Genomic DNA, 288,358 nt, shown 5'->3' on the forward strand with positions numbered 1-288,358 from the left:
TGTAAGAGGTGGGCCCAGGCACCGAGATGACTTCTCGAATTTTCTGCGGACTCAGCCGCCTACCTTCACACATGCTGAGGACCCGCTCGACGCCGACCATTGGCTTCGCACCATCAAGCAGAAACTCGCTCTCCTTTGGTATGAGGACCACTTGAATGCGCTCTTCGCCGCTCATCAGCTCCAAGGCGCGGCGGGCGCATGGTGGTCTAACTACTTGGTCGTGCACCCCACCAATCATCGGGTGTCTTGGGCGGAGTTCCGCTAGGCATTTCGGGATTTCCATATTCCTAAGGGTCTTATGGAGATCAAAAGAAGGGAATTCATGGACCTCAAGCAAGGAGGTAAATCAGTGATGGAGTATGTGTAGGTGTCCAACCACCTTGTACAGTATGCTCAGGATGAGATCAACACTAACGAGAGGAAACAATACCGCTTTGTCAATGGCCTCAACTCGTAGATGCAAGACCGGCTATCCACACATGAGTTCACTGACTTCAACAAGTTGGTGAGCACATCTCTAACGGTGGAGTTCAAGCTCAAGAACCACCGGGAGGAGAAGAAGCGCAAGAGGGGTCTGTCGCCTTCCATAGGCGGGAGCTCTCAACATGCCCTCACTGAGAGTCAGCCTCCACCATCTCACATGTCGGTACCAACTGCTCCACGGTCGATGTGGACGGTGCGGCGCCCGTCTTTCTCTACTCCACAAGGGTAGCCTGCAAGACCCGTTGGCTCTCAAGTGAGCGTGATAGGTGGCCCTGGTGAACCATGCTACAACTGCGGCCGTGTCGGCCACTATTCTTGGGATTGTCCATATCTGAATCCGGGAGCTGTGGTGATCGCTCCAAGGCCACCACCTGCTCAGTCTGCACCGCAGTCTTCTCAGACCGAGTGCACCACACCACCGCTGAAGAGGTTCACAAGGGTGACAACATGCTGATGGGTACGTTGCTTATGCATTCAAATTCTGCCGTTGCTCCTGCAGTCACTCATTTCGATTCTGGAGCTTCTCACTATTTCGTAGCGACGAGTTATACACGGCGGCACGGGTTGAGAATCGGCACCACCCCTACGCCTTATCTTATAGATGCACCCGGAGCTAAGGTTATTGTTAAGCAATGCGTGTCTAACGCATCGGTGATTATCAATGAGATACCTTTCTGTGCCAATTTGTTAGTGATGGACTCAAAGGTGATAGATGTCATATTGGGGATGAATTGGCTTACCAAGAATGAAGTTGTCATGGATTGTGCTCAGCGGACCATCACCTTTAATGGTCCGTCCGGCACAAGAATTCATTTGAAGCTCAAGGTCGTTGATCCTTGCCTTTACGCTCTAAAGGCTATCCCCACCATGGATCTGTTGAGTATTCCTATGGTGTGTGAATTCCTAGATGTCTTTCCAAATGAGTTGCTAGGGATGCCACCCGACCACGCCGTGGAATTCTCTATTGACCTTGTGCCCGGAGCGGCCCCAGTTTCGAGGAAGTTGTATAAGATGTCGTCAGTTGAGCTATCTGAGTTGAAGAAACAGATTCAGGAGTTGCTGTCGAAGGGTTTCATACGTCCGAGCTCCTCACCTTGGAGATGCTCGGCACTCTTTGTGAAGAAGAAGGATGAAACTCTGCGAATGTGTGTTAATTACCGTCTGTTGAATGAGGTCACGGTCAAGAACAAGTACCCGCTTCCTATGATCGATGTCTTGTTTGACCAGCTAACCGGTGCCTGAGTTTTCTCGAAGATTGACTTAAGGTTGGTCTACCAACAAATTAAGGTCGCATCGTGCCGTACCATGCTTGGACCATGACTACAGTACCGTGCCTCGGACTGGCTCAGTAGGCATAGCCCACTTGACAGTTTTACTATCGGGTTATAAAAAATTGGACGAGTCTAGATTTTTCTGAGTTGAGAAAGTGCTACCATGCTGGGCTCAACGAGGTCTTAAGGCCTTTTTTTCTCAGGCTTTTTTTTTCTAGGTTTTGCGTTGTTTTGCATAGGATTGCATAGGATTTTTCTTTAACTGTCTGTAAGGAATAATAAAAGACTTACGTATGTTCACAAGTTGTGGTAGATCCAGACAATTTTCATCGTCTACCTGAGTTGATTAAACGATTATCATTCAAAGTTGAACCCCATTTCCTTCCAAAAATACTGTCAATCACCAATTATTTGCCTTTCTTACTAAACGTCTCCTTCCATATGGTAATTCATCTGCTTCCACTTCAATAGATGCATGGTTCTCCTACAATAAAGGCTTTGAGATGTTGTATGGTACCTCCGATCTCAACGAGCAATCCCACGGGATTGCGAAGGATGTGGACATGGAGGACAATAGCCAGTCTGAGAGCGACCACCTTGACATCATGTCTGGCGCGGTGAGGGTGAGGATGACACTGAGCCTGGCAACCCCTACAAGCAGAAGAAGCGCTACCACCGCCACACGCCGTAGTAGATCCAAGAGCTCGAAGTGTAAGGCCGCCCCTGCCTAAACCAAGATGGGGATCCTCTAACGTACTATACGGTCGCTGACACGTGAGGCTTAGGTCCACATATAAGCGAACGTGCAATAACCGTGCAATATGTCAGAGGATCCATGTCCGCCCAAACCAAAGCCCGTATTCGCATCATCCTCCTGTCCACCTTTTTATTGTTGTCTTCTCATGCATGCATTTGTACCCTTGTTGCGTTGTGTAGGCTGTTCAAGGAGTGCTCTCACCCGGACGAGAAGCAGCGCAGTGATTGCTAAGAGGCTTGGTGATGAGGACATCACTCTTTCGAATACACATACACCGAGTATTCCTCCAACAATAGGTCCATTTACACGAGCTCGTGCACGTCAACTAAATCATGAGGTGAGCTCATTCCTTAGTGTTCCTTTATATTTTGATAAGGATAGGATGCTACTGAATAATTGTGATGTATTGTTACTTAGGAACACGGAAGAAGACCAGCAAGGGCGCCCAAGCCAAGGTGGAGGTCCAATCAAGTTCGAGTCCGTTTCGGAGTCCAGGACCAGACTGCACTAAAATCGTCGCCCAGGACGCATACGGACTCTATTTTCGACGTTCTACACATGGTTGGAAAGCTAAGGAGATAGGCTTTCCAACGGGACTGGTCCCATATCCAAATTCTTTCTGAGTCAATAGGAATCATTGAAATAAGTGAACGTCCAGAATCTGTCAGGGTGCTACACCACCATCTTTTGGCCCGTTGGGCCGTGTAACGTGTTGGAGTCCATTAGGGACGCGTCCAGGGGTCCTTGGTCGACACTAGTCTCTTATATACAGTAGCCATCGCCCCAATTAGGGTTGGGTTTTGCTTAGATAATGATCTACACACAGATTGTGAGATTTTCGTTCTTGTTCCGGACTGACTAGGCCACCGCAAGTGTTTGTGGAACCCCAACTTCGAGTGCTTGAATTCTATTCGCAATATTTCAGATTGCATCTTCTACGTTCTTGCTTGTGTTCTCGGTGCGCTTGCAGGGATTGAGCCTTCTTGGTGAGGTCAACCGCGCGACACGGTTGATAACCAACGGAGCTGTGGTGTAGTGATTACAAGGGAGACGATTTGTTTGGGTCGAAGCCTTTGGATCATCAATGTCGAGTTCTCCACCTACCGACTTATCGCTACCAATCAGAAGATCAGGCCAACAATCTCATCAACTGGTATCAGATTTTCAGGTTGCCCGTTAGGTAATTTCGTTTTCCCCTTTAGATTAGTCTGTTTTTCATTACCTAGAGTCCAGAAAAAGCCAAAAAAAACAATTCCGTCAATTTCCGCTGCCCTAGAACCCTTTGTGCCTTTGCAATTTTTGTTTTCAGTTGCGCGTTGTTGAGTTTGTGTCTGTGGTCGAGTCTTGTTGCTGGTTTAGAGTCGTGTTCTTGGTCTTTAGTCAACGCTCCATGCTATTTTGATCACACCGCTATCCCATCGCCACCATCCCCACCAACAAGTCGAGCCACCACATTACTCGATTTGCCACCGCGGACCGCCTTGTGTTACTTTCCGCCACGCCAACCCTAGATAGGTCGTAAGCCGCCTTGTATCAATTGCCCTGCCACCGCTGCCCTCCTTGTTCATCTCGCGATCCTATTGCTTGCCATACCTTAACGAGAACAATTTCTGCAAGAGGTGCTTTGAAAAAAAACACTAACTCGACAGGGGTTCAGTAAAACGGCCATAACTTTCTCATATGGACTCGGAATCAGGCAACATTTTTTTTCACGGACATCTACAGAAAAAGTTACATCCATTGCTCCCTCACTTTGTTGGGTTCCATCAAAAAAAAATTCCCAAATTCGGCTTGGAAGATTGAGTATTCGAGCCGCGAAGTTTTTGCACGCTTTTTAGAGAACATGCTTGATTTTCTATAGGCCACATCTTGCATCCGTTTGCGCTGAAAATTTCTGTGGATGTTTCTTGTGTGCTCCTTGTTCAGAAAAAAATATCAGAAAAATACAAAAAAATCATGATTTCTACTAGTGCTAAAAGACAAAAAAGAGGAGCACATAGAGAACACCCAGATAATTGTACTGTTTGCTGTGTCTTTCCATCTTGTGCTTTATCTGATCATCCTGTTTAGTTTTGTTTCAGCTGTTGTGCTAGGACTAGGGACATGTGATAGACCAGCAACTGTGATTCATACTTTGGACACTTATTTAGCTTTGCTCATCTGATTACAGTTATTGCTAATCCTTGCTACCATATTGTGACCTTTCCAAGCTCCACCTCCTTTGATCCGAACAGGTTCACTCTTGCAATCATCCCACACTTTCAGACTTGTCACCGGTTGTTCCTCCTTGCTGCGTTGGTAAGCCGCTTGAGTGTGTGTGATTCCACCTTCCACCACCTAGTAGTTGATAGGGATAATATTGTGTTGTCCTTTGTTTTCTACTAACCATGTCAGGTGATGGCTCTCCGTCGGATTTTAAGGATTGTGTGTCCAAGGAAGAACTCAACAAAGCCTTGCAGGATCATACTAGACTATTGACAGATATTAGAACAAGCATTGCTAACCTTGTCACGCGAGTGAACGACCTTGAGTTGCGACAGCCACCACAGGATGATGAACATTCACATGATGATAATAATAATGGTGACAGAGATGGTGACCAGGAAGATGGTGATGTTTTTGTTGGGCAAGATGCGCGTGCTGAGCAACGTCCTCATGCTGAACAATTACGTCGTGACCAACAACAACGTCGTCAAGGTAACGGAGGTAATAATGTTAATCACAATGGTCGCGATGATCCTTATTCTAAGATTAAGTTTTCAATGCCTCCTTTTGATAGTGCATATGATGCTGATGCTTATTTGGATTGGGAAATGACAGTTGATCAAAAGTATAGTTCTCATATGGTTCCTGAAATGCATAGAGTTAGACTAGCCACTTGTGAGTTCACGAATTATGCTATTATTTAGTGTAATAGTTTAGTTTCTAGTGGCTTAGAACCTAAATCATGGCCTAGACTAAAGCGTGCCATGCGCAATAGATTTATTCCTCCTGATTATATACATGAATTGAAAAAGAAATTACAGCGCTTAAATCAAGGTTCTAAATCTGTGCATGATTACTATCAAGAGTTTCAAATTGCTATGCTTTGTTGTAATATACAGGAGGATGATGAGGATACCATGATTCATTTTTACTCCGGGTTGAGACGTGAAATTCAGGACCTTGTTGATTATAAAGATTACAATACTACCAATAGGTTGTTCCATTTTGCTATCTTGGCAGAAAAATAACATCAGGGTCGATAACAGGTGCAGAAATTGAGGAATAATTTTGGGAGTACATCTAGTTCACGAGTACCACCGGGACAAGCAAAAATATTCCCTTCTACATCTACACGATCTGCTGCCCCCTCCTCCAACACTCAGGCGCATTCAGCAGGAGCATCACCACCATCATGTGAGGTGAGCAAATCTACTGTTTCGCAGGATCCAATGCCAAGCTCTTTTTCAAGTGCAGCTACCACGGGTCGTACAACGGGCATTGTGTGCTGTCGTTGCCAAGGTATTGGCCACGTCATGAAGAATTGCCCAAGCCAGCGAGCATACTCCGCAACAACAGATGGTGGTTATGTTAGTCATTGTGATGTCGAGGAAGAATATGCATTTGAAGCTACTCTTGCAGCCGATCATGACATGGATAGCGAGGGAGAGGAGATTAGTGGTACCGCTGCCACGGAGAGTTATGCAGCACGCACCTTCATTATGAAACGAGTTTTGAGTTCTCAAATGGAGCAAGCAGAGCAGCTACAACGCCATAATCTATTCCAGACATTCCTCATTATCAAAGATGCACGTGTTCGTATCATAATTGATGATGGGAGTTGCAACAACCTCTTGAGCTCCGATCTTGTGAAGAATCTTTTCTTGCCAACACGTGCACATCCTCATCCATACTACATTCAATGGTTCAATAACAGCGACAAGGTTAAGGTAACACAATCTACGAGAGTACATTTTTCTATTGGTTCCTACCATGATTATGCTGATTTTGATGTAGTGGCTATGCAAGCTTGTTCACTTTTGTTAGGCCGTCCTTGGGAATTTGATACCGATGCTACACACCATGGTAGAACTAATAAATACTCTCTCATGCACAAGGGAAAGAAAATCACTTTGCTTCCTTTAACACCTGCTGAAATTGTGCAATGTGATAAAGCGCTAGCTGAAAAAGAAAAGAAAGAACGTGTTTTGGAATTTGAAAATCAGCAAGTAGCTCAATCTGTTTTCCCACCTAAGAAAGAGAAGAACACACCTAGGTCCGAAGGCATTAAGTTAAAGGGTGGTGTTATGCTTGCTACTAAATCTGACTTTGCTGAAATTCAAGATAATGATGCTTTGTGCTATGCTTTGGTATGCAAAGAGGTTTTATTTTCAATTGATGATATACCTAGCACTTTGCCTGCTGCTGTCACTAACCTTTTGCAGGAGTATAAGGATGTCTTTCCAGCTGAGATACCCCCGGGGCTGCCACCATTGAGAGGGATAGAGCACCAAATAGATTTGATCTCGGGAGTAACTTTGCCAAACCGCGCTGCATATAGGACCAATCCGGAGGAGACTAAGGAAATTCAGCGACAAGTCCAAGACCTGTTGGACCGTGGATACATACGAGAGAGCCTTAGTCCTTGTGCTGTTCCTGTTCTTTTGGTTCCTAAGAAAGATGGTACATGGCGCATGTGTGTTGATTGTAGAGCCATTAATAATATCACAGTAAGGTATCGTCACCCTATTCCTAGGCTAGACGATATGCTTGATGAGTTGAGTGGTTCTATTATTTTCACGAAGATTAACTTGCGCAGTAGTTACCACCAAATAAGAATGAAATTGGGAGATGAATGGAAAACTGCTTTCAAAACTAAGTTCGGTCTATATGAGTGGTTAGTGATGCCTTTTGGTTTAATTAATGCACCTAGCACTTTCATGAGATTGATGAATGAGGTTTTACGTGCTTTTATAGGAAGATTTGTGGTGGTGTACTTTGATGATATTTTGATCTATAGCAAGTCACATGAAGAACACATTGATCATCTACATGCTGTTTTTACTGCTTTGAGAGAGGCACGTTTGTTTGCTAACCTTGACAAGTGCACCTTTTGCACGAATAGAGTTGCTTTTCTTGGCTATGTTGTTACTCCACAGGGAATTGAAGTGGATGAAGCTAAAATTGAAGCCATCAAGAGCTGGCCGACCCCAGGGACTATCACACAGGTGAGAATCTTTCATGGCTTTGTAAGGTTCTATCGGCGTTTTGTGAGAGATTTCAGCACCATTGCTGCCCCACTCAATGAGTTGACAAAGAAGGGCATTCCGTTCCAATGGGGGCCAGCACAAGAACAAGCTTTTAATACGCTGAAAGAGAAGCTTACGCATGCACCTCTACTCTAACTTCCGGACTTTGGTAGGAATTTTGAGTTAGAATGTGATGCTAGCGGCATTGGAATTGGAGGAGTGCTACTACAAGGAGGTAAACCCGTTGCTTATTTTAGTGAGAAATTGAATGGACTATCTCTGAATTATTCGACTTATGATAAGGAGTTGTATGCTTTAGTGCGAGTTTTAGAAACATGGCAACATTATCTTTGGCCCAAGGAGTTTATTATTCATTCTGATCATGAAGCTTTGAAACATATTAGAAGCCAAGCCAAACTGAACAAACGTCATACTAAATGGGTTGAATTTATAGAGTCGTTTCCTTATATCATTAAACACAAGAAAGGTAAAGACAATATCATTGCAGATGCGTTATCTAGACGTTATACCATGCTGTCCCAACTCGATCATAAGATTTTTGGTTTAGAAACAATTAAAGGATTATATGCTACTGATTTGGACTTTAAAGATGCTTTTGAACATTGTAAAGAAGGAAGAACTTGGAATAAATATGTGCTGAATGATGGATTGCTATACCGTGCTAACATGCTATGCATCCCAGCTAGCTCTATTCGCCTATTGTTCTTGCAGGAAGCGCATGGAGGTGGTTTGATGGGACATTTTGGAGTGAAGAAGACCGAGGATCTACTGGCTGCTCACTTATTTTGGCCAAAGATGAGGCGCGACATCGAGCGCTACGTGGCACGCTGCACTACTTGCAATAAAGCTAAGTCTCGCTTGAACCCACATGGACTTTATATGCCTCTTCCTGTTCCTAGTGTGCCTTGGGAGGATATATCTATGGATTTTGTTTTAGGATTGCCTAGGATCAAGAGGAGGAGAGATAGTATATTTGTCGTTGTGGATCGTTTTTCAAAAATGACACATTTTATACCTTATCACAAGAGCGATGATGCTACACACATAGCTGATTTGTTTTTTAGGGAAATCATTCGCTTGTATGGAGTGCCTAACACCATTGTTTCGGATCGTGATGTTAAATTTTTGAGCTACTTTTGGAGGTCACTTTGGAATAAACTTAGGACAAAGCTGCTGTTTTCGACGACATGTCACCCTCAAACTGACGGACAAACGGAGGTTGTGAACCGTACATTATTCACCATGTTGCGGGCTGTTTTGAAGAAAAATTTGAGGATGTGAGAAGAGTGTCTACCCCATATTGAGGTCGCTTACAACAGATCAATTCACTCCACCACCAAGGTAAGTCCGTTTCAGGTAGTATATGGTTTTAATCCCCGTGCCCCTATTGATTTATTGCCTTTACCAACATCTGAGAAATTGAATTTTGATGCTAAGACACGTGCTGATTTGATTCTGAAAATGCATGAGTTGACTAAGGAAAATATTGAAAAGATGAATGAGAAGTATAGAACTTATGGTAGCCAAGGTCGGAAATATATATTACTTTTAAAATTGGTGATCTTGTGTGGTTACATTTGCACAAAGATAGGTTTCCTGATTTGAGAAAGTCTAAATTGCTGCCTGGAGCTAATGGTCCTTTTAAAATTGTGGAAAAAAATCAATGATAATGCATATAAGCTCGAGTTGCTTGCAGATTATGGGGTTAGTCCCACATTTAATATTTCAGATTTGAAGCCTTACTTGGGAGAAGAAGATGACATTGCATCGAGGACGACTCCAATTCAAGAGGGGGAGGATGATGAGGACATCACTCTTTCAGATACACACACACACCGAGTATTCCTCCAACAATAGGTCCATTGACACGAGCTCGTGCACGTCAACTAAATCATGAGGTGAGCTCGTTCCTTAGTGTTCATTTATATTTTGATAAGGATAGGATGCTACTGAATAATTGTGATGTATTGTTATTTAGGAACATGGGAGAAGACCAGCAAGGGCGCCCAAGCCAAGGTGGAGGTCCAATCAAGTTCAGTCCGTTTCGGAGTCCAGGATCAGACTGCACTAAAATCGTCGCCCAAGACGCATACGGACTCCGTTTTCGACGTTCTACACATGGTTGGAAAGCTAAGGAGATAGGCTTTCCAACGGGACTAGTCCCATATCCAAATTCTTTCTGAGTCAACAGAAATCATTGAAACAAGTGGACATCAAGAATCTGTTAGGGTGCTGCGCCACCATCTTTTAGCCCGTTGGGCCGTGTAACATGTTGGAGTCCATTAGGGACGCGTCCAGGGGTCCTTGGCTGACCCTAGTCTCTTATATACAGTAGCCACCGCCCTAATTAGGGTTGGGTTTTGCTTAGATATTGATCTACACACAGATTGTGAGATTTTCGCTCTTGTTCCGGACCGACTAGGCCACCGCAATTGTTTGTGGAACCCCAACTTCGAGTGCTTGAATTCTATTCGTAATATTTTATATTGCATCTTCTACGTCTTGCTTGTATTCTCGGTGCGCTTGCAGGGATTGAGCCTTCTTGGCGAGGTCAACCGCGCGACACAGTTGATAACCAACAGAGCTGTGGTGTAGTAATTGCAAGGGAGACGATCTGTTTAGGTCAAAGCCTTTGGATCATCAACGTTGAGTTCTCCACCTACCGACTTATCGCTACCTATCGGAAGATCAGGCCAACAATCCCATCACTTGGCCTCGAACCGCACCAGGTAAACTTTTTTGCGACAAATCATGCCATTTTTTTGCCCTGAATTCAGCCCGTTCGTGCTGCCCCTGACATGGTTTTCGTTCCACGTGGTGATTTCACTTGCCAAGACACAACTTGAGCGGCATGAGAACACCCTACTGAAGCAGGAGAATGACAAGCTGCACGCCGAGAGCATGACGATCTGAGAGGCCATGCACAGCCTAATGTGCGGCAGTTGCGGGAGCCTTGCCACACTCGGGGAGGTGTCCCTGGAGGAGCAGCACCTGCGCATCAAGAATGCGTGGCTCAAAGATGAGCTCAACCACGTCTAAGCCCTTGCCATCAAGTTCCTCGGCAAGCCAGGGCAGGGGGTGGTTGTCTCTCTGTTTGCTAGAACTCAGAACCAGGAGCATCTCTTCCAAGTCTCAATCTGGTCGCATCCCTTGCATGGGAGCGTGGCCACATCATCAATTTTTTTTTATCATCCATTGGATGCAAAACAAATGGTCAGGATTGTCTCTTGTGCGAATGCGGTCGTTTCCCTCCTCCTCGAACTCTATTGATCCGTCTCCCACACTGGTGCACATGCTTGCCTCCCACGTGTACCCTCCGCCTCTGTCACTGGCGCGCATCGTCGCCTCCCGCATGCACCCGCGCCTCCTGCGCACCAGCTACTCTCTTTGCCTCAATCCCCGCCACTTCGCCCGCGCCTCAATCCTTAATCCCAGCCGTCGCCTCCCCGACCCCTCCTTCACTTGCGCTGACGCCAGCCAACCGCCCCACCTCGGAGCCCACATGGGCCAACCCCTCCAGCCAAGCCCACTGTTCTCTTACTCCGGCACCACCGCCGTTGCTCCCCCTCCGTGCACCCCTTCTCCGCCCTTCTCCAGCCGCTCCTCCGAACCATCCACGCCCTCCCAGAGGATGCCGACCTCATCACCACCCTCTATTCTTGCTTCCCTGCACCCTCGTTCCCGCCCTCCCCCTCCGACGTTCTCCTCCTCCTCAACTACCTTCACCCCCCACTAGCGCAAATCTCTCTCCCTCCTCCACTGGCTCCATGCGCTCCCCCATGGCATCTTCCCGCTCGACACCATATTCTTAAACGTTGCTCTTAAGTCTTTCCGCATAGCGCGCTAGTGGCCGAACGCCGATCAACTCGCGCTCGACATGCTTGACATGGAATGCTGCTCGACAACATCACTTACTCCACCCTCATCACTGTCGTGTGCTGGTGCCAGCAGTTCATCGCCAAGGCCATCGAGTGGTTTGAGCGCTTGTACGCCGCCAACGACGTCCTCCCTGACGAGGTCACCTACTTCGCCGTGCTCGACGTCTATGTGCAACTCGACATGGAGGAGGTGCTCGCGCTCTTCGACTGCGCCAGGGGCAGCAAATGGAAGCTTGAACATGTCACCTTCGCCGTCCTCGCCAAGATGTTCAGCGAGGCCGATGACTGCGAGGGAATCCAGTTCGTTTTCAAGAAGATGCTAGCATCTTCGTCTACAACATGCTGCTCGAACGCGCTAGGCAAGACCGGTAAGCCCGGCCTTGCACGCAACTTGGTTGATGAAATGACCGGCCCAGGGCTTCAAGCCCAATGATCTAAGGGAGGACACGATGGGAGCAAATGAGAGAGAAGAAGCTGCCAGCCAGTAGCATCCTCTACAACACGCTATTGAGCATGTGCGTTGATGTTGGGCTCATGGCCGAGGTCGAGCAGTTGTTCAACGAGATGAAGGACCCAGAGTGCCATGACATCTCCAAGTCAGACAAGTGAAGCTACACAGGCATGATCAATATCTACGGGAGCAATGGAGACACTAACCATGCACTCCAGCTGTTCACGGAAATGCTAGAGGGCAGGATAGAGCCGCACGGCGTTCCAGGAATTCTGCCGCTCGCAACGTAAGGAGTGCTTCAGCCTCCTATGCTGGCTCCAAAAAAGAATTCCATATTAGTGACAGAACCAATCTCTGAGAAAGAAACTAATTCAAGGTCTGACAGCAAAGAAATATCAAGATTTGATGCCTAAAGAGTTAAAAAGAACTCCCAAAACAAATATTACTCTTAGGAAGTCAATCCAAACAAGCTAGGGTTCATTACCAACAGAAGAAAATTAATCCAAAGCACAAATGAATCTCCAAAGGACATCAATCCATGCACTGATAGGCTGCACTGATAGGCTGCACGAGACTAAGTTTCTTGGATAGCTTTTCCAATATAGCTCTATATGCATTGCAGTCCTTCTTGTTGTGGAGTATGACCATAAAATCCATAAAGAATTCCATGTCTTGAGTATCTGATCTCTTCTTCCATCTCTTCAATTGTCCATTGATGAGCTCAACTTAAAAATCACCAAATCATTTGCACTTTGAATCAGAGGCAAAACACAATGACTCATTACATTTTACGAAGGAGGAGTTCAGTAGACAAGGGGCTTACTTGCGCCTTAACTTTATAAGAGATGGTCATCTCTGAATAAGGCATCCCATCCAATGCAAGGTTCATTTTCTCATATATGGCCCGAAACCGCCCTAGCACAATCTGAAATTTTGAGACAAGGTTAGTAATCAAAATGCAATCTTTTGATCAACCTAAGGTACAGACATAGATAAGTAACAATAAAGATGTATTTTTTTAGTTGGAAGGACAGACTTGAAATTTGAACTAACCGAAGCTGAACAGACCAATCAGCATTACAAGTCCATCCTTTGTATTCCTCCACAAAAATCCAAATTTTATATTGCTCTATAAAAATCCTACCTTTCTACGGTCCATGCACAGGAGCAATGAAAGAGTAGCAATTCAGATTTAAGACACCAAGAACCACGAAATGCCAAGGTGCTGTAATTACCAGGACGATCTTACTGCCATCATGGCAGCAGCGGAGGAGGTACCGACACCGTGGATCTCCTGCATGAGCGGGAGCATGAGCTGGAGCCAGCATACTGTCACTAATATGGAATTCTTTTTGCGGGTTGATATTAGTTATGCGTATAAGAATGATTATTTTACCTTTGGTGCTCATTGTTGGCCACCAAAGGTAACTACCATCTGCTTCAAATTATCTAGCTCTTGGTAATGTAACAGTGTTACCATTTTTCAATGACCAAATAATCGGCATGGATTATACCTTGCGATCAAAAGGTCCTACTATTATTCTCATTGTGAACCATTGTGGCCTCATCATGCGAATTAAAACGTCAAACGAGATGGTTTAGAGATTTCCTGTTTATCTAAGAAAGGGATAAGATTTACCACTTCCTATTGCATTTAGTCCGATGGTTTGTAATATTATCCATGTTTCACAAAATGATTGTACTTCTTGCAGTCTTATTATTTGTAACAGACATAATTTGTTTGTCTTTGTATGCAGCAGCTCTATCAAAGATTGGCAGTTGTTTCTAAGAATGTTCTTCCTTCTTATATACTCACTGGTAGTCCTCATGGTACAAACAAATAGCATTCTGGAGCCAGGTAATCCGGATCTTACTTTATGAGAACAAATGATGGTGCCTGTTAACATTTTTTCTTTTGCCAAATTTTATCAAATAATGATTATGAGATATGCATGCATTAATAGCTTTTGACATGCACTATCACTATGTGTGGACATTTAGTTAGAAAAATCGGCTCTCAGTATTTCACTTGCTATTTAAATAGATTTGTTCTTTCTGTACATCATTCTTGCTTGTATTATCTCACACCAGATATTTAGCTGAAAAAACATTATTGTGCAAGCATCACTGATTGTGGAAGCGTCCTATAGTATTGGTACAGAGCATCAGGAACATCTGTATAATATTGGTGTTATTGTATTCTAAGTTGGTAATATTTTCGTACCATCTATCGTAACATGTTTATCCAATTTCGTTTTATGCTTATTAAAAAGATTATATTTTGTTGCTCACGGATTATATAAGATTATATTTTATTGCTCATGGATCATATGGCATGCCAACGGCACGCTATATTTCTAGTAGAAATCTTAATCTGGGTTCTTGCCCCTGTTGTCGGCAAAGATGGTGATGGTGATTTGTGAGGTCAGCTGGGTGCTGTGGTGAATCATACGTATTCCAGAGCTTATCGCGCGGGCAGGCCTCAGTGACCGCTTGATCATCCACGTTTCGCACCTCGGGCTGTTTGTCATCGATCCTGAGACAATGCTGATTCAGAGAACCAGCAGGCGCCACCCTGACATCTGGCCCTACGACATTGACTAGATCAGATTTCTGTCCGCCATGAAACCATTCTGATGATCAATCTTCCCATGTTGTAGGCAATGAATTGATATGGTGTTCAGATTTCAGACGCAAATATGTGCATGTTGGTTCGCTGTTCTTGTTGAAGAAAAGGCGTCAATCAAATATCTGATTTGTGGTTTTCAGTCCTTTTTAACTCTTCGGGTAATATCCTGCTTACAAGTTGATGTAAAGAGCAGTGCTCGAATAGTAATCACACGTGAGTTAAACTGCAATCTTCAGTTATAGTAATTTCATGTTACTGAATTTATATTGGAAAAGAAGGTGTAAGCTCCAGCTGTTTTTTTCCTTAAAAATCTGTCAAGGTATATAGTCTAAGATTTGGCATTCAAACAGCCAATTGAGTTATGCTTTATGAAGTGCGTCTACATTTTGCTCTGGTATTGTGGTTTGTTAAATTCCAGTTTCATCACCATTTTCAGCTTCTTATTTAGGCGAAGTCTTATTTCTTCTGAAATTTGTAGATTGTTTTCTTTTAGACCAAAATGTGTAGGTTAAGTAGTCTTTTTCTCTTTTGTTAACCAGCTCGGTTGGTGTTTCTTCCAACATATATAGATTACTGATCTCAAGTTCAGAGCATATGTAGGTTGTGTTTAGCAGAGCTCTCAGAGCTCTCAGAACAGCAGCTTTCAGTTTTTAGCTTTGAGTGGAATTCGTGGGAGTAATTTTCTGAAATGAACTAGAAGCTAGGAGTTGAAAAAAAAAACAGCTTCTTCTGATTCATTTCCCGCATAGATATCATTTTCTTCATATAGTTTATTCTAGAGAATCATTTTCAGCCATAGAATCACTTCCCCTCGAGAATTACTCTCCCAGACAATTTGAATCAGGAAAAACTCTACCAAACAGACCGTAATGTTAGTTCGCTGGTCTCAAGAGCATATGTGATGTTAGTAATCTATATTGACTTCCATATATGAAAGATGAATTCTGAGAACATCATGGTACATAGCATCAGTAAGAGACGAGGAATAATCCATATATGAAAGAAGAATACTTGAAAGGCCATGGCAGCTAGCATCAGTAAACCACAAGGAACTTAACAATAAGGAATGGCAAGGATAACTGAAATACTTATTTGTTTAATTTGTGTTAAGCATTGATGTATGTGTATATATATAATGTATGGGACTATAAATCTTTTATGGGTCACCTATTACATTATTTAAGCAAACTACGGTATACAAGTTTACAATCACCTATTACAATTATACATAACTGAAATCAAATAATTGATATAATTATATATTTTTTGTAAGCTAACATATGCTTAGATAGTTTTAAAATATGTAAAAAAGAAAAATAAATGGTACAATAGTCATGAGCAAAAATAATAGTACAACTAATCTCTCGTTTCAAACCATGCATTATATATCAGTTGCATCAACTGTTATGCTAATTGGGTTAGGGGATGCCTCATTTAGCGGTCACATACCTGTTAATTGCATAAACTATTATACTAATTAGATCCACCCGAGTTAATCGAACAGTTACCGTGTAAAGTTATATTTTGTTCCTCCATGCGGCCGTCCGGGATGACACTGGATTCACGACGTACGTCAGCCCTGGCATCCTCTTGCCGCCGCTCACTGCGAATAGTCTAGGTATGTGACGTTCTAATTGAGCGTTCAATTGCTGCTTAGGATAAAATATTTTCCACATGGTCATCGCCAGCGCGAATCCATTGGTGGACAGGTCAGTTCGGTGTCTCGCAGTCGTCTATGCTGATGGCGATCGTGGTCATCGCCGGCATCACCTCTTCTCTCTCCTAAATGAGGAACACCATCCAAGCACACTCACCGGATGTGAGGTGACCAGCACGGCGAGGTGCCATGTGGAAAATGAGAGGCACAACACATATTCAATGCAAGCTCAATTTCCTGAGATCGCCTTGAAGCTAGGAATTAATGGAGGCGCTACCAAAAATCAATCTTCGTAATACTGGCTTGAAGCATTCCACGTGCTTTCTGTTTGCTTTCTGTTTGCTTTCTGTGTTGTATCTTTAGGTGCTACAATATACTCCTATTTTAATTCAGGCAGAAGTAACTGATTAGCTGAACAAAGTTGAGCACTGGTCATAAAGAACCAAGTTCTTACATAAGGTGAGTTTGTGTTTTCCTCTTCTTTCACTTTTCAGAGGTTTTTGTAGTAGTATGTAAACAAAGCATCCATGTCATAATTTTTTTACATCCCCACATGGTTCTATGTAGGCTCTCCCATCCAATTGATTTTGTTCATTTGTAGAAAAAGGTAAAAAGGTTAGAGGATTTTGATATGAAGAATGACAACCAAGATCTTAAGAGCGGTCACGACTAGTACATGGAGTCATGTATTTACTTCTATCAGTAGCTTATGAAACTGCTCGTTTAGCATTTGAGGCTATTTGACACACGGGACCTAATGTGCATCATGTTAGAGAACGAGCTGAGCGATCATGACACCTATATAGTGGATCAGAGGGAGTACGAGTAGAGAGGGTAAGTAGATACTAGGTGGTATGAGCTCACATATGTAATAATACATTTCAACGGGTGATAGTACGATGTTCACATTTTAACTTTATAAGTGTGTCACATATGTGCATGGTTACCGGTTTGATCTATAGAAGGTGTAGCTATTTTCAGTATTCACATTATCACATAGATACTCGCACTGACTAAAAATACAAACATACCGTATTCCAGGACCCATATATAATTAAAAGTGCGTCAGGGACTAGAATGGCAAACCTCACCACTGCTAAACATAGCCATGGAATGTTTGCACTGGAGAAGCGAAATCTAGACAGCACAGACTTGAAGATGGTGAGGAGGAGGTCCGTGCTGCTGCTCCTCCTTGCCCTCACGGTGGTCTCCCCACTCGCGCTCTACACCAACCGCCTTTCTGCGGCGCTTAACCCCATCCGTAAGCGCTCCCTCCCCCGGCATGATTTGGTCGAGATTTGAAGACTTTGTTGGGTGGATTTCTTGGCATTGCGTCTCTCACAGTGTTTTCTGCCTTGCTTCTTGCAGGAATGTGGGATTTTCCCGGCGAAATCGCGAACCAGGTTAGTGTTTCTAGGGGCTCCGTCGGTAGATTTGGAATTCTTGGGGGATTTTCTTTGGATTTTGATGGTTTCATTTTGGGTGGAATGTTATGGTAGGGCCGTGGCGTCAAGGCAGACAAGCTGAATGCGCTTCCTCTGGTAAATTTTACTCTTCTTTTCTCGGATTTTTCTTGGTCAGGGTGACGTGCAATTTTCGATTTCCGTTTCTTTTTGGAAGCAGGAAACCTTGAGTTCTTTGAAAGAACCTGTTGGCGTCGTCTTCTCGGAGGAACTAGGCGAGTTGGCAAAAGAATCAACTGAATCCGATAGCCATGGTGCGGGGATTTGTTTCGTTTATTTCGCTGCATCTTGTGTTTGTAAGTTTGCGGAATCTCAGTGTGAAAGATAATGGAAGTCTTTCGCAAACATTTTGTTATTATAATCTGAGATTGTTTGCACACAAACTGTTTGTAGAATTTCCATTGAGGAAGGCAGGGGAGCACAAGAACCGCGTGCTTTCTGAGGTTACTGCGGCTGCTGACGGCATCGGGTTGAAAGATGAGGAGGTAGTGATCGAGCAAGTGACCACGCGTGCGAGGGGCACGTCGGATGAGCAGGAGAAAACCGCCGGATCACAGCAGCAATCTTCATCTGAGGTTGGTGCTTTTTAATACTTTTTTGCATCCTACCAAGTTTAGTTGAGCTGTCACCTGTGGATTAGCTATGTGAGATTTTGGGACCATGATTTGTCATTTAGCATCAGGTTGCAAGGTACGATTTGGGGATAGCATTATTAGAATTAAGGCCAAGCTTTGAAATTGGTAGGTAGTGAAGTCTTTCTGCGCTTATACAACCTAACCCTTTGATTGCCAGTAATGTTTCTGGTTTGAATAAGAACATTCTGGCTGCTGGAGGGTTGTGGTAGCTTTCATTTTCTTGACATAACATGTCAAAATAATTCAAATGACAATTGCTAGTACTTGGTATGTGGAATATATTTCATTTTTGTGTTTGTTTTGGTTAAATATTCGGAATAGAGTTTCATATACCAGTAAAAGTATTGCTTGATCATGGATAAATATATCTATAGAAATCTGTTGCAAAATATTAAGTGGCTTGTCGAATATCTAACTAAGGGGTATATGCGCATAAGGAGTACATCAAACATAGACAAGGTATATACGACGTATATTCGGTAACTCCAGATATCACAGAACCGAATCAGTGGTACCTGATACACCCGGAGTCAAGGAAGTATATACCAGGAAGGTTTAGATTGGTTATCCAACTCGATACGGCTAGTATTCAAAACAGATCTATCTACTTGGACGTCAAGGGAGACAACTCCCTATCGACTATGGCTGGATAGGAGCCGGTAACTTCACCCCTATATAAGGCAGAAAGGCTGGGAGGGGAGGAGACGAACAAGACAACAACACGAAAGACACGACGAAACACGCGAGAGAACAAGAGAGAGAAGCATCAACAACTTTAGCCCTAAGATAGATTAGATCCAATCAATTCCTTGTAATAGTCTTAGCCACTTTGCTTGTACTCGAGATCATCAATACACGGCAGCAACACCCCCACAGGACGTAGGGTATTACTCCAATCGGAGGCCTGAACCTGTATATATCGTTTGTCTCGCCTCGTGATTAATCCCTACACTCGAAGGTACCCAATTAATTAATGGACATATTGTCGGGAACTAATCTTCGACACTTGGCGCGCCAGGTAGTGGCCTTCTTCTGTTTTGTAGGATTAATCATGTCTCAGGCTCACTCTTGCGTCGGATTTTCTGACACCGGCTTTTACGACTACTTCAAGTCGATGGCGGACATCTGAGTCCCCTTCCATTGACTCGGAAATCATCTTCGGAACTATAGTTTTCTGTTAGGACGATCAAGGTGGACTGATCCACACTGGTACCATCGAGTCTAGACCATTGGATGTGTACCGCGAGGTGGGACATCTCGAGTGGGATCTTGTAGAGCCTAATGTTCTCCATTGCATGGACACCGACAGCGATGAGGGTGATGACGGTGACTCTAATGCTAGTCAGAGCAGCCAAACAGATCGATTCGTGTTTATGACTAGAGGCGACGACCCCCCACCGGCTGATCCAGTGGCGATAGATCCAAACGCTGTGGTCGACAACGGTGCGAAAATTCTTGGAGATCCAGTGACGGTCGTCACTGCCGACGGTACTGGCACTGAGTTACCACTTGAAACATTCGCATCTAGAGCCGTACGTGCACCCGACACAGCCCTCCACTAGCGGACCACAGGAAGGCAGATGCCTCGTGGTCTTTCCCGACGACTTCCGGTGGGTGTACCTACACCCGCGACAACCCACGGCTTAAGGGACAAGCTCCCTCCGAACAGTCATCGTGAGGCTTCATCGGCTCGACCACAATCGAGCCTCGGTAGCGACATATTCAGTATTCTGGATGCTAACATGCAAGGAGCTCATCTCATTCTCAGATCCCTTCCAGAATTGGATCCGGTGAATTCACTGACTCCTATGGTCAATCTAGTCAAGATTCTACTCGATGCGGTTCAGAACCAAGTCGCTTGAGCAAACAATCCCCGCAACTCCAGCCCCCCCCCCCCCCCCCAGTCGGAACTGTCCCGGCTCGAGGAGCCACGAGCGAGAACGCTCTTGAGTAGAGGAATCCCAGATGAGAAGCTCAGGTGGTCGAGCCCGAATACGATACTATGGGCCAAACTGTAGCTGTCCTATCCATAGGTGCGGACATTAGGAAGATCTGAGGAACCATATTCCTCACAGCCGGCGTGATCTACGTATGACGATCGAAAACCGCGAGGAACTCCATGAAGACGATCGCCGCTACTACGACCGTAGATCTATAGGACGAGATGATCAATATGACTCCCTTGCTCGAAGAGACATGCGTGACAGCCCTTCACCACCTCCTCCTGAAGAGTTTGACGGGGGCTGCAAGGCTTTTGTACGAGAACTCCAGTCGATTTGGTGGCCCGAGAAGTTCAAAGCGGGCCCGATCCAGAAATACGACGAGAAGATCATTTCCAACGAGTGGTTGCAGATCTACACCACTGTAATTCGAGCACCCGGTGGTGATAATCGAGTAATGGCCAATTACCTGTTAACCGCCCTTGATGGACCCGCAAGGTCCTAGTTGCTAAATTTGCTGCCTAACTCGATTCGTTCGTAGGCAGAACTCAAGGCTCAGTTCGTAGCCAATTTTCAAGGCACATTCGAGCACCTATGAACGGAGAATGACCTCTACCAGCTGCACCAAGACGACAACGAATCCCTTTGACATTTGATCCGTCGGTTCAGCGACAAGCGTAACATGGTCCTGGACATCTCCGTTGAATCGGTAATTATCGCCTTCAAACGAGGTGTTCAGGACACAGATTTGCGTGGAAAGATGGCTACTCGGAAGATCCGCACGGTCAAAGAGCTTTTTGAGTTGGTCGACAAGTGCGCAAAACGAGCTGAAGCGTAAGTGCGCGCTAAAAACCTCCAATCTGGTAAGGACAAACCCGAGTCCTCGAAGAGCGGAGAAAAGAAGAACAAACTCGGTGACAAGCGCAAGAGTCCTGATACGACTATAGTTGCGGTGAACAGGAGCAAATCGCGCAACAAAAGGCCTCAGTTGAGATGGTGGAAAGTGGTGTCCCATTCATCGGAGTAGCCAGCATGACTTTGACGAGTGCTTTGTGTTTAAAAAGAAACTTGATGAAAAGATCAAGGCAAATGCTAAGTGTGGTAGTAAGCAGGTTAAGTCTAATGTTGAGGGTGACGAGCCCCAGTTCCACGAGGCTGACCACAGCTTGGCACACATCTTTGGAGGATCTGCCATGTCCGAATCTAAAAAGCAGTACAAGGCGGTCGAGCGAGAAGTCAACTTGGCCCTAACTGGGCCCACTCGGTATCTCAAGTGGTCGGTACAGTCGATCACCTTTGATCAAACCGACCATCCGGCCGCGGTACCACATCCTGGTCGATACCCAGTCGTGGTTCAGCCGACCATACTCAACATCAAAGTTTCTAGAACTCTGGTCGATGATGGTAGTTCACTCAACCTCATTTTGTCTTAAACCTTGGATAAGATGGGAATTCAGAGATCAGAGCTTAAGACAGGAGTTGTGCCTTTCCACGGCATAACTCCCAACTCATCGACCATGTCTCTTGACCAGATCGAGCTGCTGGTCACGTTTGGCACGTTCGACAACTTCCGCACAGAAAAGCTGACCTTTGATGTCGCGGACTTCGAGATGGCGTACAATGTGATCTTAGGCCGCCCAATACTGGGCAAGTTCATGGCGGTGGTTTACTATGCCTACCAAGCACTCAAGATCCCGGGTCCCAATGGGGCCATTATAGTTAAAGGAGATCAGCGCGCAACGGTCAAATGCGACAAGTAAAGCTTAGATATAGTTGAATACTTCAGTCGAGTGGCCATCATTCCTAAGGACGCCAATTCTAAGCGTCAAATGCACCAAGGTGTTGTTGAGACCAAAGATTCTAGGCTCGTAAGTCTTGCTGGTGTTACTAAATCTGACGACGCCAAAGGCAAGGCCAACGACAACGTCAGCAACAAAAAGACCGATGGTTGCGTCAAGCCAGTGCCCCTCGACCTGTGTGAACCATCCAAGACAGTTAAGGTTGGAGCCAACCTTGACCCCAAACAGGAACTCGAGCTCGTCACCTTCCTTCAGGCAAACCAAGACGTGTTCGTATGGCAACTGTCTGATATGCCTGGGGTCCCCAGGGAGGCGATCAAGCATTGACTAGTTGTTAAACCCGATACTAAATCTGTAGTGCAGAAGCAGCGAAGATTTGCGGAAGATAGGAAGTGGGCCATCCAGGAGGAAGTCGATAAGCTCCTAAAGGCGGGCTTCATTCGAGAAGTGCGTCATCCTATATGGCTCGTAAATCCTGTCCTCGTCAAGAAGGCCAATGGCAGATGGAGAATGTGCGTCGACTTCACCGACCTCAACAAGGCTTGCCCCAAGGATCCTTTTCCTCTCCTGTGCATCGACCAATCGTTGACTTTACGACAGGCTGCGAGTTGTTATGTTTAAAAAACGCTAGTGCTACGTATCAAGCTTGTATTCAAAACTGTCTACAACCCCAAATCGGGTGTAATGTAGAAGCATACGTCGATGACGTTGCAGTCAAATCAAAAACCGAAAACGCATTGGTTGCTGCTCTTAGTTGTTTCTTCAAGCTGTTGAAGAAACAACATCGGTTCGAGTGGACAGAAGAAGCGGAGCGCGCCTTCCAAGACTTGAAAAGGTACTTATCGTCTCCATTAATCCTTACACCGCCTAAAAAAAGAGGAGCTTTTTTTTATATTGCAGCTCATGTTGTAAGCACGGTACTGGTAGTTGAACGGGAATGTCCTGAGAAAAAGGCTAAGGTCCAGAAACTTGTTTACTACGTGAGCAAGGTTCTATACGATGCTAAGCTACGGTACCCACAAGTACAGGAGTTGATATATTCAGTCTTGATGTTTTTCATGAAAATTATGGCACTACTTTCAAGCGCACAGGATCACCGTCATGACGACGTACCCATTGAAGGATGTAATATACAATCGAGAAGCTACTGGACGAATCGCGCCATGGACAGTAGAACTAAATGAGTTCGACGTAAGCTACGCACCACGCACAAGCGTGAAATCCGAGTGTTAGCGGACTTCATCGCCGAATGGACAAGCGTTGAATAAACAAGGCCGAACATGGTCGAAATTCACTGGACGCTCTTCTTTGATGGATCGCTCACGCTCCAGCATGCGGGGGCTGGCATTGTACTTAAATCTCCAATGGGCGACGAACTCAGGTACGTTGTTCAATTAGATTTTAAAGTTTCTAACAATGTTGCAGAATATGAAGGACTGGTAAACGGGCTCCGTATAGCTACATCGCTTGGAATTAAACGACTTTTTGTGAAAGGGGACTCACAGCTAGTCTTGAACCAAGTTTAAAAGGAGTACCAGTACTCAGACGATAACATGGGTTGGCTTACTCGAGGTACGAAAGCTTGAGCAAAAGTTCGAAGAGCTAGAAGTGACGTACATCAAAAAGAGTAATAACGCTGGTGCGGATGAACTTACTAGACTCGTTTCTTCTTGAGCACCGGTACCCAAAGGGGTCTTTTTTGAGAAACTCCTTAAACCATCTGTCACGACAGTTCGGCGAACGGATGCTACCCAATCTAATCAGCAGTCTGGCCAGGTTAGCGAGGCAGAACCCACAGACACGGATGCCGCACTACTCGAACGCAACCCAACTTGGATGACTCCGTAGCAAGCCTATCTCGAGGGTCGAGACATCCTGATGATGATGCGTCTACAGAGAAAATTGCTCATAAATCTAAGCTCTATGTTTTGGTAAATGGCAAGCTCTACAGAAAGGGGAGTAACGGAATCTTGATGAAGTGCATCACTCAGGAAGAGGGCAGTAAAATACTGCTCGATATCAATGGAGGTATGTGTGGTAGTCATGAGTCTTATCGCACCTTGGTCGAAAAAGTTTTCCGCTAGGGATTCTATTGGCCGTCCTTCAGGATGCTTTCGAGCTGGTCAAAAAGTGTGAGAGCTGCCAATTTTTCGGAAGACAGATCACTCAACCAGCCCAAGCTTTGCAAACAATTCCTCTTTCTCGACTTTTCTCCGTCTGGGGCTTGGATATCCTGGGACCGTTCCTAAGGGCCCAAGGCGGTTACAAATTCCTATTTGCGGCTATCGACATGTTCACCAAGTGGATAGAGGTCGAACCCGTAGGAAAAATAATCACAGAAGCGGTCAAGAAGTTCATGAGGAGCATAATTACTTGATTCGGCATTTCGCATCAGATAATTACGAATAACTGTAGTCAGTTTAGAAGCGGGACCTTTATTGCGTTCTGCGAAGAATTCGGTATCAAAACTTGTTTCACCTCAGTAGCTCACCCGCAGAGTAACGATCAAGTTGAGCGTGCTAATGGAATAGTCTTTCATGGCATCAAAACTCGGGTCTTCGACAAGCTAAAAGCTTACTCGAAACGCTGTGTAGAAGAACTTCCCTCAGTACTATGGGACATTCGTACTTCGATCAATAGAGCAATCGGTGAAACTCCATTTTTCTTAGTTTATGGAGCGAAGGCGATGCTCCTGACTGAGTTGCAGTTCGGATCACCACGAGTGGAAGGTTACTCGGAAGAAAGGCATGAGCAATTACAACGGATGACATAAATTTACTCGAGGACTACCGAGATCGAGCATCTATTCGAGCGGCTAAGTATCAGCAGGCGTTGTGTAGATATAAAGGCCAAAGAATTCAGCCCAGAAAACTCGTTGCTGGGGACCTCGTCCTATGAAAGGTGCAGAAACAGGCTCAACGCCATAAATTATCGTCTAAGTGGGAAGGATCTTACATAGTTGTCGAAGTCACTCGACCTGGATCAGTACGGTTATCTACTCCTAACGGCGAGATACTTGAGCACTCGTGGAACATCAATCAACTCCGAAAGTTTTATTCACAAAAAGGTAGGTTACAGGTAAGTCGATTACATTCGATTCGGTTAGCTACTTGATTACATAATCTTTCCTTTTTCCTCTAACCCGTGTGGCTAATGCAAAATTAGCAGAAAGGATCCGCCTAGCTCTGGCAAATAGTGAAGATCCACTACCTCCGAAAGCTTGGAAGCGTATGGACCCTCATTTGCCTTTGAACGAGTCGAGGAATCTTTTATACTTCTCCCTCGAGTGGCAGCTGATCACTCCAGGAATTGGCCGCCGGCCAACATAAGGGTCAGGAAAAGTGGCCAAGGCGAAGGCCTTGCTGGAGCTGCTGACCGGCGCTGGTGATACCAAGTGGTCTTCTGGCTGGCGCGAAGGTGATCTGGCGGTTGTCGACGGAGAAGGCGACCGTGCCTCCTTCGCCGGCGATGACTCTGGGGCTCCACCGCCGAAGACTTCAATGGCGGCTTGGTCAATGATCCGGTCGAGATCATCACCATCCTCATTCCTCCCCGATGCAGAGCGTTGAGCCGAAGCATAGGTCTTGATGTAACGGCGAACGCGCTGAGTGAGGGGACGGTGACGATCTACGGTGGATGCTTCTTCCCTCTCCTTCGGAGGCCAGCTATTTGAGTCCTCGTCATCGGAGGACGTGATGATGATGACCTCAGAAAGTATCATGGTGAGAGGCCTAGGGTAGAGGCCTTCTTGGATTGGCTCAAGAGGCGGAGATGGAATGGAGGCTATGGCTTCAAGCTCTATGAGGCTTAGGAGGCAATGAGCAAAGGAAACAAAGGAAACGACAGACAAACGGCTTCGAGCCCCCTCTATTTATAGCGGGGAAAAAAGGTCGTACTGTGTAAACGTAGCCATCAAGATCTGAAACGATGGCGTCACCTTGGGCGCGTAGTGCGTTTGGTGGAAGTCATGATGGTGTTATGGCTTGTCTCGTCTCTACAAAGAGGGATGGACGGCCATTATGACGCGTCAGATCAATATTGCGGTGAAAACGAGTACAAATGGGAGTGAGATTTTTTAATGCCCACCTACCCGGCGGTTCGAGTTCACTCGATAACCCTATTGCAGTTAAAACCATAACGTTCGGGGGTTTGCATTCTCGAGTATTCAGTCGAGAACGAGCTTTACTCTTTGACCGACTCTGTTATCGAGTATATAGTCGAGAACGAGGTTTACTCTTCGACCGACTTAGTCATTGAGTATATGGTCGAGAACAAGTTTTACTCTTCGTCCGACTCCGTTATCAAGTACATAGTTGAGAGCTATAACATTGCTCTTCGATCAATGGTACATGTATGTCTTTTTCTACTCTCTGATCGAGTAATTTCTTCCTCGACCATAGAGTCGAGTGCTACATCGTAATACCATATTTCTTTTATATGTTTTTTTGCAAAATTTTATCTGGCTCTGCGTTGATCATATTAAATAGAACCAACAGAGGTATGTGTTGGGTCGATGACGAACAACTATACCTCAGGAGGCATAACAGCACAGAGATTGTCAGACATCTCACACCTAACGGCCAAAAGGGTTCTGAAGTCCTAGTCTGCTTTGCGTGTGCTCTCTATCGAGTTCATGTTTGTATGCTGATCAAATGCGCAAATTGATAAAAGTTCGCAAAAAATTCGATATGCTTTTTCTTTTTTTAGCTCTGTATTAGTTTTTTCCTCACTATTACGGTCTTCTCGAGTACTCGAGGGCCGCACATCTATGGCTTATCTAGTTAAGATTTTAGGTGTTGATATATGTGTAATCGTATGATCTTGAGAGCGATGACAACATACTAGGTATTGTATCTACATAGCTAATCCTATTTCATCGATAAGGAAATAGCTGACAAAAGCATAATAGATTGGCAAAGTGTAGTCTTGCTACGTGCATTCTCAAATCATAAAATATGTTTTACAAGTGCCAAAATAGGATGGACCATCAGTCCGAGAGACTCCCCTCACTATCGTCACTAGGCAAACTAAGCCTCAATGACTCGACAAAGTTGGAACTACCGGCTGGACGCTTTCTACAAGTTTTGCGGCCTCCTCGCTAGTGCAATTAAACCCGACTGTCACCAATGAGGTATCGAGCACGGGGTTATAGCTCTTGAGAATACCTAGCAATGTGGCGGCGCTTGCAGAGGTTGCTTGGAACATAAGATCAAGGGTCTGCTCCTTCAGCTCTTGAAGAGCTAGGATAGCAGCATCCCTCTGAGCGATGGTAGTATCCTTTCAGACATCATCGCCTTCTTTTCACCTTGAACAGTGTTCACTTGATTCCTGAGTCTCCCGATACTTGACGTTGTCGTCAACCTTCTTCATTGCGTCAGCAAGAAGTTTTTCCTTATTGCTATAGGAGGACCTAAGGCCTGAAAATGGTAAACCGAATAGTAATTTTTTGTTAGTCACCCAATAATCGAATCACATACTTGTGATCAGAGACAAACTTACGTTTAATTTTCTCCCTCTTGGCTTCGAGCTTCTTGTGGTGGTTGGCCTCGGTGGCAGCTACCTGAGTGCTTGTAACCTGGAGAAGAGTCTTTATCGTCGTCCATGGATCATCGGTCGGGATTGATATTGAAGTTTCGTTTCCCTTGAGCTGCGGATCTTCTTTGGGCGCGCTCGAGGTAGGATCTCTAATTGGAGCTGAGGCCAAGTCAATCGGGAAAGTTAGCCCCAGATGACTGGTTGAGACGCTGGCAGCTTTGGTTTGCGCCTCAGTCGATAGTCTGCAATTAACAGAATAAGGGAAAAGGAAAAGAAAAAACTGTCAATCGACCAGTCGAGACCAGGATCCAGGACAAATCTCTTTGAAATCGGAAAGTACGACATGATGCTTGACTTAGGCTTTTTGTGGTCACCTTCTTCGTTCTTGGTCCGACAGGCGGAGCCGGTGGAGGACTTACACATGGACCAGACAAAGCTAAGGTATCAGTAGCCTGCAAAGAACCAGATAATAAGAATTCATTATTGAGTGAAAGTATGACCAACTAAAGAGCGATAATTCAACTGAAATTACCTCCTAGTCGAGTCATCAGGCATGACGGTTCCTCGAGTTAGCGATTGCGAGGGCGTGCCAGACGTTCCAAAAAAGCCACCCACGCAAACTCGTCATTAGTAGAACGATCGAAAGAAAATCGAAAACTCGAGAAGAGTTACCTTTTCGGCTGGGTCATCGAGAGTGGCGGTTGCTCGAGGAGGCGATTGGGCTGGTACGCTCGCTGTTCCCTAACAAAAGGCCACTCGTCCAAACCGATGTATTTACTTATCCACTTGATTATTTGAAAGAAATAAGAAGATAATAAGAACTTCGGTTAGCATACCCGAGGACCTTTCGTTTGCGCTTGAGAGGGCTCCGATCAAGCAGCAGGTGAGAAGACAGGACGATCTCTTCAATCGAAGAGACTCCTCGGCCTCCTCATTGGTTGATCCTCTCCCTTTGTCGACGGCGTTGACGGAAGAAGCGCTGTCGAGATCAAAGACCTCGCTCGAAAGGATATGTTCTTGACGGAAGACTGGAGCTTGCAGTCATACAGACAAGTCAGATCAAATAGACAATAACCGGTCCTACTGTTCCATTAAGAAAATCCTTACGTCTGGTCGAGGATTCGTTAAAGAGTAAGGCGGAATGCCACACTCCGGTGCACCAGAAGAAAAAAGCTTATTCAACCGGGCGGTGATATCCTGTGCAGGCAGGGCTGGAAAAGAGAAGAAAAGTTTACTCGACGAAGCTCGAAGATCATAGCAAAATGAAAAGGGCAAAGCACTAACTAAGCTTTACATCCGACTGCATCCCTAGAAGCATCCTCATCCCCACTGTACTTCCAAGCCAGACGCGTTCACGCCTTCAAGGGACTCAATCTTTTACAAATAAAGTCTCTGACCACATGCCATCCAGTAAGGCTAAATTGCCTTAGCATACCAATCCTGTTGGCGAAGTAGGTGGTGTGGCCGAACTCTCGACGCTCTTGTGTCCAAGAAAGATTTTGGACGGGAAAAAGACCTCTTTACACTAAAGGAAAATCAATCGGGTCGGGATTGGTGACGTAAAACTAAAGTTTCTTTCAATCCTTCGACCAAGAGTAAGTTAGGGGAACCATCTTTGTTGAGTTTTTCATTCCACTCTTCAACTGTAAACCACATCCCTTGATACATTTATTTTCGGTAATCCTCTTCAGTTTATAAAAATACTGAAAAAGATTCAAACTTGGCTCGATGCTAAGGAAAGCCTCATAAAGATGAACAAAAACACTCAGCGTAGTGACAGAATTGGGGTTCAGGTGGTGGAGTTTAATCTGATATCGATCGAGTATATTGGGAAGAAATTTAGAGGGAGGGATATTAAAACCACAACGGAAGAAAGACTCAAAAACTACAAACTCGTGCTTGATCTTGCAGGAGGGAAATCTCTCACCGGCGTCCTCTATTCGACCAGGCTGCGTGGCGGCATCACTCCTTCTGCTTTGAGTTCCACCAGCTGGGATTCTTGCATAGCTGAGAGTGTCCAGGCCTCAATCATGAACCTCGCCTCATACTGATCGGGCGAGGTGCCAGCGGCTGTTGCGTTCGACCGCTTCTCCGGCGAGGAGGAAGTCGAAATCATCGAGGAAGAGCTGGGATCTATGGATCTAAACTTCTTTCTGGCGGTGGTGCGTGCTGGGGCGGAGAAAGCTGAGAGGCTTGTGCAGGAAGACTGGTGGCAATGACGAGGAATGTTCGCTTCAAATCTGGGTCTTACGAGTAAATAACCAAAAAGTTATCGCCTCCTCAACCACTTCCACCTTTACAACGCTTCAACTGGCGCAAAAAGAGGAACGATGACGACGTGCAAATCTCTACACGCCCTACTGCTCGCATTAAATGCGCATATACCCGCCGTTTTAAATTTCGAAAGATTTTTTAACTCTACTCGGAGTCGGGTGTTGATCAATTGAGTTCTTTAAATCTTTTTCTTCAAGTCTCGAGTGCAGTTAGCTACAGAGCGCTCGACCTGATTGAGCTTCCACTCGATACTCGAGGAAGAATCCGTCCATACTCAATTCTTTCGACTATGAGTCTGATCCACTTTACTCGATCAAGCTTAAATTTGGCAGTACTCGAGTGGGTGCTTATAGAAACCTCTCCTTCAGGGTAGAGTTAGGGGGCTACTGTCGAATATCTAACTAAGGGGCATGTGCATAAGGAGTACATCATACACAAACAAGGTATATACGATGCATATTCGGTAACTCCAGATATCATGGAACTGAATCAGCGGTACTTGATATACCCGGAGCCAAGGAAGCACGTACCAGGAAGGTTTAGATTGGTTACCCAACTCGATACGACTAGTATTCAAAATAGATCTATCTATTTAGACATCAAAGAAGACAACTCACTATCGACTACAGCTGGATAGGAGTCGGTACATCACCCTTATATAAAGTGGAAAGGCTAGGGGAGGAGGCGAACAAGACAATAACACGAAAGACACGACGAAACACACGAGAGAATAAGAGAGAGAGGCAAGCATTAGCAGAGGAGTTACTCGACAACTTTAGCCCAAGGATAGATTAGATCCAATCAACTCTTTGTAATAGTCTTAGCCACCTTGTACTCGAGATCATCAATACACGACAGCAACACCTCACAGGACGTAGGGTATTACTCCAATCGAAGGTCCGAACCTGTATACATTGTTTGTCTCGCCCCGTGATTAATCCCTACACTCAAAGATATCCAGTTAATTTACAGACATATTGTCGGGAACTAATCTTCGCCATGGCTAATTTGCATTGCTGTGATGGAGAACCGTAGAGAGAATACATAGCTCTTAGTTTATCTGTGAAGTCTCAATTAGCAAGTTTACTTCAATCATTTTTATATTGTCAAACTACAGCTAGTTGCAGGAGTTCTCATACAATAGTCAATTATAGGAATTCGTTGTTTTGTAGTTTATCAAAATTTGCACTGGCACGTGTTTAACTCAATCTTGTTCTTTTTCCTTCTGGGTAATAAAATGTAATTGTTCTGGAGTCTTGCTAATACAGGGTCTGTTTTGGTTAACATGCTTACATTACAAGTCATTTAACTCCCAATATTCTTTTTCCTTCCAAACTTGTTAAATAATCTCGTAACTTGAGATTCCTGTATTAGCTTTTGCATGTCATGCCCGAAGCTTGTACACCTCAGATTTGGTCCACTCTGAGGAATATTTAAGATAAAATATCATCCAAATATTCCCTCAATTTTAACCCAACGTAGTAAAGATATAATTTCTGACCAAATGAACCAAACAGGCATTGTTTCATGATGCACACACACTGTGTCAGCTTTATGCTTAAGGTGCCTAAAGTTTTGAACATTCCCTACATTTTGTTAATATTACTCTTTTTTATACATATATATGATTAAAATGCTCATCCATATGATGAAATCGTGTACAACTTAACATTTTTGCCAAATCTGTGTGCTTCTATATTCTTTCAAAGAAAATTAGTTTGGTAATTTTTCATGGATATTGGATCTTTATGCAATATGTGGGCTACATGGTTTCATCTTTATTATGACCTATTTACAGGAAAGTTTAGTGGAGACTATATCTAAACACACATCTGCTAAGGTTATTGTGGAAAACTCCCAAGCAGTTAAAACAGATGGTAAAAGTAAAAACAGTGCTTTGCCTGATACGAGAATTCGGAATATCAAGGATCGGTTAATCAAAGCAAAGGTCTACCTTGGTCTTGGATCCATTAGAGCAAATTCTCAATACCTTAGAGACTTGCGACAAAGGATACGAGACCTTCAAAAGGTGCTTGGTGATGCATCTAAGGGCTCTGATCTACCAAAGAAGTAAGGATCTCTCACCAGTTCTGTTGACTTGATTCAAATTATAGCATTTTATTAGGAATCGGGTCGCATGTAATAGTTCTTTAACATTTTCATCTACTTGTTCAGTGCAAATGAGAAGGTGAAAGCACTGGAGCAACTACTGATTAAAGGCAAACAGATGCAGGATGATTGTTCTGTTGTTGTCAAAAAGCTTCGTGCTATGCTTCACTCAGCAGAGGAGCAGCTGCATGCACACAAGCAGCAGACTGTTTTTCTGACACAACTTGCAGCTAAAACCCTTCCTAAAGGTCTTCACTGCCTTCCCTTGAGGCTGGCTAACGAATATTTTTCATTGGATCCTGATCGGCAGCAGTTCCCAAACCAACAAAAACTTGGTAACCCAAAACTGTATCATTATGCCTTGTTCTCGGATAATATACTAGCTACAGCAGTTGTTGTTAATTCAACAGTGTTAAATGTCAAGGTATGTAAATTGGATACTTTTAATTTGAGATCCACAGATAGCGTCCATCATACTGTCTGGAATTATTTTTTTGCAGCATCCTTCTGATCATGTCTTCCACATAGTAACTGACAGATTAAATTACGCTCCAATGAGAATGTGGTTCCTCTCTAACCCTCCCGGAAAATAAACAATCGAAGTACAGAATATTGAGGAGTTTACATGGCTAAATGACAGCTATAGTCCAGTGCTCAAACAACTTGGGTCCCAATCCATGATTGATTATTACTTCAGAACGGATCGTGCAAACTCAGATCAAAACTTGAAGTACAGAAATCCAAAATATCTTTCAATCCTTAATCATTTGCGATTTTACCTGCCTGAAATTTATCCAAAGCTTGACAAGATGGTCTTTCTTGATGACGACATAGTAGTAAAGAAGGATCTCACTGGTCTCTGGTCAATCAATATGAAGGGGAAGGTAAATGGTGCTGTTGAGACTTGTGGAGAGAGCTTCCATCGCTTTGATCGTTACCTAAATTTCTCATATCCATTTATTGCCAAGAATTTTGACCCCCATGCTTGTGGTTGGGCTTTTGGAATGAATGTATTTGATCTTGCTGAATGGAGGCGGCAGAACATAACCCAAATCTATCACTACTGGCAGAAGCTTGTAAGATTCACATACTCTTACTTTCATACACTGGGTTATCTGTTAACTTTTGTCTTTCCTCATAATTATGAATATTAAATCAACTTCTGTTGCATGTGAGGAATAGTGTTTTGTCCGTACCAGAGCTGTCAGTAGGGAACTAGAGCTTGCTTTGGGGCTATACCTAGAAAGGATGTACTGGAAATGCCAATAATGCTTTGAACCAAAGATTCTGCAAAGTGTTGATCTATATTTTATCCGCAGGAAAGATAATTATTTTTTGTTTCAGATTTTCTACTTAATTTCTATATTCAGTTTTCAGCTTACATTATCAGGGACATATAAACTTAATGAAAACATTTCGGCACATATATTCGATAGAGAATAAATGAAGATATTTAGCCTACCCCAACTTGCTTGGGACAAAGGCTTTGTTGTTGTTGTTGGAGAAGATAATGGAAACTTTATCCAATAACTGATAGTAACGCAAAAGCCTTTAATTCTATTCTCAGTTTGTCTTCTTTCATGTTCACTATAATTCAGTACTAAGTTTAACTTGATATACATCATATTTTGACTGCAGAACCAAGACAGATCGCTTTGGAAACTTGGTACTCTACCTCCAGGTCTGATCACATTCTGGAATAAGACATTCCCCCTCAACCGGTCATGGCATGTTCTTGGTCTAGGTTACAATCCTCATGTAAGCAGCAGAGACATTGAACGTGCTGTGGTCATACATTACAATGGCAACATGAAGCCCTGGCTAGAAATTGGCCTGCCCAAGTATCGAAGCTACTGGTCAAAGTATCTGGATTATGACCAACCTTTCCTGCGGGAATGCAACATCAATCCATGAAGGAAGACGGGCACCACCTTCTATTCCTTCTGACATAACCAATAGCTTGTTTTTGGTCGATGTGCTCTGTAGTCTAGTCAACCCAGTATTCAATTCAATTCTTGTTTTAGATTTCGGTTGAGTGCATCTTGGTAACCCCTCTGCATAATTGCAGATATAGCTATAATGATTTGAGACTACATGCTTTAGAGCATGAAAATTTTTAGATAGTGCAATGCTCTTATGCGATATCATATTGCACCCATAAGAAAGTTGGAAGCACACGCTCCCAACAGTTCAAAGTGTATTCAACTGGATATCATATTGCACCCATTAGGCTGCCCATTCTTTTTTTGTTGACGAAATGGTAGCCAAACATCGGTGGCATTGTGCAGGAATTGCATTTGTGTGTATCCTGTTGATTTAATTCGTCATATTGTTCTCCGGGAGATCTCGGACTTGTTATCATGTCATGGGTACATTAGATTGGCAACCAAGATGCTGCATTGTGACTGATTGCTTAATACGTTCATTGTACTTTTGCTCAGTGTCCAGCCGTGTGGTTCATTCAGAATCCAGACATGTCATTTATCTATGCTACGACATTTCGTCTGCACAGATCACTAACTCCCAATTTGAAGCCTCCGAAATTTTTTAGGACTTGGCTCAAATTTAACTAAATCTTAGGAATCTGAATCCCCTCTATCCAAATAAAGTTACAACTTCATCGATTGACAAACTTGGAATCAATACACCATAAGACTTGCAAAAATTATGTGATAATAACTCTACTGAATATTATAACTTTACCGATAACCTAACTTGTAAGCAACACATCAGATTGGCTAGGATTATATGGTAATTAATTCGTAAAGGCGCTTGCTCCAAGTATTCACGAGTTCACTGATAAGCAACTAGATCCCAGAAATTGGCAGCTCTGTTATACCACAAAAATCAGCTACTTAAGAAACAGGAAAAGCCAAACAATAACAAATTGATGCGTCTAGAAAACACGATCAAAGAATCAAAGCTCACTTCACCACACGTTGGAGCTAGCTAGCTAGGTACACCAGGTCAGAGTTGGTGACGGCCGCCCACACCTCAAAAAATCCTACTCCACGCAATAGACGGCGGCCGGCGGGACGTCATCCGACGCCTAGGCGCAGGGCTTGGGGAACTGGTAGCCGACGTACTTGGCCTTGGCGTTCTCACACTTGGCCGACGTGCCGCCCTGCCCCTTGTACCGCAAGTTCACGTCCTGCAGCACGAGGCCCTGGCACGGCACGCCGCACTTGAGCAGCACCGCCACCTGCGTCGTCGCTGAGCCCTTGACGTTCTTAAACTGGATGTCACTGATCGTCACCCCAGACACGGACTGCAACGACATTTATAAGCAAAAGCAAATGTCATGTTACGATGGCGGCGGCATGAGCAAGATAGTAGCTAGGCGCGCCACGATAGGTACCTTGTGATCGCAGTTGTAATAGGGGCAGTATTTCTGGTCGATGATGATGGGGTTCTGGACGTCCTTCATGACGAGGTTCTCGAAGACCATGTGCGCGGCCTTGCTCTTGGTGGGGGAGTTCTCCCACGTCTTGATGCGGACGCCGTTCATAGTGCTCGTGAAGGTCATGTCCCGGACGTGCACCCGCGTGACGTCGCCCTCGCCGACGTACCGGCCCAGGCTGCCGACGCTCATGCCGTGGCCCGGGCCGCACTGCACGCGGGCGACGTCGACGTTGTCGTTCCCCTGGCCGATGGATATGCAGTCGTCGCCCGTGGCGATGTGCGTGTCCATGATGTACACGCCCGCGCTGCGCTCGATATGGATGCCGTCCGTGTTGGGGCTGTTCGACGGCGCGCTGATCTTGAGCCCGCTCATCCGGATGTTCTTGGTCGACAGCAGCGCGATGTGGAAGAACTTTGGGTTCACCGACGTCACGTCCTTCACCACCGTGTTCTGGTTGTTCACGAACAGCACGCTCTGCATGCGGCGTTCCAGATGTCGTGTCGGATGTGATATGGTTAATTAAATTAATGACTGCCATGGATGGACTGGGATCGAACAAGAGGTTTACGGTGGGGAGGACTTTGCAGTCCTTGCGGACAGGGCACTTGTTGAAGGGCCAGGAGGCGGCTCCTTGGCCGTCGATGACGCCGCCTGCGACGGTGAGTCCGTTCACCCACCCGAACTCGATCCAGTCGTTGCCAAACCGCTTGAGGTCCGACGCCGCCTTGAGCGTCCCCTGCATACGATCACACGGCCTCTCATATAAGACAGTAACCGCATGCGCTTTGGTGCACGTCGAGATCGTGCATGGCAATTGCTAGCAACTACCGCCTGCTGTGTGCGCGAGCGACGTGCCTGGAGCTGGAAGGTCAAGGTGGACGCCTTGCACGGGCCGTGGAACTGCACCGGGCCGATGTAGTACGTCCCCGGCGGCACCACCAGCGTCACGGCGCCGGCTGACCCGCAAGCCGCTTTCCACGCACTCATCAGAGGCTGCACGCGCACCATGACCATTGGCCGGCCACCGCGCGAGACAAGTCACAGTCAGCTGTGCGGGAGGGGAGCACGAAGAGAAAGGAAACCTCCAATGCGCACGCTCGCACGTACCTTGGTGTCGTCTTGGACGCCGTTGCCCTTGGCGCCGTAGTTCTTGACGTTGAAGCTTGCAGCCCCGGCAGCGGACACAGCGGCGGCGAGGAGCGCGATGAAAACGAGCAGCCGCGCCCGCGCCTCCATCTCCTTTGCTCTCCTCACGCGCGCACAATCACAGGACCTCAGGCAAGAGGAAGCATAAACAAACCGCTCGATCTCCTTCCCGCTGCCGCTGATCCCACAACCTCCTTCGTCCTCCACCAATTTATTCCTGTGGCATTAATTCGGTAATCTTGCAATCTACCGGGAACAGCTGGCGATCTCCACTCTCGGACTGAACTGGAGATCGAACACTGAAGAAGCGCCAGAGTTTTAACCGGGAATTTGGGGTCGGGGGAGGAAGCTAAGTTTAGAGCAGTGGAGCTCTTCCCGCGGCGGTTCCGCGGAGGAGCGTGATTAACTGGAGCAGAGGCAATGCGAGCGCATGCGGTGGACTGAGCAACCGCCGGATGCATGGGTAGATCAATCTGCATGTCTGCCCCTCCGACACCAGGCCGTCGATCCCACTACTCGCGCGCGCTCGGTTCAGTCCGCCGACTGAGGTCAAACTCATAAATCCCTGTCCGGGCGTCGTCTTCAACAAGCGGCACGATCGGGCTAATTTAGCCACACATGCTAATTGAACGTGTTTATCCGTTCAGAGAAAGCTAATTGGACATTTTTGTTTTTGTTTCCTGTGAGGTTATTTTCCAAAATATCTTGTAACTTCTCGTGGAGCTGTCAATGTTTGCGGACAACATTCTCTTTGTATATCGTTTTACAAAACCAGAAGTACTCTTCAATTAACTGAAAACCTTCTACTCGACATCACCTGACTTCTTCTCCAGCGCAGGCATCCAACGCACCGCCGGGTTAGGGTTCGGGATGTCCATTGGGCTTAGAGGATGCCTGGGATGGCGGACCAATGGTGGGCGCCGATGTGGTGGTGCATTGAGGCGACAGGGTGCCACCAGAGTCACAGGTGACGAGAGGGCGATGGGTAGGGATTTCAATTTTAATTTATATTTTTTCGTTCATCGATGAAAAGACTGAAATTCGTAAAATTTCGGTCATTTTTCGTCATCTGCTTTTTGGGTTTCATACGTAAGTGAAAGAAAATTCTAAAATTAGATATTTTGTTCCTCTCCAAAATTCGCTAAATTTCGCTGAAATTTTGGCAACATTTTAATCCCTAGCGATGGGCAATGCTCACAGCAAGGGAGGCAATGGGATGGCTCAGTAGTGCTGGATTAACAAGGCAGCAGTTGCAGTTCTGGTTACAGGAGTACCGTCGAAGGTAGGGGAGGGAGGCACTTGCGAGAGGAGAAAAGAGAGAAGAGAAAGTCTCTCGAGAGGTAGAAGAATGTTGCAAGCCGTTGGATGCCATCTAGGCTCACAGAGCGTATTTGATTAAAATTTCTGTCACCTGTTCAACAGATCCTTCCATAGCATTTTAAAGAGATTTAATACCTTGCAGAAATATGACAAATTCTATGAAAAATCAGAGCATGGCGTATGCATATGGAACAAAATTGAAAGAGATGGTAGTAGCAACGTCCACCATGTAGCTAGGTAACATCACGCCATCTTTACAATCCATGCACAATGTATAAAAGGTGTAGCAAATTTGACATTGTAGTGATTATTGCATCCATGTACAGCAAGCACCGTTCCTATAATTGCTACTGCTACAAGCCTACACCAATTCATTCTTTTGGGAATGATAGTGACTGCTGCATTCAGATCAAAACTTCATCATTACAGAGATGGGGCTTAGCAAATCAGTCATACAAAGAACAATTCAAGGAAAAAAATGTCATGCATTGTACCATGCGCTTCTCTGTTGGAGACCATCTTATCTATTTGGATCCTTATTAGATTAATTTCTATACTGGGGTGCTTGATTAATGCTACCATGTGCTTCGATATGATATCAAGCTGTCCGATAACCCCTCCGGTCCATTTCTGATATTGTATCTTCACTCGAATTTTCATCATTGATACTGTTCTCATTGTGGCTGAGTAATTCTTTGATGAACTCTGTCATCCACCGAAAATTATGTTCAAGAAAAGGTACGAACGGTGTTTGGTGCTTTCTTTATTACTGTTTTTTGAAACCATCTTTCACGCAGTACTCAAATGATGAACACTTTAGAGAAGTGGCGAGGTTCTTGTAATTTGGTATCTTATGCAAAGTATCAGAACGGCGTAAACTTCTGCAAACGTACTTAAAAAAATCAAATTCTGTGGTGCTAGCTCGCTAAACACAAACTTACAGTCAAGGCTGGGAATTTGTTTCATTAGTAGCCTTTGAGTTTTATAGTCCAATACTTTGGCTGAGAATAGAGAACATAGGGACAAGTTCATCTGGAACATTTTTACATCGTTGAAACTAGGCCTTGCAATTTGACCTTGCAAAAATTGATGAAACTGTTCACTTTACAACAAAAGAAACGAGTAACAACCTGAAGGGAAACTGTAAAGCTTTTGTAATGCTAAAAAAAAAGATGTCAAATGTGTGGGTAAAAATAGGAGCTGGGTTCACCTTTCAGGGAGATACAAACAATACCAGTCCCTTCCCGAAAAGTGCAAGCTTACATGAACAACAAAATCCTTCATCCCTGTCAAGAGAAGAGAGGCCTCCAACTCTCCAAGTTTATCGCGATCCGCTAGAAGATCTAACTGTCAGGGGTGGATCCAGGGGGGTGCTGGGGGCTGCGGCACCCCCTGCCAGCATGCAGCTCCTTGGGAGAGAAGGTGATATAGGAGGAGAGAAAAAAGAGTAAAGGAGGTGGATGAAGAAGATTAGCACCCTCTTGAGCCTCTGTTGGCTCCGCCCCTGCTAACTGTCAGTCGTCTCCTATTGGATAGCTGGGAAACTCTGTATTGCCGATCAGAGTACGGCATCATGTTCTCGAAGTTCTCAAATTCAGATGTGTTAGAGAGATCGATCGTACTCGTCGATATTCACTTCAAAATATTTGCCGGAGTTAGCAGAGAGTGTGGCAAGGTAAAAATAGTGGGTGCAATGCCATTGACTTTTTTTTACTTGCAACCTACTCCTTCTTATCCCAAATATAAGTCAGGATATTGACATGGTCTTCAATATATCACTTGAATAATGATATCAATAAATATGTATTCTCTCAAATAGAAAGAGTTATATATTATGAATGTAATTTTTCATGATAAATCTAGCAATGTCAACCTTATTATGTTAATCTATTATTTATAGCAATTTGACTAAGGACAAACCTAAATATACTTATATTTATGATCAGAGGAAGTAACCAATTGTATTTGGCATATTTTTCGCGCCTCTTAAGGTAAAATTAGTGGGTGTAATTTTTAGTTGACTGTTGTTTGACTCTAATTATACTTTTCGATGACAATGTATTAAACTTGTATGTGAAATAATGTTTTGCAAATTAGTAGTTACAGTTGTGATATATGTGCTATAAGCATCCTAGGATCACAACAATTGGAGCACTCTAGAATGCTAACCCGGGTGGAGCATATAAGATTAAGGGAGATGCTAAAAATCAAGTGATTGAAAACTGTCGACAAAATCTAACCATTTGGATGAAGATCTGATAGAACTCATTCTTTCTTCTTCCTCCCAAGTGACGTGCTAAGCCTTGACTCCCTCTCCCGTCCTGCCCGTCTATTCCGTTTCCGGTGGCATCCCAACGGCAGATCCGCGCTCGCGGGCACCGCCCTCGTCGCACTAAACTAGCTTCATTATGGTTGTCGCCTTACATCCCCGCCCTGGCATTGCCCAACCGGTGTTCCTCCTTGTCCGCTACCACCGTCGGGCCAGCCTACTTCCCCGAGCATCCCTCTAAATCTAGGGAACAGCACTGGCGAACCCCTGACCTATTGGAGGCATTCATGACAGGTGATTGAAATATAGGAATTGTCTAATATTAATCTAGTTTCAGTACTAGAGGTATTAGATCATATGGAGACCAGGTTGGATGCTCCTTTGTTTTATAGAGGTCGCAATCTCATCCTTGCTGGATCACTTAAAATGTCAGAAGCAGCAGCGAGTCTGAAGTCAAGTGTGGGTGCGCATCTAGCTGTTTCATTGATGTGTCCGAAGATCCCTTTCCTTTATTTGACCAACTGACTTAAAGCAAATAGATGCATGCAATGATGTGTAGAACCCGTATTATATATTTGTTTTTGGGAGCATTCCTATTTGTCATATATTAAAGCTAAACCTTTCAAAACCTAGTGGTATGTTAGCATCATGATTTATGCCACTTTAGAAGAATGGCATTCCAGATCTATCAAATTAGACATCTTTCACTAATAATATCTCAGGCATATGTTATGTTCTTTGAGTTCCCCTCCCCCCCATCCCCCCCCCCCCAATTTCTGAACCATTTATCATCTTTTGATGCCATGAGGGATTTTTCTGTTTCTACCGCTAGATTCGTGCCTTACTTTCAAGTTCTTTATCCTCTCCATAGGAAGTACCCATAATAACCCTAGTCCGAATAAAGCAGATTTCACCTCTGCCTCTCATTCGGACTGAAGGAACTACTGCGCCGTGGGTGGGGGGCGGCTGCACCCAATCCCTGGCAGCCAGCTTCCTATCACAACCGAATGAGAAACCAAGCGCGAGAGCCAAATTCAGAGAGAAATCGGGAAGAAAATTAGGGAAGGAAGAACTTATGTTGTTCCTCTTGTGTTCATCTGTGATTTGGAATATCCTTTTACAATAATGTTATACCCTTTCCAACCCACATCGCCGGTATTTTATCTGGTTTGATTACAGTTATGAATTAACTGGATTGACCACAATTGAATTAACAATAAGCAATGAGTTAAACAATGAGCTTAAGATAGTTAAACTGAAATAATAGTTCCTAATCTAGCAATTAAGAGGCGCACGTGAGAATGAGCTATGTATGCGCTGGCAACCGTCAATCTTCGCTCCAAAGGGTATTCCATGATCCTAGCTGGCTAGAGAGCTTGATTAAGTTGGGGTTGTGACAATTCCCTCCCCTTGAGATGGTGCTTGTCCTCGAGCACGTGGTTCAGCTTCAAACTCTTACTAATTCTCCTAGAAACATCTTCCGGCCACCATTCCTGCATAACATGCCTATAAAAGCCAGGGAAAGTTGATTTAACAAAATGCATATCCTCCCAGGTAGCTTCTTCTGGTGGAGCACTTTCCCATTGGACAAGCCAGTGGGTAATCAGATTATCTTGGTGTGGCAGTGATCTTGTGTCAAGCACAATTGCTGGAGACGATTTAATTCTGCCCTGAGAGTCCACCAATGGTAACTGACCACATGGGACTCCATGAGTACCAAGGTACTTCTTTAACTCTCTGATGTGAAAAATCGGATGGATGAGTGTGTCAGAAGGCAGCTGAAGTTTATATGCAACTTTACCAATCCATTGGAGCACAAGAAACAGTCCATAATATTTTGTTCTGAGATTCAGAGAGTTCCTTAACCCAAAAGTAGATAAGCGATAAGCTTGCAACTTGAGGTATACCAAATCACCAATCTAAAATTCTCTATCAGAATGCCTAAGGTCTGCAAATTTCTTCATTTTAGCTTGGGTAGTGACCAGGTTCTCCTTCAATTGGCTAGTCATGACTTGTTTTTCAGTGAGGAAGTCCCTAGCTGGTGACTCAGGCCCTAGTATGGTAACCTCACTGATTTGTGGAAGGGGATAGCCATAAAGTGCCTGGAATGAAGTACACTTGAGAGATGTATGAAAATTGGTGTTATAGCACCATTCGGCCAATGGCAACTAGTAGTACCACCTCTTTGGTTCATTAAAAGCCATACACCTAAGGTAATTCTTGAGGCATTGGTTAACCCTCTCGGTTTGTCCATCGCTTTGGAGATGGTATGATGAGCTGAACCTTAGTGAGACTTTGAGTGACTTGAATAGAGCCTGCCATAAATCACTTGTAAATTTCTTATCCCTATCACTAACAATAGCTGCTGGCATCCCATGAAGCCTAAATATTTGGTCCATGAAGGTGTTTGCCACTAAATTAGTAGTGATGGGGTGTGACAAAGAGATGAAATGGGAGTACTTAGTAAGCCTGTCAACAACAACTAAAATGATGCCCTTGCCATTGGATTTTGGAAGTCCCTCAACAAAGTCTATTGAGATGTGGGACCATGCCATGTTAGGAATGGGAAGGGGATCAAGAAGTCCAGGATATTAGCAAGTTTCTCCTTTAGCTCTCTAAGATACTAGGCAGGTAGTGACATACTCCTCAACTAACTTTTTGAGCCCAATTCAGTGAAACAATCTCTTCACCCTTTGGTATGTGGAGGCAATCCCTGAATGTCCTCCCAGAGCTAAAGCATGAAGTGCTGCTATAATGGTTGTCTGAATGCCAGGCTCGTTGCCAATGTGTATCCTTCCTTTATACCTCAAGATGTTAGCTTGCAGGGAATAGGCAGCAGTGGGATCAAGAGTTAGAGCCAGCTTGCAATCAACTGCTGATAGTGCTCATCCTGCTCATAGCTCCTTGAATTTTAGTTACCCAAATAGGCTGTACCACTAAGATAGCATTGCACTCTTGTTCAATTCTAGATAGTGCATCAACAACCCTATTCTCCCTCTCCTTTTCTTATATTCAATTACATAGTCCAAATGCAATAGCTTGAGCATAAGCTTATGGTGTATTTCTTCAGTCAACCTTTGGTAAGTGAGGAACTTAAGGCTCTGATGATCTATTCTAATCACAACGTTTGACCCAAGAAGTAGTGTCTCCATTATTTTACAGCTTCCAGGATTGCCAAGGCTTCATTATCATAGGTAGACATAGCTAAGACCTTAGCTTGTTTCTTAGGGACTTGCTAAAGTATGCTATGGGCTGCCCTTTTTGCATCAACATTGCTCCAATGCCTGAGCCACATGCATCTATTTCTAGGGTGAAGGGTGGCTAAAGTCAGGAAGAGTGAGCACTGGAGTTGAAACCAACATTTTCTTAATTTCCTCAAAGGCTCTTGTTTGTCCTGGTCCCATAGGAAGGAATTCTTCTTCATCATGTCATGGAGTGGTCTACATATTATCCTAAAGTGCTCAACAAATCTTCTATAGTGCCAATTTTGTACTACTTCAACCTTGAATTTGTCACTTGATAACCTAGTTTCATCAATGACATGCCCCAAGTACTCTATTTGCCTAACCCCAAACACACATTTACTCATTTTGGCTAAAAGTTTGTTGTTTGACAACACTTGTAGCACTACCTTCAGATGCTTTAGATGCTCTTCCCATGACTGACTATATATGAGTATATCATCAAAGAATATGAGCACAAATTTTCTAAGGAAATATGAAAAAAACTAAATTCTTCATGGATTGAAAGGTAGTAGGTGCATTGGTTAAACCAAATGGCGTTACTAGGAGTTCATATTGACCAAAGTGAGTACTAAATATAGCTTTTTCAATATCTTTTTCATCGATAAGGATTTGGTGGAAGTGTGACCTCAGATCCATTTTGGAGAAGAACTTGGTACCATGCAGCTCATCAAAGAGATCATCCATCACTGGTATTGGATATTTGTTCTTGATTGTTTGTTCATTCAATCGCATGTAATCAATACAGAACCTCCATGAACTATCCTTCTTCCTTGCTAGGATAGATGGTGAGGAGTATGGGCTTTCATTCGGCCTGATGAGTCCTTGTTGCAGTAGCCGCCTTACCAATCTTTCCACATCATCTTTCTGAAAATGGGGCATTCTATAAGGCCTAATGTTTTGAAGAGTACTGCCAGACTTCAAATGAATGCTGTGAGCATAGTTTCTCTTAGGGGGTAGGCTGCTAGGCTCAAGGAAAACTTCAGCATATTCTTCCAACAATCCTTTAATCTCAGTCATTGCTTCCTGATCAGGTTGGTCTTTAGGTGTTGTCATCTTCATTTGCAGGATATAACCAGTGACCCCTTTAGAGAACAACTTCTCTAGCTTTTGTATTGTCAATAAGCTCAACCCATTCCCAATGTGATAGTTAGAGAATCTAGCCTGTGTTTTCCTTCATGGGTTATAGTCAATCTCTTTCTCTTCTTTATGGGGCTATGTGATATATTCACTCACACCCCAAGATGATGTCATCATTGTTTAGATCCAACATCTGAAAAGTGTCACCGAAATGTTCCTTGTCAACTAGATATGAGCAAGGTCCTATATGGCCCCTAGTTTGTAATTGGTCATCCCTAGCAAGTCAGCTGGATTGAGCACTGAGCTTTACTAGCAAAAGAGACACCCACGAAATTATGTGTGCTACCACTGTCAAGTAAAGCTATGCCTCTTTTCCACCAATCAGAACCACCCATCAGAAAGTAGCTATAATCCTTGAACCATCCACATCTTGTTTTGAAATCTGCATTAATTGGGTAGCTTGCTATGTTGAACCATCGATATTAGAAGACCAATGTTCATTTGGTTCTCTTTCACAATAAGAGTCATCCTCATGTTCTATAGCCATGGCATGACTGGAAGCTTGGTCGAACTTACATATATGCTTGTGCTTAGGGCTCTATGGAGCTGAAAGTTTCCAACATGTTCCAGGCTCTCTTGGTTTGACATTGATGCTTGGAAGCTTCTCAAGCTTCTGGATCCCTTCAATCTTTCCAACTGAACTGTTGATGCCAGAGGATTTCTAAGGGGCAAGTGTGTGAGTGATAGCCTTGTTAGTAGCATAATTGAAGGTTTGTGATTACTTCCTACTCATGGATGCTCTCTCAAGGTCCTTAGCAATAACATATGCTTCATCTAAGGTGTGTGGTCTATGTGGTTTGAGATAATGCTTGATTCCTTCAAGCCCTTGACAAAACATCGGATATAATAATCCTCCATTAAGCCAAGATACAGTCTCTGCATACTTCCCATAAACTCCACAAATCGTTCAATATAGTTGGACACACTGGTTTCTTGCATCAACGAGTGAAAATTCTCCACAATGTCATACATCCCATGTTCAACAGATCGATTGCAGACCATTGTGCATAACTAACTCCATTTCACATATTTGGAGGACAACCTCAAATCATTCCACCAATGTTCAACACGGCGAGAACAATGGAGTGCATCCATGAATACCCACATTTCTGAAGGAACCATTGCCAGCTCAAAATATTTCTCACATTGTCGAGTCCAGCCCATAGGGTTCTCTCCACTGAAGGGAGGAAAAATCTAGCTTAGGCCTAGAAATAGACAGACTAAATGTGTTTTCAGTTGGCCTTTGTGCCCATCTGTCTTGAGAATGAATCTAACCAAACTTATTTGATTCAAAACCTCTAGCATGTGGTGGCATGTAATGTGTGAATTGTTGAATTTGGCCTGAGAGTAAGCATGCATATGAAATGACTTGTCATGAGTAATTTTGTTTTCAGGTGCATAGGGGGTTCTGCCTACTAGGTAACTCAGTGAACACTGCTCCAAAAGTGGTAGCATGGCTAGGAGTTAGCAATTCAGTAACATGATGATTACCTTCATCAGTTGCCTTACCAACTCCTTCTGCAGACATCTTACCCTTCTCTCTTTCAGTTTCCTTCTCCTCACCAAGAACTATAACATCTCCGAATTTGGCACCCTGAGCAATCTCCAAGAGAGAGGCCATTTGATCTTGCATGTGTGTGAGGATTATCTCGATGTTCCACATCCTGGACTTCAGGTCCAATACCTCATCCTGAATAGTCTTTGCAAATCTAGTTCTAGAACCTTCCAAGTCATTAGGACTCACCACACCGGTCAACGAAGTTGCTGCCACCACTATCTTTGTATTGCGTGTCATTCATCCTGATAGAACAGGTCAGTTGGGTGAATCACCTCCCTGAAATAGCCTATTGTCTGGTCTACCGCCGCCCAGATTGGGGGAACCGACCGAGGGATTTTACACTAGGCGAGCTGAGCAACCCAAGCCAGAGCCCAATCTGCCGCCACCACCACCGCGAGCTCCAAATTGACCCAAGCTTCAAGAATTTTACACCCAGACAATTGCCGAGCAACCCTCACCGAAGTCGATTTCGCTGCTAATTTTGCCGAAGATCATCGAGCTCAGATACCAATTTGTCCCGACCAGATGAGAATCCAAGCACGATAGCCGAATTTAGAGAGAAATAAGGAAGAAAATTGGGGAAGGAAGAACCAGTGCTGTTCCTCTCGTGTTCATCCGTAATCTAGAATATTCTTTTACAATAACGTGATACCCTTTCCAACCCACAGCACTGGTATTTATCTGGTCTGATTACAGTTCCGAATTAACTGGATTAACTGCAATCGAATTAACAGTAAGCAACGAGCTAAATAGCAAGCTTAAGATAGTTAAACTAAATAACTATTCCTAATCCAGCAATTAAGAGGGAGCACGTGGGAATGAGCTGTGGACGCGCTAGCGATCGTCGATCTCCGCTCCAAAGCGTATCCAATGATCCTAGTAGTCCAGAGAACCTAACGAGTCGGGGTTGTGACACTTCCCCACCCGCACACTACTGCTTCTCTGCTCCGTTTCAGGCTGCCGCCTTGCAAATCAGCTCTCAGATCGCGTTCAACTCACTCAGGCACGCCGGTGTCGCCATTCTGAAGAAATTCAAAACCTTGCCGGGTGCGCTACAGCAACTGAAGATAGGTTTAGCGAGAGAGTTTTCAGAGACTGTTTTGCGCTGCTTGAAGCTGCAGCATTTTCTAATCTTTCTTCCCCTTTTATTAGCAAAACGAGTAAACGTGCCTTCCCACATTGGAGTGAATCTCGCGCCATCCCACGAGCTCTACCGTGCAGCACCCGACGCGCATGGCCAAGCAAATCGCAGCCACGGCTCTGACTGAAACTAACAAAACTGAAAGTTCAGAAATCCTACCTAACCTGACGTTTATCTACTGACCCTACAACCATGAAGGACTCAACAACAACTAAATTAACTAACTTCGCCCGGACCCCCTGCTCGCCCAGGTCGCGGCAAACATCCCGGAGCTGCTAGATCCGGTCCAGCCAAGAGGGTGCCAGTGGTATTTTGGATACCACAAAAAGGTCCAAGAAGAGGAGGGCGGCTTCACCTTCCCTTTTCCCTTTAGTCCTTTCCGCGCTGCAACCGCCAAATTCTCCTCCAGGTTCGCCCGCCCGCGTCGCAGCACGTGGGGGTCATTCTCCCTATCTTTCCTTCTGCCGCCAGAAGCTGGATTGTCTCTGAGTTTGTGCTCATTGATTTTGGTCGCGCGTACCGCCTAACCGGGGTTCTTGATTCTCTTGAGTGCAGTGCTCAATTTCGATTGAGCATCTCAGGACTGGATCGTTTGATTCTTCTGGTTGCAGCAGCCGGTTATTCTTCTTCTCGGGCTATCCGTTCCTGGATTGGTTTGGATTAGGAGGAGATGATGCGGTGCTGCGTCTCGGAGCTAGCCCGCCGGCGGCGGCTGGATCGTGCGGTGAGTCTAGTTTCCTACCGTGGGATGGGCTTCTTGAATCGATCCTGCTGCCGGGTTTTAGGTTACGGTTCTCGCAGAAACGCAGATTTCCCTTCGTTTCTCTGTTGTTGTTGGCTTGGTAATATTGGATTGAGTGGCTGAATTGTTCTATGGATAGGAGTGCAAACCAGTTTCCCCTAGTTTCTGATAGTGTGAATTGATATGCCTGTGTGAGTACATCCTGGACCTGTTAATTTGACCCCTGCTTTCTTCCCCTGCCTCAGCAAAAGCAGCCAGATCCTAATTGCATGATGCACAGTGATAGCAAAGCTGTTGCTTTGGAACTCAGATTGTGTCTTTTGGGAAATTGTTTTTAGACATGAAAGTTTTACCAGAAAGCTTTATTACTAGTATTAAATTTGTGGAAACTGTTCTTGCTTCGTGCATTGAATATTGCCAGTTGTTGGTTCAGATGCTTGCAGCAAATACGTCTGTAAGAATCGGGTGATTGGTCTGTACTTTTATATCTCTGTTAGCCTGCTTGAGACTGCTGCCTCAAATTTTGTAAGTACATTTCAATGCTATTCAATTGTATTTTTTAGTTATGAAGTGTTGCTCCCAGCAACTTTATCTGAAAGCATGGGCGGAGTGGCCTAAACGTTACTAAAAAGGAGCTAAGTGTGTTTCTTAAGCAGTTCGGAACACTTTCGGGATCTTCTGCACCTTTGCTTTAAACATGCATTGCGTTTACTTTTTATTGCAGCATATCAATTGTCCAGTATGTTTTTGGATTGGCTAGATAGATCCATGGTTCGTTATTTTCTCTGATGAAGTGATGATGAAGTTGCCCATAAGCTAATTCATTTCTGTCCGATTCTTGTTCTTGGCCACTTTTAAACGACTCACCAAATTTGCAGGTTGATACTGTGAGGGTACAATTCCAATGTTTGGCCAACATTTCCTCTTCAATAATAGCTACTGACAGCCAGAGGTTCTCAAATACGTACGCAACTTCCTGTGCTACCGCTCCAGATGTTCTATCAAGAGAAACATCATTATCAGAAATGCTTGTTGATTCATTCGGGAGGTTCCACAATTACTTGAGGATCTCCTTGACCGAGCGCTGTAATCTGAGGTGCCAATACTGTATGCCTGCTGAAGGAGTCGAAGTAACACCAAAGTCGGAGCTTCTATCACATGAATGGGATAATTCGAATTGTTGACCTTTTTATTACTTCTGGTGTGGATAAGATCCAATTAACTGGTGGAGAGCATACCATAACGCTTGATCTTGGCGCTTTCTACCAACCACCCCGTGATCTGTCCGGCATGGAGGCCCCGTTCTCGGAGGAGGAGGTGCGGACCACGGTCATGACACTCCCACTCGACAAGGCACCTAGCCCGGATGGTTTCACCGGCCGATTCTATAGAACCTGCTGGAACATCATCATGGGCGATATCTTGGCTGCCTTGCGCACTCTCCAGCGGGGCAACGCACAGAATCTCTCGTTGCTCAACTCGGCCTTTGTCACACTGCTCCCAAAGAAGGTCGACGCTCTGGAGATCAAGGACTATCGACCGATTAGCCTTATTCACAGTTTCGCCAAGTTGGTGGCGAAGTTGAACGCTAACCGGCTGGCGCCCGAGCTACCCGCCTTGGTCTCCTGCAACCAAACCACATTTATGAAAGGCCGCTGCATTCACAACAACTTCGTGCTGGTGCAACAGATGGCTCAACTGCTCCACCAATAGAAGCGCGCACGGGTCATGCTCAAGTTGGATATTTCCAAAGCATTTAACTCTGTGTCTTGGTCCTTCCTGCTAGATGTGCTGCTGCATCTAGGCTTTGGGCACAATTGATGTAACCTGCTCTGCAATCTCCTGCGCACATCCACGACGCGGGTGATGGTCAACGGCTTCCCTGGTGAGGAGATCATGCATCAGCGTGGGCTCCGCCAGGGAGATCCCCTCTCGCCCATGCTGTTCATCATCGTCATGGATGTCCTCAATGCTTTGATCACCTTTGCGAGCGCTCAGGGCCTGCTTCAGCCCCTCCTGGCACGTGGCCCGAATCCCCGTGTGTCGCTCTACGCCGACGACGTCGTGCTCTTCCTAAAGCCGTGTGAAGATGACTTAGCCATTGTAAAGGAGATCCTGCTGCGCTTCGGCGATGCGTCCGGGTTCAAGACAAACATCACTAAGATCTTTGTCATCCCAATCCAGTGCCAAGATCAAGACATTGAGGTGCTACAGGAAATGTTGCCATGCGCTATGGCCTCTTTCCCCTGCAAGTATTTGGGTCTCCCGCTCTCCAACAGCAAAATCACGAAGGCGGACGTGTACCCCCTGATTGACAAGATTGCGAACATGGTGCCGGGCTGGAAGGCGGCCCTCATACACCCGGCAGGTCGGGAGATGCTGATTCGGGCAGTGCTTACCGCGATTCCAATCTATCATCTCATCGCGCTGGACCTTTCCATGTGGGCACTGAAGGTGATTGAAAAGCTCCGACGTGTGTTCCTATGGAAGGGACGAACTCAGGTCCATGGTGCTCACTACATCATCTCTTGGTGACACGTGTGCCGGCCGATTGAGCTGGGGGGCCTCGGTCTTCACGATTTGGAGGCCCTGGGTTGGTCGCTGCGCATGCGATAGCAATGGCTGCAGAAGACGCAGCCCGCTCGCCCGTGGGCCGGCCTTAAGCTTCTGGTGTAGGGAACGACGGTGGCCATGTTCTCCGTGTCTGTGGTCTCCACGGTGGGCTCCGGTGATCGCACTTTGTTCTGGTCCGATCGCTGGATAGAAGGAAAATCTATGCTCGATTTTGCACCGTCTCTCGTCAAGGCCGTCTCCAAGCGGACGATCAACCGCCGGACCATCCAGCAGGCAATGCAGGATTACCAGTGGGTCCACGATATTAGGGGGGTCTGTCCGTTCCAGCCTGGCAGAGTATCTGAATCTGTGGGATCTCATGGCTGGGGTAACCCTCCAGGCCAACGTCCAGGACCCACACAGCTGGGAACCATCGCCTACCGGTGAGTACTCCTCGAAGTCAGCTTATCGGCGTTTCTTCATTGGCGTGGTGGGTTTCGAGCCGTGGAAGCTCATTTGGAAATCATGGGCGCTACCGCGATGCAACTTCTTTATGTGGCTCGCGATCCTCGACCATTGCTGGACGGCGGATCTGAATGTACTTGATGTCGCCTAGATGGGGGGGGGGGTGTGAATAGGCATTTTTGAAATTTAAAACTCAGCAGGGGATTAAGATAGAGTCCAGATACTCCGGTGTTCGGAGTATCCGGTCATATCCAGATTATCCGGCCTATACAGGTGTGCGAAATCGAAATGAATCTAAGCAAGTCTACTTGAGTCTAAGTGTTACCACATGCTCTAATAGATGTATGATGACCTTATCAGCAACACCGTACAGTAGAACACTCACAAACAATAGGATTTGGGAAAATCTCCAAAAACAACAAGAACAAGTAAAACTTGCAAGAAAGTAAAGGATACAAAGGATTTATCCTGAAGTTCGGCCACCTCACTAAGAAGTGCCTACGTCTCCGTTGAAGAGCTCACAAAGAGCCGGGTCTCTTTCAACCATATCCTCTCCTAGAGACCGCAAAGATCAAGCTAGATGTTCTTACTCAAGTCAACGGGTGATTACAAACTTCCCGTGGCACTTCACAATCCTTGGGTGCTCTACGGGCGACGTCTTGCCGTTTTGGAGCACGAGGCTCCAAGAGAAAAAGATTACAAATGAAAGCTTGACGATGAACTCAATGCTCAAAGATTTGATTTTGGCTCACTAACTCAAATCTCTCTTCCAAACCCTAACTCTCAAATCTTGCAATAATCTAAGCACTAGAGAGGTCTGGAGGGGCTCTTGAATACTTTGGGAGGCTTTGTCAAGAAGTAGCTCAGCAGCAACAGCAAAAGCATTCAATGCAAAGAGGTGAGGGAGTATTTATAGCTTTCCCTAAAAAATTAGCAGTTACTATTCTGGTTGACTTAACCTGGAGTATCTGATGTACACTAGAGACTTCGGGTGTCACTTCAAAACCAAGCCCAGAACAGTGTCAGAACTAGCCATTACAGTTCTGTTGAACTGACCCGGAGTATCCGGTGTACACCGGAGACTTCGAGTGGCACTTAAACGCCACATAGAAAATAGTCCCGGAGACTTGCCGGAGTCTCCGGCCTCTCCAGATACCAGAGCATCCGATGTACCCCAGAGACTCCGACACTTTAAAAATAAATCAAAACCGAGACTCTCTGGCGGAGTCTCACTCGAAGACTCTAGAAAAAAACACGAGGTACCGGAGTATCCGGTGTATACCGGAGACTCCGAACTCATAACAACTTAGTCTATTTCCCGGTATCTGTGGGTGAATGTGTCTCTCAACTTTTGGTTCTATGAGGTCACTTTGAGCATTGAGACACCATCAAAACTATCAATTGCATCCCTCTTGATAGTACGGCTTTCCTAAACTCAATTTCAAAAATTGAATTAAATTAAATCCTATTGAGTACTACAAATCGTTTCTCTTTTCTTTTTTAGGTTCGCCAACGTCGTATAACTTCACCAATGGAATTAAAACCTGTTTATAGCTTCAATAAACTCATTAGTCACTTAATCGTTTTGTCATGAATTAGCCAAAACCCACTTAGGGGGGCCTAGATGCACTTTCAATCTCCCCCTTTTTGGTGATTGATGACAACACGATTAAAGCTTACAAAAGATAATTGAATTTAAAGATTTTGAATTCTAGAATATACGGTGAGCTCCCTCTAAATGTGTGCATTGATTAAAAATTTAATTTGAAATCAAATGCACATATTTACAAGGAAATTTTGTAAGAGCTCCCCCTATATCCTAGGATCCGTAGGGTGCAAGTGTGTGTGAACATGAATATCCATGATGCATATGGCAAGATATATCACTCAATCTAAGAAAGAGAGATACAAACATGACATAACAAACTTGAAATTGCATCACACTAACATAAATTGTCTTACAAATTTAAAGTTACCACTAGCACACCACACATAGTTCATCACAATTATTACATAGGTCTTAATATCCAACGGAGACAAAACAAAATGATTACAAGGCTGAAACTGGTGGAGATAGAATAGACACCGGTAGGGAGCAGAAACAGCAGACACAGAAACACTGAAATCTCTCCCCCTTTGGCATCAAGCACCAAAAAGAGAAGAGAAGCACGATGAAAAACTACTCATTGCTTGCCTCATAGATCTCATCTCCATTGTTGTCGTCCCCGTTTCCATCATCGTCATCATCATTGGAGGAACTCACTCCATAGTCCTCTGCCTCTTCAGATGAATCATCAACTTGTTGGGCTTGTGAACTCTCCGCAGTAGCTTGGGCTTCATCATACCATGCCCAAAGGTTCTCAAACTCAACTTGCTCACTCTCTTCTTCTTTGGAAGCAATTGGAGAACAAGGTGGCTCAAGATTCATAGATGCATACATAGCCTTTTGCTTCTTCTCCATCTTCTTTAACCTTGCATTTTGCTCTTTGATTTTTGTTGCATTGTGAGTGCAAACGTTGAAGATAGCCTTGAGAGCACTTTTGATGAAAGAAGATCCATGTGAGGGAGCACGCCTTGAAACCGTCTTTCTAACACTTGGGGCAACATGAGGTGGAGAAGCTGAAGGAGAAGGAGCCTTAATGCTCAACGACCTCATCCGATAAGGCTCATGCTTGATCTCTTTAACAAAATTTTTCTTGGTTACCCTCTCAATCAAGAACATGATGTAGGGAGCATATGCACAACTCTTGATGGGAGATTTAGATGTGAAAACGATTTCTCCCCAAATAAAATTAGCAACACTAAACGGTGCATGATCATTTGACGTTGCGGCAAGAAGGTTTCTTTATATGCTTTGCACTGAACTAGCATCTCCACTCTTGGGGGCTAAAGTGAGGCGAAACAAAGAGTTCAAACACTTGTAAAAGGGCCTCATCCCCATAAGCTTGCCGTGTTCCACATTTCCATGATCCATATACATAAAGTCCAATTCTTCCAAGGAGAGTTGATTCTCATTATGAATTTGATCCTTCTGAGTGTCACGAGCATCAAACTTGAAGTGATGAGCAAAAGCTCGATAGCTCACTTTGTACTTCTCTCCCTCTGTCATCCAATACATAGATGGATTCTCCGTACGATCATACCAAACGGTGGCATAAAATTGAGCCACCACCTCTTCACTACAATCATACTTGAGAGCCATAATATTTTTCACCTTCTTATGCTCACAAGCTGCGATCACCTCATTGAAGATTGGATCATCCTTTTGAGCCATGTAGTCCCAGTAATCCATTGCATATGAGTGATTGGCTTCTTTTTTGTAAGAATTACCGTCTCATAAAAGTCTGATTGGAAGTCATTCTAGAAACGATAATCTGTCACATTCTTCTCATAGTCATATGGGTTAACATGTCTCTCAAAATTCACCTTCAAAGCCTTCTTCATATAGTTGACTGTTTGCTTTGGCATCTCAAAAGCTGTGGTTTTCTTAATAGGCTTATGAAGCTTCAAAGGGCCTATCACCACATTTCCTTCTTGCTCTTGCTCTTGCTCTTCCTCAATATCATCCCCGGGAGTGCCTGAACTAGTGCCCATAGCTTTACCCTTGCCTCTCTCTTCTCTTGTAGGCAGGGTTCCTCTACCTCTTCCTGCTGTAACTGGGGCTGTTCCCTTTCCTCTTCCTGTTCCCCTCCCTCTCATGACTTGATTCTTGGTTCTTCCATAAGCCACATTTGCACTTGGTAGCCCTTCATCAACTATCCCCTTATCAAGTCAAATGTCACCTCTAGGGGGTCCCTTGAATTTCCTCACAACTGAGCGAGAGCGCTCAGGCTCTCCACTACTGCCACTAGACTCAGATTGCTGAGGAGGATTTTGAGCCTGCGAATCACTCCTTTGCTTTTTCTTCCTTTCAAAAGCATGACCTTGTACATATCTATCTCCTCCCATATTAAAGCTCCTGAGATACACATGAGAAACAAACTTTGAGATTGAGAAAAGATTGCACAAGGATTAGCATAGATGATTATAAGGTTGCTGGAAAAACTGGACAGGGTCGGAGTATCCGGCCTACCCCGAATACTCCGGGTAGTCCGACTCCGAGACAAAATTTTAGGGTTTGAGGAATTTAGTCGAGACATTGCAAAACCCTTAGAGACATGAGTTCTAGGAAGGATAAGGAGCATATTGACCAAAGGGAATCGACTCCAGATGAAAGCATTGAGAGATCGAGTGATTCTTCAACAATATACCTTTTTAGGGCAAAAGAACCACGGAGAGTCAATCCACAGTAAGGTCCGAAGATTCCGGCCTTGGGTTGGTGGTGAATCGATGAAGAACACCAAAAATCCTTGGCCAAACTTAGAAATCGCCGGAGGAAGTTCTTTGTGGAGAGAGGGGTTGAAAAAATGAATTTGTGGTAGAAAGAAAGCAACTGCTCAGGTAGGGGAAGGTTAAAAACTTGGGATGCCTGGAGACTTCGGTCTGGTCTGGAGACTCCGGTGATGACATATCCTGGATACTCCGGCCTAGCCTGGAGAGTCCGGGTTCTGTCAACTCGACAGAACTCAGCGTACTCAGAGACAACACCAGGTGCCGGATACTCCGGCCTGGTCCGGACATTCCGGTACTTGGAACTTTGACAGAATTGGAAGTTTGAGCTGAGATTCGATGGGAAGTTTCGGGAGATAGATTGTTGGACATATAAGATATTTTTGCCACTTGTGATCAGTCAACAAACATCATTACATAACTATGATCACAAGTAGCAAATTATGATCGTAAGATCAAAGAATCAAATATTTTTGAAAATAGCACACAAAATGCATTTTCGCATACTTCTAGCTATCAAAGCTATAAAACTACAACAATCAAATGTATGCAACAGTTCAAGCCACACTGCGAGAATCTAGGATATTTAACTCACTTCTCAACTCGTAAAACCTCTGCTCATCTAGTGGCTTTGTGAGGATATCGGCTAGTTATTTTTTAGTTCTCACATGGTGAATATCGATATCCCATTTGGTTGAGTGGTCTCAAGAAATGGTGCCTAATGTCTATGTGTTTGGTTCTTGATGCACAAAGGTAAAGTAAAGAACTAATCATGAAGCGATATACCTTTTGATCCACGCCCTTGCCATCTTCATTGAGATCGAGATGATCATTTGCTTGCATGGGTGTCTTGATGGGTTTGACATTCTCCGTATTAAATTTCTTGAGCATATCCTTGATATATTTGGTTTGACAAATGAAAGTCCCTTCTTTGAGTTGTTTGATTTGAAATCCAAGAAAGAACTTCAACTCTCCCATCATAGACATCTCAAACCTCTTTGTCATGATCCTACTAAATTCTTCACAAAAGAGTTGATTAGTGGAACCAAATATAATATCATCAACATATATTTGGCAAACAAATAAATCATTATCAATATTTTTAGTAAAGATAGTAGAATTAGCTTTGCCTATTTCAAAGCCTTTTTTAACAAGAAAATTCCTAAGATATTCATACCATGCTCTAGGTGCTTGCTTAAGCCCATAAAGCGCCTTATGGAGTTTATAGACACGAGAAGGATACTTAGGATCTTCAAATCCGGGTGGTTGCTCCACATATACCAATTCGGATATTGGTTCATTTAAGAAAGCACTCTTCACATCCATTTGATATAGTTTGAAATCATGGTGAGTAGCATAGGCTAATAATATACGCATTGATTCAAACCTAGCTACGGGAGCATAAGTCTCACCAAAATCCAAACCTTCTATTTGTGTGAAGTCTTGAGAAACCAACCTTGCTTTGTTTCTTGTCACGATCCCGTTCTCATCTTGTTTGTTGCGGAAGACCCATTTGGTGCCAATTACATTTTGATTTAGTCTTTCTACCAAGGACTAGACTTCATTGCTCTTGAAGTTATTCAACTCTTCTTGCATGGACATCATCCAATCCGGATCTCTAGGAGCATCTTCTACCTTCAAAGGTTCCAAAGAGGAAACAAATGAGTAATATTCACAAAAATTTGTAATTCTAGAACAAGTAGTTACTCCCTTTTGTATATCACCAAGTATGTTGTCTACTGGGTGATTTCTTTGGATACTTTGATGAACACGTGGGTGTGGCACCTGAGATTGGGGTTGAATGTTTTCCACTTCATCATCATCTAAGAATTTGTTGGATTCATCATGAGCTTGATCTTGGTCTTGAAGTTGATTCACCTTGATCTTGAATTGATGTTGATGGCTCCGCTAGAGTTGATGAAGATGGTTGAGTTTGATCATTTTGAGCCACTTGTTGCTCTTGGGGTTCTTGAGGCTTGATTTCATCAATTGCCATCTTCTTGATTACTTTGCTTGGAATTTCTTCATCACCTAAAATATTAGGATCAACTTGCTCCACTTGGGAGCCGTTAGATTCATCAAATGTCACATCCCGTGCAATTTCAACACAACCGGAGGTTTTGTTGAAAACACGATAGGCGTAGACATTTGATCCATAACTAAGCATAAAACCTTCATCTACTTTAGGAGCAAATTTAGAACTTTTTGCCTTCTTGTTAAGAATAAAACATTTGCTACCAAAGACTCTAAAGTAGGATACATTTGGTTTGTTACTGGTTAGGAGTTCGTAGGCGGTCTTCTTCAAGATCTTATGAAGATATAAACGGTTCATTGCATGACAAGAGGTGTTGATGGCCTTCACCCAAAATTGATCCGATATCTTGTATTCATCAAACATGGTTCTTGCCGACTCTACGAGAGTTCTATTCTTCCTGTCGACAACCCTATTTTGTTGAGGGGAGTAGGGTGCAGAGAACTCATACTTGATCCCTTCTTCATCAAGAAAATCTTCAACTTGAGTGTTCTTGAATTCACTTCCATTGTCGCTTCTCACTCTCTTGATCTTTACTTCAAATTCATTTTGAGCTCTTCTCAGAAATTTCTTGAATATGGCTTGAGTTTCACTCTTATCATGCAAAAAGAATACCCAAGTGAAACAAGAATAATCATCAACAATTACAAAGTCATATTTGTTACCGCCAATGCTTATGTAGTCGATTGGACCGAATAAATCCATGTGAAGAAGCTCCAATGGCCTTGTGGTTGTCATCACATTTTTGGCGGGGTGAGGTGCTCCAATTTGCTTCCCGGCTTGACATGCACTACAAATTCTATCTTTCTCAAAAGAGACATTTGTTAGTCCTAGGATGTGCTCTCCCTTTAGAAGTTTGGACAAATTTCTCATGCTAACATGAGCTAGTCGGCGATGCCATAGCCAACCCATGGTAGACTTCACAATCAAGCAAGTTTTAGGTCTCACTTCATCCATTGAAAAATCAACAAGATAAAGCTTACCCTTCAACCTATCGGTGAAAGCTATTGAGGAGTCCTCCCTTCTAGAGACGGTCACACCCTTATTAGTAAAAAGGCAATTGTAACCCATCTCGCATAATTGTGACACGAACAACAAATTGTAACTAAGAGATTTAACTAACAAAACATTTGTGATAGAATTATCATTGGAAATAGCAATTTTACCTAGACCAATTACCTCTCCTTTGCCATCATCTCCAGATGTGATATTCTCATGTGAACCACCATTTTCTTCAAATGAGGTAAACATGCTCTTCTCTCCGGTCATGTGATTTATGCAACCGCTATCGATCATGCAACTTGATCTACCGGAGGAATAAGGCTACAAAACAAGTTTATGCCTTTGTTTTAGGTACCCAAATTTGTTTGGGTCATTTAGCGTTAGTCACAAGCATCTTTGGTACCTACACATTCCTTTTCACAATTCTATCTTGTGTGTGGGGACCAACATATAGAGCAACTACTTTACTACGGTGGTTTCTCTTAAGCATATAAGAAGCATAAAAGCTAGATTGAGAAGCATAGCCCTTTGATTGCTTGACTTGTGTGATGGAATTATTTTGCTTGCCTCCCTTGACAAACTTGAGGCACTCCACTCCATTTATCATCACACGCCCATTTGGCTTGCTTGTGTATTGATCAAATCCAAGTCCTCTCTTTTGCTTGTTGTCTTTGGCTTGAATGGTCTTATATAGGACATCTTTGGATTTGTAGGTCTTGATGCACCCATACTTAACTAAAGCATTAAGTCTTTCATTCTCTTTTTGCAATGCTTGCAAAGATTCACCATTAGTAGCACAAGTATTTATATCAACATTAAAACAACGAGAGCAACCATTGCTAGTGGAAGCATTAGAGAGTAAGTTTTCATCATTAGAGTTGGGTGAGCTATTTTTGAGGGTATCAATATGCACTTCAAGAGTTTTATGATTTTCACTCAAGCATGACAATTTATCTTGAAGTGCAAAATTTCTACTCTCAAGACTAGCAATTAAGGAGTTGGCCAAATCAAGATCTTTGGACAATTTCTCTTCTTTCTCCTTCTCTTTAGTAAGGAGCCCCTCGAGTTCAAGGTTTCTCTCCTTTTCAAGGATGAGCAAGTCCTCTTATCTCTCAAGGGTTCCCTCAAGACTCTCTATTGTTTCCATTAACTCTTTTAGCTTAGACATGGCATTCTTATTTAAACCTTTAAGCAAAGACTTACAATCACCATCACTATCACTATCACTATCTAGGAGCATGGATTGTGATTTTACCTTGCGGCCTTTAGCCATAAAGCACTTGGGGGAGTCGTCGTCGCTTATTTTGCCAAATAATGATTTTGTTGGTGTAGACTTGCGAATGGCGATTGTGGCAACCCCTTCATCATTGGAGTCGGAGTCAGAATTGGAATCCCACTCCTCTCCAATGTGTGCTTGACCCGAGTACTTCTTCTCGTGGGTCTTTTACTTGTCTTTCTTGAATGGCTTGCTTTTCTTTTCTTCTTTGTCTTTGCCCTTCTTCTTGTTGGGGCAATCGGCAATGAAGTGGCCAACTTCGCCACACTCATAGCATGCCCTTTTGGATGTTCTTCTCTTGGGCATATCCCTCTTGTATTTGCCATAGCCACTCTTCTTCATGAATTTCTTGAACCTCTTTACAAAGAATGCCATTTCTTCATCTTCCGAGCTCTCATCTTCACTTGAGCTAGATTCTTGAACTTGTTTGCTCTTGCTTGCCTTGAATGCAATTTCCTTGTTCTTGGAGGTGGAGCTTTGCTTGGCATGACTCTTTACTTCATTTGCTTCCTCCTCCATGAGCTCATGTGCAATAATCCTCCCGAGCACATCACTCGGTGTGAGCCTCTTGTAATCTCTTCTTTCTCGGAGGAGTGTCACCAAGGTGGGATTTCTAGGTGCAAAAGCTCTAATCAATCTCTTCACCACCTTGTGATCATCAATATCTTCACTCCCAAGCCCTCTTAGCTTGTTCACAACAACCATCATCCTATCATACATAGCTTGAGGAGTCTCATCGTCTCCATGACAAACCTTCCCAACTTGCCTTCAAGCAATTCAATCTTGGACTCTCTCACACTTGTAGTGCCTTCATGAGCAACTTGGAGAGTGTCCCATATTTGCTTGTCCTCCTCAAGCCCATCAACCTTGTTAAATTCCTCAGGGCTCAAGGTACCAAGCAATACACTTGCGACTTGTGCATTGCGATGAAGATTTTGCTCTTGTTCAGGAGTGGCTCTTTGTATTCATCCGACAACTCAAAACCTGTGCAAACAATCTTCCAAACACCTGGATGAAGAGATATTAGATGCAATTTCATTTTGTGCCTCCAAACAGCGTAATGTGTACATCAAAATATAGTGCACGCCCGGAAGGCACGGAGATGTAAGAGTTAGAAGAATTTAAACGATCATAATTGAAAGGTATTTCATTTCCCTTACCATTACCACTACCTTCACCGTTCTTCGACGAATCATCTTTGGGAGACTTCGGGCTCCCGTCGTCTTTTGGACCTTTCGCCCCGGATGTCGACATCGAGACCTCCAAGCGGTGAAGCTTTGTAGGAGGATTGACTCTGCTACCAATTGAATGTACTTGATATTGCCTAGAGGGGGGGTGAATAGGTGTTTCTGAAATTTAAAACTCAGCACCGGATTAAGACAGAGTCTGGATACTCCGGTCAAGTCCGGATACTCCGGTGTCCGGAGTATCCGGTCATATCGAGATTATCTGGCCTATATAGGTGTGCAAAATTGAAATGAATCTAAGCAAGTCTACTTGAGTCTAAGTGTTACAACAGGCTCTAATAGATGTACGATGACCTTATCAACAACACCCTGCAGTAGAACACTCACAAACAATAGGAGTTGGGAAAATCCCCAAAAACAACAAGAATAAGTAAAACTTGCAAGAAAGTAAAGGAGACAAGGGATTTATCCCAAAGTTTGGCCACCTCACTAAGAAGTGCCTACGTCTCCGTTGAGGAGCTCACAAAGAGCCGGGTCTCTTTCAACCCTATCCTCTCCTAGCGACCACAAAGATCAAGGGTGTTCTTACTCAAGTCAACGGGTAATTACAAACTTTCCGTGGCACTCCACAATCCTTGGGTGCTCTATAGGCGATGCCTTGTCGTCTAGGAGCACGAGGCTCCAAGAGAAAAAGATCACAAATGAAAGCTTGACGACGAACTTAATGCTCAAATATTGGATTTTGGCTCACTAACTCAAATCTCTATTCCAAACCCTAACTCTCAAATCTTGCAATAATCTAAGCACTAGAGAGGTTTGGAGGGGCTTTTGAATGCTTCGGGAGGCTTTGTCAAGAAGTAGCTCAGCAGCAACAACAAAAACATTCAATGCAAAGAGGTGAGGGAGTATTTATAGCTTTCCCTCAAAAACTAGCTGTTACTGTTCTGGTTGACTTAACCCGGAGTATCCGGTGTACACCGGAGACTCCGGGTGGCACTTTAATACCGAGCCCAGAACAGTGTCAGAACCAGCTGTTACAGTTCTGTTGAACTGACTCGGAGTATTCGGTGTACACCGGAGACTCCGGGTGGCACTTAAATGCCACACAGAAAATAGTCCCGGAGACTTGCCGGAGTCTCCGGCCTCTCCAGATACCGGAATATCCGGTGTACCCCGGAAACTCCGACACTTTAAAAATAAATCGAAACCGAGACTCTCTGGCAGAGTCTCACTCGAAGACTCTGGCCAAAACACCAGATACCGGAGTGTCGAGTGTATACTGGAGACTCCAGACTCAGAACAACTTAGCCTATTTCCCGGTGTCCATGGGTGAATGTGTCTCTGAACTTTTGTTTCTAAGAGGTCACTTTGAGCACTGAGACACCATCAAAACTATCAATTGCATCCCTCTTAATAGTACGGCTTTCCTAAACTTAATTTCAAAAATAAAATAAAATAAAATAAAATCCTATTGAGTACTACAAATCGCTTCTCTTTTCTTTTTGAGGGACGCCAACGTCGTATAACTTCACCAATAGAACTAAAACCTGTTCATAGCTTCAATAAACTCATTAGTCCCTTAATCATTTTGTCATCAATTAGCCAAAACCCACTTAGGGGGCCTAGATGCACTTTCAGGATCGTCTAGCGAAACGTGGGCTGCCGCATCCGGCGCGATGTCCCTTGTGCGACCAGGAGGATGAAACAGTGCAACACCTCCTTGTACCTTGCGTGTTTGCCCGAGAGGTGTGGTTCACAACTTTGTCGATCGTTGGCCTCCAGGGCTTTACCCCGCAGCCGGAAGACGAGCTGCTCAAAGACTGGTGGTGCCGAATGCAACGTTGATTGCCTAAGCCTATGTGGAAAGGTTTCAACTCGCTCGTCATCTTGGTGGTTTGGCAACTGTGGAAACACCGAAATTCTTGTGTGTTCGATGGCGCACCCCCAGATGTCCAGTTGGTGCTGTGGAGCATCAAGGTTGATGCCATGCTCTAGTGCATGACAAGAGCTAAAGGTCTGCACGTGGTCTAGCCATTGTCGGTTTGACGTGTTTCTTTCGCCTGGTCGTCTTTTGGTTTTGTCCATGGCGCGTCTGTACGTCTAAAGTCTTTGTCGGTGTGCATTTGCGTGTGTGGCTATGGGTGGTTTTGCGTGTAAATGTTCCTTTCTTTCATTCTATAATACAATGACGCGCAGTTCTCCTGCATGTTAGAGAAAAAAAAAGAAAAGATATTGAAGATATTTGTTTACATCTTGGCTTGAACGGACTGAAAGCTCTTGCAATGACTACAAATGGAATCGTTCTTTCTAAGAAGCTCCCAAAGTTGAAAGAATGTGGACTCAATGCTTTAAATATAAGTTTAGATACACTGGTACCTGCAAAGTTTGAGTTCATGACAAGGCGTAAAGGGCACTCTAAGGTCATGGAATCAATAGATGCCACCGTAGAACTTGGATGTAACCCAGTGATGGTATTCAGATTTTTGCATACTACAATATGTGCAGGCTTTTCCAGTCGATTTTTTCTTCTATAATGGAAACATATTCTTCATAATAAACATATAGTATTTAGTTTTGCTGATCTATTTTTCTTTACCTTTTTCTGTACCCAGGTCAATTGTGTCATCATGCGTGGTATGAAATCTGCAATTTTGTTAAATTGACGAGACACAAGCCCATCAATGTTAGATTTATTGAGTTTATGCCATTTGATGGTAATGTTTGGAATGTGAAGAAGCTAGTTCCTTATGCAGAGATGTTGGACAAAGTGGTAAGGTCTTAAAAGTGCACTATTATATTCTTCCTCCAGCATCTAGCTATGGCATTATGTACTGATTTTTTTCTTTATATATTTTATTATGTAAGCTCCTAGTAACTTCTTATTTCATTGGCACCCATTTGAATCAGCAGCAAAGTTTTAAAGGTGTAGAGAGACTTCAAGACCACCATACAGGCACTGCAAAGAATTTATTACATCAATGACGGAGCATTTTTGTTCTGGTTGCAATAGATTGCGATTATTAGCTGATGGAAACTCCAAGGTGTGCTTATTTGGCCCCTCAGAGGTATGCTGAACTCCTTGGTTAGCTAAGGCTTTGATTTGTGATTCTGTTTTCTTTGTCAGCATGGATTTTTCTTAAATATTCTACTCAAGAAATTTGCTAATGCATTACTCTTTCTGGATTTGACAATATACAAGTACCAGAAAACAGATCCAACGAACCTTAGGAGTTTGCTATGTCAAATAGTTCATGATCATGTTACTTTTCATGGAACAGTAGTTGTTACAGTGTCGCGCCCCAAATTTAGTAATATGGCCACCTGATTTCAGTCAGTTGTTGCGATGGTAATTTGCCTTCCCTGATGTTTCTGGGCCTTATGTAATTTGGAAAATGAACTATTGAATCAAAAGTGAAAGTTACCTTTTCAACTTCACATTCCATCAAAATTAATTTTGTACTCGCTGATATTGTGAATGTTGGTTCAGAAATTAGAATTGATACAACTTATTGGGTGTTAAAGTTTCATGCTGGCTATGCATTTTTAAGCAATGATAACTTTCCCTTTCCTGCAACTGTTTGATCTACCTAGCTACAATTGAGATATTTTCTTGGAGAATTAGTTTCAAAACTTTTCTTATATTGAAGTAATTCCAAATATGATGACTTCATTTCTAGACAAATATAATTCGATTTGAATTTATTAAAGTGAGACAATGGATCTACCTGATTTGTTACTTATTCCTTCTTTCTCTCAAAATTGGCTTTTCTGGAGAGAAAACAGAAGTTTCTTAGGTAGCACGTTTAAGGATTGTGTTCCCTTAGATTAGTGAAGTCAATTTGTCAATTTTAAATTTTAAGTTAAATCTCCCGCTCCAGTTTGTTTCCTTTTTATTGACTATATTGGACAAGATTGGATAAAGGAGAAATGGATGTTGTTTCTTACCGTATAAAAACAGTTGAGTACATGTGTCCTGATTTATACAGGTGAGTTTGAGAGAACCCATCCGTGCTGGTATTTATGACGTTGGACTAAAGGAGATAACTGGTGCTGCGGTATGTAGACAAACTTATTAGGTTACTATCTTTATATGAAAGAATGACATGCTTTGCTTTTCTTTTTCAAAATTTGAAATTATCTTGCCTATTTCTGGTTGCTTGTTTTCGAGTGTAACTTTGTATTGTTTCCTTTTCACTTACTTATCAACCTTTTTGAAAGCTACAAGATTATCTTATGTTGAAAGTGTTCTTTTTCAGGAACTTTTTGTAGCTTTCCAAGGATATTCCTTGCAAGTTTGGAGCTCAATGTTACTATGTTTGCGTACTAACGAAATATATGTGGGATTTAATGTTCTGAGTCCTGACCTCCCTGTGTTCAAGTTGGAAGAAAGCTAAACATGCTGGGACAAGGTGGGCTTGGGTTCCCTAGGTGTGGTTGGCGTTGCGAGGGCGACGGCGGAGGCGCTGGTGGGGCCTGCACACCCCAGAGACCTGCATCTCCTTGGAACCCTATTTCGCCTGAGGGGTCCAAGGAGGACGCTGGGTGGATAGACTTTCCGAAGATGTTGGCTCGCTCGGGGTATCACAGGTATTGCCGAAGGGGATACTTTGGGACCAAGCTCAGGCGGGAAGACTCCTGGGTTGGACCGCCCAGAACCACTGGAAGGCGGCCTACTTGGCTGTGGCTTCGGCTGCGTCTTCTCCTGAGGCGGCGAGGTCTTCGTCGTGCAGAGGCTGGAAGGCCTCCGCGCCGTATGGAGTTCCTGTACCGACCCAAGGTTCAGGGTTGGCCAAGATCGGAGGAACGTCGTCCCACACGACAGCAGGATTGGAGCATGCATACGGTGCGCATGGCTGAGACAGCCATGCATATGGTTGCATGCTTGCAACGGTGGGTATGGTGGTTTCCTAGTGGATTCCTACCTCTCTTAGCATTTCTTTGTTCGAGTCCCAACGGACGGCGCACTGTTGGAGCAAGAGTTCGTCTGCCCCAGCAAGTACGGTGAGAGTTTCTTCTAAGAAGGAGACTCAAGCTTGGAGACGAAGTTTAAGAGGAAGGAACAACAGCGTGACTTGGTGTTTTTCACTTCTGTGTCCTTCTTCCATCTAGCCTCGTCCCCTTAGCCCAGGCGACCATGGCCCCCTATTTATTGAACCGTGCGTAGCTTGGCGTACAAGTTAATGTACAAATATCAGGTATCTGATCAAATTACTGGGCTTTATCCCGGATAACTACTTTTTACCCTACCTAGGAGATAAATATCTACCGTGGTAACTATCGTGGTGCTTGTCCCTGAGTACGATGAGCCGATCGCCAATTGCGGCCCAATGCCGCACTACCAGGGGTGTCAGGATAGTTTCCATTACGCCAGGGTGTCAGAGCGGTGTCCACCAGCCTAGGTATTTAATGCCGGTCACTTCCTTGCAGGCAAAGCATGACCGATGCTCCCCTTCTGGCAGATCTTTCCTAAGGCATGCTGACTCACCCTGTAGCCTCCGGGAAGCCAGCCCGAGCAACTGGAGACGGGGGCCTCGGGAGGCATGGCTCCAGGAGGTGAAGGCTTCAGGAGGCAGGACTCCGGAAGGCCGGGGCTTCGGGAGGCCGAGGCTTCGGCGGACCAAGGCTTTGGGAGGCCGAGGTCTCGGGGGGCCAGGCTTCGGGAGGCAGGGCTTTAGGAGGCTGAGCCTTCGGGAGGCCAGGCTGGTTAAGCCAAGGGAAGGCTTCAAAGGTACGAAGAGGTGGCACGAAGGAGCCCGATGACTTCGGAGGTCGAGCCTTTAGCTGAGGGTCCAGAGATTAAGGCTCTGGAGGGACCTATATAGTAATCTTCAACCATTATTCTTAGGCTGGTTTATTTTCTTCCAACAATACCTATAACATGTATGACATCTATCAAGGTTCTAACAATGCCATCATTCATCTTTTTCATGATTGATCAAATTCGAACAATTGGACGTGGGTTGTCATCACCCATCCTAACAGAAGCAACATATTGAACAAAATTATAAGTGGTGAACCAACCTCTATGGATACATATGTAAAAAGATGCAACATAATCAATAATCCATTCATCAACTTTTACCTCCTTGGCTATGAGGAACCGTCCAAACTGTATTCTAATTAATTATTAGGAGGATCATTATTCATACATAACCTCAGTGATTAATCAGAATACTATCCCGGTAGTCCCAGCACGTGTTTTGTGCCCAAGATCGAACACATGCCTTTCCAATATATATATCACAACAAAGCTTAAGAAAGAGCAAATAATTAAACATTATATTACAAGTTCTTAAGCATGATCATTTACAACAGTTTGCAACAAAAGAGAAACTACGCAGCGGAATATTAAAACCTTAACAACAACAAAAGGAGAGTGGAGCCATATTCCCTTAGGCTCCACCCCAAAAGCCACACCTCACCAGAGTAGGACGCACTACTCTTGCCCACCACCTGCATCGGCGGGCACAAAGTAGCCAAACACTGCCTCTTCCTCACTAGCAAAATCTGAAAGAGCAGCGTGAGTATGAATGTACTGGCAATACTTAATCCATATAGAGCGTATATATATAGCTCGACTCTAAGGATTATGCATTGAGCTGATAGAAAGAGTAGGTCACAAGGTTAAGTAAAACATATGTGGTAAACAACCTAGACACATATGTGTGAGAAACTATACTTAACCAACATACTAGTGTACCCTGCAATACCCAACAACAACAATGTATATCCAAAACAATTACCAACATAACTGTAAATAGAACCAAATCCAACTCACCCCAACATACCATGCCACAATCCACAGCTCATAACTTTACGACCGATGCAGATGAACAGAAGCATGCTCATAGTCGAGAGCATGACAATTTGAATTGTACTTACACCGTGCAAGGGGGTATAACTTTACCCACATGACATGGGGACCATTTGGCTTGTGCTACTCGCTAAAGTACACACAAGGGGTACTCATGACAACCTTTCTCATACTCGGAACTACCACTTGCATGTGCCCCTATGGCACCGGGGTTATCGTGAGCAAGTCTCGGCCATGCTCCGGCTCCCTGACACTTCGCTTCTCCTCATTCTTTTTCTCTTACGCGTCATAGGGCCGCAAGTCAAGTGTTAGCACGGTGTATGATAATTGGCTTACCTTACCATTAGATCAGCATGTGGTTAGTACAAAAAGTGCTAGAACCAACAACATCGACGATCGATGATTAAACAATGCAAAGCTGCCTACGGTGTCTGGGTTCCTCCCTTGAATTGCCCCGAAGACTCCTCCTGAGCAGAAAACACCCCTAACACCGCCCATATCTCGCCTCATCCTCACACCTCATACACCTCATCGACATCATTATCATAGTACTTGTGAATGATAAAGTAAGCCCTAGGCTCGCGAACAACGGCGGTACCGTTGCTCGACTTCTACCGATGACCTATGCATTGCTAAGCATTTCGAACGACTCTTAGACATCGACCATGTTACCCAGGCTACAAGGATATGGAGATACAACATCTCAAGCTAGAGGATATGCAATTCAACATAGGTTCTACCCATATACATGCAAACATACATAAGCATAATTCATCAATTGAGACACCATTCAATTCGAACAAAGGGTGCAATGTACTTAGATGCTTGCCTTGCTGCTCCAAGGTTTGTCTAACGCTACCTACACAGAATTCGCAGAAGTGGTGCGCCTCGGTGTCACCCTCGATCACTCCCACGTCACATTCCGGTTCTTCGTTCACTAAAAGAACGCATGCAATGATGAGAATGAACGCTGTGCTGAGAATGATGCTTCATAGTGTATGACAATTGTGGAGATTCAATGCATCATGGCATGAGACTATAACACCAAACGTTTCCTTAATTTAGTTTACTGTTAAACATGTAATAAGTTATGGATTAACTTAAGCTTAAATAGAGCTCAAATCAAAATTAGAAAGTTAACTATGTTTAACATGAGTGTGAGCATTTTTAATGAACAAGGCATAATAAAATAAGATTAACAAAATTAATTTAATCAATTTTGGAGTTACCAATAATTAATTATGAATTAATGAAGCTCTAACACATCTTCAGCGCACATTTTAGGACTCCTAGCATTTTTAACATATAGAGCATGATCATACGAACCTAACAAAATTTGTTTCACTATTTTTGGAGCTATATCTAATTTTCTATGCATTTACTAGTTTTTGCCGATTCAACAATGCACAATTTAATATATTACTCCTTTTTCTACAACAGTCAGTTTATTAAATGGCCCTAACTCTTTTTACACCAGCAGCCTTCTACCCCAAGCCATGGCTGGTGGGGCTAGCTCATTTGACCTAGGGTCAAAACAGCCAAAGGCCCAGCACATAGTGCTTCGGCTTGGCTGGCCGGCTCAGCCAGCTTTGCCGGCGATGAATGACGTGACGGCGCGGACCGGGAAGAGCAGCAAGGCCCTCAGCGCAAGCATGTAGTTCCGTCAAAGGCACACACGAGTGACGGCAATGACCGAAAGGCAGCCAACAACGGCACACCGAGGCTGTCGGAGGGTTAACTTCTGTCGCAGGGATCCTGAGGGACCCCTTTTTAGAGATTCGGCCGGGGGGATGATCCTGAATATGTTCGCCGGAGAAATAAATGGGTATGAAAATGATGGCCGGTGGGGGAGGAATGATCTAATGCGGAACGGGGTAAATGCGCTGGTGTTTAGACAGGTTCGGACCGCACGGAGGCGTAACACCCTACTCCTGTATGGATACTATAAATGCCTTGAGAATGTCCCTCAAGGATGTTGCTGGTTAAAAAAAATGTCTGTCTATCTTAGAGCCTGAGGCTCCTTGTTCTTCGGTCTGCGCTTCTCTTCGTTACCTTGAAAACTTCTTCAGCCAAAGACTCCTTTTTCCCGAGAACCCTCTTCTTTTTCGTTCTCTCCTTCTCCTTTTTGTCTGTGCTGCCGGCGGCTTTAAATACCCGCCGGCAGTAGCCTGCCCCGAACGGGAGGGGGGGCACAAGTTCCAAGAAACCATAAATGCAAAGGGCGTCATCATCACCTCTGGGCGAAGTGACCAGGGGTGGAAAATACGTCCCACGCCCGGTCATCCGTCACCATAAATGCACTGGCAACAGGCGTCGTGGAGAGGGCCCACCAGGCAGCCGCGGAGCGGCCCGGCGTGCCCTCCTTGTCTTGTTCCCCTGCCACAGCAGCGCAGTAGATGGAATGCCTCAGTCCTTACGACGTTATCCCGAGACGGGCCGGATGGCACGGGATGGGACCCGTGCATTCAATGACCTCACGCCCTTCCGCCAGAATGTGGCAGGAACTGACACTGAGCGTGGCGGGAGCAGTTGGAGGTGACAGGCCACGCACGCTCTTTAAATGCGGCCTTGGGCCTTTGACTGGCTGACACCTCATCAGTGGGCCCCTCGGGGGCCACTGTCAGGGGGCTCTCTGGGTCGTCGGGGAATCGAGTGCTCGGGGGTCACTGTTCACCTCCCCGAGCACTCTCTCTCGAGAATGCCCTTTCTTATCCTTGGGGAACCGAGTGCTCGGGGGTACTCTTCACCTCCCCGAGCACTCTCTCCCAGGCACGCGTACATTATCCTCGGGGAACCGAGTGCTCGGGGGTATTCTTCACCTCCCCGAGCACTCTCTCCCGGGCACGCTTGTACGGATCCTCGGGGGATTGAATGCTCGGGGGCTGCCGCGCGCAGCCCCGAGCACTCTCTCCCAGAACTTCTTTCAATGGGTCCTCGGGATACTTGGGCGCCCAGGGGGGCGCCGCTCACGGCCTCGGGCACGTTTCTTCCGGTACTTAGCTTTCCTTACCGTCGAGGGACTCGGGTGCTCGGGGGCCACCGTATACCTTCCCGAGCACTTTCTTCCCGGACTTAGACTCCGTAGATCATCGGGGAACTCGGGTACTCGGGGACCACTGACTGTGGCCCCGAGCGCCCTCTCTCGGGACTTAATCTTTTTTACCTTGCGGAGGAGACTCCGCGGGATAGCGTCGTGTGGCAGATTGCTAGCCTGGCCTCGGGATTCGGGGACCCCCGGTTCCTGATTCATCGACAGGAGCCCCGGGCCCATCGGCAGGCGATGGCCCAGAGACTGCGGATGGGTCCTTCGTCATCAACGAGGCCGAAGCCAGTACTGACGCCATGCGGTGAGCTTTTAGATGGTGGTCCTTCCGGTCCGGGCCTCTGGTACGGCCCAACAGGGAGCCGAACGGACGAACGTCTAACCGACTCCTGAGGCGTGTGATAACGGGACGGGCGGCGCGTGATAACGAGGCAAGCGGCACGCGTGGCAACCGCGCAAATCGAGGAAAATACGCCTGGCAACTGCTGACACCGCACGGCCTGAGCGAGATTCGTCTGGCGGTTGCACTGGCCGAGGAAACCGTCCCGCCGAGCGCGCCGCGGCAGGCGACGTTTGAATTTCCCTAGGGTATAAAAGGAGGAGGGGAGCGAACCGCCCCCCTCTTTACGCCATCTTGTGATCAAGCTCTTGCCTTCCTTGCTTTCCTGAGCCCTAGACTTTCCTTAGGCGATCAGAGCACCCCTCTTCCCCCACCGTCCAAATCGTCCCCCACCCTGATGGGATGTCGAGAGTAGGAGGAAGCCGCCGCGACAGGACTCCCGACGGCGTACTGCCGGAGTCCCAGCTGGTGAACGAGGAGGTGGCGGAGAGGGTGCGGAAGCTGATTGTGCCCGAGGGCCAGCGGGGGGCTTCGGTGGTGACACCGGCTGGGGCGCATTGTTCTTTTTACTTCCTTCATGGCGGCCGGGCTGGTGCCGCCATTCTTGACGTTCTTTCTCCAGATCCTGGATACGTTCGGGATCCAGTTGGTGCATCTCAGCCCCAACTCCGTCGTCATCCTGGCAGTCTTCGCCCACCTCTACGACATGTTCATGGGGGTGCCGCCGTCGGTGATGCTCTTCCGGCACTTCTTTGTGCTGCGGTCGGCCGGGAAGAAGAGGGGCCTCTCGACCGCGGACGTCGCCGGCTGCTGCAACTTCCGGCTGCGTGACGGCCTGGGGGAGCAATACATTCCCCAGGTGCTGCGGAGCAAGTGGGAGGACTGGCGGCGCGACTGGTTCTACGTCGACGTCAGCCCCCATGACTGTCTGACCCTACCGGAGATGGCGGCGGAACCCCAGATGGCCACCTGGGAGGTGCCGCCGTAGGCGGACGCGCGGATGGCGCCAGTCCTGGAGCGCATCGACTTCCTGCGCTAGGCCAGGCTTACATCTGTGATGGTGGTGGCGGACTACCTACGCCACCGCCTGGCGCCTCTGCGGGAACGGGCCCGGCCCTGCTGGTTTTACACCGGCCCCCAGGACATCACCCGGACCCAGATCGACGTAGAGTGAGACCTGGGCAGGCCGTCGCTGAGGGGCTTGCTCCGGGTGGTGATCGGGGTGGACGACCTGAGCCGGGCGGAGCTCCCGTGGAAGGAGCTAGCGCTCTGCGCCAACCCTGACCGGGCGGCGCTGCAGGCGAAGCTGCCGGAGTTCGACGCCCAGGGGCTGGTCGACAGGCCAGGGCGCCGAAACCCCGGGACTATCCAGATTCCCGGGGTGGACGAGGCGGCCGGCGAGGAGGTCGCAAGCGATCCGGCGCAGACCGGTGGCCCGGGCACCGCAGGCGGCGAGCTGCAGGCCAGGGGTGGGGCTGCTGCAGGCAGTAGCCGCCAGGCCGGAGAAGGAGGCGCCGCCGACAGCGGGGCGGCAATAGCGCTGGGGGACAGAGGGAAGCGCCCCCGGACTTTCGTTCCTACACCGGCGTCCCTGCCGTCGCCATCGCCTGGCAAGGAGGGAGGCCGGGGCAATCAGTCGTCCAGCGGGGGGCCGTCGGCGGGGGCGACATTTGCAGTTTTGGAACCAGACTTTGATCTGCTTGGGCCTGGTCTAGAGCCCGGAGATCGCACGGCGGCCCCGCAGAGCCCCCCGCGGAAGAGGAGGAGGGAGGACTCCGGGCCAACACCATCGGGCCCGGGGTACAGGATACCGGCATCGAGGTGGCAATACCGAAGACCCACATGTGCGTAAGTTTCCCCCCTTTTTTCCGGAGCATACCTTGCCCGGAGCGACTTTGGAGACTAACCTTCGTTCTTCTTTTGCAGGCCGCCTACGGGCGCCGCTGGAGACCAAGGACGGTCGGAGGCGCCAAGGTCGGCTCCAGCCCCCGAGCCGAGCGTGCCTGAGCCAAGCGCGCCGGTGGAGCCAGAGCCGCTGAGCGCGCCGGCCGAGACGGAACCACAGGCGCCGCCCAGCCCCTAGCGGGTGGCAGCGGCCATGTCCGAGCAACCGGCGCCGGCTGAATCCGCCCCGAGCGCGTCGAGCGTGGGGCGATCGACCTCGTCATGTGCGGTGCCTGCATGGCATTTTTCGGGGGTCCCGACCCCTCGGAGGAGGCTCGCAGGGGACCCAGTGCCCAGCCGTCGCCCAGCCGGCCCGCCGACCCCTTCCCAGTCGTGCTGGGAAGCGCCCGGGAAGTGATCGGGCGGCTGGAGGCGGCCGTGGCGGGAGAGATGACGCAGATTGAGGCGGACCGCGCCGCCCTTGCCGCAGAGAGGGAGCCTTGTCGTCGGCTGGCGCCTTTTTGAGGCCCGCGTCGCCGCGGCGCGCCCCGCCAACCAGAGCGAGTGGCGCGCTCTGGAGGAGGAGCGGAAGGCCCTAGAGGGCACTCGCACGGAGGCCACGCGGGAACGCGAAGAAGCCGCCCGCCTGGCCGAGGCATCGCAGCAGCAGGCTGCCGAGGCACTCGCCAGGGACAGGCAGGCGCAGGCGCGGGAGGAGGCGGTCCTGGACCGCGAGAGGACGGCGGAGGCCTCCCAGGCTGAATTGGCCCGCCAGAAAGGCGAGGCTGACCAGATCCGCGCCGAACTCAAGCATCGGGAGGAGGATGTCGCGATCAGGGAGACCGACGTCAGCATCACAACGGTAGATCTGGAAGCCCGGGAGGAACTGTTGATCCTCCGGGAGACGGAGGCTGCTGAGGCGGTGCTGGCCTCAGCTGCTCGGGAGGAGCGGGCCGCCAAGTGGGAGTCCGAGCTGACCACCCGCGAGCAGGCCCTCTCCGCCCTCGCGGAGCGGGTGAAGCAAGCTGAAGCCCAGGCGTCCGGCGCGGCCGGGGGACAGGGCCTCGAGGAGCAGCTGCAGAGCGTGACGGAGGAGCTCGAGGCCGCCAAGACTGAACGGGCCAGCGTGAAGTGGATGATGGAAGACATCCTTCGGCAAACGCAGAGGTCCGTGAGGGTGGCTGGGCTCAGACGAGTCCATGTGGAGGCGAAGGGGATGGGCCTAGGCCAGGTTGCCCTTGGCTTTCAGAGAATTAGCCAGCGCCTCGAGGCACTTCCCTAGGCCGTCCAGGAGCTAGCTGCCCGGGAAGGGCAAGGCTTGGCCCAGGCAGTGGCCGAGCATGTCCTGGCCTGGTACCGAAGCCGGGACCCGAACTTCTCGCTGGAACTAGCTCGGGAAGTGGTGGTCGAAGCCGAGGAGGAGGCCGCCCGGGAGGCAGTTCGGGGCGCCACCGCCGAGGTGGCGGCCTGCTTTACGCAAGAGGCGCCGCCGACTCCAGACCCGAGGAGTAGCGCCGAGGGCTCCGACTTAGAGTAGGCTTTTGTAGTTTTTCTTTTTCTTTGTCTTGATGTAAATATGGGAGTGATCCCTCAGAATAGCTATCCTTTTTTGTGAATAAAATGGAAGCCTTTCTTTGGGGTCGCAACTCCAGTATTCTTCTGAGTACTTGATGAAGTTTCTGTTCTTTTCACTTGATGCCCCGAGGAGTACTCAGTCAGAGCGGGCCTAACCTTTCCCTCCCTGAGAACGAAGTCGCCCCGACCACTCGTTGCCCGAGCAGTGAGGCCTTCTTGGCGCGTTCAGCCCCCGAGCCCTCGTGAGTCCGCAACGGCTAAGTCAAAAGACAAAGGCACGACCTTCCTTGCTCGGGAGATAGATCGATCCAGCACGGAGCACGCCATGACCAGTGAACACTTTCCCACTCTGCGACCACTCAGCAAGTAGACTGGAGACACGTGCGGGCGGGAATGCGACCAAGAGTCCCCACGGTTTGGTGGTGCCCGGGCTTAGGACGGACCGGACCGAGCACCGACAGCCCGCCCTTGGGGTCTAGGCTTCAGACTACTCGAGTGGCTCGAGCGATAGGATTACCCGAGAACCCCAGGGACTCGGTAGTGCTCAGGGCCCTTTAAGCGGACCGAACACAACGACCACCATGAAAGACTTCGGTCAGAGATTGCCGTACGTACGGTACATCTTTCTACTGACCGCTCTATCGTTCCAGGAAAAAGTGGACACGTGGCAGGGTTTTATGCGTGAGGAGACCATCTCGCCGAACAAATTAGAGTACGAGAGCCCCCGAGGACTACTCGGGAACAATATATTACTGAATGTAAATTCGTATGAATTTCACCACTCACCGGACAGCTGTCAGCTTTTCAGCCAACCGATCCAGGAGAGGCATGTGCTCCGAGCTCAGGGTGCCCGGAAACTTGGTTCCCACGGCTGGGGCGCCCAAGCAGTGTGGGGCGCAAGGATCAGGCAATCCCGACCACTCATGCCTGAGTAGTAGGACCACCCGAGGACCCTTAGGGCCGAGCGGCGACCTGGGCACTGAGGCCCTCGCGGTCGAGCTGTTTTTGCTTTTGATTGTCGATCTGTGACTTGAGAAAAATAGAGAAATTTTTTGCTTGGTGCGCTCTGTTAATGTGGTACTCATTATAGACTGCTCTTGTTTTTCGACCCGAGACCTCTCGAATGCCCAGACCGGCGGACAAAAGCAGGCAGAGGCGTAACCCAGAGGTCCTATGGTTCGGTGTTGCCCGGGTATGACAGACTAGACCGAGCACCGACAGCCCGTCCCTGGGGCCTAGGCTTCGGACTACTCAAGCGGCTCAAGCGATAGGATTACCCGAGAACCCCAGGGGCTCGGCAGTGCCCGGGAGACTATCACGACACCGAACACCATAGCCTACCACAACAGACGTAAGTCAGCGCAACTGCCCGCGCGCATACCGATCGGGATTCTTTTATCAACGGGGAAAATGAGAGAGCGAACTTTTCTCGCACAATTGAGCATCTCACCAGACAGATTAAACATATGGAATCCAGAAAAATGAAATTTTGACATAAGAAAGGCACATTGATATATGTATTGTATTGACAATTTTTTTTACAAGGTTGGGTCACTTACCCAGTTAGTGGTAGCCCCCGGTCAACTTGGGAGGGGGGAAGCCCCCAGCCTGGTTGACCTGAGCCTGCAAACATGGCCATCTACGGAAAGAACTTGCGCAGGTGCTCGATGTTCCACGGGTTGGGGAGCGGCTGCCCATCTTTTGTAGCCAACCGAAAGGAGCCTTCTCACGAGACACCGATCACAGTAAAGGGGCCTTCCCACATAGGGGATAGTTTATTCCTTCCTTCGCGCGATTGGACGCGTCGGAGAACTAGATCCCCCAGCTCGAGAGACCGGGCTCGGATGTGATGCTGGTGGTTGCGCCGCAAGCTTTGCTGGTAGCAGGCTGCCCGGACGGCAACACGCCGTCGGCGCTCTTCCAAATAGTCAACGTCGTCGCGCCTTTGCTGCTCCTGTTCGCCTTCAGAGTAGGCATGCACCCGAGGGGAGCCTAGAGTGAGCTCGGAGGCGAGGACCGCCTCAGCGCCGTACACAAGGAAGAAAGGAGTCTTCCCGGTAGCGTGACTTGGCGTGGTCCGATCGGCCCATAGCACGGCAAGCAGCTCGTCGATACACCCTTTCCCGTGCTTTGCGAGCACGTTGTAGGTCCCGGTTTTGAGCCCCTTCACTATCTCCACGTTGGCGCGCTCGACCTGCCCATTGCTCCGAGGATGAGCGACAGAGGCCAAGCAGAGCTTGATGTTGAGGTCTTTGCAGTAGTCCCCGAACAGGCCACTTGTGAACTGAGTACCATTGTCGGTGATACCACGGATAAACTGGAGCCCCGTGTTCTTGGTCACCTTGATGACTGGAACCGCCTCCGTCCACTTGGTGAATTTGTCGATGGCGATGTAGAGGTACTCATAGCCCCTGATTGCTCGGGGGAATGGACCCAAAATGTCCAGCCCCCAGACCGCGAAGGGACATGACAGGGGGATGGTTTGAAGAGCCTGAGCTGGCTTGTGAATCTGCTTTGCGTGGAACTGGCACGCCCTGCAGCGCTGAACCAGCTCGGAAGCATCCTGGAGGGCTGTAGGCCAGTAGAAACCTTGCCGGAAGGCCTTCCTGACCAACGTGCGGAACGATGCATGGCCACCGCACTCGCCCTCGTGGACCTCAGCGAGAAGCTCGCCGCCTTCTGCCCGGGTGATGCATTTTAGGAGGATGCCGCCTGCGCTACGCCGGTAGAGATTCCCATCTACTATGGCATAGCGTTTGGACTGCCGAGCAACTCTTTCAGCAAAAGCCTCATCCCCGGGGAGGAACTTTTCCTTCAAGTACCCTCGGATTTCGTCCATCCACGAGGCATCTTGAGAACTGACAGCAAGCGCAGCGCACTCGCCGGACGGCGGCACCCTGTCGGGGCTTCCCACTGAGAGCGCCGCCGGGGTCCCCTGAATTGAGCTCGAGGGTTCCCCTTCGTCCTGTTCGGTAGGCAGGACGGAAGGCCATGTGAGTCTTTCTTCAAAGACTCCGGCAGGGACGCGCACACGGGAGGAGGCCAGGCGAGAGAGGTCATTGGCCAGAGCGTTGTCGCGGCGAGAGATGTACCGTAGCTCCAGGCTGTCGAAGCGCTTCTCCAGCTTCCTGACTGCCGCCACGTACGCCGCCATTTGAGGATCCGTGCACTGGTACTCTTTCGATACCTGGTTGACCCCCAGCTGGGAGTCTCCCTTGACCAGGAGGCGACGAATCCCGAGGTCCACCATGGCTCGGAGGCCGGCGATGAGGCCCTCATATTCTGCCATGTTGTTGGATGCGCGGAACTGCAGTTGCACGACGTACCGGAGTTCTTCACCCGTTGGGGAGGTGAGAACCACTCCGGCCCCCACGCCTTTCAGCGTGAGGGAACCGTCGAAGTGCATAATCCAGTACCCGGGCGCATCGTGCCCGGGATATGTGGGGATTTCTTCTTGGACGACCTCAGGAACGGGTGTCCACTCTGCCACGAAGCCAGAGAGCACCTGGCTTTTGATCGCCTGGCGGCTGACAAAGTACAGGTCGAACTCCGCCAGCTCCACCACCCACTTGACAACACGCCCGGTGCCGTCGGTTCCGGTGGATGGGCCCCAGTGGGTACGTGGTAACCACCGAGACCTTGTGCGCTTGGAAGTAGTGGCGCAGCTCCCGGGAAGCAATAAGCACGGCGTAGAGCAGTTTCTGAGCCTGGGGGTATCTTGTCTTGGTCTCCCGGAGGATTTCACTGACGAAGTACACCGGTCGCTGTACCCGGTGGGCCCGGACTGTGGCTTCACCCAAGGGCCTGCTACAGCCCCCGAGCACGGCGACGTGGTTGGGGCTAACCGGGTGCTTGGGCTCTACTCCCTGGTCGGGAGGAGCCAAGTGCTCGGGCTCGACCCCCTGCTCGGGGGGAGCTAAGTGCTCGGGTTCGACCCCCTGGTCTGGGGGAGCCGCGAGGATGGGGGAGTGCTCGGGGGCGGCCAGGAGCTGGGACCCAGCACCTGACCCCGTGCACTTATCGCGCTCCACCACCAGTACCATGCTCATGACCTGAGGAGTGGCCGAGATGTAGAGCAGTAGTGGCTCGCCTTCGGAGGGGGCCACAGTATGGGTGGCGAGGTGAGATACTTCTTCAGATCGCGGAAGGTCTGCTCAACCTCCGGCGTCTAGTCAAAACAACCGGTCTTCTTCAGAAGCTTGAAAAGGGGGAGTCCTCGCTCCATGAGTTTGGAGATGAAGCGCCCGAGGGCCGCCATGCAGCCGGCGAGACGCTGAACCTCCTTGAATCGAGCCGGGGGTCGCATCTGCTCGATGGCCTGGATCTTCTCTGGATTGGCCTCGATCCCTCGGCTGAAAACTAAGAAACTGAGGAGCTTGCCTGCAGGCACCCCAAAGACGCACTTTTTGGGGTTGAGCTTCAGGCGGGTAGTGCGGAGACTGTTGAAAGTCTCGGTAAGATCTTCGAGCAGGGTGGCGCGGTCTCGGGATTTGACCATGAGATCATCGATGTAGGCCTCGACGTTGTGGCCAACCTGCGAATCAAGGGTGATGCGGATAGCGCACTGGAAAGAAGACCCAGCATTGCGCAAACCAAAAGGCATCGACACATAGCAATAAGTCCCCACCGGAGTGGTAAAAGAAGTTTTTTCTTCATCCTCTATGGCCATGCGAATCTGGTGATAACCAGTGTTTGCATCTAAAAAACACAAAAGATCACATCCCGCGGTTGCATCTACAATCTGATCTATGCGGGGCAAAGGAAAAGGATCTTTGGGGCAAGCCTTGTTTAGATCGGTGTAGTCCACGCATATGCGGAGGTTGCCGTTGGCCTTCGGGACGACAACTGGGTTTGCCAGCCGCTCGGGGTGGAGGACCTCTCGGATGAATCCGGCGTCAAGGAGCTTGCTGACTTAGTCCCGGATGAACTCCTGGCGCTCAAGCGCCTGCCGCCGGACATTCTGCTTCACCAGGCGTGCGTCCGAGCGCACAACCAGGTGGTGCTCGATAACCTCCCTAGGGATCCCGGGCATATCGGACGGCTGCCATGCAAACACGTCGACGTTAGCCCGGAGGAAGGTGACGGGCACGCTTTCCTATTTGCTGCCCAAGTCACCGCCAATTCGGACGACCTGGGAGGCGTCTTCGCCCACCACGACCTCCTTCGTAGGAACAGAGGCGTCGGCAGCGAGTCGGGGTTTGGATGAAGAGGGTCCCGGGCCCCCTAGACGACCTTCGACCTCGGCTCGGGCTGAGACCAAGGCCGAGTATAACTGCTCGGCGCAGGAGGAGGCGCTGCTGGTCTCGGCGGACAGGGAGATGGGGCTTTTTGGGCCCAGCTTCTTAACCGTGAGGTATGCATAGTGCGTGACCACCATGAATCGAGCCAGTGCCGGGCGCCCGAGGATAGTGTTGTAGGGGAGGGGGAGCTCCACGACGTCGAAGATGACGTTCTCCGTTCGAAAGTTGTCCCGGCTCCCGAATATTACGGGCAACTCGACCTGCCCAAGGGGCAGGGAATGCCCGGGTGTCACCCCGTAAAATGGGAGTGACGGCTTTAGGCGCCTGAAGGGCACCTGCACCTTCTCGAAAGCTTCCTTGGAGAGGAGGTTAAGGCCTGCGCCCCCGTCGATCAGCACTCTGTTGACCTTCACATTGCAGATGGTGGGGGATACTACCAGGGGTAGTCGCCCCACGCCTGCAGTACTGGCGGGTTGGTCGGCCAAGCTGAATGTGATTGAGACGTCCGACCACTTCAGGGGCCTTACGGCCTCTTCACTCGGGGTCGCCGAGCACACCTCGTGTCACATGGTTTTGACACTGCGGCAGGAGGAGGGCGTGTACGCGCCTCCGTCGATGAAGGCGACGATGTGCTCAGGCTCCTGGAAGCTGAGCTCTGGGTTGTTGGGGGCGGCTTCGTCGTCGCCACCCTGGCAGGGCTCCTCGCGGTCCCTTTGGCGCTGCTCGATGAGGCCCTTGACTGTGCGGCACTCTGTGAGGTCATGCCACCTGGTCTGGTGAATCGGGCACCACTTCCCCGGCTCGGGCCCCGCAGGAGCGGGGGCCCTTGCCGGAGCGGGAGCCCTTGGCGGAGCGGGAGCCCTTGCGGGAGCCGGAGCCCTAAGAGGGGCTCGGGCCAGAGCCCTTGCGGGTGCGGGCCGTCTGTCGGTGGCCGCCTAGCGTGCTTGCTGGCGGTCGGGCTCCTGGGCCGGCCCACGGGCGGGGCCCTGGGCTGGCTCGACGGGGACAGCCTCGCGCCTCCTTCTCTTTTTCTTTTCCGCCTATCGGAGCGGGAAGGACCTGGTGGATCGGCGGCGGGGTGCTAAGGGCGCGGAACGTGCCACGCCCGAGCTTCCGCCGCCTTGGCGCACTTGTCGGCTAGCACGAAAAGTTCCGCGGTGGTCTCGACCTCGTGCATGCCTAGCTTCTCGAGCATCCGCTCGTCGCGGACGCCCTGCCGGAATGCGACAATGACGGCGTGGGGGGTTATCCACGGGATGGTGTTGCGGACCTGACTGAAGCGCTGAATAAAGCGCCGCAGCGTCTCCCCCTCCTGCTGCTTAACGGCATGGAGGTCGCAGTCCAGGCCGGGGCGCCTGAATGTGCCCTAAAAATTAGCCACGAACTGGGGGCAAAGATTCGGCCGGTGGGATGATCCTGAATATGTTCGCCGGAGAAATAAATGGGTATGAAAACGATGGTCGGTGGGGGAGGAATGATCTAATGCGGAACGAGGTAAATGCGCTGGTGTTTAGACAGGTTCGGGCCGCACGGAGGCGTAACACCCTACTCCTATATGGATACTATAAATGCCTTGAGAATGTCCCTCAAGGATGTTGCTGGTTAAAAAAATGTCTGTCTATCTTAGAGCCTGGGGCTCCTTGTTCTTCGGTCTGCGCTTCTCTTCGTTACCTTGAAAACTTCTTCAGCCAAAGACTCCTTTTTCCCGAGAACCCTCTTCTTTTTCGTTCTCTCCTTCTCCTTTTTGTCTGTGCTGCCGGCGGCTTTAAATACTCGCCGGCAGTAGCATGCCCCGAACGGGAGGGGGGGGCATGAGTTTCAAGACACCATAAATGGAAAGGGCGTCATCATCACCTCTGGGTGAAGTGACCGAGGGTGGAAAATGCGTCCCACGCCCGGTCATCCGTCACCATAAATGCACTGGCAACGGGCGCCGTGGAGAGGGCCCACCGGGCAGCCGCGGAGCGGCCCAGCGTGCCCGCCCTGTCTTGTTCCCCTGCCACAGCAGCGCGGCAGACGGAACGCCTCGGCCCTTACGACGTTATCCCGAGACGGGCCGGATGGCACGGGATGGGACCCGTGCATTCAATGAACCCACGCCCTTCCGCCAGAATGTGGCAGGAACTGACACTGAGTGTGGCGGGAGCAGTTGGAGGTGACAGGCCATGCGTGCTCTTTAAATGCGGCCTTAGGCCTTTGACTGACTGACACCTCATTAGTGGGCCACTCGGTGGCCACTGTCAGGGGGCTCTCTAGGTCGTCGGGGAACCGAGTGCTCGGGGGTCACTGTTCACCTCCCCAAGCACTCTCTCCCGAGAATACCCTTTCTTATCCTCGGGGAACCGAGTGCTCAGGGGTACTGTTCACCTCCCCGAGCACTCTCTCCCGGGCACGCTTGTACGGATCGTCGGGGGACCGAATGCTCGGGGGCTGCCGCACGCAGCCCCGAGCACTCTCTCCTGGAACTTCCTTCAGTGGGTCCTCAGGATACTTGGGTGCCCAGGGGGCCGCCGCGGCCTCGGGCACGTTTCACCTGGTACTTAGCTTTCCTGACCGTCGGGGGACTCGGGTGCTCGGGGGCCACCGAATACCTTCCCGAGCACTTTCTTCCCGACACTTAGACTTTGTAGATCATCAGGGAACTCGGGTACTCGGGGACCACTGACTGTGGCCCCGAGCGTCCTCTCTCGGGACTTAATCTTTTTTACCTTGCGGAGGAGACTCCGTGGGATGGCGCCGTGTGGCGGATTGCTAGCCTGGCCTCGGGATTCGAGGACCCCTGGTTCCTGATTCACCGACAGAGGCGGCACGACGGCGGCTCAGCCAAGCATGTTGGCGACGAAATAGCGGTGAAACATCCTGACCGAATGCTCCTACACCACCTATGCGGGCCAGTAAACACAATGGCATGCCCATTGGCCAACAGGCCCAACTGGAGCATGGTTGGTGGCAGGCGGCCATAGGCGGCGACGAGCTGCTCCCATGGAGACGCGCGCCGATGACGGGCCAAAAAGGAAATAACATGCACACTAGACTCTATGGGGGACGAGAAGCTCACCAAGGGGGTCAGTTGATGTGAAGGAGCGATGGGGAGGTGACTCGATATTGAGGGGTGGAGCAAGCCGGCCGGCACCGAAGAAGAAGGGGCAGCACACCCATGACTCGACCGTGAAGGTATGGGGCTCATGCGGGAAAAGAAGGGGATGGATCGGAGGACCTCCCCACACTCTTCTTGTGGCTCAACTTGGGCGGATTTGGCATGGGCTAGTCAGATTTGAGTTGACGGTGGCTGCTCCATGCTACGCTGCTCTCTATGCTTAAGGCCAAGTGAGAGAGGGAGCAGTGAGCAGAGAGGGAAAGAAGATCAAGGGATAAGGGAGAGATAAGGGCAACGACCCATGCCTCTAGCCGCCTCGGTGCCATGGCCCGGTTTTCTGGTGACATGGTTGGCCGCGGAAGTCAACAAAGCTGATGCTGTCCTCTGAGCAATGCTCGGTGAGAGAGAGACCGAGAGAAAGAGAGAGGATGATGGGTGGGGCCAATGAATAGTGACCACCAGAGAAAAATATCCCCCATCACTTTATTGATCCAATTGGAGATTTTCCAAGGCCCCAAAAATTGTGGGACAATTTTTGTATGAATTTACAATTCATGTGTAACCAATTTGAATTGGTTTGGCCCAAAAAGCCTAACCCAAATTCAAATTAAAATTCCTTAAAAATGCATCCTTTTCCAAATTGACCTAATTTTTATGACTTCAAAATAATTCTGAAGATTTTTTGGAGAATTCATTTATATTTTTCATATGGTATGGAAAAATTTCTAAAATTGTTTCCAACCCTATGTTGTATAGCAATATTGTGAGTTGCTTCACCAAGCATCACTTACTTTAAATTTTAACATTTTATGTTTGATTTAAATTGCATGCCCAAAATTGCTCAAAACCATTAAACATGATGCTAATGATGCTTAATTACTTAATTAAGGAATTTGGGCTGTCACATTGGCCATGGTAAGATTTCTTTTCCTTTATCCTGCCACGCACAATAAGACCTTTTCCATTGAAAGTCGAGCCATAAGCGGACACCATCTGTTTCATTTTTTCCTTGGCATGCAAGCCCTCATAAATTTCTTTCAAAGTTAGTGTATCATGACTGTATAATATGGTATCTCTTAAGTTTGCAAAAGAATTGGACCATGAGCATAAAAGAATAAGACTCAAATCCTCATCATCATATTTTACCCCATGCACTGTGTGTTAGCAACAATCTCCTTAAAGTCCAAAAGATGATTCAACACAGAACCATCTTCTTGTAATTTGTGTATGAACAACTTTATCTTTAGATGTATTTTGCTGATCAGATCCTTAGACATGCAAATCGATTCTAGCTTTAGCCATAAAGACACGAACACGAGACACGATTTTTATATAGAAAACCCTTGCGGGAAAAATCACGAGCACCAATCGATGATCTTCACTATATCAGAAGATGTGTACAACCCAACGGATTACAATAACCATCTCAACTCCCTGTACAACTTACAAAATATATTTATAGGGGTGGACACATGCGACTCGAGTCTAATATGAACTGTTTTAGAACGTGGGCTGAAGGTATCTCTTGTGTGGCCCAACTAGAATTCAAATAAAAATCCAACAAACTGTCAGATCCAAATTCCTAACAATCACAATGTCTGATCAAATTTAGAGTTGTGGGACACCAAATGGTGTATCAGAGCTAACCAGTGGTATGAAAGCCAAGGAAAGAACAATCTTTATTGCATGATGATTGGTAAAGTGCTTGATCACAAAAAAAAAATCAATATTGATCTTGACAACATGCGATTGAGTCGAGAAAGTTGATAGCAAAGGAAATTTCAGCATGAAAAAAAAGGAGTGCTGAAGTTTTGCCACAAGAATTGCAATGTCTTGAAGGAGTAAAGGTTGGCAGTATAGTTTGTTCAATGAAACTTCACTGAAGAAATATGGAGTGATTTAGAAGTATTCTTTATAGATGTATTGGTTGCAGATGATCAAGGATTCCATCAACAACGCTATTGCACAGGACACAGTAACAAGCATTTTACGTATTTAGGTGTCTTTGCCTTATCACGTTTCTTATATTGAGACAATCAAGTAACGAAATCCATGCAAAAATTGTATGTTTCATATTTCATAACACGTTACTTTTCCATATACATGTAAAAGCAGCCTCCTATACTCAGTTAAAGGTCATGTTATTAATCTCTTTTGATTGGAACTGATCTTTGCTCCACATGTAATACTAGTTGACATACTATTCTCAGTGGTAAGCCACCAGCAATTACGACAGCGAGTTAGAATGTCACATAAACAATGAAAGTAGATAGCGTGTCACAGATGGTTTTTTAGAGCCTGTCACTAACAAAATACTCATAAATGGTTGCTAAGACAGCTGAAACATAACCACCATCTGGGTGTACCAGAACTCATATACGATTTTTACAAATCTTTTTGTGTCTATCATACATACACAGATGACTTTTAGGAAAATCCGTTTGTAATATTATCACAAACGATTTCTTCTAAAATATGTTTGTGTCTCTTTGATAGACACAAACAAATAACAATGATAAATAGTCTATAGTTAAAGATTATCTTTAGGAAGGAGAACATATAGATGGTTCGTTCTAATAACCATGTGTGATACTCAATTATTGCTCTTATGACAGGGACCTTGGGTGCGAGTGTTTCAGATAGAGGCACGCACGAGTTTAACGATAGCAAGCTCGAGCTTGCTCTGCAGGGTGATTTCTTTGGAGCTTCCTCTGTGGTGTGAGCTTCCTCTGTTGCAATCCCAAGAGGTTGGTATTTACCTTCTTTAACTCTAGATTGCTAGATTATGATGGTGACTAATTACGTTAGATCGAAGGGAGGAGATTGGATTCTAATTTAGAAGAAAGCAAGGAGGTCTTGCACATTGTAATATGTTATTTGGTGTAAAATATGATTTGAATTTTTGAGCTTCTGTTCAAGATGTCCTATATATGCATATGATGATTGTGTAATTGGGATTTTTTGGTTCTTGTTTTCACAAATTTGTTTGGCTCAGAAAGAGAATTCTACAAAATAGATAAATCCTCAATCTGTTGTCCTTTTATAGGTTAGAATCATTGCTTCAATATTTTGCACTTAAAACAATTCTCTTGATTGAATATTCAGTAATTGTTATACTTTGGAAATCGCAGATGACTTACTGAAGTTGGATGTACCTAAAGAATCATACATGTAATGAGTTTTTTATAGACATATATGGATTCATGTGTGCTGCCGAGGCAGATATGTTGAACAAGAATAAGAAATTTATGTCTTATCCATGCATTGGTTGCAAAAGTGAGAAAAAGTTTCCAAAGGCACATAAAATATATGTACACTTGATTATGCATGGATTCACAGAGAATTATACATGTTGGACCGAGCATGGATAAGAAGGCGTGAATGACCGGAATGACGATATGCATGAAGAAGGTGCTCCTGAGTGTGATGTGTATCAAGTTACTCCTTACAGGGATGTCGAGGATATTGTTCATGACTTCATGGGCCGAGGTGATAATATTTTTGATAATTTGGAGTAGATGGTCCTCAATGTTGAGGGGAATGATGAGTACAATGATAGAGAGTTTGCTATATTTCAAGAATTTGTGCGACAGTCGAAGAAACCATTATTTGGGCTGTGAGGAGCAATACATGTTGCTGTATGTGGCACTCCTACTTTTGAAATTGAAGGCAAGCAAAGGTTGGTCTGAAAAGAGTTTTACAAGAAATTAGAAAAACAACCGATCTTTAAAATTATGACGTGTCAGGAGGCGAATCCTGGACGTGAGGACCGAAGGACGAAGGGATGCGGCGAATCCTGGATGATGAAGGGTAAAACGAAGCCCTGAGGACAAAGGGGTGCGTGATGGGAGTATGGCCCAATCTTCCAAGAGGTAATGTGATATGTTGAGTTAGTGGAGTTTCAACGTTGATGATCCAAATGCTTTGAACAGAATATATCGAGAACCATCACAACCACTACACCACTATTATGTAGTTATCAACCGTGCCAAACGTGATTGACCTTGCTGAGAAGGCTTTTAATGCAAGCAAATCGAGGACATAAGCAAGAACATGGTAGATGCAATTCAAATATTGCTAATTACCAATGAAGAACACGAGTTAAGGTTCTACAAACCGAACAAGCGGTGAACTTGTCTAAAATAGAATAATCTAAGCAAAACATGAGTCTAAACTATGACGACTACTGTATATATATATATATATATATATATATATATATATATATATATATATATATATATATATAGGGGGGACATGATAAGGTCAACCAATGATTGTGCGGTCATGGGTAGAGGCGTACACAACCTGGATTCCGATCCCAACACGCTTACAAGACCCGACAAGGCCCACAACGGTAATGCGACACCTTATTTCATCAACTCTAATTAGTATATAAGGAATCTAAGGGTGAGACTAGATCCATTAGAAATGGCTCATCATAAGCTTTTTGGCAAGTCCAAGAATGCCTTAATTGGACTCCGTATGTGAAAGTTATGCCCGTTTTATCGACATGCTATCCTGAGACTCCAAATCGAATTTGGAGTCTGACTTGAGCTCGACTTTGAGTCTGAGTAGACTTGAACTTCGAGGGATGACATCCAGGTGAGCTTGTGATGCTTCTCCCATATTCATAAGCAAACAAGACATCACAAGAATTTAGTAGCAACCCATCCAAGAAAGTTTGAACAACGAGGAACGAGTTCACCTGGTGGTTTAATTATTACGCATGTGCTCTTGTAATTGATCCTTGTATATCTTAAGGAGTAGTGTTGCACATATTCAAAGGAGTGATGTCCTCATCATCATCCCCTCTTAAATTGGAGCCATCCTCGACTCAAGCTCAACTTATTCTCCCAAGTGTGGCTTCAAATCTGAAATGTTAAACGTGGGACTAACCCCAAAATATATAGGTAGATCTAATTTGTATGCAGTGTCATTGATTTTCTCAATTATCTTAAACAAACTATAAGCCCTAGGCATCAACTTTGATTTTATTAATTCCGGAAACCAATCATTTCTCAAATGCAACCAAACTAAATTGTCCCATTCAAATTTTATTTCTTTCCTACTTTTACTTCTGGCAATCCTATACTTTTCAGTCATGTGCTCTATATTTTCTTTAGTTGTTTGGAATTTAACAATAAATTCAGCATGCTTCTTAGCATCCAAATTAAGTTTTTCAGTAGTGAGCAAATGTAGTAAATTAATAGGAGCAAGGGGATTAAAATTATACACCACCTGAAACAGACTTACTTTAGTGATAGAGTGTACCGACCTGTTCTAAGCAAACTTAATATGCGGTAAACACTCTTCCCATATCTTCAAATTCTTTATTAAAACAGCCCACAACATGGTGGATAATGTGCGGTTAACAACGTTTGTTTGTTCATTAGTTTGGGGATAACACATAGTAGAAAACAACAGTTTCATCCCCAATTTATTCAAAAGTGATCTCTAAAAGTGACTCAAAAACTTTTCATCACAATTTGAGACAATAGTATTAGGCACTCCATGTAGGTGAACGGTTTCCCTGAAAAGCAAATCAACTATATTTGTAGCATCATCGCTCTTGTGATAAGGTATAATTGTGCCATTTTAGAAAAAATGATTCACAACTACAAATATGATATTCCTCATCCTCTTTATCTTAGGAAACTCTAAAACAAAATCCATAAGAATATCCTCCTAAGGTATACTAGGAACACGAATAGACATGTAAAGACCATGTAGATTTAAACGGGACTTAGCTTTATTACAAGTAGTGCTGAATGATACGTAGCGCTCATCGCCAAAAGAAGTGGGCCAGCACATCTTCAATCTTTTGCTCCAAAATGTGCTATCAAACCTCCTCCATGTGCCTCCTGCAACAACAAAAGATGAATGAAGCTAGCAGGAATGCATAGCTTGTTAGCACGATAGAGCAAACCATCATTTAGCACATACTTATTCCATATTTTCTCTTCTTTACAATGTTCAAGCACTTTTTTGAAGTCCAAATCAGTAGCATATAAATTCGTAATGGTTTCTAAATCAAAAATCTTATGATCAAGTTAAGATAACAAGGTATAACGTCTATCATCAATCACATTGTCCTTTCATTTCTTATGTTTTATGACATGGAAATGACTCAATATATCCTACCCATTTAGCATATCGTTTATTCAGTTTAGCTTGACTTCTAATATGTTTCATCAATTCATGATCAAAATGTATACCAAATTTTTTGGGCCATAGATAATGTTGCCAAGTTTCAAGCACACGAACTAAACCATACAATTCTTTATCATAGGTAGAATAATTCAAACTTAGCCCACTAATTTCTCGCTAAAATAAGTAACTGGTTTACCTTGTTGAATTAGCACACCTCGAATTCCAATCCCACAAGCATAACATTCTAGCTCAAAAGTCTTACTGAAATCCGGGAGTTGGAGTAATAGAGTGTGGGTGAACTTCTGTTTTAACAACATGAATGCTTTTTCTTTGCAAATCCCCATTTGAAAGCTACTTATTTCTTTGTCAATTCGTTCAACGGGGAAACAATGGTGTTGAAATCCCGCATAAAAAGCCACTGCAAGACCATGAAAACTTCTCACCTGTGTGACGGTCTCAGGGGTCGGACAGCTCTTTATGGCTTTAATTTTTTGTTCATCCACCTCTATTCTATCACAACCGGTTTTATAAAGGGGTAAAACTGGATGTAAACCACATTTATGCCATGATGAAGTTTCATACATACAATAAATTCATCAGTGTATCACACACAGTGCCATTATTATAATGTTTAACTTAAACAAGATAGAAAGATATCAAAGTCTTTAACTAAAACCCACTACCAAAACACAGCGAAGCTCCCATCTTCCACAGTCAATTGACCGGGGGTCCACCAGCCTAGCATTGTTCATCTTCATCATTATAGTAGTCTGGTTCTCCTTCATTGTCTGAGCAGCATTTGATGTACATTTGGATGAAAATAGCAAGTGTGAGTACATGTCATACTCCGCAAGTATAGAAAGTAAATAACATGCAAGCTTAAATAAAGGAACATGCTGTAAGTTAAATTTGCATAAATACCAACTATGCTATCGTAGAGTTGTAAAAACATCCTATTATTCTATATGATTCATTACTAGACTTCCATCTCCTAGAAACATCTCCACATGTTTCCCAACTACCTCAAAACCACTTTAGGTACTCCGACTTGATACCCATCATAGGTAACAAAGAACCATCCAACCAAACTCAACTTCATGTTCCCGAGATGCAGAGAACAATCCGAACTGAGGCAATCTTTCCGGATTCGCTCCATCATGAAAGACAGATGAAGATGTCGATTTCTTACTGTCGAGACAGCCTGTCCGAATCCAAATCATTCGACTTCCTCCTTTGCAGTGGCGAGGTCGTTGATTCCTATAAATCAAGATGTTTTGTTCTTGTGCTTCCGGGCCCCATAGTAGCAACAAAGAGTGTGCTAAACTATTGGTAGGGGTGGAAATTGCCGCAATTGAGAAATTGCAACATTCCAAATAGGAACTGCTGACTTTGGTTTGACCACCTGGTGATAAGGAAACCACGAGTCCAAGCACTTCCAGCGGGCTGCTCTTTCGCCCTCCTATGATGGGCACACGAGCAAATTCGACCCAGGAAAAGTTGAATAGCTTGAAGAAGTCCTATGACCGCTTCGCTTTTTGCCTTTCATGCTGATCAGGAGGTGCCGCCCCCCCCCCCACACACACACACTTCCTCACTTTTCCACCCCTTAAACCAGAGATTGACATCCGTGGTTTTTCAATCAATTCAAAAGTCGAGTAGACAGAATATATGAATTTATCTCTAATCCTCACATTCCATTGATTTAGAAATGGATATTTGCAAATCAGATAATACCTAAAATAGAAAAATCGTAATATTGGAGCTTCTTATCTATAAGTAATCCCTGTTCTACTAATAAATTAGAGTCTTTTTCTAGGGTATCCAACCAGAACTTCTCTAGAGCTCTTCAATCCTTCCTCCTAAGATCCAGGCTAACTTTTTCAAGCAATGGAATGACTGGTAGGAGATCTCAGGCTCGCTCGTCGTTGGGTATCATAAGATAGAGTTAGTTGTCCTATGCGTGAATGAAGACACTATAGAATCTCATTTCTCATTCTCATACATAGTATAGTAAGAAAAAGGCCGCTTTCCTTATTACTGGGTGGTCAAACTAAACCTAAAGTCATCATCCATTTGCACCAGCCTTGGCGTAATCCTCATTTGCAAGAAGTTGTAAAGAAAGAGGTATTGAAGCTTCCTGGTGCTAACATCATTTATCCTATCTCTGACTAATCCAAACCAATTCCATCCAACTAATCATGTGAGGATCCATGTCTCTCATGACCATGAGCACAGTTGATATATTAGATCTTACACTCTGCAGAGGTAGTCTAGATTTCCTAGAGAGTTGTGATTTGCTTGTTGTCGTGTCCACAAAACACATAACACACACCCATGGTGTGTCGCCCGAAAAATCACTACACGGCCGTTACAAAATTTCATCCAGTATGTGCATGCACGCTAGGTTTCACGGCCATTGAAGTGGTTTTCACGCCACCCAGTAGCCCCCTTTTGCGCCTTATAGCTCCAGCAAGATTTCACTCTTCCCTTCCACTACACACATCTCATACCACCAACCAAATGGTTCTAGCCTTAGCCATCCCCACACATCCACTCTTATGGTTTGGTATGCACAACACTAGAATCCAGTAATTAATAGGCCAAGCCTGTCCCATACCAGGCCTCGTGGTTGGTACGATACTTCTTGGGTTGTTGCTCCACGAACCGATCCTTAGTTAGGTCACTTGAGCAATTGCCAAACCAACACATAACTGTAACCACCATCACTAGCACATCTTTGCTTAAGACCAAAGGTTCCATGTTGCTATACCATTACCAAAATTCCCAACTCATAGTTGCATAGTTCATTAGTCATGTTTAACAGACTACCCATCCATACCCTTGTGCAAAGCTAAACATAAGCTACACAACATAACCACTACTGACAACTAGGTCACAAGGAATATAGAGAATGTGGTACTATAAGTAAATAGGATTCAGAATTAATAGCATGTATGTTTGAAATAAAGAATGTATTTTAAAAAAACTAGGATCAAAATGTTCAAGGACACTTGCCTCTTCCAACTTGCTACTTAGACTCTTCAAATACTTGGTCCTGGAGATTCTCGAACTGCTCCTCGTCTGCTCTCGAAACACACTAGAAAAGCACACAACAAAACTAACTAAGAACAATACACCAAACAATATCTATCATTTATGAAAAAGGTGCTAAAAGATACTGCATTCTACTACAAACACAAGAGAGCTAAAATCGTCTAAATCGGAGCTAAAACGAGAAAGATACGATAAAAACAAGTTTAGGGTTCAACCTAAAAAAGACTTATTTTGAATAAAATAGAAAGGATAGGGGCCTTTTTGAAAAAATATAGAGGGACCTTTTTGTAAATATGATAAAGCTTAGGAACTAAAGTGTAAAAAGATAGGGGCTTTAGGTAATTTTAGAAAAGTTCAGGGGCTTATTTGCAAAATTGCCATGTTTCTCGAATTAAATTAAATAGGAGATGACTGGGTAAATGGGTTGCTGATGTGGCTGGTGACTAAGGTTGACACATCGGTGGCAATGATGTGGTGTGATGACAAGATGATGGCGTTAACTAGAATTAAAGGAACCACGTGTCACTACATGATTGGATTGGTGAAGGGGTATTCTAGATCTAATCTGGACCGTTGTGTGTAGATCTAGCAGCTAGGGATACTTTTGGGTCTCTCGGCTAGCTCCGGCGACAAAGAACGGTGGTGGCCTGATTTCTGCGGTGGCGTGTTTGCCGACACATCACCGGAGATGGCTAAATGGCGCTACACCACACCAAAATGAGCACAAGAAGGTTCAACAGAGAGAGAGAGAGAGAGAGAGAGAGAGAGAGAGAGAGAGAGGGACATGGGGAAACTTCCCAGTTGGTCACCTTTGATGAGGGATGCCCATAGACCTATCAGCGACGGCGTACAACATATGATGGGGCTCGATGATCGGCGAGAAGGGTTGTTCGGCGGTAGAGAGTCGACAAGGAGCGGCATAATCAACTCTTCACGAGCTTGCGGTGCTGGAGCTATGCTCAGATGCGTCAGGGAGGCAGTGAGAGCAGCAGGCGGTGAGCTTGGCAATGGGTGGCAATGGCGGCAGTGGCTGGGATCTCAATGATGGTGCGATAGGGCTAAGGTTTCGAGGAGATGCGAAAAACAAGGGGCGGCAGGTTCTATATATAGGTGGGATGAGGTGGTTAAATCCATTAGGATTTGGACGCGTAGGGCAGCGATAGTCTTTGGAGGCGAGCCCGAGCTTGGTGGCGCGGAGTCCTGGTCGGAGACGATGAGAAGCGTGGGGCCCAACTGATGGTCTCACGTGGAGAGAAGGCAAAAGGTGCTTGGACTCCTTTGGTGTGGGCTGGCGCAGGTGGCCTGCTGGGCATCGGCCCAGACAGGTGAGCGGGGAAGGGTGAGGAAATGGGCTCAGCCCGAGAGGGAAAGAGGGAGTGGACCGAAAAAGAAAAAGAAAAAGGGATAGGGAGGGAAGCTGTAACACCCTAAATTTTCAATTTTCACAATAGTTTAATTTTTTTTAGAATTAAATAGAAGTTGTAGATTTTATTCATTGAAGAAGGAAATTAATTTATAAATTTAAATTTCCTTAGGTTATATTCTTGTTTGATGCAATCATGCTGTAATAGTTGCAATAGATTTTTATGTGTGGGAAAATGTTTGCAAAAGTTCACTAGAAGACACTCATTTAAACGTTCTTTACAAAAATGGTTTAAAAGTAAAAAATAAAAGAATTTCCCTTTTCCTAGTTTATCCCAAGCCGAATTCCCTCCTAAAGCGTAGCCCTTTTCCCTTTTCCGTATCCCTTTTTCTTTTTTTCAGCCCACTGCCCTCTCCTCTCAGCCTGGCCCGAGCCACTCTCCCTCCCTCTCCCTGCTTGGGCTGAAGCCCAACCTTCTCCTGCGCATGCTGGGCCTAGCCGCTTGGCCGAGCAAGCCACTCCCTGCTCCTGAGGCACCCCCTCTCCCTGTCCTGCGGACCCACACCACAGCCGCAGCCGAGCCGCACCACTAAGCCAAGCCCCAGCTCACCTTCTTCCTCCTCCTCCTCCTCCTAGCTCGATCCCCTCCGTAGGATGCTGCCGTGATTCCCCCACCTCCCCACGCCCTCTCCCCTCCTTGTAATGGCGGGATTCAATGCCTTAACTATCCGTCAAGCACTCCCACCCGTTTCCCCCTCCTTTATCCATCTCGGCGCTCAATCAAAGTGGAAAACCGCTGGCCTTAATGGCCATTTGTGTTGTTAGCCATTTCTCCAAGCCGTGGCTGTCCTGCTCATGTTTGTGCCTATTTAAAACACCCTGCACCTTCACGGCGAGGTTCAGTACCCTAGCTATCCTCTCATGCCCTGTTCTCTCGCCCATAGTGCCATCGTTGCATTCTTCATCCCTGCCTCCGGTGAGAGCTCCACCACCAATTTTCTCTGCAGCCGAGCCCCCTCTGACCCCATTTTTCCTCTCGATGGCATAAAAGGGCCACCAGAAGGACTTCCAGCCGCTCCTCGATGTTGCACGACCTCTGTAGCACCATTCTCGCCGGGCTCCAATGACCACCACTGCTGTTCTTCGTCACCCACCATCACCGAGCACTGTACAGCCGTTAAGAACCCCTCAGTGATGATCCCTGTGCTCCTCTTTCTTTTGCGGTAGATCCCGTCGAGACCCATGCCCAGATGTGCTAGATTGAGCATCTTTGATGAACCTCCAGTGATGTCTGTGGTGGTGCTTCCATTGCGAGCCACCGGCAGTGGGTAGAAACCAGTGGAGCTTTGGGAGTCGTCCAATCTTGTTGTACGGTTAGGATTAGATGGGTGCATACCCTTTTGTTCTACCGAGTAAGCACCTTCATAATCCGAGTAAGCATCCTAGGTGGCACAACATGGCACCACATCATTTGCCACCTCAGCCACTCGAGCCCAGTCAACCCCTATTTTGCCCATAAACCCCTGGATATCTTTTTAATTGTGTTTAAGCCCTCTAACTTGTGTATATAAGCACCCCAGGTTTTTTGGATATTAGATTTAGGTCCTGTCTTTTAATAGAAAACCCCCTAGTTTTTTATTAAGCTTTTAGCTCCTATCTTTTTTTATAGTTTAGCCCATGTAGTTTAGTTTCTTTTCAAATAATCCCTTTTACCTTCAAAACCTCATAACTTTTTGCTCGTAGCTCTGATTTGGACAATTTTTATGCTCAAATTCTCGTAGAGGCGTGTAGAATCTTTTTGTATGATTTTTTTTACCTAGATTTAGTACTATTTGGTGTATTGTTCTTAGTAGTTTCTCTTGTGTGTTTTTTGGTGTGCCGATTAGGAGGTGAGCAGTTCCTAAACCGACAAGGCCAAGCTTTTGAAGACTTCGAGCAACCCTCTACTGAAGGCAAGTGTCCTTGAATATCTTCCTCCTATTTTAGGGGTATATGTAGTTATTTATCCTTTATTGCATGCTTGTCTAAAATGAAACCCTATGATTAGGGTTTACTAGATTTTTGTATGATTATCCTTGTCGGTGTTGATGAGTCATGGGAAATAAAGGGTAGATATACTAGTCGCTGTCATGGTTAGATTATAAGTTAAACTTGACTAATAATTATGCAACATGAACTGAGTGTGGTAATCTTTTGTAGCAATATGGTATAGGGATCCTAACAGGATGGTTGGTTTGTGGATGGTGCAGGAAGGTGCATGTGTTGCACTGCACGGTGGGAATGTGTATGTTCCTGTGTGGGATCCTAAGAACTGGTTCTCGAAGCATGTAACCCGGCTAAACAACGCAACCATGAGGCTTATATGGGTACGGCCTGGACAATTAATTAGTCACCCATCCGATTCTGTGGGCACCAACGGACGGTTGAGTGGCACAAGAGGGGGCTTTTTTAGTGATGGAATCACTCTTAGCGGTGAATCCTTATTGGGTGCTTACGGGTCAGTGGGAGCTTTGTAACAACCTTGTAGTGATCTCTTGGCGCACACCTTAGAAGTGTGTAAGGTACCGACGGGTACTAGAAAAAGAGTATAAAACTGATCGATTTGCTGTGCTCATGGTCAAGAGCGGCTTAGACTTCTTCTTGATTAGTTGGGATCAGGGTTCTAGTTTGGAGGGTTGGGTAGCCAGATAATAGGATTTCCTGGTGAGTCTTGGTAGTCGGATGAAATCTTTGAGTTATCCCTTTTGTTATAGTTGCGTCTCACTTAGTAAATAGGATGCTTGTTGTTGGAGTTATAGGTCAAGGTTGTGTAGTGCAGTAAACCAATGTCTAGCCTTTTCTTGACTTAAGCCCTATAGCATGATTTCCGTACACTTACGGAGTACATTATGTACTCACACCTGTTGCCTCCTTTCTTGCATTCTTCTGCTGTTTAGAAGCCATCAATGAAGCTGCACCCTTTGATGGAGACGACATTGACCTGGAGATCCTTTTCTAAGCTGGTGATCCCCTGGTTGACACCTGTGGAAGATGGAAGACCCTCTAGCGCTGGACATTTCTTTTCCGCTGTGTTTTTCTTCAAGACACTCGTGTCCTTTTGTAATAAGTTATAATGTTAATGTAATAATAGTACTGTGATGATACGCTGATGATGTAACACATGTATGAAATCTTGATCCTAGCATATATGTGTGTACCTGGTTTTGTTCCTTTAAAACCGGGTGTTACAGAAGTGGTATCAAAGCCTTGTTGACCATAGGATGCAGCCTAAATAGAAAAGGACGTGTTAAGGACTTATGTATGTAGAAACTACTTTTGTAAAATTATTTTCCTTCCAGTTTTTCCTTATTCTGTCTATTGTTTTTTTTATAAAACAATTACTAATTTTCTATCTTCTTTAAATTTTAGATGGCCCGCACGAAGATCACCCCACACAACCGTGTTCTGGTCCCTGTTCAGGAGGTTCTCGCTGGTGTTGTTTGGGCGCACCAACCCCTTGCTGAGTTCCACTCCACAGACAGCACACCGGCTACTTTCCCGCATGCTTTGGTACCTGCTTCAGGGTCTGGGTTTCCACTAGGCCCCAAACTACAAGGGAGTAAGGGTTCCCCTTGGAGGTCATGGTTACTCCTGGACAGTGGAGGTTACCATGTTCGAAAAGGCTACTGATGACAGTCTTCACCAAGTTCTCTATGTTCACTCCGCTATCGCCCCTAGAGCTACCTTTGAGGCTAGGATCGAGGATGCCGCCCTCCAAGCTCTTGCTGTTCTCTGCCGGGAGAACAGATAGGGTCCTTTTATAATAAGTTACAATGTTAATATAATAATAGCACTGTAATGATACACTGATGATGTAACACATGTATGAAAACTTGATCCTACATATGTGTTGTACCTGGTTTTGTTCCTTTAAAATCGGGTGTTACAAAAACTCGACCCAAGAAAAAGGATTTTTATTTTATGGAATTAATTTCAAAAATTTTCAAAAATTCTAAACGGCGTGCCATGGTGTTTTCAAAAGTTTATTTTTCACACAATAAAACCCTAATGCCTATTTTCATCATGAATGCATTCAACCAACATATAACCTATGGCCAAATTATTATTCTAGAAAATAGGTTTTAATCTATTCTACTTAGTTAAACCCTAATTAAATTCTAAGAAAATTTTAGGGAATAATAAAAACCAGGGTGTTACATATTCCCTGTGGAGTAATAATATAGCCAAGAAAAGGGTCTCGATCCGTGCAAAAGGTGCACTTTTTGAGGTTACCAAACAAATGTGCATATCTCAAAGCTTTAAGAACAGCACACAGTTGATCAAAGTGTTATTCTTGTGACTTGCTGTAAATCAAGATATCATCAAAATAAACCACCACAAATCTTGTAATGAAAGCATGCAAAACTTCGTTCATCAATCGCATGAAAGTACTAGGTGCATTAGTTAACCCAAAAGGCATTACTAACCATTCATACAAACCAAACTTAGTTTTAAATGTAGTCTTTCATTCATCTCCAAGTTTCATTCTAATCTGGTGGTATCCGCTTCGCAAGTCAATTTTAGTGAAAATTATAGAATCACTCAATTCATCAAGCATGTCATCTAACCTAGGGATAGGGTGACGATATCTGATAGTAATATTATTGATGGCTCTATAATCAACACACATACGCCAACTACCATCTTTCTTCGAAACCAAAAGAACGGGAACAACACAAGGGCTAAGACTTTCTCGTACATACCCACGGTCCAAAAGGTCTTGCACTTGTCGCTGAATTTCCTTAGTCTCTTATGGATTGGTCCTATATGCAGCACGATTTAGCAAAGTTGCTCCCGAAATCAAATCAATTTGATGCTCAATCCTTCGAATAGGTGGTAAGCCCGGGGGTACCTCAGCTGGAAATACATCCACAAACTCTTACAAAAGGTTAGCAACAGCAGGAGACAAAGAGGTAGATATATTCTCAAGTGAAACTAAAGCATCTTTGCATATCAAAGCATAGCATGGTAGCTTATTATCACAAATTTTAGCAAGGTCAGATTTAGTGGCAAGCATAACACACCCTTTCAGTTTAATTCCATCGGACTTAGAAGTTGTTGTTGCTTTCTCCTTTTTGGGTGGAAAATTTTGTTCCGCTACTTGCTGATTTTCATATTCATTCTCAAACTTTTTTCTTTTATTTTCAGCTATCTCTTATGCATAAGAGTGTACTTATTACTTCTACCATGATGTGTTGCATCAGTATCAAACTCCCATGGTCGTCCTAGCAAAAGAGAGAATGCTTGCATGGGAATTACATTGAAATTAGCACAATCATGGTATGAACCAATAGAAAAATGCACCATAGCTGTTTGCATTACATTCACCTTACCGCTATTGTTGAACCACTGAATGTGGTATGAATGAGGATGTGTTCTTGTCGGCAAGGAAAGTTTCTTGATCAAATCTGAACTTACCGAATTGTTGCAGGTTCCTCCATCAATAATGACTCAAACATGAAACTCCTTGACTACGAGGAACATCTGAAATAGATTATGGCGTTGTAACTGTTCCGCTTGCTCCATTTGAGTACTTAACACTCGCTGTACAATGAGTGTCCTATAATTCTCCGTAGCAGTTGCACTCAATTCTTCCTCATGGTCGATATCCGTCTCGAGTTCTTCCTCTTTACCTGCAAGGTTAGCTGCAAAAGCATATTCATCCTCAACATCACTAGCACTTACATATCCACCGTCCTCTGTTGCAATGTATGCTCACTGACGTGGGTAATCCTTCATGTTGTGGCCCATTCCCTTGCATCGGTGGCATACAATCCCGGATCGATCGGCCTGTAGAGGCAACCGAAGAAGAGCTCTTGGCTGGACCCTGCACACTTATTGATTTGCTTACCTCAGGAGCGTGTGACGGTGTTGAGGGTACTGCTGAATGTGCCCTACTCAAGAAGGGGGTAGTAGACCGTGAAGCTAAATGTGGGACTATTTTGTCTTGACCCATCATTGATTTTGAAGAAGTCGAGCTTCCAAAATTGTTCTTTGGCCTTTGTTGTCGTCCCTGCAATTCTTTTTCTATCAAACACGCAAGTTGGAACAATCTAGAAACATTGTCGTTTTCTTTGTAATCAACTATGTCCCGAATTTCATGCCTTAACCCTCCATAAAAGCGTGCCATTGCAGCCTCTTCATCCTCAATAATATCACAACACAACATACTAATTTGTAGCTTCTGATAATACTCTTCTACGGATATATCACCTTGGTTTAAGCGCTGTAATTTCTTACACAAATCACGTTTAAAAGAGGGTGGAGGAAATCTGTTACGCATAGCAACTTTTCAAGCATTCCATGTTGTAGGTACTAATCCATCGATGCAAACTCTATTCCACCAGATGATTGCAAAATCTTTAAATTCACTAGTGGCTTGCCTAACTCTATGCACTTCAGGAACCAAATGAGCATTAAACTTCTGTTCGACCGTCATCTCCCAATATAAATACTTTTCAGTATCATAAGCACCCGTAAAAGATAGTATAGTAAACTTAACTTTAACAAATTGATCATCATTAACACGTGGGTTATGTTGCTGAAAATCATTACCTCCGATACCTTAACGTTTGAAGTTCAGTCGATTCCATTGTTGTGCATCAAGGGCATCACATTCTTGCCTCAAAGTTTCTTCATCCGTGACGGACTCCTCTTGTTCATGAGCTGCAACATGAGGATCCAGTCGACTATTGTTTGGTGGAAAATTAACCAATCGATCAAAGCGTGTATTGAGTATTGCAATGCTTTCATTGAGTCGTTGAGAATGCAGAATTGGTTCCCGCAAGTTTCTTGTCAACGTCGTTACTAATAGTCTGCTGATGATCATCCAACAACATTGTGAGTTCTTCTCTCGAAACACACTCTTTCGCATCCGATGTTTCACCTACCATGGTTAGTAGTAGATAGAAGATAGCAAAAGATATTATCCCTATCAACTATTAGGTGGTGGAGGTGGAGTCACACACTCTCAAGTGTCTTACCACACTCTTGCAAGTGTTCTTACCATACACAGTAGTTGGCACTACCGGTGGCTAGTTCGTGATACCTTATCGGGTGCGACTGAGGTAGTTGCATGGGGAGAAACTATTCTGATTAAGAGAAGGTGTAGCTTGGATAGGTAATATTTAGTAACAAGGAGTAGCAATAATAGAAATCAGATTAGCAAAGCTGAATAAAAGTCCACAGTACTCGTCACAGTTGCTGGTCCGAACACATCACTAGAACTAGCTCAAGCAAGCCGAAAACTATAATAGACACCAGAACAATGGAACAAAATTCGCAATGCAAATTGATTCCTTTTTTTTGAATTCTCTCTCTTCTTTTTTTTGCACTCTTTGCTTCTTCTCTTTTTTTCTTCTTGCTTTCTTTTTTTTTTTTGCAAATGTGACACAAACTCAAAACTCTTTTACTGCCTTTTCTAAAACCAGTGAGGTATGTGGTCTCTCTCTCTCTCTCTCTCTGAACTCTGGATACCTCTGTTTTGGCTATGGTGGTCGGATCCGAGAAGGTGGACGACTCCGACTAAGTGGTCGGGTCCGAGAAGGTGGGCAGAGTGATCGGTTAGACAATGAGTGGATGGTTGGAGTGACTGGTCGGACCTCGAGTGGTTGGTCAGAGTGACTGGACGGACCCCGAGTAGTTGGTCAGGGTGACTGGTGGGTGGTCGGAGTGACTGGTGGGTGGTCGGAGTGAGTGGCTGGGACCCGAGGGGTGGTCGGAGTGACTGGTCGGGACCCTGAGTGGGACAGAAACTCGGCTATAGCAGACTAAGCAAGCCGAGTAACTCGATGACTAAATTAGCAAAGACTCGACGCTAGAAACTAGAACATGATGACTCGACCAACAACAAGACACAGACGATGGACTCAAAATCAACAATGCGTAAACTTAAAACAGAATTGCGAAAGGCACAAAGTGGTTTGGACAGCGAAAAACTAAGATCCAAATCCTCTTTTTTTGTGAGGTAATGTTTTGGACTCTGGGTAAAGAAACTCGATGAAACAAAAGGGATAATTGAGATTACCTAACAGGCAACTGAGGCTCTAATACCACTTGATGCGCGTTTGTCTGATCTTCTGAAGGTTATATGATAAGTAGATTAGTGGATGTTGGGGGAAAATAAACCAGCCTGAGGATAATGGTTGAAGATTACCATCCAGGTCCCTCCGGAGCCTTGATCTCCGGACCCTTAGTTAAAGGCTCGATCTCCGAAGTTATCAGATCCCTTCATGATACCCCTTTGTACCTACGAAGCCTTCCCTTGGCTCAGCCAGCTCGGTCTCCCGAAGCCTCCCAAAAACTCGAGCTCCCAAAGCCTCGGTCCCCCAAAGCTTCGGCCTCCTGAAGCCTCGGCCTTCTAGAGTCCTGCTTCCCAAAGCTTTCACCTCCTGGTTCCATACCTCCCGTGGCCCTCGCCTCGGGCTACTCGGGTTGCCTTCCCTAAGGCAGCAAGGTGAGTCAGCAGGCCTTAGGAAAGATCTGCCGGAAGGGGAGCACCGGTCATGCTTTGCCTGCAAGCAAGAGACCGGCATTAAAAGCCTAGGCTAATGGACGCCGCTCTGACACCCCAGCGTGATGGAGGCTATCCTGACACCCCTGACAGTGCGGGCCGGGCCGCAATCGGCAACCAGCTCGCCCCCTTCGGGGGGCAGGCACCACGATAATTACCACGATGGATATTTATCTCCCCGAGAGGGTAGAAGGCAGTTATCCTGGATAAGGCCCAGTAATTCGGTTAGATCCCAGATATTTGTACATTACGATAACTTGTACGCAAAACTGCGCATGACCCTATAAATAGGAGGCCATGGTCCTCTGGGCAGGGGACGTGCAAGACAGCAAAAAAGACACAAAGGTGAAAACAAACCAAGTCACGCTGTGATACTCCTCCCAGAGCGATCCATTTTTCTACCATCAATACATTCGTGGTGTTCCTTCCTCTTAAACTTCGTCTCCAAGCTTGAGTCTCCTCCTTAGAAGAAACTCTTGCCGTACTTGCTGGGGCAAGACGAACTCTTGCTCCAACAGCGCGCCGTCCGTGGGGACCCAAACATAGAAGTGCTAAGAGAGGTAGGAATCCACCAGGAAAACCACCAAAGGGTTAGCTAAAACCGCCATACCCACCGTTGCAAGCATGCAACCATATGCATGGCTGCCTCAGCCATACGCACCATATGCATGCTCCAGCCCCACTGCCGTGTGGGATGGTGTTCCTCCGACCTTGGGCAACTCAAAACCCTGAGTCAATACAGGAACTCCAGACGGTGCGGAGGCCTTCTAGCCTCTCCATGATGAAGACCTCACTGCCTGAGGAGCAGACGCGACCGAAGCCACGGCCAAGTAGGTTGCCTTCCAATGGTTCTGGGTGGTCCAACCCAGGAGTGTTCCGACCTGGACTTGGTCCCTAGGTATCCCTTTCGACCACACCTAGGATACCCCGAGCGAGCCAACATCTTCGGAAAGTCTGTCCACCTAGCGCCCTCCTTGGGCCCCTCAGGCAAGAGAGGGTTCCAAGGAGATGGAGGGCTCCAGGGTGCGCGGACCCTGCTAGCACCTCCGATGTCGCCCTTGCAATGCCCACCACGCACAGGGAACCCCAAGCCCACCCTGTCCAGGTAGGCATAGTCGGAACCACTTCGGCCCCAAAAGCCGGTGCATTGGGCAGCCTCGATAGTCTCCCAAAGGGGAAGAAGACTCGGGGGAAACCACAGGCTCTGGGACACACTGCCTTCGGCAGTAACCCCAACGACAACTCCAAGCTCCGGCGCCCCCGGAAGGCACACGAGTGTGTCCTTCATGGACCAGGGCGCAACCATAACACCAACAACTACCACACCCTAACGACCTTCTGGGAGGAATACCTTGGAAGGCAAGTAGAATACCTGGCCACAGAAGGAGCGAGGGATGGATGGCGCAAGGTCCGGAGGCTTGGGGCCAACTCCCTGGCAAATCCCCAGCCCCTCAACCCTGCACCATCACTACTGACCCTACCAACAGTACCACGTCCAACAACGAGAACTGAGCCACGAACACGCCGTCGCCAGGCTCTGGACGGAGCACCTCCAGAGCCAGGCAGCGGCTAAGGGCCGAGGCGGTCGAGGACCGCCTCTCTTGACTAACCTTCAACTACGCCTCCAACATGCCGTCATCAGGCTTCGGACGGATTACCTCCACGGCCGGGTAATGGCTAAAGGCTGAGGGGGTCAAGCATCGCCTCTCCCAGCCTAGCCACAGGCTTCGAGGCCACCAAGCCTCTCAATAAGGGCCTTATTCCTACAAAGGTATGCCCACTATTAACCACCAAGAAGTTTACCTAGTGATTTGTCTTTCATACGGCTAGGTTAGAGTCTGTTGGAGGTCTCCAACCTTACTGCTAGAAGTCTTTTTTTAATAGATAGCCACTAGGTAGAAGTAGTAGATTTTAAGTTACATTCTCATTTTGCATGAACAGTTATACAATCTAGCTATATTCTACACTACTGCTAGCTTCTTATTGCCAACAATAGACTGCAAAACTTAGCTAGTATAACCATGCAAAATCCTTACACTCCTGTAGACGCATCGTGCCTAGGTCACCTGGGGGGCGGGTCTGCCTAGGTTTCCTGGATGGCATTGTGCGGCCTCGGAATTGTAGTTGCCATGTATCAAGGGATTTCCTTGATAGACCGTGTCGCGGCGCCATCTGTAGAACATCTTCGGGTGGCGTGACAAGCCCACGTACTGTGGATGTAGCATGCCTAGGTCACCTGGAAGGCAAGACTGCCTAGATTTCCTGGAAGGAATTGCGTAGTCTCGGTAGACAGTGAGGCCCACACACCGCGGGCGCCGCTTATGCCTAGGTCACCTACAAGGTAGATTATGCCTGGGTGCCTTGGAAGGCATTTGCATAGCTTCTGGTGTCGAAGCCACACCTCGAGCGATGTCCTCGGTGGCGGAGTTGTGGTGCTCCGAGGAATGCTGTCGCAAGGAATCCTCGTTGCACGGCATGCCTAGGTCACCTGGAAGGCAAAACTACCTAGGTTTCCTGGAAGGTATTGTGTAGCCTCGATAGTGTGTAGATGCTGGTTATCAAGGGACTTCCTTGGTAATGTAGTTATGGCTCCCCCAGGGGATTTCTTCGGAGGCGTGACAAGCCCACACACCAGTAAGCATTGCTTGCCTAAACCCAAGGTTACTTGAAAAGATTTCCTGGAGGGTAGGCTTTGCCCTAGTAGGAAGTGGAGCCCACACATCGGGGGCGTAGCATGCCTAGGTCACCTGGAAGGTAAGACTGCCTAGGTTTTCTGGAAGGTATTGTGCAGCCTCGATAGTGTGTGGACACCGCATATCAGGGGACTGCCCTGATGTGAGGATGCGGTGCTCTGAGGAATGCTGTCAGAAGGAATCCTCTCCTCATGATATGCTTATATACCGTGGGCGCCGCTTGTGCCTAGGTCATCTGCAAGGCAGATTATGCCTAGGGTGCACTGGAAGGCATTGCATAGCTTCGGTCATATAAATGCCACGCGCTAGGGCGCATCCTTGGTGGACAGTGTTCTGGTGCGCCCCGGGCGTTTCCTCGGGAGCACGACAAGCCTACACACCGCGGGCGTAGCATGCCTAGGTCACCTGGAAGGTAAGATTGCCTAGGTTTTCTGGAAGGTATTGCGTAGCTCCGATAGTGTGTAGGACCTTTGAGATTAATACATGCCAAGGAGTCTTACAAAGCTCCGGTAAAAATGGAGAGTCTTACAAAAACCTCTGACAACAACAGAGAGTCTTACAAAACCTCTGACAAAAATAAAGTCTTACAAAAACTTCCGATAAAAATGGAGAACTTTACAAAACCTCCAACAAAAATGGAGAGTCTTACAAAACCTTTAACAAAAACGAAGAGTCTTACAAAAACCTCCAACAAAAATGCAGAACTTTACAAAACCTCCAACAAAAATAGAGAAATTTACAAAACCTCCGACAAAAATGGAGAGTCTTACAAAAACCTTCGACAAAAACGGAGAGTCTTACACAAACCTCCAACAAAAATGGAGAGTCTTACAAAGACCTCCGACAAAAATGGAGAGTCTTACAAACCTTCGGGAAAAACAGAGTCTTACAAAATCTCCGACAAAAACGGAGTCTTACAAAACCTCCAACATAAATGGGGAGTCTTACAAAACCTTCGCACAACATGGAGCTTCACCAAACCTCCGGTAAAAATGGAGAGCTCTACCAAACCTCCGGTAAAAATGGAGAGCATTACCAAAACTCCACACAACGAAGAGCTTTACCAAAACTTCAGCAAAAAACGGATAGCTTTACCAAACCTCTGCACAACAGAGAGCCTTACAAAACCTCTAGCAAAACAGAGAAACTTCCAAAAACCCCTGCGATGGGGATGTTTTCTGAAAACTCTGCTAGGCGAAAAGGTTCTAAAAGGACCTAACGGGAAGAGTACCCCGACATCTTGAAGGCTAATGCCTCTGTGCCGAAGGGATATGAAACCCGTTGGCCTCCAAAGAGCACAGCACACAGATCAAAGGGGTATAAATCCCCCTCTCTATAGGAAAAGGTATGACCCGCGTGACTCAAACACGTATGGTAAAAAGTAAAATCATTACACTACCATCTCCCTTAAAGACCCTTTTCATACATCATTTTATGAGTGTTATACTAACATTTAATAAAAGCCCGCGCTTCGTGGCACGGGAAACATAGTGGAACCCTCGACTGCACATTGCAGAGACCGCAATCTGGGCAACGGCTAAGGGCCGAGGGGGTCGTAGACCACCTCTCCCACCTAGCCTTTGGCTTCGCCTCCGACACACCATCGCCAGGCTCCGGACAGAGTACCTCTGGAGCGGGGCAGCGGCTAAGGGCCGAGGGGGTCACGAACCACCTCTCCCATCTAGCCTTTGGCTTCGCCTTCGATGCACCATCGCCAGGCTCCGGAAGAGTACCTTCGGAACCGGGCAGCGGCTAAGGGGGGTCGTGGACCACCTCTCCCACCTAGCCTTCGGCTTCCCCTCCGATGCGTCATCGCCAGGCTTCGGACGGAATACCTCCAGAGCCGGGCAACGGCTATGGGCCGAGGGGGTCGTGGACCACCTCTCCCACCTAGCCTTTGGCTTCACCTCCGACCCGCTGTTGCCAGGCTCCAAACAGAGTACCTCCGGAGCCGGACAGCGGCTAACAGCCAAGGGGGTCGCGGACCACCTCTCCCGCCTAGCCTTCGGCTTGACCTCCGACACGCCGTTGCTAGGCTCCGGATAGAGTACCTCCGGAGCCATGCAGCGGCTAAGGGCCGAGGGGGTCGCAGACCACCTCTCCCGCCTAGCCTTCGGCTGCGCTTCAGACACACTATCACCAGGCTCTGGACAGAGTACTTTTGGAGCCGAGCAGCAGCTAAGTGCCGAGGGGGCCACGGACCACCTCTCCTACCTAGCCTTCGGTTGCGCCTCTCACATATCATCGCCTTCAACCCGGGCAATTGCTGAGGAACCCGAATGATCAAGGACCACCTCCGGAGCTCATCTCCAAAGGTTCCAGATGGACTTCGTTGAGTCGAAAATCTGGAACATATTGGGAAGGAGGCCCTACCAGGCCAGGCTCGAGGAGTATGCAATAACCGGGGACGACGAGGTCGCCAGTGCTCTACCCGGTTCTCATTAGTTACCCTACGTATCTATCACCACCATATTCCCGAGGCCACCTTTCCCCCAGAAGGAACAAAATCAGCGATGATCTATGCGAAGGCTCAGTGCCCCGGTCGTTAGAAAAACTAGCCATCGCCTTCGAAGGGGACGAAGATGCATGGTTTGGAGGCACGAAGGCACGCACGCATGCAGTCACCCGTTCGAAAGATCCCCTTGCACTCCGATATGGAAGGAGACACGACCGTTCTCGAAGGTCCATGTTATATTATTAAACAATAAGTACATCCAGGGGACACATACTGGAGCAATAATACAGAAATTACCATGAAGAAGATAGATCCCTACGGAGCAAAATAGGGCGAGAAAGAGTACAAGGTGACTAAGTTCAGCCATGAGCCCATAGCAAGTTCATGATCGACCATGAGACGTGGATATCACGGTGTCACCAAGTACGCCATCCCGGTGACTGCCTTCACCTCCTACGGTCCTGGTAGGGGCCACGTATGGGACGGTGTATGCACCTCATATGCGGCATACCGCTGCAGAAGCTGATACAGTAGCCGGCTCTCGAGCTATCGGAGGATGCTGAAGAGTCCGAGGAGGTCGCTGGTGGGGCCTTCTCCCTTGCCTTCCCGGCCTCCTCCTTCATTGCCAGCTCCACAGATGCCTGCTTGCTCTCCTCCCGTAGGAGATCCCAGTCGATCTCCTCATCATCATCGGAGATATCATGATCTCGATAGGCATGGCCTCCTTGGCGAAAGGTCGGGTTGGAGCGGCGGGCAACTGCCTCCCTTGCAGAGATGTAAGCAGTGTGGCCACCAGTGCCTCTACTGATGACTGAAACGGTCCGGCTCTCGAAGAACCCATCAAGATCATCGACATGTCCGAAGAGGATAGGGAGGAAGACGATGCCATACTCAAGTCAAGGTTAAGCGCTCACTCATGGGGCTGTGGAGACTCCAGCCGGGTAACCCCAGCTTTATACCCGGGGCCAAGCAGCCACGTAGGTTCAGAGAATGAAGCGGAACCAACATCGCCGTGTCCCCCCATTGAATACCTGGGACAGCGTGGCCATATCCGGGTTTCCTCCAATTTGTGGCAGCACTCCACGACGAATGCATCATTTTCTCGCATGGACGTTACGTCACAAGAATAACTCAAACCCCTTTCGGCGCGTGACAGGGGCGTGGGCACTAGACCCTAAACGACCCCCCGCATTGTCCAGTCAGAACACGGCAATGGCACGTCTTGTCCTGCCAGGCATATGTGTGGGATCCTCCAATCCCACACATAACCTCTACTCTAGCAACCTCAAAGGGAAAGAAGAGCCATACCAAAGGAATCCGGATAACCTATATCAGTCTCAACACGGACCCCGGAAGTACACCACATCCATTGACGTCCCTCTAACTTGGGGTCCCTATGCCACGCATGATAGCTCCAACAAGCTCCGAGGCAGATCGGCACCACCAGTATGCCATTAGCCTTGGGCTCGCCATCGACATCCAAGGTTTCTAAAATGAAAAAACTTCTTAAAGGACAAAGAATTGCCATCAGGCATCCTTGATGCTATACCAGGCTAGGGTTGATTTTTCCTCTACATCCTCTCCCCCCTCTGAAACATCCGGGCCCGAGAATGAGGGGGTACTATTGGGGGGAAAATAAACTAGCCTGAGGATAATGGTTGAAGATTACTATCCAGGTCCCTCCGGAGCCTTGATCTATGTACCCTTAGTTAAAGGCTCGATCTCCGAAGTCATCAGATCCCTTCATGGTACCCCTTCGTACCTGTGAAGCCTTCCCTTGGCTCAGCAGGCTCGGTCTCCCGAAGCCTCCCAAAAACTCGACCTCCCGAAGCCTCAGTCCCTCGAAGCTTCGACCTCCTGAAGTCCCGGCCTTCCGGAGTCCTGCTTCCCAAAGCTTTCACTTCCCAGTTCCAGAAGGTAGTAAGGTGAGTCAGGCCTTAGGAAAGATCTGTCGGAAGGGGAGAACCAGTCGTGCTTTGCCTGCAAGGAAGTGACCGGTATTAAAAGCCTAGGCTAATGGACGCCGCTCTAACACCCCGGCGTGATGGAGGCTATCCTGACACCCCAGACAGTGCAGCGTCGGACCGCAATCGGTGATTGGCTCACCCCCTTTCAGGGGTCAGGCACCACGATAAGTACCACGGTGGATATTTATCTCCCTGAGAGGGTAGAAGGTAGTTATCCTGGATAAGGCCCAGTAATTTGGTCAGATCCCAGATATTTATACATTACGATAACTTGTACGCCAAGCTACGCAAGACCCTATAAATAGGAGGCCATGGTCCTCTGGGCAAGGGATGGGCAAGATAGCAAAAAAGACACAAAGGTGAAAACACACCAAGTCATGCTGTGATACTCCTCCCAGAGCGATCCATTTTTTGTACCATCAATACATTCGTGGTGTTCCTTCCTCTTAAACTTCATCTACAAGCTTGAGTCTCCTCCTTAGAAGAAACTCTCACCGTACTTTCTGGGGCAAGATGAACTCTTCCTCCAACTGTGGAGTTTTGACGTTGATGATCGAAAGGCTCCGATCAGAACAGATAAAGAACCCTCGCAACCGCTACACCACTACTCCGTGGTTATCAACCGTGCCAAGACGCGATTGACCTCATCAAGAAGGCTTTCCTGCAAGCAAATCGAGAACACAAGCAAGAACATGTAGATGTAATCTGATTATTGTTAATTACCAATGAAGCACTCAAGTTTGGGGTTCAACAAACCGATAAACAGAAAAACTGTATTAAACAGAATAATCTAAGCTAAATCCAAGCCTAAACTATGATAGCTACTGTGTATATATAGGGGGGTGGCGTGATAAGGTCGACCTAGGGTTGTGTAACTATGGAGAGAGGCATGCAAAACCTGGACTCTGACTCCGACACGATTACAAAACCTGGTAGGGTTCAAAATAGTGATACATCACCTTTTTCTTTTGACTCTGACTAAACTATAAGGAATATTTGGTCAAACTCATATCCATTGAAAAGGGCTCGTCGTAAGATTTTTAAAATGTCCAAGATTGCCTAAAACGGATTTCATATGAGAGAGTTATGCTCATTTTACTGATGTTCTGTCTTGGAACGTGACTTCGACCACGACCACGACCACGACTAGAGCTCAGCCTTGAGTCTGAGTAGACTTGGCCTTCGAGGAGTGACGTCCGATTAAGGTTGTGGTGCTTCTCCCACGTTCCTATGCAATAAAATATCACAAGAATTTAATAGCAATCCGTCCAAGGAAACATGAATAGCAAGGAACGAATTCACCTAGTGGTCTAATTGTCGTGCACATGCTCTTGTAATTGGACCTTGTATGATTTGAGGATTATTGGTGGTATTGATCTTATCCGAAGGAGCCATGGGCTCATAAATCAGTTTGGGGTTAGTAGATAGTGCTATAGAAGAGTTCAGTTCCCATCGCTTCATGAAGGCTCTTCCAGAAATGAGAGACAACGATGGAACCATGGTCAGAGACTACCTTCACAGGAACACCATGAAGACAAAAAAATTGAGTGAGGTATAGCGCCGCATATTGCTTGACAGAGTACGTTGTTTTCATGGGAAAGAAATGAGCTGACTTGGTCAACTAGTCCATAATTACCCAAATTGAGTCATACCCTTGAGAGGCCTTAAGTAGTCCAGTAATGAAATCCATACTGATTTCCTCCCACTTCCAAGAGGGAATAGGTATGGTTTGAGTGTACCAGCCAGCTTGAGTCGTTGGACTTCACTCTCTGGCAAACATCACAGTGGTGACATATCGAGCGATTTCACGCTTCATGCAGGTCTACCAAAATCTTAGCTTGAGGTCTTGGTACATCTTGGTACTCCTCGGGTGAATAGATAACAAAGAATAATGAGCTTCATCCAAAATTTTCTTTCTAAGCTCAAGAACCTTAGGAACTACTAGATGTCTTCCAAACCACAAAGGACCTTGATCATCCATGGAAAAGCATCTAGCTTGCCCTTTCTCAATCCTATCATGGATTTTCTTCATGTCGGCATCTTCTTTTTGTGCTTCCTTAATAAGCAAGAAATCCTTCCGAGACTATCTCGAGTCCAAGTCTTCAAAAATCATCAAAAGTGTGGTATTTCCGGGCTTGACCAAAATATAATTGCACCGAGCCTGTTGGCTTAAGGCATCGGCAACGAGGTTCGCTTTTCCGGGATGATAATGAACCTCCAATTCATAGTCCTTGATCAATTCAAGCCATAAATTTTGTCTCATTTTGGGGTCGGCTTGAGTGAAGATATATTTGAGACTCTTGTGATCGATATAGATATTGCAATTTCCAAGGAGATAGTTGCGTCAGATTTTTAGAGCATGCACAACAGCTGCAAGCTCGAAGTCAGGAGTAGGATAAATTTCTCCATGGCACTTTAATTGGTGAGAAGCATATGCGATGACTCAGCCCTCTTGCAGGACAACACAACCAAGGCCTATACAGGAAGCATCGCAATAAACATCGTAACTCTTATTCACCTCTGGTTGAGCAAGGATGGGAGTGGTGGTGAGAAGATTTTTCAAGGTTTGGAAAGCTTGCTCAAAAACAGTAGACCATGTAAATTTCGTGCCCTTCTACAAGAGTTCGGTCATGGGCTTGGTGATACTTTGAGGTTAAACCCAATTGAGCACATACTTGGGTCGACAACGACACCATTTTTGGAAAGGACATGGCCAAGGAAGGCAACTTCTTTGACCAAGAATGCTCATTTGCTAAACTTGGCAAAGAGATGATGTTCATGGAGTCTTTCAAGAACAATTCAAAGATGTTGGGCATGTTCATCTTCAGTCTTGGAATAAATGAGGATAAACAATGATGAATCCAGCTCCTCCATGAATACGGTGTTCATTAAATACATGAAGTATGCCGATGCATTGGTTAGGCCAAAAGACTTGATGGTATACTAATAAAGCCCATAGCGAGTAGAGAAAGCCATTTTAGAAACATCCTCCAATCAGATTTTTATTTGGTGATAACACAACCTTATATCAATCTTCAAAAAGAAACGAGCACCAGTCAATTGATCAAACAAGATGTCAATGCGACGAAGGGGATACTTATTTTTGATGATGACCGCATTGAGAGGATGATAATCAACGCACATCCTCAAGGTGTTATCTTTCTTCTTGACAAAGATAGCCGGGCATCCCCAATGTCTTTCTTCTTGACAAAGATAGCCGGGCATCCCCAATATGAGGAGCTCGGACGAATGAAACCCTTCTCAAGCAATTCCTTTAATTGTTTCTCCAACTCCATTAATTCATGGGGAGGCATCCGATAAGGTCGCTTAGATATAGGAGCTGTCCTAGTTATGAGCTCAACTCGATATCCTGGTCGGGTGGCATTCCTGGCAATTCTTCCAAAAAAAAATCAGGAAACTCACATACCACAGGAATATCCAAGAGATCCGTGGTTGCGACAACTGTGAAAGAGTATATATGGGGATCACCCTCTCCAAGGTGAAGGGGAATCCACATACCACTTGAATTTTTGAGAAAAAAATACCCTTTTGTGTAATAAATAAGGGCACTATAGCTGGTCAACCAATTCATTCCCAAGATGACATCGACTCCTCTAGTATCAATCACGATCAAGTTCGCAACGAATAGAACTTCTTCAATGAGGATCGTGGCCAAAGGGATGACTTGATTGGCTTGTAACTGGGTACCAGGTGCATTGATATGATAGAAAGAGGGTAGGGTCTTGGTGACCATATTGTGACCCAAGATGTAACCCTCCTTGACGAATGGATCAAGTTTGGAGCTGTGGTGACTGCTCCAAGGCTGCTGCTACCAAAACAACCCTTTCAACAATCCTCCCAAGCTACGCACGTTCCCAAGCATGGACAAGTGAACCACATCATGACTGAAGAAGCTCTAGATGATGACAACATGATTGGGAACATGCGAAGTGACCGATATGCCCACAGTTGTAGCATGGGCCTCCGGGGCCACCTGCCACACTCCCTGGTGATCCTGCAAGCCTTGGAATCTATCCTTGTGATGAGGAAGGCGGACGTTGCACCATCCAAATCGGCCATGGAGCAGTCGAAGTCAAAACATGAGATGGGGGAGGGTGAGTCTCTGTACGGGGGAAGTTGGGAGTTCCCACCCACAGAAGTTAATAGAACCCTCTTGCGCTTCTTGTCTTCCTGGTGGTTCTTAATATTTAATTCGACTGTGAGGAGGTGCTCACCAACTTGTAAAAGTCAGCAAACTCATGAGTTGATAGGCGGTCCTACATCTTGGAGGAGAGACCATTAACAAAATGATCTTTCTTCATCGCGTTAGTATTGATCTTTTTCGGCGCATATTGGCCTAGATGTTTGAACACTTGAACATACTCCATGATAGATTTGCCTCTCTGTTTGAGGTTTAGAAATTCCCGCCTTTTGATGTCCATTATCCCCTTGGGCATGATACTCACAGAAGGATTTGTGGAATTCTGCCAAAGATATGCGGTGGTTGGTAGTGTGCATAGCGAGATAATTGGTCCACCACGTGCCAGCAGTAGCCTAGATCTGATGGGCAGCAAAGAGAGCTTGCTCGTGGTCCTTGCACCTGAGAAGTGCTAGCTTCTACTCAGTAGTGCGGAGCCAATGATCTGCATATAGGGGATCGTCAGCATGCGTGAAGGTAGGCGGTTGAGTTTGAAGGAAGTCAGCGAAGTCATCATGGTGTCTAGCTCCACCTTCTCCGTGAGGAGCCGTGTTGCACATGAGAGCTTCGAGAAGAGCAGTTTGAGCCTAGCTTGTAATACCCTAATTTTCAATTTTTACCAATTTATAAAATTTGCTAGAATTTATTTTTGAGCTTAAATAATTTCAAAAGAGAAAATGATATTTTCATAAAAAGAGAATCTAATTTTGACATAGGAAATATTTGTTTAAGTGCATTCATGTTGTTTTTAGGCATTTAGGTTTCCTTTGTTTTATTTGGTTTTCATTTGTGGCTTTTGGTTTGAATTTGTTTGCTTTGGTTTGAATTCAAAAGCTTTGGAAAATAAAAAAGAAAAAGGTTAAAACCTCTTCGGGCCGCCTTCTCCTCTTTTCGGCCCATCTCCCCGCGACGGCCCATTTTTTCCGTCCTCTTTCCGCCTAGGCCGCGTCCGCATGTTGAGTCGGCCCAGCACAGCAGCTGATGCAGCCTAGTGCCGCGCCGTCGTTGAAGATGCCTGTGCCGAAGCCACTTTCGCTCGAGCCGCTGCAAGATAGGACCCCCATGTCAGATCCGTCATCTCCGAGTCGGTCTCCGTCGCACCGCCGCCGAGTTCGAGTTGAAATCGACGCTGCCAAGGAGTCCTGGCCTTCCCCAAGACTCCTCGTGCCGCCTATATAAAGCCCCGCCTTCCCTCAGTTTTTCCCCAAGCCAAACCCGCCGAATTCCGAGCCAATCCGTCAGATCTCCGAGCTCCGTCGCCGCCATCACCACCGTCTTGGCCGATCTTGCCGCCTCGCTGTTCCCGAGCCACCAAGCCCCATTTGAAGCCACTGGAGGAACCGCCTGCCCGTGCTGAAGCTTCTCCAACCCTCGCCGTCGTCGATTGACTAACGGATTGCCCTCGCCGACGAAGATTCAAGTACTTCGCCGCCCCAATCATCGCCAACCCCTTTCCGGTGCTTCAGTGCCCTCAGTAAGCCCCAAAACGGATTCCCCGTGAGCTTGTCGTCATGTTCCTCCACTCGTCAACGCGCCCTGTGGCTGGCGACGAGGTTCCAGTGAAACCTCTGGCCGTCCACCGTCGTCAGACCTTCTGCGCCGCTGCTTCTCTTCTTCGCTGGTCGCCCAATCACCGTGCACCGTTAGATCCGAAACCAGTGGCCTAGATTAGATTGGAGAATACCCCTTCGCTAGCCAATCAGAAGCCGACGCGTGTCGTCTTTGTAATCTCAGTCAGCTTCGGCCACCTCATCTGCCCCCTCATCAGCCACCTCAGCGCCACATCGAGAAAAGTGCTGACGTGCCTACCGAGTCAACGCTTACGCATTAAATCAAGGTTTTTAATACAAAAATAAATATGATAATTCCTAGAAATTGGTAACTTTGCAATCTAGGCCTTGAACATTTCTGTAACTACAAAAAGAGCCCTATCTTTTTACACTTAGGTCCCTAAACTTTTCTAAAATTACAATAGGTCCTTCTATTTTTAGAAAAAGGTCCCTAGACTTTTTGTTATTTACAAATAAGTCCTTTTATACATGGTTGCTAATGTATTTACTTCCTGTACCATTGCCTTACAGGACACCCCATGTAATCTCCACATGGGTGATGACCATAACCACCATCATATGGTAGATGACGATGACCACCATCACATGGTAGATGTTCATACGTTACTGCTAATGTATTCACTTTCCGTACAATCATCGTACGGGACACACTAGGCTCCTACCTCGCACTGGTTGAGCCACCGATATTGATCGCTATCAGGATACGTCCCTTACCTTCTTACCTTTTTCATCAATTACGTCGATGCAACATGATTCATACGACATCATAATAAAGAATAACACAATAAGCACCACTAACACACAAATGCTAATCACAAGATGCGTAGCAACCAATAGAAATGAAAGACACATGAAAGTAGTCATGATACTCATACAAACATAAATGTACAATCAGATGAGTCGCATACTTAGGGCATAATACATCTAGTTTTAACCTTAAAAAATTCACAAAAGAAGCTACACCCTATTACATTATTCTTATCTCCATCGACCTAAAACCATTCGCGATACATGTCACGTTCCAAATTCCATAATCGCGTGATTAAGCTTAATCATGCATCATTAGCGTCATAATTAAATTTGTGGTAAATTATTTTGGCACATTAGAGCAATTCATTTTGAGTCAATCGGGTGAGAGAAAATAATGGATTTCACAGTTAAAATGGACTTATTTCTTTTACATGTGGGACCCACCTAGCTGGCTGGCCCCACACCTCACTCTCTCTCTCTCTCTCACTCACGTGCAGCCATCTGGTCCCACTCCCTCTCTCCCGTGCCCTCACTCCCACCTGAGCAAGAAAGGGGAGCAGCCCCCTCTCCCTCTCTCACAAGCACTCTCTCCTTCTCCCCCAAAATCCCACACCAAGAGAAGGAATCGAGGTATGCATGTGGTGTCTACGCGATCACTAGCTCGTAAACTATCAATCCCTCAATTCATTTTTGTTTTCCCAAAAGATTCGAGCCGGTTTTGATGTCTTTTGGTGTTCATGGCTGAAGCACAAGAAGCACCGGTGTTCTTCCTCTTCTTGAGATTTCTTCCTTCAACCAATGGTCCCCAAGCTCGGCAAAGCATTTTGGGTGTGTCCCCTAGGCATCCATGGAAAGAATCCGTGTTTTGGTTGGATAGATTTCAAATTTGGAGTTAGGGTTGTGAAGTTCATGAGTTCTTGAGGTTTTGGACTAAATTAAAGGATTTGGGAAGATTTGAGTTAGAAATCGTGTTGCTAGGTTGATGAGTAAATTCTAGACTCTCTAAACTATCTAAAAATGTCTCCCTTTGGATTGGAGAAGCTCACAAATCAAATTAGCCATTTTCCCCACGAAGAACAGTTGTTCTAGAAAGTCCGGAGACTCCAAAAATTTTCCGGAGACTCCGCAAAAATTCGCGGATACTCTGCAAAAATGTGGAGTCTCCGCAGATATTTGCACAGGCTCTGCAGTTACTGTTTATCTAGCGATGTGAGGCTTGCAAAATTCATAATAAATTCTTCGTAGCTCCAAAAATTATGAAACCAATTTTATTGGCTTCAAGATAATCTCCTCTACCTAATAAAAATGTCCCCAGATTTTAAATAATTAATTAACATTTTGGGATGAATTAATTAGGTTTAGGCTTCATCAATTCACAATTAATTCTTTACAAGTCCAAAATTGGTGAATCAAAGTTTGCTAGTCTTCTTATGACTTGTTCTAACTGGGAAAAATATTCATGTGTTATAAAGCATATTGTTCATAGACTTGTCTTCATATGCATATGGTGGCATACATTGTTGCACTTCATTCATGCTTATCATTGAACGCGTTCTTGTTTAGTGAGCGAAGAACCGGCGCATGAATCGATAGTGGTTGAAGGTGACACCAATGTTCCCGAGTTGTATGAGTGCTGTGCGGGGAGTATCAGGCGGCCACTTGAGCAGCAAGGCAAGCATCTAAGCATATTGCACCCTTTGAATGAATTGTGGAGTCTAAATTTATAAGTGTTGTGTGCACTTTAGTGGGTGGCACAAGCTAAATGGTTCTCATGTCGTGTGGGTAAAGAAGTATCCCCTGCAGGGTGTAAAAACATTTTGAAATGCTGTGCTCTTGATCATGAGCTTGCTTTCTATCCGTGCGCACCATCTTAGAGTTTCATTGTGGGTAAATTGTTGTATGGGTGATGGTTGGAAAATGTTGATGTTGGCTCTGATGTATTACTTTGGTTCCTTTTACACTCATGTACCGGTTGTTGGATTTCAGTTTATATTGGTTAAGTATAGGTGCTCAAACATATGTCTAGGTTACTTAAGCATATTAAATGTACTTAACCTTATGGCCGTTTCCTTGCTAACAGCTCAATGCATGATCTTTGGAGTCGGGTTATTTATATGTACACTATATGGATTAAGTCTTGCGAGTACCTTCGTACTTAGCTGCTCTACAGGTTTTGCAGGTGAGGAAGAAGTGGTGTTTGGCTACTTCACGCCTGCCGAGGGTGGTGGCGGGCATGAGTAGTGCATCCTACTCAGTTGGCTTGCTTTTGTGATAGAGCCTTAGGGCATATGGCTCCATCCTCCTTTTGTTCTATAGCTTTTAGTCTTCCGCTGCTTAGTTTGTTTTGCTGGTTAGGAGTTGAGCAGGTTTTAGTCTCCTCATAGCTCTCTTTTGCTGTAAATTGTAATAACTTAGTAAATGCTTAAGAACTGTAATATAATGTTAATTATTCACTCTTTCTTAAGCTTTGTTGTGATGTATATGTTGGAAAGGCATGTGTTCTGATCTTGGGCACAAAACACGTGCTGGGACTACCAGGATGATATTTTGGTTAATCATCAAGTTGTGAATATGAATAATAATCCTCTTGGTGATTAGTTAGAATATTATCTGTACGGTTTCTCACAGCGTGGTATCAGAGCTTGGTTTAATGAAGTAGCCTAAAAATGCATAGTACAGAGTTTAGCAAGTGTGTCAACCTACTAAAGCAACCCACTAAAGTATCCTTTCATGCTAATATGTATAAACTTGCTATACTATACCCCTAAGTATAATGTGTTTTTGGTTGCTGCACATAAGTTTTCTGTTCGCATTATGTTATTCCTTATCATCATATTATTTTTAATCATGTTACATTGGCGCATCCCGATAGTGGCTAGTATCAAGGGCTCAACCGGTGCGAGGTAGGGGCCCAATGCGTCCCGTACGGCGATGTTACAGGAAGTGAATACATTAGCAATAATGTATGAACATCCACCATATGATGGTAGATATGGTCGTCTACCCATGTGGCGATTACATAGGGTGTCTTGTAAGGTTGACGGTATAGGAAGTGAATATGTGGGTAACCACGTATGAAACGTCACTTGTGCGGCGAGTTGTACAAGCACCATTCGTGCGAATACTTATTCTCTTTGTGCGAAAGGTGATGTATACGTTGTGATAATTATATGGGGAGAAATGCATTCGGGAAAGAAACGTAAAGATAAGGATCTAGCATACTTTCATGTTCCATTGTTCATCTTGCACCATACACTTGAGCATGCATTTTTCCCTGTTAAAATCCAAGTCTAAAATTTTTGCTAAACTGCGGACACTCTGCACATTTTTGCGGATCCTCCACAAAAGTGCGAAGATCCGAAGATTTTTGCGGACACTTCGCAAGTTTTTGCAGACTCTCCGCATATTTGAGCGTGCATTTTTTTCTGCTGATGTTCCTTAGTGTGCGTCACTTGGAATTGGTGTCCCACTAACGCTAGTATGCTATGTCAGAGTTTGACCGTTCTTTTTCTTCATCTTAGCGCCAAAATAGGATGAGAACCCGTGACAGTTTGGGTGAGCTTCCCGAGGTCTCAAATGAGATTAACCCTCCACCGCCTCCACCATCGAGCATGGTGGATGTGCTCATGGAAATTGAGTAGAACCGTCAAGCTGAGATGACGCTTCTCAAGGCTCTTGTGCACAACACGACCCCTCATGGAGGAGGTGAAGCTGGGCATCGAGATGACTTTTCCGACTTTCTACGGACTCAGCCGTCCACGTTCTCATCGGCTAAGGATCCTCTGGATACCGACCACTGGCATCGGACCATTGAGAAGAAGCTCACTCTCCTTTGATGTGAGGACCACGAGAAGGCGCTCTTCATCGCCCATCAGCATCAAGGTACGGCAGGCGTGTGGTGGTCCAACTTCTTGGCTATGCACCCCTTCAATCACCGGGTGTCTTGGGCGAAGTTTCGCTAGGCATTCCGTGACTTCCACATTCCTAAGGGCCTTATGGAGATCAAGATGCGGGAGTTTATGGACCTCAAGCAAGGAGGAAGATCGGTGATCGAGTATGTGTAGGTGTTCAACCACCTTGCACAGTATGCTCAAGATGAGGTTAACACCGACGAGCAGAAGCAATACCACTTTGTGAACGGCCTCAACTCCAAGATGCAAGACTAGCTGTCAGCGCATGAGTTCACCGAATTCAAGAAGCTAGTGAGCACCTCCATCACGGTGGAGTTCAAGTTGAAGAATCATCAAGAGGAGAAGAAGCGCAAGAGGGTTCCGTCACCTTCCGTGGGCGGGAGTTCTCAATGTGCGAGTATGGAGAGTCAGCCTCCACTATCTCACATGTCGGCCTCGACTCCTCCATGGCCAATGTGGGTGGTGCAGCATCCGTCCTTCTCTGCTTCGTAAGGACAATCTGCAAGACCTGCCAACTCTCAAGCGAGTATGACTGGTGGCACCGGTGGCCCGTGCTACAATTGTGGGCGCGTCGGGCATTATACGCGGGATTGCCCTCATCCGAAGCTGGGAGCTGTGGTGACTGCTCCAAGGCCACCACTACCCCCTCCATCCGTTCATCAAGTCTCCACAGCTTCGCATGCCCCCAAGCATGGCCGAGCACGCCACACAACCACTGATGGAGTTCACGAGGGTGACAACGTACTGATGGGTACGTTATTTATGAGTTTTAATTCTATCATCACTCATGCAGTTGCTCTTTTTGATTCCGGGGCTTCTCACCGTGTTATAGCGACAAGTTATACAAGGTGACACATGCTGAAAGTTAGCGCCACCTCTACACTTTATCTCATAGACACACCTGGAGCTAAGATTCTTATTAATCAGTGCATGCCCAGAGCATCAGTTGTTATTAATGACACATCCTTTAGTGAAAATTTGTTAGTGATAGACTCCAAAGGGATAGACATCATATTGTGAATGAATTGGCTCACCAAGAACAAGACAGTCATGGATTGTGCTCAGCGGACTATCACCTTTAATGGTTTATCCGGCACCCGAGCTCATTTGAAGCTTGAAGATGTCGATCCTTGTCTTTATTCCCTGAACATCGTCACCACCACAAATCTCATGAATATCCCTGTGGTGTGTGAATTTCCTGATGTCTTTCCAGATGAGTTGCCAGGGATGCCACCCGACCGAGCGGTTGAATTCTCGAGGAGGTCTTACAAGATGCTGCCAAATGAATTGGCAGAACGGAAGAAGTAGTTGAAGGAGTTGCTAGAGATGGGGTTTATTCATCTGAGCTCCTCACCTTGGGGATGCTCGACACTCTTTGTGAAAAAGAAGGATGGTACCCTGCGGATGTGTGTTGATTATCGCCCGCTGAATGAGGTCACTATCACGAATAAGTATTTGCTTCCTAGATCGATATTCTGTTCGATCAGTTGACCAGTGCCTGGGTTTTCTTGAAGATTGACTTGAGATTGGGCTATCATCAAAGCAAGGTTCGACCGGAGGATATTCCGAAGACAACTTTCTCAACTCGTTATGGTCTTTATGAGTTTACCGTCATTTTCTTTGGCTTGACGAATGCCCCGGCGTTCTTCATGTACTGGATGAACACTGCATGGAGGAATTTGATAAGTTTGTCATGGTCTTCATCGACGACATACTTATATACTCCAAGACTGAGGAGGAGCATGCAGATCACCTCCGTGTTGTTCTTAGCAGCCTTTGAGATTACCAACTGTATGCCAAGTTCAGCAAGTGTGAGTTCTGGCTTAAAGAGGTCGCCTTCCTAGGTCATGTCTTGTCAGAGAACAGAGTTGCAGTTTACCCAAGCAAAGTCTAGGATGTGCTCAATTGGGTGCAGCCCAGAAGTGTCACCGACATCCGAAGTTTTCTTGGACTTGCGGGTTATTACCGCCGGTTCATCGAAAACTTCTCCAAGATCACTAAGCCCATGACTGAGTTGATGAAGCAGGGAAGTGTATTCGAGTGGTCAAGTGAATGTGAGTCAGCTTTCAAGACCTTGATGACACTGCTCACGGCACCTCCCGTTCTCGCTTAGCCTGATGTGGGAAAAGATTTTGACGTCTATTGTGATGCTTCCCGCATAGGCCTCGAATGTGACCTCATGTAGGAGAGCAGAGTTTGTGCTTATGCTTCACGATAGTTAAAGTGCCATGAAGTGAACTATCCAACTCATGACTTAGAGCTTGCGGCGGTTGTGCACGCTCTGAAGATTTGGCACCATTATCTGCTGGGGAATCTATGCCGTATCTATACGGATCTCACAAGCCTCAAGTATATCTTTACTTAGGCAGATCTGAACATGAGGCAGCGAAGATGGCTCGAATTGATCAAAGACTATGAGCTGGAAATTCATTATCATCCTGGCAAGACGAATATGGTCACCGATGCCTTAAGTCAGAAGGCTCGATGCAACTGCGTTGTGGTCAAGCCCGAAAATGTCACACTTTGTGATGAATGCTGCCAGCTTGGACTTGAAATAGTTCCAGATGGTTTTCTTGCTAACCTAGAGATCAAGTCCACCCTTCTGGATGAAATCAAGCAAGCTTAGAAAGGTGATAAGGGCATGGCCCAAATTAGAGGCAAGAGGAAGGAAGGTAAGGCCACGTGTTTTTCTAAGGACAATCAAGGTGTCCTATGGTTTGGGAACTGGCTATTGGTTCCGAAAGTTGAGGTATTGAGGAAGAAAATTCCGGATGAAGCTCATGACTCTTTGTTATCCATCCATCCAGGAAGCACAAAAATGTATCAAGACCTCAAGCCACATGTTTGGTGGACTCGCATGAAGTAAGAAATCGCTTGATATGTTGCTAAGTGTGATGTCTGCTGAAGAGTCAAGGCCGAACACCTCAAGCCGGCCGGTACACTCCAGCCTTTACCCATTCCCTCTTGGAAGTGGGAGGAGATCGGCATGTATTTCATTACCGGATTGTCGAGGACCTCCCAAGGTTATGACTCGATTTGGGTTATTGTGGACCAATTGACAAAGTCTGCTTATTTTCTTCCTGTCAAGACCACGTATTCGGTCAAGCAATATGCAGAGTTGTATCTCACTCGGACTGTTTGCCTCCATGGGATTCCGAAGAAGATCATTTCTGATCAAGGCACTCAATTCACTTCTCATCTCTGGCGGAGCCTCCATGAAGCTTTGGGAACCGAGCTCTTCCACAGTACTACATACCACCCACAGACCGATGGTCAGACTGAACTGGTGAACCAAATTCTAGAAGACATGCTCCGAGCTTGTGTTCTCACATATGGGAAGAAGTGGGAAATCTGCTTGCCATTCACCGAGTTCTCATATAACAATAGCTATCAATCAAGTATTGAGATGTCACCGTTTGAACCTCTCTATGGACAAAGATGCCGAACGCCCCTGAATTTGTCCGAATCCAATGAAAGAGCTTTGCGAGGCCCAGATTTGGTCAAAGAGGTAGAAGAGCATGTTCTGACAGTTCAAAAGTATCTCCTCACAACACAATCACGATAGAAGAACTATGCGGATCATCGTTGCCAAGATCTTGAATTTGCCATTGGAGACTTTGTGTATCTCAAGGTATCTCCACTGAAAGGGCCTCATTACGTGGGACCAGTCCAATGCCCGGCGTGGAGACATAGCATATTAGTTGGACTTGCCTCTGTCCCTCTCCGTCGTTCACAATGTCTTCCACGTGTCGCAACTGAAGAAATGTCTTCAGATCCTAACCGAAATCATTGAAGTGGTAAACCAAGAGTTACAGCCGGATCTTACATATTGTGAGCGACCAATGCGGATTTTGGATGAAGCAGAATGCAAAACTCAGCGTCATTCTATCAAGTTTGTGAAAGTCCAGTGGACCAACCACACCGAGGACGAAGCGACTTGGGAGCGCGAGGATAAGATCCGCTCTGAGTATCTCGAACTTTTTGAAAACTAGTAATTACCATTGTAATATGTGCGCATTGTAACATCTCACTTGTCTATGTCCATTGCTATCACCTTCTCCCAAGGATTTCCAAATCTCGGGATGAGATTCTTTTAAGGGGGGAGGTTTGTCACGTCCCAAATTCTGTAATCGTGTGATTAAGATTAATCATGCATCATTAGTGTCATAATTAAAATTGTGGTAAATTATTTTGGCACATTAGAGCAATTCATTTTGAGTCAATCAGGTGAGAGAAAGAAATTTGGAACAGAAAATAATGGATTTCGCAGTTAAAATGGACTTATTTCTTTTACATGTTGGACCCACCTAGATGGCTGGCCCCACACCTCACTCTCTCTCACTCACGTGCAGCCATCTACTCCCACTCCCTCTCTCCTGTGCCCTCACTCCCACCCGAACAAGCAAGGGGAGCAGTCCCCTCTCCCTCTGTCTCAAGCACTCTCTCGTTCTCCCCCAAAATCCCACCTCAAGACAATGAATCGAGGTGCGCATGTGGTGCTTACGTGATCACTAGCTCGTAAGCTATCCATCCCTCAATTCATTTTCGTTTTCCCGAAGGATTCGAGCCGGTTTTGACATCTTTTGGTCTTCATGGTTGAAGCACAAGAAGCACCGGTGTTCTTCCTCTTCTCGAGCTTTCTTCCTTCAACCGACGGTCCCCAAGCTCGACAAAGCATCTTGGGTGAGTCCCCTAGGCATCCATGGCAAAAATCCGTGTTTTCGTTGGATAGATTTCGAATTTGGGTGAGTTAGTGTTGTGAAGTTCATGAGTTCTTGAGGTTTTGGACAAAATTAAAGGGTTCAGGGAGATTTGAGATAGGAATCGTGTTGCTAGTTTGATGAGTGAATTCTAGACTCTCTAAACTATCAAAACATATCTCCATTTGAATTGGAGAACCTCACAAGTCAAATTAGCCATTTTTCCCCGCAAAGACTAGCTGTTCTGGAAAGTCCGGAGACTCCATAAAAATTCGCGGATACTCCACAAAAATGCGGAATCTCTGCAGAAATTTGCGGAGGCTCCACAGTTACTGTTTATTAGGCGATGTGAGGCTTGCAAAATTCATAATAAATTCCCCATAGTTCTAAAAAATATGAAGCCAATTTTGTTGGTTTCATAATAACCTCCTCTACCTATTAAAAATATCCCCAGATGTTAAATATTTAATTAACATTTTGGGATGAATTAATTAGGTCAAGGCTTCATGAATTAACCTTTAATTCTTTACAAGTCCAAAATTGGTGAATCTAATTTTTCTAGTCTTCTTATGACTTGTTCTAACTGAGAAAAATGTTCATGTGGTATAAAGCATACTGTTCATGACTTTTCTTCATATGCATATGGTGACATACATTGTTGCACTTCATTCATGCTCATCATTGCACATATTCTTATTTAGTGAGTGAAGAACCGACGTGTGACCTGGCTGTGATTGAAGGCGATACCAACCTTTTGAGTTCTGTGAGTGTTGTGTGCGGAGTATCAGGTGATCACTTGAGCAGCAAGGCAATCATCTAAGCATATTGCACTCTTTGAATGAATTGTGAAGTCTAAATTGATAAATTATGCTTTATGTATGTTCGCATGTTTAGTGAGTCAATGTTGGGTCGATGTGGGTAGAACCTATGTTGATGTATGATCTCTACCTTGGCTTATTGATGAATCCGTATCCTTGTAACTTGGGTTTCATATAATGCTGTTAATAGTAAAGTGATACGAGATGCTTAGCAATGCATAGGTTACCGGTAGAAATCGAGTGGTGGATAGGTCCATCGCTCGTGAGCTATAGGTTTACTTTTGGTTTATACTACAAATATTGATAATGGTTGGATGAGTGGTGAGGATGAGACGAGATGTGAGCGGTGTTAGGGGTATCATCTGCCTTGGAGTAGGTTCCTGAGGTAGTTCGAGGAGGGAGCCCGGATACCGTACACCGCTTTGCATCAGTTAAGCACTGCTCGTTGGCCGCCGTTAGCTTAAGCACTTACCGTACTCACCACATGCGGATCTAATGGTAAGGTAAACCGAATACCTTTATAGCTGTGATCATTTGGGCATGAACATCGATGTTGTGAGCGGGTGGGCTTGGAAGAGGTACCTAGTTTGCTCCAGGAGTAATTCTAGATACCTCTGCACCGAGCGATGCATGTACCAAATGGTTGGAGCTTATTATGAAAGGTTGTCACAAGTACCCCCTTGTGTGCACTTTAGCAGGTGGCACAAGCTAAATGGTTCTCGTGTCGTGTGGGTAAAGGAGTATCCCCTTGCAGGGTGTAAAAATATTTCGAAATGCTGCTCTCTCAGTCATGAGCATGCTTTCTGTCCATACGCAGCATCGTGGAGTTTCGTTGTGGGTAAATGGTGGTATGGGTGATGGTTGGAAAATGTTGATGTTGGCTCTGATGTATTACTTTGGTTCCTTTTACACTCATGTACCAGTTGTTGGATTTTAGTTTATGTTGGTTAAGTATAGGTGCTTACACATATGTCTAGGTTGCTCAATGCATGATCCTTGGAGTCGGATTATTTATATGTACCTTATATGGATTAAGTCTTGCGAGAACCTTCGTACTTAGTTGCTCTACAGGTTTTGCAGGTGAGGAAGGAGTGGTGTTTGGCTACTTCACGCCTGCTGAGGGTGGTGACAGGTATGAGTAGTGCATCCTACTCAGTTGGCGTGCTTTTGTGATGGATCCTAAGGGCATATGACTCCATCCTCCTTTTGTTGTATAGCTTTTAGTCTTCCGCTGCTTTGTTTCTTTTGCTGGTTAGGATTTGAGCAGGTTTTAGTCTCCTCCTAGCTCTCTTTTGTTGTAAATTGTAATAACTTGGTAAATGTTTAAGACCTGTAATATTATGTTAATTATTCGCTCTTTCTTAAGCTTTGTTGTGATGTATATGTTGGAAAGGCATGTGTTCTGATCTTGGGCACAAAACACGTGACGGGACTACCGGATGATATTCTGGTTAATCATCAAGGTTGTGATTATAAATAATGATCCTCCTGGTGATTAGTTACAATATTATCTGGACAATTCCTCACAATACGGATCCCGAACAAAGTCCTCCAGAATTTCATCCAAGAGATGAGGTTGAGGAGAACCTGTATCATCAATGGCATTGGGGGTGCATTAGCTGATGCAATTTGCCCAACAACATTTCCCTCGTGACATACAAACTATGGAACTAGGGCACTTGCAACCCATTGGATGCCCTCATGCCTCAGCCATGGGGACAAGGTCATCACGCCTTGGCCACAGGGATAAGGTACTCGGGTGCCTAGCACCACCAAAAAATGGTGATACTGAGGTGCCATGCTATACGACATCATATGACCCTCTCCATACAACACCTCACGGTTCACTTGTTCGTGGCGCACCTACACATCCATCTCATGTTGCAGCCGGTTGTAATGCCTTCGCATTTCCCATAGCTCAGCCACCACGTAACGGTAGGATTGGTCCAACGAACGAACCAACTCTATCATGCGATGCTTATTCAATGGGGCCACATCTGGAACATCTACAAAGTTGTTGATGTTGTTGCCTCGACAGGGAAAATAGATGAACGGCCATCAATGTAAAACCAGTAACTCACAACAAAGGGCAGCCATCGCCTTGTATGCCACCGCTTGAACTGTCATTTCTTCTAAAGATCCAATTTCCTCAAAGTAGTGGGGGTTGTCTTTGCCTTAGATGATTCACGCCCGAATGTCCACGGTCCCCAAGTAGTCCATCAAGTCAGGCCCAAATCCTCAAGCATATACCACATATTATGACGCAAAGGTGAAATTTGTGTGCCACAGCATCTCACGGAGGAGTGCAGGAAAACCCTCTACACCCTCGGCGTGAGTAGCCATCCTTAACCCATTAAGAAGGAGACAAGTCAAAGATCAAGATTAAACATGTTATCAACAAGAAAAGGTACGAAAAGCTCTAAGACAAGGTGAGGAGGAATAAAAGTAGAACACATACGTAGAATATGGAATTTAAACTTTAATGAGTTGTATAAATGAGGTGGACAAGTTTTATTAGCCCATATCCTAAGCTCTTTCGGCTACTTATAAACCAAGCTCTTTAGACAAGTATTCTAATTAATCATTAGGGTGATCATTTACACAATCACGACCATAATGATTAACCAGAATCTAATACCGAAAGTCCTAGTGTTTTATACCCAAGATCAGAACACGAGCCTTTTAGATCATTCTTCATCAAATCAAGGAATAACAAAGAGAGAGTAATGAAATTGTATTACAAGTATTTAAGTCATTACAGATTTACATCATTTACGGAAACATAGTCTAGGAGGACAAAAGCACCACTTCACCTCCTAGCTGCTTAGAGAAACTACAGAGCGGAATATAAAGTCTATTATAATGAAAGATCGGTGGAGCCTTTTTCCCAAAGGCACCACCCCAAAATGACATCATCCAAGTAGATGGCACTACTCTCACCCGTCGCCAACATCAGCAGGCGTGAAGTAACCAAAAACTACCTCTTTCTCACCTACAAAACTCATCAAAGCAATGTGAGTACAAAGGTACTCGCAAGACTTAATCCATAATGGGTGCATATAATAACCCGACTCCAAGGATAATGCAACTGGATGAATTAGCAAGGAATCTGCATAAGGTTAAGTGAATTTGTATGCAAAAGCAAAATTTGTCTCAAGTGTAAGCAGCTACACTAACCACTTATACCCTTCTAACCTAAGATCAACAACATAATCATATATGTAACTTGAAACATCTCAACTCATCATCATCCATCACAACTACTTCCCAACATAGCATAACATAATTCTATATCAGGACTCTACGATTGATATAAATGGACAGAATCATGCTCATAACCAAGAGCATAGCAATTCAAATTATTCTTACACCATGCAAGGGTGCATCTTTACCCACACGACAAGAGACCAACCTCCATACAACCTGTCAGTTGCAAGTGATGATTCACATGATAAACTTTCCCAAATAAGCCCCAATCATTTGAAAACGCGCCTATAGGTGCAGAGGTCATCTAGAACTACTATGCGAGCAAACTAGATACCTCTACAGGCCCACAACCCACAACACCATAGACTCATATGCCAAAAGGGCACAACCACATAAGGTACTCGGCTCACCCGTCCCATATACGGATATGTGGAAAGTACAAAAAGTGCTAAAGTCAACTGCAACAACGTTCGTTGCTTAAAAGATGCAAGCCGTCTATGGCATTCAAATTTCTCTCCTGACTTACCCCTAGCACCACCCACATCTCACATCATTATCACATCTCATACATCCCATCATCAACACTATCCTTGTGATCAATACTTAAGCCTCTCGCGAATGATGGTCGAACCATCTCTTGACTTCTACCGAGGACCTATGCATTTCTATGTATCTCAGATAACTTTTAAGTTAGACAATGCCATGTTCTACCTGGGTTACAAGGATAGGGATCATCAACAAAATAAGGTAGAAATAATGCATCAACATAGGTTCTATCCATGAAACCCAACACAGATTCGCTAAACATGCACAACATACATAGAGTGATAACTTATCAATTTAGACTCTACATGATCCAAATTATAAGGTGAAATGTGCTTAGATGCCTGCCTTGGTGCTAAGCTTCACAATCAATAGCCACAAACTTTGGATCATCCTCGATCATGCCCGGGTCATGCTCTGATCCTTCGTTCTCTAAACAAGAGCGCATGCGATGCGATGAACATGAATGAGGTGCAAAAAGGTATGCTACAAGATGCATAAAGAGTGAGGATGTAGTACAACAAGTTAAGAGTACAAAGACATGTGAAAGAACAAAGAAGTCTCCAATTGAAGCAACATCTGAACTTCTAACTAAATACTGGAACTTTTGGTATAAGGTCGGAACTTTCAGGTGGTTGGAACTTCCTGGTGTTTTTCCGAACAGTGGTTCTCGGGTTGGCTTAACTCAGATTAACCAGAACTTCTGGTAGTGGGTCAGAACTTTCGGGTGTTTTTTCGAACAGGGGTTCATGGGTTGGCTTAATTTGGATTAACTGGAACATTCGATAGAAGGTCAGGACTTCTCGACAGGTGTTCTTAGGTGGTTTAACTCAAATTACCCAAAACTTTTGGGCTATAAACCCGGATTTCCAGTTGAATTGACAAGCGTGAGTTCGCAATGATTTCATTGCCGATTCAACTTTCTTGGTTCACCAATTTAAGGAGCAACATGTTTGCACTAGCCCAAGGGTTCTAGGCTCCATCTACCCACAAAAACAAGCATGATTCCCAGGTTATATGTTGGAGCATGAGGGCGTGCACTGAATAGATATGGCAAGAGCCCCACTCATAAGAGGAGGCTCAAGCTTGGAGACAGAGCCTGTGAGTGGAAAGGAGAGAGCGAGAGAAATATTGTTTGTGTAATGGGAAAAAATGATTGAGAGCCTTCCTCTCCTGCCCTTGGAGAGCATATTTATAGAGAGAAGGGGTAGAGGAAATTACTAGCCTGTCCCTAATATATTATGTTACAATCATATTCCTAGAGGGGTAATTTTATCATTTCACCCCTTCACATACCACATGGTGGCTAAGATACTAAGACAGTTAGAGTAATACCACAGTGCACTGTCTAAGTATCTCCAGGCTGGGGCGTTCTCCCAATAGTACCCCCTCATCTACGGCTCCAAGGTTACGAGGGGCAAGCAGATGATCAGAGAACTAGCTCCAGCCCCACCTAGGTGTTAGGATACCTCGAACAACTTCCCATCCTTGTAAAATCTCTTGGCGATGGCCTCACGTGGCGACGATAAGGTTTGATGGAGGTGACATGGTTTGGAGCCCATGACGATGCTTGATGGAGGTTACATTTGTTTAGAGCATCACGATGAAGCCAGGGGCATAGTTTTCAGCGGAGCTGAGGGGCGTGATGGAGGCAGAGTCATTTGGAGCCTTTGGTGGCCGAAGCTGGGGTGGAGTCGACAGCAAGGCTGAGGTAGCCTGCTACCCGCTTAGCTGTGGATGCCAGAGGTAGAGTCAACGGTGAGGCTAAGAGGCGTGACAGGGCAGAGCAGTCTGGAGCCCTAGGTGGTGGAAGCTGGGGGCTTAGTAGACAATGAGGCTCAGATAGTCCGCTACCCCCTCAGCGGCGGAAGCTGAAGGCGGAGTCATCAGCGAGCTGAGGTGGCCTGCTACCCCCTCAGCAGTGGATGCTGGAGGTGGAGTCAATAGCGAGGCTGAGGGTTATGATGGGGTAGAGACGTCCAAAGCCCTAGGAGACGAAAGCCGGGGTGGAGTAGATGGTGAGGCTGAGGTAGCCCGCTACCCCCTTAGCGGTGGAAGCTAGAGGCGGAGTCATCAGCAAGGCTGAGGTGGCTTGCAACCCCCTCAGTGGTGGATGTCGGAGGTGGAGTCGATGGCGAGGCTGAGGGTTATGATGGGGTAGAGCCATCCAGAGCCCTCGACGGCGAAAGTTGGGGGTGGAGTAGACAAAAAGGCTGAGGCAGCCCGCTACCCCCCCCCCCCCTCAGTGGTGGATGCTGGAGGTGGATTCAATGACAAGGCTAAGGGTCGTGATGGGGTGAGCCATCTGGAGCCCTCAACGATGGAAGCCGAAGGTAGAGTCATCGATGAGGCCGAGCCGTCCCACTACCCCCACAACGGTGGAAGCCAGAGGCAGAGTCGATAGTGAGGCTGAGGCGATGTGGGGCTATCCGGAGCCAACATATTCCAAGTCCCACTTAAGTTTGTTGGAATCTCAGCTCTTTCAATTTTCCTATAATTTTTTGGAGAATAATTACCTCTCTGAGATGGAGGGTTTTGCCTTCAAGATGCCAGAGGGTTTCAAATATAATGTGTTCTGACAGGGAATAGCAAAATTCTGTAACTTGTGCAGGATCAACCAAGCCTTTTGGCTCCCTGAATCCCCGGCCCCCTTGCACTTTTCTGCCGTGAGCGGGTGGAGGGTGCATTCTATTAGCGCTAATGCCATGGCTTTATCCGAGGCAGGGAACCTTCTAAGGCGGTTATACCATGCGTATGCCTATGTATGCATGTATGTATGTATTTATGTATGTGTGATGTATTAATGAAATTGTACTATATCGACTTTCACCTTTTAACTTTGGTCGTACCAACACTTCATTTTTCTCCCCTTTCTCGACCTCCTCACACTTTGCAATCGCTAGTGGCTGGAGTGTGAGATTTTTTGTTGGTGCTTAGTTGCGTTGGTTAGGGGTAAAACTAAATTCCATGTTGGCTAGCGGTTTGCCATGACTTGCATAGTTTCTAGAGCATAAGGTGTTAGACCTCTCTAGCACAGAGGCTAAGCCTTCAAGATGTCATAGGATCCTTGCGGGTCCGGCACAGAGGCTAGGCCTTCAAGATGCCGAAGGGTGCATGCTACAGCCATCATGGAGGCTAGCTAGGCCTTCAAGATGACGAAGGGTCCAATACTGATCTGGCACAGAGGCTTTGCCTTCAAGATGCTAGAGGGTGTATGCCATAGCCATCACGGAGGCTAGCTAGGCCTTCAAGCTGATGGAGGGTCCAATGCTGAGTCAGCACGGAGGCTTTGCCTTCAAGATGTCAGAGGGTACATACTGCAGCCATCATGAAGGCTAGCTATGCCTTCAAGATGCTGAAGGGTTTTGCACATCTCCGGCATGGAGGCTTTGCCTTCAAGATTCCAGAGGGTTTTGCACCTCTCAGGTACGGAGGCTTTGCCTTCAAGATGCCAGAGGGTTTTGAACCTCTCCAGAATGGGGCTTTGCCTTCAAGATGCTGGAGGGTTTTGCACCTCTCTGGCATGGAGGCTTTGCCTTTAAGGATAGAGGGTTTATACAATAGGTCTTTAAGACCTCTCCACCATCGAGGCTATGCTATCAGTCAAGAGATTTTTAAGACATCTCCTCGTGCAGAGGTTTTTAATGCATCTTCGTCACTGAGGCTATACTATCGATGAGGATGGTTTTGATGTCTATACACTGTTTGAGCAAAGGCATAACGTAAGCTAAGTTTGTTACCTTATTGTTATAGGTGAATAGCTAGTTGTAGTATAAGTTATAACTAGGTCAAACGGCTATTTTTAGCACATGCCAAACTAAGATATAACTTAAGTTTTGTTGTCTACTATGAATAGAGATATGAATTAAGTTTTGTTGTCTACTATGAATAGAGATATGAATTAAGTTTTGTTGTCTACTATGAATAGAGATATGAATTAAGTTTTGTTGTCTACTGTTGTCAACAAATAGCTAGTTGTAGCATAAGTTATGATTAGGTCAGATGGCTATTCTTAGTGCATGCCAGACTAAGGTATAACTTTAAGTTTTGATGTTTTACTATTGCTAGTGAATAGCTAATTGTAGTAGAATGATGTGTAAAGGTCGAAAGTAAACAACGATGTTGAACTTGAGGCGGCAGCGGTGGGCGTGTACCTAATGATCAGTAGGAGTTCAAGCACATTACCTCAAAAACATGTGGCTAGAGACCTGCCGGGCCAGAGGTAGAGCTGGCAAGGCCAAAGGGTCTCGCACGTGCGCTTGGAGGGGGTCCACTAGTTTGGTCCTTGTGAAGCCGGGTCTCAACCACTCCTTGCTCCCAGGCCCACTCAAGGAACTGCTTTTGGCTCCTACAAAATAGAGAAAGCTGTGTGCGCTTGCATGCATATATCACAAAAAGCAAGAGCTACACGTAAGCGTGGTGTTCATGGCCTAATGCCCTACTCCTTTTATATGTGAGGACAAGAGTGCATGCCTGCTAAGCATTAAATATACATGCTGCGCTTAGACGCCTGGCACATGTTGGCCGGTCATCGGGTTTTTCAGCCTGCGATGTGCATGACCATGCACCAGTACTACCTTGGAAAGGATATGCATGCAAAGAACATGCACTAACAGGGTAACACTATGAGGAACCGTCCAAATAATATTCGAATTAATCATTAATTCAATCATTTTCTTAATCACAACTTCAATGATTAATCTAAATACCACTCCGGTAGTCCCAGCACGTGTTTTGTGCCCAAGATCGGAACACATGCCTTTCCAACATGGAACATGACAACAAAGCTTAAGAAAGAGCGAGTAATTAACATTATATTAAAAGTTCTTAAGCATGCACCAAGTTAATACAATTTACAACAAAAGAGAGCTAGGAGGAGAATAAAATCTGCTCAACTACTAACCAACAAAAAAACTATGCAGCAGAAACAAAAGCTAAAGACAACAAATGATGGGTGAAGCTATATGCCCTTAGGCTTCACCCCGAACGCATGACCACCAAGAGTAGGATGCACTAGTCATTCCCGCCACTCACATCGGTGGGCGTGAAGTAGCAAAAAACTAACTCCTCCTCACCTGCAAAACCTATAGAGCAGCTGAGTACGAAGGTTCTCGCAAGACATAATCCATAATGAGCACTTATAAATAGTCTGACTCCAAGGATTATGCATTGGGATGTTAGCAAGAATATGGTCACATAGTTAAGTAAATTCATATGCGAAAGAAAATTTAACATAAATAAGTGTGAGCATCTATACTTGACCAAAGTAACAAACTAGCCCATAAACATCAACTGAACATAATGTAAAAGGAATCATAGTAGTAACATCTATAACGAACCATCTCAACATATCAACCATACCAATCCACATTCGTAACTCTACGATTGCTGCAAATGGATAGAAGCATGCTCAGGACTGAGTGCGCGGTATTTTGAAATATTTTTACACCCTGTAGGGGGTACTCTTTTACCTACACGACTTGGGGACCATATGGCTTGCATGACCACATAGGTCCATACAAGGGGGTACTCATGTCCACCTTTTCCAATAAGCCCCGACTTTTTGATCATGCACCGATAGGTGTGGGGGTCACCTTGAACTACTCTCAGAGCAAACTGGATACCCCAACTAGCCTCATACTTGACACCATCGACTAGCACGCCAAAAATTCACAGCTACAAAGGTAATCGGCTTATCGTTCCCATATACGACATGTAGTAAGCACGGAAAGTGCTAAAGCCAACTGCAACAATGATCTATGCTTAAATAATGCAAGTGGTCTACGGTGTTCGGGTCCCTCTCTTGAACTACCTAGGGGAACTCCACATCCGGGTAGGACAAACACCCCTAACACCGCCCACATCTTGCCTCATCCACCACACTCATCCAACCGACACCATCAACCCATCATTATGATCATTGTGCAAGTAATTAAAGCCTATGCTCGTGAACGATGAAATATTTCACCGCTCAACTTCTACTGAGGACTTAAGCACTTGCTAAGCATCGTGAATAACATTTTAAGTTAGACAACATCATATTAAACCTAGGCTACAAGGATTCAGATCATAATTATTCAAGATAGGAGAATTAGTGCATCAACATAGGTCCTACCCATCATACACCTGACATTGACTCGAACTCATGCATAACATACATAAACATATTTATCACATCATATCATACAAGATCTGAAGTTTTGGGAGAAATATGCTTAGATGCTTGCCTTGCTGCTCTGGTGTTTTATTTATGCTTCCGGCGCAACACTCGCAAAACTCAGGTAGATTGGTATTACCTTCAACCACGGTCATGACACGCTCTGGTTCTTCATTCACTAAAGAAGAACGAGTGCAATGATGAGCATGAATGAAATGCACAATGTATGCTACAATATGCATAACAACAAGCTAAAGGTGTAAGACATGTCGAAGATTAGTTCTCGATAATACGTCCGTAAATTGACTGAGTACCTTCGAGTGTAGGGATTAATCACGAGACGAGACACATGATGTATACAGGTTCGAGCCTCCGATTGGAGTAATACCCTACGTCCTGTGGGGGTGCTGTTGTTGTTTATTGATGATCTTGAGTACAAGCAATGTGACTAAGACTATTATAAAGAGTAGATCGGATCTAATCTAACCTAGCGCTAAAGTTGCTGAGTAGCTCCTCTGCTGGGGTCTTGATATTTGCCTCTCTCCTCCTCCTTTCTCTTCCAGCCTTTCCGCCTTATATAGGGGTGAGATATCGACTCCTATCCAGTCGTAGTCGATAAGGAGTTGTCTTCTTTGATGTCCAAGTAGATAGATCTGTTTTGGATATTGATCGTTCCAAGTTGGGTAACCAATCTAGACCTTCTTAGTATGTACTTCCTTGATTCCCGGTATATCAGGTACTGCTGATTCAGTTCTGTGATATCTGAAACTGCCTAATATGTGTTATACATACCCTATCTGTGTATGATATACTCCTTATGCGCATATACCCCATAGTAAGATATTCGATAGTAGCCCCTTAACTCTACCCAGGAGGAGTGGTTTCTATAAGTGCCCACTCGAGCGCCACCAAGTTTAAGCTTGGTCGAGTAAAGTGGATCAAGCCGTGTAGTCTATTTTTTCTCTGTCCCATCAGTTACAGTGCTGGCCTATTTATAGCCCGTACTTAACCACTCCACACCATAATTTATAGCATTACCCCCCTAACTGCCACATCTCGGCATATTTGGGGGTATTTTGGTACCATTGAGTACATTTGCACATTTACAATATACCCCAGATTGCTACACGGGCTTCGACGAACACGTGCCTTTGCCTGAGCCCCCATAAGGCCAGCCGCACATGGGCCTTCAGGGCACCTTCGACCAGCCTAGACGCTGCATCCCAATTCACCCTTCGGTCTCCGTCTGAGATCCCGCCAGAGGCTTCTCCTGCATTGAAACTTGGCTCCGTGGATCGACCTTCCGTCTCTGTCCGAAGGCCCGCCAGAGGCTTCACCTGCACCAATACTTGGCACCGCAAGTCGACCTTCGATCTTTGTCCGAGGGCCCACCGAGGCTTCGCCTGTGCTCCCTGAAACACAATTGTATTATTCGTCATTGTACAGCCACCAGTGGACTTCGCCTCACGATCTAAAGGGGTGCAAAAGACCATTCCCCAGCAGTAGCCCCTACAGGTAATGTTCATCTTCGATGGGCCGAACCTATGAATCAAATAATATAGGTTAACGTCATCCCCTTCAGCTCATCGAAGACCCCTGGGGGCTAATTTTACCTTTTAGCAGATAGCCCGCTCATATTCATCATCCTTTTTCTTTTTTTCACATATGTGAAGATATGACCATTCTGCCCCCAAACAATGATCAGGGATCGATGACGCTAAGTGTCTTCGTCTCAAGCTGAATCGTCTTTTACAGCACCAGTTCAATTTCTGATGTGCCTCGTTTCAACTGTTTTTAACCCTGTCTTTCACCACTATAAATGCACTCCACCCAGCACTTCAATTTTCACTGGGAATATGCTAAAGCAGTAGCTTTCGTACAAAGACTCTCGCAGTCACACTTCTTTTCGAAGCCCAATGAGAATGTCTCTGAGAGGCAAGAAAAGCCACCTGAAGACCTACTGGATTGGGAAATCTAAGGTTGACAAAGAAGTCCTGGTTGGACTAGTAAAAGAGGGTTTGATTAGTGATGTTTCGAAGGTTAGGCTCCCGAAGGGCCAAGAGACTCCAGAGCCCGAAGATGACGAAGCCATTTTCTTCATCGACTACTTTTGAGTAGGGCTTCGACTTCCTTGAGATGAGATGGTGCCGAAGGTTCTGAAGCTTTTTGAAATCTACCTCCACCAGCTGACACCGAATGCCATCGTTCGGCTTGGCCTTTTTGCTTGGGCAGTGCATTCTGAAGGAACGAAGGCATCGGCCAGGGCCTTTGCCAGAGCCCACAGGCTTCATCACCAACCAAAGCCAGTTTTCATGTGTAACGTGCAAAGCAAAGGCACTATGGCTGCTTGAACTACACTTATCACGCCGGCCTGGCCACGCCAGTCATGTCATACAAAAACAACTGGCCGAAGGACTAGACATAGTGGTGGTTCTACCACAAGGTGGACCGAGAGGAGTTTCTCATGTCCAAGTGTGAACAGGTGAAGGGGAACCGTGCCCCGATGTACAGCTGAAGGCCTCTTAGAAGGTGGCATTTGAGGGCTTCACCAGGTGTGTGAAGCATCTGACCACACGCGATCTTGTAGAAGAGTTCATGGCGTCTGGAGTGTGGCCCGTTAGCCAGAGCTGGACCATCCTGAAATTTGGTGGCAAAGGGACGGACGGACTCTGCCATCCCCAGCCAAACTTCCGAGGTTTCACAGCTAATATCTTTTATCATGTTGTTAATTGCACTTCAGCTCTCTGTCATTTCCTTATATTGTTTACTTTGTGGCAGACTTGATGGTGGCCCAAGTGGAGACTAAGGTCATGCTTCTTCTTGGAAAATTTACCCAAGACGAAGCCCAACTCTTCACCGACCAGGGGCTCGATCAGTGACTTAACCAGATTTTTGAGTCACGAGGCCTTGCCTATAAAGACAGGCCGAAGGTGACTATGCTATCTTCAGGTCAGGCGAAGGAGAAGGCTCCCCGAACGATAAAGCCTACGGAGATTCTACTGGTGGCAGCCAAAAGAAACAGAAAATCACAAACCCTTCGTCGCGAGTGGGTAAAAAGAAGAAGGCATTTGCCCTGAAGAAGAGACCTCGCGAAGTGGCCCTCGACATCCTGGGTGAGGAATTGACCCCCGAAAGCTCAATGGCCATTCGAGTTGTGCCCCTTCGACAGGAGCCTCCGAAGAGCTCCCAGGATCTTCCCTCCTCATCGCCAAAGCCCGTGGACCTTGCCACACTAATTCTTAGCGATGAAGAGGATGAACTTTCGGATCCGTGCACTACCAACTGAGATAGCAAGGGGGGGGGGGGGAGCTGAGGAGGCCGAAGGCGCAAAAATTGTCGAAGAAGTTGGAGCTGAATTGGCCTCTTCCTCTTCATCTTCAAGTTCTTTGTTTAAGGATAGTTCATCCGGAGACCACTGAGCCACAGAGACCAAAGAGGAAAATACCTCGCCAGAGTAAAATACCTCACCGCCCATGCCTCATCGAGGCGGAAAAGGGGCTTATGAGTCACAGCGGCTTACTTGATGCGAAGGCTATTGATGCCAAAGCCTTTAATATTTCTTTGTTTGATCCAAGCTCAGAGGAAGTCAATGACGCAAGAAGATGTTTGGCAGCTTCTTTCTCCCCGAGCTTGAGATTTCTCTAGCACGAAAGTCTGCTGATGAGTTCATCGACGCCTCCGACGTGGCAATTGCAAAGGTATTTTGCATCACAACTTCATCTTTTCTTCACTTACTCATTCTGGTACCAGCGAGCTATCATAGGCTATGCTCATTTCGCATGCTCAACGCAAGCAAGCAGAGCATTCTGAGGCCTGCGCAAAGAATGAGGAGGCACAAAGGGCCTTGTTTCAAGTCCGGGCGGAGAAGGCCAAGGCCCAAAAAAGGGAGTTCACGTGACAAGCGAGGGAGGCTGATCTGTGCTTGCAGTAGCTTAAAGAAGTCAGCCCCCTTCGCTCAGGCAAACAGAGCGCAGAAGAAGAGATCACCTACCTTGGCCAAAATCTAATGGTGTCTGAAGCTCAGGTTTCAGAGCTGCAAGTCCTCTGCAAGGCTGAAAAGCTAAAGCGCAGTGGTTGCACGAAGAGCTGGACAAGGCAAAGGTGCTATCTGACGATGCCCTCACTGTGCTAGGAGAACTGGAGCCGAATTCCGTTGCAGCCTGCGAAGCGATGAGCAATACATTCGATGGAATCGATGCTTCGGCCATGCCTCCAACGCTTAACCCTGTTGGGCTAGGTGGACTTGTTGGATGGATCTGCGAAACCAGTGGCAGCCTTTTGCCTACGGCCCAGCTGTACAGTGACTTTTGCGCCATGGTCTCAGGTCGGAGTTTAGTCCAGTCAATCGAGATGACTGGCTGTGACCATCATACTACACTCCAAAAATCAACCTTCTGCTATCCTTGGGACATGTCAATTTTGGTTGTGCCGAAGGCATTGAAGGCCACCGCATGATCATTTACCACCAACTACTGGTGTAAACATGGTCGCGAGCTCACCCTCCGGGAGGCAGAAATCAACCGCCAACGAGTACATTTTTTCTTAGCTCTGCTTTTGAGATTTTTGCTACTTGCGCATTCATGGACCCTTTGTTCTGCAGGAAATATCGAAGGATGACCCTTCCGCTAGAGCGACGACCAAAGCGGTCAAAGAAAACGAGAAGGTGTGAAGAGTGCAAGAAACGTTGTTTTGGGTTTTGAACGTTTGGTTACCAATCAAAATATATTGTAATATATACACTTTTATTTATTAATAATGGTTTTGACTGTCTTCACTCCCTGCGTAGGTCCTCACAGGTCCTCACTTTGGACACTGCGCGGGTAGCCAAAGATGTTGTTCCTATCACTGTGATCCGGGACATTTTTTTATGTCTTGGTCTTGCTGGGACTCCTTCCACCGCTGCCGCTTAGCTATTGATTTGGGAGGTACTGGAGAGCGAAGTGTAGGTCCAATGATGTAAGGAATGCCGACTCTAAAGCGTTCTGGAAGTCGTTTAGCCCTTTGGTTTTAGAGACCTGAAGAGCTGAGCACGAGGCCCATAGGATTGCGCGTAGAGACTTTGAGCCTTCGCATATGTTCGTCGATCCAAAGCCTAAGCCAGAAGACGATAATCATGAATCTTTACCCCATCAGTTTCAATTTTGCTACAACTAAGAGCCTTTGCAAATAGTGCGACATGTCGAAGGCAGGAGCATTTCACCTACATCTTTGCCTACCACTTCTTCATCTAATTATATCGGATCACCATTGGATCCAGCGATGCCTTTTCATGCTAGCCAAGGCATAGCCTTTCAATTTGGCTTTAGCCGATGGTATAAAGATTTGTAGATCTTGACATTGATGAATTTACTAAATAAAGTCGTTATCGATGGTCTTTCATCGATTTGGACCTTCGGTTGTATCATGTTTGAACCATGACCCAGAAAATGCTGTCTCCCCTGACTTTGAAGTCGTAGGGACCTTCGGCAGAACCGTGCACGACGCGTCATTTGGAAAACGCCGTCCCCCTGACTTTGTAGCCGTAGGGACCTCGGTAGAATGTCGCACGAAGCGTAATTTGTTGGCGACTACTGATGTTGTCGCGACAAATTTATCTTTCATTTAATCACTTATTCGTGCTCGAAGGCCTAGTATCTAGGCTGATTCCTAAGTGCAATGTATCTCCCTTCTTGGTTTCGCTTCGTAGTTTCTATCAATCGTAAATGCAATTGCACAATTTGCGGTGATGGTTGTCCAAGCTTCGACTTTTATTTCATCGAATTTTCACTTTGTTTTGTGCATTGTCCATGTTTCGAGATTAACGTTAGGCTTCTTTGTTCGCTACCCCCCTTTCTTTGTTTGTTTCCAAAGGTATCTCGTGCCTTCAGCGTGGGGGCAGGCTCTCTTATCCCCCGACTTAGTCGAGGGGTGTGCCACCTTCTTTTAATGCCGAGCGGCACTTTGGCTTTTGCTCCCGAAGGTATGTTTTGCCCTCAATGAGGGGGCAAGCACTCTTAGCCCCCGACGTTTAGTCGAGAGGTGCACTGCCTTCTTTGAGGTTGAGCAGCACTTCAGCTTTTTTTTCTCTCCCGAAGGTATGTTTTGCCTTCGGTACGGGGGTAAGCACTCTTAGCCCCTGACTTTTAGTCGAGAGGTGTGCTACCTTCTTTGAGGTTGAGCAGCACTTCGACTTCTTTTTTACACCCTGAAGGTATGTGTGGGGAACCGTCCAAAGAGTATTCTAGTTAATCACCAGGAGAATCATTATTCATAATCACAACCTTGACGATTAACTAGAATGCCATTCCGGTTGTCCCGACACGTGTTTACTTCCAGGATCAGAACACTTGCCTTTACAACATATAGCATCACAACACAACTAAAGAAAAAGCAAGTAATTAAATTACATTACAAATTCATAAAGATTTACCAAGTTATTACAATTTATAGAAAAAGAGATTTAGGAGGAGACTAAAACATGCTCAACTCCTAACCTGAGAAAGAAACTACGCAGCGGAAGACTAAAACTATACAACAAAAGCAGGATGAAGCTACATGCCCTTAGGCTCCATCACAAAAGCACGCCAACAGAGTAGGATGCAATACTCATGCCTGCCACCACCCTCGGCAGGCGTGATGTAGCCAAAGACCAACTCCTCGTCACCTGCAAAACCTATAGAGCAGCTAAGTACAAAGGTACTCGCAAGACTTAATCCATAATGGGCAACTTATAATCAGCCCGACTCCAAGGATCATGCATTTGGATCGTAGAAAGAAAACGGCCACATGGTTAAGTAAAATTTACATGAAAAGCAACTAGACACATACATGTGTGAGCACCTAAACTTAACTAACAATAATACCACTATACCCTACAAAGACCGATTGTACATAATTGTAACTGGAACCATAACAAAACAAATATGTAACATGAACCATCCCCACCACAACCAACATAACCAACCACAATCTACAATGAAACTCTACAATGGTGTGCATGGACAGAAGGCATGCTCATGACCGAGAGCGCGACATTTCAAAATATTTTTACACCCTGCAGGGGGATACTCCTTTACCCACAGGACACGGGGACCATTCAGCCTATACCACCCGCTAAAGTGCACACAAGGGAGTACTCGTGACAACCTTTCCCAATAAGCCCCTACCATTTGGTATCTAGAACTACTCCTGGAGTAAACTAGATACCTCTTCCAAGCCCGTACGCTCACACCGTCGATGTTCATGCCCAAAAGATCACAGCTACAAAGGTATTCGGCTCACTTTACCATTAGATCGGCATGTGGTGAGTACGGTAAGTGCTTAAGCCAACGGCGGCCAACGAGCGGTGCTTAACCGATGCAAAGAGATCTACGGTATCCAGGCTCCTTCCCCGAACTACCCCAGGAACCTCCTCCAGGGCAGATGATACCCCTAACACCGCTCATATATCGTCTCATGCTCACCACTCAACAATTCATCATCAATGTCGTTGTGTTAGTAATTATTAAGCCTATGCTCGCAAACGATGAAACATTTCACCGCTCGACTTCTACTGTAAACCTATGCAATTCTAAGCAACTCGTATCACATTTTAAGTTACACATTAACATGATTATGCTTGGCTACAATGATATGGATCAACAATAATTGACGGAAAAGATCATGAATCTACATAGGTTCTTCCCACCGTATTCCGGCGTCGACTCAAACTCATGCATACATACATAAGGTATATTTATCAATTTATACCATATGAGATCCAAAATATTGGGATAAGTATGCTTAGATGCTTACCTTGCTGCTCTGGAGTTTGCCTTATCCTACCCATGCAACACTCGCAAAATTCAGGGAGATTGGCGTCGTCTTCAATCACCACCGGGTCACGCGTCGGTTCTAACCTCACTAGAGAAGAACGCATGCAATGATGAGTATGATTGAAGTGCAACAATGCATTCCACAATATGCATAAAAACATGTTAGATGTGCAAGGCACATGAATTAATTTCAAACTAAGTGATCTAAACGAAGTCAAAAAAATATTAGGAGGCCGGAGTATCTGGGTTCCAAAGCCTCCAGGCCAACCTCCAGGAGAGGGTTCTCTGTTAGCCATTTTTTATTTAACCTGGAACCTCCGTGTTGGTTTGGACTATCTGGGTGAGGCTCCAGCGAGGATGCTCGGTTAAATCCACCGGTTTAATCCGGACCCTCTGGGCTTACCCAGATTATCCGGGTGGAGCGGACTTAGACACTCTCAAAAATTTCCCTTGGGTGATTCGATTGGCATGACAGATCTATGCTACATAAATATGTCTATGCCCTATCCAAAGGATTCTAGACCCAACATGCACCCTAAACCCTAATAATTTTTAAAAAATTCAATTAGTTTTTTCCTGTTGAACCTGGAGTATCCGGGCTGTCCATAATAGCCATTTTTTAGGGGATTTGGGGGTCGATTTGATTTGCGAGCCACACCAAGTCTAAAGAAAACATGCTAGGGATAGTTCAAGGAGTCTGGAACTGACTCATCAACCTAGCAACACGACTTCATAGCTCAAATTCGCCCAAAACTACATTTTGCTCCAAAAACTCAAGAACAACTCAATTCCTCCATGCAAAAAAACAAATTGGATAGATGAGTAGCTCATGAGCTTCTTATCGTGTGGATACCATATGCATACCTCAAATCCTTCTGTTGAGATCGGACTTTTGGGGAGACGGAGAGAATGCTTCAGAGAGAGTGAGAGGGGGAGCTCCTCCCTTGCTTTGGCTAGCTGGAGAGCGAGAGGGAGGCGTGGGGGAGTGAGGGAGAGAGAGGGAGCAGGTGGCTACTGCCCCTCTAGGTGGTTAGGGTGGTGGGCCCACATTCGGGGCCCACATGTTAAAGAAAGGGTCCGTTTTAACTGCTAATTTCATTATTTTCTCTCCCGAATTCATTTATCTCATCTAATTAACTTCAGACGAATTGCATTAGCGCTCCAAGATAAAATTACACAAAATGAAACATAATGCTTAATTGCGTAATTAAGGAGTTGGGACGTGACAAACCTCCCCCTTAAAAGAATCTCGCCCTGAGATTTGGTACGAGTCGGGGAAGAGTACGGCGAATCTAGGAACCGTGCCGTAGGAAAATACCAGTCGTGGACATGATACCATCTGTGGGAATGGAAACTAATGAAATACTCATAGGTTGGAGAAGAACTCAGGATAATCGACGCGAAGCCAATCTTCTCGTTCCCACGTCACCCCATCTTCGGAGTGATCACTCCATTGAACCTTGAGAAACTTAGTTGAGCGACATTGAGTCTTGCGTTCAGTTTCATTAAGGATGCAGATTGGATACTCACGATAAGAAAGATCTGGTTGCAATTCTTGATTGGCCACCTCAATGATTTCGGTCGGGACTCAAAGACATTTCTTTAATTGTGAGACCTGGAAGACATTGTGAATGACAGAAAAGGACAGAGGCAAGTTCAATTGATATGATACGTTCCCGTGGCATGCAACAATTTGGAATGGTCCCACATAACGAGCTGCTAGTTTCCCCCTAACTTGAAAGCACCGGGCCCCTCTGAGAGGAGACACCTTGAGATACACAAAATCTCCAATCTTGAACTCAAGCTCTCATCGGCAGTGATCCGCATAGCTCTTCTATCATGATTGTGCCATGAGGAGACACTTCTGAATAGTCAGAACTTGCTCTTCTGCCTCTTTGACCAAATCCAGGCCTAGAAAAGCCCGTTCGCTGGATTCAGACCAATTCAATGGCGTTCGGCATCTACGGCTATACAGAGCTTCAAGCGGTGACCTGATCGACTGATAACTGTTATTGTATGAGAATTCCACAAACAGTAAGCAAATCTCCCACTTCTTTCCATATGTGAGCACACAAGCTCGGAGCGTATCTTCTAGGATCTGATTCACCCTCTCAGTTTAGCCATCTGTCTGAGGATGATATGTGGTGCTATGGAAGAGCTCGGTTCCCATAGCCTCATGAAGGCTCCTCCAAAAATAAGAGGTGAATTGAGTGCTTTGATCAGAAATGATCTTCTTCGGAATTCCATGAAGGCAAACAATTCTAGTGAGGTAAAGCTCCACATATTGCTTGACCGAATACACGATCTTGACAGGAAGAAAATGAGTGGACTTTGTCAATCAGCCCACAATGACCCAAATTAAGTCATAGCCTTGCGAAGTCCTTGGCAACCCAGTAATGAAATCCATGCCGATTTCCTCCAACTTCTAGGAGGGGATGGGCAAAGGTTGGAGCGTACCTGCCGGCTTGAGATGCTCAGCCTTGACCCTTCCACAGACATCATACTCAGCAACATATCGAGAGATTTCTTGCTTCATGCGAGTCCACCAAAATCTGGGCTTGAGGTCTTGGTACATCTTTGTGCTCCTGGGATGGATGGATTGTAATAAATCATGAGCCTCATCTAGAATTTTCTTTCTGAATGCCTCAACATACATGTGTGAGCACCTAAATGTAACTAACAACATTACCACTATACCCTGCAAAGACCAACTGTACATAATTGCAACTGGAACCATAACGAACATATATGTAACACGAACCATCTCCACCACAACCAACATAACCAACCACAATCTACAACGAAACTCTACGATGGTGAGCCTGGACAGAAGGCATGCTCATGATCAACAACGTGGCATTTCGAAATGTTTTTACACCCTGCTGGGGATACTTCTTTACCCATGACACGAGGACCATTCGACTTGTGCCACCCGCTAAAGTGCATACAAGGGGGTTGCGACAACCTTTCCCAATAAGCCCCAACCATTTAATACATGCATCGCTCGGCGCGAAGGTCTCTAGAACTACCACCGGAGCAAACTAGATACCTCTTCCAAGCCTGCCCGCTCACACCGTCGATGTTCAGGCCCAAAAGATCATGGCTTCAAAGGTATTCGGCTCTCCTTACTATTAGATCAGCATGTGGTGAGTACGGTAAGTGCTTAAGCCAATGGCAGATAATGATCAGTGCTTAACAGATGCAAACAGGAAATGGTATCTGGGCTCCTTCCCCGAACTACCCCAGGAATCTCCTCCAGGGCAGATGATACCCCTAACATCTCTCACATCTCGTCTCATGCTCACCACTCATCAACTCATCATCAATATCATTGTGTAAGTAATTATTAAGCCTATGCTCGCGAATGGTGAAACATTTCACCGATCGACTTCTACCATAAACCTATACAATTCTAAGCAACTCGTTCACATTTTAAGTTAGACATTAACATGATTATGTCTGCTCTACACGGATATGGATCAACAACAATTGAAGGAAAAAATCGTGCATCTACATAGGTTCTACCCACCGTATTCCAACATCGACTCAAGCTCATGCATATATACATAAGGCATATTTATCAATTTATACCATACGAGATCCAAAATATTGGGATAAGTATGCTTAGATGCTTGCCTTGCTGCTCTGGAGTTTGCCTTATGCTACCCGTGCAACACTCGCAAAATTTGGGAAGATGGATTTGATTTGCGAACCAAACCAAGTCTAAGGGAAACATACTAAGGATAGTTCAAGGAGTTTGGAACTCACTCATCAACCTAGCAACACGACTTCATAGCTCAAATTCGCCCAAAACTATATTTTTCTCAAAAAACTCAAGAACATCTAAAGAACTCAAGAGCAACAAAAATGAGTTGGATAGATGAGTAGCTCATGAGCTTGTGATCATGTGGATACTACATGCATACTTTAAATCCTTCTCTTGAGGTCAGATTTTTGGGGAGAGGGAGAGAATGCTTGAGAGAGAGTGAGAGGGGGAGCTCCTCCCTTGCTTTGGCTAGCTGGAGAGGGAGAGGAAGGTGTGGGGGTGTGAGGGAGAGAGAGAGGGAGTAAGAGGCTGCTGCCCCTCTAGGTGGTTAGGGTGGTGGGCCCACATGTGGGGCCCTCTAACTGCGAATTTCATTATTTTCTCTCCCGTATTCATTTATCTCACCAATTGACTTTAGACGAATTGCATTAGCATTCTAAAATAAAATTGCACAAAATTAAACATAATGCTTAAGAAGTGTGATTATCCTTAATTGCGTAATTAAGGATTTAGGACGTTGCAGTATGTTTTGCCTTCAGTGCGGGGGTATGCACTCTTAGGCCCCGACTTTTAATCGAGATATGCGTTGCCTTCTTTGAGGTTGGGCAGCACTTTGGCTTTTTCTCCTGAAGGTATGTTTTTCCTTCGGTGCGGGGGCATGCACTCTTAGCCCCCGAATTTAGTCGAGTGGTGCGCCGCCTTCTTTGAGTTCAGGTAGCACTTTGGCTTTTTCTCCCGAAGGTATGTTTTGCCTTCAATGCGGGGGTCCACACTCTTACCCCCGACTTTTAGTCGAGAGGTGTGCCGCCTTCTTTGAGGTCGGGTGACACTTCGGCTTTTTTTAACATTACATGGATATTCATGTGTGTAATTGAATCATAATTACTTTGCCTTGTGGGCGAAGATGCTGCAGAAAGATAGATGCTTTAAAATATGGACAACTTCGAAGCGACTAATAAGCTTCGAACTTTGCTGCGGGTTTACACCCATCTAAAGTCAAAAGGTAAGTTGTCTTTCTTTGACATTCCATACCTTGACTTTTATGCTGAGTTCTCGGCCCCCCTTTTGTCAATTGGTGTGCTTCCTTATTGCCAAGACCTACAACACTTCGATGATGAATTATGCATAATTTCAACAAAAGTACACATTTATTTATGGGGGTGATTCCATATATATCATATGTTTTACAAAGGTTACTGCCTCGTTAAAAACCTCATGCCCTAACGAAGAGTTCCCCCTGTGAGGAAAAGAATACTGCACCCGTACATTGTTTTGATTGAAATGCAAAAAGAAACTTACATAAATGCTACATTGATTCATGTACTTCAATCACCAATGCGAAGACATCTTCTATGGTTACTACACATAAAACTTGCAAAGGTTGTCGACATTCCAAGTATGCGTAAGCTCATCTCCTTCGATAGTGGCCAAGTGAGAAGACTCGGGCCTTAACAACCTCTTCACCAAAAAATGTCCATCCCACTTACTTTGCATTTTTCTCACGACTGAAGTATTGGTGAGCCTCCGAAGTACCAAGTCTCCAGGAGCAAACTCCTTTGGGGACACTTTCTTGGCTCTCCATTTCCTAGTTTCCTCTTGATATCTGGTCAGGTTTTTGATGGCCTGCATTGTCATCTCCTCCAGTGCATCTTTCAATACTGATTATTTGTTCTGGGCTGATTCAGCCATGACTCAAAATGACTTATTTTTACATTCCTCCGGAGTCATCGTCTCTTCGTCGAAGAGCAAACAAAATGGCGTGAACCCTGTTGATCTTGTTACCATTGTTCTCACGGACCACAAGACCTTCGGCAGCTCTTCCACCCACTTTCCTTTTGGGAGACCTTGCAGATATCTTGCGACATCAGTTAAGACGATGTCATTTTCCCTCTCCATAGCTCCATTTGATTACGGGTGATACACTGATGCAAAATGGACTTTGGTTCCTAGGCCTTCGTAGAATTTTCTGAACCCTTCGCTGTTAAATTGCATACTGTTATCAACGGTCACCTCGCGAGGGACGCCAAAGTGGCAGACGATATTTTGCCACTAATTTTTTGACATTTTTTATGTTATATCACCAGCGGCATCGCCTCCACCCATTTCAAGAAGTACTCGATTGCGACAACAGCATAATGCAAGTTTCCCGGGGTGATTGGTAACAATCTGATAGTGTTGATTCCCCAACGTATTAATGGATAGAATGGTGGTGTGAGCCGTGTCTTTGTCGAAGGCCTGTTTGAACCCTTGGCCAAGTATTGGCACTTCACGCAGCTTCGGACTATGTACTCTGCATTAGAGACAGCCTTCGACCAAAAGAATCCTTGCCTGTATACTTTCCTGACGAATGCTCAAGTGCTGATGTGCAAGCCACATAGTCCTCTGTGTATTTCTCTGAGCAAGTTTTGCCCCTCTGCTTGGGATATGCATTGAAGCATCGGTGCACAAACTCCCATCTTGTATAATTCGGATCCCACAATTTTGTAGTTTCTGGCTCTTTGCACCATGCACTTCACCTCAACATTATCTTCGGGATTGTAGTAACCATGAAGGTATGCCATTATAGGGGACCACCAATCTTATCTTTCAATTACAGTTACCGAGCATGCTGCCTGCAAAGGGGCCTCGACGGCTGGCACCTTCAACTTCTGATAAAACACATATTGCGGTATTGGCAGATTTTGCACCGTGGTCTTTGCGAGGTCATCGGCCTCGAAGTTGTCATTCCTTGATATGCTCTTGAATGCAAACCCATGGAAATGCTTTTCCATACTTCGCACCGCTGCCATATACTAGACCAGTTCTACCTCCTTCGCCAGGAATGTCTTTTCAATCTGACTTGCGACCACCATGGAGTCTGTCTTAACTAGGACCCTTCGGGCGCCCAACGCTTGCGCCTTACAAAGCCCGAGGAGAACTACTTTGTACTCTGCAAAGTTGTTTGTTGATTGAAACTCGAGCCTGATGGCATGTCGCAACTTCACTCCCAAAGGCGAAGATACTACTGCCGCCGCGCCAGCACACGAAACCCCCCAGGCTCCGTCACAATACACAATCCAAACTGGGTCTGACAGTGCTTCTTCTGGAGCTTCGGCCTAAGGCATCTAGTCTGCCATGAACTCCGCTAATACCTGAGACTTTATCGCTGTTCTTGCGATGAAAGCTATGATGAATGGTGCAATCTCTATAGCCCATTTTGCAATCCTCCCTATAGCATCATGATTTTCAAACATGTCGCGAAGGGGTAAGGAGGTGGGCAATGTTATCTTGTGAGCTGTAAAATAATGGCGAAGCTTTTGGGATGCTATTACTAGCGCATAGGCCATCTTATCCATTTCAAAGTAAAACATCTTTGGCCCTGCCAAAGCTTCCGATACATAGTATACCGGAAATTGCTGCAATTTGTCATTTTCTTGCCTTTCTTGCACAAGTATGACACTTATTGCCGAAGGGGATGCTGCTATGTACAGCAATAACTCAGCCTCGGGATTGGGGCTGGACAAGGCCATGAGCGTTGTTAGATATTTCTTCAACTTGTCAAAGGCTTCCTGCTGCTCCGCGCCCCATTTGAAAGGGTCGGATCCTTTTAACATTTTGAAGAAAGGTAGGCTTCGCTCGACTAATTTTGTGATGAACTGGTTCAGAGCTGCCAATCTCCCTGCTAGGCGTTGTGCTTGTTTCCTGCTCTGGGGAGGTCTCATGTCATTTATTGCTTGATTTTTTGAGGATCTACCTCGATGCCCCTTCTCGATACCAAGAAGCCCAGTAACCTTTCAGATCGCACACCAAACGGACATTTTCTGGGTTTAGCTTTAGACCTACACTTCGCAGGTTTTTGAAAGTTTCTTGAAGTTCATCGAGGTGTTTGTCTTCTCTGATGCTTTTGACCACTATGTTGTCGATGTATGCCAAGACATTTCACGCTAGTTGTGATTTCAGCAATGTCTGTATCAACCTGGAAGGTGGCACCAGCATTCCAAAGGCCAAAGGCCATCCTTATGAAACAATATATACCAAAAGAGGTTCTGAAACTTGTTTTCTCCTCGTCTTCCTTGGCCATCCAAACCTGGTGGTACCCAGAATATGCATCTAGAAAACTCAACATTTCACAGCCAGCAGCGCAGTCCACAAGTTGATCAATTTGTGGTAGCAGAAAGTCATCCTTCGAATAAGCTCTGTTTAGATCTGTGAAATCTACACACATCCTCCACTTGCCATTACTTTTCTTGACTAGCACTGGGTTGACCAGCCACTCATAATGCAACATTTCGCGCACCACACCGTTGTCAAGCATCTTCTGCACCTCAGCCTTCGCTGCCTTTTCCCTCTCCTTTGAAGCCTTCCGAAGCTTTCGCTTATTCGGCTTCGCATTGGGGTCTGCATTTAGAGTATGTTGAATGATTTCTCTGCTGACTCCTTGCAAATCCTTCGGAGACCAGGCAAAGGTATCTTCGTTGTTGCGAAGGAACAATATCAATATTTGCTCAGCTTCTTCTATGATTTCTGCCCCGATGACAACTTTTTTGTCTGGCCTGTCTTGACACAGCAACACTTTCTTGGTCTAGCCTTCACCATCGTATGTACCTATGGTTGCTCTTCATGTTCTTAAGGATTTACTGAAGGTCCAGCCCCTACATGGACATTTTGCCAGCCTGGAGTATTTTCCACTGCAATTCTATGGGCCACTTGTTGATCTCCAAGCACCGTTATGACACCTCCAGGACTAGGCATCTTCATGCACAAATATGCATGGTGCAGTATTGCTCCAAATGTATTCATGACTCCTCATCCGAAAATTGCATTATAGGGATAGTTGATGTCAACCACATCGAAGGTGATGTGCTCCGTTCGAAAGTTTTACCCTTCGCCAAACGACACCGAGATTGCTATCTTTCCCAAAGCATTGATTGCTTTCCCCCAAAGCCTAGCAGCAGGGACCCAACCTGCTGAAGGTTACTTTGTTGCAAGCCCATCCTATCTAAAGCATCGGCGAAGATGATATCTGCCGAGCTTCCGCCATCTATGAGGATTCTGTGCACTTCATTTCTTGAAATGTTTGCAGTAATGACGTATGCAGGTAATCTAGAACCCTCATGTTTTCCTGTGAGAAGGTAATGGGCACATGGGACCATTTCAATTGGACATAAGTAGGTCCCACACCAACATGGATATCCCTTCGCACATATTCTTTTTGTTGCCTCTTCAATTCAGTTTCCTGATTAGATCCTCCAGTGATTGCCAAACAATATTGTATGCATGGTTTACTATGCCCACCGATATGCTGGTTTCTTGAGGTGCTTCGATTGCTGGTTTTTGGCGGAGATGGTGGGAGTTCTTCGTGAAAAGTCGTCAGCTAACCAAAGGTCTAGTCCGGTGGAGCCGAAGGCATAGGAATATATTGCTGTATCGGCACAGCCATTGGTCGCCATTGGTTAGTGAACGTTGTGTTTGGGCCGCGGGTCTAATTGGATTCCCATGCTTTGCCCTGTCTGGAATGCATGGCATGATGCACAATTCTTACAGGGTTGAAGAGTTGTTTCGCTAAGGTTTCCTTCATGGCCATGACCTGAGGACACTGCTTAGTCCTATGACCAGCACCTTCACCATGCAACTCACAGTATAATATGGCTGGGGCCCACGGATCCCGTCCTCCTCGAGCACCTAAGCCTCCACGACCTCTACCACTCCGGCCTCCTCGAGCATCCCCACCTTGTGCTTCGGCGAACTCTTGAGCAACCTCGCTTGGTCCGGAGTCTATCTGGTTGATTTCTTTTGTTTTGATATGTATTCAAATGCTTCAGCTTTTTTGACATGCTTTGGTTTGTCCTTGGACTGGCCAGCATTTTTGTCTCTGGTTCATGCATTTGTCTTCAGCGTTTTTGATGCTAACATCTCACTTTGACTCCGCAGGTAGTCCAACTCAGACCTTGCGTACTCTTCCATCTTACTGAAGAGCTCCTGCACACTCTTCGGCCTCTTGCGTGTAAGCTTTCCCGCCAAAAGCCCTCCTCTGATGCCCTGGATAGCGGCATTGATGTTGGTGTCTTTGCTCAAGCCCTTCACCTGATAGCAAATATGAACGAAGCGACACATATAGCTCTACAGTGTCTCTGTTGGCTGTTGCTTGAGTGCAAAGAGGTCACTGGCGGTAACCTTCTCTTCTCCATTTAATGGGATTGTTGGCCTGATCTTCCGATAGGTAGCGATAAGTTGGTAGGTGGACAACTCGACGTTGATGATCCAAAGGCTTCAACCCGAACAGATCGTCTCCCTTGCAATCACTACACCACAGCTCCGTTGGTTATCAACTATGTCGCGCGGTTGACCTCGCCAAGAAGGCTCAATCCCTGCAAGCGTACCGAGAACACAAGCAAGAACGTAGAAGATGCAATCTGAAATATTGCGAATACAATTCAAGCACTCGAAGTTGGGGTTCCACAAACACTTGCGGCGGCCTAGTCGGTCCGGAACAAGAGCGAAAATCTCACAATCTGTGTGTAGATCAATATCTAAGCAAAACCCAACCCTAATTGGGGTGGTGGCTACTGTATATAAGAGACTAGGGTTGGCCAAGGACCCCTGGACGCGTCCCTAATGGACTCCAACACGTTACACAGCCCAACGGGCCAAAAGATGGTGGCGCAGCACCCTGACAGATTCTGGACGTCCACTTGTTTCAACGATTCCTGTTGACTCAGAAAGAATTTGGATATGGGGCCAGTCTCGTTGGAAAGCCTATCTCCCTAGCTTTCCAACCATATGTAGAACGTCGAAAACGGAGTCCGTATGCGTCCTAGGCGACGATTTTAGTGCAGTTTGGTCCTAGACTCCGAAACGAACTCGAACTTGATTGGACCTCCACCTTGGCTTGGGCGCCCTTGCTGGTCTTCTCCCGTGTTCCTAAGTAACAATACATCACAATTATTCAGTAGCATCCCATCCTTATCAAAATATAAAGAAACACTAAGGAACGAGCTCACCTCATGATTTAGTTGACGTGCACGAGCTCGTGTCAATAGACCTATTGTTGGAGGAATACTCGGTGTGTGTGTATCCAAAAGAGTGATGTCCTCATCATCCTCCCCCTATTGAATTGGAGTCGTCCTCGATACAATGTCATCTTCTTCTCCCAAGTAAGGCTTCAAATCTGAAATGTTAAATGTGGGACTAACCCCATAATCTGCAGGCAACTCAAGCTTATATGCATTATCATTGATCTTTTCCACAATTTTAAAAGGACCATCAACTCGAGGCAGCAATTTAGACTTTCTCAGATCAGGAATCTATCTTTACGCAAATGTAACCACACAAGATCACCAATTTCAAAAGTAATTTGTTTCCGACCTTGGCTACCATAAGTTCTATACTTCTCATTCATCTTTTCAATATTTTCCTTAGTCAACTCATTCATTTTCAGAATCAAATTAGCACGTGTCTTAGCATCAAAATTCAATTTCTCGGATGTTGGTAAAGGCAGTAAATCAATAGGGGCACGGGGATTAAAACCATACACTACCTGAAATGGACTTACCTTGGTGGTAGAGTGAACTGATCTGTTGTAAGCGAACTCAATATGGGGTAGACACTCTTCCCACATCCTCAAATTTTTCTTCAAAACAGCCAGCAACATAGTGGATAATGTGCGGTTCACAACCTCCGTTTGTCCGTTGGTTTGAGGGTGACATGTCGTCGAAAACAGCAGCTTTGTCAAAAGTTTATTCCAAACTGACCTCCAAAAGTGGCTCAAAAATTTTGCATCACGATCCGAAACAATGGTGTTAGGCACTCCATGCAAGCGAATGATTTCCCTGAAAAACAAATCAGCTATGTTTGTAGCATCATCGCTCTTGTGACAAGGTATAAAATGTGTCATTTTGAAAAATGATCCACAACGACAAATATACTATCCCTCCCCCTCTTGGTCCTAGGCAATCCTAAAACAAAATCCATAGAAATATCCTCCCAAGGCACACTAGGAATAGGAAGAGGCATATAAAGTCCATGTGGGTTCAAGCGAGACTTAGCTTTATTGCAAGTAATGCAGCGTGCCACGTAGCGTTCGACGTTGCGCCTCATCTTAGGCCAAAAGAAGTGAGCAGCCAGTACATCCTCGGTCTTCTTCACTCCAAAATGTCCCATCAAACCACCTCCATGCGCTTCCTGCAAGAACAATAGGCGAATAGAGCTAGCTGGGATGCATAGCTTGTTAGCACGGTATAGCAATCCATCATTCAGCACATATTTATTCCAAGTTTTTCCTTCTTTACAATGTTCAAAAGCATCTTTAAAGTCCAAATCAGTAGCATATAATCCTTTAATTGTTTCTAAACCAAAAATCTTATGATCGAGTTGGGACAGAATGGTATAACGTCTAGATAACGCATGTGCAATGACATTGTCTTTACTTTTCTTGTGTTTAATGATATAAGGAAACGACTCTATAAATTCAACCCATTTAGCATGACGTTTGTTCAGTTTGGCTTGGCTTCTAATATGTTTCAAAGCTTCATGATCAGAATAAATAATAAACTCCTTGGGCCAAAGATAATGTTGCTATGTTTCTAAAACTCGCACTAAAGCATACAACTCCTTATCATAAGTCGAATAATTCAAAGATGGCACATTCAATTTCTCACTAAAATAAGCACGGGTTTATCTCCTTGTAGTAGCACTCCTCCAATTCCAATGCCGCTAGCATCACATCTAACTCAAAAGTCTTACCAAAGTCCGGAAGTTGGAGTAGAGGTGCATGCGTAAGCTTCTCTTTTAGCGTATTAAAAGCTTGTTCTTGTGCTGGCCCTCATTAGAATGGAACGCCCTTCTTTGTCAACTCATTGAGTGGGGCAGCAATGGTGCTGAAATCTCTCACAAAACGCCGATAGAACCCTGCAAGGCCATGAAAGCTTCTCACATGTGTGATAGTCCCAGGGGTCGGCCAGCTCTTGATGGCTTCAATTTTAGCTTCATCCACTTCAATTCCCTGTGGAGTAACAACATAGCCAAGAAAAGCAACTCTATTCGTGCAAAAGGTGCACTTGTCAAGGTTAGCAAACAAACGTGCTTCCCTCAAAGCAGTAAAAACAGCACAAAGGGTTTAAGGGCAGCGGAAATTGATGAAATTTTTTTTTGGCTTTTTTTGGACTCTAGGTAATGAAAAACAGACTAATCTAAAGGGGAAAACGAAATTACCTAACAGGCAACCTGAAAATCTGATACCAGATGATGGCCAGTCCCGTTGGAAAGCCTATCTCCTTAGCTTTCCAACCATATGTAGAACGTCAAAAATGGAGTCCGTATGCGTCCTGAGCGATGATTTTAGTGCAGTCTGGTCCTGGACTCCGAAACGGACTCGAACTTGATTGGACCTCCACCTTAGCTTGGGCGCCCTTGCTGGTCTTCTCCCATGTTCCTAAGTAACAATACATCACAATTATTCAGTAGCATCCCATCCTTATCAAAATATAAAGGAACACTAAGGAACGAGCTCGTGTCAATGGACTTATTGTTGGAGGAATACTCGGTGTGTGTATATCCGAAAGAGTGATGTCCTCATCACGATTTCCTTGGAAATTACTATATAGGGTATTGCGCAACTGCTCCCATGAGAAAATGTTTCCTGGAGGCAATGCGGAGTACCACAACCTCGCTATCCCTTTGATCCCTAACATAAAATAAAAGCCTTCGCCAGTGTCGTGTCGTCTCATCCAGCGGATTCAACTACCACCTCGAAACTCATGACGAACTCCTTCAAATTAGACTCTCCGTCAAACATTAGTACCCTAGGCATCTTGATGCCCGAATTACATGGTCGGTTCTGCAAGCCAACAGAGAACTATGATTTTGGATCACCTGTGCATGACCTAAGCCGAAAGTCCAACACCGATCATTCTACAACTGTTGACGGAGGGGTCATGTGGTGAGTCGGTTCATCTGCGCACTGCAACATGTCAATCGCTTCTTGCATTTTCTTCCTGTGTTTGGCCTCATCGGCTCACCGGCGATACTCCATGGCCTTCTGACTCGCTGTCAAGCTATCCAGCGTGCACTTTTTCTGCACAATCTGTCTCTCTAATTCTTCGGCTTGTAACCTGACTGCTCTTTCCTCTTCTGTTTCATCTTCATATTCTTCGAAGTTATGAAGGCCATCCAACTCTTTGACAACATGTGCCTTTCCTCTTTGTCCTACTAAAGCCTCGAAGTGGGCGCGAAGGTTAGCTTCTACCCTTCGCATTGCTGTTGTTGCATCTTCCTGGAGAGCTACTTCATGATGATCTCCATCCTCTGGGGGCACCACATTCACATCATCGTGTCCTTGCTGGCTGTTGTTAGCCCCACCGGTCGAAGTGTTGACCGGTTCCAACACCGCCGAAGGGAGTGTTTCGACCGAAGCCCCTGCTGGAATTAGCTGCTCTGGCAATGTTGCCAATATACCGAGTGGCTTCGTCTTCTTTTTAGGTGGCATGGCTTCAAATTGTTCGCTCCCCACGGTCGGTGCCAACTGTTAGTAGTTGAGTCACCAAACCAGGGGAAGTCTTCGGCCCAGAGAGAGAAAGAGCTGAAGGCAGTGAGATGCAATACGTGTTTATGGGGAGACGTATAGTCTCATTTTTCTCTGTCTCATCAGCTACAGTGCCGGCCTATTTATAGCCCGTACTCAACCACTTCATGCCATAATTTATAGCATTACCCCCCAAACTGCCACATTCTTGGCATATTTGGGGCTATTTTGGTACCATTGAGTACATTTGCACATTTATAATTATACCCTAGACCGCTACACGGGCTTCGATGGACACATGCCTTCGCCCGAGCCCCCATAAGGCCAGCTGCACACGGGCTTTCCAAGGCACCTTTGACTAGCCTTGACGCTGCGTCCTAAGTCACCATTCAGTCTCCGTCTGAGGTTCCACCAGAGGCTTTGCCTGCACTGATACTTGGCTTCGTGGGTCGACCTTCGGTCTTCGCCCGAAGGCACACCAGAGGCTTTGCCTGCACCTATACTTGACACTGCGGGTCGACCTTCGGTCTCCATCTGAGGGCGTGCCAGAGGCTTCGCCCGTGCTCTCTGAAACACAACTGTATTATTCGTCATTATACAAGCACTAGTGGATTCGCCTCATGATCCAAAGGGGCGCATAAGACCATTCCCCCAACAAGGCTTATAGTCAAAAGAATTGAGCATGGATGGATCCTTCCTCGAGTATCGAGTGGAAGCTCAATCAGGTCGAGTGCCATGTGGCTAACCGCACTTGAAGCTTGAAGAAAACGATTAAAGAACTCAACTGATCAACACTTGACTCCGAGTAGAGTTAAAAACGTTTCAAAATTTAATGCGAACGGAAGGGCATGCAGAAGGGCGTGCAGAGATTTGCACATCGTCATTATTCCTCTTTTCGCGTCGGTCAAAGCATTGTAAAGATGGGAGTGGTCGAAGAGACGGTAATTTTTTTATTATTTACCCATATGATCCAGACTTGTAGCAGCCATTTCTCGCCATTGTCACCAGTCTTCCTGCACAAGCCCCTCAACTTTCTTCGCCCCAGCACACACCACTTTCAAAAGAAATTTAGATCCATGGATCCCAGTTCTTCTTCGAAGATCTTGACTTTCTCTTCACCGGAAAAGCGGTCAGACGCAGCAGTTGCCGGTGCCTTGCCCGATCAGTACGACGAAGCGTGGTTCATGATCGAGGCCTGAACACCCTCGGCGATGCAAGAGTCTCAGCTGGCGGAACTTGAAGCAGTAGGAGTGGTGCCATAGCGAAGACTAGTTGAATGGAGGATGGCATCTGGTGAGAGATTCTCTTCCTGCAAAATTGAGCACGAGTTTGTAGTTTTCGAATCTTTCTTCCATTGCGGATTCAACATCCCTTCTTCCAAATTTCTTCTCAATATGCTCGATCGGTATCAAATCAAGCTTCACCACCTGAACCCCAACTCTGTCACCATGCTGAGTGTTTTTGTCCATCTGTGTGAGGCTTTCCTTTGCATCGAGCCAAATTTAAATCTTTTTCAGTACTGTTATAAACTGAAGAGGATTATAGAAAATAAATATGTCGAGGGATGTGGTTTCCAATTGAGGAATGGAATGAAGAATTCCTATATCTTGGTTCCCCTAACCTCCTCTTGGTCGAAGGATTGGAAAAAACTTTGGTTTTACGTCTCCAATCCTGACCCAATTGGTTTTCCTTTAGTGTATAGAGGCCTTTTCCCCATCTAAAATCTATTTTGGACACAAGAGCACCGAGAGTCCGACCACACCACCTATTACGCCAACAGAATTGGCATGCTGAGGCAATTTGGCCTAACCGGGTGGCATGTGGCCAAAGATTTTATTAGCAAAGAGATTGAGCTCCTTGAAGGTGCAGACTCGCTTGGCTTAAGAATACAGTGGGGATGAGGATGCCTCTAGGGACGCGGATGGATGTAACGCTTAGTTAGCACTTTGCGCTTTTCTTTTTGCTATGACTTTCTAGCTTTGTCGAATAACCTTTGTTCTCTTTTTTAGCCCTGCTTTGCACAGGATGTCACTGCCCCGTTGAACAAGCTTTTCTCTTCCGAAGCACTGGAATGTGGCATTCTGCCTTATTCCTTCATGAAACTTCGACCAGATGTAAGGATTTTCTTAATGGAAAAGTAGGACCAATCATTTTCTATTTGATCTGACCTGTTTGTACGACTGTAGGCTCTAGTCTTCCACCAAGAGCACATACTTTTGAGTGAGGTCTTTGATCTCGACGGCACTTCTTCTGCAGATGCTATCGAAAGGGGAAAAGATCAGCCAACGAGGAGGCCGAGAGGTCTCTTCAACTGAAAAGATCATCCTCGTCTTCTCACTAGCTTCCTGAACCGAGCCCTCTAAAGAACAAGTGAAGGAGCCCACGGGTACTGAAATCAAAATTCTCATTAGAATATTTCCTTTCACATTATCAAGTGGATACTTGAATGCGTTCGGTTTGGATGGGTGGCCTTTTTGTTAGGGGACAGCGAGCGTACCCCCCCCCCCCATTCATCTCCTCGAGCAACTACCACACTCAATGACTCGGCTGAAAAGGTAACTCTTCTCGAGTTATCGATTTTCTCTTGTGACTTCTACTAGTGACAAATTTGCGTGGGTGGCTTTTTTAGGGACGTCTGGCTGTAGCATCTAGGTCCCTAGGTAAGTGGTAAGTGTTTCGGTGATTAATGACAACCATATCATTGTGACTTATACGTATGTTTTGAAGGAATTCAAATTCTTTAATTCACAATTATTGAATGGTTTTCTTAGTCCCTCATGGAATTCTATTGGTCGATCAAAGGACTTTTGTGTCAAGATTAAGGATCTTCTAGTTTTGTCACAAGGTGATGAAGGACACTTGGAGTAGTTATAGATCTTCTTTTGTCTTCTGACCGTACTATGAAGGGGGGCTAAGTGTTGTAGCTTTACCTAGTTGAGTCTAGACATAGTTGGATGCACATGTGCAAAAATCTAGCACTAGGTAGCTCAAAGAAATCCATGGGTGAGAAGTTGAGAAGTTAGAACTCAAAGTCGATTGAATTGGACCAGTTCCAGGAAGTTTGTTCTCACCGGATTGTCTGGTGTGAGATGGTTTCTTACTCACCGGACTATTGGTCTTTTCTGAGAAGACTTCAACTAAACTCACTGGATTGTCCGGTGATGGAAGGAATTATACACTGGAGCATTTAACAGAAGAGTCATTTTTCAAAGAAATTTGAAGTTATATGCACCGGATTGTCCTGTGATCTGAAGGATTCATATACCAGACCATTTAACAAAAGCTTGGTATTTTTCGAGAAAATCAGAGTTGAACTGACCGGATTGTCCGGTGACTTAAAGGAGTCATCACCGGACTATTTAACAGAAGCTTTGTATTTTTGGAGGAAATAGAGTATAACTCACTGGACTATCCGATGACGCTGTATGGAAGAACACCGGAGTATTTTGCAATGCTTACTGACAACTGTCAAATCAACAGGTAGAAAAAGTTAACTCACCGGATTCTCCGGTGTTAGCAGAGACGTGTGCACCGGACCATCCGGTGTTCATAGAAAAAGTGAGTGGTTGGGCAACGGCTAGATTTAGACCTCTAGCCTATATATACCTTCTCACTTGGTTTCATTCGTCTCTCTTGCAACCTAGAAGCATTCATACACATTGTGTGTCATCTAGAGGCAAGGGAGAGCACTTGAAGTGATTTGCAAGTTCTTAATTGAAGATTAAGGAGTCCATTAGTGCTCCAAGAGTAGTGAGTGTGCATCTAGCTGTTGTTTTAGGCTCGATTGGGATCAAGTGAACCAGTTAGCTGTCACTCTTGGTGTTTGGCAACACCTAGCTGGTCGTGGGGATTGGAGGTATTCTCGGTTAGCTCTTGGAGGTCTTGTGGGAGCCCCGTAAAGCTCGTGTACTTGGTTTGATGTCCACCAATCCGGAGATGGAGATGTAGTAATCACTAGTGAACACTTCAGTCTTGGTGACTCAAGGGGGAGCGACATCCTTGTGTAGATGCTCCAACGAGGATTAGTGGAGAGTGCCAAGTCTTTGATACCTCGGGAAAAGCTCGGTGTCCTGTTTCCCTACTCTTGTTACATTCCGCATTTTGCTTCTAGCATATCTTTCATGCAAGTTTCAATTCAGCACTTTACTTATGTTCTATATGCTTGCATGTGTATTCTTACTTTTCTAGCTTGCTAGGTAGTCTAGTTGCTTTCTAGGCTAAGGTTGCTTCTTGTTCTAGAAATCTGTAGTTGATTTAGTTTTTATTCAGTGCCCTATTCACACCCTTCTAGGTCCATTATATGTTGAACAACCTCCTAGTTTTGAGGACCACAGATATCCTAATCATGTCTGCAGATTGTACAAGGCACTTTACGGACTCAAGCAAGCCCCAAGAGCTTGGTACGAGCGCCTTCGCGACTTCCTAATCAATCAAGGATTCAAGATCGGAAGGGTGGATACCACATTGTTCACAAAAACCATCGACAATGAGCTTTTCCTTTGTCAAATTTATGTTGATGATATAATCTTTGGTTCAATTAACAAGGAATTTTGCAAGGAATTTGGGGACTTGATGTCAAAAGAGTTTGAGATGTCAATGATTGGTGAGCTCAACTACTTTCTTGGGATTCAAATCAAGCAATTAAAGGAAGGGACTTTCATCCATTAAGAGAACTACACGAAGGATATTCTCAAGAAATTCAAGATGGATGATTGCAAGCCAATCAAGACTCCAATTCCTACAAATGGACATCTCGACTTGGACGAATCGAGTAAATTGATCTACCAAAAGTTTTACCATTCTATAATTGGGTCTCTCCTTTACCTTACCGCATCTAGGCCTGATATTATGTTTAGTGTATGCATGTGCGTTTGCTTTCAAGCTAATCCTAAAGATTCTCATCTCAGCGCCGTAAAAAGAATCATGAGATATCTTAAGCATACACCTAGCATAGGCTTTTGGTATCCCAAATATGCTAGTTTTCTACTCTTAGGTTACTCGGATTCGGACTTTGCCAGATGTCTTGTGGATCATAAGAGTACTTCGGGTGGTTGCCACTTGATAGGGTGGTCCCTTGTTTCTTGGTATTCTAAGAAGCAAAATTCTGTACCTTTGGCTACTGCGGAAGCCGAATATATAGCCACCGGAGCATGTTGTGCTCAAATCCTTTATATGAAGCAAATCTTGTTAGACTTTGGTGTTAATGTAGAGAAGGTTCCACTCCTTTGTGACAACGAGAGTGAAGTAAAAAATTGCAAATAATTCGGTTCAACACTCTCGCACAAAGCATATTGATATCCGCCATCACTTCCTTAGAGACCATGTGGCTAAAAATGATATATCGCTTAGTGGTATAAGGTCGGAAGATCAATTGGCGGATATCTTCACAAAACCTCTAGATGAAGCCACATTTAGTAGGTTGAGAAGTAAGCTAAACGTCATAGATGCTTCAAATGTCATATGATGCTTTTGTCATATAGATGCATTCATGATAGGCACTTGTCTAACCTTCTTAAGATAGTGGTGAACATGGGTTTTGCTTGAGACGGTGGTTCCCTAGTTTCTCTCAAGGTATGTTGTTGGGTTCACCATGAAGAAGCTTGAGAAGGGAAGTAATATGACAAGATAGTTTAATTTATGCTATGCACTCATATGCCATATAATTTGCACTCATGTTTAAATTCATTCACTTGTTATGCATTGCATGTGCATTGGCGGTAGATATCACAAAGGAGAATATCGCTCTTTGAGAATGTTGTTTGCTTTCCATGTAAACATACACATCTATAAGTGTGATTAGAAAGATATAAGTGCTTAATGCCTATTGAGTCATGTCCTAGTGAATTTAAAGCCTTAATCTTTGAATTCATAGGCAATATGGCTCAAACATTTCATAGGAGTTTTTCTCCCCTTTCTTTGATTTTTATTGCCTATTTCAAAATTATTATAAGATAGTCTTTTGGCAAATACTTAAAAATGAGTGTTTGAGAGGGTGAGATTTCACTCAAACTGGTCTAAACATGTGTTTTCTTTGTGTGGTTGTTTGACGTTTGGACTCAGCACGAGATTTTAGTTCAGCAGAAATCTTTCCTTCTCAGCGGATGATCCAGTGCTCTCTTGGTTATTCTCAACGGATCATTCGATGCTTGGTTGTCGGCGTTTGCTACAATCTCTAGAAATCTGTCTAGTGCTCTTCAAGTTGGCTTCCCCGGACCTTCTGGTGTTCTTTTTAGAGGCAGAGAATTCTCAGTGGAAGGAAATAGTCCGGTGAGTTCAAAGTTCACTTCACCGAACCATCCAGTGTGCTTATTGGAATTTTTAAGACAGAATGATCCAGTGAACATATGGTTAGATGTCGGAATATCCAGTGTTCAGTTTTTAGCGGAGATGCAAAATTTCAAAGGTTCTGTTAAATGGAGCGGTGTTTTGTCCAGTGTTCACTCCCATCATCACCGGACAATCTGGTGTTCACAATTTCGCCAGGACCCACCTGTCATATTTCTCTCGTCTGCTCGGTCTCTTTCCTTTCTAATTCGCACCCGAGCCTGTTCCTTCTCCACCGTCGAGTCGCCTTCAGCGCTGCCCAAACTCTGCACCCTTGCTCCGCCACCAGACTCACCGACGACCGCTCCCCGCTGTAGCCGCTCACCGTCCGTAGAAGCTCTGCTGCCAGACCAGTGCCGCCGCCTCAGTCTGTCTCGCCGCCGCCGACATCCCACTAAACTCACCGCCAGCAAACTAGGAGCTCCCTCCCCCCAAGCCCTCAGATCTTCTCTCTCTCATGGTGAGCTCATCTTCGACGAATCTTTCCAATTTCTCCAAACCCTAGCTCATTTTTCCGCAAATTCACTCAAATTTCGTGCAAAATTCGAGCAAAATTGAGTCAAATTGCTTCAATTGATGCCATATCTTATGCAATTGGACCTCAATTAGTGTCGCAATCATGAATCCCTAGCATGTTCATCAAAATTCTTCTCAAATTAGGGCTTAGGATTCAATTTCGGGCAAATTTCATTCAAATTTCAAACTTCCGAAACTCTCGCTCATCCATATTCTAGATGGATCGTGAGTGCCGCAACAAGGGAAAGGCTGTCGAGAAGCCTAAGAAAAAGAAAACAAAAGAGTAGAAGGAGTGGGATCGAGCGATTGCAACTGCCGATGCTCCAGTTCCTCAGCAAGGGCTGCAGATTAGAGACACAGATACGACTCCACTGTGTTGGTCCACCCACACTCGTCATACTACTGGGTTGGGATCGATTCCATACGGACAGGAGAGCCGGAAGAGTGCTCGTTAGGAGCCTCAGGGAGAGACTGAGTCAAAGCTGTCAGAGCAGCCACAGCCTCAGGGGGAGATTAGGTTACTGGACTTGACTTCTTACAAGTCCCCCAGGATTAAGAAGCTCATATTTATGCTGATTGACGAGTGGTTTACCCCACAGAGAGATGAGGGGATCAACCCCAGGTTTTTGACTATTCTCCAGGAGAGTTTTCACGCTTCTTATCTCAGGAGGAGAGTCAGTCTGAGAATGCACAAGAAGATTAGCTGGCATTATCTTGAGTTGCCAGCTGGTGGAGTTGATATGAGAGCTTATTTTGAGTCTATTCCTGGACTAGCTGAGTTGGTGTCTGGAATGGGCCAGTATGTTGAGGATTGGGTGAGAGTGTTCTATACCATGGTCTGGATTGCACCCGAGAGGAACTTCATGCAGTTTATGTTCCAGGGTGAGAGCTTCAGACTCTACTGGAACAATATTTTAGAGGTGTTGGGCCTTCAGGTGAGCTCCCGTTGGTTACACAATATTGTTCATCCTCATGCTCAGCCACCCCGCCGTCCTCTCGTTGGTGGACTCTTCCCGATAGACGACGAGATCCGACCAATTTTTAGGCCGCCTTTTGCTCCAGGATCATCGAGAGTGCTAGATATGCTGACACCGAAGGCAAAGGCTTTACATATGGCATTGAGACGCAGCCTTCTTCTGAGGATTAGATATGGGGAGGCGATCACCAATTTGCAGCAGTGGATGACACTCTCCATCCTCACTCACCAGAGATTTGATGTGGTTGACTTGATTCTTTGTGAGATTTAGGATGTGATTACTGATAGGATGACCATGGCTAGATAGCAGCCTTATGCACATTTCATATCCCACATGATTGCACACTCGGTCAGATTCCCTTAGTATGTTCAGGCCTACGAGCAATCACCTGCACACTATAATGTGTATGCTCTCAGAGCACCTTCAGACAGGCGACAAGGCCAGCGTGCGATGTTTCATACTCAAGAGCAGATGCCCGCTGATGTTAGAGAGAGAGCAACAGGAGAGGATCAGACCCTTGCAGCGGTCGAGGCAGAGCTCCCGCACGCATTCTTCTTGAGTGACAGCGACTCGGATTCTTCAGATCTTGAGTTCTTCCCACCAGTCGCTAGGTCACATGATGCTGAGACTGGTGGGTCTTCTCAGGTTGTTCCCACTTCTACAGTACCTTCAGTACCTGAGACAGTGACCTCCATGCCCCCTGCTGCTCCTCCATCAGAGTTCATTCTTATTCTTTAGCAGATGCAGCAGTAGCAGGCAGAGCAGCAGGCTAAGCTACAGGTCAACATGCTTTGGCAGTAGGAGCAGCAGCTCATGATAATGCAGTCACTCCAGTAGCAGCAGGAGGCTACCTTAGCAGCTCTTCAGGCCGATCGAGATAACAGTGACTGCATGTTCACTTTGTCTTGGGTCTCTCTTTCAGGCATTAGGTCTTCAGCTGCAGTTACTCCTCGGGCACCAGGCCCAGCACCTAGTCCTCTCCCGGGCAGCGTTAGTGGTCTCTTTGGCACACCAGTGTATGCATTCCCTTTGTCACCCCACTTCAGCACTGGTGTATTTTCTCAGCCTGTCGGGACTACGACAAGGCCAATTCTCCCTTCTTTGTCTACTCCTATGATTGGCGCTCTTCGTTTTGAGGACTCCACAGTCGATTGTGCCTTCTCAGCAGCCATCCGTTCAGACTCCTCTAGTCGTTCAGTCTGCTCTCGAGGAGCTCGATGTAGCACTTCCGGAGGTGGCTACTCAAGGAACCACTATTGCTACCAGCTCAGCCCCAGCTACAGTCTCAAAGGCACCGTCAGACATAGCTCAGCCTCTTCAACCAGCTGTTGGCCCCACAACTGTTGAGATATCAGATTCAGATACAGACTCAGGCTCACAGTTCGAGGTGCGACCGTCACCAGCAGCGCCGTCTTCCTCCTCTCCTGCAGATGTTTAGGAGTGTGCTCTTTTTGGTGCTTAGATGCCAAAGGGGAGAAAGTCTAGGTGATAGGAAGAGTCTTTTGGAGAGAGGTAGATGAGTGACTAGTGAGTTTTTTTTTAGTTCATAGACTTAGGGGGAGCTTGGGTAGTATAGGGTCAGAGTGTTGGAGTTTCATGGATTTTGATGTAACCACAAGCTATTTGTTTCTTAATTGATGTGTTTTGCTTGTCATCGCATTGTGTTTCCTTCCGTGCTCTGTTTTAATTCTTATTCTACTAGCATGATAGGTTGTTCTAAGTACTAGTCTTTCTCTTGCTTATTTGTTATATGCCGTTCTATGCCTAGTTTGATAGGGTGTTCTTCATTCTCATTTCCTTATTTCTTTGTGTTGTCATCAATCACCAAAAAAGGAAGATTGTAGCATCTAGGCCCCTAGGTAAGTGGTAAGTGTTTCGGTGATTAATGACAACCATATCATTGTGACTAATGCGTATGTTTTGAAAGAATTCAATTTTTTTTAATTCAAAATGATTGAATGGTTTTCTTGGTTCCTCATGAGATTCTATTGGTCGATCAAAGGACTTTTGCGTCAAGATTGAGGATCTTCTAGTTCTAAGTGTCACAAGGTGATGAAGGACACTTGGAGTAGTTATAGGTCTTCTTTTGTCTTTTGACCATATTACAAAGGGGGCTAAGTGTTGTAGCTTGACCTAGTTGAGTCTAGAAATAGTTGGATGCACACTTGCAAAAATCTAGCACTATGTAGCTCAAAGAAATCCATGAGTGAGAAGTTGAGAAGTTGAGAAGTTAGAACTCAAAGTCGATTGAATTGGACCAGTTCCAGGAAGTTTGTTCTCACTGGATTGTCAGGTGTGAGAAGGTTTTTTACTCATCGGACTATTTGTCTTTTTTTAGAAGACTTCAACTGAACTCACCGGATTGTCCGGTGATGGAAGGAATTATACACCGGAGCATTTAACAGAAGAGTTATTTTTAAGAGAAATTTGAAGTTATATGCACCGGATTGTCCGGTGATCTAAAGGATTCATACACCGGACCATTTAACAGAAGCTTCGTATTTTTGGAGAAAATCAGAGTTGAACTGACCAGATTGTCCGGTGACTTAAAGGAGTCATCACCGAACTATTTAATAGAAGCTTCATATTTTTGAAGGAAATAGAGTATAACTCATTGGACTATGCGGTGATGCTATATGGAAGAACACCGAAGCATCAGCAGGTGGAAAAAGTGAACTCATTGGATTGTCTGATGTTAACAGAGACGTGTGCACCGGACCCTCCGGTGTTCACAGAAAAAGTGAGTGGTTGGGCAACGGCTAGATTTGGACCTCTAGCCTATATATACCTCCCCACTTGGTTTCATTCGTCTCTCTTGCAATCCAGAAGCATTCATACACATTGTGTGTCATCTAGAGGCAAGGGAGAGCACTTGAAGTGATTTGCAAGTTCTTAATTGAAGATTAAGTACTCCATTAGTGCTCCAAGAGTAGTAAGTGTGGATCAAGTGAACCAGTTAGCTTGTTACTCTTGGTGGTTGGCAACACCTAGCCGATCGTGAAGATTGGAGGTGTTCTCGGTTAGATCTTGGAGGTCTTGTGGGAGCCCCAGGAAGCTCCTATACTTGGTTTGATGTCCACCAATCCAGATATGGAGAAGTGGCAATGACTAGTGAGCACTTCAGTCTCGGTGACTCAAGGGGAGCGACATCCTTGTGTGGATGCTCCAACGAGGATTAGTGGAGAGTGCCAACTCTTCCATACCTCTGGAAAAACTCGGTGTCCTCTTTCCCTATTCTTGTTACATTCCGCATTTTGCTTCTAGTATCTCTTTCATGCAAGTGTCAATTCCGCACTTTACTTATATTCTATATGCTTGCATGTGTATTCTTACCTTTCTAGCTTACTAGGTAGTCTAGTTGCTTTCTAGGCTATGGTTGCTTCTTGTTCTAGAAATCGGTAGTTGATTTAGTTTTTATTTAGTGCCCTATTCACCCCACCTCTAGGTCCATTAGATCCTTTAACTGGCGCGTCCTCACAATCACCAACTCGAGAGACCATCATGCCCGATGACTTGACTAAAGAGGTAATTTCAATCAAATCATCGCTCTTTAGTTGGTCATATTTTAACTCGATAAACTTAAGCTAATAAATTTTTATCATATGGTTCTTTGCAGGCTACAGATGCCTTGGCTTTGCCTGGCCCACGTGTAACTCTTCCATCGGCTCCGCCTATCGGTCCAAGGACGAAGAAGGTGACCACCAAAAGGCCAAAGTCAAGCATCATTTTGCACTTCCCAATTTGAAAGAGGTTTGACCTGGATCCTAATCTCAACTAGTAGTTTTTTCTTTTCCTCTTCCCTGATTCTATTGATTGCAGACTATAGACAGAGGCGAAACCCAGGCTGCCAGCGTCTTGACCAATCATCCGAGACTGACTTCCCCAGTTGACTCAACCTCAGCTCCAACTCCTTAGACTAAAAAACCTACCTCGAGCACACCCGAAGAAGACCCACAGCTCAAGGGAAATGAAACCTCAATATCGTTCCCCAATGATCCATGGGCAGCAATAAATGTTCTTCTCTATGAGGAACAATCCAAACAGTATTCTAATTAATCATTAGGAGGATCATTATTCATAAATACAACCTCAATGATTAACCAGAATATCATTCCGGTAGTCCCGGTATGTGTTTTGTGCCCAAGATTGGAACACATGCCTTTCCAACATGCACATCACAACATACCTTAAGAAAGAGCGAGTAATTAAAGTTATATTACAAGTTCTTCAGCATGCAACTATTTGCAACAGTTTACATAAAGAGAAACTACGCAGCGGAAGATTAAAACCTTAACAACAACAAAAGTAGAGTGGAGTCACATGCCCTTAGGATCCACCCCAAAAGCTATGCCTCACCAGAGTAGGATGCACTACTCTTGCCCACCACATGCATCCGCGGGCACGAAGTAGCCAAACACCGCATCACCCTCACCAGCAGAACCTGAAAGCGCAGGCATGAGTATTAAAGTACTCGCAAGACTTAAACCATATAGAGCACATATACTTAGCTAGACTCCAAGGATTATGCATTGAGCTATTAGCAAGAGTAGGCCACAAGGTTAAGTAAAACATATGCAGTAAGCGACCCAGACACATATGTGTGAGCATCTATACTTAACTCCAAAAACAACTACCTTTTTGTCCTATAAACCATAGCTTGAACATGTATGTATAGTAACCATAGTATCTCATCAACAAAACACCAACCAAAACCATCACACTATAACCTTATCCCACATTCGTAAACTCTACGACCGATACAAATGAAACAATAGCATGCTCATGACTGAGAGTGCGGCAATTCAAATTTTTCTTACACCCTGAAGGGGGTACAACTTTACCCACATGACTCGAGGACCATTCAGCTTGTGCTACTCACAAAAGTACATACAAGGGGGTACTCGAGTCAATCTTTCTCATACCCGGAACCACCCACTTGCAATGCCCCTATAGCACTGGGGTTACCGCGAGCGTGTCCCAGACACCTCCGGCTCCCCGCCACCTTGCTTCTCCTTTTCTTTTTTCTCTTACGCGTCATAGAGCCGCAAGGCAAGTGTTGGCACGACATATGGTAATTATCTTACCTTACCATTAGATCAACATGTGGTGAGTACGGTAAGTGCTAGAGCCAACTGTACCGACTGACGGCATTAAACGATGCAAGTGGTCTATGGCATCCAGGTTCCTCACCGGAGCCCAAACTACCCAAAGGACTCCTCCTGGGCAGAAGATACCCCTAACACCGCCCACATCTCGCCTCAATCTCCCAGCTCAACCATTCATCTCAACCTCATCTTTGTATCTATAAATAGTGATTAAGCCCTAAGCTCGCAAACAACGGCAGCACCATCGCTCGACTTCTATCGTGGACCTAAGCATTGCTAAGCATTTCGAATGAACCTTGAAGCTAGACAACAACTATATTGTAAAGGCTACAAGGATAAGAATTCTTCAGTAAGTCAAAGTAGAGATAATGCATCAACATAGGTTCTACCCATATCAGCCCGACACTGGACTCAACACATGCAAACATACATAAAGCATAATTTATCAATTTTAGACTCCATTTAATTTGAACAAAGGGTGCAGTATGCTTAGATGCTTACCTTGCTGCTCTGGGGTTTGCCCGATACTTCCTGAACAGAACTCGCAGAAGTGGTGTGTCTCGGTGTCACCCTCGATCACACTTGCGTCACGCTCTGGACCTTTGTTCGCTTAAAGAAGAACGCGTGCAATGATGAGCATGAATGATGTGTAAAGAAGGATGCTTCATAGTGCATGACAATAACAGAGATGCAATGCATCATACCATGAGTGTAAAGCCTTGAGATTTTCTTATTTGGGTTATTGTTAAGCATCTAATCATTTCCTGGTTTAATTAAGCTCAACACAAAACTTAAACCTAAACTGATGATTAATTATACTTAAAATGAGTGTGAGTTTTTTTACTTAACAGGGCATAAATTAATAAGATTACAAAACTGGATTCACTAATTTTGGAGTTACCCATAATTAATTATGAATTGACAAAGATTAAACACATTTCATTAGCCAATGAAATTCCAGTACATATTTCATAGCTCCTAGCATTTTTAACATGTAGATTATGCTCATACAAACCCAACAAAATTGGTTCCATTATTTTTGGAGCAATATTCTATTTCTATGCAATTTACAACTTTTAGCCGATTTAACACTTGATCAATAAACCTATTTGCTATTTCCGAATTAACCGGATTATTAAAAGGCCCTAAACCTTTTTATACCCGGCCTCAGCTAGCCACGGTCGCTGACAGCGGGCCCGGGCACATTTGACCATGGGTCAAAATTGACCCGCGCACAAGGCACACAGTGCCGGCGGCATGGGCGAACTCGCCAGCGGCGAACGGCAGCGCGGATCAACCAGCAAGTGGTACCAATGGCACCAGTGTGGCACGGTGGACCCGACTGGGGTGTGCGTGGTCACCGTCAATGACTGGAGGGAGGCCATCGACGGCAAATAGCAGCAATCAATGGTGCGGGCTCGATCAAGCACATCGGCGGCCAAACAGCGGCGTAATCGACCCGGCCGAGCACTCCTACAGCTCCTATGTGAGCAGGTGGATCTAACAGTGCGCCTCTCGGCCAACAAGCCTAGCTGCAACCTGGCCGACAACGAGTGCAGGGGCGACGGCGGTGGGCAGCTCACGCTAAACCGCACGCCGGAAACGGGCACAAGGTAAAACGAAGCGCGCCAAGGCATCTATAGGTCACGGGGAAGCTCACCAGTGTTTGGTTGGACCGAAGAAGGAGCGGTTCGGCGGTGAGGTACGGAGTGAAGGCATTGGAGACGAAGGAGACGGTGGCTCGACCTCCAATCCAGTGGGAAATGCGCCAAATCGACCGGTGAGGGCTTGGTGGAAACCTTGGCACCACCCTTCAGTGCTCAGAGGAGCTTGGCCAGGGCGGATTCAATCTCAACTCAACAAATTTGGGCCGACGGCGCGTGCGGCTTTGAGCTTGCACTCTACTCCGATGGTGGGCGGCAGGGAGAGAGTAAGTGAGGGACAGCGCAAGAGAGGCCGAGGGGGAGGGGATAAGGGCGGCCGAACCCCCTGGAAGCACCTCGGTGCGTGACTCAACGGCATGCTACGTTTGCTGGCCACCGAAGTCAGCAAAAGCGGTGGCCGGAGAGAGCAGAGAGAGAGGCAATGGGTCGCGTGAACAGTAGCCAACCGGTGAAAAGATCTCCCCTCTATTCTAATCCAAATGAAGGTCTTCCCAACCTCCAAATTTTGTGGGTAAATTTCGTTGGATTCTATAATTCATCTGCAATCCATTTTAACTTGTTTGACCCAAATATCCTAAGCCAATTTGAAATTAAAATGCTCCAAAGATGCAACCTTTTCTTACTTGTGGTAAATTTTATGCCTTCAAAATCATTCCCAAAAATTTAGGAAAATACATTTGTATTCTTCACATGGCATGGACTAATTCCTAAAATTCTTCCCAACCCTATGTTGCATAGCAATATTCTAAGTTGCTTCACAACACATCACTTAAAATTAACTTTAACAATTTGAGTTCAATTTAAAACACATGGCAAGAATTGCTCAAAACAATATAAACATGATGCTAATGATGCTTCATGACATGCTTAAGCCACTTGGGCTGTCACATTCTCCAAGTTACAAGCGCTCAGGTAGCTACCGCTGAGGCTAACCACCACAAGAAGCTCGAAGCCAAGAGAGACAAAATTGAACGTAAGTATATCCCCGATCACAAGTGCGTGATTCGAATATTGGGTGACTAACAAAAGTTATTTTCTGGTTTGCCTTCTTCAAGCCTTGAGTCCTCATGTAATAAGGAAAAACTTCTTTCTCACGTAATGAAGAAAATCGACGACGACGCCAAGTATGAGGAGAAACTCAGGAATAGGGTGAAAACCGCGCGAGCTGAAAGGAAGGCCATGATGACTAAATGGGATGCTGCCATTGCTCAACGGGATGCTATGGTTCTTGCTCTTCAAGAGCTGAAGGAGCAGACACTCGACCTTATATCCCAATTAGCCTCTGCAAGCGCCACCACAGACACTCGACCTTATATCCCAATTAGACTCTGCAAGCGCCACCACACTTCTCAGTATCCTCAAGAGTTACAATCCCGTGCTTGATACCTCATTGGTGATAGTTGGGTTCAACTGTACAAGCAAGGAGGCCGCAAAACTTGTTGAAAGCGTTCAGCCGGTGGTCCCAGCCTTCGTCGAGTCGTTAAGGCTTGCCTAGTGATGATAGTGAGCGGAGTCCCTCACACTGGTGATCCATTTGGCTCTAACACTTTTAAAACATATTTTATGATCTGAGAATGCCTGCAACAATACTACATTTGCCTAGTCTATTATGCTTTTGTCTGCTATTCCCTTGTCGATGAAATAGGATTAGCATAAGTAGATGCAATAACGGATAGGTACATGTTGTCATCATTCTCAAGACCATATGACTATGCATCTGTTAACACCTGAAATCTTAACTAGATAAGCCATTAGATGCGTGGCCCTTGAATACTCGAGAAGACCGTAATAATGAGGAAAAGACTAATACATAACTAGAAAAAGAAAGAGTATATTGAATTTTCTGCGAACTTTTATCAATTTGCGCATTCAATCAGCATAGATGTAACACCCAGTTTTAAAGGAACAAAACCAGGCACAACACATGCATGCCAGGATCAAGTTTCCATACATGTGCTACATCATCAGTGTATCATCACAGTGCCAAAATTACAATGTGACTCGAGGGTCTAAAAGAAAACACAGCAGAACTAAAAGGAGGTCTTCAGCGACAGCGGGGCCACCATCTTCCAAAAAAGTCGACCGGGGGCACACCAGCCTAGAACAACTCCGGGTCGAAGTCGTCCTCATCGAAGTTTGCAGCATCAAAGACGGCTTCTGAATAGCGGTAGAAAGCAAGAAGAGGGACAACAGGAGTGAGTACAAAATGTACTCCACAAGTGTAGGGAAAATATGCTATGGGGCTCAAGTCAAGGAAAGGATAGACACAGGTTAACTTCACTAAGCAACTATGACTTATGACATCAACATCAGGCATTCTATTTACTAGGTGAAGACTCAACTATAACAAAAGGGAATGACTCATCGGATTCCATCCGATTACCAAGACTCACCAGGTAATTCCATCACCCGGCTACCCAACCAACCATACCAAACCTAGATCCCAACTAATCCTGAAGAAGTCCAAGCCGCTCTTGTTCGTGAGCACTGTAACACCCTAATTTTTCCACCTTTAGAAATTTCTTAAAATTTGCTAGAATTTAATGAGTTTAAATAATTAAAAAGGGTAAAATCCTATTTTATATAAAAGAAAAATATATTTGACATAGGATATAATTGATTATTATGCATTCATGCGGAATTAGGCAAATAGAATTTTTATTTGGCTTTTGATGGATTTTATTTGAAATGGATTTGTTTTGAATTTGAAATTGAAATTGAGTTTAGAAAAAAAAAGGAGAAAAGAATAAACCTTCTCGGGCTGCCTTTTCTTCCCCCCGGCCCCAACTTCTCTCCCTTTTGTTTTGGCCTCAGCCCAGCTAGCCGGCCTCGGTCTTCCTCTGCATGGGCCTCGGTCTAGCCCAGCGTCGCGCGCCCCAGTCAAACGCGCCGAAGACGCCTAGGCAGAAGCCGCCTTCGCCTTTGCCGTCGCCGTCGTCTCCAACCCGGAGTCTGCCGCCGCGCTGTCAACCGAGTCCAAGAGGAGTACGAGCCGCCGCCTTCCCCTTTTTCTGCGCGAGACCCCACCTATATAAGCAGAACCCCTCTCCCGATCTCATCTCGTCCCAAACCCACCAAGTCCTGAGCCGAATTCGCCGATCTCGAGCCCCATCGCAGCCATTGTCGCCGCCCTTCGGTTGAGCATGCCACCGAGCATCCCCAGCGCCGTTGAGCTTCACCCGAGCAGCCTAGCAGAACCACGACCGACCACCGAAGCTCTCCCCGCCGTCGCCTTGGCTCCTGCGCCGCCGGAGACCCCTTCCCGACGAGATCCCGAGGTCCTCCACCGTCCCTTCCGTCGCCGAGCCCATCCCGTGCCAGCCTACCCAAGGTAAGCCCTAAAATGGAACCGTCGTGCTTCCCTTTTCGGATTTCGCTGCTCGTCGTCACCGCGGGCGAGCTAGAGCCGATTCCAGCAAGTTTCCCAACCGTGCGCCGACGCGAACCCCCTCAGCGCCGCCGTGACCTCCTTCTCCGATAGCCGAGCTCCTCTGAGTCACCGGATCTGTTTTGTGTGGCCGAGATTAGATCCAAACGTAACCCTTCAACAACCAATAGCGTAGCACCACGTGTTTATACTTGAACCCAGTCAGCCGTTTTGCCACGTCATCCTGCCACCTTAGCTACCATCTCAACTCTTTTGTCTATGTGTCAAACCAGTCAGCAGCCACATCATAAAAGAGATTTTTCAATCTAAAAATAATTTTAGATAATCCTTTTAATCGGTAATTTTGCAAGAAAGCCCCTGAACTTCTCTGTTTTAGCAACAAGCACCTGCCTTTTTACATATTAGTCCCTGATCTTTTTCATAATTACAATTAGGTCCCCTATTTTTACAAAAGGTCCCTAAACTTTTTGTTTTATTCAAAATAAGCCCTTTCTTTTTCAGATTAAACCCTAGTTTTGTTTTAGCCCTAACTTTTTCGCCGTAGCTCCGTTTTAGGCGATTCTTGCGTCGATAGATTCGTTTTTCAGTGCTCTTTCTTTCTAAACATATATTATCTCATTGTTCTTTTGTTTTGCGCTCTTTTCTTAGTGTATCTTGTTTGTTTGTTTGCCAGTTATTATGCGATTAGCCAATAACGCCCCGAATCAATTTGAGGAACGTCAAGACCAGGAGCAGGAATACACTAAGCAACAGCAAGGAGAAGGCAAGTGTCCTTGATCATCTTGAACCTATATTTTTAAATGTTTTGTTTTACAAAATTGCATGCAGTGTCAATATGATGGGTAGTCACCTATGTTAGGGTTTTTCCTAGATTTTCCCTTATCATCACTTGGAACCTAGATGGTTTATGGTTAGGTGTCTTTTATGGGTAGATTGCTTAGCCATGCTTTTGGGATGTTGAGAAATATCATAATCTTGACTAATGAACATATACAACAATGGTTGTTATTGTGTTAATGGTCTAGCAATATGGAATCTTAGGCCTTGAGCAAAGTGGTTTTGATGGTTATCATGGTTATGATGTTGGTTTAGTGTTTGCTCAAGTAACCTAAGTAAGGACCGGTTCGTGGAGCGACAACCCAAGAAGTAATGTACCAACCACGACACTGATATGGGTAAGGCATGATATACTGATTAGAGTCTATCCAGTGTGTGTTCGGTCAGCATAAAAGGGGGCTTTTGGGTAGGAGTTGAACTCGCGTAAAGCCTGGCGGTGAAACCTAGTGGGCAGACACATACTGGGTTAGTCTCTAGTTAGTGGAAAGTGTCATACAGTGATTCTTGGTGGCACACCACTGACGTGTGTTAAGTTTCTTGCAAACACGGCAACATGAAATTCACTGACTCATGGGAAAAGATGGACAACCTCTGCAGAGTGTAAAACTGTTATAACAGCCGTGCTCACGGATATGAGAGACTTGGATCCTCACATGATTAGAGAGTGATGGTTATGGTTTTGGTACAGGGAGTACTAGTTGGTCATGGTTCTGGTACAGGGAGTACTAGATGGTTTTGGTTAAAGTACAGGGAGTACTAGACGGTTATGGTGTGCAAGGTGGAGAGCCTTGTATGCTGGATGCTGAACTATTTGGGTTACATTCATTTAATAACTGATCAATGTTTTGAGTCCAAATGTGTTTTCATTACTCGCATTTACGCAAATATACCATGTGTTAGCCTATTCTTGATATAAGTCTGCATGTCATTATTTTCTCACACTTGTTGAGTGCTCTATGTGCTCACCCTTGCTTTCTCCTACAAAAACATATGCTGCTCAGTGGAAGATTTTGTAGATTTCCAAGACGATGACCTGGTGTTCTGGGAGCGTGTCTTCCAGTCGGTGCCTATGGAGTGCTTGGTCGCCGATGTTTTCGTTCCGCTACCGTCATTTAGATGCTATCATTTAGTTTAATTTTTGAGGTTGTTTAGGTGAAGTCTTTATTCTGTAAGAAGTGAACGTTTATTTAATAAAAGTATTCGCTTTTGCTACTTCACCTATGACGTCCTTATGTGTGTTAACTTCCTGGGCACACATAAGCCGCACTTGGTTTTATCCGTTAAAACCGGGTGTGACAAGCACGGCTGATCGACCAGTTGGTTACTCTACAGAGTTTGCACAGCTTTTCCCACGAGTCGTGATTCCCGTGTTGCTTCACACTTCTGGGGTGTGGAGTCGGGGTCTCACTACAAGGCCTTTACAAAGCTCCTTCTAACCTACAGGCACCCACTAAGGTTTCACCGCTAACAGACAATTACATTACTGCCGAAACCCCCTCTTGTGCCACTTAACCGTCCAACGGTACCCACAGAGCCAGAGGGGTGGTTAATTAGTTGGTCAGGCCTACCCATATAGGTCTCGTGGTTGTGCGGTTTAACTTGGTTACAGGCTTCAAGAACCGGTCCTTAGGACCCCACACAGAAACAAACACAAACCTGCTATTCAGCACCACCTCAAACCAACCATTCTGTTGGGATCCCTATACCATGTTGCTACAAAATTACCATTTCCCAAATATTGTTAAATAGTTCATTAGTCAACGTTAACATTTCTCCCAACCCTGACTTTACTAGCAAATCTATCCATTTTATAACATGATAAAACAACGGCGACAAGGAATATTTCTTCAAAACTAATAAACCATAACATGGGATTTCATATTTAGACAAGCATGCCTCGAAGGTAAAACATCGACATAAATATCCTAAAAATATGTGCAAGAAGCTCAAGGACACTTGCCTTCGATGGAGTGTTGCTCAAAATCCTCGAACGCTTGGTCTTAGAGATTTCCGGACAGCTCAGCTCCTACTTGACAAACTGGAAAAGCACACAAAACAAAACTCTAAGGATCGTACACCAAACAGTACTGAAACTAGGCACAAACCCTATAAAAAGATTCTACACATCACTACGAACATTAGGCCACGATAATCGCCTAAATCGGAGCTACGAGCAAAGAGTACTGAGCTTTTGAACTTCCAGGGACTAATCTGCAAATTTTAGTTGAATTCCGAGAATAAAGCGAATTTTTTTACTGAAAAAGTGGATTTATGACGTCATAAACAATTGCTGAATTATTTTTCCATAGGAAAAACTCATGGAAAAGGTTCACGGTCCACGGTGAACCGGAGCTCAAAGGGGTATGCCCGATCTAATCTGAGCCGTTGAATTTGGATCAAGCGGCGGCGGGCGGCGCGGGATGAGAGAGCCAGCGGCCGGTGGCGGCGGGCGACTAGAAGCTCACCGGCGCAATGTGAAAAGGTTCCTCCGGCCATCATTCTCGTCGAGATTAGGTGCAAAAAAGAGAGGTGGGGATGAGGGTCATCACCGTGGGCTCGGCGACAGCGGAGGAGCTCCGGAGATGGCCGGCGACAAGGAAGAATGGGTGACGGCCTTCGGTCATGGCGGGGACAGCGTCTGGCTGCAGATGAGGCTCCAAAAAGTGCTGGGAAGTGAAGCTCAAATTCCTGCGAAGCTGAAGGGAGGAAAACTAAGGTCAATGAAGGTCCGGTCATGGGGAATTTTGGGCGGCGGCAAGCTCTTACCGTAGGCAATGGCGGAGGCGGCGGCGAGCTCAAATCTGTGCTCAAAACAAAGGGAAAATGGGTGTTTTGGGCGAGGAACGACGCAAAGGAGACAATGAGGGGCTTAAAAATCCGAGAGAGGAAGAGGAGAGGGCAGATTGGAAGGGATTTGGCTGGCGCCATGATTTCCGATCAAAGCTTTGGTTTCCAAAATAATGAGGGCAATTGAAGGGGGAAACGGCCGGGAAAGGGGAAAGGAAGGGAGGGGATCGCAGTGGTGCGGTTTGATTAGCGAGTAAAGGCTCGGGGAGGCGGAATTTGGAAGCGGGCACGTGATTTTGGGGGCGGTTCATCCGACGGCGGGAGGTGGAAGAGAGGGAGCCGGCTCGGGTCGGGCGGCTCTAGCGGAGCGGCTCAGCTCAGGTCGGGCCCACCTGGCGACGGAAGAGAGCGGGAGGGCGGCTCGGCGCAAGGGAGCAGGCCAGCTTGGCCTAACGGGCCGGCGAGGGGGAAAAACGGAGCAGCCCACGTGGAGGAGAAAAGAAGAGGGGGAGGGGGAATGGGTTGGGCCGGAAAAGAAGAATCAGCCCAGAACTCTTTTCCAATTTGAAAATGCCTTTTATTTTAATTTTAAACCGATTTTCATAGAGGGTTTTAAATGAGCGCCATCTAGCGAGATTTTACAAACATTATCCACGCATAAAAACCTATTGCAACTTGGACGGCATGAATGCATCAGCACAAATATAACCTATGGCCAAATTAAATTTAGAAATTAATTTCTCTCTATAGAACAAAATTGCAACTCCTATTTAAATTTTAGCAAAATTTTAAACTATTCAAAAATTTGAAATTTAGGGTATTACAATAGAAACATGAACTCGATAGAGAGCACACGCGATGCAGACTAGGACTTCATAACACTCTTTTGGTCATTAGGTGTGAGATGTCTGACAATCTCTGTGTCGTTATGCCTCATGAGGTATAGTTGTCCGTCATCGACCCAACACATGCCTCCATTGGTTCTATTCAATGTGATCAACGCAGAACCAGATAAAATTTTGCAAAAAATTATAAAAGAAATATGGTATTGCGATGTAGCCCCTGACTCTATGGTTGAGGAAGAAATTACTAGATCGGAGAGTAGAAAAGGACGTACATGTACAATTGATTGGAGAGTAGTGTTATAGCTCTCAACTATGTACTCGATGATGGAGTCAGACGAAGAGTAAAGCTTGTTCTCGACTATGTACTCAATGACGGAGTCAGACGAAGAGTGACGCTCATTCTCAACTGAATACTTGAGAGTACAAGCCCCTGAGCATTATGGTTTTAACTGCAATGTGGCTATCGAGTAAACTCAAACCGCCAGGTAGGTGGGCATTAAAAACCCAACTCCCATTTGTGCTTGGTTTCACCACAAACTTGATTTGATGCATCGTAATGGCCACTCATCCCTTTTTGCAGAGACGAGACAAGCCATAACACCATCACAATGTCTCAACTTCCATCAAACGTGTTACACGCCCGAGGCGACGCCATCGTTTCGGGTCTTGACGGCTACGTTTACACAGTACGACATGTTCCCCCAGCTATAAATAGAGGGGTCTCGAAGCTGTTTTCCGTCATCTCCTTTGTTTCCTTTGCCCATTGCCTCCTAGGACTCGTAGAGCTTGAAGCCATGGCCTCCACTCCATCTGTGCCTCTTGAGCCAATACCAGAAGTCCTATCCCCTAGGCCTCTCGCCATGGTACTTCCTGAGGTCATCATCATCACTTCCTCTGATGACGAGGACTCGAGTGGCGGGCCTAAGAAGGAGAGGGAAGAAGCACCCACTGTAGATCATCGTTGTCCCCTCATTCAGCTCATTCACTATTACATCAAGATCTATGCTTCAGGCTGAAGGTGGTATGCTTTAGAGGCAATCATAGAGATGATTGTATGACACGTCTATATTCATGTACAACCGAATAATCTGTTGTTCCAACAATGACTATCGTTTATATTGATTGGCAAGTATGTGACTTGCTCATGAAACTCTTAGTTTATATCATGATGTTATTCTTAGTCGATTCCTGGTCGCATATCATTGTGATGAAACATAAGACCAACACATGTATTGATTGATGATCACGTTTCATGGATCATAGGTATAAAGATACCAAGTCAATAATGTGGACATTTATGTTAGAGAACATGATGTTGGATAGATCCACCTTGAGATACTACTGGGATTGTTATTTATGATATGCCATCAGTTGTTATCTCAAATGGTGTACCTCCAGGATCCTTAGACCTGAGATCGCCATTAGTTCCCAGGATGTGTAGTGGCATACTTTGAGGCTGTCAAACGCTATTCTGTAAATGGGTAGTCATAAAGGTAGTTTTTGGATTTATCATGAAACATGTCATAGGGTGTGAGCGACCAAGATGGAATTTGCCCCTCCTTGATAACGGGAGAAATATCTCTGGGCCCCATGAGGTAGTTGGATTGAGAAAGTACATGGCCATGCCAATATGATTAAAGAGTTAATCATGATGAATCCACTACTTGATCGAGTGAATGGTCGGGCTATCACAAGGGTGACACATTGTAATACCGAATTTTTGAAAAAAAAAGAGAGAGAAGGTTTGACCGAATTTTGACTTTTTGATCCGAGGCTCGTATGGACGATCGGAGACCGTGGTTGCATTCATCTCGTCGAGACGAACCCATTTTGCTATTCATATGTTCGTTCCGAGCACTTGGTAACCCGTAGCGAGCCCAATAAATTTAGACCATTCATTTTTTTTTTTTTAAAAGAAGAGATAAGTACTGGACCATCCAGACTCTTCACTCATGTTCGCGTTTCTCTCTCTCGCGCGTCTTTCTCTCTCTCTCTCCTGCCGCCGTGCGCTGCTGCTCGCTCTCCGCTGGCCGCCGGCGCCGCTGCCTGCTTCTGCGTCGCCGCTGCACTGTGCTGCGCCGCCGGCCGCGCCGCTGCCGTGCACAGTTGCTGCGCCACTGCGCCGTTCCCGCCGCCGCCGTGCTCTCTCTCTCTCTCTCCGTGTGTGTGCTAACCGAGAGCTAGAAAAGAAACAAGCACAAGAAAAGAAAGGAAAGGAGAGAGAGAAGAAGAAAGAAGAAAGAAAAGAGCCGGCCGGGAGAGAAGCCAGGAAGAAGAAGGAAGAAAGGAAAAAAAAAAGAAAAGGAAAGAGAAAAGAAAAAAAGAAAAGAAAAAAAGGGGAAGGAAAAAAAAAGAAGAAAAAGGAAAAGTTGGAAATTTCGGAATTTCGTCGGATTCGTCGTCAATCTTTCGAAGGTGAATTCTCGGTAATTTCTGGACGTTTGTGGTTAGATTAAATCAAATCAAGCAATTCGTGTCGTATCATTTCATGTGATCAATAGTTTGATTTGTTTTGATAATCGTTGTTGATTCGAAGATACGACATCCGAGTCGAAGTAATTCATTCATCAAAGCGAAGTCTAATTAGTGAGAATTTTGGTTCGACTCTGAATTGGAAATAGTGTATCATTTCATGTGATACAGTTTCTGTTCGGTTTTCCGAAATATAGGCGTATATGTGACGTTTTCAGACATAGGGTTGATGCTTCATATTTTATGTGTTTTAAATGTGTTGTAGTGCTAATAATCTACCTGTACAGGTGGTACCTCTTCTGGGCGTCCGTGATCGATTTTGCTTCGTCGCTTTTGGTAAAAGGCAAGTAACGTGGGGGTGTGGTTCCGTGCTATGTTTATATTCATGTCTTACTTCTTTTGCAAATAAAATTGAAGTATATGGATTTCTTTTCTAATTCATTTAAATCATGGATGTCGTTGCATTCGATTATTTAAATCAATGCTTTTCTTATTGATTTGGATTGTACCTTTGTCTTCATGAATCAGTTTGTCTTCACGAATCGGTTGTGGTTTTTATCATGAGCTATTCAAAAAGGAATAAAGAATTGACGTCAATTCACATGCATACATATGCATTTATACACTTCATATGGTGATAAAGGCCGATCACTGCCATCGCGCGTGATTTGTACCGGTACATGGAGTTGCATGAGATGTTGGCATCGTCCAGCTCTCAAATGGAGTTGCATCATGGCATTCATACATTTGTTTTTATGATATCTGGAGAATACAGAATTCTGGGGGTTGAATGCCATATTTTGTGGGGAACTGGGTTGAAGTTTGTCGTTACTTTCTCTACAAAAATTCTGAAATGATAATCTCTTTAAAACCATGTGTGTCTTTCTTGTTGATATGAGAAGAATGTTTATCTTTTCCCAAATACTTTTGATTTAAGTGAGACGTGTTTATATTCATAGCTGTTACTTGCTGAGCTCGTCTCACCCCCTGTTAAATCTTTTACAGGTATGTTTAGCTGCTGACGTGCATTTTGGGGATGGTTTTGGGTAGCTGCACACACTACCTCAATCATCATGTTGATAGCTCAACCGGTGTTTAGAAGATGTGCTTGTGATGGCCTGTCGTTTGTTTTTTTGTTTCTGTTGTGATAGACGCTGGTAGCGTCCTGACGGTTTCTATTTATATGCTGGTTATATCTGTTTCTGTCTGCCTGTAATCTTTCTTTTGGTCAGTTATACCTCTCTATAGAGGAAATACTGCCAAAATTTCCTATTTTCTTATAAATAGGCTTAGTTGTAAAGTAGGGTGTTACACACATATCTCGCCTTGAGCTTCACTGGTATCATGAGGCGAAGGGATCAATGAATGTGTATATCAAGGTTTGGTCGATATGATCTTTTGTATATACTCGGGAGTCAACCTGTCCTTCTAGGGACCGCTGTTGATTTCGGTTTGGAAAGGGTTTCTAAGTCGTAGCCATTTGTACATGAACCTAACAGGTCACACACTTAATGGGTTGGAACAAAACATGCGAATTGGATTCGTATATGGGTTTTGATTGGATTGTGATCCATGAGAAATTAGAGTCCTAAAGGGTTTCCAACGTGGGAACCCATTGGCGAGCCCTATATAACGAGGGGCATGGGTAGGGCGTGCTAAGGTTGAGCCACTCTGAAACCCTAGCCGCATCCTTCCACATGATCTCCCAAAACCCTAGCTGTGCGTGCGATGCTAGCACATCAGCACTCGACCTTTCTACCCAGTACGTGTGGATACCATAGAGGCGTTGCTACTATTGCGGCAATGATATTCTTGGTCGAGGAGCACGATCACCTACTCGGAGTTGGTCAAGGAGCATGACCACTTGCTCGCAGTTGGTCGAGGAGCATGACCACTTGCTCGCAGTTGGTCGAGGAGCGCGACCACCTGCTCGGAGTTGGTCGGGGAGCACGACCACCTGCTCAGAGTTAGTCAAAGAGCGTGACCACTTGCGCGGGGCTGGTCACGGATCTGATCGAGAAGCTACTCAAGGAGTTTGACGCCATGATGTTGGATCAGTCTACTCTAACTCCTCTTCCGCTGCACTACCTGTCGAGCGTTAATGATCATGATCTCCTACTAGCATGATTTTCTATGTGAATTCCGTAAAAAAAAAAATAGACTAGCGTAGCCTGCCCGTTCCCAACAGTGGTATCAGAGCCATCTTGCGTAGTTTTTTATCTGGATTGGTCACATATATGTGATATGTGGTAGCAATAGTTTGGATCTATTATTTTAGTGATCAGTTCATGTGATGGATCGGTCGCTGCAAGATTTGGTGTACTTGGGACCGGATGAGGTGCAAGTCGATGGAACCATACGACCAAAAGATTAGCTCGATCTCCCACCTGGCCGCTACTTGCTGGAATCACCATTGGGGCTGATAGCACATGCCGCTTAGTGGTTGGGAGAACAGTAGATCGAGGTTGTATGTGTTGTCGTCATTTCTAGAAAACCTCACATGATGATCAATATGATTGATCCAATGAAACTTGAGGCATTATGAATGACTTGAAATCGGCTTGATATGAACAATCCGATGAGATTTTCATAGCAATCCATGTGATGTCCGAGCCTACAGCTTATAAAGATAACATGTTGACGTTGCAACATTAGAATTCGATTCTACGCTTAACTTGTTTTTGCAGAGAATGTTGTGAGTAGTATGGCCTTATGTCATGCATGTTTGTAATTTTCGTGACCTACGTGCCATGGTTAATTGCAGCGCAAGGCTATCATGTTATTATATAACGGCCTACGTGTCGACATGTGATGCTTCATATTCTCATGTAATTTATCTAGTGCTATTAGGTTTAATAGACTAATACATAACCATGAATCGGAGGACAGGGACCATGGCGATAGAGATCACCATGTCAAGGGGTCATACTATGTCACAATTAATATGATTACCTGTGATGCTTATTTATGTTCCTATCATGCTGTTTTATCCATGTTTTCTATGAGATGGATATGTTTACATGATAGAATAGCTTCCCTTAGAAAAATTAAGAATATTTGATGCCCTTCCAATAGCTGCACTTACTATGGATTTGATCATTGTTTGGTAGGTCTGCCAAAGCAGGGTGCCATCTTTTATCTTAACCAGTTAGGGTGGACGTCGGACATCCACACGTATAGTGTTGGTTTACTTAACAAAGATCTCAAAACGGTTTTGGGCTTTAGGGCATAGTGTTGGGGCCGGGGCATTCGATGCCACCCAAAAAACAAGAGTCACATAGGGATGTGATTAGCAATATGTTGCTTACCTATATCACTTAAGTTTCTAGCAGTGATGCCAAAGCTCACTAGAACCAAGTTGAATATGGGTCTTATTCCACTATATGTCGTTAGAGGGAAACAGTTTCAAAACATATAGTGGGAGTATCTTTTCTTAAATTGTTTAATGAAAGATTACATAAACATAGTGCTAAACATTGCATATTTATTTCTATTGTAGATTATGGCACCTACTGTTAACGACAATTCTAGTTTTAATCTATGTTTGATTCTTGAAAAAGAAAAGCTATCTGAAACAAACTTTATTCATTGGTATAGAAATCTGCGAATTGTTCTCAAACAAGAGAAAAAGGAGTATGTTCTAGAGGTTTCCTATCCTGATGAACCAGCTGATAATGCATATGCCGCTGATCGGAAAACTTACGAGAAGCTTACCAACGATTCACTCGATGTTAGTTGTCTCATGCTTGCCACTACATCCTCTGAGCTTCAGAACCAATATGAGAACACGGATGTTGGGGGTCGTTGTTAAGGACCCCCGACGGCCCCTTGGCTTCGCTGGCCCGTGCCCATGGGCCCACGCCTCCCAAAGGCCGTCATCTGACTTCCAGGCTTCGGAGTAACCACCTCCTGGAGACATGACTCCCGAAGCCTCCATCTCCCAGAGTCATACCTCCTGAGGCCTCCATCTCCCAAAGCCATGCCTCCCTCCGGAGCCCCGGTCTCCGGGGCTCGGGCAGGCTTCCCAAAGGCTATGGGATAGGCCATCAGGCCTCAAAAAAGATCGGCCGGGAGAGGAACACCGGTCATCCTTTGCCTGCAAGGAAGTGACCGGCATTAATTACCTAGGCTAGTGGGTGCCATCCTAACACCTCGGTACAATGGAGGTTATCTTGACACCCCTGACATCACGTCGTCGGGCCGCAATTGTTGATGGGCTCACCCTTCTGGGTACAGGCACCTCAATAGTTACCATGGTAGATATTTATTTTCTATGTAGGGTAAAGAGTAGTCATCCAGGATAAGGCCATGTAACTCGACCAAATCCTGGATATTTTGCACATAGCGGTAACTTGTACACTAAGCTACGCCCAACCCCATCACATATATGTCATCTGAGTAGGAGAGCACGCTCAACACAGCACGGAGGAGCACGATCACAAGTCTTCCTGTGATACTCCCTCTAGCCCAGCCATATTTTTACTATCAATATATTTATGGTGTTCCTTTCTCTTAAACTTCGTCTCCAAACTTGAGTCTCCTCCTTAAAAAGAAACTTTCGTCGTACTTGCTGGAGCAAGATAAACTCTTGCTCTAATAGCGGCACCGTCCATGGGGACTCGAACACAGAAGTGCTAAGAGATGTAGGATGCCACCCAAGAAGAAGATCACCAAGGCCACGGCGACGGCAACCGACCCTCTAGTCACACCTGTACGACAGTCAACGCGACCAAGCGCAGGCCGCACCGACAATGACCCCTCTACCGGGGGGAACGAGGGCCTTACAACCACCGCCGACCCAACCATGAGCATAGCTATAGCCGCCACCGAGGGGCTCCCTACCCTGGAGGCCCAGCAGCAACAGTAGCAGGGCGGGGTCCCCACTGCACCCATAGGGACCATGGCCAACGCCACCGCTGAAAACACCATTCCATCCGAGTGTCAATCACGCCTGGCAGCACTCCTGACCCGTATGGAGCAACTACAAATGGCCTTGCGGGTCGAGCAGCTGGCTACCTGCACGACCACCGTCGCCCCCATAACGACCGGCGTCGTTCCGATCCAAGCTCTATGGGCCGATGAACCTTTTGACGCCAGGGCCCCGCACGTTCGGCCTCTGGAGCCCCGGAGCCAATGTCGCGAGGATCCCCTGCAAGACTACGACTCCCCCCTACAGGCTGACCTGCAGAGGACGCCCTTCCCGAAGGGCTTTTGGAACCCAAAGCTATCTAAGTTCAGGGGCGATTCAAACCCTGATGAGTTCATCCGGCCCTACGCCCTCGCCATAGAAGCTAACGGGGCCGGACCGACCACCATGACTAAATACTTTCCTCTCGCCTTGGAAGGGGCGGCTATACGCCGGTTCTGGGCACTGGACCCTGACACTATTCACGCCTGGTCCCAACTTCGAGACCTATTCCGCAGCAACTCCCAGAGCACCTTCGTTGAGCCAATAACCTCTAGAAGCTTGTTCACTATTAGACATGAGCTGGATGAAACCCTCCTAGATTACTTCCGAAGGTTCTCCTAGACCAAGGCCCAGATTATAGGCATATCGGACTCTTCGGACATCAATCTCATGACCCAGGGCCTGGCCGAAGGCCCTCTATACGATCGGCTGAACTGACGTCCCATACGCACGATGCAAGTTCGTATGAGCAAATTTAAGGAATACGCGCGTACAGAGAAGGAAAAACTCCATCGTAAATGCTCACGAGCTACCGAGACTTTCCGTGTCAACCCCGAGAAATCACCCTCAGAGGCGGGACCATCACACGCCCCCTCTCCCAACGAAGAGGGGCTCCAAGGAGGCTCATACCTCTGGATCCCACATGGGGTGACAGCGACAACACCGAAACATCAACATCACCCCCAGCCATAGGGATCCGAACCAAAACCACCCTAAGGGATGCGACCGTGGACACCCCAAAAGCATCCCGGAGCAAGACCATGCTCTAAACCGATGCTCTGAGGAGGAATCCTAGTGCACCCTACACGATACACGACGGAGATACAACACTGACAACTACTGGACCCTCACTGCTTACCAAGAATATCTCAGAAGGCAGACAACCTTCGCCTCAACTGAGGAGGCCACTAAGGAAACGGTCTGAAGATCGCACGCTACCAGCCAGCCAGCGAGTTGAACATGACCTTGCAGAACCCTCCATAGCTATCCCAACCTTCTCCACCCCGGTCATCCACAAAGCGATACAAATTTCACTCAAGTGCTGGAACCGAGTGGTCCAGATTCAGAAAAGGTCCTTCCGGCGCACTAGGAAACCAGCTATCCAGTTACACTTATCCAAAGATTACAAGACAACAAAATTAGCGTGAAATCTAAATTTACAGTGTCAAACATGTGCTGGGCTGCAATTCTACAAAAAGCACAACAATCAGAGAGGTAATCCTAACAACTGATTCATTCATACAACAATCAGAGAGGTAATCCTAACAACTGATTCATTCGTTAGAACAAATTAGAAGTGCCTAGAGCTAAACCTAGAATAAATCAGCGTTGGGATTTTACAACAGATAAAAAAAAACTAATCAAGGAATTTTGTGTACATTCGCAATTGTTTACATGGCATCTGTATCTCCAGCCATGAGGCCATCGATTGCCATATCTAAATATCTTCCTCCATGTTTGTTCCTCCATCCACGGTTATACTCCAAAGATCGTGCATGGTCATCTGCTTCAACCACAAGAAAAAAGAGGATCATGTTAAACTAGTCTATTCAAAATGATTTTGTGAGCGCATTACACAGACCAATTCTCATATGTACATCTTGTGTTACAAGTTTATTTTCAAAGGTTAAACTCCTATGTGTCAAATACTTAAGGGGAGCAGTTAAATTAAGTGCCAATGGACATGTGTTACATGGATTGACTGAAGATCCAAGCTTCTAGATCATATACAGCACAGACAGAAAACTTTTCATCCAAGCACGGTAAAAAGCACCCTCACACCAGAGAACAGACGAATGTTTTGATCAGGTTCAAAAAAAGCCTCATAATGTAACAAAGGAACATGCACTATACTTACCACTTTCACCATCAGATGCCTCGGCAAGCCTTGCAATCGCATCAATCAAAGATTGTTCATGCTCCTGCCAGAACATCTATTAGTTCAGGAGAAAGGCCACCCTAATAATGTTTTGCATGTCCTTGTTTACCTTTAGCACTTTCTTTGCCCTCTCCATCTCAAGGGGGTCATGGTTGCCTGCACTGAAAACACGCTCCACCTACATAGGCAGTTAATCATGATAAAACAGACAATTTGGTAGGTTTTAAACCAATATGCTGACTTCCTTTCGAACCAACCTCCTTTATGAGTGTTTCCGTATGGAGTATTTCTATGTGGTTGGAACTTTTCTTCCCAATACCGTTTTGTGAAGGTGGAAAATCTTTCCTAGATGAGTTCTTTTGGGGCCCTCTGCCTCTTCCGGCACCTGACATGGGGCCACCACGACTGCTTGACTTCTTACCACCATGAACCGGAGCACCACAACCTTGCGAGTTTATACCAGGGTCCTCATCTTCCCATTTTATATCTTCGGGTGCCATCTGCAGTAAAGATCAATAAATATCATGCACAGATTACTGCATCAGCCTTGCTTGTTGCTTAGCTTATCCAGCTTGTTCAACAGATGTGTTCAGCTGTTGGTGTTAATATCACGATATCCCGGTCAACTCTATTCCGTTGATAATGAAATAGAAATCATTTTGTTTGCAAATCATAGTTATTAAAACTGAAACAGCGAGTGAAATGGTCAAGCGATTGCTTCACCGGTTTGCTAGTCCAACAGCTGTATTAAAAAATTCTTATTTTTGAATTTAATATAATTCATTTTGATCATATATTTCCAACATGCTGATGTCGAGTTTAGTTCCCAGCTACCAAACAACAAAGCACTAGTCCAGGTGATTTTTAGCCAAGTTCGAGCACTTGGTATACGGTGGACATCCTCCATTAAAAGTCCTTTGCCAAGCAGTTCATTAAAATAATAATTTAGCCTCTGGTTCCTGGGTATACTACTACATTGTATTGCAGGTCCAGTCCAGTTTCAGATTACGAGACAAAAATGACTTAACCAAAGCATATCTGACATTTCAATAGCAGTGATCCTTCATATCTTTTCTGTTGAGAATTAAACAAAGTGCATTTTCCCTGAAAATAAGAATTATTATGAGCAGATCCCAGTTATCTTGTATGTATCTTAAGCAAATCCAGGAATTTGATATCTCATGTGTACCATGTAAGCCAATGAGGCCATTTGGTTCACTGCCACATTCAAGGCAGCCAAAACGGTGGCCACAATTCAGGCATAGTTGAACAAAATAGAGTCCATGAGTGGATGGCAGAGCTCAAAAAAGTGTGGCTTGCTACACTGTAGCATCAAATCAAACCTTATGTTCAGCTTTTTAAAAATAAAATCCTAACTTGAGTAGTGATGCGGCTGTGGAACAAAAAAAGCCATTCAAGAAAACAACTTTAGTTATACTTGTCTCATGGAGTGCAGCTCTTTGGATCCCACATGTCATTGAAATGAAGGCTTTTGGGCCCCACGTAACAGAGATACACTGTCTCTTTAGGTCTATGTTGGTGCCAGGAAGCTTAGATCGGGACTATCTTTGTTGATTCTGGAAGTTGGGAACAGAACGCCATAAAAGACCAAGCAAATTGGCAGTTTGTGTGCCCAATGTATCAACTTAAAGATCACTTATAAACTTCACTCTAGAATAAGACATCATTCTCTTTTACTAACTATTATTTAATCCAAACTAATGGCTTACACCAATCAATTCTTAGAAAATGTCAACCATAAGTGGAGTACAATATCGAAGACAAACTAGCAATTAATTCTATAAGTATCTGAAGTCCGCACACCATTCACAATAAGTGAATAAACGAACATTTACCTGTTTAAAATCAACCCACTCCCATGTCTCATGTTCTGTATCCATGTCATAAACCAGTGAATAGAGACCCTACAATTAATCAGAATGACTTCAGAAAGTATATAAACCAAGACAAGTTATAATTGTGACCCCTAAGAAATAAAACATACCTTTATTGGATTATAATCAGTTATAACAGCTTCATAAAAGCTATTATCATCAGGCCACCGAGTCATGACTTTACGGCCAATTAATGGATCTATCCGTGGTCCTTCAGGAGGAAGGCTACCAGAAGTGTTTCTATTCATAATTGGTCCCCTCCCACCAGGACCAACAGAAGATGGCATAGATTTGACTGCGGGGGCACCAGGTAACTTTTGGCCCTTCCAGCACAATTAATCACCCACAAAATAATTAATACAACATTACAAAAAATAAAACTGCAAAAACATCTGCAGATGTTTCAACCATCACTTACTGGTTTGGTCTTTTTCCCTTTTGTGCCAAGTGGAGCTGAGTTTTTTGCTCCTGAAGATGACGGTTGCATTGGCACAGTTAAGTGCTGTGAATGCACAGCAGATGGTGCAGCTACAGATGCAGAAGGAATAGGTTGAGATGTCTTCTGCCTCTTGCGAGCAGAGGTGGTTGGACTGGGCATGGGGTCATGCGAACGCTGAGCATTATTAACCAAATTCATCTGAAGCCCACCTGTTAACTCTCTCCATTCCCTTAATAGAAGACACCAGAGGGTGAGAAAGAGGAGAAAGGGAAAAAAGGGAGGGGGATCTGTCCATATAATACCTTATTATTCGGATAATATCATCAGTATTCACTCTGTTTAGCAACTCCCGGTGTTCCTTGTCAGATACTCTTAGCTCCTTCCTAAGCTCAGTAATGAGACCTTCCTTTTCCTGAGACAATATATTCAAACTTTTCTAAGGTCAACTCTATGAAATGAAGGCCAAACAGAGTCAATTAACAATTTGAGGAATGACTGAGATAAATGTTATACCCATGTGATAGCATCAGACTGAGCCTTGAAAGCTCGAAGAACTGAACAATATGCTTCTTGCTCAAGTTGATGTATTTGTGTTTCCATATCTGCCTGCGGTTGAACTCTAGTATACAGACCAGCACCAACATCTCTTCCATTACAACTGATACGTCCACTGCCTTTCATACCTCTGCTGTTCTTATATGATGGAGGAAAATCATCATCGGTTCCTGTAACCAATGCCAAGTTTCTTAGCATAACATTTCAAAAATTGTTACCTGACTGGTTCAAACCGGCCAGCAGGTACCAATTCCCAGCTTGTCACCGGCAGGAACCTGTGCGGAACAATCCCAAAATATATTCTTAACACACGAATTTTTTTCTTTAAGGTAACCATTTAAAATAATGACGTTATAACAATATATTTTGACTTTCATGCACAAAATCTCACCTCTATTTTGATTTTCATGCTACAATCTACTAGCATAGTGACTGTTAGGGGGAAAATAAACCAGCCTGAGGATAATGGTTGAAGATTACCGTCCACGTCCCTCCGGAGCCTTGATCTTCGGACCCTCAGTTAAAAGGTCGACCTCCGAAGTCATCAGATCCCTTCACGGTACCTCTTTGTACCTGCGAAGCCTTCCCTTGGCTTAGTCAGCTCGGTCTCCCGAAGGTTCAGCCTCCTAAAAACCCGACTTTCTGAAGGCTCGGTCCCTCGAAGCTTCGGCCTCCAGAAGCCCCGGCCTTCCGGAGTCCTGCTTCCCAAAGCTTTCACCTCCCGGTTCCATGCCTCCCGAGGCCCCCGTCTCAGGCTGCTCGGGCAGCCTTCTCGAAGGCTACAAGGTGAGTCAACAGGTTTAGAAAAGATCTACCGGAAGGGGAGCACTGGTCGTGCTTTCCCTGCAAGTGACCGGCATTAAAAGCCTAGACTGATGGACACCGCTCTAACACTCCGGTATAATGGAGGCTATCCTGACACCCCTAATAGTACGGCATCGGGTCGCAATTGACGACCGGCTCACCGCACTCCAGGGGCTGACACCACGATAGTTACCATGGTGGATATTTATCTCCATCGATACGGTAGAAAGTATATCCAAGATAAGGCCCAGTAATTCGGTCAGATCTCAAATATCTGTATATTATGATAACTTGTACGCTAAGCTACTCATGGCCCTATAAATAAGGGGTCATAGTCATCTGGGCAGAGGAGGAGCTAGATAGCAAAAAAGACACAAAAGTGAAAACACACCAAGTCACGCTGTGATACTCCTCCCAGAGCGATCCATTTTTTCTACCATCAATACATCTGTGGTGTTCCTCCCTCTTAAACTTCGTCTCCAAGCTTGAGTCACCTCCTTAGAAGAAATCCTCACCGTACTTGCTGGGGCAAAACGAACTCTTGCTCCAACAGCGCGCCGTCTGTGGGGACTCGAACACAGAAGTGCTAAAAGAGGTAGGAATCCACCAGGAAAACCACCAAAGGGTTAGCGAAAACCGTCATACTCACTGTTGCAAGCATGCAACCATATGCATGGCTATCTAAGCCATACGCACCGTATGCATGCTCCAGCCCCGCTGCCGTGTGAGACGGCGTCCCTCCAACCTTGGCCAACTCAGAACCCTGGGTCGGTACAGGAACACCAGACGGCGCGGAAGCCTTCTAGCCTCTGCACGACGAAGACCTCATCGCCTCAGGAGAGGATGCGGCCAAAGCCACAGTCAAGCAGACCGCCTTCCAATGGTTCTGGGAGGTCCAACCCAGGAGTGCTCCCACCTGGGCTTGGTCCCAATGTATCCCTTTCGACCACACCTGGGATACCCCGAGCGAGCCAACATCTACGGAAAGTCTGTCCACCCAACGCCCTCCTTGAGCCCCTCAGGCGAAAAAGGGTTCCAAGGAGATGGAGGGCTCCAGGGCGCGCGGACCCCTCCAGCGCCTCTGACGCCGCCGTCGCAACGCAAACCGCGCGCAGGGAACCCTAAGCCCACCTCGTCCGGGGAAGCATAGTCAGAACCACTTTAGCTCCAAAAGTCGGTTCACTGGGCAGCCTCGATGGTCTCCCAAAGGGGAAGGAGACCTGGGGGAAACCACAGGCTCCGGGACACACCGCCTTCGGCAGCGACCCCAGCGACAACTCCAAGCTCCGGCGCCCCCAGAGGCACACGGGTGCATCCAGCACGGACCAGGGCGCGGCCACAACACCAACAACTACCGCACCCTCATGACCTTCCGGGAGGAATACCTTGGAAGGCAAGCAGAATACCTGACCACAGAAAGAGCGAGTGAAGGACGACGCAGGGTTCGAAGGCCTGGAGCAAACTCCCGGGCAAATCCATAGCCCCTCAACCCTGCACCGTCACTACCGACCCTACTACCAACGGTACCACACCCAGCAACGAGAACTGAGTCGGGGACACGCCGTCGCCAGACTCCAGACAGGGTACCTCCGAAGCCAAGCAGCGGCTAAGGGCCAAGGCGGTCGAGGACCGCCTCTTCCGACCAGCCTTCGACTACGCCTCCAACATGCCGTTGCCAAGTTCCGGACGGATTACCTCCGGGGCCGAGCAACAGCTAAAGGCTGAGGGGGTCAAGCACCGCCTCTCCCAGCCTAGCCACAGGCTTCAAGGCCACCAAGCCTCGCAATAGAGCCCTTATTTCTACAAAGGTACGCCCACTATTAACTGCCAAGTAGTTTACCTAGTAATCCATCTTTCATATGGCCAGGTTGGAGTCTGTTGGAGGCCTCCAACCTTACTGCTAGAAGTCTTTTTGCAATAGATAGCCACTAGGTAGAAGCAGTAGAACTTAAGTTACATTCTCATTTAGCATAAACAGTTATATAACCTAGCTATGTTTTACGCTACAACTAGCTTCTTATAGCCAACAGTAGACTGCAAAACTTAGCTAGTATAACCATGCAAAATCCCTATACTCCCACAGACACATCGTGCCTAGGTCACCTGGGGGCGGGTCTGCCTAGGTTTCCTGGAAGGCATTTGTGCGGCCTCGAAAGTGTAGTTGCTACGTATCAAGGGATTTATTTGATAGACCGTGTTGTGACGCCACCTGTAGGACATCTTCGGGTGGCGTGACAAGCCCACGTACCGCAGACGTAGCATGCCTAGGTCACCTAGAAGGCAAGACTGCCTAGATTTCCTGAAAGGCATTGCGTAATCTCGGTAGACAGTGAGGCCCACACACCGCGGACGCCGCTTATGCCTAGGTCACCTGCAAGACAGATTATGCCCAGAGTGCCCTGGAAGGCATTTGCATAGCCTCGGGTGTCGAAGCCACACCCCGGAGTATGTCCTCGGTGGCGGAGTTGCGGTTCTCCGAGGAATGCTATCGCAAGGAATCCTCGTTGCACGACATGACTACACACTGCGGGCGTAGCATGCCTAGGTCACCTGGAAGGAAAGACTGCTTAGATTTCCTAGAAGGTATTGTGTAACTTCGATAGTGTGTAGATGCCAGTTATCAAGGGACCTCCTTGATAATGTAGTTACGACGCCCCCGAGAGATTTCTCCGGAGGCGTGACAAGTTCACGCACCAGTAAGCATTGATTACCTAAACCCAAGGTCACCTGAAAAGGTTTCCCAGAGGGTAGGCTTTACCCTAGTCGGAAGTGGAGCCCACACACCGTGGGTGTCGGTGTATTCAGAACCAGGGGTCCCTAAGTCCCGAGACCAGGCCGGCCATCCACCACATGTCACCACCCTGCAAGGTAAGAAGAAACTAAGTCCCGCGAGAAGGTGCTCGGGGCCGCCGCCTCTGGTTCCCGAGCACCCTAGTTCCCCGATGATCCGCAGAGCCCAAATACCAAGAAGGAAGTGCTCGGGAGAGAGTACTCGGGGCTGCACGTGGCAGCCCCCGAGGACTCGGTGCCCCGAAGGTCCCACCAAAGTGCTCGGGAGAGAGTGCTCGGGGCTGCACGTGGCGGCCCCCGAGGACTCGGTTCCCCGAAGGTCTCACTCAAGTACTCGGGGGAGAGTGCTCGGGGCTGCACGTGGCAGCCCCCGAGGACTCGGTTCCCCGAAGGTTCGCGCAAGATCATTCGACGACCCGAAGGGTCCCGTCGTCAGGGTGTCATCCAGTCAAAGGCCCAATGCCGCATTTAATAGGCACGCGCGGCCTGACATCCTGACATCCTGACATTCTCAGCTGCCCACGCCCCAGTGTCAGACCCTGCCATGCACTGGCAGGAGGGGGGGGCGTGGGTCCATTAAATGCACGGGTCCCGTCCCGTTTCATCCGGGTGCCTCGGGATAACGTTGCCAAGATCGAAGTGCTCCGTCTGCCACCCTGCCATGGCGGAAGAACAAGACAGGGTGGGCGCCCCGGACACATCTGAGGCTGCCCGGCGGGCCCCCTTTATGGCGCCCGAGGGCTTCCACAGTGGCGGGTGGTCGGATGCGCGCCGCATTTCTCCACCGCCCCTGTCACTTCGTCGAGATGAAATGATTACGCCTTTCTCCGTGGCACCTTGGCATTCGCATCCCCTCTTTCCCATTCAGGATATGTTGAGGTCGGCGCGCCTATAAAAGGAAAGGATGGAGAACACTAAAAAAGAGAGGACCCCCCGACGAACAAGACCGAAGGAACCGAAAGTGTGTGAAGAAGAGGACGCAGACGCTCGAACCAGCTCAAGCCAAGCTAGAACACGAGAGCCTCAAGCTCTTTGTAAACGGCTCTCCCCTTAGAACCAGATACATCCTTGAAGAATTCCCTTCAAGGATAAATATAGCGCTCACACAGGAGTAGGGTGTTACGCCTCCGTGCGGCCCGAACCTGTCTAAACCCCGGTGCACCCATCTTTTCCTCGCATTAGGGCAATCATCTCCCGCCAGCCATCGCATTTGTTTCCGTTCCCGCTTATTTCCCAAACAAGCTTTTCCAGGATCATCCCCCGGGCCAAATCTCTAAAAAGGGGTCTTTTGGGATCCCTGCGACAGGAGTTCACCCTCCGACAGCTGGCGCGCCAGGTAGGGGGGAGTATCCCTGGATTGTTTGTTTCACTTTTTTTTCCCAGGAAAAGATGGCCGGCGGGCACCGTCTCCAGCGTTCCGGCTCCACTTCCAGTGACGGAGCGTTGCCCGACGACCGAGAGAGCCCCGTCGCTGCTGCGTACCAGCGGCAGCCGCCATCCACGTGCGCGGTTTTTCCCGCGCAAGGGGATCAAGGCGCTGGGCCCAGCAGGGCCGCCGCCGCCGCTGCCGACGTACTTTCCGACCCCCAGCAGGTGGTCGGATCCCCGGCCGCTAGGTCCGCCTCTGGACCACGTCGGGTGCCGCCTCAGCGCAGGCTCGCTTTCAGCGAGGCCAGCCCAGGGAGCGCGCTGCTTGCAGCACATGCTCTCCTCAGGCATCCGCACGTTCAGGCCACGCCAAACACTCCGGAAGGCCGGTGGATACAAGATGTCGTCGCTTTGGTCGGCACTGCTCGTCGCCAGGTGCAGGCCGGGAGTCCTCGCGCCACTTCTCAGCATGGTGCCGCCAGAGCCGGCTCCTCAACGGGCAACACCCGCACGGGCCGAGGGGTCTCCAGGCGGAGCGACGTCCCCCTGGCCGTGTCTGAAGCCCGGGACCTTCGTTTACATCTTGATGAGCGGAGGGGCCACGAGGATGCCCGAGTTACTCTCGAACGTCAGCGGGAGACCCGGCAGGGGGTTGGGGCAGAGGACCAGGCTTCCTCTCTCCCGGCCCGCGGCCACCGGGGATCCCCGGCTCGCCGCTTCTCGCCACCGAGGACCCCCGCTCGCGCTGCGGGGTACGGCACCGGTTGCCGTGCCTTCACCACCGAGCTCCGCCGGGTTAGGTGGCCTTCCAAGTTCCGCCCCGAGCTGCCGGAGAAGTACGATGGGTCCATCGACCCCGTCGAGTTCCTCCAGATCTACACGACGGCCGTCGAAGCGGCCGGGGGCAGCGAAAAGGTGATGGTAAACTATTTTCATGTTGCCTTGAGGGGTTCCGCCCGCTCTTGGCTTATGAACTTACCCCCAGGGTCTATCGGCTCCTGGGATGACCTGTGCCACCAGTTCGTGGCCAACTTTCAGGGCACGTTTACGCGTCCCGGTTTGGAGTGCGACCTCCACGCCGTCCAGCAGCAGGAAGGGGAGACGCTACGGCGATTTATACAGCGTTTCAGCCAGGTTCGCAACACTATTCCGCGAGTGGCCCCCCATGCTGTTATTGTTGCTTTCCGGCAGGGCGTCCGTGATGAGCGGATGCTCGAGAAGCTAGGTACGCACGAGATCGAGACCACTGCGGAACTCTTCGCACTGGCCGATAAGTGTGCCAAGGCTGCGGAGGCCAGGGCGTGGCATGCTCCTCGCCCCGCTCCCGACCAGCCAAGTTCTTCCCGCTCTGATAAGCGGGAAAAGAAAAGGAAGCGCGAGGCCGCTCCCGTCGAGCCAGCCCAAGTCCCCGCTCACAGGGTGCCGCAAGAACCCGATCACCGGCAAGAGCGTCGGCCGGGTGTCGATCGGTGCCCCGTCAGGGCCCCTGCTCGGGCTCCTCCTCGGGCCTCTGTGCCCGCGAGGGCCCCGGCACCGGCTAGGGCGCCAGCTCCAGCAAGAGCCCCGGCCCCTGACCGAGCTCCTATTCCAGCGAGGGCCCCCGCTCCCGCGGGGCCCGAGCCAGGTAAATGGTGTCCCATACACCTGACCAGATGGCACGACCTCACGGAGTGTCGTACGGTCAAAGGACTCGTGGAGCAGCGCCAGAGGGAGCGCGACGAGTCCCGCGGAGGAGGCGATACCGAGGTCGTCCCCAACAACGCCGAGCTCGGCTTCCAGGAGCCCGAGCATGCGGTCGCCTTCATCGACGGGGGCGCTTACACACCCTGCTCGCGCCGTGGCATCAAGGTCATGCGGCGCGAAGTGTGCTCGGCAACCCCGAGCGAGGAGGCCACAAGACCCCTGAGGTGGTCGGATGCTCCGATCACGTTCAGCATGGCTGATCACCCCGTCAGTACTGCAGCCGTGGGACGGCTACCTCTGGTAGTGTCTCCCACTATCTGCAATGTTAAGGTCGGCAGAGTGCTGATCGACGGTGGTGCCGGCCTCAACCTCCTTTCCAAAGAGGCTTTTGAGAAGCTGCAAGTATCTTCCCGACGCCTAAAGCCGTCACTCCCCTTCTGTGGAGTAACTCCCGGGCACTCCCTGCCCCTCGGGCAGGTTGAGTTGCCTGTCACGTTCGGGAGTCGGGACAACTTCCGCACGGAGTGCGTCCTCTTCGATGTTGCGGAGCTCCCTCTCCCCTACAACGCCATCCTCGGGCGTCCGGCGCTTGCCAAGTTTATGATGGCCGTGCATTATGCATACCTTACGGTTAAGATGCCCGGCCCCGCAGGCTCTATCTCCGTGATCGCCGACTCCGGCGGCGCCGTCTCCTGCGCTGAACAATCATACATGGCTCTGGTCTCAGCGCAGGCCGAGGTTGATGGCTCTACAGGGGGCCCGGGACCCTCTTCATCCAGACCCCGACTCGCCGCCGACACCTCTGTTCCAACGAAGGAGGTCGAGGTGGGCGAAGACGCTACCCAGGTTGTCCGTATCGGCAGCGACCTGGGCAGCAAATAGGAAAGCGCGCTCGTCGCCTTCCTCCGGGCTAACGTAGACGTGTTTGCTTGGCAACCGTCCGACATGCCCGGGATCCCTAGGGAGGTGATCGAGCATCATTTGGCCGTGCGTCCGGACGCCCGCCCAGTGAAGCAGAAGGTCCGGCGGCAGGCGCCAGAGCGCCAGGAGTTTATCCGCGAGCAGGTCCGCAAGCTCCTCGACGCCGGATTCATCCGAGAAGTCCTCCACCCCGACTGGCTAGCAAACCCAGTCATCGTCCCGAAGGCCAACGGCAAGCTTCGCATGTGTGTGGACTACACCGACCTTAACAAGGCTTGTCCTAAAGATCCTTTCCCCTTACCTCGCATTGATCAAATTATAGATTCAACTGCGAGATGTGATCTTTTATGCTTCCTAGATGCAAACTCTGGGTATCACCAGATTCGCATGGCCGTGGGGGACGAGGAAAAAACTGCTTTTACTACCCCGGTGGGGACTTATTGCTACATGTCAATGCCTTTCGGCCTGCGCAACGCTAGATCCTCTTTCCAGCGCGCTATTCGTATCACTCTTAACTCGCAGGTTGGCCGCAACGTCGAGGCTTACATCGACGATCTCGTGGTCAAAACCCGAGACCGCGCCACCCTGCTCGAGGACCTTGCCGAGACTTTCAACAGTCTCCGCTCTACCCGCCTTAAGCTCAACCCGGAGAAATGTGTCTTCGGGGTGCCGGCGGGCAAGCTTCTTGGTTTCTTGGTCTCTGGCCGAGGGATCGAGGTCAATCCAGAGAAGATCCGGGCCATCGAGCAGATGCGACCCCCGGTTCGACTCAAGGAAGTCCAGCGCCTCGCCGGCTGCATGGCAGCTCTCGGGCGCTTCATCTCCAAGCTCGGGGAGCGGGGGCTCCCCCTCTTCAAGCTTCTGAAGAAATCCGGTCATTTTGACTGGACGCCGGAGGCCGAGCAGGCCTTCCGCGATTTAAAGAAGTACCTCACTTCGCCACCCGTGTTGGTGGCTCCCTCTCAAGGTGAGCCCCTGCTGCTCTACGTTTCGGCCACTCCTCAGGTTGTGAGCGTAGTACTGGTGGTGGAGCGCGACGAGTGTTCGGGGCCGGGTGCTGGGTACCAGCTCCCAAAGGCCCCCGACCACTCACTTGTCCTCGTGGCTCCCCCTGGGCAAGGGGTCGAACCCGAGCATGCTGCTCTTCCCAGCCAAGGAATCGAGCCCGAGTGCCCGGCCAGCCCCGACCATACCGCCGACCCTGGGGGCTGTGGCAGCCCCCCGGGTAGGGCCACCATCCGGGCCCGCCGGGTACAGCGACCGGTGTACTTCGTCAGCGAGGTCCTCCGGGAGGCCAAGACAAGGTATCCCCAGGCGCAGAAACTACTCTATGCCGTGCTCATCGCCTCCCGGAAGCTGCGCCACTACTTCCAGGCGCACAAGATTTCGGTGGTTACCACTTATCCACTGGGACCCATTCTCCGGAACCGGGAGGGCACCGGGCGCGTTGTCAAATGGGCGGTCGAGCTGGCGGAGTTCGACTTACACTTCGTCTGTCGCCAGGCAATCAAAAGCCAGGCACTCTCCGACTTCTTGGCAGAGTGGACGCACGTCCCCTGCGTCGTCCCAGAAGAGATCTCTACCTATCCCTGGGTAATCCTATCGCTCGAGCTACTCGGGTAGTCCGGAGCTCAGGTCTCGGGGGCGGGCTGTCAGTGCTCGGCCTGGCCCGTTTAAAGCCCGGGTACCACCGGACCGCGAGGACTCTTGGTCACATTCTCGCCCGCACGCGTCTCCCTTCTACTAACTGAGTGGTCGCAAAGTGAAAAAGTATTCATCAGGCACGGCGTGTTCCGAGCGGGATCGATCCATCTCCCGGGCAAGGAAGTCTGTGTCTTTGTTCTTAACTTAGGCAATGCGGATTCGTGAGAGCTTGAAGGCCGACTGTGCCAGCAACAGCGATCAAGACAACTTCATCCTCGGGGACGGGAAGGTCGGGAACGGCCCGACTGAGTACTCCCCGGGACTTCGAAGTAAAACATCGGAAGAAGCATCGAACACACAGAGAAACTGGAGTTGCGAGCCCAGGGAAAAACAGCCATTTAATATTCACAGGATATTTCCAAGACATTTTCTAAGTGTTCACTCCTACATCTACAACAAAAGAAAAGAGGCTACAAAAGATCTAGTCGGCGGCAGAGGCGTCGGCTGAATCCTCTGAGTCATCCCCGGGGACTGGCGGCGGCGGCACCTCTCGCCTGAAGCCGGCCGCCACCTCGGCGGCGGTACTCCGGACCGCTGCCCGGGCAGCCTCCCCCTCAGCCTCGACCACTCCCTCCCGCGCCGGCTCCAGTGGGAAGTTCGGGTCCCTGCTTCGGTAGCAGGCCAGGACGTGCTCGGCCACTGCATGCGCCAAGCCACGTCCCTCCCGGGCGGCGAGTTCCTGGACCGCCCAAGGCAGGGCCTCGAGGCGCTCGCAGACCTGCTGCAGCCCCAACACTTGTCGTGCGGGGCCGTCGCCCTTCGTGTCGTCGACAAGCCGTCCAAGACCACCCTTCTCCACGGCCCGTCGCATCCGCCGGAGTATGTCCTCCAGCATATGCTCGAGGTTGACCCGCGAGACAAAAGAGGTCTCGAGCTTCTCCTTAGCGGCCCGCAGCTGTGCCTCGAGTCCCTGGTCCCCGGCCGGACCGGAAGAACCGCCAGCCGCGGTGGGGGCGGCAGCCTGCTTCGTCTTGGCCACCATCTCGGACAAGGCGCGTTCGCGCTCGGCCAGTTCCGCCTCGTGCTTCGCGTTCTCCTCTGCCCTGGTAGCCGCGGCGGCCGACGCAGCAGCAGCTTCGCCCTCTCGGCGACTCAGTTCGCCTTCTCGGCGACTCAGTTCGCCTTCTCGGCGACTCAGCTCATTCTCCCGCCGGGCCAACACATCCTCCTGCTGGGCCACCGAATCCTCCCGGGCACCGAGATCCGACGCCGATAGCTCATTGTCCACTTCCCGGATGGAGACGTCCTCCTCCCAGCGCTTGAATTCTTCTCTGATCTTCCGGAGATCGTCTTCCCAGCGCTGGAGGTCGGCGCGCGTCTTCTCGGCCGCGCCCTCCCGGCAGGCCAGCTCGGCTTGCCGCTCCTCCGCAGCCTGCTCCCGGGCTGCGACTGCCACCTCCCTCTCCTGCGCCTGCCCCATCCTGGCAAGGGCCTCGGCAGCTTGCAAGCGGGCGGCGTCTTCTCGTTCCCGCGCGGCCTCTGCCCGCGCAGTCTTCAGAGTTTCTCGTTCCCGCGCGGCTTCCGCGCGGATGTCTTCTAGGAGCTTCTGCTCCCGCGCGGCTGCCGCACGGGCCTCCTCCTGGGCGCCCGCCAGCTGCGCCTTCTCCAGTGCCAGGCGGGCGCGCTCGGCCTCGAGCTCCCCCTCCTTGGCGTTCACCACTGCGCCCAGCCGCCCAACCGCTACTTGGACACCTTCAATGGCGACCAGGAAAGGATCGGCGGGCTGACCGGGCACCGGTGGGGCCCAGGCTTCTCCGCAGAGTGACTCCAAGGGGGCCGAGCTCTCCGCAGGGCCTTGCACCGCCATCCGCCCAGGGCTCTGCCTGCCCGGGGTAGGCTCCGCCGGAGCCAAGGTCTCGGACGGCGGCCGCATTCCCGCATCGGCCGCCCTGTCCACCGGCCCCGGCAGAACATCCACCTCCACCGTTATCCGCCCCGGGCTCTCCGCGCCCGGGGTAGGTTCCGCCGGCGCCCTTCTCTTGGCCGCCGCCTCCGCCTCCCTTCCAGGGGCCGCCACGTCAATTGGCGCCTCCGCCGTTCCTATGCCGGCCTCCGTCGGCGCAGTGGGCGGGCTCGGCTCTGGCCCCGGCGCCTGTTCTCTCTCCGTCGCAGCAGCGCCTGCGGCTGGCCTACGGGAGACAAGTGAAAATTGTCAAAACTTAGTTCGGGCCGAAAATGCCCATGGAAAAGCAAGAAAGAAGACTCACCGATACCGCCATTTGGCCGCTGGGAGCCTGATGTCCGGGTCCGGCACCGTCGGTCCGGACTCCTCCCGCCGCCTCTTCCGCTGGGGGCTCGGCTGAGCCACTACGCGGGCCACGGGCGCCGTCGTGCGGGCCTCGGGTGCCGCCGCACAGGTCTCGGTCTCCGCCGTGCAGGTCGCGGGCGCCAATGCAGGCCCCATCCGCACCAGGCGCGGCTCCAGCACCGGAAATGCCGCCGCTGCCGTCGGCGACGGCGGAGAATCCGGCACTAGGATCAAGGCCCGGGGACGCTTTCCCCGATCTCCCGGCGCCAACTCCTCAACAACTTCAGTGGCGCCCTCCTCTATGGCACGGCGGCTGCCGCCTGCGGCGACCCCTTCGCCAGCCTGCGCCGAACTACCAGCAACCTCATCGCCAAGTAGTTCCTCCAGCCCGGGGAGTTCGGAGGCCTCAGGACTCCGGCTTCTTGGCCGGTCCACGGGCCCCTGGGCATCGAACTCCGGCAGCCCCGCCATAATGGCCACCCGGCTGGGGTTGGCGCAGAGCGCCATCTCCGGCCACGGGAGCTCCGTCCGGCTCATGTCCTCCGTTCCGGTGATCACTCGGGTCATCCCCCGCAGCTCCGCCTGCCCCAGATCCCAGCTCGCGCCAATCTGGGTCCTGGTGATGTCCTCCGGCCCAGTGTAGAACCAGCTTGGCCGGGCCCGCTCTCGCAAGGGCGCCAACCGACGGCGCAGAAAGTCCACAACCACCATGACTGAGGTCAGCCCGCCCTCGCGCAGTTCCAGAATGCGCTCCAGCACCGGCTTCAGTCTCGCATCTTCTGGTGGCGGCGCCTCCCACGTTGATCGCCGAGGTTCCGCCGCCTTCTCTGGCAATTCGAGGCGCTCGTGGGGGTCGATGTCGACGAAGAACCAGTCCCGTCGCCATTCCTCCCACTTGCTGCGCATCACCTGGAGAATGTAATGGTCCCCCAGGCCTTCCCGGAGCCGAAGGTTGCAGCACCCCGCGACGTCCGCCGTGGAGTGCCCCCTCTTCTTCCCCACCGGCGGAAGGACGAAGAAGTGGCGAAGCAGCGTCGCCGACGGCATCACCCCCACGAACATTTCGCAGAGATGCGCGAAGACCGCCAACGCCACGACGGAATTGGGGCTTAGGTGCACCATTTGAATGCCGTACGTCTCCAGCACTTGCAGAAAGAAGGCGAAGAACGGCGGCACTAGCCCCGCTGCCACGAAAGAGGTGAAGAGGACGGTCCGCCCAGGGACGGTCGTCGCCGGCGTCAGAGTCGCCGGCCTCACCGCCACAGCACCCTCCTGACCCTCCGGCACCAGCAGCTTCCTAATCTTGTCCGCCGCCTCCTCGTTCCTCAGACGAGACTCCGGCAAAATGCTGTCCGAAGTCTTGTCCCGGCGACCTCCTCCAACCCTCGTCATCTCGACAGGATGGAAGGTGTTTTTTGGTGGTGAAGGAAGAAAGAAGGAAGAATGCTCCGGTTGCCTGAGAATCCCCTAAAGGCTTCGGAGCACGAAGAAGGCAAGAGCACAAGTGCAAGAGAGCGTAAAAAGGGGAACGGACCGATCCGTTCCCCCTTTTATATCTCAAAATTGGAAAACTGCCGCCCGAACGGTTCGCTCGGCGAAGCGTCGCCTCGATCGGCGCAAACTGCCAGGCGAATCTCCCGCCGATCGCGCGATGTCCGCGGTTGCCAGGCGTATTTTCCTCGATCTGCGCGGCGACCGCGCGTGCCGCCCGTATGGTTATCATACCCTTCGGAAGTTGTGTGGACACGCGTCCACTCATTTTCCCGTTGGAACGTACTTCAGGTCTAGGTCCGCAAGGGCCACCTCTCGAAAGCTTGCCACATGGCGTCCGGGCCAGCCTTGGCCTCGGTCGCGACGAAGGGCCCATTCGCAGTCTCCGTCCCGTCGGCTACCAACGGGCCCGGGGGCTACTGTCGGTGTATTCAGAACCAGGGGTCCCTAAGTCCCGAGACCAGGCCGGCCATCCACCACATGTCACCACCCTGCAAGGTAAGAATAAGCTAAGTCCCGGAAGAAGGTGCTCGGGGCCGCCGCCTCTGGTTCCCGAGCACCCTAGTTCCCCGATGATCCGCAGAGCCCAAATACCAAGAAGGAAGTGCTCGGGAGAGAGTACTCGGGGCTGCACGTGACAGCCCCCGAGGACTCGGTGCCCCGAAGGTCCCACCAAAGTGCTCGGGAGAGAGTACTCGGGGCTGCACGTGGCAGCCCCCGAGGACTCGGTGCCCCGAAGGTCCCACCGAAGTGCTCGGGAGAGAGTACTCGGGGCAGCACGTGGCAGCCCCCGAGGACTCGGTGCCCCGAAGGTCCCACCGAAGTGCTCGGGAGAGAGTGCTCGGGGCTGCACGTGGCAGCCCCCGAGGACTCGGTGCCCCGAAGGTCCCACCGAAGTGCTCGGGAGAGAGTACTCGGGGCTGCACGTGGCAGCCCCCGAGGACTCGGTTCCCCGAAGGTCTCACTCAAGTACTCGGGGGAGAGTGCTCGGGGCTGCACGTGGCAGCCCCCGAGGACTCGGCTCCCCGCAGGTTCGCGCAAGATCATTCGACGACCCGAAGGGTCCCGTCGTCAGGGTGTCATCCAGTCAAAGGCACAATGCCGCATTTAATAGGCACGCGCGGCCTGACATCCTGACATTCTCAGCTGCCCACGCCCCAGTGTCAGACCCTGCCATGCACTGGCAGGAGGGGGGGCGTGGGTCCATTAAATGCACGGGTCCCGTCCCGTTTCATCCGGGTGCCTCAGGATAACGTTGCCAAGATCGAAGTGCTCCGTCTGCCACCCTGCCATGGCGGAAGAACAAGACAGGGTGGGCACCCCGGACACATCTGAGGCTGCCCGGCGGGCCCCCTTTATGGCGCCCGAGGGCTTCCACAGTGGCGGGTGGTCGGATGCGCGCCGCATTTCTCCACCGCCCCTGTCACTTCGTCGAGATGAAATGATTACGCCTTTCTCCGTGGCACCTTGGCATTCGCATCCCCTCTTTCCCATTCAGGATATGTTGAGGTCGACGCGCCTATAAAAGGAAAGGATGGAGAACACTAAAAAAGAGAGGACCCCCCGACGAACAAGACCGAAGGAACCGAAAGTGTGTGAAGAAGAGGACGCAGACGCTCGAACCAGCTCAAGCCAAGCTAGAACACGAGAGCCTCAAGCTCTTTGTAAACGGCTCTCCCCTTAGAACCAGATACATCCTTGAAGAATTCCCTTCAAGGATAAATATAGCGCTCACACAGGAGTAGGGTGTTACGCCTCCGTGCGGCCCGAACCTGTCTAAACCCCGGTGCACCCATCTTTTCCTCGCATTAGGGCAATCATCTCCCGCCAGCCATCGCATTTGTTTCCGTTCCCGCTTATTTCCCAAACAAGCTTTTCCAGAATCATCCCCCTGGCCGAATCTCTAAAAAGGGGTCTCTTGGAATCCCTGCGACAGGAGTTCACCCTCCGACAGTGGGCGTAGCATGTCTTAATCACCTGAAAGGCAAGACTGTCTAGGTTTGCTGGAAGGTACTGTGTAGCCTCGATATTGTGTGGACGCCGCATATCAGGGGTCTGCCCTGATGTGAGGATGCGGTGCTCTAAGTAATGTTGTTGCAAGGAATCCTCTCTGCACAACATGCTTATATACCGCGGGCGCAGCACGCCTAGATCACCGCTAAGGCATCAAGCCTAGGTTTCCTGGAAGGTATTGCATAGCCTCGGTCGTATAAATGCCACGCGTCAGGGCACATCCTTGTTGGATAGTGTTGCGGTACACCCCAGGCGTTTCCTCGGAAGCACGACAAACCTACACACCACGTGTGTAGCATGCCTAGATCACCTGGAAAGCAAGACTGCTTAGGTTTCCTAGAAGGTATTACGTAGCTCCGATAGTGTGTAGGGCTTTCAGCATTAATACATGCCAAGAAACCTTACAAAACTTCTGGCTAAAACGGGGATCTTACAAAACCTCCGGCAAAAACGGGGAGTCTTACAAAACCTCCGGCACAAACAGAATCTTACGAAACGTCCAGCAAAAACGAAGAGTCTTACAAAACCTCCGACAAAAACGGAGTCTTACAAAACCTCCGGCAAAAACGGAGTCTTACAAAACCTCCGGCAAAAACAGGGAGTATTACAAAACCTTCAGCAAAAACGGAGAGTATTACAAAACCTCTGGCAAAAACGGAGAGTATTACAAAACCTCCGGCAAAAACGGGGAGTCTCACAAACCTCCGACAAAAACTGGGAGTCTTACAAAACCTCTGACAAAAACGGGGTCTTACAAAACCTCCAGCAAAAACAGGGAGTCTTACAAAACCTCCGACAAAAACAGAGAGTATTACAAAACCTCCGACAAAAACGGAGAGTATTACAAAACCTCTGATAAAAACGGAGTCTTATAAAACCTCTGACAAAAACGGAGTCTCACAAACCTCCGACAAAAACGGAGTCTCACAAAACGTCCGACAAAACGAAGAGTCTTACAAAACCTCCGCACAACAGAGAGCTTCCCCAAACCTCCGGTAAAAATGGAAAACTTTACCAAACCTCCGCACAACGAAAAACTTTACAAAACCTCCGACAAAAACGGAGTCTTACAAACCTCCAGCAAAAACAGAGAACTTTACAAAACCTCCGGCAAAAATAGAGTCTTACAAAATCTCTGCACAACGGAGAGCTTCACCAAACCTCCGATAAAACCGGAACGCTTTACCAAACCTCCGCACAACGGAAAGCTTTACAAAACCTCCGGCAAAAACGGAGCGCTTTACCAAACCTCCGCACAACGGAAAGCTTTACAAAACCTCCGGCAAAACGGAGAGCTTTACCAAACCTCCGCACAACGGAAAGCTTTACAAAACCTCCGGCAAAATGCAGAGACTTCTAAAAACCCCTGCAATGGGGATGTTTTCCGAAAACTCCACCAGACGGAAAGGTTCTGAAAGGACCTAACGGGAAGAGTACCCGGCATCTTGAAGGCAAAATGCAGAGACTTCTAAAAACCCCTGCAATGGGGATGTTTTCCGAAAACTCCACCAGACGGAAAGGTTCTGAAAGGACCTAACGGGAAGAGTACCCGGCATCTTGAAGGCAAATGTCTTCGTGCCGAAGGGATACGAAACCCGCTGGCTTCCAAAGAGCACAGCACACAGATCAAAAGGGTATAAAAATCCCCCTCCGTGTAGGGAAAGGTATGACTCGCGTGACTCAAACACGTATGGTAAAAGGTAAAATCATTACCCTACCATCTCCCTTAAAGACACATTTCATACGTCATTATGAGTGTTATACTAACATTTAATAAAAACCCACGCTTCGTGATAGGGGAAACATAGTGAAACCCTCAATTGTCCATTGCAGAAACCGCAATTCACGACAGCAGCTAAGGGCCGAGGGGGTCACGGACCACCTCTCCCGCCTAGCCTTCGGCTTCGCCTCCGGCACGCCGTTGCCAGGCTCCGTACGGAGTACCTCCAGAACTGGGCAGAGGCTAAGGGCCGAGAGGGTCGCGGACCACCTCTCCCGCCTAGCCTTCAGCTTCGCCTCCGACGCGCCGTCGCCATGCTCTGGACGAAGCACCTCTGGAGCCGGGCAGCGACTAAGGGCCGAGGGGGTCGCAGACCACCTCTCCCGCCTAGCCTTCGGCTTCGCCTCTGATGCGCCGTCGCTAGGCTCCGGACGAAGCACCTCTGGAGCTAGGCAACAGCCAAGGGCCTAGGGGATCGCGGACCACCTCCCCCGCCTAGCCTTCGGCTTCGTCTCCGGTACACCGTCGCCAGGCTCCGGACGGAGTACCTCCGGAGCCGGGCAGCGGCTAAGGGCCGAGGGGGTCGCGGACCACCTCCCCCGCCTAGCCTTCGGCTTCGTCTCCGGCACGCCGTCGCCAGGCTTCGGACGGAGTACCTCTGGAGCCGGGCAGCGGCTAAGGGCCGAGGGGGTCGCGGACCACCTCTCCCGCCTAGCCTTCGGCTTCGCCTCCAACACGCCGTCGCCAGACTCCAGACGGAGTACCTCCAGAGCCGGGCAGCGACTAAGGGCCAAGGGAGTCGCGGACCACCTCTTCTACCTAGCCTTCGGCTTCGCCTCTGACATACCATCACCTTCAACCCGGGTAGTCGCTAAGGAACCCAAAGGGTCAAGGACCACCACCGGAGTTTGTCTCCAAAGGTTCTAGATGGACTTCGCTGAGTCAGAAATCTGGAATAAATTGGGAAGTAGGCCCTACCAGTGTCAAGCCCGAGGAGTACACAATAACCGGGAACGACGAGGTCACCACTGCTCCACTTAGTTCTCCTTAGTTACCCTACGTATCTATCACCACTAGATTCCCGAGGCCACCTTTCGCCCAGAAGGAACGAAATCAGCGATGATCTATGCGAAGGCTCGGTACCTTGATCGGCAGAAAAACTAGCCATCGCCTTCGAAGGGGACGAAGAATCACGGTTTGAAGGCACGAAGGCACCTGTTCAAAAGATCCCCTCGCACTCCGACACGGAAGGAGACACGACCGTCCCCGAAGGTCCATGTTATATTATTAAACAACTAGTACATCCAAGGGACACGTACTGAAGCAACAGTACAGAAATTGCCATGAAGGAAGATAGACCCCTACGGAGCAAAATAGGGTGAGAAAGAGTACAAGGTGACTAAGTTAAGCCATGAGCCTACAATAAGGCCATGATTGTTAGAGTAGATCCTTGTGTGTTTGGTTTAATCTCTCTTTTTTACCCAGCACTGTAGCAAACCTAATGTAGCATAGGCCACTGCTTACATCAACAGTTACCGTAGCATCAACCTACTATAGCAACAGTAGGTCAGCGAGTTTTCTATAAATAGGGCAACACCCCCTCCCCCAATAGCTACCAATTCACAGTAGCTTCATAATAGAAATAGTAGAGTAGCAAGGTGTGCAGAGTACAATAGGGTAGAAGTTCTTCGTGAGCTTCATCCAAATAGAAAAAACTGTTTTGTTTATCAGCAGAAAAGAAGACTCCTTCTGAGAAATTCTTGTGTCCAGTGTGTGTTCTTACAACCCACCTCTCGTAGAATCGATTCCAACAATTGGTATCAGAGCCAGGGTTGATCGATTCCGGCAATGTCGGCTCCTACGAGTGGTGTGGCTCTGAGTCTCTAGAGGCAGTTCTACCGCCGCAACTCCCCATCGCCGCCGCCACGACGATTGCGACACCAAGACGTTGGTGGTCGCGATGTGGTCGTCCAGCGTGTGGTCAAGGAGGTTGGCGGCGCGTCGTACCCAATCCTCACACGGAGCAACTACGCCGACTGGAGCCTGCTCATGAAGGTCATGCTGCAGGCTCGCGACCTCTGGGACGCAGTGGAGTTAGGCGATGCGGCATTCCAGAAAGATCGCATAGCACTAGAAGCCATCCTCCGCGCCGTGCCCCAGGAGATGATCAGCACGCTCGCTGTCAAAACAAGCGTCAAGCAGGCTTGGGACGCCATCACGTCGATGCGCGTCGGCGACAATCGCGTCCGCAAGGCCTCGGCGCAACAGCTACGGAAGGAAATCGAGGCAATTTCGTTCCATGACGGTGAGACGATCGACGATTTCGCGATGCGTCTCTCCGGCCTCGTCACCAACCTCGCCACGCTCAGAGACACGATAGAAGAACAGAAGGTGGTAAAAAAATATCTACGAGTAGTCCCCAAGAGATTTTCGCTGATTGCTCTGTCCATCGACTCTCTTCTCAATCTCTCGACGCTCAAGCTGGAGGAAGTGATTGGGAGGCTAAAAGCGGTGCAGAATCGTCTCGAGCTGGAAGAATCCCATGCCGTCGGCAGTAAGCTCCTCCTCACCGAGGAGCAATGGCTCGAGCGCATGAAGGAGCGAAAGCAGGGCCAAGGGTCCTCGGGCACCGCCAATGCCTGTCGCCGTGCGCCAGCACCGCGGAAGAAAGGGGGAGGCGACAGCTCAAATGGCAAGGCGGCCACGCGCAATCTCTCCCACGACAAGTGCCGAAATTACAGGCACTATGGCCACTGGGCCAAGGACTGCCGATCGCCCAAGAAGGCATAAGCTTATTTGGCTCAGGGCGAGGAAGAAGACGAGCATGTGCTCCTGATGGCGCAGGTGTGCGCTCTCAGTGATGCGCAGGAGCCACCACCGAGCCACGTCCACCTCGACGAGCCGCGCGCGCAAATCCACCTTGGTACCAACGACGACGGCGACCACCTGGAGGACTGGTACTTCGACACCGGCGCCACCAACCACATGACGGGTCGCCACGATATCTTCGCAAAGCTCGATCAAGGTGTAGTGGGCTCCGTCCATTTCGGAGATGGCTCGGTGGTCAACATCCGCGGCTGTGGCACCATCCTGTATGCTGGGAAGAACGGAGAGCATAAAGCACTCTCCGGCGTCTACTTCATCCCACGGCTGAAGAGCAACATCATCAGCGTGGACCGGCTGGACGAGGGCAGCTCCGAGGTGCTAATCGAAGATGGTATCTTGCGGATCTGGGACCGCCAGCGCCATCTCCTCACCAAAGTTCATCGCACGCGCAACCGGCTGTACATCCAGCGCCTCGACGTTGCCCGTCCCATCTGTCTCGCGGCGCGCCGCGATGAGAATGCCTGGCGATGGCACGCGCGCTACGGCCACATAAGCTTCGACGCACTCCAACGGCTGGCGCGCCATGAGATGGTGCGAGGCCTACCGCAGCTAGAGCACGTCGAGCAGCTGTGCGACACGTGCGTCACCACAAAGCACCGCCGAGCTCCGTTCCCGTCACAGGCCAAGTATCGGGTGGAAGAGCGCCTCGACCTCGTCCATGGAGATCTTTGCGGTCCCATCACGCCGGCAACACCAGGTGGACATCGTTTCTTCCTGTTGATGGTGGACGACGCTAGCCGCTATGTGTGGCTGACGCTCCTGGCTACGAAAAGCGACGCGACAGTGGCGATCAAGGCGATCCAGGCGGAGGCAGAGGTGGAGAGCGATCGGAAGCTTCGCGTCCTCCGCACCAACAACGGCGGCGAATTCACGACCATAGAATTCACGCGCCACTGCGCGGATCGCGGCGTCCAACGACACTTCTCTGCGCCGTACAGCCCACAACAGAATGGCGTGGTGGAGAGGCGAAATCAGTCGATCGTTGCGACGACACGCGCACTCTTGAAACAAAGGGGCATGCCGGCGGAGTTTTAGGGAGAGGCAATGAGCACCGCCGTCTTCCTGCTCAATCGCGCACCGACAAAGAGCCTAGATGGCATGACACCGTTCGAGGCGTGGCACTGTCGAAAGCCAGCGGTGAACTTCTTGCGCACCTTCGACTGTCTAGCATATGTCAAGGAGGCGCGACCGCATCTGCAGAAGCTTGATGATAGGAGCACACCCTGTGTCTTCATCGGCTACAAGCGTGGCGTGAAGGCATACCACTTCTATGACCCGAGCACCAAGCGTGTCCGCGTGTCGAGTGATGTGATCTTCGACGAGGACACCAGATGGAGCTGGGAGGCGGATGCAGCTGGGAGCGTGGCTCCATCGAGCGACTTCGCCGTGGAGTTTATGGTGAGTCGAGTCCATCTCCCAGCGGCGGACAGACCAACCTCAACTGGAGGAGAAACACCAGCGGTGAAATCACTTGCACCAAGTCCAGCGGCGGCCGATGCGTCGCCTAGAACGCCGAGTGGCGAATCATTCGGGGAGGCGGATTTCGTCACACCGCCGCCGAATGACAGCACCAGGCTCGACGTACACCACGGCGACAACCCAGTACGCTACCGCATCGTCGACAAGCTGCTCGGCGACGGGGGAGCTCCAGCGGGATACGCTACCCACGTCCTAGACGACACCGAGCTGCACCTGGCAAGCGCGGGAGAGCCGAGCTCCTTTATCGAGGCGGAACGTGACACAGCATGGCGAGCAGCAATTCTGGAAGAGATGAAATCCGTCGCGGAGAACGGGATATGGTCGCTGGTGGAGCTGCCACGTGGACATCGCCCAATCGGGCTCAAATGGGTGTTCAAGCTCAATAAAGATGAAGCTAGGGTTGTGATCAAGCACAAAGCCCACCTCGTCGCCAAGGGCTATGTGCAGCAGCCGGGCGTGGACTTCGACGAGGTATTCGCACCTGTTGCCCGTCTGGAGTCCGTACGCCTGCTGCTGGCGCTAGTTGCTTAAGAGGAATGGCCGGTCCATCACATGGATGTGAAATCGGCATTTCTGAACGGCGAATTGGAGGAGGAAGTGTATGTTGCGTAGCCGCCGGGGTTCGTCATCGCCGGAGAAGAGCACAAGGTCCTGAGGCTGTGGAAGGCACTCTACGGCCTGCGACAAGCACCGCGCGCATGGAACGCGAAGCTCGACAGCACCTTGAGGGCTCTCGGTTTCGAACAGAGCGCGCACGAACATGCGACGTACTGGCGCGGCCATGGCAACACGCTGCTGCTCCTTGGGGTCTACGTGGATGATCTGATCATCACGGGATCGGCAAAAGAGGAGATTGATCGATTCAAGGCAAAGATGAAGACACAATTCAGGATGAGCGACCTCGGTTTGCTCTCCTTCTACCTTGGGATCGAGGTCCAGTAGAGCGGTGGCAGCGGCGGTATGACATTGTGCCAAGCGCACTACACCGCTCGAATCCTGGAGATGACGGGGATGAAAAACTGCAATCCCGCTCACACCCCGATGGAGGAACGGCTAAAGCTCAGCCGCGAGAGCACGACGGCAGAAGTGGACGCAACAGAGTACATGAGACTTGTCGAAAGCCTCCGCTACCTCGTCCACACACGGCCGGATCTCACCTTCAGCGTCGGGTTCGTGAGCCGCTTCATGGAGCGGCCAACTCAGGAGCATATGATGGCCGTGAAGAGGATCCTGCGCTATGTTGCTGGGACAATCAACTACGGCTACCGCTACGGGAAAACAGAGGAGGGACAACTGGTCGGCTACAGCGACAGCGACCTTGCCGGCGACATTGATACGCGGAAGAGTACCTCTGGCGCTCTGTTCTTCTACGGCGACAGCTTAGTGAGTTGGCATTCCCTCAAACAGAGGGTGGTGGCCTTGTCGTCCTGTGAAGCAGAGTATGTCGCTGCCACCACTGCAGCTACACAAAGTGTGGCTGGCTCGATTGCTCGGTGACTTCAAGGGGAAGCCTGCCGATACCGTCAAGCTCAAGGTTGACAACCAATCAGCTATAGCACTGAGCAAAAACCCTGTGTTCCATGAGCGCAGCAAGCACATCGATGTGCGCTACCACTTCATCATAGAGTGCTTGGACAACAAGAGTGTCAGTGCAGACTTCATTAGGACCAAGGACCAGCTCGCAAACCACTTAACAAAGGCATTAGGGCGAGTTCGATTCCAAGAGCTTAGAGCTAGGACTGGAATGGTCCAGATTAAACTTAAAGCAAACACACAAGCCTTAGGAAGAGTATTGTTAGAGTAGATCCTTGTGTGTTTGGTTTAATCTCTCTCTTTTTTTCCCGGCACTGTAGCATAGGTCACTGCTTACAGCAGCGATTACTGTAGCACCGACCTACTATAGCAACAAGAGGTCAGTGAGTTTTCTATAAATAGGGTAGCACCCCCTCCCCCAATAGCTACCAATTCACAATAGCTTTACAATAGAAGTAGTAGAGTAGCAAGGTGTGCAGAGTACACCAGGGTAGAAGCTCTTCGTGAGCTTCATCCAAATAGAAAAAGCTGTTTTGTTTATCAGCAGAAAAGAAAAGACTCCTTCTGAGAAGTTCCTGTGTCCAGTGTGCACTCGCGTGTGTTCTTACAACCCACCTCTCGCAGGATCAATTCCAACAATGATCGACCATGAGACGTGGATATATCACGGCGTCACCACGTACGCTATCCCGGTGACCGCCTGCACCTCCTACGGGTCCTGGCAGGGGCCACACATGGGACGGCGTATGCGTCTCATCTGCGGCATGCCGCTGTGAAAGCCGATACAGTAGCCGGCTTCCGAGCTGTCGGAGGACGAGGAAGAGTCCGAGGAGGTCACCGGCAGGGCCTTCTCCCTCACCTTCCCGGCCTCCTCCTTCGCCACCGGCTCCACAGACACCTGCTCGCTCTCCCCCCGCAAGAGATCCCAGTCGATCTCCTCATCGTCATCGGAGATATCGATGATCTCGACGTGCATGGCCTCCCCAGCCAAAGGTCGGGCCGGAACGGCGGGCAACTGCCTCCCTTGCAGAGATGGAAGCGGCGTGGCCACCGACGCCTCTGCCGACGACCGAAACGATCCGACCCCCGAAGAAGCCGTCGAGATCATCGACATCTCCGAAGAGGATAAGGAGAAAGACGATGCCATACTCAAGTCAAGGTTAACTGGTCGCTCGTGGGGCTGTGGAGACTCCAGCCGGGTAACCCCAGCTTTATACCCGGGCCAAACAGCCACGTAGGTCCAGAAGATGAAGCGGAACCAACACCGCAGTATCCCCCATTGAATACCTAGAGGGGGCCATGGCCATACCCCGGTCGTCCCTCTAACACGTGGCAGCGCTCCGCGACGAATGCCTCATTTTCTCGCACGGACGTCCTATCACGTTAATAACCTAAACCCCTTTCGGCGCGTGACGGGCGTGGGCACAAGACCCTAAACGACCCCCTACATTGTCCCAACACTGCGCATGATAGCTCCAACAAACTCCTGGGCAGATCGCCACCACCAGTACGCCATCAGCCTTGGGCTCGCCATCAACGTCCACGGTTTCCAAACAAAAAACTTCTCAAAGGACAGGGAATTGCCATCAGGCATCCTTGATACTATACCAAGCTAGGGTTGGTTTTTCCTCTATATCCTCTCCCCCCTCCAAAACATCAGGGCATGAGAATGAGGAGGTACTGTTGGGGGGAAAACAAACCAGCCTGAGAATAATGGTTGAAGATTACCATCCAGGTCCCTCCGGAACCTTGATCTCCGGACCCTCAGTTAAAGGCTCGACCTCCAAAGTCATCAGGTCCCTACACGGTACCTCTTCGTACCTGCGAATCATTCCCTTGGCTTAGCCGACTCAGCCTCCCGAAGGCTCAGCCTCCCAAAAACCTGACCTCCCGAAGCCTTGGTCCCTCGAAGCTTCAGCCTCCTGAAGCCCTGGCCTTCCGGAGTCCTGCTTCCCAAAGCTTTCACCTCTCGGTTCCATGCCTCCCGAGGCCCCCGCCTCAGGCTGCTACTCGGCCGCCTTCCCGAAGGCTACAAGGTGAGTCAGTAGGCCTTAGAAAAGATCTGCCGGAAGGGGAGCACCGGTAGTGCTTTGCCTGCAAGGAAGTGATAGACATTAAAAGTCTAGACTGATGGACGCCACTCTAACACTGCGGCGGAATGGAGGCTATCCTGACACCCCTGACAGTGCGGCGCCAGGCCGCAATTGACGACCGGCTCGCCGCACTCTAGGGGGCAGGCACCACGATAGTTACCACGGTGGATATTTATCTCCACCGATAGGGTACAAAGTAGTTATCCGGAATAAGACCTAGTAATTCGGTCAGATCCCAGATATCTGTACATTATGGTAACCTGTACGCCAAACTACGCATGGCCCTATAAATAGGGGGCCATGGTCATCTGGGCAGAGGAGGAGCTAGACAGCAAAAAAGACAAAGGTGAAAACATACCAAGTCACGCTGTGATACTCCTCCTAGAGCGATCTATTTTTTCTACCATCAATACATTCGTGGTGTTCCTTCTTCTTAAACTTCGTCTCTAACCTTGAGTCTCCTCCTTAGAAGAAACTCTCGCCGTAATTACTGGGACAAGACAAACTCTTGCTCCAACAGTGACTAATACACAGTATCAAAAACATATGGAGGCTCAAGACGAATATTGCACTACTCCCTACCTTCAAATAATGATTCACATTGACCTTTCTTCTTCCGGCAAGGGTGCAGATGGTAGTAACCAATTAATCCCACCTTAATGCTACCGCAACACTATTTTTTCAGGAAAGGGACAGCTGATGTGCAGGTCAAAGACAAAGTTGTATTCTGCTGGCACCAATACTGTCACTACCAATGCTAGTGGGCGCACTACCAATTGTGCAAATGCACAACTATTCAGAATTAGGCACACATGATTGAACCCTTGTCTCGTTGAGCCATTAGAACTAGCATATGCTAGAATACGCAATAATTCAGAGGTAATAGTGCATGTCCAAATTCCTTGGTTTGGTAGAGGCACTATAAGTCCACAGTGGAGCTAGCATCTTACACCTCAGAGATGTCCTACAGCAATGATATTGCAAACTAGAGAGAGATGAGGGGATGGCACCATAGACGTTTTAAGTTACTACCATGTGCACTTTGCATCGAATCACCAAGTGCAACGCTTTGATGAGATTCTTGAGGTTTCAAGTGTTACAGTTAATTATCAATTAGTTATTTCTCTTACCTCAATGGATTTTGCATGTTATTCCTTACCTACAACAACAACAACAACAAAGCCTTTCAGTCCCAAACAAGTTGGGGTAGGCTAGAGATGAAACCCATAAGATCTTGCAAGTCTAGTCATGGCTCTAGCACGTGGATAGCTAACTTCCACGCACCCCTGTCCATGGCTAGTTCTTTGGTGATATTCCAGTCTTTCAGATCCCTCTTTACAGACTCCTCCCATGTCAAGTTTGGTCTACCTCGACCTCTCTTGACATTATCCGCACGCTTTATTCTTCCGTTATGTACAGGCGCTTCTGAGGGCATGCGTTGTATATGCCCAAACCATCTCAAACGATGTTGGACAAGCTTCTCTTCAATTGGTGTTACACCAACTCTATCACGTATGTCATCATTCCAAACCCGATCCTTTCTTGTGTGGCCACACATCCATCTCAGCATGCGCATCTCCGCTACACTCAACCGTTGGACATGTTGCCTTTTAGTTGGCCAACATTCTGCGCCATACAACATCGCAGGTCTAATTGCCAACCTATAGAACCTGCCTTTTAGCTTCTGTGGTACTCTCTTGTCGCAGAGGACGCCGAAAGCTTGGCGCCACTTCATCCATCCCGCTTTGATTCGATGGCTCACATCTCCATCGATTTCACCATCCTTCTGCAGCATCGACCCCAAATATCGAAAGGTATCCTTCTGAGGTATCACCTGCCCGTCAAGGCAAACCTCATCCTCCTCGTGCCTAGTAGTACTAAAATCGCACCTCATGTACTCAGTTTTAGTTCTACTAAGCCTAAAACCCTTCGACTCCAAGGTCTGTCTCCACAGCTCCAATTTTCCATTTACCCCCGTCCGACTATCGTCGACTAGCACCACATCATCTGCAAAGAGCATACACCATGGGATATCACCTTGTATATCCCTTGTGACCTCATCCATCACCAAAGCAAAAAGATAAAGGCTCAAAGCTGACCCTTGGTGCAGTTCTATTGTAATTGGAAAATCATTGGTGTCACCATCGCTTGTCCGAACACTTGTCACAACATTATCGTACATATCCTTGATAAGGGTAATATACTTTGTTGGGACTTTGTGCTTCTCCAAGGCCCACCACATAACATTCCGCGGTATCTTATCATAGGCCTTCTCTAAGTCAATGAACACCATATGCAAGTCCTTCTTTTGCTCCCTGTATCTCTCCATAAGTTGTCGTACCAAGAAGATAGCTCCCATGATCGACCTCCCAGGCATGAAACCAAACTGATTTTTGGTCACGCTTGTTAACAAATTCTAGAATTTACAAAGAAATGCTACAATCCTTTGCAACGGTTTAGCTTTTAAACTGCATAGTAATTTAAGTCATGTTTTCTCGTTATTAGTGTGTAATTTTACAAATTAGACCAGCCAATTGAACAGAATATTCAAATTTGAACATGAGTACTTGACAATACATAAATTTGTTGTGCTAGACGTACAACTCAAAATTTGAAGCATTATTGAGTGTTAAGATAATTCAGAACTAATGCTGAAATCTCTGGAAGAAGAAAAGAAAATAATACTCAAACAGTGTTAATACACTACAAGAGTGCTTTGCATGGAGAAAAAAGAATGAAGACAAAACCACCTATGGTTCCTAAAAAAGCTTGGTAAACGCAGTGTTATAACAGTTTCACCTAGTTGCCAACTAGGCATCCAGGCAGCAAGGAGCAGATGATAGGCTTTCACACAGTACAGCATAGGTCGGTGCTTGGTATGTTGTGTAACCTAGGTCACTTCCAGCAGGGAGCTGGATGGATGGGAACCCTCCATTAGGTAGGGGGCAGCGAAAAACATGAGGGCTCACTTGAGCTATTGTCAGCTGCCCGCTTGGGGGCAAAACAAGGATATGCAGTGGGGTCTGGGGTCCAATTTGGGCCAGATTGGTCCACTTCTAAGGCCAATTGGTGAGGGCGCATGAGGAAGAAGTGAGAACATAGCTACTATCCAGAGTATGAGGTATATTTATTAAATTTCCTGCTATGTGATGTATGATCTATTGTTTTTACTTCTATTGTCAAATTGCCGCTTACGCTCCTACCCGTATTTGCACTCTGAGGTCACACAGACCTGCTGAAGTGTCGCGATAACTGTGTCATAACCTATAACCATAATAACTATCTATTGTGTAATTTATCCGCAGCCTAAGGCCTAACCTGAAACCCTAAAACATGCATGAAACACCAAGAGGGAAGTTGTAAGGGGCAGTATGTGTGAAAACGCATTCATATACCGGCACATGATTTTGACCTGATTGACACTCATTTTCAGCATCTTTTCAATGTACTATCATAATAATAAATGCCCAAGGCATACATGAGTAAACAACCTTCATTCCCCTACCATAATTCAGAGGGAAATTTTAGGTATATCAGTTTAACATAGCCTGAATATCATCTACTGACTAAAGTTAAAATTCTAACAGTTTGCACATATAGAATCAAAGAACAGGTCTGTAGGCCACCACATCCTAGCCACTTGCTTAAAGTACCGCTACATTCAGTATATTTTTCCCAAACCATAACTCAACTAAACTTCAAATAGAATGCAACTTACCACATATCCACTGTAAGATACTTTTAAGTCAGATTATGTTTGCATCAAAATTCCCGAACAAAAAACCGACACATTAAATGGAAATCAAAAGTTATTCTGAAGTTAGACCCAGGGGTTAGGTGCTATTGCCCTTACTGACTTGCAAAGTATCAATTTTCCCAATGATAACATCTACACATGACAAGGATACTGTAAGTAATTAACTTTCTTGTTTATTTTACCATATAAGTTTTTTAAGGTAGGTACATGAATAATAAATTGAGAGATAGAAGAGAAGAAAAAAAACTCTCTTTTCCATCATCTTGCTCACGTTGGCAACATGTATATCATATCTCCATATACCAACTAGCAGGTGGAAATTTTTCACATTTCGAAGCTATTATCCAAAATCAAAAAGTCGATAACTCCACACAAAGACTGCCAAACATTACAAATAAAGGCAAGGCATTGTACATTTTGCATCGAACTTCTAAAAAAACATAATTTTTCATTGCATCAAAAAATTTCCAGACAGCAATAGTGACATATTTTATTTACCTTGTACTTAATGTTCCATGCTTAAAAGATCCAAAAGTAAGAACCCTAGTGACATTTGGTCTCACATCTGACTGAAGTAATACCTCCAATACTTAGACAGAGATACGGACACAATATGCCAAAAGTTTGTATTTTCATACCCGAACTAGCTGCATAACTTAATGGTAACCTGAATTCGCGGTGGGAGAGAACTCCCACGAGAAATTAAACGACTTATTTTACCCAATTACGTGAACAATGTAACACAAATCTCCAAGAGAAATGGCTTGCACGGACCTACATTAACCAAAATATGCAATAAGCAACATCTTCCCTCCATAATAACAACCCCCCCCCCCCCCAAGTTACGCCCAAACAATCCCGAAGATTAACATATGCATAACAAACCCTACCCTACGGCCCGAATCCACCACACTCACCGCTGCTGTCCACGCCCACGGCCCTGTACTCCATGCGGCTGCTCCGCTCCGTAGACCACGAATCCCTTCCGAATCACACCTCCGAATCAGCCGGCGTCACCGCCAACCCCTCTACCAACGAAATCCAACGCTCCCCCGCCGAACCGCCTTCACCAACGCGATCCGCTGTTCCCCGGGACGGACCGACCCCTCCTACCGCCCGGAGACGACGGAGCCGCAGCTCCCGTAGGCGAATCCAGGGGAGATGCGGCGGATTCCGGCGAGATCTAGGCGAATTCGAGAGGCGCGAGAGGGGATCGGAGGAGGCGGTGGGAGAGAAAGAGAGGGTTCGGGCTGCGGTAGGCGACGCGAAAAACTGATAGTTTGCGGCTTCGAAGATTGCGTGTGTTGTGGCTGTTGAATTTTAATTTTTTGTTTTTATAATAAATTTTTAGTTTCTCAATATACTAAAAACTAAAAAAATTTATTTCATTTTGCTTCTCAGCTTTTATAGTTCATTTTAGTTTATTTTAGTTACAGCCGCTTCTTCAGCCACTTAAAAACCACCAGTAGTCAGCATCAAAAGTCAGCCGCCTGAATAGCTTTTGACTTTTTTTTCTTGAGAAAACCGCTTTTACGCCTATCCAAACGAGGGAGAGGGTAGCGTGAAAATAGTTGAAAGGGTATTTCGTCGGATAACTACATGGTTTTAGTGGCTTCTATTTACAGATCTAGCTGGACGGGCGGATCCAGACATGCAGATACCATATTGACAGCAAATCATGTTTGTGCTCTCGCATTAGGGTCTATAAAAAAAGGTTTGTGCTCCAGCTAATTCGTCGCCGTCCTCGTAACCCATCCCGTTCTTGGTGTGGAATTCCTCCATTGGGCCTGGTTTGGGAAGCCAAAACCCGCTGGATTCTTGCCGTTTTCAGTAGAAAGGAAGCCCACATGGAAATTAACCATGGACCAACACACGCGTTTCGAAGACTAGTTAACAAGGATCTCTTGCTCGATTGTTTCCACGAGGAAACTCATTCACACATAGGTCAAGAAGCGCTCCCCGTCTCCTCGACTCGCTCTACTCGACTTGAGGCGGTCGCCGTTGCCGCTATCTCCACCTTCCCAATTGACACCTCCATCTTTGCCATCGCTCCAACGATCACTGCGGTGTCTCTACATCGACCTCTACCTCCGCATCCTCCTTACCATCGATAATGTGAGTTCTCTTCCTCTCTCTCCTGCAACCTCTAGGGTTCCTCTACTCCTCACATCCAATTCATGTAGATCTTTGTGAGAATGCATCGTAGGCGAAGAGATGAGCAAGATAAGAGAAGCCCAAGTTGCATCACGGTCACCCTTGTCATCTAGATCAAGGTCTTCTTCCATTCCACAGCCACCTCTTCTCTCGCTCACCCTCCACATCCTCCCTGTGTTGGTTATATGTTGCCATGGAGCATAGACCTATCCTAATTTCCGTTCGTACTTGGATTAGTAAGGAAACCTAACCTAGTAATGCAGTACATTTGGTTGTTTCTTGGATGGGGATGGCAATTGCGGAGAAGCGGGATTTTAGTTACTTGTTTCTTGTATGATTTGATATGCATGCAGGAATTGAAGCCCCAACCATTTAATTTTAATATATGTTGATCGACCGAATCAGCTGCTGATGCATGATGCGTCAATTTGCTACTTAATTATCTCTCCGCTTGGGTGCTCAACATTGCATAGTCGATCATAAACACTAGCTAGCATCTAGTATCATTCATTGTTCATTCCTGTCATAACCTCTATAGATTCGATTAATTTGTTATTCTTTTGTCATAGCTACCTAATTTCTTTCTTTCATCGAATATGTTTTAGCTGAATTTATGCAAGAATGAATATGTCATCGCTGTTAATATAAATGTCATCAGTGTCTTGCGTTTTTCAGCAAGCGAGCGAGCTGGTGGGTGAAGCATTCAATTGTACGTCCTTGGAATGTAACCGCCCAAAATTCAAACTTTCAAAATTTTGAGTGCACAAAGAAATTAAATAAAATACATAAGATAAAATTTACCAAACATTAAAACTTGCCTAAACATGTTTGATAGTTACTGTTTTGTTTTGTTGTTGATTGTGAGTGTTGTTAGTTAATCAAATAATAAAGAAAGAAATTAGAAAGGAAAACCCCAAAGAAAACTCCAGAGCGAAATCCATCTTTCCATTCCCTCTTCCTTTCCTCCCTAGCTCGACCTGCCTGTCCCTTTCCCTCTCTCAGGTGTCACGTCGCAAAATGTTAATTTCGTAATTAGGCATGCCTAATCATGATTGTATTATGTTTTGTGTGATTGATTATCAATTTGAGTTTAAACATGTTTCAAAAGTTATGCGTTTTGAACCTTCACATATTTCTCTCACATACACGTGAGTATTTGAGAGTGAAAATAGCTTAGAAGCTAATTAGGAGAAACTCCATAGATATTAGAAAAGAAAAAGAATAAGATAAAGGAAAAAGAATGAGACATTCAGCACCAAATTGCTCCTACGGTCTGATCAGGGCTCCCCATGATCTGACTGCTAGTACACAGAGCGCCCTTTAAAAGGATTGATCACACACTCTCTCTCGCTCTATATTTTTCTTTTGCTCTCACTCTCTTCCTCACTCAAGCCCTAGAGAGAAAAAGAGATCACATCGATGACTTCGACAACCGAAGATTGACAAAGGGGACTCTCTCGAACTTCCCGGAGGTCTCTCCGAGCTCCTCCCCTCTTATCCCTCGCTGGAGAAAAGTTCATCTAACCGCAAGCCCATACGCCACACCGAAGCCCGATGTCCAAATCAAAGCTTCTCCGAAGTGGATTGATCCGCTAGAAAGCTTTCCTATACCAAGGTGAGACATCACGACCCGTTTTCCAGTTATTCCCGACACTAAGATTAAAATACATTTTCACTCAAGACGACCTAATATGGGACAGAGAAGATGCTCGAGTTCATCAAAGACTATGAACTAGAAGTCCATTATTATCCCAGCAATGCGAATGTAGTCGCCGATGCACTAAGTCGAAAGGCTCAATGCAATTGTCATATGATCAAGCCTGGCAATACCACACTTTGTGATGATTTCGGAGACTCGGACTCGAAATGGTCCCAGAGGGATTTCTTGTAAATTTGGAGATCAAATCCACCCTCCTGGATGAGATCAAAGAAGCTCAAAAGGATGATAGTGGTATGGCTCGAATCCGAGATAGAATGAAGGAAGGCAAGACTTCCTGCTTTTTTAGGATGATCAAGGTGTTCTATAGTTTGAGAAGAGACTAGTTGTTCCAAAGGTTGAGGCACTGAGAAAGAAGATTCTGGATGAAGCCCATGACTCTTTGCTATCCATTCACCTGAGAAGTACCAAGATGTACCAAGATCTCAAGCCAAGATTTTGATGGACTCATATGAAGCGAGAAATCACTCGATATGTTACCGAGTGTGACATCTACTGAAGAGTAAAGGCCGAGCATTTTAGGCCAGTCGGTACACTCCAACCATTGCCTATTTCCTCTTGAAAGTGGGAGGAGATTGGAATGGACTTTATTACTGGATTGCAGAAGACCTCGCATGGATATGACTCAATCTAGGTCATTATGGACCAGTTGATAAAGTTTGCTTATTTCTTTCCTATCAAGACTACGTATTCGGTCAAGCAATATGCCGAGTTATACCTCACTCAAATTGTTTACCTTCATGAAATTCTGAAGAAGATCATCTTCGATCAAGGCACTCAGTTTACCTTACATTTCCATAGATGCTTTCATGAAGCTATGGGAACCGAGCTCTTCATAGTACCGCTTACCACCCTCAAACCGATGGTCAACCTGAGAGGGTGAATCAGGTTCTAGAAGATATGTTGCGAGCTTGTGCTATCACATATGGAAAGAAGTGAAAATTTTGCTTGCCATTTGCCGAATTCTTCTACAACAACAATTATCAGTCGAGTATTAAAATGTCGTTGTTTGATTCTCTCTATGACCGAAGATGCTGAACATCGTTGAATTGGTCTGAATTAGGCGAAAGGGCTTTTCTAGGTCCGAATTTGGTCAAAGAGGCAGAAGAACATGTTCTAACTATTTGCAAGTGTCTCCTCATGGCTCAGTCCCAACAAAAGAGCAATGCGGACCGCCGCTAGTGAGAGCTTGGGTTTGATATTGGGGACTTTATATATCTCAAGGTATCGTCTCTCAAAGCGGTTCAACGCTTTTAGGTCCGAGAGAAGTTGACACCTCATTTTGTAGGACCTTTCCAAATCATTGCTCGGCGTGAAGAGGTGGCCTACAAATTGGACTTGCCTCCGTCCCTCGTTGTTATTCACAATGTGTTCCACGTCTCGCAATTGAAGAAATGCCTTCGAGTTTCAACCGAAGTCATTGAAGTTGCAAATCAAGAATTGCAACCGGATCTCTCATATTACGAGCGACCAATTTGAATCTTAGATGAAGCAGAATACAAGACTCAACGATACTCTATTAAGTTCATTAAAGACCAATGTAGCAACCACATCGAGGATGAAGCAACTTGGGAGCGTGAGGACAAAATCCGCTCCGAATATCTTGAATTTTTTGAGAACTTGTAAATGTCATTGTAATTATGCATAATTGGAGCGTCTCACATGTCTATAGTTATCATCATGTTGAATAAAAAGTTTGTTCCTAAAGGATTGCACTTAGAAACTATCTAACTGGGAGAACCATACTCCTGGCGGTCTAGCCATTGTGTCTGTTGGTCTGACCGCTAGAGGCGTTTAGAGCCTAAACCTCTATATGTAGATTTTGATCTAACCACCATTTCTATGGTCTAACCAAGCTGCGATCTGACTACCAGCTCATGTGAAGGCCCAATGGCTATCATTTTGTCCAGTTGATGAATTTCAACAAAAATCGTTTCCATTGTGGGAGATTCCCTTCCACTTCATCATTGTCACCTTCTCCCTTCGTTTCCCGAATCTCAGTGCAAGATTCTTTTTAAGTGGGGGATTTGTCACGTCCCAAAATATTAATTATATAATTAGGCATGCCTAATCATGGTTGCATTATGTTTTGTGTGATTGATTATCACTTTGAGTTCAAAAGCGTTCCAAAAGTTATGGTTTTGAACCTTGTGAGGATCAGTGACGTCTTAAGAGAGGGGTGAATTAGGATACTTAAAATTATTTCGGCTCCAAAAACAACACAAGATAAACCTATATCAATTTCTATTTAAATATGCTCTAGGTTTATCTAGTGTATCTATTCTACCGATCAAAGCGCTTTCAACCTATCTAAGAAGGTAAATTACAAGTAAGTAAATACAAAAACGTAAATAAGATAGAGAGAGCAAACTCGACACAAGGATTTTTTTCCCATGTTATCGATAGCATGAATGCCACCCCTAGTCCATGTTGGAGCTCTACAAAAGATATGCTCCCGGTTTGTCACACCCGGTTTTAACGGATAAAACCAAGTGCGACTTATGTGTGCCCAGGAAGTTTAACACACATAAGGACGGCATAGGTGAAGTAGCAAAAGTAATACTTTAATTAAATAAACGTTCACTTCTTACAAAATAAAAGACTTCACCTAAGCAACCTCAATATTATCCTAAATGACAGCATCTAAACGACGGCAGCGGGACGAAAACATTGGCGACCAACACTCCAAAGGCACCGACTAGAAGACACGCTCCTTAGAACACCAGGTCGTCGTCTTGGAAATCCTAAAAATCTTCCACTGAGCAGCATATATTTTTGTAGGAGAAAGCAAGGGTGAGCACATAATGTACTCAGCAAGTGTGGGGAAATAATGACATGCATGCTTATATCAAGAATAGGCTGACACATGGTACATTTGCATAAATACGAGTAATGAAAACACATTTGGACTCAAAAGCATTAAATAAGTATTAAATGAATGTAACCCAAATAATCCATCATCTAGCATACAAGGTTCCCCACCTTGCATACCACAACCATCTAGTACTCCCTGTACTATGACCAAAACCACACCACTTGGTACTAACTGTACCAGAACCCAAAACCATCCACCCTCTAATCATGTGAGGATCCAAATCTCTCATATCTGTGAGCACGACTGTTATAATAGTTTTACACTCTGTAGAGGTTGTCCAGCTTTCTCCACGAGTTAGTGAATTCTATGTTGTCGTGTTTGCAAGACACTTAACACATGCCAGTGGTGTGCCGCCAAGAATCACTGTATGACACTTTCCACTAACCAGAGACTAATCCAGTGTGTGTCTGTCCACTAGGTTTCACCGTCAGGCTTTACGCAAGCAAAGCTCCTACCCAGAAGCCCCCTTTTGTGCTGACACAACGTACACTAGACAGACTCTAATCAGTATGTCACGCCTTACCCATATTAGCCTCGTGGTTGGTACGTTACTTTTTGGTTGTCGCTCCACGAACCGGTCCTTACTTAGGTTACTTGAGCAAACCCTAAACCAACATCATAACCATGACAACCAACAAAACTACTCTGCTCAAGACCTAATGTTCCATATTGCTAGACCATTAACATATTAACCATCATTATTGCATATGTTCATTAGTCAAGATTATGATACTTCCCAATATCCCAAAAGCATGGCTAAGCAATCTACGTATAAAAGACTCCTAACCAATGACCATCTAGGTTCCAAGGGATGATAAGGAAAAATCTAGGGAAAACCCTAACATAGGTGACTACCCATCATATTGACAGACATTACATGCAACTTTGTAAAACAAAGCATTTAAAAACATAGGTTCAATATGATCAAGGACACTTGCCTTCTCCTTGCTGCTGCTCAGTGTATTCTTGCTCCTAGTCTTGATGTTCCTCAAATTGATCTGAGATGTTGTCGGCTAATCGCACAATAACCGGCAAACAAACAAACAAGATACACTAAGAACAGAGTATAAAACAAAAGAATAATGAGATCAAAACTGGTTAAAAAGAAAGAGCACTGAAAAATGAATCCATCGGTGCAAGAATCGCTTAAATCGGAGCTACGATGAAAAAGTTAGGGCTAAAACAAGTCTAGGGTTAAATCTGGAAAAGAAAATGGCTTGTTTTGAATTAAACAGAAAGTTCAGGGACCTTTTTGTAAAAATAAAGGGACCTAAATGTAATTATGTAAAAGTATAGGAACCTAACGGTAAAAAGACAGGGCTCTTTTTGTTATTTCAGAAAAGTCTAGGGGCTAAATTGCAAAATTACCAATTAAAGGAATTATCATATTTATTTTTATATTGAAAAAGGCTTGAAATGCTGATTGGGCTGCTTTGGCTGACGTGGCATGATGACAGGGACGACACATCAGCAGAGAGGGCTAGGTGGCAGTTGAGGTGGCTGGATGACATGGCATGACGGCTGACTGGATTAAGTAGCGACACATGGCAGCCTCAGGTTGGTCAGTGAAGGGGTATAGATGGGATATAATCTGGGCCGTGGGTTTCGGATCCGACAGCTGAGCTCAAAGGGGACGGTCGGTGGAGGGGTTCTCGGCGGAGTCGAGCTCGGCACGGCGGCGACACGCCGGAGCAGGGGAAAAAAGGTCGTCGCTGGCTTCAATCTTCGACGATGAGCGGCGGAAAAGATTCGGGAGAGTGCGGGGCATCCGTTTTGAGGCTTGCTAGCTGGCGCGCGCGAATGGGCTGAGGCAGGGGCGCGGCTCAGGTGGGAGAGAAGGCCGAAGCTGGCCGTTGGGCTGAGGCCGAAGAGAAGCCGGGCCGGAAAAAGAAAAGGCAGCCCGAGAAGGATTTATTCTTTTTTCTTTTCTTTCTAAATTCAAATCCAAACTTCAAATTCAAAATCAAAGCAAAATCTCTTCAAATAAATTTCATGAAAAACCAAATAAAAATCCTATTTACCTAATTCAGCATGAATGCAAAATAATCACTTATATCCTATGTCAAATATATATTCTTTCATATAAAATAGGATCTCTCTCTTTTAAATCATTTAAACTCATTTTAAATTTTAGCAAATTTTAAGAATTTTTAAAGATGGAAAAATTAGGGTATTACAAACCTACCCCCTTGGAATGAATATCGCCCTCGAGATTCACATGGAGTAGAGAAGAGATGAGGAAACTCCGCTTTCAGATCTTCTTCTCTTTCCCAAGTTGCTTCATCTTCCGAGTGGTGGCTCCATTGCACTTTGCACATTGATATTACCTTGATTCTGGTTACTCTTTTTGATCTCTCAAGAATCTTCTTAGGATACTTTATATAGGAGAGATCTTCTTGAACATCCAGTTCCTCCATTGGTAATTGTTCCTCCGGTACTCGAAGACACTTCTTCAACTGGGAAACATGGAAAACATCGTGCACATCTGATAGCTGAGGCGGTAGTTTCAACTGATAAGCCACCTCTCCCTTCTTATCCAATATCTTGAAGGGTCCAATGAATCTTGGTGATAACTTTCCTTTAACCTTAAATCTACGAAGACCCCTTATAGGCGAAACCTTAATGTAGAAAACCGCTATTCTGGAATGAGACGGGAGAGAGTCAGGTTTTTGGCCCAGAGGTTCTATGAGATGCAGAAAAGCAAGTCCAGATGAAGCAAGTCCATACAAGGCTTCAAACGGAGACATTTGGAGGCTTGTCTGATAGCTGTTGTTATACTAGAACTCGGCATAAGGCAGACTTTTATCCCAACTCTTTCCATACTTCAGAGCACACGCCCTCAACATATCTTCCAATATCTGATTTACCCTTTCTGTCTGACCATCTGTTTGAGGATGATAGGCAGAACTAAAATTCAACTTTGTGTCCATAGACTCATGTAGCTTCTGCCAAAATTTGGAGGTAAACTGAGTTCCTCTATCCGAAACAATCTTCTTTGGTACTCTATGCAGACATACTATTCTTGACATATACAACTCTGCTAGTTTAGCTCCACTATATGTAGTCTTTACTGGAATAAAATGGGCGACCTTAGTCAAATGATCAATTACCACCCAAATAGAATCATATCCATTCTGGGTACGGGGCAATCCAACAATGAAATCCATACCGATCTTCTCCCATTTCCATTCAGGTATCTTCAAGGGTTGCAGTAAACCTGCTGGTCTCTGATGTTCTGCTTTTACTTTTTGACAAGTATCACACAGAGCTACGTATTCTGCAACTTCTCTTTTCATTCTATACCACCAATAACGATCCTTAAGATCATGATACATCTTGGTACTCATAGGGTGAATGGAATATGCTGATTCATGAGCTTCTCTCATTATCATCTTTTTAATATCCTCCCGGTTGGGTACGCAAACTCTCTTTTTGAGCCATATTGTACCTTGACTGTCTTCCATGAAACCTGGAGCTCTATCCTCCCTAATAAGCTGTCTAATTTCTTTGAGCTTCTCGTCCTCCAGTTGACTTTTCCGAATTTCTTGTTCAAGGGTACAATCTATTTCCATGGTGGTTGTTTCCATGTCTGCCACGAATCCAAGGTTGAGCTTCTCAAACTCTTTCCATAACCCAGGTTGACTATCTTGAACCATCATCGAATTGCTGTAACCTTTCTGGCTCAAAGCGTCGGCCACAACATTTGCTTTTCCTGGGTGATAGTGAATCCCCACATCATAATCCTTAATTAACTCCAACCATCTGCGCTGACGAAGGTTTAGATCCGGTTGAGTGAAAATATACTTCAAACTCTTATGATCCGTGTATATTTCACATCATTCTCCAATGAGGTAATGCCTCCAAATCTTCAAAGCATGAACCACAGCTGCTAGTTCTAAATCATGTGTAGGGTAATGCTCTTCATGCTTCCTTAACTGTCTTGACGCATAGGCCACGACTCGACCTTCTTGCATAAGAACACATCCAAGTCCTTGTCGCGAAGCATCACAGTAGATGTCGAAATTCTTGCTAATATCAGGTAAAACTAGTACTGGGGCCGTAGTCAATCTCTTCTTCAATTCTTCAAAACTTGCCTGACAAGCAGGACTCCATTTAAATACCACATTTTTTGAACCAAAGAGGTAAGAGGTCGGGCTATCCTAGACAACCCTTCTATAAAGCGGCGATAGTACCCTGCTAATCCAAAAAAACTCCTGATTTCTGACACGTTGGTCGGTGGTAACCAGTTCAATACATCCTTTACTTTACTGGGATCTACCGCTACACCTCCAGCGATTAAGATATGGCCAAGAAACGCGACTTGATGTAACCAAAAATCACACTTGCTAAGCTTGGCATACAGTTGATGTTCTCTGAGCGTTTGTAGCACAATTCTCAAATGTCCTTCGTGTTCTTCTTTGCTTCTAGAGAAAATTAGAATATCGTCAATGAACACCACTACAAACTTGTCCAAATAATCCATGAATACCTTGTTCATGAGATTCATGAAGTAGGCTGGGGCATTGGTTAATCCGAATGATATAACAGTATACTCGTATAGCCCCTATCGGGTACTGAAAGCAGTCTTTGGTACATCTGACGGTCGAATCTTCAGCTGATAGTATCCTGATCTTAGATCAATCTTGGAGAACACTCGGGCTCCTCTCATTTGATCAAATAAATCCTCAATCCGGGGCAAAGGGTACTTGTTCTTAATGATTACCTCATTAAGTGCTCTGTAATCTACACACATCCTTCGGCTACCATCCTTCTTATCCACGAAAAGAACTGGGGCTCCCCAAGATGATGCACTTGGTCTAATAAAACCTTTACTTAACTGCTCTTGAATTTGCTTCTTTAACTTGACTAGGTCATTAGCCGACATCCTATATGGCCTTTTTGCTATAGGAGCCGTACCAGGTACCAATTCAATGACAAACTCGACTTCTCGATCAGGTGGCATACCTGGCAATTCGTCGGGGAAGACATCAGGAAACTCACAAACTATCTTGATCTGATCAATGGTTGTTCCTTCAAGCGAATTGAGAGACCGATCCTCTGCTGCTGGTACAGTGGCTACGAACTCAACCTTGGTACCTTCTCCATTGGTTAGGTGAACTGCCCTTCTGGCACATTCTATAATTCCGTTGAACTTGGCTAACCAATCCATTCCAATGATTACATCTATACCATTGGTTTCCAAGACTATAAGATTCGCGGGGAATTCTATCCCACTTATGCGAAGCCTCATCCTAAGACATATATATTTTGCCTTCAAATTCCCTCCAGGCGAGCTAATAAACATATTATTCTTCATCATAACCATAGGCAATCCATATTTTGCAACATACTAAATGGTGATAAAAGAATGCGAAGCTCCAGAATCAAACAAAACAGATGTAGGTCGGGAGTTAACAAGGAACATACCGTACACCACATCTTGAGCATCAATAGCCTCCTCTGCTGTGATATGGTTGACTTTCCTATGAACATAATTCTGTTGTCCACGATTGTTCTGACTGGGGTTCTGACTTCCATTGCGTGACTGGGCTGAAACTGGAGTTGCCCTTGGTGTGTTGTTGGTTCTGGCCAGCTCCTGCACCTTTTTAGGGTATTTACTCACATAGTGCCCTTCCTCTCCACAATAGAAACATCCTTTGTTTGGGCCTAGAGTTGCTGGACTGTTCTTGGTTTGAGGAGTAGCTGGTGGAGTTGATCGGGGTGTTTGATAGTTGGTGCGCTGAACGGGGATTTGCGACTGAGTCCGGTACTGAACATTGGAACAAAACATAGGGCCTTGCAGAGACATCTGTGTTGCTCCACAGGATCATGTGTTGCTTCCTTGTCCCTGGAATGACATCTTTCTCTTCTTCTCCTCCAGCTGACGGCGCTTGTGCTCAACCATTAGGGTTTTGTTTACCAATGCTTGGAAATGGGAAAACTCTTGGGGAAGCAAAGCATATTCTATGGCATCATTCAGGCCTTCCAGAAAATGTTCCTGCTTCTTCTCCTCTGTGTCCACTTCATTGGGTGCATATCTGGACAGCTGAGTAAACTTGGTTAGGTACTCCCTTACAGTCATTGGTCCTTGCTTCAAGTTCATGAACTCCTTCTTCTTTAGACGAACATCTCCAGATGACAGGTGATGGGTGCGGAAACTAGATTTAAACTCCATCCATGTGATAGATGCAGGATTTTCATGTACAGCGCAGTATGCTTCCCACCAGTCTAGGGCTTGACCAGTGAGTTGATGCGAGGCGTAGAGAACCATCTCCCTATCGTTGCACTAAGCAACATGTAGCTTCCTCTCAATATCCTTCAGCCAATCATCTGCATCCATCGGTTCCACTGCATGATTGAAGACTGGGGGTTGAGTTCTTTTGAATTCTCCAAGTCTTGATGGTTGATGCGGTTGAGGAACATGGTTTGACTGTTGTTGTTGCATATGCACCATAGTTTGAGCTAAAGCTTGCAAGATTTGAGTCTGCATAGCCATCTGTTGCTCCAAGGTTGATGGAGGGGGCGGGGGTGAATTCTAGTTGTTGTTGTTCTCCTTTTGAGTGTTAATGCACATCCTTGTGTTAACCATCTGGTTAGGGTTGAAGAAGGGAACAGAAGTAGATAAGCAAGTCTGGAATAGTTTAACTAAAGAAACCCATCTATATTATATTATATAGAAATAAAGATGCGTCTGTGGACAAGGTGCCAAAGCATTCCACAGCTCACACCAGCACTCAAACAAAAACTCTAACTTGCACACTTAGCACCATAACAAAGCTCACACTAACATTACCCTTAATGATTACATCGACACTAGATTTTAACAAGGATAAGACTACTTATGGAAAGACCGCACTACTGGGACTCCTCTCTAGTGCGAGACCCTGAGGGGGAGGAATCAACTGATCCATCCTCAAAGGTGGCGGGGGTGTTGAAGCAGATCCTCTTGCGCGGGGGCGAGTGGATAGACAAGTCTTCTTCGTCATCTTCAGATCCTTCTTGGTTGGCATCTTGTTCATCCTCAAGAGAAGCGGAGACGAAGGCAAGATGTTGGCGAACTTCTCCCAACTCCCATAAAGCACTGTTGAGTTCGTCCTCCAAGGCCATAGTAAGGGCAACTTGCTCTCGTAGCTTGGGGTTTTCTCCAAAGGAGCTCTTTACGAACGGTTCGTTACTCCCACGAGTTCTTCGGGGATAGTATGCATAAGGAGAGTTGTCCATCTTGTTGTTGTATTGATCACGAACACAGGATATGGCTTGATGAGCTGCATCCCGAACACCAGCGGTGAAGGTTGCTCTTGGGACCATTGCTGAGTGAATGCCCACCACTCTTCGAACTTCCATACCCTCATCTTGACTTCGCTCGTAATCATAAATAGTGACTTCAACCTTCAATTCCACATATCCAGAGTATTGTTTCTTCACTCCCCTGTAGACTGGCTTCTGAGTATGTCCAAGTCCAGAAAGTATCCCCCAAAGAAGGCGCGGAAGGTGTCCAGCATGAAGGCTATCACTTTCATAAACGTCAGGAACGGGATCCATACTCTGGAAGGTGGGGTCATCAATCTCCTCTTCAGTTGGTACACGTTGTAGAATGGGTGGACGTCCTCCGGTTGACTTGCGAGCAGTAAGTAGCTAGCAAACCATCCAAAGAGGAAGAGGTGGGATATAAGAAATAGTCTTATGGATAGCAAGAGACAAGTTTGAGAACTATGGAAAGGCTTGGATGGGTTTAGACGACTAAGTAATTCCTTAGGACGACCATTCTAGCTAGGCTTGCGATCCTATAGTCAGTATGGCTCTGATACCACCTCTGTCACACCCGATTTTAACGGACAAAACCAAGTGCGGCTTATGTGTGCCCAGGACGTTTAACACACATAAGGACGTCATAGGTGAAGTAGCAAAAGCAATACTTTAATTAAATAAACGTTCACTTCTTACAAAATAAAAGACTTCACCTAAGCAACCTCAATAATATGTTAAACGACAGCATCTAAACGACGGCAGCGGGACGACACTCGGTCACAGCCTTTGAGCCACCAAGTCACAAAGGCAAGGCCTCCACCCGGATGAGCCACCAATCTACCAAGGTAAGGTCTCACCATTAGCCTTTCTTCCGGTTCTTCGCCGCCGTGATCAGTTCAAAGCTTGATCACTTCAGAGCTTGAGCCACTAAATTGATAAGTTGTTGCTTATGTACCTTTACATGATTAGCGAGTCGATGTTGGGCTTATATGGGTAGAACCTATATTGATTTGTATTACCTCTATCTTGAGTTGTTGATTATCTATATCCTTGTAGCCTTGATAATATGGTTGATGTCTAACTTACAAGTTTTTTCGAAATGCTTAGCAATGCATAGGTAGAAGACGAGCAATGGTTTAACCATTGTTCGCGAGCTTAGGGCTTGCTTATTGTTTACAAACACAATTGACAATGATGTGGGTTGTATGAGATATGAGGATGAGGCGAGATGCGGGTGCTAGGGGTATCTTTTGCACCAGAGGAGTTCCTTGGTGTAGATCGAGAGAGGAGCCCAGATGCCATAGACCGCTTGCATCATTTAAGCATCGTTCGTTAGTGCAGTTGGCTTTGGCACGTTTCGTACTTACTACATGTCACATATGGAAATGATAAGCTAAATACCTTTATAGCTGTGGTCTTTTGGCGTGCGAGTCGATAATGTCATAGACATAATAGGCTTGTAGGGGTATCCAATTTGCTCTACGAGTAGTTCTAGATGACCCCCGTACATATCTACACATGATCAAACGATTGGAGTTTATTGAGAAATGTTGACATGAGTACCCCTTACATGGTCCTATGTTGACATGTGAGCCGAATGATCCTCGAGTCATATAGGTAAAGGAGTACTTTCTGCAAGGTGTAAAAACAATTTGAATTGTCACGCTATCGGTCAAGAGCATGCTTCTATTCATTTGTATCAGTTGTAGAGTTTCCGGAGTTTGGGGATGGGTGATATAGAAGGGTATGTTGGAAATTGTTGTTTATGACCATTGATTACATGAGATGGTTCCAGTTACATTATGTTCAAGCTATTGATTACATTTGTAGGAAGGTACTTTTGGTTAAGTATAGATGCTTAACATAGGTATCTAGGTTGCTTACGCTTTTGAATTTACCTAACCTTGTAGTCTACTCCTTGTTAATGACTTAAATACATAATCTTTGGAGTTGAGTTGTTATATGTACCCATTATGGATTAAGTCTTGCCAGTACCTTCATACTCACGTTGCTCTTTCAGTTTCTGCTGGTGAGGAGGAGCTTATGTTTGGCTACTTCACGCCCACCGATGTAGATGACGGGAATGATTGGTGCAAACTACCCGTACGGAATTGTTTTGGGTGGAGCCTAAGGGCATATGGCTTTACCTAGCTTTTGGTGTTAATAGGTGTTAATCTTTCACTGCATAGTTTCTAGTTTGGTTAGGAGGTAATATGTTCTTTGTCCTCTTAGCTCCCTTTTGATGTAAAATATTGTAAATGTTTAAATGCTTAAGAACTTGTAATATAATTTAATTACTCGCTCTTTATTAAGCTATGTTGTGATGCTATATGTTGGAAAGGTATGTGTTCGGATCTTGGGCATAAATACATATCGGGACTACCAGCATGGTATTCTGGTTAGTCATTGTAGTTGTGATTAAGCAAATGATCATCCTGATGAATAATTGGAATACTATTTGGTCGGGTCCTAACATCGGGCCACCCCTTTTCACTCCACCGAACCCACCTGGTCTCCTTAGCTTGTCAGCCACGGCCTGCTCTACTCAACCACCCGAGCCGAAGACTACCAAAGTCGTGCCCTCTAACTGCCTCTTGTCTTGTGTTGAAGTCGCCTCTAGCCTAGTTGCCCGACCTCCCCTTTCTCTATCCTAGGACGTGCATGTTTCTCTCTCTCATGCACACTAGACTGCAAGCCATCAATTGGGCTGAAGGCCAACTCCATGCTTGCTCCGTTGAAGCTGGCCGAGGCCAGCTGGGAAATCCATCTCCTGCCATCCTCTCTGTCACTGATCAATAGGGCCCACACATCAGGTCTCTTTTCCCTTCCTCTGGTCGAAACTATTCCCCATCCGACATCAAAGCTAGTCGCAAGCCAGGCTAGCCGCAAGCTAGGCTAGCCGCTAGCGCCTGTGCTGTATTGAGACGCTTCTTCCTCCGTGTTCCTCTATCGCGTAGGGCCTGCTGTCCAGGTCTGCATTCCTCCTTTGCTCATGACACTGTGACTCATCCAAAAATAGTACGGGGTCAAGACTCCACGCGCCAATCTGCCATGAAATCCGAAGAAGGGCGCATCTAGAAGCTAGAAGCCATTGCGGGTAAGTTCCTTCACCTAAATCCAAGCTTTATATCTAAGGGAATTGTCTTCAAACATGCAAACCAAATGAGACTTGATCTCACTGCCACCGAACTCTCTCCAAAACCCTAACCGAACTCAAATCAATCTCATCTCGCCCTCCCAACTATAAATAGAGGACCCTAGACCCCCTCTGTAGCAGCCCAAGATCATCTATGCTCTCCTCGCTCTCGACTACTACCATAAGGCTCCTCCCGATGCTGACTATGCTGCCCCTCTGCATGTCATCATTGCCAGCCATCGTTGAGGCTCCTTGACACCAATATGTTGGCTAGGAAAAATCACCATCATCTCCTCTCTGTATTACGCCGCTCACCGAAGAGATCCATCCATGGAGACACGAGTTCGACCATCGTCGACAACCATGCCGCCATGGGGGAGGAAGCGCCGTCGTTCGGTTGGACTGGAAGCCAAGCAGGTAACCACCATCGTGCAATGAAATGTATGTGGCTTGGATTAAATCGTCACATACCCTTTGCACTCTAGATCTTAATTGTTCGATCCAAAATTGGTGGTGTAGATTAAAATATTAGATACCCCTTCGGTCCAATTCATCGTAGTCATCCAATCTCAGATCTACGTTCCCGATTTAATGAGTTGGTAGCCCAATCAGCAAGGCCACATTAGCATACCAAGTCATCGCCATGTCTGCCCTAGAGCTGATGTGTAATCCAGTCATCGCTACGTCAACCTACCATGTGAGTTGCCTAGTCAGCCATCACACTGGGCCACCTTATCAACCACTTTGTTGCCATGTAAGCACCAAGTCACCACCTTTTGTCAAGACCTATCGAAGAAACTAACCAATCTCATCTATGTGCTGAACCCAGGAACCAATCATAATACATAGTGACTTCATAGATGAATATCATTACATTATGACACTTAATCATTATTGAACGTCTTACAAAAGTGTCCTCCGAGGGCGAAGATCTGAATAAAACTACAATGTAGCTACGTATTCTATAATCCTTCATGACATCTCCACAAGCAAGATCAATTGCATCTTAGAATGATCCATCCTCAGTGAACTCTTCGATTTTTTCTCCAACTGAGTATTTGGTGGTAGCAAAAGTAAGCACATATCATACTCAGCAAGTTGTGAGGAAATATTATGCATATGAAGGCTTAACAACGATACATCAATATGACTCTTTTGCATAAAATAGCATCTAAGCAAAAGTATTTGAAAATAAATAATAATTAAGTAAATAACTATGAATAATCAACCACCTCAAGATTCCAACCATCTTAACTTAATTATCCTTTCAACATCCCAACCAAGATTCCCACCACCAAAGTTGAAAAAAACATCAGCCATAGTTCCCACCACCATGATTGACCAAACCAACGAAACCATCAATTCTAATCATGTGAGATTTTTCTTGCCACTCATAACCGTGAGTACGGTTGATTAACCAGTTTTATACTCTACAGAGGTCATACACTTCACCCACAAGTCATGATCATACTCTGTTGCCAGTATCCATCAATACCTTACACACTTTCGAGGTGTGCGCCGAGTTGACCACTGCAAATTCTTTACAATGCCCATCTCAGTACATGCATACCAGCTAAGGTTTCACCACCGCATCAATGGAAGCCCCCTCTTGCGTCAATGGAATATTTTGGAGGTACACTCTTCTGTTCCACACAACTGGATGGTCTAGACAATGCTAGACCCTCCTATTCCAGGCTTGTGATTCTCCTGTTTATTCGGAAAGATCACTTTATGAACCGGTCCTTAGATTTGAGTAAGACTATCACATTCCAACTATACAACCTGTACCAGTCTCATCAAACCATTGCTCATATCCCTATACCATTTTGCTAAAAATATTATACCATAATCTTTTATCATTGTTGCATTGGACCATTATCAAGTTTCATAGAGCAATTATCATGATCACCATCCCAAAGCAAAGCTAAACATCATCTACCCTTCCATAATCAAAAACAATAACCTTGATGACAAGGATGATAAGAGAAACTAGGGTAAAGCCTAACTCTTGGGATTCCTGGCAAAATTATTAGCATGCATGTTTGTAAAGCTAAACATTTTAAAAACTAGATAAATATGTTCTAAGAACACAACTTGCCTTCTCTATACTCATTTGGATCTTCAAAGTCTTAATCTTGTAGTCCTTCTAGCTCGTTGGAACATTGACGTCTACTTATAAGCATAAGCAAAAAGGCAATACATAAGCACCAAGATCAAAAAAATTAAATATTACACAACAAACATCATCACACACAATATCACATTTTTTCAGACATTCTGGCGAAAGGACGAGTCAAAATGGAGCTACAGTTAACAAGTTACGTCTTCCAAATGATTAAAACAGGACCAAAAAGATTAAGGGCCTATTTGTTTTAGCTTGGAATTCTGAAAAGCTTCTTTTAGATAGCAGATTTTAAAAAGCTGAATTGTATAAAGTTGAGGTTCCAAAAGTCGAGGGTTGTTTGACTTCCTGAATTCTGGGGTGGGTTGAATATTTGCTTTTGTTACATAATGTCCTTAATACCCCTAGTTTTTCAATAGAGATTGAGCTACATAGAAGAAAGAAGAGATACTCGAGGAAGAACACAAGAAGCCAATGTCACACACCAAAAAACCCAACCTAGACATTGAGCATGCATATGCACCTTGACATCATGTTTCTTGTTTTTGCTTTTGTTTTAGGGGTCAAATTTTTTTGAAAATGTTATGTTGTTAAACACCTCACATTTCCATCATATACTTATGAGTGGGAATTGTTTGAAGGTAGTTAGATAGTCCAAAACCATTTAGGAAGGAAGGGAAAGAATTGATAGAAAAGGGGAAAAAAGAGGGAGAACTTCCTGCATGTGGGTTAGCCCGCAGTCTAATCAAGCCTCCCCAGGGTCTAACCACCAAGGCTCAGAGCAACCACTAAAGCCCAATCAACTACCTCTCACTCTCTCACTCATTCATTCCTTCCTTCACCTGAGAGAGAGAGAGAGAGAGAGAGAGAGAGAGAGAGAGAGAGAGAGAGAGAGAGAGAGAGAGAGGAGAGGAGCTCCCTCACCACTCCACTACCTCGAGCTCAACGAAGGCCGAAGATTGAAGGAGGAGATCGTCCACGAGTTCCTTATGTCATCCCCGAGCTCATCCTCAAGCATCCTCTCACTGGAGCAAGCCCCAAGCGACTTTCACCCCAAATCGAATGAGAGAGAGAGAGAGAGAGAGAGAGAGAGAGAGAGAGAGAGGAGAGATCCACCTAGACCAACAAGATGGCCAAAGATCGACGAAGGAATCATCCTCGAGCTCCTCCCCGTCATCTTCTCACCGGGGAAGCTTCCCACGTCTTCTTCCACCTCTAGGCAAGTTGGAGCACCCCAAAGTCGACCTTCACATAGGAGCTTCCCCAAAGCCTGCTAACCCTCTAGAAAGCTTCCCCGGACCAAGTTGAGGCTCCCCAACCCCTTCCCCCTCATTTTCCCTGAGTTTTCCCCCACTCCTCATAGCCATAGAACTGAGCTCCACCTAGCTATGGACGTCGATCCATAGGGCCCAAGCTTTTGGCCCCATGCATGTCGCCCAAACCACCCAAAGTACACTTCTCTAGTCTTGTAGAGTGTTTTAGTACCACCATTGGCTAAAGGCATCGCCGGTGACCTCACCAAGGTGTTGCCAACCAAGGCCAATGGTCTGATCGCCTCTAGGGTTGTTCTGACTATCGGGATGAGACTTAGACAGTTAGACTCAAGTCAGACTCCATAGTCAGTAGTCAGACCACAACAAGGGCTGGTCTGACTGCCATGGGTTCAGTCTGACTGCCTGGTTTACTTAGTACCGAATTCCTCTTTGTCTGACCCTCACTGTCTGACTGCCAGACACCCAGAACACAGTGAACTTAGTTTATCCCATGTAATGTTTAGACCCTTTCTAGCACAATCATTTCAATTGTTCTTTTACAAATACTTTCATGATCTTGCAACATAAAGAATACTTCATAGAATTTCATAATCCTTATAGCGATGCATTTTCCTCTTTTAGTGATCGATAAACTGGAGAGTGACAGGTTTTCTTGAGAAGATTTTGTGATTGATCTTGTATTGAAGCTGAGTACCAAGGCAAGCATCGAAGCATATTTCACCTTTACTTTGGATGTTGTTGTGTCTAATTTGATAAGTTATCACTTTATGTATGTCATGCATGTTTAGCGAGTCTGTGTCCGGTTTTTATGGGTAGAACCTACGTTAATGCATTTGTTCCTACCATGATTATTGATGATCCCCATCATTATAACCTGGGTATAAACATGTTAATGTCGAACTTAAAAATTATCTAAGGTGCTTAGCAATACATATGTCATCAGTAGAAGTCGAGCGATGGAACGACCATCATTCGCGAGCTATACGGCTTAAAAATATTATTCACAATGAAAATGATGTTGGGATGAAGATTTTCTGAGAATGAGATGAGATGTGGGTGGTGTTAGGGGTAGGTCAGGAAGAGGATCCCTGATGCCATAGGCCGGTTACATCGATTAAGTACTGATCATTGTTTGATGTTGGCGTAAGCACTTTCCTTACTTTCACATATTCAATAAATGTACGAATGAGCTGATTATCATACGTTATGCTAACACTTGGCTTGTGGCCTCTATGACGCCTAAGAGAAAATGATGAGGAGAAGCAAGTTTGTGGGAAGCTAGAGATGTCCTGGACACATTTGTGGCAACCCCGGTGCCATAAGGGCAAGCGCAAGTGGGTAGTTCCTAGTAAGAGAAAAGCTATTATGGGGGCTAAGAGGATGGACCCAAGTTGTGTGGGTAAAGATATACCCCCCTACAGGGTGTAAGATCAATTCAAATTACCACACTCTTGGTTTTGAGTATACTTATGTCGATCCGCATCAATCTCAGTGACGCGTTCGAGGTGTCAGGTGCGAAACCCGTTACCCATGACCTTTTTTCATGTAGTGCATGTGTGACAATTGCCAAGCGAACACGTCGGTATTTGCTCGGAGGAAAGTGATGAGCGTGAGTTCCTATTTGGGATCCAGTTTGGAACCGATCTGAATGGTCTTGGATGGCTCTGTTGGATCCGAAGGAACTGTTTTGACTTCACTGTGAGACTTCATGACAGCCTTAGGCCTTGAGTTCTTCAACTCCTTATCGGGTTGATGCTGTGTGGCCATATCTAAACTCTGTTTGTCACAGTATAAGCCTGCTTTCGTACAACCCCGGATGGTGATGATTCCCTCGGGTCCTGAAATCTTCATGCATTGATAAGTGTAATGCGTGGTTGCCATGAATTTGGTGATAGTAGGTCTTCCTAGAATGACATTGTATGCCATCTCTAAGTCGAACACGCCAAACATATTTTTTTCTAGCCAGAAGTTGTCATGTTTCCCGAAGGTAACGGGTAGCGATATCTGGCTGATAGAAGTAGCCGAAGATCTGGGTACTATACCGTAGAAGGCTTGAGTAACCGGTATAATCATAGACTGAGAGATCTGCATTCCTTTCAGTGTGTTAGCGAAGAGGATATTCAGGGAACTCTATCCATCGATAAGGACTCGGGTTACCTTATAGTTATTTATCATAGGCTCGACCACTATCGGGAAGCGGCCTGGTCGTACAAAAGTTATCACGGTAGTCTTCTTAGCCAAATGAGATTTCAGTGTCTGACCACTTCATGGCTTGACGACCCTTAGGGATGATGGCTAGGACTTCTCGGCCACTGTCTTGTACTTGTGCTTTGACTCGTAGGATGCGGAACCACCGAACACATGGTGGATTGTCCTCTTGCCCGGCTAGAAATACATTGTGTCCATATCATCCTCACTACCATCTGAGTTAGAGTCCCTGCTATAAGTCGTGACCTAGATCTTCTTTCCCTTAGCTGCTTTTTCAACCTCCATTTTGATCAACTTTCTCCAGAGATGGCACTCGTAGATGATGTGGTTGTCAGTTTGGTGGAAGTCGCACCAAGGCTTCCCATCCTATTCATCAAAGCCTGGTGTAAAGCTTCTGCTTCTGAACGGACGAGAGCGCTGGTTGGGATGGACGTCAGGCAGATATGCAAAAACTTCATTAGATTTAGCTTTCTTGTCCTTACCTCCCATGGTGTTCTTCTTGCGCTTGCTTTGGATCTTGTAGCCGCTAAGCTCGGGTTTAAGACGCTTGATACCATGAGTCTTTTCCTTAACATAGAGGAGCGCATCCTCGGCCCTAGCAGACTTATCGACGATCTTCATGAGCTCGTTACCGATTCAGGCTCTTTTCTGGCTATGTCTTCACCACAACGCTGGCTCTTAACCCCTTGAGTGAACTCTTAGATGACATCGTAGTCACTAATTTTGGGGATGATGTTCCGGGTATTGCTGAAGTATCGCACAAACTCACATAAGGTTTCATTCCCTATCTGCTTACAAAGGTGGATATCATTTATAGTGCCAAGTTGAACATACGTACTGTAGAAGTTGGCTCAGAACACATCGCAAAGCTACTCCCACAAGTAGATTATCCCTAGCGATAGATTGCTCAACCATGTCTTGACTGCCCCTTCAATGGCTGTGGAGAGGTAATTCGTTGTTACCTTCTTGTCTCCACCAACTGTTTGGATGGTCATGGTATAAATCTAGAGAAACTCAATGGGATTTGCACTTCCATTGTATTTCTCGATTGTCTTGGGGTGAAACCTTGCTGGCTAGCTAATGTTCTATAGATCTAGAGAGAAGACCAAGAATCCATTTATGGTGCCTTGCTTGGTTTCAACATCGAGAGTCTTTCCCACGGTGATCAGAGATGGGTCCTAATTTGATCGATGTCGGGACGTTTCCCAATTATATCTATGAGGGGTAGAAGAAGCCTCTTCAGAAGCCCCCAGGCATCTTTGCCAGTCGTCGATCACCTAATGCAAGTCATTGATTGGATGACCTTTGACCGGTGATATTCGACGATGATTGTTGGCCCGATTGTTATCCCGGGAAACCCTGTTCCTAGTGTTACACCTCCCTGGGTCCAATGCGTCCCGCGATGGAGGATGGCCTGGCCTGCCCCGATTAGCGATGTTCCCGACTAGGGCCTGATGAGAGTTCTTGGCCTAGATGATGATCTCCTTTGTTAAGTCGGTTGATGAGTTCACCCAATCCTTACTAGCTAGGGTAGCCAGATCCATGGTCAGAGGGTGCGTGAGGGCCACTTGTAGAAGGAGTATCCTCTTAGCAGATGGTAAGGTCGGGGCTCCGACAAGGACTGAAGGTGGCGTGCATATCTATGGCTGACTATGACTTGCCGACGAAGCCAGAGGGCCCTAACCATTTGTAGGGTCGTCGTCATGATGACCCAGATCATCCCCCCCATCTTTGACAGTGAAAACTTCTCAGGGGCAGTCTTCGCTAGAGGAGGTGTCTAGATCCATTATGGATGCTTCATCGGATTGCTCCGGGTTGGTATCTTGATAATCCATCTTGTCAGAAACTACGTGGATTGATCCCAACCTTCTATGAATCGGACATTCACAGTTGTCTTAGCAACCGAGTGGTTCAAACTTGATACCATAATCTTTAGCATATTGATCTATAAATCGACTTACGTTGTCACTTGAACCATCGCCAAAAAGTTCATTGCTGAAATCCACCCGATCAATCACCGGTTCATCAGGAAGAGAGGTAAAGTTGTCGTAGAACCCCTCATCCAAAAAACCAATTTTCGGTGTAGCTTTGGGCGATGTCGACGGCATGTCGTGTGTAGACTTTTCAATGCATTTTTTCATGATGCCCACGGATGACGCCAGTTGTCAACGATTGGTAAACCGCTGATCTAATGAACTTGCTGAAGATTTTTTTATTCTAACTTTCTGAAGAATTGGGGGATGCTTTGAGTAGACGAATCAAAAGGAAAATACACAAGGGATTTTAGACAGTTTCGGGCCTCCTTGAGAATAATAACCCTATGTATTGTTTTTCTTGTATTGATCTGAGCTTGTTACAAGGGGGTGTAGCTAGGCTAGGTGGATCTAAACCTAGTCAGCGACTTCTTCCTTGGCTAGCTTCGTGTATATACATGGGGGGTATTATACGTCCTCTAGACTCCTCCTTCATATTCTTGGAGATAGACTTTCCCGGTTATGGGACAACTTGAGCATCTATAGGTAGTTTTCTTTCTTCAAAGGATCCCCTTTTTAGAGATAAATATATGCCTCGAGAATTACGGGAAACCCTGGGGGTACCGGATATAGTAACTATTCATTATTTACCATCAGGTCTAAGGATATTGATGGTTCTATGTACACATTTTAGGGTGCATATAGGATACTTTTAACTCATGCTTTTATATTTTAGATGGATTCCAAAAGGGTGATTATTTATTTAATGTATGGCTATTCCAAATTCTAACCAAATAGTACATGACAATTGACAAGGCTTGATAAGCCACGCTGGTAAGTCAAGACTATTAACAAATGATTGGCAATAATGTGCTAGACCCTCCTTTTGTGTCCTTCAAAATTAGCATTGTTCTATACTAAAAATTCTAGAAAAATTGGTATAATTAGAAAACTTATCTTATAGTAAGAAAACTAGTACCGACGACACATATAACCAGTATTGGAAACTAAACCTTAGTGAAAGGAAGTTACTTATGTTAGCTAAATGTCAATGAATCGAAGATTAATTGGCATTGTAGAATGCCAATGAGACAATCAGTGCTTTGAACTTAACTACAACACATCAGAAAAATGTCAAGATTCAGCAAAAGAAAACAAAGGCAAACAAAACTTCTTGTGAGCTTTGATCTAGGATTTAGCATATTATGAACTATGAAGGCATAGTTTCATTCAAAATTTCTCTTTAGTACAGAAATCAATGATAGAAAACAAACAATTTTCCAGTGAACAATAACTTTGTTTGAAGCACACAAATCATAATGAACATAATATTGTAGTTCTTAAGAGGCCACATGGAATCAATATACTGATAGATTGATTAATGACAATGATACTTATAGTAGTCCTAGCATATGGAAGGATTTTTACCACTGGTATGAAATGCGGATAGCTTAGAATTGTCATATAAAAGATGTGTTATAATAACATGCATCACAAGATAGTCTAGAGCTGCTACGAACCTGTAACAATCTTTTCACTCAATTATCATATAGTTGTTTGAAACCATTGAAATATAAATCTAATCAATCTAATGAATATCTGAACAACATCATAGAAACCAGACAAAGAACAATTGAATGGTTTACTAGTTAGTAATTAACAAAAGAAGATCAAAGGATACTAGGAGCTCACCAACAAAAAGCCCCCACATTCTAATATGCAGTTGATTTGATTTGGAATGCACATGAAGCAATTAACCCATGACACTACTCTTGTTATTGGTGTTAACTGGGAGTTGATGTAGGTGGAACCACTTACGACAATGACCAGATCAACCCGACAGGTGGTAAGGAAGGCACATCTCGGACAAGGATGATGGAACCAAGCAAGAAGGTCGATGGCTGTTGGGGGAGCCTCTGAGGGTCTGAAGGCACGTGATGTTGTGCCTCATGCCCGCGACGTCCTGGCCCTTGGCGAATGCTCTCGTTGGGCCATTGGCGAGATTGCATCTTCCTGGCTGACGGGGGAAGCAGATAGGTCCACATGCTGTCCAGGGAGGTGGATTAGGGGCCGAGGGCACACGGGAGGTGTCGGAGGGTTAACTCCTGTCGCAGGAATCCTGACGGACCCCTTTTTAGAGATTCGGCTGGGGGGATGATCCTGAATATGTTCGTCGGAGAAATAAATGGGTATGAATGCGATGGCCGGTGGGGTGAAATGATCTAATGCGGAACGGAGTGAATGCGCTGGTGTTTAGACAGGTTCGGGCCGCACGGAAGCGTAACACCCTACTCCTGTATGGATACTATAAATGCCTTGAGAATGTCCCTCAAGGATGTTGCAGGTTACAAGAATATCTGTCTATCTTGGAGACAGGGGCTCCTTGTTCTTCGGTCTGCGCGTATCTCTTGGCTTTGGGTGCTCTCGATCTTCTCTTCTCTACTCAAAGCCTGTTCTGATATTCTTGAGCGCCGGAGATCTTGTCTTTGTCCGTGCTGCTGGCTGCTTTAAATACCCGCCGGCAGTAGCGTGCCCCGAACGGGAGGAGGGCATGAGTTCCAAGATACCATAAATGGAAAAGACGTCATCATAGCCTCTGTGCGAAGTGACCGAGGGTGGAAAATGCGTCCCACGCCCGGTCATCCGTCACCATAAATGCACTGGCAACGGACGCCGTGGAGAGGGCCCACCGGGCAACCGCGGAGCGTCCCGGTGTGCCCGCTCTGTCTTGTTCTCCTTCCACAGCAGCGCGGCAGACGGAACGCCTCGGCCTTTACGACGTTATCCCGAGACGGGCCGGATGGCACGGGATGGGACCCGTGCATTCAATGATCCCACGCCCTCCTGCCAGAATGCGGCAGGAACTGACACTGAGCGTGGCGGGAGCAGTTGGAGGTGACATGCCACGCGCGCTCTCTAAATGCGGCCTTGGGCCTTTGACTGGCTGACCCCTCATCAGTGGGCCCCTCGGGGGCCACTGTCAGGGGGCTCTCTGAGTCGTCGGGGAACCGAGTGCTCGGGGGTCACTGTACACCTCCCCGAGCACTCTCTCCCGAGAATGCCCTTTCTTGATCCTCGGGGAACCGAGTGCTTGGGGGTACTGCTCACCTCCCTGAGCACTCCCTCCCGGGCACGCTTGTACGGATCCTCGGGGGACCGAGTGCTCGAGGGCTACTGCACGCAGCCCCGAGCATTCTCTCCCGGAACTTCCTTCAGTGGGTCCTCGGGATACTTAGGTGCCCAGGGGGCCACCGCTCGTGGCCCCGAGCACGTTTCTCCCGGTACTTGTCTTTCCTGACCTTCTGGGGACTCGGGTGCTCGGGGGCCACCGTATACCTTCCCGAGCACTTTCTTCCCGGCACTTAGACTTCATAGATCATCGGGGAACTTGGGTGTTCGGGGACCACCGACTGTGGCCCCGAGCGTCCTCTCCCGGGACTTAATTTTTCTTACCTCGCGGAGGAGACTCCGCGGGATGGCGCCATGTGGCGGATTGCTGGCCTGGCCTCGGGATTCGGGGACCCCCGGTTCCTGATTCACCGACAGGAGGCAAAGCGATGTCCATGTTAGCGGGGGAGGTGGATCAGTTGACGTGCCGACAAGGAGGAGCAATCTATGTAGATGATAGGGAGGAGGAGCAGATGTCTGGGAGAGGAGGAGCGAATGCGAACGCTATGAAAGAGGATCGCTGGAGTCGGCGTTGCTCGAAAAGAAACTAATCAAAACCCATGATTCGTGGGTGGAGAGACTATGAAAGGAGTCACCATTGTTTGGAAGGAGATTAATCACATCCCATAATTCGTAGGTGGGGAGCGTGATTCATGGGTGGAGGGATAATGTAATCTCATCCATTGATTGCGGTGTCTTTTTTGGAAGAAAATGTGCAGCCATGATTATGGGAAGCAAATTAATTAAAAAATGATTTTTCAACCGAATGAGGGGATGATGGAGGGTCAACACAATAGGGATCATTGGATTTGGATATGTGGATTTAGATATGAGGATTAAGGTAGTACTATAGAGACTTCTTAGGGTGGATTTTAGATTTCCAAAGGTTGATGACAACCCATTCTCTACCATTGGATTCAATACAACACCATCAAATGAATCTTGGTTGTTGGATTTATTAGATGTTGACAGATCAGAGGGTGTTGGTTGTTACATGGATATTTTTTAGGTGTGTATAGGATTGTTTTAACTCGTGCTTCTATAGTTTATTAGATATGTTAGAGATATTCTAACATCTTAAACTACCTCTTATGTTTTTTTGTGCGTTTACAATTTACTACACTCATTCTAATTGCTTGCTAGTAGACTTACTGAGGTAGCAATAAGCACAACCCTAAATCACAGAACTACAAATAGGGCCATAAATAAATTCAAAGATTTCTTAAAACTACAAATACAATGGCAAAATTATCACATAACTATAAATTTAAGAAGTATCGCGAAACTATTAAATAATGTCTCAATGTATTACAACATTACAGATCAAGAAACTTGTATCACAAAACTAAAAAATAGTGTGTTAATGTATCACAAAACTGCAAATTTAGTGAGCCATTGGTATCACAAAACCACAAATTTTAGCTTTATGCAATATGTTATTTTGCAATTCAATGACATATATGTGAAATTTGTACTTTTTGGGGGAAGCAACTCTTGGTGTGATTGAGTCATCCAGACACAACACTGCCCACCCAGGTTCAATTTCTAGTGCTCACCTATTGACACATACGAGAGAATGCTCAATAAAACATTTGAATGTGCTATGTGATTCTTTAGGCATATGATAGGGGCCCACTTTATGTGTGGCGAGAGTATGGTGTGTGTAAGTGGCGGTGCGTAAAATTACGCATCTTGTAATTACAAAAGAAAACATCTTTAGTTTTGCGATATAACTTCTTAAATATATAATTTTACAATACAGAACACATGCTGTACTTGTGAAATTCAATAATTTTTATTATAGCCACCAACATACATGTAGTTGTGGGAATTTTACCAACAATTTTGATACCAAAGCACGAAGTACAACAGAACAACCCCCTCCCTAAAAAAGAAACAGAATTTAGGCGCACAAATGAATGTGCTTGTTGCACGCCCTTCAATGTCGTAAAAAAATTTGACTGCTCGGCGAAATCCGCCTATTATGTATGAAGTTATTCAAATATATACTATCTACTGGATTAAAATATGGCCAATGACGAACATAGCCTATTGAAAGGAGAATATTGTTTTGAGTGACAGACTATAACGACATTTGTAAACGCCTCCGACTAGGCTGTCGGTAAACAGCTAGTTGATCGACCACTTATAGAGCATGTAAGCTCCTTTTTAATTATTATCATTTTCTTTTGCAGATAAGCTATGTTCAGTCAATGGATGTATCAGTAACGCACCAGCCTCCACTGCCAGGTACGGTGTCTGTGTCATCATCGTCAGAATCTGCTAATGAACCAGCAGGAGAGACATCATCTATAGGTAAGCTCCTCCTTAAAATACGATCCAACTCCGTCCACAAATAATTGACATTTAATCTGTACATTGACATGGTATACAAAATTTCGTTTTGGCCAACACTTTTTTTTTTTTTTTGTGAAACCTATAGTTTGACTGCTTGTATCTTAGAGGGTGACATATATATTCTTGACATCACTATACCACTTGTCACTTTTAGCTTGTAAACTAGAAGTAAAAAATACTTTCATGTTACACTCAAGTTCTCTGAACTATCAAGTTTGATTCAATGGTAAACATTCAGGTTACCTCATAGGAACCAATATCATTGCTAACAATTATTATTTTTACATAGCAAATAAGGAAAGAAGTAATATTTTGACAACTGCTATGAATAAAAAAAGGTAAAGGCTTCTTTCCGACAGTGCATGCTTGTGCTGGCTTGCGCGCATGCTTCTATCCGCCATCTGTTGTGCATCCATCGATCAGCACACCATTATGGAAGATTCAATGCCTGCTCCCGTTCACACGGCAGTGTCACAAGCTTTCCCATCCGCGTCTAGCCCATGCGTTGATGGTGGAAAACTTTTATCACCTCATGTGCGCATACCCTCCGCTGCTGCATTCTCATGGGCCCACACGTCACTTGGTGTGTTGCTGGAGAATGTAACAAGGCATAGTGATGAGGACATCACTCCCTCGGATACATACAATGATCCTCCATTGAACTTTCAAGGTCCAATCACAAGAGCTCGCGCACGACAATTAAATTTAGAGGTGAGCTCGTTCCTAAGCAACTCTTTATATAATTTTGAGAATAGATTACTACCTAATAATTATGTGTTGCTTAGGAATCATGGAGAGAACAAGGAGACACATAGAGGAAGGCTTGGAGGCGTGGAGGAGCAGCTAGGACGTCCAACAACAGCAGGAGGTCCAGTCCAACTCGAGTCCGAATCAGCCTCGACCTCCAGGACCAGCGAGCAGTAAAACAGACGCCCAGGACGCATCCGGACTCCGTTTTCGACGATTCACATATGGTTGGAAAGATAATTTCATAAGGAAACCAATGGCGTTGGTTTGAGGTCCAAATTCCTTCTGAGTCAACGGGAAACGTCGAAACAAGTCAGCGTCCAGAATCTGTCCCGGTGCTGCGTCACCGTTTTTGGTCCGTTGGGCCGTGTATCGTCGTTGAGCCCATTAGGGGGGCGTGACCAGGGGGTGTGACGACCCTAGACCCTTATTATCAGCCGCCGCCGCTCTCATTAGGGCGGGTTTTGCTTAGAATATTCTGTCAAGAACAGTTTCGCCGTTTCGTCGGTTTGCGAGACCCCAACTCGTGAGATTAATCATTCATCTGCAATTTGGTTGCATTCTTCCTTGTTCTTGCTTGTGTTCTTCGATTCGCAGGCAAGGACTTTAGCCTTCTTGGCGAGGTCAACCATGCAACGCCGGTTGATAACCAGAGGAGACGTGGTGCTGCGATTGCGGGGTTTCGGATCGTGTTGTTCGGAAGCCGGATCGACTTGTGTCTCGTTTCCACCAAATCGAGAGTTACCAGAATCTTTCGGAAGATCGGGAACCCTTGTTCATATTAAGTGGTATTCAGAGCTTCAGGTATACCGTCAGGTTCATATCTACCCTTAGTTTCGAGTGTTTTCGCCTTCGTTCCATAGTCCACTGCCATATCGGTTTTTTTTTCCTGTCCTACAACCCTTCCATGCCTTTAGCTTTTGCATATTTCAGTTTCAGAGTTCGTCGTGTTGAGTTTGTGTCCTGGTCAAGGTCTTGTTGCTGGTTAGGTCGTGTTAGAGTCCAGTTCGTGTGTTTTCCCCCACCGTTTCCATCAAACCCTAGCCTCCGTCGCATATTTTCCCCACTTTCTTCCCGTTTTGTCCTCTAATTCGGAGTCGTTTCTCAAATCGGGCATAACTTTCGCGTACGAACTCCGTTTTCAGAAAAGTCACAGAGTTTTTCGCATCGAAACGGCGTTTCGGATCCGTTCGTCCCCCGCTTTGCTGGGTTCCGGCGAAATCAGAATTCCCGAATTCGCCTCCGAAGTTTGAGTTTTCAATTTCCAAATATTTTTCTCATTTTCCGGCTGAACTTCAGAAAATTCTATAGGCCATGTCTTTCACTTGTTTAAGCTCAAATTTTCTGTGGTTCCCTCTTGTGTGCTCCTAAGTGAAAACAAAATATAAAAAAAATAAAAAGAAAACGTCGAATTTTCCCAAAAAAATAACGACAGCCCAAAAAATAGAAAAAAGAGAGGGGCAAAAGAGGAACAATATCTAGAGGAGCACATAGAGAAGGGCAAAGTGAGCTGTGTTAGCGTGTGCTGTTTAGTTCTTTGTTTCTGTTGCTCTTGCTATCCATCATACTTATTTCTCCACCTTGTTTATCACACATACTTGGTACTTGCAACACTTTAGGCCAGCAACGAGAACAAGTACTTGGGACTATAATTCAGCATTACTATCTGTTTCTGATTTGTGTTCCACATATACATATTTGTTCTCTTTGTGTGCCTTCCAAGCTCCACAGATTCTTCTAGACAGCACTGGTTTGCATCCCTGCAATCGCTCGCACGCCTTCCAGGTATCCTTTGCTTTGCTGGTAAGAACCCTGGTAAGAGCTTGGTAAGGTGTCTACCTTTGCTGATCTTGATTGAGAGGCACCACTCCACCTTTGTAGTACGATTATTAGAGATAACCTTCACTGTTTGTTGTTGTGTTTGTTTCCACAATGTCAGTTGAAGGAGATAAAACGCCAAAGGACTTCAAGGAGTGTGTCAGCCAAGAGCAGCTACAAGCTGTTGTAGACAATGCTCAGAAGGAGATGAAGGAGACAGTCATCAAGGCTGTCACTGAAGCGATAATTGAGATGAAACTTGCAAACGCGGTTGAGCGGGTGGACAAACGGTTATCCGAGCTCACCGACAGGGTAAATGCGTTGGAAAACCGTCCTGTGCACAACGAAGATGTGAATGGAAGCAACACCGGTGATGAGTTGTATGATGACGATGTTAATGTTGATCCAGCGGCGACATTGCAAAACAGATTACGGCGTCGTCTTCGCACTAACACCACAGGTATGGGTGGCGTTCCACATCACCACCACCATCGAGGTATGTATAATCGAGCTCCTGAAGATCCTTATGCTAAGGTTAAATTTACTATACCTTCTTTTTCGGGACATTATGATGCTGAGGGATATCTTGATTGGGAGATGACAGTAGAGCAAAAATTTAGTGCCCACCAAGTACCTGAACAACATAGAGTTAGACAAGCCACTAGTGAGTTTAAAGATTTTGCTATTATTTGGTGGACTGGTTTAGCTGTAGATGGTGCCACACCTCGTACATGGGAAGAGCTTAAGGTTGCTATGCGTGATAGATTTGTTCCCCCATCTTATCATAGAGATCTGCGTAAGAAATTGATGCGCTTAGAACAGGGAGATAAATCTGTGCAGGATTATTATGGTGAGCTTCAAAAGGGCTTGATGCGTTGTGGCATAGTAGAGGGAAACGAAGATTCTATTTGTCGATTTTATTCGGGTTTGAGACGTGAAATCCAGGATATTATTGATTATAAAGAATTTAACAATGTCAACCAGTTGTTTCAGTTTGCTATGCTTGCAGAGAAGGAGTTGCAGGGGCGTGAGCAGCAGGGCAAGTACAAGGCCAGCACCACATACACGCCGCGCACAGGACCATCCTTTGGGCTGTCCAAACCATCCACTTACAGGGCTCCCTCACCAGCGAGCAAGCAACAAGCAGCTACGGCACCAAATCCGGTCACTACACGACCTTCAGGCTCAGGTAAAAATTCTGTTTTGCAGGGACCTTCCAAGAGTGCTTCCTCTGTTGCATCAACGGGACGCACCTCTGGCATTCAGTGCTGTCGCTGCCATGGATTCGGTCATGTGCAGAAGGATTGCCCAAGTCAGCGGGCATACATTGCAACGGAAGATGGGTACATCATCGCCTCTGATATTGAGGAAGAAGAAGAAGAAGAACCAGTTGTTGAGGAGAGCAACGAAATCTTGGGCAGCGATGACACAGCGACCTATAGGAGCATCATTGTGCAGCGGGCGCTCAGCACAAAGGTACAACAACCAGAGAAGCTGCAACGCCATAACTTGTCCAGATTTTCTTCGTCATCCAAAATCGGCGAGCACGTGTCATCATCGATGGAGGTAGTTGTAATAATTTGGTGAGTTCAGATTTGGTCAAGAAGCTTGGCTTGACCACACGCCAACACCCCCATCCATATAACCTTCAGTGGTTTAATGATGCTGGAAAAGCTAAGGTAACACAAACTTGCAGAGTTTCTTTTTCCATTGGTTCCTATGCTGATTATGTTGACTGTGATGTGGTACCTGTCGAAGGGTGAACTCCTGTCGCAGGGATCCCGAGAGACCCCTTTTTAGAGATTCGGCCGGGGGGATGATCCTGGAAAAGCTTGTTTGGGAAATAAGCGGGAACGGAAACAAATGCGACGGCTGGCGGGAGATGATTGCCCTAATGCGAGGAAAAGATGGGTGCACCGGGGTTTAGACAGGTTCGGGCCGCACGGAGGCGTAACACCCTACTCTTGTGTGAGCGCTATATTTATCCTTGAAGGGAATTCTTCAAGGATGTATCTGGTTCTAAGGGGAGAGCCGTTTACAAAGAGCTTGAGGGACTCTCTCCCGAGCACTTCAGTGGGACCTTCGGGGCACCGAGTCCTCGGGGGCTGCCACGTGCAGCCCCGAGTACTCTCTCCCGAGCACTTCAGTGGGACCTTCGGGGCACCGAGTCCTCGGGGGCTGCCACGTGCAGCCCCGAGTACTCTCTCCCGAGCACTTTGGTGGGACCTTCGGGGCACCGAGTCCTCGGGGGCTGCCACGTGCAGCCCCGAGTACTCTCTCCTGAGCACTTCGGTGGGACCTTCGGGGCACCGAGTCCTCGGGGGCTGCCACGTGCAGCCCCGAGTACTCTCTCCCGAGCACTTCTGTGGGACCTTCGGGGCACCGAGTCCTCGGGGGCTACCACGTGCAGCTCCGAGTACTCTCTCCCGAGCACTTCCTTCTTGGTATTTGGGCTCTGCGGATCATCGGGGAACTAGGGTGCTCGGGAACCAGAGGCGGCGGCCCCGAGCACCTTCTCCCGGGACTTAGCTTCTTCTTACCTTGCAGGGTGGTGACATGTGGTGGATGGCCGGCCTGGTCTCGGGACTTAGGGACCTCTGGTTCTGAATACACCGACAGTAGCCCCCGGGCCCGTTGGTAGCCGACGGGACGGAGACTGCGAATGGGCCCTTCGTCGCGACCGAGGCCAAGGCTGGCGCGGACGCCATGTGGCAAGCTTTCGAGAGGTGGCCCTTGCGGACCTAGACCTCAAGTACGTTCCAACGGGAAAAGGAGTGGACGCGTGTCCACACAACTTTCGAAGGGTATGATAACCATACGGGCGGCACGCGCGGTCGCCGCGCAGATCGAGGAAAATACGCCTGGCAACTGCTGACATCGCGCGATCGGCGGGAGATTCGCCTGGCAGTTGCGCCGATCGAGGCGACACTTCGCCGAGCGAACCGTTCGGGCGGCAGTTTTTGAATTTTGAGATATAAAAGGGGGAACGGATCGGTTCGTTCCCCTTTTTACGCTCTCTTGCACTTGTGCTCTTGCCTTCTTCGTGCTCCGAAGCCTTTAGGGGATTCTCAGGCAACCGGAGCATTCTTCCTTCTTTCTTCCTTCACCACCAAAAAACACCTTCCATCCTGTCGAGATGACGAGGGTTGGAGGAGGTCGCCGGGACAAGACTTCGGACAGCATTTTGCCGGAGTCTCGTCTGAGGAACGAGGAGGCGGCGGACAAGATTAGGAAGCTGCTGGTGCCGGAGGGTCAGGAGGGTGCTGTGGCGGTGAGGCCGGCGACTCTGACACCGGCGACGACCGTCCCTGGGTGGACCGTCCTCTTCACCTCCTTCGTGGCAGCGGGGCTAGTGCCGCCGTTCTCCGCCTTCTTTCTGCAAGTGCTGGAGACGTACGGCATTTAAATGGTGCACCTAAGCCCCAATTCCGTCGTGGCGTTGGCGGTCTTCGCGCATCTCTGCGAAATGTTCATGGGGGTGATGCCGTCGGCGACGCTGCTTCGCCACTTCTTCGTCCTTCGGCCGGTGGGGAAGAAGAGGGGGCACTCCACGGCGGACGTCGCGGGGTGCTGCAACCTTCGGCTCCGGGAAGGCCTGGGGGACCATTACATTCCCCAGGTGATGCGCAGCAAGTGGGAGGAATGGCGATGGGACTGGTTCTTCGTCGACATCGACCCCCACGAGTGCCTCGAATTGCCAGAGAAGGCGGCGGAACCTCGGCGATCAACGTGGGAGGCGCCGCCACCAGAAGATGCGAGACTGAAGCCAGTGCTGGAGCGCATTCTGGAACTGCGCGAGGGCGGGCTGACCTCAGTCATGGTGGTTGTGGACTTTCTGCGCCGTCGGTTGGCGCCCTTGCGAGAGCGGGCCCGGCCAAGCTGGTTCTACACCGGGCCGGAGGACATCACCAGGACCCAGATTGGCGCGAGCTGGGATCTGGGGCAGGCGGAGCTGCGGGGGATGACCCGAGTGATCACCGGAACGGAGGACATGAGCCGGACGGAGCTCCCGTGACCGGAGATGGCGCTCTGCGCCAACCCCAGCCGGGTGGCCATTATGGCGGGGCTGCCGGAGTTCGATGCCCAGGGGCCCGTGGACCGGCCAAGAAGCCGGAGTCCTGAGGCCTCCGAACTCCCCGGGCTGGAGGAACTACTTGGCGATGAGGTTGCTGGTAGTTCGGCGCAAGCTGGTGAAGGGGTCACCGCAGGCGGCAGCCGCCGTGCCAGAGAGGAGGGCGCCACTGAAGTTGTTGAGGAGTTGGCGCCGGGAGATCGGGGAAAGCGTCCCCGGGCCTTGATCCTAGTGCCGGATTCTCCGCCGTCGCCGACGGCAGCGGCGGCATTTCCGGTGCTGGAGCCGCGCCTGGTGCGGATGGGGCCTACATCGGCGCCCGCGACCTGCACGGCGGAGACCGAGACCCGTGCGGCGGCACCCGAGGCCCGCACGACGGCGCCCGTGGCCCGCGTAGTGGCTCAGCCGAGCCCCCAGCGGAAGAGGCGGCGGGAGGAGTCCGGACCGACGGCGCCGGACCCGGACATCAGGCTCCCAGCGGCCAAATGGCGGTATCGGTGAGTCTTCTTTCTTGCTTTTCCATGGGCATTTTCGGCCCGAACTAAGTTTTGACAATTTTCACTTGTCTCCCGTAGGCCGGCCGCAGGCGCTGTTGCGACGGAGAGAGAACAGGCGCCGGGGCCAGAGCCGAGCCCGCCCACTGCGCCGACGGAGGCCGGCATAGGAACGGCGGAGGCGCCAATTGACGTGGCGGCCCCTGGAAGAGAGGCGGAGGCGGCGGCCAAGAGAAGGGCACCGGCGGAACCTACCCCGGGCACGGAGAGCCCGGGGCGGATAACGGTGGAGGTGGATGTTCTGCCGGGGCCGGTGGACAGGGCGGCCGATGCGGGAATGCGGCCGCCGTCCGAGACCTTGGCTCCGGCGGAGCCTACCCCGGGCAGGCAGAGCCCGGGGCGGATGGCGGTGCAAGGCCCTGCGGAGAGCTCGGCCCCCCTGGAGGCACTCTGCGGAGAAGCCTGGGCCCCACCGGTGCCCGGTCAGCCCGCCGATCCTTTCCTGGCCGCCATTGAAGGTGTCCAAGTAGCGGTTGGGCGGCTGGGCGCAGTGGTGAACGCCAAGGAGGGGGAGCTCGAGGCCGAGCGCGCCCGCCTGGCACTGGAGAAGGCGCAGCTGGCGGGCGCCCAGGAGGAGGCCCGTGCGGCAGCCGCGCGGGAGCAGAAGCTCCTAGAAGACATCCGCGCGGAAGCCGCGCGGGAACGAGAAACTCTGAAGACCGCGCGGGCAGAGGCCGCGCGGGAACGAGAAGACGCCGCCCGCTTGGCCGAGGCGTTGAGGCAGCAAGCTACCGAGGCCCTTGCCAGGATGGGGCAGGCGCAGGAGAGGGAGGTGGCAGTCGCAGCCCGGGAGCAGGCTGCGGAGGAGCGGCAAGCCGAGCTGGCCCGCCGGGAGGACGCGGCCGAGAAGACGCGCGCCGACCTCCAGCGCTGGGAAGACGATCTCCGGAAGATCAGAGAAGAATTCAAGCGCTGGGAGGAGGACGTCTCCATCCGGGAAGTGGACAATGAGCTATCGGCGTCGGATCTCGGTGCCCGGGAGGATTCGGTGGCCCAGCAGGAGGATGTGTTGGCCCGGCGGGAGAATGAGCTGAGTCGCCGAGAAGGCGAACTGAGTCACCGAGAAGGCGAACTGAGTCGCCGAGAGGGCGAAGCTGCTGCTGCGTCGGCCGCCGCGGCTACCAGGGCGGAGGAGAACGCGAAGCACGAGGCGGAACTGGCCGAGCGCGAACGCGCCTTGTCCGAGATGGTGGCCAAGACGAAGCAGGCTGCCGCCCCCACCGCGGCTGGCGGTTCTTCCGGTCCGGCCGGGGACCAGGGACTCGAGGCACAGCTGCGGGCCGCCAAGGAGAAGCTCGAGACCTCTTTTGTCTCGCGGGTCAACCTTGAGCATATGCTGGAGGACATACTCCGGCGGATGCGACGGGCCGTGGAGAAGGGTGGTCTTGGACGGCTTGTCGACGACACGAAGGGCGACGGCCCCGCACGACAAGTGTTGGGGCTGCAGCAGGTCTGCGAGCGCCTCGAGGCCCTGCCTTGGGCGGTCCAGGAACTCGCCGCCCGGGAGGGACGTGGCTTGGCGCATGCAGTGGCCGAGCACGTCCTGGCCTGCTACCGAAGCAGGGACCCGAACTTCCCACTGGAGCCGGCGCGGGAGGGAGTGGTCGAGGCTGAGGGGGAGGCTGCCCGGGCAGCGGTCCGGAGTACCGCCGCCAAGGTGGCGGCCGGCTTCAGGCGAGAGGTGCCGCCGCCGCCAGTCCCCGGGGATGACTCAGAGGATTCAGCCGACGCCTCTGCCGCCGACTAGATCTTTTGTAGCCTCTTTTCTTTTGTTGTAGATGTAGGAGTGAACCCTTAGAAAATGCCTTGGAAATATCCTGTGAATATTAAATGGCTGTTTTTCCCTGGGCTCGCAACTCCAGTTTCTCTGTGTGTTCGATGCTTCTTCCGATGTTTTACTTCGAAGTCCCGGGGAGTACTCAGTCGGGCCGTTCCCGACCTTCTCGTCCCCGAGGATGAAGTTGTCTTGATCGCTGTTGCTGGCACAGTCGGCCTTCAAGCTGTCACGAATCCGCATCGCCTAAGTTAAGAACAAAGACACAGACTTCCTTGCCCGGGAGATGGATCGATCCCGCTCGGAACACGCCGTGCCTGATGAACACTTTTTCACTTTGCGACCACTCAGTTAGTAGAAGGGAGACGCGTGCGGGCGAGAATGTGACCAAGAGTCCTCGCGGTCCGGTGGTGCCCGGGCTTTAAATGGGCCAGGCCGAGCACTGATAGCCCGCCCCCGAGACCTGAGCTCCGGACTACCCGAGTAGCTCGAGCGATAGGATTACCCAGGGCACCCGAGGACTCGGTAGTGCTCGGGGTCCTTAAAAGCGGACCGAACACCACGACCACCACGAAGGGCTTCGGTCAGACGTTATCGCAAGCACGCTACTCTTTTCTGCAGACCGTTCTGTCGTTCTGGGAAAAAGTAGTCACGCGGCAGGGTTTTGCGTGCGAGGAGGCCACCTCGCCGAACAGATTAAACCGCGAGAGCCCCCGAGAGTGACTCGAGGACATAAATTTACTTAAAGCAGACTTGTCTGAATATAACCACTCACCGAACAGCTGTCGGCCTTCCGACTCATCGATCCAGGAGGGATGTGCTTCCGAGCTCAGGTGCCCAGGGACTCGATTCTTTTAACGGAGCGCCCGAGTGCCCAGAGGCATACGAGGCTCCTAGGGTCGGGTGATCTCGACCACCCATGCCTAAGTGGTAGGACCGCCCGAGGACCCTGGAGCCGACCAGAGACCGGGGCATTGAAGCCCTCGCGGCCGAGCTGCTCGTGATCGCCAGCCTGTGACTTAAGAGAAAAAATAGGATTTCTTTGTCTGGTGCGCTCTGTCAGTGCGGTACTTGCTATAGACTGCTCTCGTTTTCGACCCGAGACCTCTCGAATACCCAAACCGGCGGACAAGAGCAGTCAGAGGCATAACCCAGAGGTCCTATGGTTTGGTGGCGCCCGGGTATGACAGACCAGACCGAGCACCGACAGCCCGCTCCGGGGGCCCGAGCTCCGGACTACTCGAGCAGCTCGAGTGATGGGATTACCCGGAGCACCCCGAAACTCGGTAGTGCCCGGGAGCCTGTCACGACATCGAACACCACAGCCTACCATGGCGGACGTAAGTCAGCGGCGACTGCTCGCATGCATACCGATCGGGATTCTTTTGTCAGCGGGGAAAGAGAGAGAGCGAACTTTTTCTCGCACAACCGAGCTCCTCACCAGACAGATTAAACATACGGAATCCCGAAAAAGTATTTTGACATAGCGATTGCTTATTGAAATATTTAATGTGCAATATTTACAAGGTTGGGCGACAACGACTTACCCCACGGGGCGAAGCCTTCAGACTGCTCGGGCGGGGAGAAACCCCCGGCCTTGCTGACCTGAGCCGCGAGCACGACCATCTACGGGTAGAAGCGTCGGAGATGCTCGATGTTCCACGGATTCGGGAGTGGCTGTCCTTCCTCCGTCGCCAACCTGAAAGAACCTGCCCGAGGGACCGCGATCACGGTGAAGGGACCTTCCCACACAGGGGACAGCTTATTCATTCCTTCGCGCGACTGGATGCATCGGAGAACTAGGTCCCCCACCTCGAGAGACCGGGCCCGGACATGGCGCAGATGATAACGCCGCAGACTCTACTGGTATCGAGCCGCCCGGACAGCAGCACGCCGCCGGCGCTCTTCCAGGTAGTCCACGTCGTCGTGCCTTTGATGTTCCTGCTCACCCTCGGAGTATGCATGCACTCGAGGGGAGCCCAGAGTGAGCTCGGAGGGGAGGACTGCTTCGGCGCCATAGATGAGGAAGAACGGAGTCTCCCCGGTGGCGCGGCTTGGCGTAGTCCGATTGGCCCACAGCACGGCTGGCAGCTCGTCTACCCATCCCTTCCCGCGCTTAGCGAGCACGTTATAGGTCCGGGTTTTGAGGCCCTTCAGTATCTCCGCATTGGCGCGCTCGACCTGCCCGTTACTCCGAGGATGAGCGACGGAAGCGAAGCAAAGCTTGATGCCGAGATCTTCGCAATAGTCCCCGAACAAGGCACTAGTGAACTGGGTGCCGTTGTCGGTGATGATCCGATTGGGGATACCGAAGCGGCTGGTGATGCCGCGGATAAACTGGAGAGCCGTGTTTTTGGTCACCTTGACGACTGGGACCGCCTCCGGCCACTTGGTGAATTTGTCGATAGCGACATATAGGTATGCATAGCCCCCGACTGCTCGGGGGAATGGACCCAGAATGTCCAAACCCCAGACCGCGAAAGGCCATGACAGGGGAATGGTATGGAGAGCTTGAGCTGGCTGGTGAATCTGCTTTGCATGGAACTGGCACGCCCTGCAGCACCGAACCAGCTTGGAAGCATCCTGGAGGGCTGTAGGCCAGTAGAAACCTTGCCGGAAGGCTTTCCCGACCAGCGTGCGGAACGATGAATGGCCACCGCACTCGCCCTCGTGGACCTCAGCGAGAAGATCGCCGCCTTCTGCCCGAGAGATGCATTTCAGGAGGACACCTCCTGCGCTACGTCGGTAGAGATCCCCATCTACCATGGCATAGCGTTTGGACTGCCGAGCAACCCTTTCGGCAGATGCCTCATCCTCGGGTAGGAACTTTTCTTTCAAGTACCGTCGGATGTCAGACATCCACGAGGCATCTTGAGAAAATTCGGCGAGCACAGCGCACTCGCCGGACGGCGGCGCCCTGACGGGGCTTCCCACTGAGGGCACCGCCGGGGTCCCCTGAATTGAGTAAGAGGTTTCCCCTTCATCCTGTTCAGCAGGCAGGACGGAAGGCCGTGCGAGTCTTTCTTCAAAGACTCCGGCAGGGACGCGCGCACGTGAGGAGGCCAGGCGAGAGAGCTCGTCGGCCGAAGCATTGTCGCGGCGAGGGATATACCGCAATTCGAGGCCGTCGAAGCGTCTCTCGAGCTTCCTGACTGCAGCTACGTACGCCGCCATTTGAGGATCCGTGCACTGGTACTCCTTGGATACCTGGTTGACGACCAGTTGGGAGTCCCCTTTGACCAGGAGGCGACGAATCCCGAGCCCCACCGCAGCCCGGAGGCCGGCGATGAGACCTTCATACTCCGCCATGTTGTTGGATGCGCGAAACTGCAACTGTACGACGTACCGGAGCTCTTCACCCGTTGGGGAGGTGAGAACCACTCCGGCCCCTGCGCCTTTCAGCGAGAGGGAGCCATCGAAGTGCATAACCCAGTACCCGGGCGCGTCGCGCCCGGGATAGGTAGAGATCTGTTCTGGGACGACGCAGGGGACGTGCGTCCACTCTGCCAAGAAGTCGGAGAGTGCCTGGCTTTTGATTGCCTGGCGACAGACGAAGTGTAAGTCGAACTCCGCCAGCTCGACCGCCCATTTGACAACGCGCCCGGTGCCCTCCCGGTTCCGGAGAATGGGTCCCAGTGGATAAGTGGTAACCACCGAAATCTTGTGCGCCTGGAAGTAGTGGCGCAGCTTCCGGGAGGCGACGAGCACGGCATAGAGTAGCTTCTGCGCCTGGGGATACCTTGTCTTGGCCTCCCGGAGGACCTCGCTGACGAAGTACACCGGTCGCTGTACCCGGCGGGCCCGGATGGTGGCCCTACCCGGGGGGCTGCCACAGCCCCCAGGGTCGGCGGTATGGTCGGGGCTGGCCGGGCACTCGGGCTCGATTCCTTGGCTGGGAAGATCAGTATGCTCGGGTTCGACCCCTTGCCCAGCTGTCGGAGCCACGAGGACAAGTGAGTGGTCGGGGGCCTCTGGGAGCTGGGACCCAGCACCCGGCCCCGAACACTCGTCGCGCTCCACCACCAGTACTACGCTCACAACCTGAGGAGTGGCCGAAACGTAGAGCAGCAGGGGCTCACCTTGAGAGGGAGCCACCAACACGGGTGGCGAAGTGAGGTACTTTTTTAAATCGCAGAAGGCCTGCTCGGCCTCCGGCGTCCAGTCAAAATGACCGGATTTCTTCAGAAGCTTGAAGAGGGGGAGCCCTCGCTCCCCGAGCTTGGAGATGAAGCGCCCGAGAGCTGCCATGCAGCCGGCGAGGCGCTGGACTTCCTTGAGTCGAACCGGGGGTCGCATCTGCTCGATGGCCCGGATCTTCTCTGGATTGACCTTGATCCCTCGGCCAGAGACCAAGAAACCAAGGAGCTTGCCCGCCGGCACCCCGAAGACACATTTCTCCGGGTTGAGCTTGAGGCGGGTAGAGCGGAGACTGTTGAAAGTCTCGGCAAGGTCCTCGAGCAGGGTGGCGCGGTCTCGGGTTTTGACCACGAGATCGTCGATGTAAGCCTCGACGTTGCGGCCAACCTGCGAGTTAAGAGTGATACGAATAGCGCGCTGGAAAGAGGATCCAGCGTTGCGCAGGCCGAAAGGCATTGACATGTAGCAATAAGTCCCCACCGGGGTAGTAAAAGCAGTTTTTTCCTCGTCCCCCACGGCCATGCGAATCTGGTGATACCCAGAGTTTGCATCTAGGAAGCATAAAAGATCACATCCCGCAGTTGAATCTATAATTTGATCAATGCGAGGTAAGGGGAAAGGATCTTTAGGACAAGCCTTGTTAAGGTCGGTGTAGTCCACACACATGCGAAGCTTGCCGTTGGCCTTCGGGACGATGACTGGGTTTGCTAGCCAGTCGGGGTGGAGGACTTCTCGGATGAATCCGGCGTCGAGGAGCTTGCGGACCTGCTCGCGGATAAACTCCTGGCGCTCTGGCGCCTGCCGCCAGACCTTCTGCTTCACTGGGCGGGCGTCTGGACGCACGGCCAAATGATGCTCGATCACCTCCCTAGGGATCCCGGGCATGTCGGACGGTTGCCAGGCAAACACGTCTACGTTAGCCCGGAGGAAGGCGACGAGCGCGCTTTCCTATTTGCTGCCCAGGTCGCTGCCGATACGGACAACCTGGGTAGCGTCTTCGCCCACCTCGACCTCCTTCGTTGGAACAGAGGTGTCGGCGGCGAGTCGGGGTCTGGATGAAGAGGGTCCCGGGCCCCCTGTAGAGCCATCAACCTCGGCCTGCGCTGAGACCAGAGCCATGTATGATTGTTCAGCGCAGGAGACGGCGCCGCCGGAGTCGGCGATCACGGAGATAGAGCCTGCGGGGCCGGGCATCTTAACCGTAAGGTATGCATAATGCACGGCCATCATAAACTTGGCAAGCGTCGGACGCCCGAGGATGGCGTTGTAGGGGAGAGGGAGCTCCGCAACATCGAAGAGGACGCACTCCGTGCGGAAGTTGTCCCGGCTCCCGAACGTGACAGGCAACTCAACCTGCCCGAGGGGCAGGGAGTGCCCGGGAGTTACTCCACAGAAGGGGAGTGACGGCTTTAGGCGTCCGAAAGATACTTGCAGCTTCTCAAAAGCCTCTTTGGAAAGGAGGTTGAGGCCGGCACCACCGTCGATCAGCACTCTGCCGACCTTAACATTGCAGATAGTGGGAGACACTACCAGAGGTAGCCGTCCCACGGCTGTAGTACTGACGGGGTGATCAGCCATGCTGAACGTGATCGGAGCATCCGACCACCTCAGGGGTCTTGTGGCCTCCTCGCTCGGGGTTGCCGAGCACACTTCGCGCCGCATGACCTTGATGCCACGGCGCGAGCAGGGTGTGTAAGCGCCCCCGTCGATGAAGGCGACCGCATGCTCGGGCTCTTGGAAGCCGAGCTCGGCGTTGTTGGGGACGACCTCGGTATCACCTCCTCCGCGGGGCTCGTCGCGCTCCCTCTGGCGCTGCTCCACGAGTCCTTTGACCGTACGACACTCCGTGAGGTCGTGCCATCTGGTCAGGTGTATGGGACACCATTTACCTGGCTCGGGCCCCGCGGGAGCGGGGGCCCTCGCTGGAATAGGAGCTCGGCCAGGGGCCGGGGCTCTTGCTGGAGCTGGCGCCCTAGCCGGTGCCGGGGCCCTCGCGGGCACAGAGGCCCGAGGAGGAGCCCGAGCAGGGGCCCTGACGGGGCGCCGATCGACACCCGGCCGACGCTCTTACCGGTGATCGGGCTCTTGCGGCACCCTGTGAGCGGGGACTTGGGCTGGCTCGACGGGAGCGGCCTCGCGCTTCCTTCTCTTTTTCTTTTCCCGCTTATCAGAGCGGGAAGAACTTGGCTGGTCGGGAGCGGGGCGAGGAGCATGCCACGCCCTGGCCTCCGCAGCCTTGGCGCACTTATCGGCCAGTGCGAAGAGTTCCGCAGTGGTCTCGATGTCGTGTGTACCTAGCTTCTCGAGCATCCGCTCATCACGGACGCCCTGCCGGAAAGCAACAATAACAGCATGGGGGGCCACTCGCGGAATAGTGTTGCGAACCTGGCTGAAACGCTGTATAAATCGCCGTAGCGTCTCCCCTTCCTGCTGCTGGACGGCGTGGAGGTCGCACTCCAAACCGGGACGCGTAAACGTGCCCTGAAAGTTGGCCACGAACTGGTGGCACAGGTCATCCCGGGAGCCGATAGACCGTGGGGGTAAGTTCATAAGCCAAGAGCGGGCGGAACCCCTCAAGGCAACATGAAAATAGTTTACCATCACCTTTTCACTGCCCCCGGCCGCTTGGACGGTCGTCGTGTAGATCTGGAGGAACTCGACGGGGTCGATGGACCCATCGTACTTCTCCGGCAGCTCGGGGCGGAACTTGGAGGGCCACCTAACCCGACGGAGCTCGGTGGTGAAGGCACGGCAACCGGTGCCGTACCCCGCAGCACGAGCGGGGGTCCTCGGTGGCGAGAAGCGGCGAGCCGGGGATCCCCGGTGGCCGCGGGCCGGGAGAGAGGAAGCCTGGTCCTCTGCCCCAACCCCCTGCCGGGTCTCCCGCTGACGTTCGAGAGTAACTCGGGCATCCTCGTGGCCCCTCCGCTCATCAAGATGTAAACGAAGGTCCCGGGCTTCAGACACGGCCAGGGGGACGGCGCTCCGCCTGGAGACCCCTCGGCCCGTGCGGGTGTTGCCCGTTGAGGAGCCGGCTCTGGCGGCACCATGCTGAGAAGTGGCGCGAGGACTCCCGGCCTGCACCTGGCGACGAGCAGTGCCGACCAAAGCGACGACATCTTGTATCCACCGGCCTTCCGGAGTGTTTGGCGTGGCCTGAACGGGCGGATGCCTGAGGAGAGCATGTGCTGCAAGCAGCGCGCTCCCTGGGCTGGCCTCGCTGAAAGCGAGCCTGCGCTGAGGCGGCACCCGACGTGGTCCAGAGGCGGACCTAGCGGCCGGGGATCCGACCACCTGCTGGGGGTCGGAAAGTACGTCGGCAGCGGCGGCGGCAGCCCTGTTGGGCCCAGCGCCTTGATCCCCTTGCGCGGGAAAAACCGCGCACGTGGATGGCGGCTGCCGCTGGTACGCAGCAGCGACGGGGCTCTCTCGGTCGTCGGGCAACGCTCCGTCACTGGAAGTGGAGCCGGAACGCTGGAGACGGTGCCCGCCGGCCATCTTTTCCTGGGAAAAAAAAGTGAAACAAACAATCCAGGGATACTCCCCCCTACCTGGCGCGCCAGCTGTCGGAGGGTGAACTCCTGTCGCAGGGATCCCGAGAGACCCCTTTTTAGAGATTCGGCCGGGGGGATGATCCTGGAAAAGCTTGTTTGGGAAATAAGCGGGAACGGAAACAAATGCGACGGCTGGAGGGAGATGATTGCCCTAATGCGAGGAAAAGATGGGTGCACCGGGGTTTAGACAGGTTCGGGCCGCACGGAGGCGTAACACCCTACTCCTGTGTGAGCGCTATATTTATCCTTGAAGGGAATTCTTCAAGGATGTATCTGGTTCTAAGGGGAGAACCGTTTACAAAGAGCTTGAGGCTCTCGTATTCTAGCTTGGCTTGAGCTGGTTCGAGCGTATGCGTCCTCTTCTTCACACACTTTCGGTTCCTTCGGTCTTGTTCGTCGGGGGGTCCTCTCTTTTTTAGTGTTCTCCATCCTTTCCTTTTATAGGCGCGCCGACCTCAACATATCCTGAATGGGAAAGAGGGGATGCGAATGCCAAGGTGCCACGGAGAAAGGCGTAATCATTTCATCTCGACGAAGTGACAGGGGCGGTGGAGAAATGCGGCGCGCATCCGACCACCCGCCACTGTGGAAGCCCTCGGGCGCCATAAAGGGGGCCCGCCGGGCAGCCTCAGATGTGTCCGGGACGCCCACCCTGTCTTGTTCTTTCGCCATGGCAGGGTGGCAAACGGAGCACTTCGATCTTGGCAACGTTATCCCGAGGCACCCGGATGAAACGGGACGGGACCCGTGCATTTAATGGACCCACGCCCCCCCTCCTGCCAGTGCATGGCAGGGTCTGACACTGGGGCGTGGGCAGCTGAGAATGTCAGGATGTCAGGATGTCAGGCCGCGCGTGCCTATTAAATGCGGCATTGGGCCTTTGACTGGATGACACCCTGACGACGGGACCCTTCGGGTCGTCGAATGATCTTGCGCGAACCTTCGGGGAACCGAGTCCTCGGGGACTGCCACGTGCAGCCCCGAGCACTCTCCCCCGAGTACTTGAGTGAGACCTTCGGGGAACCGAGTCCTCGGGGGCCGCCACGTGCAGCCCCGAGCACTCTCTCCCGAGCACTTCGGTGGGACCTTCGAGGCACCGAGTCCTCGGGGGCTGCCACGTGCAGCCCCAAGCACTCTCTCCCGAGCACTTTGGTGGGACCTTCGGGGCACCGAGTCCTCAGGGGCTGCCACGTGCAGCCCCGAGTACTCTCTCCCGAGCACTTCAGTGGGACCTTCGGGGCACCGAGTCCTCGGGGGCTGCCACGTGCAGCCCCGAGTACTCTCTCCCGAGCACTTCGGTGGGACCTTCGGGGCACCGAGTCCTCGGGGGCTGCCACGTGCAGCCCCGAGTACTCTCTCCCGAGCACTTCCTTCTTGGTATTTGGGCTCTGCGGATCATCGGGGAACTAGGGTGCTCGGGAACCAGAGGCGGCGGCCCCGAGCACCTTCTCCCGGGACTTAGCTTCTTCTTACCTTGCAGGGTGGTGACATGTGGTGGATGGCCGGCCTGGTCTCGGGACTTAGGGACCCCTGGTTCTGAATACACCGACAGTACCTATGGAAGCTTGTTCACTTTTATTGGGTCGACCTTGGGAATTTGATAATGATGCTATACACCATGGTAGAAGTAATACATATACTTTTATGCATAAAGGAAAGAAAATTACTTTGGTTCCTATGACCCGTGCTGAAATTGTACAAGCTGATAAAGAACGAGCTGCTAATTTGTGTGATACTAAATCTGAAAATCAGCAAGTTGCTAATTCTCTTTACCCACCTAAAAAGGATAAGTCTGCACCTAGTTCTAAGGTAGAGGGCATAAAATTGAAGGGTGGTGTTATGCTTGCACTAAAAAGTGACCTTGCTGAAATTTCTAATAATGATATTTGCTACACCTTGGTTTGCAAACGAGTTTTGTATTCGCTTGATGATGTTATTAGTTCGATACCTCCTGCTGCCACTAACCTTTTGCAGGAGTATGAGGATGTTTTTCCAGCTGAGATACCCCCGGGACTGCCACCTATGAGAGGGATAGAGCATCAAATCGATTTGATCCCGGGAGCAACATTGCCAAATCGTGCTGCGTATCGAACCAATCCCGAGGAGACTAAGGAAATTCAGCGGCAAGTCCAAGAGCTTTTGGACCGCGGGTATGTACGTGAGAGCCTTAGTCCTTGTGCTGTTCCTGTGATTTTGGTTCCTAAGAAAGATGGTACTTGACGTATGTGTGTTGATTGTAGAGCCATCAATAACATTACTATTCGATATCGCCATCCTATTCCTAGACTTGATGATATGCTTGATGAGTTGTGTGGCTCTGTAATTTTTACAAAGATCGACTTGCGTAGTGGTTACCACCAAATTAGAATGAAACTTGGAGATGAATGGAAAATAGCTTTCAAAACTAAATTCGGATTATATGAGTGGTTAGTAATGCCTTTTGGTTTAACTAATGCACCTAGCACTTTCATGCGTTTGATGAATGAGGTTTTAAGAGCTTTTATTCGACGATTTGTGGTGGTTTACTTTGATGACATATTGATTTATGGCAAGTCTTTGGATGAACATATGGATCACTTACGTGCTATTTTTAATGCTTTACGTGATGCACGTTTATTTGGTAACCTTGAGAAGTGCATCTTTTGCACGGATCGAGTCTCTTTTCTTGGCTATGTTATTACTCCACAGGGAATTGAGGTGGATGAGATGAAAATTGAAGCCATAAAGAGTTGGCCGGTGCCCCAAACTATCAAACAGGTGAGAAGTTTTCTTGGACTTGCAGGTTTTTATCGTCGTTTCGTGAAGGATTTCAGCACCATTGCTGCCCCCTTACACGAGTTGACAAAGAAAGGTGTGGTGTTCCATTGGGGTAAGGCACAAGAGGAGTCCTTTGACACTTTGAAGGACAAGCTTACGCACGCGCCATTGCTGCAACTTCCAAATTTTGGTAAGACCTTTGAGCTAGAATGTGATGCTAGTGGAGTTGGCATTGGAGGTGTTTTGATGCAAGAAGGTAAGCCCGTTGCATACTTTAGCGAAAAATTGCATGGCCCTGTTCTTAATTACTCTACGTATGATAAGGAATTGTATGCACTTGTACGTTCTTTAGAGACGTGGCGTCATTATTTGTGGCCTAAAGAATTTGTTATACATTCAGATCATGAATCGCTTAAGTATCTTCGTTCTCAAAATAATCTGAATCGTAGACATACTAAGTGGGTTGAATTTATTGAATATTTTCCTTATGTTATCAAACACAAGAAAGGGAAGGATAATATAATTGCTGATGCTTTGTCTAGACGATATGCTTTGTTGTCCCAACTTGATTATAGAATTTTTGGACTTGACTCAATAAAAGAACAATATGTGCTTGATCCTGATTTTAAAGATGTATTGCTGAACTGTAAAGAGGGACGTACATGGAACAAGTTTGTGATCAATGATGGATTTGTGTTTAGAGCTAACCGTCTATGCATTCCAGTTGGTTCCGTTCGTCTTTTGTTGTTGCAGGAAGCACATGGAGGAGGATTGATGGGACATTTTGGTGCTAAGAAGACGGAGGATATGTTGGCCACATATTTCTTTTGGCCAAAGATGAGGAGAGATGTTGAGCGGTTCGTGGCACGCTGTACCACATGTCAAAAGGCTAAGTCTCGCTTGAATCCACATGGTTTGTATATGCCTCTTCCTGTTCCTTCTATTCCTTGGGCAGATATTTCGATGGACTTTGTTTTGGGATTGCCTAGGACTAAGAGGGGGAGGGATAGCATTTTTGTTGTTGTGGATCGTTTTTCTAAGATGGCACATTTTATACCTTGTCATAAAAGTGATGATGCCGTTTATATTGCTGACCTCTTTTTCAAAGAGATTGTTCGCTTGCATGGTATGCCTTCTACTATTGTTTCAGATCGCGACGCTAAATTTTTGAGTCACTTTTGGCGCACTCTATGGAATAAGTTGGGTACAAAACTATTGTTTTCTACTACTTGCCACCCACAAACTGATGGCCAAACGGAGGTAGTGAACCGCACTTTGGGTATCATGTTGAGAGCTATTTTGAAGAAAAATTTGAAGATGTGGGAAGAATGTTTGCCCCACGTGGAGTTTGCTTATAATCGGGCAACACATTCTACCACCAAGGTAAGTCCTTTTCAGGTAGTGTATGGTTTTACCCCTCGCACTCCTATTGATCTTTTGCCTTTACCTACCACTGAAAGAACACATAGTGATGCTAGTGCACGTGCTAATTTTATTCGTAAGTTGCATGAAACAACTAAAATAAATATCGAAAAGATGAATGAAAAGTATAGAATTGCTGGTAGTGAAGGTAGGAAAGAAGTCAAACTTGAACCGGGTGATTTAGTGTGGTTACATTTAAGAAAAGATAGGTTTCCAGAGCTGCGTAAGTCTAAATTAATGTCAAGAGCTGCTGGTCCTTATAAGATAATTGAGAAAATAAATGATAATGCATATAAACTTGAGTTGCCACCCGAGTTCGGGGTTAGTCCTTCTTTTAACATTGCAGATTTGAAACCTTACTTGGGAGCCGATGATGAGCTTGAGTCGAGGACGACTCCAATTCAAGAGGGGGAGGATGATGAGGATATCACTCCCTCGGATACATACAATGATCCTCCATTGAACTTTCAAGGTCCAATCACAAGAGCTCGCGCACGATAATTAAATTTAGAGGTGAGCTCGCTCCTAAGCAACTCTTTATATAATTTTGAGAATAGATTACTACCTAATGATTATGTGTTGCTTAGGAATCATGGAGAGGACAAGGAGACACATAGAGGAAGGCTTGGAGGCGTGGAGGAGCAGCTAGGACGTCCAACAACAGCAGGAGGTCCAGTCCAACTCGAGTCCGAATCAGCCTCGACCTCCAGGACCAGCGAGCAGTAAAACGGACGCCCAGGACGCATCCGGACTCCGTTTTCGACGATTCACATATGGTTGGAAATATAATTTCATAAGGAAACCAATGGCGTTGGTTTGAGGTCCAAATTCCTTCTGAGTCAACGGGAAACGTCAAAACAAGTCAGCGTCCAGAATCTGTCCCGGTGCTGCGTCACCGTTTTTGGTCCGTTGGGCCGTGTATCGTCGTTGAGCCCATTAGGGGGGCGTGACCAGGGGGTGTGACGACCCTAGACCCTTATTATCAGCCGCCGCCACTCTTATTAGGGCGGGTTTTGCTTAGAATATTCTGTCAAGAACAGTTTCGCCGTTTCGTCGGTTTGTGAGACCCCAACTCGTGAGATTAATCATTCATCTGCAATTTGGTTGCATTCTTCCTTGTTCTTGCTTGTGTTCTTCGATTCGCAGGCAAGGACTTTAGCCTTCTTGGCGAGGTCAACCGTGCAACGCCGGTTGATAACCAGAGGAGACGTGGTGCTGCGATTGCGGGGTTTCGGATCGTGTTGTTCGGAAGCCGGATCGACTTGTGTCTTGTTTCCACCAAATCGAGAGTTACCAGAACCTTTCGGAAGATTGGGAACCCTTGTTCATATTACATAGAAGGCCAAGGGTCTAGAGAGGCCTTTTCATATCTCAGGAGACATGCCGGTTCATTTCGACGCATTCCATTCTTTCTCCAGGTTTGCTCTCTCTCCTCTCTCATTTGAGGCGATTTTTATTCCTCCCCCTAAATCAACTAATTAGGTTTTGCGTTTTGTATGTGATTTCAGTGAGGAATGGTAACCAGAAGCTGGGAGAGGCTTACACGAAGGTGAGTTCATCGATTCCCCATCCATAATCGATTATGTTTCTCTCTTCCCAATCGATTTGGTTTTGGAGTTTCATGTGATGCTTTTTGATGTAGCGGAATTGAGAACTAGAATAGAGGGATTTTTGTGTACAGAGGTGAGCGGGGTGGGAAGACATTGCAGGCGGTGGTAGCTCTCACGTCGCTCTTATGCTTCATAATACTCATGGTGGTACGTACTCTAAATCCGGCCTAGTTCGATTTTGATCTGATTGGTTTGGCTTGTGCTAGTCGGGGTGGGGGGAGGAGTTGAATTTGGAATTTTGTTGGGTTGGTGTGATGATTTGTGGTGTGAACACTTCCCATCAAGTAATGCAGATGCAGATGCAATTTTAGGGTTTGGGTCAAGCATGTGCGAGCGTTACATGTGATTTTGAGGGGTTGTTGCTGGTGCCTGGTGGTGGAGTAATATGCTCTTTTTAGCATGGGCACTGAAGGAGGCAGTGGCATTGCGACTTCAGATCATTAGCGCAATGGGTTTGCGAAAATTTGCTTTTAGATCCAAACCAATTTGTGTTTCGTGTTCTTGTGAATTTGCTTTTTGCAGATTGAAAAAGTTGCTTTTCTAAATTTAGTATGGCTTCATCTGGATTTTGCCTTTAAATTAAAATAATTTGCTATCTGAGTTTGTATGTATTTGCTTTTTTTTTTACAATGAAACAAATAGGCCTATCTAGATGAATCAACTTGCTTTCTAGATTGCATTGATTTGTTTCTCTATTCTGCTTCATTTTCACAAAAATGCTTTTATGTATCTATCTGAATTGGGAAGAACAGATGGCCTTCCCATCTGCACGGGTGAGGTATCAGGAATGGGGAGGTGGAGAGCGTGCTGATGGTTGGTTAATTAATCACTTTTCAGAAATGAAAAGAAAGTGTCACGTCCCAAATTCCATAATCACGTGATTAAGCTTAATCATGCATCATTAGCGTCATAATTATTTTTGAGGTAAATTATTTTGGCGTACTAGAGCACTTTGTTTGAAATCAATTAGATGAGAGAAAGAAATTCGAGAGAGAAAATAATTAAATTCGCAGTTAAAATAGACCTCTTTCTCTCTAACATGTGGGACCCACCCGGCCCCACTATCTCTCCCTCAACTTAGGCAGCAGCCCCACCTGCTCCCTCACTCCTACTCACGTGCCTCTCTCCTCTCCCAACCAGCCAAAGCAAGGAAGCAAGAGCTCACTCTCCCTCTCACTCCTTCTCTCCTTTCTCCCTCAAATCCGCACTCTAGGAGCCGAATCAAGGTATGTATGTGGTACCATTGCGATCACAAGCTCACAAGCATTCCATTCCTCCAATTTGTTTGCTCATTCCCGAAGGATTTGAGCCGATTTGGATGTCTTTTGGTGTTAGGGTTGAAAAGTGAAGAACACTAGAGTGCTTCAATTTCCCACATTTTCTCCTTCTCCCGGCGGTCCCCAACCTCGGCAAAGCACCTTAGGTAAGTCCTCTAGGCTTCCCATGGCTTGGATACGCATTTAGTTGGTCGAAATCCGAATTTGGAGCTAGGTGGTGAAGTTTGGGCATTTTTGGATGTTTTAGACCTAATTTGAGGAATTAGATGAATTTGAGTAGGAATGGAGTTTCTAGATTGTTAAATGAGTTCTAGAACCCTTGAACTAGCTCAAATATGTTCCCTTTTGGTTTGGAGAAGATCGCAATTCGTTTCGGGCATTTTCCCCCTCAAAACAGTCCAGTTCTGGAGCTTCCCTGGAGTCTTCGGGTGAGCCCCAGCCAAAAATAACCGAGAGGGTGCTGCCGAAGAGTCTCTCGGAGTCTCCGGTACCCCGGAGTATCCGGTCTTCACCGGAGTATCCGGGTGCACTGTTCGTCAGCCTCTGCTGATAACTTGTAAAATTCATAATTAATTCATACGAACTCCAAAAATCATGAAACCAATTTTTTTGGGTTCATAATAAACTACTCTATCAAATAAAAATATCCCCAGCCCTTAAATGTCGAATTAAATTTTTGAGGCTAATTAATTAGGCTTAAGCTTCATTAATTTATCATTAATTCTTTACAAGTCCAAAATGGATGAAACCAATTTTGCTAGTCTTCTTATGACTTGTTCTAGCTATGAAAAATGTTTTCCTACATTTTAAAGCATATTTTCATGATATTTCATCATTTGCACCTTGTGGCTTAGATTGTTGCATTTCATTTATGCTTATCATTGCACGCGTTATGTTTCTTAGAACACGCCGATCCATTGATCCCGGAGACCGAGGTCGATCCCAAGGTGCTGCACCTTTGTGAACCAGTGCATCAAGGCAAGCAACTAACATATTTCACCCATGTCAAATTTGGAAGTCTCAATTGATGAATATGCTTATATATGTATACATGTGTCGGGTACCCTTGGGTAGAACCTATGCCAATTGCATCTTTCTACCTTGGTCAATTGTTCAAGTAATTTCCTTGTAGCCTAGAGATGGTGTTATGTCTAGGTACGAGTACGATATACATGCTTAGCAATGCTTAGGTATTTCGGTAGAAGTCGAACGACGGCGTTCTCCATTGTTCGCGAGATTAGGATCTACTACTGTTTACAATTACATGTTGTTGGTGATGGTATGGTTGGTGAGTGGTGAGTATGAGACAAGATGTGGGCGGTGTTAGGGGTGTCATCTGCCTTGGTGGAAAGTCCATGGGGCAGGTTGGGAGAGGAAACCTGAGCACCATAGACCGCTTGCATCGTTTAAGGCCGTCCGTCGGTACCATTGGCTTTAGCACTTACCTTACTCACCACATGCCGATCTAATGGTAAGGCGAGCCGAATACCTTCGCAGCTGTGGCTTTGTGGGCATGAACATCGACGGTGTGAGCGGGCGGGCTTGTAAGCGGTACTAGTTTGCTCCGGGAGTAGTTCTAGTATCACCGCACCAAGCGATGCATGCCCCACACGGTTGGGGCTGGTTGGGAAAGGTTATCACGGGTACCCCCTTGTGTGCACTTTAGCGGGTGGCACAAGCCGTATGGTCCTCGTGTCGTGTGGGTCCAGGAGTATCCCCCTGCAGGGTGTATAAACAGTTCGAACTGCCGCGCTCTCGGTCATGAGCATGCTATTGTTTCATCCGTATCGGTCGTGGAGGTTCGTTGTGGATTTGTGGTGGTGGTATGGGCATGGTGGTTATGTGGGAGTGGTCAGAGTTGGTACTTATCATACTTTTGATACACATGTTGATTACAATTACTTATGTTCAGTTGGTGATGCAGGGTAGTGTCATATATGTTGGTCAAGTTAGTTGCACACACATATGTCTAGGTTGCTTACCGCTTTAATTCACTTAACCATATTTAATCCTTGCTACCAGCTAATGCATGATCCTTGGAGTCGAGCTATGTATATGTGCTCTATATTGTGTAAGACTTGCGATTACCTTCATACTCAGGGTGCTGCCCTTAAGTTGATGCAGGTTCGCAGTTCGGCGAGGAAGAGGCGGTGTTTGGCTACTTTGTGCCTGCCGATCAGGGTGGCGGGCAGGAGTAGCACACTCTACTCCGAATTCAGTATTTTGGTATGGAGCCTAAGGGCATGTGGCTCCATATCCTTTTGTTGTATAGCTTATTTTCTTCCGCTGTGTAGTCTCTTTTGTTAGTTAGGAATTGAGGGGTTTTGTCTCCTCCTAGTTCGCTTTTGTTGTAAATTGTTGAAATCAGTTGTATGATTAATATTTGTAATATAAATGTTTATTACTTGCTCTTTATTAAGCTATGTTGTGATGCATTATGTTGGAGGCATGTGTTCCGATCCTTGGGCACAATTCGGGTTAATCGTCGAGGTTGGATTATGAATAATGATTCGCCTGATGATTAATTTGAATACTGTTTGGACAGGTCCTCACAGAAAGCATAGTTAATTAATCACTTTTCAGAAATGGAAAGAAAGCATAGTTAATTAATCACTTTTCAGAAATGGAAAGAAAGCATAGTTAATTAATCACTTTCTTATTATAGGTGTTAAATATGTTTCAGGCTTTTAGTTCATTTTTTCAGTTCAACTTAAATTTAGCATTACTATATCACTTTTGAACTGTTATGTTTTAGTAAGATATCACTTGTGTAATATATTTTGGCCATGATTACCAATCAACCAAAAAAAAAAGATTGTAACTTCCCAATAGCTTAATTGGATCTACTCTTTTTTGATGTCCCAAATATTTAGTAGACAAAATTCAGAAATGCATGGCCTCTTTTTTGTGGATGTTTTACAAATGGCTCGCTCATAAAAACAATGGTATTAGGAACTAGAGGAGGAAGCTCAACTTGAAATAGGTACATAGCTTACAACTCTTCAAATCAGCATATGCAAGTATGAGATAAGCATTTTCATGTCATACAAAAGCAACTTCCTGAATTATGACAAGCATATTTGGTTTATGTAAAAAGCAACTGTCATATAGTACTGAAATCAACGTATGCAAATATGTGAGTATTTTCATGTCATAAAAGAAACTTCCTAGATTATGAAAAGCATGTTTGGTTTAGCATAGACATTGTAGAAACTCCTAGCACGTTCTGTAGTATCAAAGGTCAGACCAACATAAGGCTATTGAGATCATGAGAAAATTTCTTCTAAATCCTAGCCTTTTGCAGAACCACAACTTTACTCACCACCATTTGCACCCATAGAAAAAAAATGCTTGGATCGCAAGGTGAGTATGCTGTAATGAAAGCTTCATTTTTGACACCGTAGGTAAATCCAAATCATTTGCATTAGATGCCCCTGCACCAATCTAATTATATGTGGTAGAAGAGCATGCTCTGTCTGGTTTCATTAGGAGTCATGCCACAGCATCAGTCGAAGAGCCAATTTCGAGAGCCACCATCCCATATAAAAGCTGAGGGGGAGCCCACTCAACATTCACCCTTCTGTCATCGTCTACCTCCTGTCATCTCTTCTCTACTCTCTTGCTTTCTTTTGCCTCCAAAAACCCCAAAAAATCCTCCGCCTGTGATTTCTTCCAATGCCATGGGCCGAAAGAAGCTCGAGAAGGTGCAGAGCTCCACTATTGGCATGGCAACGAGCACGATCCTGGCCTGGCAGGAGTCCGAGATTTAAGAGGAGGTCTTGGTAAAGGCGGAGCACGATGAGGTAATCCTCTCTTAGGCCTTAATCGCTTGCATGCCTGTGATGGGGCAGATGGTCCCAAGTCCAGACATCGCCTGGACCATAGTTTTCCTCGACTTGTTCTACTATGGTTTTTGCTTCCCCCTTCTAACTTTTTTCTTGAGGTGTTCGCTTTCTATGGCCTAGAACTCATTCACCTCAATGCCAACTCCATTGTGATTCTTAGCATTTTTGCACATTTGTGCAAGGCTTACCTGGGCATGTGTCTGTCCCTTGACCTCTTCAGGTATTTGTACCTCTTGAAGGTCTAGGGTAAGGTTGCTGGCAGCGCCAAATTTCACCTTCGGTAGGGCAAGGCTATATTGATTTCAATGCCAAGAGCTCCTAGTCGGGGTGGCACAAGAAGTAGTTATACTCCAAGCTTTCCCCTCAGAAAAGCAAACCTGGTTGCATTTAGAGGTTTGGTACATATATCTGCAAGCTGGTGTTGAGTATCTATGTATCTCAAGTCAATGTCTCCTTTCCCATTGTGGTCTCACAAGAAATGGAATCTTACATATATGTGTTTGGTTCTGGATTGTTGGACTGAGGTATTAGCTAAGCTTATGGCACTAGTCTTGTCACATAAAAGTGGCACACTCTTGAAATCTAACCCAAAATATCTTAAAGTAGCATTCATCCACAAAATCTAAAAATAACAGCTAGCGGTAACAACATATTCAGCTTCAGCAGTTGACTAAGCAACACTAGACTGTTTGCAAGAAGACCAATAAATAAGAGAGGTATCCAAGAAATGACAAGTACTCGAGGTACTCTTCTTATCAATCCTAAACCAGAGAAGTCAGAATCCGAAAAACCTCAAAGAGAAAGAGAAAAGGATGCAGAAAACCAAAAGCCATACTCAAGGGTGTGTTTGAGGTACCTTAAAATGCGCTTCACTACTTGGCGATGAGATGTCCTCAGTGATGCTTGGAAGTGAGCACACAAGCAGACGATGAAGTGGATATCGGTCTGATCATTGTCAAGTATAGGAGGGAGTCAATCATGCTCCTGTACTCCCACTGGTTTACCGCCTCTCCATCTTCATTCGGATCAAGCAAAGTCAAGGTAGCCATTACTATGCCAAGGGCTTCACATCACTCAAGTCAAACTTCTTCGTCTAGTGAACGGATGTACCTTGCTTGCATTGCTTGATCTAAAGTCCAAGAAAGAAGTTGAGCTCGCCCATCATCGACATCTCGAATTCCCTGCTCATAGTTTCTCCAAACTTGGACACAAGAGCATGAGAAGAGCCACAAAAATGATATCATCCATGTATATCTGAATAAGTAGGAAATCATTCTCATGCTTGAAGGTAAACAAAATTTTATTCACTGACCCCATCACATACCCATGCTCTAACAAGAAGGACTTGAACCTATCATACCAAACACTATACACCTTCTTAAACCCATACAAAGCCTTCTGAAGCTTGTATACTCTATGTGGGTATTTGGGGTGCTCAAAACCAGAGGTTCCTTGACAAAGACCTCTTCCTCTATAAACCCATTTAGTAAAGTAGTCTTGACATCCATTTGATACAACTTGAAACTCGTGGATGTCGGAAATGCAAGGAGGATCCTAATGGCTTCTAATCTAGCTACTTGTGTAAAGGCCTCTCGAAAGTCTATCCCCTCTATTTGATTGAAATCCTAGGCCACAAGTCTAGCGTTGTTTCTAACTGCAGACCCATCCTCCCCTGCTTGTTCTTGAAAACCCTTTGGTGCCTATGGTATGAATATTTGAGGGTGGTTCTACAAGGACCCAAACTTGGTTTCTACGAAATTTCTCTAGTTCTTCATGCATGGCATTGACCCAATTTGAATCAGAAAGTGTATGTCCAACATCATGGGGCTCAAAAGAAGCAATCTAGTGCAACAATTAATTCTATTTTCCATTTCTTGACATAACCAAATTAATAAAGCTAGCAGACTTTTTACACCGAGACCTAGCCAGGATGAGTCATGAAAGTGGGGTCAGGCCAGTTGACTCAGGTCAAAATCGATTCGAGGCCATGGCGCACAACGCAGCTACAGGCGATGGCTCACACCAGAGTATTTGTCTCTGAGCCATGAAAAGTACACTCACCGGATGGTTTGGTGCTTGGGATTTTGGCCACACCAAAAGGTCCGGTGTTCAGATGAAGTTCACGTTGGAGCTTTTGAATTCAGAGGCAAAATTTGAAGTGTTAACAGAGTGAGGGGTACACCAGACTATTTTCCAAGAGAAGTTGAAATGGCGTTTCTGGTGATTGTACACACGGGATGGTCCAGTGTTGAGCACTGTGCACATCGGATGCTTCACCAGAGCATTTTTAGGAGATGGTGCAAAATAGTTTGTCTAGTGTGATTATACATACCAGATGATCCGATGATTGAAGGTGTGAACACTGGAGGCTACACAGGAGCTTTTTCCAGAAGGAGTTTACAGAAGAAAAGAATTGTACACATGGGATGGTATGGTGACGAAGAGTTGGCAACACCAGATCATTCGGTGTTTATGTTTTCTGTGTGATGAGCTTTCCAACAGAGATTTTTGAGTTTGACTAATTGAAGATGGAATTGGAGAAATGTGTGTCCTTGTCTTATGATGTGCAGGTGATGGATGCAACTTGGTGGTCGATAGCGGGGTGATTGGGGCTAAGTATATTGCTTGGTGCTAGACAATCAAGGAGGTGGGACGGGGTCAAGGATGATCCTAGCTGTACACATGGAGATCAAGCAAAGGGTGAGAAGGTGGATGAAGATAACGTGTTGACAATGTTAAGAGAAAAAGATGCCGGTGCAAGTGACAAGGCGGCCTGGGGGATCAGGAGTGAGAGAGACTTGCCGGCGGTCAAGATCGCAAGATGGAGTACACGTGTCAATATTGGGTTGCTTGCTTAAGGTGTAAGCAAGTGGCGGTGAGTCACACTTTGAAAAGTGTGCAAGACAGTTTTGTGGTTTGGCCTCAAAACTGTTGGAAGGAGGAGTGCACGTGGCATCATCACAAATCTTGCATTGAGATGGAGCTAAGACATGAAGGTGCCACGACCGTTCGATGGACAAGAAAAAAATTGGACCAAAATACCCTCGATGGTAGGTAGGAGTGTATTGGAAGAAGGGGTAAGAAGGAACAAGGAAACTTAGGGGCTAACGAAGCTCCCAAGGCCTATAAATAGAGGGAGGGGGCTGTGCTAGCCTCTTGAGCCAGCTATTTGAGAGTTCTGTGCTAGGGTTTAGAAGGGAGAAAGAGGAGTGCTTAGCCTCTGTGTTAGGTGAGAGCTTTTGTATGGAAAAATACTTTGTATTCTGCCAAAATTAGGGTCTTCCTCTGCAAGCAATGAATTTTATGTTTACTCTTATACTTGTGTTCATCTCCTTCTAGATTCCTTCTCCTGGTTCCCTTGCAGATTGCAAGTTTTTTTGGTTTTTGTGGTGATTTTCATTTTTGTTGAAGAGCTGCAATTTTTCATCGTGTTGGAGTTGTTCTTCTTGTTACTAGAGGGATAAGATTCTTAAATGAGTTGGTCTTCAACCATTCCCCACCTCTAGATTCATCAACTTGAAGAGTTTTGTTGGAATAAGAGTTTGTCTTGCCCCAGCAAGTACGATGAGAGTTTCTTCTAAGGAGAAGACTCAAGCTTGGAGACAACGTTCGAGAGGAAGGAACACCATAAATGTATTGATAGTAAAAATATGGACCGGACTAGGGGGAGTATCACAGGAGGACTTGTGATTGTGCTCCTCCATGCTGTGTTGAGCGTGCCCCCTTGCCCACATGACTATGGCCCCATATTTATAGGGTTGGGTGTACCTTAGCATACAAGTTACCGCTATGTGCAAAATATCCATGATCTGGTCGAGTTACATGACCTTATCATGGATAACTACTTTTTATCCTACATAGAAGATAAATATATATCATGGTAACTATTGGGGTGCCTGTACCCAGAGGGGTGAGTCGGTCGCCAATTGCGGCCCTGCGCCATGATGTCAGGTGTCTTAGGATAACCTCCATTGTACTGGGGTGTCAGGACGGCGTCTACTAGACTAGGTAATTAATGCCGGTCACATCCTTGTAGACAAAGGATGACCAGTGTTCCTCTCCTGGTAGATCTTTCTTGAGGCCTGATGGCTTATCCTGTAGCCTTTGGGAAGCCTGGCCGAGCCCCGGAGACGGGGGCTCCGGGGGAATCATGGCTCTGGGAGATGGAGGCTTCAGGAGGCATGGCTCCGGGAGATGGAGGCTTTGAGAGGCATGGCTCCGGGAGATTGAGGCTTCGGGAGTCTTGGCTCCGGGAGGTGGTTACTCCGAAGCCTGAAAGTCAGAAAGCGACATTCGGGAGGCGTGGGCCCATGGGCATAGGCTAGTGAAGCCAAGGGGCCGTCGGGGGTCCTTAACAATGACCCCCAACAACCCAACAAGTTTCTTCATGACGCCTGAATTAGGTGTTTCCCCATCTTTTTGCGAGTTCTTGATAGGTGTGACACTTGGATTGATCTTATATGGAACCTAGAGTTCAAATCTATCCATTGGAGCTATGGTTTTCAGCAAGATGTTGGATGTGTGTTATGTCTCTTGCTTTTTAGCTTTTGCGATTTTGTTTTGAGGTGTGTTGGGTGAAAAATTGGGATAGGCCTCCAAGAAATTGGTGATGCCCTTATTCACCCCCCCTCTAGTCACCTTTCTCGGTCCTACAATTGGTACCAGAGCCAAGTTTGATCACTTGTTGACCTTAACTAGCTTTGTGATCCGTAGGTGATAATGGAGAGACATGGGAAGATCCTGTTCTTTGATGGTCATGATTTTTCGTATTGGAAGGTGTGCATAAATGCTTATCTCTTAAGCCAAGGAAGTGTTATATGAGAGGTTGTTGACTCCAACTACGAAATTCCAATTGCTCATACTTCTCAGGCCTAGATTGAATAATATAAAGCTAACAATAAGGCTAGAAATATATTTTTCACTAGTCTGAGTTGTAATGGATCTGATAGATGTCAACGCCTTCGTACTGCTAGAGAGATTTGGTCCATTCTTAGTGTATTTCATGAGGAAACTAACCAAATCAAGGCTAGGTGTCGGAGTACTTACAATCAAGAATATCAGATGTTTGTGCAAGGACTCGGATAGTCTTTGGATGCTATGTTTGCAAGATTTTGTGAAATTATTAGCAATCTTAGACCCATTGGGGTTTTGCCTTACTCTAATTATGAGAGGATGATCAAACTTCACTATGCTCTTGACCATAGCATTTGGTAAGTAAAGATCTCTAGCATTGATGGGTCATCCGGTTATGACATATTGACTTGTGATGAACTGTTCAGCAAGCTAAAGTCCACATAGATAGCCAATGTGGCTAGGATAGGTCTAGGAAACCCCCTATCTTAGAACATGATATTGGTTTCGGGATCTAGTAGTGGCACTCAGACATGAGTTGGTTTTTATTGTGCTAACACCTCACTTTGTGGATTTGCTTTATCTTTCTTGGTCTTTATCACATAAGAGCGGGTGGATGCACTTGATGATGAAGATCTGGCATTGATCATAAAGAAGTTCACCGTCTTCTACAACAACCGACGAGAATAGAGGAGAGGTGATTCTTGTGCTTGTTATGAGTGTGGTGACACCACTCATTTTAAGGCAGATTGACCCAAGCTCAAGAAGAAGGAAGACCGCAACCACGACCATGACAAACACAAGAAGAACAAGAAACCAATCTTTAAGAACCACAACAAGATGGCCAAGAAGATGATCAAGGTGGCTTCACGAGCTTTTGTGGTAGCACTCAGCGACATCGACACTTCCTTAAGTGAGGATGAGAGCTTAGAAGAGGAGGAGCAGAACGTGAAGAGCAAGGAGAAGAATAAGGACTTCACCAACCTTTGCTTCATGGCGGATGACAAAAACAGTGACCCTGATCTTTTTCCCTCTGAGTATTACCTTCCTACGATCAGTTTTCTATTCAGGTTAATACCTTAAATGATGCTCTTATTAGCAAGGATAGATTACTTAAGAAAGCGGTTCGTGAGTTAAAAGAGTTCAAGCCTAACTATGAGTGTGTGGCAACTGAGCTTGCCTTGATTAGGCCTAGGGCTAAGGATGTGGAAGAGGAGTATGAAAGCTATGTTATAGTCATGACTGAACTTGCCAAGCTTCATATTTTGCATACTCAAGCTGCTAATCGGCTTGAGACTGCTGAGAAGAAGCTTCTTAAGGAGGAGTCTATACCCACTCTCTTAGGCGCCTGCAAGCATTGCCCTTTTCTTGCAAATAATGTTGAGATAAAAGTCAAGTGCATTAAGGAGTTAGAGTCTTGATTAGAGAGTGTTGGGTGTTCTAAGGATGTGTAGCCAAATTGTGTTCCACCTGCATCATCTTTAAGGACAAACTCAGCAAGGTTAGAGAGCAAGTTTAGAAGCTCATGGCTGAGAATGAGTACATTCGTTCTCTTATGGAGAAGTGCTCAAAAGGCAAGGGCAAATAGATTTGATCTTAGCCTAGACCAAGAAGTGTGCGGATATGGCAGGATTAGCTCTAGGGTTGGATTTTGAGAAAGTGGCTTACAATGGGCTTGGTAAGACTGTGTTCACTACATCCAATACCTTAGAGCCCGAAAAATCCAAGATAAATGCCACACCCCTTGTGCCAGAAAAGAAAAATCTCACACCACAAATTAAGAAGAGAGAGCTTCCAAAGACACAACCCAAGAGATCTCCTCATCCTAAGATGAAAGCTCCTGTGACAGAACCTAGATTGATCAGCAGGCCAATTCCTGAGAGACGCTATGTGTGCACTTATTCCTAGAGAGAGGGTTACCTAGTTGAGTTTTGTTTTCGCCGTAGGAGAGATGAGTGGCGTGAGTGAGAGTAGAGTACTCGGGACATGTACCACCCCTCTTCTGGTGTACATGAGCCTTTTCCTCGCTCTCACTCATGGGGTTCCAACACTCTTCAATTCTCTTCTAGAGGCAATGCTTGACGTAGATCATACCATGAGACATATGGTTTTGGTCTGCATGTCAGAGGCTTCGAGTTACAACGCTTTGGCAAGCCATGTTTTTCTCACCGTGGTACTCGCCCCTAGCATGATAGGCTTGATTACATACACCTATTTTTACTCCTCCTCCTCGAGCGACTCAGTGCAGGATTCGAACTTTCTTACTTACCCTAGCACTGAGTACTCAAGCTCTTCTTACTTAATGTAGGAGGTAGGTGGAGGCCTGAAGAAAAAGTGGCTCATTGACTCCAGTTGTTCGCGCCATATAACCGGGGATGCATCTCCAGCCTCACCCCGATGAAACGGCATGAGTAAATCACATTTGGGGGTGACAGAAAAGGTAGAGTGTAGGCCAAAGGTATGGTAAAAGTGAATGAGAGTTTTACTCTCAAAGATATGGTTTTGATGGAGAATCTGAGATACAATTTGCTTTCTATATCTCAGTTGTTGGATGAGGACTTCAAAGTGTGCTTAAAGTGCAATGCTTCTCGAGTTGTTGATTCCTCGAGGGTTTTGGTTTGTCAGTTTTCTCGAGTTTGGAGAGTTTTTGGAGCTGATTTTTCTGAGTTCTATGGTTCTTCTCGGTGTTTAGTTGCACAACCTTCTTCTGAGCTTTGGATGTGGCATAGGAGGTTAGGGCACATGAGTTTTGATTTGCTCACATGATTGAGTGGCCTTGGCTTGATCCGAGGATAACTCAAACTCATGTTTGAGAAAAACCTTATTTGTGCTCCTTATCGATATGATAAGATGGTTGCTGCATCTCACCCACTAGTGTTATTTTGGTGAACGACCGAGAGAACTTCTCCATATGGACAATGTTGGTCCATCCTGGGTTCGTTTGGCGGGTGGGAAGTGATATGTACTTGTGATTGTTGATTCTAATCTTGCTATTCTTTGGTGTTCTTTCTTGCGAGCAAGGATGTGGTGCATTCACACTTTTGGAGATTAGCTTTAAGATTGTTCAAGAAACTTCCTGGTGCATTGAGAGCTCTTCGTAGTGATAATGGCACCGAATTCAAGAACTCTCTCTTTGATGTTTTCTGTCTTGACCATGGTATTGAGTATCAATTTTGTACCCCATGTGTTCCTCAGTAGCATGGCGTGGTTGAAAGGAAGAATAGGACTTCGGTTGAGATGGTTAGGATGATGCTTGATGAGCATCGGACTCCTAGGAAGTTCTGGGTAGAGGCAATTAGCACATCTTGCTATATCTCAAATCGGATTTTCTTGCACTCGATTTTGAATGTGACCTCTTATGAGTTGCGCTTTGGGAGGAAGCCGAAGGTTTCTCACTTGAGAGTTTTTGGTTGTCGTTGCTTCATCCTAAAGCGTGGTAATCTTGATAAGTTCAAGCCGCGTTCCTCCGATGGGATTTTCTTGGGCTATTCTATGTATGGCCATGCTTACAAGGTTTATAATCTTGACACTAGCACCATCATGGAATCCTATGATGTGTGACCTTTGATGAATCAACCCCTTGTGCTAGCCCTATTCTTGAGTGTGCAGTGATCAAGAGATGAGTGAAAGCAACTTTGTAGATGGCGACCTTCAGCTCTCGGTGATGATAAAGATGATCCACAACTTCCTGCTATCACACCTGTTTTCAAGCTGACTCCTGCTTCTTCAACACCGGTAGAGGATTCTGCAGCCTCTACTTCCACTTCAGCTGCTTTCGAGTCTGCACCAGCAGTGCTTGAGGGGGAGATCTTCTCATAGCAGGAGGCTCCTCAACACATTCAGTGGATACATCCCCCATAGCTAATGATTGGTGATCTTGGTGAAAGGGTAACAAGATCTAAATCTGCTAAATATGCTCATTTCACAAATTCTGCATTCAGCTGAGATACTAGAAAATACATACAAATTTGTATATTGCTCCAAAAATCATGAAACCACTTTTGTTAGCTTCGTATGATCATTCTCTACATATTAAAAAATTCTAGGGTCCATGAAATATGTACTGAAATTTATATAATTAATGAAATGGGTTTAATATTTAATAATTCATAATTATTTATTTTGCTATCAATTTTTTTAATCTTATTATATGTTACCCTGTTTATAAAATTACTCACCCTCATGTTAAACTTAATTAATTTTGTGGTTAGGATTAAGTATCGTTTAAGCTAAATTAATCTAGGAAGATTGGAAAACAGTTAGAATTAACCTAATTTAAGGAACCATTGATGTTATAGGCTCATGATATAATACATTGCATCTCCACTATGTCATGCATTTTGGAAAATCTCTAATCACATATCCGTCATAGTCATTGTGATGCATCATTCCTTTATTTAGAAACAGACACTTTGGAGAATCACGTGTTTGAACCCGAGAACGAACCATAAGAGTTTGTGAGTGAAGTGCAGGAAGCACCAGTAAAGCATCTATCATATCTCTCCTATATTTTAGTAAACTGTTGGTCAATTTGCTAGATACTGCTACGTGTCGTATATGCATGTTTAGCTAGTTGATGTCGGGAATGTGAGTAAATCCTAATTGTTGCATGGTACCTACCCTGATGAAGTTGTCCATCATGATCCTTATAGTCTGGGTATAATACGTCATAGTCTAACTTAAAAGTGATGTAGTAAGTTCTTAGCCTTTGCATAGGTCCTCAGTAGAAGTCAAGCGGTGGATGTCACCGTCATTCGTGAGCTATAGGGTTTTCAATTACTGTTTCAAAAGAATGACAAGTTAGGATGATGATTGGTGAGTTTAAAACGAGATGTGGACAGTGTTAACGGCAATTCAGGAGAGGAGACACATGTGCCATAGACCACTTGCATTAAGCACTGATCATTGGTTCTGTTGGCTTAAGCACTTTTCGTACTTCCACATATTCAATAAATGTACGAATGAGTCGATTATCATATGCCGTGCTAACGCTCGACTTATGACCCTATGACGCGTAAGAGAAAAATGATGAGGAGAAGCAAGGTAATAGAGAGCCAGAGGTGTCCGGGACACACTCATGGTAGCCCCGTGCCATAGGGGCATGTGCAAGTGGGTAGTTCTAAATATGAGAAAGGTCGTCTCGGGGGGCCAAAAGGATGGACCCGAGTCATGTGGGTAAAGATGTACCCCATGTAGGGTGTAAGATCAATTTGAATTACCGCGCTCTCGGTCATAAGCATGCTTAAGTTTCATTGGACATCAATCGT

General features: G+C 47.0%; 2 protein-coding genes and 3 pseudogenes across 7 annotated transcripts; 3 read left to right on the forward strand and 2 right to left on the reverse strand.

The window, feature by feature from the left end:
• Nucleotides 1-1,176: 1,176 nt before the first annotated feature.
• On the forward strand, nt 1,177-12,382 carry LOC133898546 (pentatricopeptide repeat-containing protein At5g46580, chloroplastic-like; annotated as a pseudogene).
• Nucleotides 12,383-17,479: 5,097 nt separating this feature from the next.
• LOC133899446 (probable galacturonosyltransferase 4) lies at nt 17,480-34,633 on the forward strand (annotated as a pseudogene).
• A 549-nt stretch (nt 34,634-35,182) lies between these two features.
• LOC133898547 (exopolygalacturonase-like) lies at nt 35,183-46,316 on the reverse strand. The gene is made up of 7 exons (XM_062339259.1): nt 46,145-46,316; nt 44,142-44,616; nt 36,644-36,899; nt 36,392-36,529; nt 36,105-36,272; nt 35,492-36,010; nt 35,183-35,401 (listed from the first exon to the last, which is right to left on the reverse strand). Exons 1-7 carry the CDS (start codon nt 46,314-46,316, stop codon nt 35,183-35,185), a joined length of 1,947 nt encoding a protein of 648 aa, XP_062195243.1.
• A 1,262-nt stretch (nt 46,317-47,578) lies between these two features.
• Nucleotides 47,579-165,634, forward strand: LOC133898548 (GTP 3',8-cyclase, mitochondrial-like; annotated as a pseudogene).
• Nucleotides 165,635-188,398: 22,764 nt separating this feature from the next.
• On the reverse strand, nt 188,399-221,740 carry LOC133899305 (protein EMSY-LIKE 3-like). Of its 6 annotated transcripts, XM_062340285.1 has the most exons (12): nt 221,358-221,740; nt 192,431-192,729; nt 192,169-192,225; nt 191,909-192,083; nt 191,698-191,807; nt 191,375-191,624; nt 191,067-191,279; nt 190,918-190,986; nt 189,319-189,561; nt 189,171-189,239; nt 189,041-189,104; nt 188,399-188,686 (listed from the first exon to the last, which is right to left on the reverse strand). In XM_062340285.1, the coding sequence occupies exons 2-12, from the start codon at nt 192,493-192,495 to the stop codon at nt 188,574-188,576; spliced, it is 1,428 nt and encodes a 475-aa protein (XP_062196269.1). In that variant the 5' UTR covers nt 192,496-192,729; nt 221,358-221,740; the 3' UTR covers nt 188,399-188,573. The 6 variants fall into 6 exon arrangements, with proteins under 6 accessions (XP_062196269.1, XP_062196273.1, XP_062196268.1 ...); XM_062340289.1 differs by lacking the exon at nt 192,431-192,729; XM_062340284.1 differs by lacking the exon at nt 221,358-221,740 and having other exon boundaries at nt 192,431-195,537.
• Between the last annotated feature and the right edge of the window lie 66,618 nt (nt 221,741-288,358).

The sequence above is a fragment of the Phragmites australis genome, chromosome 18 (genome assembly GCF_958298935.1).
Source record: "Phragmites australis chromosome 18, lpPhrAust1.1, whole genome shotgun sequence".
Taxonomy (NCBI): Eukaryota; Viridiplantae; Streptophyta; class Magnoliopsida; order Poales; family Poaceae; genus Phragmites; species Phragmites australis.

What these genes read in the sequence shown, in the direction of transcription:
- LOC133898547 (XM_062339259.1), bottom strand. Translation starts at nt 46,316, where the DNA reads ATGTGGAACATCGAGATAATCCTCACACACATGCAAGATCAAATGGCC. An exon ending in CCTTGACCTTCCAGCTCCAG is followed by an intron (nt 36,273 to 36,391) that starts GCACGTCGCTCG and finishes GATCGTATGCAG; the next exon opens with GGGACGCTCAAGGCGGCGTC. An exon ending in ATTACAACTGCGATCACAAG is followed by an intron (nt 35,402 to 35,491) that starts GTACCTATCGTG and finishes ATGTCGTTGCAG; the next exon opens with TCCGTGTCTGGGGTGACGAT.
- LOC133899305 (XM_062340285.1), bottom strand. Translation starts at nt 192,495, where the DNA reads ATGACTTCGGAGGTCGACCTTTTAACTGAGGGTCCGAAGATCAAGGCT. An exon ending in AAGGGAAAAAGACCAAACCA is followed by an intron (nt 191,280 to 191,374) that starts GTAAGTGATGGT and finishes TTGTGCTGGAAG; the next exon opens with GGCCAAAAGTTACCTGGTGC. An exon ending in CGGAAACACTCATAAAGGAG is followed by an intron (nt 189,240 to 189,318) that starts GTTGGTTCGAAA and finishes CTGCCTATGTAG; the next exon opens with GTGGAGCGTGTTTTCAGTGC.